The following is a 247,852-nucleotide window of genomic DNA, read 5'->3' on the forward strand; positions in this document are numbered from 1 at the left end:
CAAAATAAAACAACGTTAAAGAAAAAGAAAAAACGAAGAGATCCTAAAACTAGGGTTTATCAGTTCGACGCAGAAGTTCCATCATCATGTGCTTCATTTCAATTAGCATGGATTCATGAGTGTCAAGACGCTGTTCCATGATGTCGAGTCTGGATGAGCTTGACTGAGTAGAACCGGAAGGAACATTCTGAGCAGCTTGAGGATCTGGAATGGAAGCAGAAGCAGCAGGAGTAAACACTACTGGTGCAAGTGCTTGGCATCTAAGGGCTTCAGCCTCAGCTTCAAGTCGCTCTGCCTCTAATCTGGCTTGTTCAGCTTGAGCTGCTGCTTGACGTGCAGCTTCTTCTGCTTGAGCTTTCTTTCTCTTGGCTTCTTCAATAGCTTCAAGAAGCTTATGTCTCTGTTCTTGTTCATGAAGAGCCACCCTTCGAGCAAACCTTTGCTTTGCAGCCTCAATCCTCTGACTTCCCTCTGCATGCAGGAGCTGCATCATAATTGGAACTTGAGCCACTAGCCAAGTGCCCAGGTTGTTCCACTCATCAGCCACACGTTCAGCATTCTCACTTAGGTCAGTCTGACCGTGCACATTGCGTAGCATCAAAGAGGCTTCATGATAGAAAATATTGATGCACTCAGAGAGAGATGTGGGTCGGAGGTGAGTGTAAGGAATTATGGAGAGGTTGGTTTTAGGAGAGGCTGGGTGATTGCTGCTGTGAGCTTCAGAGGCACCTTGTGGAGAGCCAATGTTAAACATTTGAGCATTGGGTTCAGAGGTTCCAAGGTGAGGTTCTGAAGTTTCAACCAGAGGATGAGGTGATCTAACCGAGGATTGGTTAGACACAGATTGTTCTTGTTCAGGTTCTGGTTGAATAGGCTCTTGTTGGTCAGGGGCAGGGTGAGCTTGTTGAGCCAAAGGGTCTGCCTCATGTAAAGGATTGACCAAGATAGGTTCATCTGGGTCAACTAGACGTTCAGGTCTAGGGCCAGGATATCTCCTAGGGCTTGGACAAGTGAGATAATATTCTTCTAAGGTAGACACCTTTTCTTTTCTGACCTCCATGAATTTTCTAATGGATTCAGAGTTATTGGAGGGAGAAGAGTCAGCAACATTGGTTGGGAAGGATACAGGTGTAAGGGCGGTGGAAGAGTCTGTATCCGTGGGTCTGAGAGCCCGACGTTCTGATGCTCTTGGAACAGAGTGATCAGAGGTTCTGGGTCTAGGTTCTGTTTGGGTAGGCTCTGGTTGTTCAAGAATGATGGGTTCAGAAGTTAATGGGTTGTATGGAATGGTGATGGGAGAGGTTGGTTCATCTGACCTAGAGGGTTGGTTCTGGAGCAAATTCCAGAGAGGTGCTTCAGTAGGAGAAGGTTGAAAAAATGAAGACCTGGGGAATGTGATGAAGAGGTGGTTTGTGCAGCTGGTTGGGATTCAGGAATAGGAGTGAGGGGATTTGAAGAGTGTTTGAGCATGGCAGATATGGGGAGTGCATCAAATAAATTCAAATCATCATCAGAAGCAATTGCAGACTTACTTGAATGTGCTGATGATCTTGTCACTCTGGCAGGAGGTTCAGTCCTTCTGATCACTTCAGCAGCTGGTTCCACCCGAGTAGGCTTCACCACAATTCTGACCTGCTTCTCTTCTTCTGAGGAGGACCATCCTCATTATCACCATCATCACCATCATCAGGCTTGCTGGTTTCATCTTGCTTTCTCTTGGATTGACCAGCCTTCTTCTTTTTATCAGAGGGACATCTGATTCCTCAGAAGATTCTTCTAGGATCATCTTCCTCTGAACTTTCTTCTTGGGAGGAGAAGGAAACTCTGGAGCTGGCGGAAGTCTGCTGAAGAAGTCATCGAGATCAATTTCGAATCCTTGAGCCCTTAGGTCTTCAACATAGCACCTAATGGCGTCAGGATTGTCTGCCTGTGTCCATAGAGGGTAGTCATTCAGAGGCATCCTTCTACTTCTGATCTCAGAAGATGTGTCTTCATGGGCAGGAGCAATCTTCTTCTTGATTAGGCCCATCTTCTTTAGAGAATTTGCCGTGAAGACATCACTGACAATGGTGGTCAGATCCTCTGTGCATCCAGCATTTATCAGATCTTGAATGAGGCCACTCTCAATGAAGAGATCAGACAAAAGTCTCCCGAAGGGAATATACTTGATCGCTGACTTGATGGAGGCAGTGGTACGAGACTTCCGGATACATTCCTTCAAGTAGGAGAACAGGAAGTAGGGAAGGCAGATCTTCTTCTGGTCTTGGATGAAGAACAACATCACCTTCTGGTTGAAGTTGATGTAGTCTAGGGAACTGCCCTTTGGTCTCTGGTTTATGCAATGGAGCAAAATTTTGTGCCAGATCCTGAGCTTGGGATGAAGGTCCATCACCTTGTAATTCGTCTTGCCCGGTTTGTAATTGGTGTACAGGGCCTTGTTGATCTCATCCTTCGTCTTGGGTTTCAGCTTCGATTCCGTGAATTGGAAACGATACCCAAAAGCATTTCTGCACCCAGCAATTTCACGAAGACTTCTCTTGTGATGATGATCTTTCTTCCAAGAATGTGAGATACCACCTGAGTATCATCGCAGTCGGCGTGCTTCCAGAATTCCTTGACCAGTTTATCATACACCGGTCCCTCGAAGTCTGTTGAAGTAATTTCCCCAACCTTGAACTTGGACTTCAGGACGAAGATCATACCCATTTGTAGCCAGGTTGTCGAGATCGAATCTCCATTCTGCCAGGACTTGAAGTTCCTCAGGAGCATATACGCAGTGAACGGCACAGCCCCGTTCTGCAATTGGAATAATCTGCTCTTGAGCTTGACCTTGATCTTGTGTCGGATTCTCAGGGCCCCTTTGACCCGTTGCTAGACCAACTACCATGTGAGGGAAACTGGGTTGCATCTGCAGTAGCTCTTCTGGTTTGACTCACCATTTTTGAAGCCGGTTGAAGTTTGAGGTAGAAGATGAAGGTTGAAAGATGAAGAGAGATCGAGAAAGAAAACGAGGATAAGCGGTTTCGAAATAGCAGAGAGAGAGTAAAAACCGGAAGTGAAAGAGATCGTGTGTGTATAGTGGGTTTTGACAAATAACCGTTGTTGATTCAAAAGCAATTTAAGATCAACGGTTGAAAATTAAAGATAGATAGTAACAGTAAATACACAATCACACACAGGAGAGAAGCACATCTACACGCAATCATAACAGACTGTCACACGGGCACAAGGAACTATGCATCAGAAGTACTGACACACGTGTTGCTGTCTCAGCTTTAGAGTCAATACCAGTGGGTACACACACTCTGATTGAGTTACCTTGTGGACTAGACATCTTCTGATCAAGAAGTATCATAGTCAGAGGTTCTGATCCATCTTCACTCTGGACAAAAGTCCATGTTTAGATTTTTCAGAATAAAATTAAATCTATCCTCTGCTAAGGGCTTTGTAAATATATCTGCCCATTGATGGTCAGTATCAACAAACTTCAGAAGAAGTACGCCCTTATGTACATAATCTCTAATAAAGTGATACTTTACCTCAATGTGCTTTGCCCTTGAATGCAAGATAGGATTCTTACTCAATGAGATTGCAGCAGTGTTATCACAATAGATTGGGATATTGCTCTCAAGGATCTGATAATCCTCCAGCTGATGTTTCATCCAGAGCATCTGAGTGCTGCATATTGCTGCTGAGATATATTCTGCCTCTGCAGTTGATAGTGCAATGGTTGATTGCCTCTTGCTTGCCCATGAGACTAGATTGCTTCCCAGAAATTGACAATTTCCAGAAGTACTTTTTCTCTCTGTTCTATCTCCAGCATAATCAGCATCACAGTAACCTGAAAGCTTATACTCTGATGTTTTCTTATACATCAAGCCAAGGTTAGTGGTGCCTTTCAGATACCTTAGGATCCTCTTAACAGCAGTTAAGTGGGTTTCCCTTGGATCTGATTGGAAACGAGCACATAAATGAACACTAAATAGTATGTCTGGCCTAGATGCAGTTAAGTATAGAAGTGAACCTATCATGCCACGATAGAGCTTCTGACATACTTTACCACTTTTATCTTCTTTCTCCAGAATGCATGTAGGATGCATTGGGGTCTTGGCCACTGTAGATTCCAGCATATTGAACTTCTTCAGAAGTTCTTTAGTGTACTTGCTCTGATGGATATATGTTCCTTCTGGTGTTTGATCAACTTGTATTCCCAGAAAGTACTTTAATTCTCCCATCATACTCATCTCAAATTCAGCCTGCATCATCTCAGAAAATTCTTTGCATAGAGATTGATTAGCAGAACCAAATATAATATCATCAACATAAATTTGCACAATTAAGATATCATCTTTATAAGTCTTGCAAAAAAGAGTTGTATCTACTTTACCCTTTACAAACTCATTCTCCAGAAGGAATGAGCTAAGTCTCTCATACCATGCTCTGGGAGCTTGCTTCAGACCGTAGAGTGATTTCTTCAATTTGAACACATGGTCTGGTTTCTTCTCATCTTCAAAACCTGGGGGTTGATGAACATAGACTTCCTCTGAAATATAACCATTTAGGAAGGCACTCTTCACGTCCATCTGATGTAGAACTATGTTGTGATTTACTGAAAAAGAGATCAACAGTCTGATTGCCTCCAGTCTTGCTACTGGAGCAAATGTTTCAGTGTAGTCTATTCCTTCCTGCTGGCTGTAGCCTTGAGCAACTAGCCTTGCCTTGTTTCTGACTACATCTCCTTTCTCATTCAGCTTGTTTCTAAATACCCATTTCGTTCCAATAACATGGACACTCTCAGGCTTCTTCACTAAGCTCCAAACATCGTTCTTGGAGAATTGATTCAATTCTTCTTCCATAGCCAGAATCCAATCCTTGTCCTGAAGAGCTTCATCTATGGACTTGGGTTCAATTAAGGACACCAATCCTTTCAGACTGAGCAAGGTCTCTTCAGAGGGTCTGAAGGCAGATCTGGTTCTGACTGGTTCGTCTTTGTTGCCCAAAATCAATTCCTTAGGGTGAGCTGCAGTGATTCTGCTCTTCTTCAGAGTTTGTGAGTTAGAGGGACCAGCTTCTTCCTCTGGTTCATCTTCCTCTGGCTCAACTTCCTCTGGAGCTTTGCCTTTGTCAGAAACATTAATGCTTAAATCTGCAAACTTTTCAACTAGCTTTGACTGGTCAGAGTCAAGCTTATCGTCAAATCTAACATGAATAGATTCTTCAATAGTCTTAGCATCAGTATTATAAAATCTAAAACCTTTAGATCTCTCAGAATAACCAAGTAATAGACATTTAGAAGACTTAGCATCAAATTTATGCAATCTATCCTTAGTATTGAGAACATAACAAACACAGCCAAAAGGATGAAAATAAGAAATGTTGGGTTTTATGTTCTTCCACAATTCATAAGGAGTCTTATTCAGAATTGGTCTCACAGAGATTCTGTTCTGAATGTAACATGCTCTATTTACTGCCTCTGCCCAAAAGTGCTTAGCCATGCCAGTTTCTTGGAGCATGGTTCTAGCCATCTCCTGAAGAGTTCTGTTCTTCCTCTCAACAACACCATTTTGTTGAGGAGTTCTGGGACAAGAGAAATCATGTGCAATTCCATAGGAATCAAACAGACTCTCAAACTTGTCATTCTCAAACTCTCCACCATGGTCACTTCTGACACGCACAATCCTACAAGCCTTCTCGTTTTGCACTTGAGCAATGAAGGTAGAGAACACAGCATGAGACTCATCCTTGCGGGTTAGAAACTTTACCCATGTCCAGCGGCTATAGTCATCAACGATAACCATCCCATATCTCTTGCCACCTATAGACTCAGTTTTCACTGGTCCAAAAAGGTCGATATGCAGAAGTTCTAACGGCCTTGAGGTTGAGACAACATTCTTTGCCTTGAAAGGGACTTTTGTGAATTTGCCTTTCTGACATGCTTCACAAAGAGCGTCTGAAGCGAACTTCAGATTGGGTAAGCCCCTGACAAGGTTTAGCTTGCTCAGCTGAGAAATCTTTCTCATACTGGCATGCCCTAACCGTCTATGCCATATTTACTGCTCTTCATTAACAGACAGAAGGCACTTCACATTTTGAGCCTCCAACTCAGATAATCTGATCTTATAAATGTTGTTCTTCCTCTTGCTGTTAAACAGAACAGAGCCATCAATTTGATTTACAGCCCGGCAGGACTTTTGATTGAATATAACATCATAACCCTTGTCAGCTAATTGACTTATAGACAATAAGTTATGTGTTAAGCCGTCTACCAATAACACATTATCAATGCATGGACTACTATCTACACAAATAGTACCAGTACCAACAATTTTACCCTTTTCATTTCCTCCAAAGCCAACTTCGCCTCCAGGCTTAAGTTTCAGCTCTCGGAACATACGCCTTTCTCCCGTCATGTGACGCGAGCATCCACTGTCCAGATACCATGATTGGTGTTTCAGTGGAGCTATCAAGGATATCTGCAACATAGATAATCTTGTCCTTAGGTACCCACTTTCTGGGTCCTCTCTTGTTAGTTACCCCGGAGGTTCTGATCACCTTGGGTGTCTCAACATGATATTTTAAAGGAATATTTGCATGATATTTAGTCATAGAGAAAGATCCCTTTTTAAGAGGGGTTTTAGCAACTTTAGCAGGTACAGGATCAGGCAATATGGTACCAGAGGGAACAAAGCATTCATACAAGGATTTAGCTTTAGACACAGAGGGCTCATTTCTAATTGGTTTAGAATAGCCAATGCCATGCAATCCATTTCTGCTTACGCCATAGATCATTGAAGCCATTAAGCTTCTATCCACGCTTTTAGCTAGGAATCTTTGAAAAGACTTTTCATACTTAGATTCATTTCTACAATCAGAGGCATCACAGGCAACAATTTCTTCTAACTTAGCAATCTGGTTCTTAAGCACAGAGTTAGAATTGATCAAGGCATGATTATCATTTTTCAAATCAGAAATAATTTTCTCATGTTCAGAAGGAGTCTTGGAAACAGCAGATAAGTTCTTTTTCAGCTTCTTATGCTTAGACAATAAGGAGTTATACTTATCCATAATATCAGACAATGCATGTTTCAGTTCAGAGGTAGAGAAAGAAGCAAATACCTCATTTTCATCGTCTGAGTTAGGATTTCCTTCTGATTCTGAGTCAGAGTCAACAACTCCCTTTGACTCTGCTTCCTTGTCTTTGACAATAGCTATGAGTCCTTGGACTTCACCATCAGAGTCAACATCCTCTGACTCTGATTCATCAAATGTCACCATCAGACTCTTCTTTGTCTTGAAGTGCTTCTTTGGCTTCTTGTCCTTCTTCAATTTTGGACAGTCACTTTTGTAGTGCCCTGATTCTTTGCACTCAAAGCATGTGACTTCCTTAAGTGAGGACTTCTTCTGACCTGAGGATTCAGACTTTCCTTTTGCCTTTCCAGAGCCTTTGTATTTGCTCTGCCTGTGCTTCCAGATGCGATTGAGTCTCTTGGAAATCAGAGTCAGCTCATCTTCATCAGAATCTTCTGATGCTTCTTCAGATTCCTCTTCTTCAGCTTGAAGAGCTTTTGACTTCTCAACCTTAGCCTTTTCAGATTTAGATTTCAAGGCTATGGACTTTTTCCTCAGATCTTACATCTCTGAGCGCTTCAGCTCATGGCATTTCAAAATGCTGATGAGTTCTTCTAAACTCATATTCTCAACGTCTCTCGTGAGCTCTATTGAAGTCACTAAAGGCATCCAACTTTCAGGAAGACACCTGATGACCCTTATGACATGATCTTTTGTTGTGTAGCTCTTGTTGAGAGGTCGTATGCCAGCTACAAGCAACTGAAATCTGGAGAACATTTCTTCAATGGACTCATTTGGCTCCATGATGGAGCTGTTGAAATTGAAGAGTCAAGTTCTAAACGAGCTTTCACCGTGAATGGTCAAAGACTTAAGTTATATCATGGGGGTGAAATAGTTAGAGGAAAGACCACCTTGGGCTTAGCTTCTCCAACGTAGACATGCGGAACAAGAGTCTAACAAGGACTATAACATTGTGCTTCTTGGGAGACAACCCAAGCAAAAGTAGCATAGTAGAGTAAGTTTTATTTTATTTTATTGGCATTTATGTTATTTTATTTTAGTATAGTATATTACAAGTATCATTAGTTGGAAAAAAATATAAAAAAAAACGAAAAAAAAATCAATTTCTGCACTGAATTCGTGCAGTACCCTGTGCCCACGGTGCATTTGCACCAAAGTATTATATTATGGTATTTTTTGCACCAAATTAATGCAAATTCTAGAGTTTTGTGGCGCAATTACGCTAACAGTTAATTCAAAACAAAAGAAATCTTTGAGAATATATCTGAATGTTTTGAAAAGTTGGTTGTATCTTTTAAAAACAGTACAAATCTGATTTACTTTACTAAGAGATAATTTAAATTAGAGATGAATCAGTTATACTGTTTTTATTTAACCCTCCTTTTGTTATGCCCTCTCACTCACGCCGCCTCACACGGATGTAGCGGGAGCAGACACTGATGATGATGATCCGAATGGATCAGATTGAGGGAGTTCTAAACCTTTTCTTTTATTTTATTCTTAGTATTAGTTTTTGAGTTTCATTTTTCTTAGTTGGAGTCTTGCATGATAGTCTAGTGTGTTAATTGAGTCTGCATCTGCCATGTAGTTTCTATTTTAGTTTATCTTGTTTGTGTGAAGTTGGAATTCTGGTTATTATCTCTCATATGCTTAACGTCTCAAGTGATTGTAACTCTAGCTAAATGCCTAATTTTCAAAAGTTTTCGATATTCTTGCTCTGTGAAATTATTGGGACATGACATATTATTGAGAGAGATGAGTGAATTCTGGGTTTGAGTGATGAATCATTGGGTGGTGCTGAACTGAATTCATTGGGGGTTCATTATTTTACCCCTTGTTTTTGCTGAGCGTCGAGTGTTCTCTTTATTCCTGACTTACCTGAACTTGTTTGGTTCTGCTCTGAAATGCATGTTAAGGTGATAGTGGTGTGCTTGTGACTGGTATGAGATTCTTAGGCATTTTTCTGGCTTTCAGATATTGTTTCAATTAATCCTTAGTTGCCCAAGTTGAGCTTGATTGTGATATTTTCTTGGTCCCAAACTGAAACATCTTTGCAAACTGTTAAGTGATCTTAGCCATGAAAAGAGCAAAGCATAACATATGTGTGAAAAGGTTCCTTTTCTCTCCTCTTGCAAGTGAAAATGTACTCAAGTTGTTGAAAGATAAAAAGAAAAAAGAAAAAAAAGAGAAACAACAAAGAAAAAAAAACAAGAAAGAAGAAAAAGAACGAAAATGAGTACAAGGAGAGGGAAGAGAAGAACATTAAGTACTTTGGAAATAATTCTCTAAGTTATCAATGAAATAGATCATCTAACTGTTTTGTTTTTTTTTAGTGTGTAGCCTTGTGCGTTCCTTTCTTATCCTACCTGACGTTACACCTTAGCCTCATTGCAACCCTTATGAATCTCCTACTTGGTGCATAGCATACATTGTCTGATTTAATGTGATTGATTATCAGAACCGAGACATAGTACTTGTTTTGTCAGATGCACTAAATGATGGATAACGCATACTTGCGTGGGTGAGTGTTTGATGTGAATTCTGCACAACACTACCCTAGTGTTTTCATCCTCTCTGATTCAGGTTTCTTATCTTTTGATTCAGTATGTTCATGAACTAATTATCTTTGTGGAGCATGTGTATCTGTTTGTTACGTGTTTTGGCATTTTTCTTGGAGTTATTTTGTTCTGTGCTTGAGGACAAGCAACCTTAAGTTTACGCTTGAGGACAAGCTGTCGTTGAGTATAGGGGTGTTGATAACCCTAGGTTCTATGTGTCTTTAGTGTGGTAATTTGCATGTTTTGTTGAGTTTATTTGAGTGATTTCATTAGTTTTAGTTGGGTATTTGCATTATTTTAGTATTTTGTTATTTTAATTTGTCTTATTAGTTTTATGATATCTTTCTAGTTTTTGTTAGGATTTAAATGATTTTATTCTAGGATAAGATAAGTTTGATTTAGTTGTTATCTTATAATTATCTCTAATATGTTTTTATTTGCTTTGTTTTAGAGGAAGATTTGAAGGAAATCAAGAGAAGATTAAGATTTGGAGTGGCTGGAGATTTTGGCATCAAATCCGTGCAAAGTCAGCTTTTTTCTCGTGCAAATGCTTGAGGTTCATGGTTGCTGGATTTTTTTGCACGAAATCCCGCGCAATTCCTTCCTTGTTTCGCGCCATTTTCATGTTGTTCCTATCTGCCCGAATTTTCATGCTATTTTCAGTGTTTTATGGCGCAATTGCGCCAAGCTCGGCTGGAAGGTTATAAAAACACGGTTTTAACCTAATTTTGAGGATCTTTTTGACGTTGAAACATTTAGAGAGACCTTTGGAGGCAGAGCTTTGAATTCTCTAGGTTTCTTTACAGGTTTCTATTGATTTTTGATGTTTTGCTACCTTTTTCTTGAATTGTTTCCTATGACTATGAGGAACTAATCCTCTCTTGTACTGGGGATATGATGTAGTTTTCTCTAAACTATGTTTTGATACGTTTCAGTTATATATGAATGGTTATTTTAGTTCATGAATTTCTTCTTTACTTCTATTGAATCCAATCGCAAAAGGGTTTCATGCCATCGTTTGCACAATTGGGAAATTGGTAGATGATAGGGATCTAGGAAGAAATTGAATAAGGGTCTCTACACCTTAGGGATAAGGGTAGCAATTTATTTGTGTTTGCCTGAACATGAAATTGTATCTCTAGTTAATTAGGATTAGGTACTAAGGAATTAGCTATCACTAATTAACTAGAAGGGGTGCTTGACTAAGGGATTAGCAAGTAAACATATAGGCTTAGCACCAGGAACAGATTTAACTAATTTCATATATAATTGTAGCGAGTAGAAACATAGCAAGGGTAAACGAAATCAATTCCCCGGTGCGCTTTTCTCTAAGTGATTTCAAATCAGTAATTATCTTTTCCACGTTTTCTTGTTACTTCGTTCTATCAACCAACTAAACCCTCTTTTAATTTCGCTTTTCGTCCTTACAACGAGAATTTGGTAACATTAGAAGTAAACTATCACAATCCTTGTGTTCGATAATTAAAACCCCGGGCGAAACTGTACACTTGCAGTTTGGCATATCACTCAGCGGCCTCAAACTCCTACGCTGACCGCTCAGCGGTATGCAGAGGCCGCTCAGCGCCACCCCTTTCTCAGCAATCCACTCTTTTATTCAAATGAGCATAACTTCTTCATTTCTTATCGGATTTGTGAAAATGATCACTCTATAGAAAGCTCTTAAGGTCTATTTTCATATGGACTAGGGTTTGAGTTGTTTCAATGCTTTGATATTCTCATTTATCTCTTGTACTCTAACATGTTTTTTAGTGACTGTAAGGCAGATTAACAGGTGAATCATGCAATTTGGCCTGAGGACAGTCCAATTCCCATGTGAAGGTATGAAAAACGGTAGAAAGGGGGGGTTTGAATAACGTTTTCAGTATAAAACTTCCACCTTAAAGATTTTGACAAATCTTTCGAGAACTTAAGTGCTAAAGATAAGAGATAGAAAAGCACACAAGGATTTTATCCTGGTTCACTTGATAAATCACTCAAGCTACTCCAGTCCACCCGTTAAGGTGATTTCTTCCTTCTTAGAATGAAGGCAATCCACTAATCAGGTAAGAGTTACAACTGCACTTGAAACCTACAAGTGACTAACAATTACACTGACTTAGCTCACACTAAGATTCACTCTCTTAGTCTTCTCTAGGATCCGATCAGCCTTGATCTCCTAAAGGAACTAAACAAACTGTTTATCAAAGAATTGTTTACAAGAGATTTGCTTCTAAAAAGCTAATAGTAAACTCAATGAATTTTCAGATGAAAGAAAGCTTAGAAGAATTTAAGTTTGTCTTGCGCGTATGTGAATGCTTCTAGCCGTTTCTTTCAGTCTTCAGCCTCTTTATATACTCCAAGGATTAGGGTTGAGCGTTGCATGGGAAATGCTACCGTTGGAGGGCAGTTCTGGAAAATCCAGCTTCTGCTGTGTCTGAGACTGTTAGGTAGGTCGTCAGGAAGGTACAGTTGCTTTTGTACTTGGATAGCGACTTGACCTTTAAACCTAGGAGACTTCTGATCAGGGGAATGCTTCATGTTGGAACTTGTGAAGCCGGTTGATCAGAGTCAGAGGGAAAGCCCAGATCCTCTGACCATTGTTTCTTCTGGTTCTGAACTCAGAGGGAAGAACATGGTCTTCAAAGTATCTTGCTTCTGGACAACAGAATTTCACTAATCAGCTTCTAGATCTTCAGAGTCTTCTACACCATCAGAATATCTGAGCCTTCAGTGTTTCTTGGTTATCAGACTTTCTGGATCTTCAGAACTTCTAGTGACTGAGTCCACATCAGAGTTTGTATAACTTCAGAACTTCTGAAGCTTTTCCACTATTCATACTGAACATGGTGAATGCGAAAGCGTTGCTTGGGTTGCTCTTTATACACAGTGCTTCTGATTTGTGTGAGATTGAGTTGAGGTCAGAGCCTGAAAATAGCACACTCAGAAGAACACGTTAGAGTACCACAATTGTTCATATCAAAAGGTTAACTTGTAATCATCAAAACATAGAGTTGTACTACTAGATCAAAACTTGATCTTACAACATGGAGGGAGAAAGAGATCAAAGATTTAAGTAGAGAGCTTGGTTCAAAGCATTCACATCATGAGGGAGTCATTTTTTCACCGTTTTTAGTTTCCTTTTAATAGTATAGTATATATAGCACTTGTGTCCCGATTTCCATGATTCTCTGACTGTTTTCAATACTAGCATGACTATTGTGAGAATTGCTTGATATGTGCTATAAAAACTGAATGATTCCATGACTGAAATTGTGATTGCACTCATTGATACCATGACTTGATATGATTGCATGATTTATTTGGAATTCTTGAAGCATACATGAAAATTACTTGAAATCAGGGAAATTTGAAACTTTTTAGCCTGTGAGGGAGTGTTCCTATACACTGTGAGTTGAGAGAACATCACTGAATTATATGGTTAACTTTGTTTGAGTCTCTTATGAACATTGGTTGCATGAAATTTCTGGGAAAGGATCAAGGCATATTTTGTTATGTACAAATAGCTACTTAGCCAAATAGCCTACCTATGTCAATTAAAATCCATTTGCTACCCCTTTGAGCCTGAAAGTTGAAGATTTGTGTTTTGTTCATGATTATAACCCTAAACCTAAAAGAAAAACAATGACTTTCCTAAGCTTGATAGGCTAAGAGAGCATTTATTAGTGAGGGTTTTATGCAAGTTGGGGGGAGAATGCTATTATGGTTTGTATATTGTGTCAATCTCTTTGTAAGTACTTTGAAAAATGTTCATGTTTATATGCGTCAAAATAAATCAAAAAGAAAAGAAAAGGAAAAGAAAAAAAAAGAACAAAAAAGAGAATAAAGAAGAGATTGATGAAAGATAAGGGTTAAGTTCAATTGAAAATGGTGAATGAGAGTTAGTTTAAAGCAAGTTGAGGGGAGTGAATATCATGAAAGTAAAGTGTGATTGCTATCTTTCCTTGTTGAGTTTCTTTGCATATCCTGAAAAACCAAACTCTTTGAAGCCTAGCCTCATTACAACCCTATAAAGACCTTAGTGATCCTTGATTGAACATGTAGCTTTGATGATTGTGGAGACAAGTAACAATCTTGACTTCTGTGATTCAGTGATGTACATGAGCGAAACACTGACCTTGCCTGATTTACATGTTATATCTTGGCTTGATTGAGTGATTCCCTGATCAAGAGTAATTGATTGTATGTCTATTGAATTCCAGGTTGAATAAGTAGTTGTATTAATGTTATGCATTTTCTTGTGGGCATCATGTTTCTATTTTGGATCATTAATTTAATCCATGTGAGATCTTGCAAAGTGAGCTTTGAAAAAGTTTCTGTCATGCTTGTTTGATTTAAGTCTTTACCTTTTGTTTGAGGACAAACAAAGTGCTAAGTTGGGGGGAGTTGATAAGTGCCAATTTTACCTATTTTGATGAGAAATTTAGGCATTTATCCTTGTCAATTCATGATAAATCTTGACCAAATCTACTTCTTTTGATTAGAACTTATTGATAGATGAACTTTAGAATAGAATGTGCTTAAGTTTAATTTTCATCTTGATTTGTGTTGAAGGATTGAAGATTCAAGGAAGATGACAAGCTTTGGCAAGAAAAAAGGAGTTTGAAGATGTGTTGGGCGCCCAGCGGGTTGCAGAGGCCGCCCAGCGCCCATGGCGGTTCCAGAAACCCAACCTTGAAGGAATCTGGCCGCCCAGCGCCCAAAAGAGGCCGCCCATCGCTCTGTACTGCTATTTTTCAATATAAAAAACTTCTTTTAAGAATCTGGTGGAAAAAAAGGGGATCAGAACAGAACCCAAACAGAGGGGAAACACAAGAGAAACATGGAGAGAGGCTTAGGAGGCTAGAGAAGAGGCTTGGACATCGGATTCGGCGGCGAGACATCGCGACGGTTTCGATTCTTCTCATTCTTCTTCTCTATTTGTAAAGTTATCCATGAAAATGGATAGCTAATCTCTCTTTTGTTGGGGTTTGATGTAATTGATTGATACTTATGTTTTCTATTTGATTCTCCTTGATATAAATCATGTTCTTTGTTTATGAGTTAGTGATTCTCTCTTGATCTTCATGTTATGTTTTAGTTTGCGCACCTAGAACATATATGCTTGATTCGGCGTGAGAGCGAGAGCTATATCGCCTAGAGTCCGAACTAGAGTTAATCACCTAATAATCCTAATTGCTAGACATAGAGTTAGGTTTGTTAGTCACTTAAACACCAAAGCTTCATGATAACTATCTTTTTTAATCATGTGAGACATCAATGTTTAGGATTAGAGAGTTATTGCTATCCACTCATGCGAGACATCGATGATGTAGGGTTGAACTAGTGTAGATGAGTCATAAGCATAGACTTGGTTGTATTTGAATCACTAGAAGGCACAGAGGTCATTCAATGAAATCTCATCCCAACAATTCCTCATACCTGTTGTTTCTCCGTTATTTTACTTGTTTTCATTTACTTTTATGTTTTTAAACAAAAATCAAACTATTGTGCAACCATCATTTAAGCTTGATAACTATTGAACGGCATAAGTATTACACCTCCCTGTGGATACGACAAAACCCTTTACTATACTACAATTGAGTCTTGAGAGATTCAAACGTAGAGTGGTAAAAAATCTTTCAACATCAATATATTTTGCTTTAAAAGAAAACATATATTACCCCGGTTGCCAAAATACACAACATCCTATAATTAGAACAACTTTGGACTAGAAACTAAGGTGAGTAATGAGAGGTTTATATATTTTTTTTTTAGCAAACCCAAAAAAAGATATCTATTTATTTGGTTCCTCATATTTCAAAACAATGTACCAAAAATTGGATGAACTACTCCATAGGGCCAAATATTTACCCTTAAGCTGTTGGGTAAGGGCTACTTTAATGGTTTTATATTATATTCTAATACCAAAGACAACCTTTCCAATTTTCATTCGATAGCTAGTCATAGTTGGCATAGTAAAGGAGACCCCCCTTCCCTTGGTTGCTGCTATCTTTTTTTAAGAAACCATATATTATAACATATTTTAATGTCTCGGACCAGTACATATAATAAGCATTCAGAATAAGTCAAGTATCTCTTTACCCTATGACTTTACAAAAAAAAAACAATGGCTACCATGAAGAGCCGACTACCTTTTGTCACTCATGGCTGGAGGCAATGGCTGACAAAGAAACACCTTTTTATAGGTGCTGCTGTGTAAATTTCCTGCCATCCCTAACCTTCCTTATAATAATTCTCAACTGTATATACAAACTTGTCAGCGACTTCAACTCCCCCAATCACATAAAAATGGATTCTTTAGCAACAGCAGCAGCAGCAAAATAACCCCCTGCGATGATTTCATTGGTTCTCTCATCATCCATGCTCCAAGACGAGGATCAAACACATCAACATTTGGAATCATTCTGTTTCCATCTAAGCCGCCTAGTGCGTATAAATTTTCATGTTTGGTTTTTTGGTCCATGAATGTTCCCTGGTATTCCATCAGTTTATGAGAGATTTGATTCCAGGAAACATTCATGGACCAAAATACCAAACATGAAAAAGTTTATTTTCCTCTTTGTTCCTAAATGAGCTATAACTTATAAGCATGAGGTTTACACTTATAGAGGGTTATAATCTCACTGCTAGCCCTAGTTTGTTAAGCTATAATTAAGCATGAGGTTTAAATTTCCACAAGCGTTTACGTTAGTTCTTGACCCAACCAACCCTCTATATACGATATTATGGTTAAGATGCATTATAATAGCCTTCTTTTCTTTTGGCTTTTTTTACGCTGATATTGTTTGTTTCATTTTCATTAAACAACCAACCATTTATATATAATTTAAAAAGTACTGCTTTAGCATGTGCCTGGGACATAACGCTATTGGGAACTTATTTTTATTTCACTTTAGTGGGGGATTGTTGTATTTTATTTTAATTAATTTCTTATTTGTTTCAAAATTAAAAAATATTTTTAACATTTTCTTTCTTTATATAAATATTAATTAACTATTGAACACAATTTCTAATTTATTGCTTTTTGACCAGGTAAATAAGTTTGTTATCTTCTTCCAGACATTTATTCCTATTCTTTTGCATCAAATTCACAGCACGTGAAAGTTTGCAAGTTTAAGGTCCTAAGTTTAATGAGTGATTTCTAAAAAAAAAGTTTAATGAGTGTTTTACATCAAATCAAGTCTTAAAGAAATTGCTAACGTGCAACGCTATTTTTCTTTTCTCTTAAAAAAATATTGATCGAGTCTTATGGAGTTATGGTGATGAAAGCCTAACATTTTCTCTCTTTATATAAATCCTAATTACCTATTAAATACATTTTCTAATTTACATTGTTTTTTGACAAGGTAAATACGTTTGTTATTTTCTTCATAAAATTTATTCCTATTATTTTGCACCAAGATAAGATGCCAGTACGTTAAAAGTTTACAAAGTTGAATAAACGCTAACTTAGAGTTAAAAAAACGCTAACTTCTCTTAAAAAAAAAATAAACACAAACTTTTGAGTTGGTTTACATCAAATTTATTGACTTTTTTTTTTGAAATGAAATTTATTGACTAAAAGTCTTAGAGCAATTGTGAATGTGCCTTTTTTTTTCTTACATCGGAAAAGTAAGATAAGAACGAAAAATACAAGGCTAACAAATCTCTAGTCAAGAGAGGATGAAGGGTGTATTCAAAAAAAAATTCGTTACGGGGCCGAAATGAAAGACTCAAAAATTGTCACTGAGTATTGCTTCAACTAATAGAATTTTTTTTGTTATAGGAGGAAGAGTAACAGTAAAATAGAACTAACTAGAAGCATCTAAAAACATAGCAGCAACAAAGGATGGTGGCCTGCTCCATGTTTGAGCTGGTGAACCATTTCGAGCTGCTTCCCGTGCAAGGGTATCTGTTGTATTGTTCCTCTCTCGCGCGATGTGAACCATAGAGCAGCTCTGAAATTGAGACATTAAGTCCAGTACCCTCCGTAGGCTATCTCGATCCCAAAACGTGCTAATATCACTACCAGTGTTCAAAACCATTACCGGCCTATCGCAATCAGAGGCACAAACAATGTTCGTAAAGCCAAGGTCAAGCGAGTGCAGCATACCAAGCTCAACAGCTTTGATTTCCGCTAGAAAAGGCGTGCCATGGTCGAAGCTCGCAGAGGTTGCAGACTTCCAATTACCTGAGCAGTCCCTTAACACCGCCACACAACCTATCCGACGAACATGAGGATTCCAACTCCCATCCACAGTCAGGCGAACGATCGGTGTTGCAGTAAAATCGAGAGCAGGTCCAGTTGCTATATGTTATTGTCCCAGTTTTTGGAATAAAGTTGAACGCCAGAGAGCTTCATCATGCAGCACATAACGAAGGACTTGGTTGATTGTAGCAACCTGATCCTCAAAGATACGCTATCATCGCCACTTCTAGGACCACCACATGACTGAGATTCCAAGAGTACAATTCCTGTGAGTAAGAAGGTCACCAAGCCACTAGGAAAAATTTACCTGCAACGCGAGAGGAGGCGGGACTAATCTGAAGTAGCTCCAAAGGCTCCTCGAATCAGGACATCCCCGAAAGAGGTGATCAACGTCCTCCTTGTCTGCATCACATCGAGAACAGCCGGCAGAAACTGCAAGATGGGATTGAAATCATCTTGAGTTTAAGTGCTTGAGGAAAAACTTCAACTTATAGTAGGTCGCATGGAAAGGGAGGGTGCTAGTGCGGAGTTGAGAAAGGAGAGACTTGATATCATAAATAATTTATGGAGATTGTATCGGATTGAGGAGAGAAAATGGGTCCAAAAGGCAAGAATGGCTCAAGGAAGGTGATAAAAATTCCATATTTTTTCATAAGGTTTGTAATGTAAGAGAAGCCAAAAAATGTCTAAACCATATTCAGATGAAAGGGGAGCAGACTTCAGATCCGAGGGAAATCAAAGTAGCCATTGCCAATCACTTCAAGGAATTCTTCAAAAAGGATAACAACACAAACGCTGCCCTGAAGTGTTCTAATCTGATAAGGCTGAGCAGAGAAATGAGGGATATGCTTGAGGATCAATTCTCGGAAGAAGAAGTATGGGAAGCCATCAATGCGTGTGATGGTGATCGTGCGCCGGGTCCTGACAGCTTTAACATGAAATTCTTCAAAGAATTCTGGAATTTGACAAAAGAAGATGTTACGAATGTTTTCTTAGAGTTTCATGATCATGGCAAATTGGTAAGAGGACTAAATGTTGCCTTCATCACTCTAATTCCCAAGTCTAGAGAGCCAACTTCTATATCGGACTATAGACCCATAAGTCTGATTGGAAGTGTGTATAAATTGATCGCAAAGGTTTTAGCGGGGATATTACAAGGAGTGATGCCTGCACTGATATCTTGCAATCAGTTTGCCTTCACTAGTGGCCACCAAATCGCCGATTGCATTCTTATTGCAAACGAAGTGGTGGATGCTATGAAGAAAAAAAAGGAGGGGGGAGGCTTGATTCTTAAACTCGACTTTGCTAAAGCGTACGACAACATCAGTTGGAATTTTCTTCTGAATATGCTAGGAGAAATGGGGTTTGGAACTAGATGGATCAATTGGATACAATGATGCATATCGTCAGCTACCCTAGCAGTTCTAGTCAACGATTCACCCACGGAACTCTTTGAGATTGAGAAAGGATTGAGGCAAGGTGATCCACTATCACCATTGCTGTTTAATATTATGGAAAATGGCCTCTCGTGTATGCTGAATTTATTGTTGGAAGGGCAATCACCATGTGGGTTTCGCTTTGGCTCCGGGATATCCATCAACCATCTCCAATCTGTCGATGACACACTCATATTTTGTGGGGATGATGTGTGTCAATTGAAGCGCATTTATGCTGCCATTGAAGCCTTTATGTGGGTGTCTGGCTTAAAGGTAAATTTTACCAAATCTCAATTAATTGGGTGTAATATTCCTCATAATCGTGTGGTGGAATTAGCCCAGCGCTTTGACTTCAGCTCGGGCCAGCTCCCAATTCAATATTTGGGGGCTCCTCTTGTTGATAACCCTCGGCTGAAACAATTCTGGATTCCGATTATTGAGAAAATGCGAGTGAAGTTGGCAGCTTGGAATTCCAAATTCTTATTGATAAATGGTAGACTTGTCTTACTGAAATCGGTGATATCGATAATAATGTGTAAAACTGGAACTTGGTAAATAATGATTGTCATTTGTTATCAATGAAGAAATATTGTAGCTATATCAAATATAATTTCATTTAGAAAGTTTATTAAATAATTCATTATATACTACATTTTTAATCAATTGTAGGTGAGTGCAACTATGATAAACCTAATAAGAGGTTATAAACTCATACTAAATATTATTAAAAAAACATATTTTAAATTAAAATCATAACTATTATCAGCCAAAGTTTTGAAATTAAACTATATTGACAAATAAAGTTAATTAAATTATTCTATTATCTTTTTATAATTAACATGAGATGCAGTTTTTTTGTCTTGACCAAGGTATCCCCACAGCCGACAGCCGTGAGACGAATCCCTCGCCCCACGGTCAGCGCACTAAGCGGTAGGGGCTGACCAAGGAGTTTCTTCTATTCGCAAGAGTTGAGATTCGAACCCTCAACCACTTGCTTAAAGGATGAAGTGTTGAACCACTACATCAACTCACTTAGTTACATGAGATGTAGTTTAGTTGTCTGTTTAATTTTCCTCATGTAACCCAAAATATATTTAATATATATCTCCTAATTTAATTAATTTAGTTTTTAATCTATTTAAATCATTTATCATCATATATGTAGTTAAATAGAAAACTACTCTACAAATATATAATAATTACAAATCTATTTTATCTAAATTATTTATCAATAAATATTATTTTTAATTAGTTAATTTTAATTCTTGAGATTTTTCAACTCAAGTTAATTTTTTAAAATTATAAATATTATTATATAATGTAGGTATTTCTGTGAATATTTAATGTAGGTAGTTGAATAGCTTTTCACAATTTCACAATAATTTCTTTTCTTCAGTTTATAATCTTATAATGTAGGTAGTTGAATAGCTTTTCACAATTTCACAATAATTTCTTTTCTTCAGTTTATAATCTTATTATTTAATAAATTTATTATAAAGATAATTTTTTATTAATTAATGTATTTTAATACAAAAGTATTTAAGTTTTTATGTTAATGTATTTAATGGTAAACCTCATGTCTCCTTTTTTTATATATATATATATATATATTTATAAATATATATTATTACTAAATATTATTTTTACGGTTAATAAATTTAAATTCTCAATATTGTTTACATATAAATATATTCCTTTGTTTTGTTTTAACAATTTTATAGTTTTGTCTCAATTTATTATTAACAATTAACATTCTAACTATTTTTAATTAATACTTAAAAATTAATTTTTATAAGAAACTCAAAAGTTGATAATTAATAGTTCACATTTGAGTTTTTGCATATGTGCTTTCCGGTCCATAAACACAGGATACTGACCGGGATGTCTTTTGGCTGGTGAAATATAACAAAGGTTTGGTGGGCAAAGGACTTTGTCATCACAAAGCACAACCATCTCGTAGAGCAACATGGAAGAAACACTGCATATTGTCTTTGTCGCTACCGCTGATTCTACTGTTGCTATTGCTTGGTGCTTTTATTTCTCGGGTTGTTTGGATAATTGGATGTTAAGTGGGTTTTGGGCTTTTGCTCTAAGGTGGCTGGCGGTGGTGGTGTTGGGCTTGTGTTTGTGGAAGCTAGTGGGGTGTGGTGCGGCTAGTTAGTCTCCAATCCTTGCTATGTGTAGATCGTTTGTTCTGGCTACGGTCGCCTTCTGGCTCAGCGTCTTGTTCTCTGCATGGTTTTGGATGAGTGATCGTCTCTTGTTTCGTTGCTACGAGTTTGGAGGCTGTTTTAGGAGCCTGAGCAAGCATTACTATCTTTTGTGTTTTTTCTCTTATCTTGGTTTATATGTATTAGCTCTATAGCATGCGGGTTGGTTTTATGTGTTGAGGTTTTTGGTATGCTCTTTTGGATTGGTCTCAATTGCAGGTGTCGAGTGGCTTGTTTTCATTCGATTAGAGATCTTTTCTAGAGGAGCAATCGCGTGGGGTTTTACTAGGTTTTCGACTATTTTAGAGATCTTGTCTAGAGGAGCAATCGCGTGGGGTTTTACTAGGTTTTTAGCACGCTCTTGTGCGTTAGGGTTTCTTGGGAGGTTTTTACTATATGAACTTATCTTTGTAGGTACTAACTGTACCCATGTTGAGAGAGTTTGTTTCTCAACATTTCTTATCTATATATATATTTTCAATTTTGATTTTAATAAACTCAAGTGAGTTTTATATATAGAGAATGGATTAAGAGGTGGTAAACTTGCCCCAACAATTGAATGTGAAAAACAAACACTTAGGGCCTGTTTGATAGCAGTTTTAGTTCCCAGCCCAGAAGAACCTCACTCACACAACAACTCACAAGCCATGTCTCCAGGTACCGTTCTCGACGCTTCCTCCGACGACCACCAACAACTTCCCTCCGCCACCGACGACAAGAAGAAACCTCAACCGCAGGCAGGTTCTTCCTTATTAACATTCGATTGTGTTTTGTTTTTTGTGATTAGTTTCATTTCTGTTGTTCTCATTTGAGTGATTGATATCAGGAGTACGATGATGCTCCTGTTGTTGAGGACGTGCACGATGAAGCCGATGAAGATGAAGATGACGACGAGGACGATGAGGATGATGAAGATGGTGCTCAAGGTCCTCTTCCTTTCACTATTTGATGTTTGTTGGTTCTGGTTGTTGTCATTATCAGCATTTGGTTAATGGGTTTCCTTTTGTTTTTTGATTTTTCCTTGTTGTCAATGAGATCTAACTTACTGGAGCAACCAACTATGATATTCCTAATCATAGTTCTTCAAATACACAAATGTTTATTGTTGGCTCACAGGTTAATAATGTTCAAACTTCAAAGTGAATGTTTGCTTCATCTTTTGGTTGAAATTTTTGTGCATTTATTTTTGCATTGACTGTTAGTTACCATTTGTGGGTTAATTAAGGATTACATTCATGTTGGTCTTAAGGCAAGGCACTCTTTGTGGCTTAGTTAAGAATGGCTGTCTCATGGGCTGCACTGATTTCGATTGATTGGCATTTGTGTCCTTTGGTTGTCTTCGCTTGATTGGCATTTGTGTCCTTTGGCTGTCTTTACTCAATTGTTGGTTGATTGGCATTAATGCCCTTAGGCTTAACTAGAAGATATGAGCTAAATTCAGTTCTTGCTGATTATGTTCAAACTTATCAGGTTGGTAGCATAATCACTCAAAGGTTTTCCAAGAAGTTAACAAAGATGACCTAGGCAAGTGGAACATATTATTTTTGTTGCACTGCGTGCGATGGGATATCCTGCAAAACCAAAGAATGATCTTAACTTCAGCAAAAGAAGGAATCAGTAAATCAGTTAAATATTGAGCATCTTGCATTAATTTTCCATACAAATAAATTTCCCAAGCAAAGCATAACATTCATGGTAAAAATAAAAACAAGTGTTCAATCTCTAAAATTCCGCTGGTTTCTGCTGAGTCCCATTGATTTTACTGTTTTTACCCTGTCAGCTTCACGGTTAATGAGTCATATGGTTGGGTTTTCTGTTTTGCTTGGTTTCTAAAGGCAAATGCCTTGCCTAAACCAGAAAGGTGTATGTAAGACAAGGGCCTCGCCAAATTAGCAGTGCCTCAGTTAGCTAGAGGGATGACCTCTTCTGGAGTCCTTGCACTACTTTGACTGAGCTCACTCTTATACTACCATTATTATGTTTGGGGTTCTTTTATTTTCATATCTTCCTATATTCAGCTACTGGTTTTCTGAGCACATGAATTTTATATTGTGGAGTTTGGATGATGTAAAAACATTGTGCACTACAGTTGTTGAGTAAGAGCCCATTTGTATGCTGACCAAATAGCACTTATTGAAGCTTATCTAGTGCTTTTCTTAGTGCAGAAGCTCCTGGAAGTGCTCTTTGATCCGTATCCAAATGGAAACTAACTGTTACAATTCTGTTCATTACTTTCCCTCTGCTGCAGCACTGCAGCTATATCCATTCTGTATTACATTTATTTGGCATGTAATCTGTTGATCTTGTTCATAAATGTGCTCTTTTGGACTTGGAGATGCAGGTACCACTGAGGGTTCAAAGCAGAGCAGAAGTGAGAAAAAAAGCCGAAAAGCAATGTTGAAGCTTGGGCTGAAGCCTGTCACTGGCGTTAGTAGGGTCACAATCAAGAGAACAAAAAATGTTAGTGGCGTTATATTGTATTGTTGTTTATGTAAGAAATACTATCAATGCTCACTTTAACACTCTTTCCAACACTCGTTTATGTGTTGAAAACAATGTGGAATCTACTAATTATATGGGTTCACTCCCAGTTTGGTGGGACTCACATAGATTTCAACCAATAAAAGAGATGATGTTGGAAAGGGAGTGTTAGAGTGAGTATTGGACTATTGGTAGTACTCCTTGTGTGTATGTTTTATGTGGAAGATGGCTGGCGTCTAACCAAATTATTTTCTGCTGCAGATACTTTTTTTCATCTCAAAACCTGATGTCTTTAAGAGTCCGAATTCTGAGACATATGTCATATTCGGGGAGGCGAAAATAGAGGACCTGAGCTCGCAGTTGCAGACGCAAGCTGCTCAGCAGTTCAGAATGCCAGATATGGCATCTGTAATGGCAAAACAAGATCAAGGCGCTGCTGCAGCTGATGGAGCACAGCCTGAGGAAGAAGAAGAGGAGGTTGATGAAACCGGCGTGGAGCCCCACGACATTGACTTGGTCATGACACAAGCTGGAGTGTCAAGAAGCAAGGCTGTCAAGGCTCTCAAGACTCACAATGGGGACATTGTTGGTGCCATCATGGAGCTCACTACTTAATTGAGCTTTGTGTTCATCTCTTTTTTGAATAATTTTGGAACTGGTGCAATCCTTGACTTACTGTAGCAATATCATACCAACATATCAATAGTATATGTGTTTAGGTTTACTACTTACATCAATTTTGTTGCTTCCTCTGTTTCTCAACAAACTCTGGAGCCATATTAAGGACACATTTGTTGGCTTAGTGTTGTGTTCTTTTTTCTTTTACTCATACAGCTATGGTTTTAAATTCTAGGATGGAATTGTGATTGCAACAAGATTTTGGAGACCTCTACAACTACTTGGAGCTGCAAACTACTGCAACTGCAGTGACATTTATCCCAATTTTTTTGAATATTAATTTCTACAAACGAAATTGTAAGCACGATTGAAATCGATTAATTATAATAAAAGTTGAAGTACAAGTTTTAAATGTGACATTTTAGTTTTTGAACCTCTATTTTTTCCTTGTAATCACTTTCTGGTTGAGTATATCTTTCAACTTCTTTTTGTAACTTCAAATTTATGTTTCTACCTATTTCTATTCAGCATATTTTCAATTATAAAATAAATAATTATCAAGAAATTTATTATTCAACTGTTTGTGGGCAATTGTTAAGGGTGCTATTTTGCAAATTTCGTAATGTAGGTATTTCACATTAAATTTCACATTCATGAGTATTCCTAGTCTCAACCATTGTTTATTAACTTACACCATATACATGTGATGTGAAAAGGGACTATGGATTTCAGTGGCAAACGATCAAAGTTAAAGGTTGAATAAAAATGTATTGCTGTCATTTATAGGCTTAAAACAAGCACAAGGTGAACATGGACTTATAATTCTTGACAGCTAGCTGTTCATGAGTGTTTCTCAACACATATCCAGGTCCTGGAAAAGTGTAAAGAAACTTGCGGGTGGGTGTATGGTGCAGCCATTGCAAATGTTATGTCTATAAATACAATAATTAATGAATCTCTCACTTTAAATTAATCTTAGCCTTTGAATATTAGAATGAATTGGTGAGATTTGATTGGAGAGGATTCAGATCCCCTGGAAATATTGAACTTGATCCTTCTCAGACTCACTTTGTGGATGAATTTCAGCAGCAAGGTCCATTATGGCGAAAATACCACTAACATCTAACTGACTACATATCCCCCCTTCCCCAACCTTTTTGTAAGGATCATTTGTACATGAGTTTAGATTTTTGAAGGTAAACTAACTACTCTGTCATTGCAATTGTACTTGTACATGCATTAGACAGAAATATTGAACTTGCCTTCTGTGGTTCTAGAATGATTTTAATTGTATTGCACCAGGGGCCATGGTTTTTTTTCAAAGCTAGGTACTTCGTTTTCATGTTCCGATTCACAAGCACCACGCATGCTATTCTATACTAAATTCACCTGAGAGGGATTCCTAAAACTGAAGTATCTTTACAATGTCTGATAAGGAAGGTTTGTAGGTGGCTAAGATTAAAAAACAAAGCATAATGTTCACAAGACCTTTCATCAAATCTATAGAATGTGTTGGATTCTCTAAAAAAAATAATCTTATGCATGAGATATCTACTAGGGAAGGCAATTGACATGAAGCAAAGTTAACCATGAAGCCAGTTGGAATAAAATTCCATATTGAACAAAAATCATTTTTTTTGGCACATAAGCAAAAACCAGTTTAGTACTTGTACTTATTTCAATAGATATTCAATCAAAACATGTCACAAAAAAATAATTTTTAATCAACATTAATTTTATTCAAACGATTCAAATTATTAACATTTACTATATTTTAAATAACTATTCAACTAAATATTTAAATTTATTTCAATAATTAAAATTAAACAAAGTCAACTATTTATGCACAACCATTAAATTAAATTTCTATAGTAATTTTTTTATCAAATTATTTATATAATTAATTCATTTTTATACTCCCTCTATCTGTTCTCAAATGATAACTCAAGTGGTAAAAGTTGCGGAACATATGGGTTGAGGAAGGGAAGGTCTAGGAATCATGTAACATCTCAACTTTTCACCTACTTCAACAATACACACGACGAAGTAATAATTAAGTATTTCCCACTTATTCTATTTTAGAACAATAAGATGACAATGTCATATGTGTCCCAATTTTTAGTTTTCATTAATTTCTATGTTCTAGCTTATTCAAAGTGATGTTAAATTATATTTTATCACTTACAATAAGTGGTGCTCGAGCAAGTTTTCATTACGTTCCGGGCTTTGCCGCGTCCAATTCCTCTTTATCTGTTCGCCTATCCCTTCTACTATCTGGATTGAGGAAGGACCTCCGAGTCTTGATGACTTTATTCGTTGTGACATATCAGCGTCCACACCGGTTTGAATTTAAATGCATTTCACATCTTTCAAAAACTAAAAACCTACCCTAATCCTTTCGAAACAAAATATACCATGTTATCATGTTGTCATCAAAATTATTTTAATTCTCATTCTCACCCTAATTATAGATTTACCAAGTGAAGTCTTTCTCTAGTGGAAGCAGTTTGAATTGAAAAGCGGGGACTGAAATTGAAAGAGATAGTTCATATATAAATAAAACCCTCCACTTTGCTTCCATTTGCATTGCACTTTCCTCTTCTTCCTCATCCTTCTGGTACGATTTCCATTTCCCCCAAGTTTCGAACTTGCTCTCGTTTTTCAACACCCATTTTCGTGAATTGAGTCTTAACATGCTTGTTTCTTCCTCTTTCTAAATTATCGCAATTTCCCCCTTTTTGTTGGTTTCGTAGTTTTCCGGTGGAGCAACAACAATGCCGAGGGAAATCATCACGCTTCAGGTAGGGCAATGTGGGAACCAGATCGGCATGGAGTTCTGGAAGCAGCTCTGCCTCGAGCATGGTATCAGCAAAGATGGTATTCTTGAAGATTTCGCCACTCAGGTCAATTTCATTTTCATCTTTTCCATTTGTTTCACTTTCAATCATATAATCACTTCTGACATAAAAAGCTACAAACTTTAGCTTCTTGATGCTTTGGATTGTGTGCCAATTGCCATGACCAATTCAAACATGCTATTAGTTGTAGTTTTGACTTTGTGTAATGTGGATAACATGTCTCAGGATTTTTGGTATATATATGCTAAATTAGCCATGTGATTATGGACTCACTTATCTCACTTTTTAGAGTTTGTTTTAATTCTGGACTCATATTTGCTTGTTACATAGATTCTAGCTTCCTATTTTTTTCTTAATGTTGAGATTCTTAGTTTAATACCCTGAATTTGGTTTTTTAAGTTGATCCTTATACCTTTTGTTAGAAGTCTCACATTGTCTAGAGATATGGCATAGATAGCCTTTATGAGGGTAGAGCAACCCTCAACTCTTCAGCTAGCTTTTGGGTTGAGTTAAGCCTCCCAAATTCTAATACCTTTTAAGAGTGATATTACTTAAACTCTCATTCACTTGTTTCTCGGCAAACCACCCTAGGCCCTGATGCTACTAGTATGACTGTGAACAATTTAACTTATATGCACATGTCATGTAGTGGTATCTTTATCCTTCTCTTGGGTTATTTTAAAACGGCAGAATTGTCACCTTCGAGTTTTAAAAAATGAAGTCCCACTCAGCAGCATCATATGCTGTTGTCCAGCTTCCATATTTATTTGAAGTTCATTTGATTGTTGTGAGCATTGAATAATTAGAAGCGACAAGTATCCCTCTTTGTCCAACTTGTGATTAGTGAACATTGGTTCTGTAATTAGTATTTACTTATTTTGGTCCAAATGCTGCAGGGAGGTGATAGGAAAGACGTGTTCTTCTATCAAGCTGATGATCAGCATTATATACCACGGGCTCTTTTGATTGACTTGGAGCCAAGAGTGATTAATGGAATTCAAAATAGTGACTACCGAAATCTCTACAATCATGAGAATATCTTCGTCTCAGATCATGGAGGTGGTGCAGGAAACAATTGGGCCAGTGGATACCATCAGGTTTGTCACTATAACATTTTGTCCCTGGTTGTCCAGCAATGTTGGATAACATTTAGTTAGAATGGATGATGTCAATCAATGATTCTGGTATTTGTTGGACTTGGAGCACTAGCTTGCTCTAGATAATTGTTGAAATATACTGCTTCACATGAAATCATGTAAAAGTCACAGGGAGAATATTTCTACATACACAATATTTATTTATTTTATAGAATTATAGATGCCTTAGATGGTCAGCTGCATTTGCCATCCTTCTAATATTCAAGTAGTTTTGTACAAAACATGAATTGTGATTTTCATAAGACTTAACAAATGATAATCCTGAAAGTCACTCCATAATCATGATCAATTTTTTTAAATGTAAGCAAAGATCTCAATTTTCAATGTCCTAAAAGGGGTGATTTATATTTTTAGAATGTGAAGCAATTGTTTACCTAACGTGGTTGTTAATATCTGATCAGGGAAAAATTGTTGAAGAAGACATAATGGACATGATTGACAGAGAAGCAGATGGTAGTGACAGTCTTGAGGGTTTTGTTCTGTGTCATTCAATTGCTGGAGGAACAGGCTCAGGTTTTTTTTCCCTTCTTGTCTTTGGCTTAAAATCAATCTATAAGGTTCTTCATTTTCCCTCTCTTATGGAGCATTTGTTTAGTTGGTGCATCAGAAGAAGCAAAAGATTGCTGAAATGATTAATTAAATTTGCACCTGATGTTATAGTCTTAACCTTCGACCTAGTCTTTATTTCAACCAAAAGTCAAATTAATCTACTTTCCCTCTAGAGAGGATGTTAAACAGAAGTGCTTCCTTTTAGGTTATCTCAGATTAAAAATTTAAAATTGCTTGTACTGCATAATGGTTGGGATTCTGATGGGCCCACATCACTTGGGCATAAAGAATTCTGTTAGAGAGGGTTCTAACAGAATGGGCAGCTGTCAGGAGGGGATTGGTGGTGAAGATGGTCGGGGTCAGGCTAAGGAACATGAAGATGAAATGAATTGGGTGGGGGGGGGGGGTATGGTTGGAGAATAGGCCATCTTTTGGGATGTTTGGGACTTGGGAGTGGCTGTTGTCTCTGGGCTAAGAAATCTCTTCTCTGATATTTTGATATACATTTTCCATCTTTTTTAGTATTTTTGTTTCTACAAATTAGCTGTAGTAAGAACTATTTCTTCAAAGTTTCTTAACCTACTCTAAAGTTGCCTATCAGATTCCTAAATTAAACGTTTATGTAAATAGACACCTATTCGTAGGCTTATTTGAGAAGCCTATTAAAATGAGCTCCATAGAATTATCTGTGTGTATAAGCGCTTATATTCTAATCTGAGAAGCTTATCAAAACAAGCTCAAGAGAGCTTATAGGCAGGTCATTGACCATCTATTTTCATAAGCTTGAACACCTGCTTCAGTTTTTATACTATGAGATAAGTTTATAAGCTCTTCCAAACGCAACTTCAGTGCTTCAAATTTCACTTATTTATTAAGTGTTTTTTCTGTACTCTTATGCAGGTATGGGCTCATACTTGTTGGAGACACTGAACGACCGCTACAGCAAAAAACTAGTTCAGACATACAGTGTGTTTCCTAACCAAATGGAGACAAGTGATGTGGTGGTCCAACCTTACAATTCACTTTTGACACTCAAGCGACTGACTCTTAATGCAGATTGTGTTGTAGTTCTTGATAATACTGCACTAAATAGAATTGCTGTGGAACGACTTCATTTATCAAATCCAACTTTTGCTCAAACAAATTCATTAGTTTCTACTGTGATGTCTGCCAGCACAACCACTCTTCGTTATCCGGGGTACATGAATAATGACCTGGTTGGTCTTCTTGCCTCTTTGATCCCAACACCAAGATGTCATTTTCTAATGACTGGATATACGCCTTTGACAGTGGAACGTCAGGTGAGATCCCGTGTCAGTTTTTCTCCAAAAAAATGATATTTGGACTTTGGAGCATCAAAATTTGACTAAATTTTTGTCATGTGAAGATTTATGTTGTTAAATTGTTGAACTGGAAACTTCGGGAAAATAAAAATGTGATGATGTTTCCTTGCAGGCTAATGTAATTCGTAAGACCACTGTACTTGATGTTATGAGAAGACTTCTGCAGGTATGATTACTGCTTAAACAGTTGAAATTGATTGGATATTTCCTCTACTAATTTTAATATTTCTGGCAGGCAAAAAACATTATGGTTTCTTCTTATGCACGGACCAAAGATGCTAGCCAAGCTAAATATATATCAATTCTGAATATCATCCAAGGAGAGGTTGATCCAACTCAGGTAGTGACAATAGTTACGAAGTATTCATTATAGTTCTGATTTTTTCTGTTTTGTATCAACTTTATAAGATGCTTTCTGGATAATTAGTTCTATAAGAGTGTTACTATGAAAAGACTTCTGTTTATATAATTGTTGTACTTAAATCAAAAACCTTGAAAAATTAACAAGTTCTTAAAAAGTAAACCATAAAAATAATCTCCATCTGATGTTGGTGGAACTTTTCTAGTTGTGCACTGATATTTTTTTCTAAAGAAGTTTCAATCAAGTTGCTGCTTGCTCAGATTGACCTGTGATAGTTATGTATCATGTTTGTAGCATGTAAATATTTTAACAGTGCTATACTTTATCATGACTTTAATTTGTCTATGGATTCAGGTGCATGAAAGTTTGCAAAGGATACGTGAAAGGAAGCTAGTTAACTTTATTGAGTGGGGTCCTGCAAGTATTCAGGTCTGTGGCAAAGCAATTTAAAGTTATTGCCGTGTATTTAGTTTTATGACATAATCTGATCTTTCTTATTTCTTGCACTTCTGGTAGGTTGCTCTATCCAGAAAGTCACCATATGTTCAAACTGCACACAGGGTAGGACTCTATCCTTTTTCTTTTAGTCTTTATTTGTATGCTGATAATGTTTTTCTGCTTTGTGAGTCTGATTGTATTGGAGATAGATCAACACATATTTTTTTAAAAATGATTGTTGTTCTGAAGTTGTGATAACCCATGTGTGTTGCATTTGTTAGGTCAGTGGCCTTATGCTAGCTAGCCATACTAGCATTCGTCACCTTTTCAGTAAATGTTTGAGCCAGTATGATAAGTTGAGAAAGAAACAAGCCTTTTTAGACAACTACCGGAAGTTCCCAATGTTTGCTGTAAGTTTAATACTTGTCTGGGCTCTATCATCTTCATGTAATACTTAAAAACTTCTTCTTTCTCATCGGATGACATCAATTAAAAATGGGCAGGATAATGACCTTTCAGAATTTGATGAATCAAGGGACATAATTGAGAGTTTGGTTGATGAATACAAGGCCTGCGAGTCCCCAGATTATATCAAATGGGGAATGGAGGTAGATACTCTACAACCTCACTTCCCATTTTAAGTTCATCTTTCATAACTGCTAACTTATTTGTTCCCCCTTGTATAGGATCCTAACAATATGCTATCAGGAGAAGGCAATGCTTCAGGATCACTGGATCCAAAATCAGTAGTTTGAAGAGACTAAGTAAGCTATATTTTTTTTTTTGAATTTGACTAAGTAAGCTATTGACAAGCCATGATTTAGGTTGTTCTTAAGTTTTTAGATTTGACTTTACTTTCTTTCTCTAGAAAGATAAATAAAATATTAAGAGGAAGAGATGAAAACATGAACTTTAAATGTGGTTAACTTGCATTTTTACCATTTAGGTTCAATCATTGCTGGTACTACAAGGGAGCGAAAGGGAATGATTTTGTGCAAGATCAGCAAGGTTCTAATGAAAACTTTTTCAACTTTTCTGGGGTATTCAATGGTTTTTGAGTGTGGATAATTTTGGTTTGTATATCCTTTGGACATCCACCCAAGGGAATGAATGTATATGGTTGGTTAGTCACTGGCTTGTAGAGAATTAGGGAATCTAGTGTTTGTTATCCTTGTTACGTGACCATGTTGTTGCTTATTTTTGGTTGAACATGTTGCGTTAGGATGAATCTTAAAATATTAAAATTGATGTGGTGCATATATTAATTTCATTCAACTTTTAAGTGGTGTTTAGATATTTTCAATCTTTGATTATAAGCCCCGTATTCCTCAATTATCACCACTATGATGGTGTTTTTCTATTGATAAATTTTTCTCATATTTGAAAGAGCTTATTTAAGTATTTTATTGCATAAGTGGTTATATAAACAACTTGAAATCCCTATAAGTCGTTTTGAGTTTGTTTTTATAAGTTGATCAGATTAGGTTATGGATAAAAGCTTATACCTACGAATAACTCATTTTGAGTTTATTTCAATATACAATTTAAATTAGCTTATTTTTGTGTGTAAATCACCTAGTATTCGGTAACCCTTTAGATGCCAACAACTTTTAGATTTGGGATTTAGTTTCCATCAAGACTATTCATTCCCGCCCCGAGGGTATTGTGTAGGAATTGTACTAACACTATGTTTGGTAGCGAAGAGAGAGATAGAGAAGAGAGAGTAGAGAAGAGAGAAGTTGAGTAGAGAGAAATAGGTGAGAAATAGAATAGATTTCATAGGTTGTTTGGTATGTTAGAAAGAGAAGAGAGATAGAAGAGAAAGAATGAGATGGAAAGTTGTATTTTTATAAAAAGACATTTGCATCCAATAAAAAAATTTTAGTTGCAAATATACATCTGCACAAAAAAGGGTACTAAAGGGAAAAGGTAAAAACAAACTTGCGTGCCTTCATCTCTCTTCAATTTGAAGAGAGGGCAAAAAGCTGATGGCCCCACCACCTGCCATCTCTCTCTCTTGTGGGTAAGTGCAAACCAAACAGAGGGAGATTATCTATCTCTTGCTAAACTCTCTCTACGGTACTTCTCTCTTCTCAAGTTCTACTCCACCAAACACACCATAAGAGCTTAATTAAGTTATTTATTCAAATGCACTCAAATTAACTAGTGAAAAGAACTTCATATTGTATTATGTTTGGTTCGGCGTTTGCGCAAATTCAACACATCTCAAAGTTATGAAGTTAGAATTTGTCACATTAGATTCAACATAGTTCATAAAAGTAAAATTTTATCACATTAGCTTCAATATGAATCCACGTTGTTCAATAGAAATTCAAGCATAACTAGCACCCATAGCGTGTCGGGTGTGAGGTATCCACATTTGTTAACAAATCATAGCACATTTCAATGAAAGGACTAATATGATCGTGTGTAAGAATCATTAATTTTCTTATTAAATTTAGTGCTTAGTGCAAAAAACAATGACAACAGGTTTTAGTAACATGATCAATGTGTGTATCTTGAAGTTTTAAGAATTTTCCTTATCCATGCGGTGCCGTACGCATGTCATATCATCAAACGTCAAACGAAAGACGCATTACTTCCACGTGCGCGCCACCGTAGCTACGTTGCGGCGGTTCTCACTGTCTTCTTCTTCTTCTCCTTCTCTTCACTCTGCTATACTGCAATGCAATGAAAGCTTCTCTTCTTCTCTTCTTCGCTATATACACTCTTCCTTTCTTGTCACAGACGATACAGTGTGATTTCTGAATATCCAACCAATGGTGCTTGAAGCTCTAGTTCCTCTCCTCGAGTGCGACACACAATCTGTAAACGAAGACTATTCACCTTCACTTGGCAATGGAATGAAGAAGAACAAGAACAACAACCACTGGAACCATCACAAAAACCGTTGTTGTCCTTGTCCCTCCACCGATAACTTGCTAGCAGAGGAGCTTTGGACTGATGGACTCATCTGCGCCTTCGAATTCATCCACCGCTCCCGGAACATTCCTCCGGCAGCAGCAGTTCAAGAAGTAGCCAAGAAGAAACGGTTTCAAGGAAACCAGTGTGGTAATAATAATAACAATGGCTTTCATGAAGAAGAACCATTATTGCAAGTGGATGATTTTGATGGAAGCAAAGAGGGTATGCTGCCAAGGAGTTATTGGAGGCCAATTGGTTGGGCTAGGATTTCTGAACTTGTTCAGGATGTGGATAGTGATGCTGAATGGGCTTCACAGCCTCAGGAATTCACTGATGATGAGAGTGATGTTCCTGTTGCAGATGTAGCTAGTCCTTATTGGGAAAAGCCAGTGGGTCCAACTTGGTGGTGTCATTTGGATGCTGCTGATCCTTATGTTGCTGCTTGGTTTGCTAACTCTCACTGGTTGCATCCTGCTATAAGAATTGCTTTGCATGATGAAAGTAGGTTAATAAGCGATCGAATGAAACACCTACTATATGAGGTAATTAGCAAATTTGAAAGAACTTATTTGAGCTTATCTGATAATATAAGCGGTTATTCAAGTGTTCGAGATAGCTTATGTAACTAACTTATGGCCAACCTGAAAGTGGTTTTCAGCTTATTTTTGTAAGCCGTTCAAAATAGCTTATGAATAAGAGATTAGACTTATTTCAAAAAAAATCTCAAATTAGCTTATAAAAGGAACTTATGGCCATAAGTGCTTAACTAAGCTGTTTTTTGGAATGCACCCTAGAGTTACATCAGAAAGTGTAATTTGCTTATCTTTTCTTGAAAAAATTCCATTTTGCAAATGTGTGTCTTTAGAAACATCTTTGGTTGCTTATGTCCTGCCCCATATGTTGTCAGTGAAATCAATGATTCAATGTATGGATGCAAGGGCAAGAGGCATTCAAATTTCTAAGGACAAATTTTTAATGTTTATTTTGATAGGTTCCCGTTCGAGTTGCTGGTGGATTACTATTTGAACTTTTAGGGCAATCTGTTGGCGATCCGTTTGCTGAGGAAGATGATATCCCCATTGTATTACGAGCATGGCAGGCACAGAACTTTTTGGTAACAGTTTTGCATGTTAAGGGCTCTGCGTCGAATATCAATGTGTTAGGTATTTTAGAAGTTCAGGTTAGTGAGTCTTTTCCTCATTCATTAATCAGACAGTTATCTTGCCAGAAGCATAATTCTTGTATCCTTTTTATTATTGGTGATCTTCAACTGTGTTTTGCAGGAACTACTGGCTGGTGGAGGTGCTAACATTCCACGCAACATTCATGAGGTTGTAGCACACTTAGCTTGCCGACTCGCGCGATGGGATGATAGGTTAAATATTATTTACATCTTATTACCAACTTCGAAAGTTTTATTGGCTTGGTGATTGTATGATTGTTTTTTGCTTTTCTACTTAGTATTGTAGTTTTGCTTTTTCTACCGGCCACTTTTCTATATGTATGATCTTCACATGACATATATATTTAGTCTCAACTCTCAATTGAATCTGTTGAAATTAAATCTGTGATGAGAGTACTAAATCAATGCAAGCATATATAAGTAGGTATACTATTTCTAGCTCTACTGCTAGTTAGATATGGTTAAATTACACACTTAATGGATGGAAAAAGGTATTTGTTTAGTGAATATCAGAAAATAAGAATGTGTGGGATCATATATGAAACTACTTTATCTACTTGTTGATTTGAATTTCTTGGGGAACAAGATACAGGAATATGGTAGGTTGATTATGATTGTCTGAGGGTGTTGAAACTTGAAACTGGAGCTTTGCTGTTGGCTATTCCTTTTCCTATTTGATAGTTCAGTGCATTTGTGCTAAAAAGAAACATACCATGTGACAAATCAAGCCACCATGTTGCATGTTAAGTGGAAATTCATGATCTATGATAGTTAGTAAATTCTATGCTCTTCATGGAAGTTGAAGATTATGAATACTGTAAGCCTTCATCATATTCATATGACTTCAAACTTAATCTTGTAATTTATAGATTCTTAACTTTTTGACTTCTACAACTGCAACAGAAGTGTTTTACAACTAAGTGGGATCAGCTACATTAATCAAATATGCCATTGATATCCTATGTTGAATCATGTCTAATGATGAGTCACAAATTTGTTTACTTCTATCTGAGAAAAAATAATAGAGAAAAGAATTTAGTTTTGTAGAATGGCATGTTGCCCTCTGAAAAGGAATGAATAGAGAGCCAAACTCGGTTAAAGAGATCCATGACATTTACTATGCATTGTCATTGTCATTATTTATTACTGATGAAGATGATAACACAGGTTGTTCCGTAAACACATCTTTGGCGCTGCAGATGAAGTTGAATTGATGTTTATGAACAGGTGATTGCATGTGCTCTTTGGATCATTATATGTAAGATCTGAAGTGCAGTATGATGGCCGTTTTAACTTTTTTGTTTATAACTTGGATGCACGTTGTTTTTCCCCTTCCTGATAGGAGGGAGGAACCATGAGGATTTGCATCTATTCACTATAATATTGAACCAAGAAATTAGAAGATTATCAGCCCAGGTAATTTTGTGGACTATAGAGTGAGAAATACTGTACTGGTAGAGATATGTCAGAACTCAATTATTGTAGATTATGCTGGAGAGTAAAACTCTACATATCACACAACTTCAGTAATTGCACTGATCTAGTAATTTTCAGTTGTTCACCAATACCATAAAACCAAGTATTCATGTAATTCTCTTTTGGTATATAGGTAATTATGTAAAATGTGTAAATTGGAACCTTTCACTTGTATCTTTTTCTCGTGTATGACCAAAGCAGGTTATAAGAGTGAAATGGTCAATCCATGCACGAGAGGAAATTGTTTTTGAACTTCTTCAACAGTTAAGAGGAAATGTAACAAAATCATTGCTGCAAGGAATAATGAAGAGTACGAGGCAAATGATTGAGGAGCAAGAAGCAGTTCGAGGTCGCTTGTTCACTATCCAAGATGTAATGCAAAGCACAGTCCGCGCATGGTTGCAGGTTTTTGTAATCTTTACCAATTTCTATGAGCCAAACTCGGTTATATATAGCTAAGTTTCATAAATTTGACTGTTATCAATTGTTTGTAGTTGTAGTTGTAGTGTAGTTGTAGTGACTTAACTGCAATGTGCTGCATAAATCCTATTCTTTCATAGTGAATTTCAATAATTTCCATTCCATGTTTAGAGATGGATGCATCTATCTTTGCATGGCCTCACACTCTTGCTACTTATTTTAGGACAAAAGCCTCACGGTGACACATAACTTAGGAGTGTTTGGGGGTTGTGGCCTTGTTCTTTCCATAATCACTGGACTATTTGGCATAAATGTGGATGGAATCCCTGGAGAAGAAGAAGCTCCTTATGCGTTTGCTCTCTTCTCTTTGATCCTCTGTGTGTTAGGAGCAGTGCTAATTGGAATTGGATTACTTTATCTTGGGCTGAAAAAACCCATCATGGAGGAAAATGTTGAAGTGAGAAAACTTGAGCTTCAAGAGCTGGTCAGGATGTTCCAACATGAAGCAGAAACTCATGCCCAAGTTCGAAAAACTGTGCCTCAAAAGGATGTTCCTAAAAATGCAGTAACTAGGCCACCAAATGGTGCAAATCGTCCTTTCTTTTGGTCAAAATTGTTCAGTAGATATTTTTAGTTTTCCTGTTTGGTTCAAGATGAAGTATCATGTTACATCTTTTTGTAATACTTGATCCATACTTTAATTCTACTCACAAGAAAGAGTGAGATAAGAAGAGAACAGAGAGAAATGAGTGATATGATAGGTTATGTGATACGAAAATGCATAGAGAAATAGGAATTCAAAATGAGTGAAAATGATATGAAAAAGGATGTTGGTGTGAATGAATCATCTTTTTTTTTTTTTATTTAATTAGTGAATTAGCTGATAAAAGTTATGTGTGAAGGTAAAAAATGATTATTCCATGGTCGATTTGAGAAATGATTTATCTTGAAATCTTTTTTTGAGAAACAAATTTTCACATTGGCTAGATGAAAATGATTATGAATGAATCCGCAATGCCCCTTTTCTTAAAATATCAATCAATAATTTCAAAAGAGATGGGGATCCTGTTCCACGTAGAACATATAATGGTAGCCATATGACATTTAGGGGTTCTAGATGGGTCATATAATAATGTGACACTTCAATATAGTAGTCCTTTAAATTTAAATCTAAATTTTAAACCACCACTGACTAATTATCACTTTATTATCAGAATAGAGTTTGTGTAGAAAATCAACATCAAAAATTAATAAATAAACCTATGCATGAACTCTCAGTATAGACAGAGAGATCAGTTGGTGGCAATATGCTACATTTATGGAAGGAGGTTTTTTTTCCCCCTGCAACTGTCTCTTTATGGCCTGTTTTGAACCGAAATTGCACATCAGAATAAATCTTGGACCATGATCTTCCTTATTTTATCACAATATAGTACTATATAAGGGGGTTCATCTCTCCTAAATCATTCTAGATCCTTGCTAACTAAGGTATCTAAGTGTCTTTGCAGGTACCATCAGCAATTAGTGAAACACTATCCGGCATCATAGCTATATGACTTTAAGGTAAAGACCAACCAGTCTATTACAAATAAGTAACACATGTCCTTTACTTTCCCTCTGGTTTGACTTGTAGTTGAACGAAAATGTGATAGGCTGATAGTAGCTTTGCTTGCATTAGTCTCTAACTGGTATCTAAATGCACCATGCAGGAGCCTCTTCTGACCCTTTTCTCCAGGAAAGAAGAAACACAGTCACCAAGCACAGCCAAGGAACAATCATTCCATGATATTGCTCTTGCCCCATCACTGGCTCAATCAGGTTCTCCTGATATCACCAATGATACAAAGAGAAGTTCTTGCTTTAACCTCATTGCCAACTTGAGCATCAGAAAAAGGAAGATTAACCATCGCTCCCGCTCTGCTCCATCCATATTAATCACTGACATGAAGGTAGATTTTCATGATCCCTCTGAAACCAGACCTGCATATAGGTCATCAACTTCAATAGTTAGGCTATCTTTCATTGGTGTTTTCTTGTATGTAGCTACTGGGGTTTTAGTGTACATGACTAGTGGCAGTTTCAGGGGAACCACCACATTCAGGCCTGTAGATGCTGTGTACTTCACAGTGGTAACTCTATGTACTATTGGGTATGGTGACATTGTTCCTGATTCCATATTTACCAAGATATTTACATGTGGTTTCATTTTGGTGGGTTTTGGAATTATTGGTTTTCTGCTCAATGAGTTGGTGGTATACATTTGTGACACAAATGAGGCATTCTTATTGAGCATGATGGATGAGAATCGATACAAGAAAATTCTCAGTACATATATGGTTGATGAAGAGAAGGGAAGAATGAGGATAAGAACCAAAGTTTGTCTTGCTTTGGCTGTTGTCATTGGCTGTGTTGCTATAGGAACAGTTACATCACACTTTTTAGAGGATCTGGATTGGGCTGACAGTTTTTATCTCTCGGTCACTTCTGTTACAACGGTTGGTTATGGGGATTATTCTTTCAAAACTGTAGCTGGAAGATGTTTTGCAAGTCTATGGCTTTTGGTAAGCACATTGGCCGTTGCCAGAGCCTTCCTGTATCTCACTGATTATAACATGCACAAGAGAAACCGTGAGATGGCAAAATGGATTCTTCAGAAGAAGATAACCTTATCAGATTTAGCAGCTGCAGACCTTGATAATGATGGGTCAATCAGGTATGCTTGAATGAGTAATCTCACATACTATCTATCATTGTCCTATTTTCAATTGTATATATGTATTGCAGCAGAATAAGTGGATTGGTTACAAGTTGAAGAGATGTCCTTATTAGAAGTCAAGGCATAATTAAAAGCAAGAATATTGATGTCAGCTTAATTTGTGTTAAACCTTTTACTTTTTTGCAGCAAGTCTGAATTTCTCATATACAAGCTTAAGCAGATGGGGAAAATTACAGAGATTGACATTCTGCAAATAAGCAAACAATTTGATTCCTTGGACCCTGGCATGTATGGCAAGATTACTCTAGCTGACCTGATGGAAACTGTCTAATTCAACCAACTCTCCTACAAGGGCGGACCGGTGCACAAGACTACCGATAATGTAGAGCTTGCGGAGTGCCCCCCATTTTTGCAGTCACAACCCAACAGCACCATCACTGCAGAAGTTGTGACTATCATCAAGACAAAGACAACCTTACTGTTAGATCATCCTTTATTCCTGTTTGTCATCGGGTAGTTACCCCATGTGGAAGCAAGCTTGTATATTTTATAGGTTAATGTAATAAATGTCACTAAAGATTACAAGACAGATACAATAGAGCCTTGAGGATCTGCACCTCCTTTGCCCAAAGACCCTATTTTCGCTCAGTCTCTATATACCTCTTTCTCTTCATCCATAGTTGCAGAAGCTCATGATATCAAATGGCAAATCTTCATATGAAGTTTACATGGATTGTATAAACTCAAACATGTGTTTGGATTTTGGAATTTACAGTATTACATGAAGCAAATATATAAATTATATCAATCTTGTAAGCCATAATTACGATCTCCAAAAAGGCCACAGCCACACCTTTTTGCCTTCCTGATACAAAGTAGATGTATGATTTAAAATATTAATTCCCCTTGACAATAATAAGTCCTTTGGTAGGGAAACTACAGACAGGTGCTAAAGGATGCTACCTTACCTTATGCACAAAGGTCCTTTCTTCTCAAGGAGTATTCATCGAAACAATTCGATACTACGTTCATTTCTGAGATAGAAAAAATCAGAAAACTTTGCAGTGGAAGCTAAAGGCATGGACAAGCAATTCACTAAGCTATCCTTAGTCCTTCAGCTATCTGTCCATATCTGCTGCTCCTGCATGACTGAACAGTTAATTACAGGTTAGAAGGACAAGTGGTAAATCAATACATAAACACCTCTTTTCATTGTAGAAAACTAATAATAAGCATTTAAAATGTATCATTCCTGTTCCCACATGAATTAATTAAGGGATGCAAGAAAACTGTGGAATTTTTTTTCCTTTTTTTATGACTGAAGTTAGTTCTCACCTGGCAGTGGAAGATGAGTTGAACAAAACAAACTTGATCAGATCCTCAGTTTTGACTCCTTGGTACTTCTGATTCTGTTTGTTTGGAAAATTTGAAAAAGCGTCATGTGACTTCTTTTTCCCCCTTCATATGAATATTCTTAACAATAACTAAATCGCTAGAAACTACCTAATCAAAACTAATTTTTGTATCCAAGTCTTCAAAGACTATAAGAAGTATGCTTTGATAGATTGAAATGTTGTACCTCTGTCTAATTCCATGGATGCTCTCAAGGAGTTCCATTGTTTGTTGCAACCTGGAATTCTTCGGTCTCTCTTCACCATCCAGTACCAATGTTGACACATTCATAACAGTAACTAGTTCAGCTTCAATCTCACTGAGCTTTTGATCTATATGTTCCATGAAATCCTCATAAGAGGATATTTCTAACAAGCTGCTGGCTGTATTGTCTTCATATTGACTGCTGATGCTATGGGATTTCTGAAGATTTTCAGTCTCCTTATCCTCCAGTGGATTCCCTTGACTTTCCACAGAAAGTTGCAGATCTTGAATATTGCTAAATTTCATCATATCGGGATCTGAGGCATCGTTGGAAAAATCTTTTAGAATCTCCTCCTTTGGAGCAATGATTCGAACTGGATTTGAAACATCTTCTGTTGTGTCTTCAATGCTCATAGTGACATTTCCAATTAGTTGGCTTTCTTTCAAAGATATTGCCTAACCAGAGAGAGAGAGAGAGAGCGAATGAGAGTTAGACATAAAAATACATGAGATGTTAAACAATGCTAACAGCTAGGTCAAGAGGCATAGTTATGGCCGTGAAACGGTGACACATACCCAAATAAAGGTTTGAGATAGAAAATTTCAGGGAAGCAAACTTTGTTAAATTTCTCTAGCATGAGAGGGATATACAGTCCCTTCTACAGGTTCCAATGCCCCATGTGTAAACAATTCAAATTTACAATCTTTTCAAATTTCAACAGCACTTAATTTCTCCCTCAGACCTATTATCATGCTTGAGGTTAAGAATCTAATACTGATAAAATGGACAATCCATACATTTGCGAACATAGCAGTTCTTACTCAACCGTCTCAACGTAAACATAACTGTGAACATGGGACTATGATTAGTCTCATAGCATTGGTGAATTCACTTTACCTCACTTAACTTTGTGGAAAGCTCATCTAGCAATTCAATGCGGCTTTTAGACTTCTCCAAAGCCTGCAACACTTTCTTCCTCTGAAAAAGCGTTTCCCTTGCATCAACTTCCTCCCCTCTCTGCATGCTTATAGCTGCTTGTTTTTGAAGCTTCTCTGCTGCCTCTGACAAACGCAGAAGCCTCAATCTAGCATTACTAGCTGTATTATCAACCAACACACATCAGTTTTCATATCATTTCAATGACTTCATGCCGTCTTAACGTTGGATGCTCTCACACTAGTAAAGGCCAACAACAACAATAACAGAGATATTTCCTCACTAATACCGTGTGTTTGATTCAGTGATGGAAAGCCCCATAATCACTTCTTGGCAGAAGCTACTAGTGTGTTTGGATGAACGTTGTGCACAAAATCCAAAGCACGTACGTAAGTCTAGAAGTCACAGTTTATAGCTTCTCCCCAGAAGTGATTATGCTACTTCCTAATACAAAAATCAAACTCGCTACATGTGCATGTTTGATTTTCAGTTGAAAACCATATTCGATGCATTAGAATTTGAGAACACGTGTTACGAGGTACAAAATGTAAAAGGAACCCAAGCCCTATGTTGACCTTCAGACTTCAGTTTTTTTATAGGCAAATGTTAGTTGTTAGTAATGTTAGTAAATTAATTCATCATCAGGGTTCGAACCCTTCACCCTTCACCCTTCAATCCCCCCCCCAACCCTTGGGTTCAACTTAAAACCAAACATAGCCTATACAAAGTGTAGCTTTTGGGGTTATTGTATTGTAGATTATGTGCCCACCACTAACCCAAACACAAGTAGTTTTCTAGCAAAGGTCAAATAGATGAACATCATAAAATTAGATCCATGGGGCAAAAATATGTTGTCATGGATTTCATATATAAGTATAACTAATATTAACAAACCTATTAAACAAGACTCAATGCATCACTTGAACATTACAAATTTTGCTGTCAAAACTTATTCTACCCAAAATTAGTAAAAGGGGTGCCCTCAATGGAAATTTGGAGTGGATAAGATTAAGAGTTATCAGAAATTATATTATTTTGTCAAGCAAAGCATTTTCAACACAGAAACTAGCAAGTTGCAATCAAATGAAGCATAAAAAAATAAAGTTTCTTTAGCGAGCTATATGAAATACGAGGATAATGCAGTGAAGATGAGGGTACCCTTGGCTCTGGTGGTGTCTGCCTCCGCATGAAGCTGATCAAGTTGTGAACGAAGCTGTTCCGTGTTGATGGTTGAAGAAGCGCAGCGGATAGGCCTCCATGAAGGAACAGCCATGGCTGCTGTGACTCTAACACAGTTCAGAATCATTGCTCTCTTACAAACACCCAAGATTGCCTAGCACAATTTCTCATAACTTGGAGGGTAATTAACTAATTATGATAAACATAATTTAAGTACTATTATCCTTTTATTTTATCATTTTTATCCTGGTCTAATAGGTATGAATATGATATTAAAATTTGGGCTTAGCCCTCCATGTAACAAAATATATATATATATATATATATATGATATTAAAATCCTCATGTACCACGAAATTAAACTAAAACGGTAAAAAAAAAAAAAAAACTTTCTCTTTTTAATGGATGTTTGGAAATCTGTAGTCGTGGCCTCTGTCAGCTCTCTTAGATACGCCCTAGCAGGAGTTTAGTTTTCTTACATATAGACTAGAACAATGCATAGTGATATGAAGAAAAAACTAAGTGTAAATGAGATAGAAGAAAATGCTCGCATAAATGAATCATTACTAGAGAAAAATGAGCTATTTTGAAGTTAAATGTTATATTTATAAAGTCGTTGTCAACTTCTTTGAAGGTTTTTTTAACAAGGTGTTTTTGTATAGGAAATAATTATGTTCGAGTATGAAACATTCAAATTCTGATGAAACTAGCTGACAAGACATGGTTTTTTATATGCAAAACTCAAACTCAAGAATTTTTGGTTTGTTTTGTCATTTTACAAATTGCAAACAAGTTCTTCTGCTTAACATGATATTCAATCGCTTCCTCGTCTCTCATCTCATTTGTCATCATCACCACCACCACTGGTCACTCCTCCAAAACCATCTCCCGCCACTTATACCACCATCAACACCACCTCTAGTAATCCAAGAAAAAACTAGATCGAGTTGCAAACTTTAAAAAAGTTTAATCTTTTCATTCATAATAGAACTTTCCTCTTTAGTGGGTCACGAAAATTAAATTCACTCACAAAATTTAAAAAGTTTCAATATTGTCTTCACAACATAACAACTTTCGTTTTTAGTGATTCACCGTCCTCAAATTTAAATTTAAAAAGTTTCAATATTCTCCTATTTAATACAAGGAGTTGTCACGATAGCTACACCAATACCATTTGCTTGGAGGAAACAAGGGGGAGCTCAAAACACTAATGGGCCAACACCAAAACCACCAAGAGGTTTGGATCTCATATATTTACCCAAACCTTAAGACACTTGGTTTATGTGTCACGTCTCGTATAAAATTTTTGCTTCACTCATTTCTAACCAATGTAAGACTAACTCACACTTGAACTATCTACAATAGTGATGGTAGTGCCTATAAAAAAACAATAGTGATGGTAGCACATGTGATGGGTTTATGAGTTACGTTTCTTTTAAAATCTTTATTTCACTCATTCTTAATCAATGTGAGACTCCAACTCACTTAATTAAATTCTCTACAATAGTGGCGGTAGCATATGTGGATGGGGAGTGGCTAAGAAAAATATTTGCAATTTAAAAAACTTTAAATGATTACAACAAAACCCATAGTACCCCCAATTGTTTAGGTATGCCGTTTGCATATTAATCACTAATATATATTAGACGTCGCCGACCTTATTTATGAAAAATCGAACATATAACACTTAAATCAATCATCCGACTACTGTTCTTAATATTCTTATTGTGGGAGTACTAGACTGATTAGTATGAATCTGTCTCGGCAGAGACGACTAAGCGAGCTCCATATTGCATGATTTATGATGAAAAGTATAACTCATTTTGCCTAACATCACCAGAAACTGACGGATTGGTTTCCATTTTCAAAGACACGTTCATCAACTGCACACGCTACCCATAAGAAACTTTAATTTTATTTACTCTATTATTGGTTTCAACTTTAACCATCTACAATTGTTGGAATTTTTATTGACCATAGACTATAGTACTTATAAATCGGTTCCAGAATTTGAATGAGTATCTTCAGGGCCGGTCCCGACATTTTGGAGGCCCTGGGTTAATAATAAAAATGGACCCCTAAATTTTTTTTTGGAGAAAGTTTAATAGGTACACTAAACTTAAAAAACGCTTTTTACAGCGCTTCGGACCTCTAGCCGCTGTAAAATAGTATACAGCTGTTCGAAGCGCTGTAAAAGATGGACTATTTACAGCGCTTTCTTAAAGAAAAACGCTGTACAAAGTATTCAAATTTTTTTGTGAGGGCCCCTCATTTTTGAAGGCCCTGGGCTGTGGGGCTGCTTGCACAGGCCCAGGGCCGGCCCTGAGTATCTTATACTGATAGATATTTCTGCATACACTGGAGTTTTTTTAAGAATCCATCAAGTTGCTTTCAAATGTGATTAGGTAGTTGCTTTTCTTTTTAACATGTTGGGTTAAAGTCCTAGTCTTTCATTCTGGTAGGGAGGCTCTTGCTTGTAAAGGTTTGAGTACCAATAAAAAGAGACATATAATACAACACCAGGAAATGAACTCTGTTTTTCCCTATTTCGTTATGTCATTTAACCTTGTGTTTTAATTCAAGAAACAAGGATAAATCATGTGGAAATATGACATATGACATGATAAAATATCTAAAACATAAATGTTTCTAAAGTGAATTTTAAAAAATAATTGGTTGTTTAGTGGTTCAGTATTTCATCATTTAAGTAAGTGGTTAGAGATTTGATTCTCAACTATATTGTAAATTGAGAAAAAAAAACTTATTAGTCAAACCTAGTCATTTAGTGCACTGGCCATAGGCGGGATATTAATCTCACAACTACAATGGAATATATTTGGTTAAAATTAAAAGAAAAAAAGATTTTTTAAAAAATATTTCATATATTGGGATTGAGAGATCGAATCATTTAATTTATTTGTTTGGTTGAATTAAAAAAAATTATAAAAGTAAAGTTAAAACTAAAGAGTTCATAATATATGTATACGTGTGCACTCTTTTTTTTTTTAAAAAAAATCTCATTTCATATATTTTCAAGTAGTATAATCCAAGCAAAGAGAAGAAGCAGCATTACCAAAAATGAATATTTCTTCAACAAATTAAATTAAATTAAATTAAATTAAATTGTCCTTTTATTCACGTTCCTTTCAGCTCTCTGTTTGGTGGGGCTATTTTTGAATGGGTTAGGATTGTTGAATTGGTGGTGATCATTGTTGGGTTTGTGCCCACCAAAGAAAAGTCTCTGGATTACCAACTTCTCTGAACTTTGAGACAAGTGAGTGACTATAGGATTGAGGGGTCATAAATATACTTGCAGTTACAGACACTATGTACTACTGTTTGACTTTGGTCCATCATTAAAATACTGACATGCCAATGCCAATGCCAATGCCAATGTACATATGCTACCCTATGCTTATCGGAGCTCACTTAAAAAAAAAAGACTAAACGTATGAATATTTTTGTAAGTTTACCCTAATTAAGGATAAAAATCAATTTTTACCCATGATAGTCTTGTGAATCAGATTCGAGCTTCTATGGCGAACGTGTGAGAGGTTCGGTGCATGTGTGCATGTGTGCAGGGAGGTTAACCAAGTTGCGGGCTTATAAAAAACAAACTAAGTTGCGGATTATGTAGCTATTATGGCGCATGAGTTAGAGTTTGGGCTCCATGTCTTGGAGAGCCCCTCCTAATTGTTCCAACTTGCTCTTCTTTGATGTTTCGAGAGTGCCGTTTTCTCGGGCTATCCGAGTTTAGTTGTTTGTTTCGGGCCTAGGCCCTCCTTAAAAAAAAACCCTTTTTTAACAAAAGTATTTTTTTATTAGGAGTAATTCTACTCGAATCCAAAATATCCATACTAGATGATGATACTAGTTCTCCTAGGGTTTTTTTTCTTCTTTTCATCAAAGATTCAAACTTGAGAGTGATAACAACATATATCATTAGAACAGCTAACAGATAAAGAAAGAGAGGGAGGGTGAAATTAAAGGGTGGATGCATCACATGTTGACCATATGGTTTTATCTCTTTGATTTGATTTGATGTGAATGGGAATGTGAATGTGATAGTGTTGTTAGTTAGCATATGATAAGGCACAAGGGATGGGAAAGGAAGCCAGATGCGTGCCACAAACTTCGGGCAGCAATGAAATGAAAAAGATCAGAGTGGTGACGTGAAATCCCACTCAGCATCACATAGGCCATAGCCATAGCCATCGACATATATAGGCGTGATAAGAAACAGCATACATTTATTCATAGATATTGGAGAAAAATATTGTGTTATTAAATTATATCACCCTAATTGTTAATTTATAACCATATAGTATTTGTTAGTACTAAAATGGGTTGTCTAAATGACTCATGATAAAGTTTAGGTTAAATAACTCATCATTTAATCATATTGGAGATAAATGAGTTGGAAATAAATTAATAAATAAAATATAGAAATTCTAACTCACTTATCTCCAATGTGATTGGATGATGAGTTATTTAATTCAAACTTTATTATGGATCATTTAGACAACCTCGTACTGAAAACTTGACATGTATATTTAAGAGTTAGTAATTTAGTTTTATAAAAGAGATTAATTTCTATGCACCGACGGTGTAAAAAGTTTTACACAATCATTCAATCACAACCTTCCATTTTCTATTTTAGATATTTATTAAATTCAAAATTAATTGTGAGCTAACAAAATGGAGGGATGTGATTGAATGATGGTGTAAAACTTATTTACACCGTCGGTGCATAGAAATTAATCTCTTTATAAAAATAACAATTTGTATCATTTTTTATTAAAATATACATATAACAATTAATTAATGAAAGTCACGTTAGCGATTTCCATTAAAAGTTGGATGTCAGCCTAATAGAAACACTTAATTTTCACAAATTAAAAATTTAAGGACTAAAATCACTCGTTATAAACATTGGGGAGTCAAATCACACAATTGTGATATATGAGGGATAAAAAATACAATTAAGCCATAATTTTATTAACAATATATTGATCTTAAGAACAAACTCTATGAAGTAAGGGGAAAAGTAAGAACACCTCATTATTTTAAAACAAAGTAAAAGCTCGAAAGACTTAGAACAATGACTAATTAACCATAATTAACAATAGTGCGCACTAACTAAAAAATAAATATATAACACATGTTCACTATTGAAAATTCCAAAGATCAATCTCGAATCAATAAGACTCAACCATCACTCTTAGGGTGCAAGTGAGCATACCCACCTCTCATTCGCTCTCCAGCCTTATACATAAAAAAAACTTATCTCTCAATTTGTAAGCGATTTACCTCATTTAGTCACTCTCTCCTTAATTCCTAAGATTTCCCTTTTACTCGCTCTCTCCAACTTATTTTCCTCCTACAATCATTCTGCCAAGTACACTTAAGCATTCAGCCGATATTGGGATTGGGTCTCTAGTCCATCTTCACAAGGATCTTGTCTTCTTTGCGGACGTAAAGCGCTAGGTCTTCCATACAAAACACAAAAAAAGATCGGCTTGCAATTTAGACCCTAGCGAGATAGACATTCGAGTTTATGGTGTTTTTTGTCTTTCAGAAATCGCGACGTTATTTAAGAAGGGAAAAACACATTCCATCAAGGCAACCCAAAAGATCAAACTAACACTACTAGAAATTTTCTCTTTAGCGACGGATTTAGCGACCCAAATGGTATTTAGTTGTTAGCATAATAATATTTATGAAGAAGAAAAGATAAATGACTTTGTTAAAACAACATAACATAAGTATCATTTTAGTACCTAATTGTACACATTAACTTTGTTTTTCTGATGATAAAAACATTTTAAAAGCTTAGAAGCATCTCTCTCAATTAAATAGCTAGGTCAAAAAAATTGAACAAATTAAATAGGTCAAAAAAAAAATTGAAAGATAAATAGGTCAAATTAAAAGTCTCTAAAATGAGTTTGTTCCCTAACAATGTGAATAATAGCAAAACATTTAACCTCTTGCACCGTACCCATTTCATTAAAGTCATGTAACAATATATTCTCATTATTACCTAATGTTATCATTATTAATATCCACCAACAGCTAAGTAAATGAAAGCATTCAATTTTGTTAACATCTAAATATCTAATGACCCTCAACCCCAAGTAACACCTGACCTTAATGAGAAACTCCCAAAACAAAACACTCATATACATTTGAGGAAATTAACATAAGTTAAGATGTTGTCACACGTTAAAAGTTAAAACCTGTTGTTCCTTTGTTGTCATCAATTTTTTTAAAAACAACCTGATGTCCTAGCCGATGTTGTGACATCTGCCTTGGTGAAGGCCAGGACATCCGCCCCTGCTGGCGTGCAATGTGGGTCCCTTTTGTTATTGGTTTGGAGGATGTGATTTGTTATTACTTGAGATTCAAGTAACTTATTAAAGGGAGATATACGCGGGTTGTTTATTGTTGGAACAAATCAGTGATTGGAGATTTGTTTCTATTCTTAAGTTGTTAATCACTCATATCATATCTTGGAAGATTCTGTGCTGATATGAGTTGGATCAGAGTTGTTCTTCAGCCCAAGAAATCCTAGTGCCGCCTCTGCTGAAGTATAAATAGAACAAAGACCTAAAACGTGAGCCACCTGAGCTAAGATTGAAGATCAAGTGTTTTAGGATTGTAAGTTGTGTTTTGTTCTTGTTATTTGTGAACTGTTCTTGCTCCCTGATTCTATAAAGCAAGTTTCAGTTCTGTGTTGTGTTTGAGTGTCAAACAAACTCTGTGTTATTGTTGTTCACCAATCACTGTGGCAGTGATTGAGAGAAAGTGAGAGGGGCTCTCATACTTAGGTTGAGATTCTAAGTAGAAATACACTGGGAAGATTAGGAAGTGAACTATGAACTGAGTTGTTCATGAGTGTCTGTAATTCCTGAATCTTGAGATAGTGGATTTCCTTTCTTTGGGTGCATGCAAACCCTCCAGACGTAGGTGAAGTTTCACCGAACTGGGTTACCAATCTTCTGTGTTCTACTTTATTATTTTTCTGGTTTTGTTACTGTTAGTCAGTTGTCGAACCGGTTGTCCCAACATCGCGTTCGACATCTGTCCTGTGCGAGAACCGTATTTTCAATTGGCATCAGAGCAGGCACCCTATTCTGTTTGGTGAGCTCCAGGGAATATATACTGTTCTCAAGGACAACATTATGGATGGAAGAAGATCAATCTATATGCCACCAATTTTGGATGGTACCAATTATGACTACTGGAAGGCTCGAATGGTGGTTTTTCTCAAATCTATGGACAGTATAACATGGAAGGCAATAGTCAAGGGGTGGAAACATCCTGTGATAGCATCCACAACTGAATTGAAGCCTGAAGATAAGTGGACAAAGAAAGAAGATGACGAAGCTCTTGGAAACTCCAAAGCCTTGAATGCTATTTTTAATGGAGTTGACAAAAATATGTTCAGGTTAATCAACACATGTACTGTGGCTAAAGAAGCATGGGAGATTCTCAAGACTGCCCATGAAGGAACATCAAGAGTTCGTATGTCAAAGCTTCAGCTTCTTACAACTCAGTTTGAGACTATGAAGATGAATGAGGATGAATCCATATATGAGTTTCACATGCGTATAAGGGATCTAGCCAACTCTTCTTTTGCCCTAGGGGAACCCATGTCTGAAGAAAAGTTAGCAAGAAAGATTCTCAGGTCTCTCCCCAAGAGGTTTGATATGAAGGTAATTGCCATTGAAGAAGCCCAAGACATCAGTAACATCAAGGTTGATGAACTCATTGGTTCCTTGCAAACCTTTGAGATGTCTCTTAATGGTAGATATGAGAAGAAGGCGAAGAGTATAACTTTTGTGTCCAACACTGAAGAAGATGAAGATCAGAGGGACAAGGATACTGATGCAAACATTGCAGAAGCTGTATCATTACTTAACAAAGCGTTGAAGAGTTTGGGCAGAATGTCAAATACAAATGTCCTGGACAATGTGTCGGACAATGTGAAGAATACTGAATTTCAACTCAAAGACAAACATGAGAATGATACAACCAAGGCTATTCATGTAAAGGCTCTCATTGGGAAGTGCTATTCTGATGCTGAGTCAAGTGATGGTGATGAGCAAGAACTAGTTGAAACCTACAAATTGTTGCTGGCTAAGTGGGAGGAATCATGTACGTATGGTGAGAAAATGAGAAAAGAAGTCAAAGATTTGATTGCTGAGAAGAAGCAACTTCAGAGTAATAACTCCAGTTTGCAAGAAGAAGTAAAGACCATCAGCAAGTTGCGTGAGGAGAATGAGAAACTTCAGATCACTAATGCAAAACTGCAGGAGGAGGTAACATTACTGAACTCAAAGCTTGAAGGTATGAAAAAGTCTATTCGTATGATGAATAAAAGTACTAATGTGTTAGAGGAGATTCTGGAAGTTGGGAAAACAGTTGGAGATATGGAGGGGATAGGCTTCAGCTACAAGAGTGCAAAGAAGTCTGCTTCATCTGAAAAGCAAACTAAGCAACCAATGTCAGACCCAATGTCGCATCATTCTGTACGACATGTGTACCCTCAGTTCAGAAAATCCAAGAAAGTTACTTGGAGATGTCATCACTGTGGCAAACTTGGTCATATAAGGCCCTACTGTTACAAGCTATATGGATATCCTCAGTCTCATGATCAACCAAGGACTAATCCACAAGTAGCTTCATCAAGGAAAGAGTGGAAACCTAAAGAAGGAGTTAGAGTCAAGTTCTTCAGCGAGGAAGAGATGTCTCCACAGCCATCTAGGGTGAATAGATCATATTCAAAGGATGTTGCTCTTCTTAAATCTCCGAGTTCTGGTGTAGATGTTATGAAGGAATGGGGGAAGAAATTTGTTGCTGCAAGTTCTCTTGAAGTCTCAAATGCACCAGCAACTGTTCATGCAAGCATAGGTGAATCTGTAAGTGCAGATCCTAATGATATTGTGCCTAATGTGATTCATGAGATATCAGTTGAATCTGTTTCTGTTCCCAATGTTGAACCTCATGTTGAGACATTAGTTGAGACTACTTCAGATGTGAATATGGAACCCTCTGCTGGAAATCCAAACCCCATTGTTGACACATCTGAACTTGATCTCCAAATCCATCAATCTGCCTTGGGTTTTGAACCATCTACCGTTTGTAAGAAGTCAGTTATTGAAAGTGTTCATGAATTGTTGTCATTCTGGTCTTAGAAGTGATGGTTTGTTTATGATGTGCTACCTTTGCCAAATTTGTGTTAAAAAGGGGGAGTAGTTTGGTGAAGAATCTGTGTTGTTTCTGTTGCTGTGAAGACTATGTGTGATTTGCAAGTGTTAGCTTTGGTCTGTAATAAGTTGAAGACTCTTTCAAGACAAGGCTAGTATTATGTTCAAGCTGCTACTGTTCAAGTTGCTACTGGTTTTCTAGTTTACACTTATTGGATAGTTAGTGTGTGTGCTGCTATGCATATGGTATTTATACTTCAAGCAGTCTACATGGATGCATCATTTGAGGGGGAGTTTTTTTTTTCCGCTGCTGACTCTATGTGATTTACCCTCTCTGGTTGTGAAGTTGTTTTTAGACAAAATTTGACAAAGGGGAAGATTGTTGTTCCTTTGTTGTCATCAATTTTGTTAAAAACAACCTGATGTCCTAGCCGATGTTGTGACATCTGCCTTGGTGAAGGCCAGGACATCCGCCCCTGCTGGCGTGCAATGTGGGTCCCTTTTGTTATTGGTTTGGAGGATGTGATTTGTTATTACTTGAGATTCAAGTAACTTATTAAAGGGAGATATACGCGGGTTGTTTATTGTTGGAACAAATCAGTGATTGGAGATTTGTTTCTATTCTTAAGTTGTTAATCACTCATATCATATCTTGGAAGATTCTGTGCTGATATGAGTTGGATCAGAGTTGTTCTTCAGCCCAAGAAACCCTAGTGCCGCCTCTGCTGAAGTATAAATAGAACAAAGACCTAAAACGTGAGCCACCTGAGCTAAGATTGGAGATCAAGTGTTTTAGGATTGTAAGTTGTGTTTTGTTCTTGTTATTTGTGAACTGTTCTTGCTCCCTGATTCTATAAAGCAAGTTTCAGTTCTGTGTTGTGTTTGAGTGTCAAACAAACTCTGTGTTATTGTTGTTCACCAATCACTGTGGCAGTGATTGAGAGAAAGTGAGAGTGATTGAGAGAAAGTGAGAGGGGCTCTCATACTTAGGTTGAGATTCTAAGTAGAAATACACTGGGTAGATTAGGAAGTGAACTATGAACTGAGTTGTTCATGAGTGTCTGTAATTCCTGAATCTTGAGATAGTGGATTTCCTTTCTTTGGGTGCATGCAAACCCTCCAGACGTAGGTGAAGTTTCACCGAACTGGGTTACCAATCTTTTGTGTTCTACTTTATTATTTTTCTGGTTTTGTTACTGTTAGTCAGTTGTCGAACCGGTTGTCCCAACATCACGTTCGACATCTGTCATGTGCGAGAACCGTATTTTCAAAACCAGTCTTATATATATGAAAGAGAGATAAACGGATGACACATTTTTATAAATAAAAAACAAGTAAGTCTTCAATCCACCATTAACTAGATATAATAGTTAAATTATAACCCAAAGTAAAACAAAAATTTCTTACTTTAGGAATTTGATAAGGTAACGGAAGAGCACCACCGGCATAGGAATAAGAATAATCTCGCACGTGCCACATTCCGGGTCAATGCCGGTGCCTAATCGCCTGACACGTGCAAGCCTAATCCTCCCCAAAATGCGTATGGTTGGAATTATTGACTAACCCCGCTCCCTTGTTAACAACGTGATTACGACCCTCCACACCACACACATTTTTCACAAAAATATCTTTACAAACGATGTGAAATTGTGAATGATAATGTGTAATTTATATCTTATAGTAACAAAGACAAGAAAACTATAAAGGAAGTATAGTTTAGACTGGTGAACCTTTTAAACATTTAGTTGATGCTTGATCTTTAAATAATATATATGGAGAAAAATTTATTGAAAGAACTAAATTAATCTGGAGTGGTATGATCACCCATTGATTTCTTATATATGGCGAGCGACTCTACTATCTAGAAAGGGGCTTCATCTAGCGAGTGCCTCTTTTATTTAGTGGGCCATTAGTCGCGGCCTCATTATCCTACGGCAACTTATTTTTTATGTGTTTGATCTTGTCCTATTTTTTGTATATTCACTTCTCTTTTGGCGATTCATGTATTTTTGTGAGTTTTGGACAACCTCGCTCCCTTTTTGACATATTCAAAGTACTCATGTATTTAGGATTAGATTGTGTTGTGTTGTCCAATTAAGTACTCCAATATCATCCTACCAAACCATTTACGTGGAGCTCAAATGATCACAAAATGCAAATTTGAGGTTACAAAACTCGTTTTTCTCATTTTAGAACGTTACAATTTTTTTTTATATATGGAAGGACTAAGCCCGTTTACAAACTTTATTACAAGCTGTATAATTAGTTGCTTTCTTAATTAACATCCATATCAATTAAAAAAGAAAAGAGATCACATATCTTCACATGCATGCATTACTCAACTTGTTATTTTTCTGTCTTTGATTAGATTATAATCAATTACATACATTATTAGAGGAGAGCATTTAATTGTACACATATGAGAAGTCGCTATCAGCCTAAATATATAGGTAGCAAGTCTTTCAACCAATTGACTAATCATCCCTAAACCAATGGCTTTAAGGTTAATATATACTAAACTATAAACAAATCACGCGCCGCAAGCAGAGAGAATATCTCGATTATTTCTTTTTATTTTTAAAAAGAAAAGCAATTTTTTTTCTCTGAAAGAGAAAAAAAAAGTCTGACCATAAACATGGAGACTAGACTAATTATGGATGGTTCAAGTCTCCATGTTTAATCTTTCTTAAACATTTTCTCGGATGTGAGTCTCGTGTGTGTATAGAGGAAACTCTGAAAAAAATTAAATATGCATGTAAAATTGGTCATCGCTTATAAAAAAATGTAAAATTGGTCATCAAACTATTATATCATTTTTTAAAAATCAATAGTATCATCCACTGAAATAATTATGACCGAATTATCATGATAGAACTCTATGGACGGAAAATTAAAGCTCTTTCTATCAAGTGTTATTAGAGCAATTTCATTCGTAGAGACTCGAACGTGATATCGCAACAATCAAATTAAAGAGAGAAATATAGTGTAAAAGAGCAGAAGGAATAAAAGCAAGAAGAAAAACAAAGTTCAAACCCAAAAGCTCCCTTTATTTCCCATAACAAGCAACAACCATCAAATTAAGTCTTCAGCTGAAATTTCATTATCAAATTAAGCTACCTTTATCTTTTCTTGTCCTTTTTCCCTCACCTTCTCTTCCCTCTCTCTTCTTCTCTTCCATGGCGAATAATGAGAAGGATCGTTATGATGACCACCCCTTCTATCATCACAACCACCATGAACATCATGAACTCAATCACTTACCATCAAGCTTTCCGTCACAAAACTTTCAAGGGTTTGATCCCTCTCATGCCACTTTCAATGACTACTTACATGGTTCCATGGACTACAACACCCTCTCAAGAGCCTTTGACTTGTCTTGCTCGTCACCTGAAGTGATCTCCTCCTCCATTGATGAAAACTCCAAGAAACCAAGTGTAGGAGACTCAGTGGGCATGCCGACACCCAATTCCTCAGTCTCTTGCTCATCTAATGAAGCTGAACCTGTAGCAGAAGAAGACTCAACCAAAAGCAAGAAAGATAAGGAGCCAAAAGGGTGTGAAGATGAAGATGAAGGATCTAAGAAAGAGTAGGTTTTCCACTTCTTCTTCTCTAACTCTATCTTCATGTTTTTTGATAGATCAATGAAAAGGGTGAAAATATTTTTTAATTTCTTTCTTCCAAGACTTTATTCAATTGATGAGTAGGACATCATTAACTTATATGTTGTTTCATTAAGGTAGATCGAATTTTGAATTTTCTTTTGAATTATTACTAATGCAATCATATATACTATACCTATAACCACCAAGATTGTAATCCATTGTTTAGTATTATTCTAGATGTCTTGAATTTGAGTTTCTGTAAATGTTGTTGCGTTAAATACTTGGTTAAGATAGCTTTACAGCTCATGGTGATCCTTCGCGGCTCAAACATGATTCATTCAATCTAGAAACTGAATTGTCAAATCTTGTTACACTATCTCTTGATACTATACATGCAGTCCTGTATGAATGTTGTGTAGATTTTTGTGTGTGACTAAAATGGTGAAAGAAGGATTGCACTTAACCCTAATATATATATATATATATATTTCGTGTCTCAGTTTAGGTGGATTTTATTCTATCTGCCATATATATGTATATAATTAATATATTGCTGTGAATTATTTTGACTAATGTTTTGGAGGTACGTTTTAGGAACAATCCTAAAAAGAAAGAGAAAAAGGCAAGAGAGCCACGGTTTGCATTCTTGACTAAAAGTGAGATCGATCACCTTGAAGATGGATACAGATGGAGAAAATATGGACAGAAAGCAGTCAAGAATAGTCCTTACCCAAGGTTCATTTTTTTCTTTCTTTCTAATTTGGAAATTTCTTATCTAATTGGGTACGTTAACCTTTCAAACCAAAATGATGAAAGGATAGTGGAATTTGTATGCCAAAATCATGAATACATTGACATACAAAGTCTTTTACTTATCTATATATTCTTTGTCATATAATGATTCATTAATGTCCTTGTCCTATCAAAGGTTTTGTACCGGCTTATTTCTATGTACTTATTGCGGCTAGCTTGTTCTTTTATCATCAACTCTCTAATAATGTAATTGGAGACATATCATATGTATGATCATATCACATGTATATTATAGTCAACAATGCAAAAATGTTTACCAACAAGTCATACAACACAGTTGTTAGATATATAGTTGGAGTTCTTCAACATGTGATGGAGGGTTCGACATCTGGGTAATGTGTATTGAAAAAGATTTTTTAGAATTGTTTCTTGTCAATATAATTGCATACTAGCTTAATTAACATTATAATGTAAACCTAGCTAATAGGTGTACATTTTATTTATAATGCAGGAGTTATTACAGGTGCACAACTCAGAAGTGCACTGTGAAGAAAAGGGTGGAGAGGTCATTCCAAGACCCATCAATTGTGATGACAACGTATGAAGGGCAGCATAACCATCACTGCCCAGCCACACTCAGGGGCAATGCTGTCAGCATGTTTTCCTCACCTTCTCTTTTTGGTTCTTCCACATCTATGGGATCATTGGGATCAACCTTACCCCAAAATTTCTATGCTCAGTTGCTTCCAAGTTATAGCCAAGGACATGATGGTCATCACGAAAACCCCACGTTTCACCAAAATGACCATTTCAATCGCCATTCCCAACCGCAGCGCCAACCGGAGCTGCAGCTACAGCAGAACCAGCAACTGCAGTTCCAACACCCTCATGACTATGGTTTGTTGCAAGATCTACTACCATCATTTCCAGGCAAACAAGAGCAATAAACTACCTATTACCATGCTTAATTTTATTTTTGTCGGAATCAATTTTGATGCCTAAAAGTTATCTACTGATGAAACTTTTTCTCAGAATTGATTTTGACTTAGAATCAATTATATTAATTAGAATTTTCAAGCATGCACACTATAACTCACCCCAATGACCCCATTTCTATTTATAGTATACAATGGGGCTTGTAATGTATGTAGTAATTATTATGTAGTAGCTTAATTCCCTATACTAAGTCATGTACCAAGATTTGTATGGATGACAGGTCTCAGAGGGCCTTATGTTAGAACTATGACATTGATCTTAATTCTTGAATGAGAGAGTTTAGAAAATTTGGACAACAATATTGTTAGAGATATGGACGGTGCATGTATTTTCCATTTGAGTACTGATTTGCAAGCTGCGAATATGTGGTTTGACAAAGACAGTTTGGGTACAATATATATATGATTGATCTTTGTCAGTGAAAAGTATTGAAAGGACATGATGGGTTCATGAACTCAGTTAAAGGAGGTGTGCTAGAATATGCAACTGAAAAAGGGAAGGTTTATATTCAGTGGCAGATGGCATCATCAGCTAAAATTGCTGCGAGCTTAATCAAAATATTTCTGAACTATTTTTTGCACTAGCGATTCCTAGACTCTAGTGCGTTCGGACATACATTCGAGAACACATTTTTCCTGAGATCACATTTAGAGCCTAGACTATTAGAAATGTGGATGTTTGAAGCATGTCCGCACAGTGGGTTGTGGTCTAAAGATCTCTTTGCTATTTTGGTGATGAGTTGTATAACTAATTTGAGGTATGTGTATTAGTATGCACTACTAGCCAGCCAGACTAGTGTAATTAAGATAAGTGTGTATTGAAAATTATATGTACTTTATTATTTGACTTTTTATAAATAAAAGTTATGTACACTTCATGTGGATAAAAACCTATTGCTATATATAATATATATGGAAGGTTGTTTGATGCGCAGACATATATATATTTAGGTGTTTCAGTTTTGAGGGGGAATGCGTTTGCGTGAGTAACTATATTTTTGGTTAAATTTGTGGATGCATACCTAACTTTCAAGATTCATGTTTGATTTTGATGTTATAGAACCAACACTAATATAATTTTATGTATTTTAATGCACCAGTAAAAAGATAGAATTTGTCACGTTAAATTTAACGTGCATCTATTTCATACTCTCCCTCTTTATCTTTTTCCCATCATGAACCAAATGGAAGAATAAAAATTCAAATATATATACGTAGCTTGAGATGCATGCTGAAATTGCAATAAGTCTTTCCTAATTAATTAACCCAGCCATATCAACAACTACCAATTTAAAATGGTTATATATTTAGAGTAATGAGTCTATTGTTTTGCTTTAAGAACAAGCTGATACTCTTGCTCTTTATTAGATCTTAAATATAAAAAGGAAGTTGCACCAAAGAAAGCAAGGAAATGGAATTCAAGAGGATTTAGATTTTGTCTAGCGAACACCACCACCATATGTATATGTTGGTGTACTAATACACCGCTCATAACTTATAAACATATGATGAGTAGTCATGTAAAATAAGATTTGTAACTTGAAAGAAAGGTTTTTAGATAACTGCCCAGAAATTAGTATTCATGTAAAAGTTTGCCTAATAGTTAATTCACAACAATTTGGCCAGGTGGTGGTGAACACTATACAACCACAGGGATTTATTCTTCTCCTCTCTTTCCCTTTGCTTCCTCAGTGCTGTTGTCGCCAGTCCTATATTCAGGGACGAACCTACCTTGTAATTAAAGGGGCGGTCACACCTCCAAGAGAAAAATATTCTTCATATAATAGTATTCAAATATTGTATTTGTCCCTCAAAAATATTGTACATTGTCTCATTTTATTAGTAAGTGTGTATGGATTATATTATGTCTTTGAAATGAGCATGTACTCCGTATTTGGGTTATTGGATTTTTTTTATAAGCAAGTTCATAGGCCCCTAAACTCAAGAATAGCATTATAAAAGGATCATGTTTCATGAAAAAATTCTAACTGTTCTGGGAACTTGGGAAATACCTAGGTCCGGCCCCACACTCCCACAAAGGACAACGGTGGGACCCAGGACCTAGGAGACGACTTCCCTCAACCACCCTAGAAAGCTAGGGACTGAGCCTACCACACGGGGAATCCTGGACCGTGAGATCTCACTAGCGCTGCAGGAATGATAGAGGATCGAACGACCGGGAGCCACCCGCGCACAGGGCATGCATGAATGTTCCGGGAACCCTAGTAACTCCTCAGCGAGAACACCGCCCTTAAAGCTCATGCTCCACTGTGGCAGTGGACCAGAGCTGGGGGACTACTGTTCTGGGAAACCCTGGCACGGACGACCAGAGCGGGCCTAAACCTAATGAAACGACCACCACCGCCTGTGGACGATCACCGCTCCAAGAAACCCTTGAACGGACGACCGGGGTGGACCTAATGGGACGATAACCCGCTAAACGATTTCTACCTCCTCTCGACCTACTTGGGACGGAGGAGACTTCCCTTCTGAGTATAAGACAATCACCGGGCCCACCATGTAGGGGTTGACCTATCCCAACCACCCTAAGGTACTAGTGGTTGGAGGCACAGATCCCAAGGAACCCTGAACCATTGGATCACTGCTTTGCGGCAGGGAGCAACAGAGGATCCAACGGCCCAGGATGAACCAAGTACGAGCCATGCATGACGTTGCATGGCTCCAACCCTAATTTCCCTTCGTGTATATAAGGAGGGCTCCTCCTCCATGTTAAAGTAACTGATTCTCTTCACTCAACCTTCCTTACTCATCATACCTCTACTTACGTTAGCATCGGAGTCCCTTGCAGGAGCCCCTCCAGGGACCGTCCAGCTCGCCGGCTCACCAGTCCCCCGCTTCTCTCCGCTGCCCCTTCTCGCCGGGTAGCTTGGTCACCCCAATCACTAACTACTCTAAAACCAAACAAAAAAAGTAATCACAACTTTTGTTAAATGGTAGACTTGAAAATCAATCACTAATTATGGCTATAAATTAGGATTACCATTATCAACGGAACTAATTAAACAACAGTTTACCATCCAAACCAAACTTAATTAATTTCATGATTGAGTGTGCCTCCTTTATTGGTTGCCCTGCCGCCATGCATGCTTCCAAAAAACTTCACCTTTTTAACACAGTTTGTCTGCCTCAAGTGCTCTTAGTTTATTCTAAATTTATTTATCAATTACATATTGTAATTGTATCTACTAGCAATTAATTATGTTAAGCACCGACTTTTAATTAAACTTGTCCTATATGTCTGGTCAATAGATAACACGTTATGGTATATTTGTCCATATCCAAGCTAGTGGGAACGATTTTCGGATTTTACATACAAAGTTTGAATTTATAGACAAATTATGTCGACTAAATATATACATCAAACATAATCATCAGCACTGTTTTTCTTGCTTTGTATTTTCTCAATGATCAATTACAACTAGACATTTTCTTTTCAGCAATGTTTCTGTTCCTACATGGCTACATGGATTTTGGCAAGTGCGCGAGTCAAAGCCGATCAAACAGGGAGGTGACCGTGTTTAGAAGAAAACACTTTCAAACCACACTTCGTCTTTTAGGTTCAATGTCTTTGAGGCTTGTATTCCAAAATCGTTTTTACGCCACACTTAACCTTCGGTGTCTTTGGGACTTGTGTTCCTTGTTTAGCTAAGCTAACAGATGATTGTGGCAAAATAGTGAAAATACATAACTGACCATGTAACCAAGTAATGAGGCTCATAAAGGATGAAAAAAGACATTTAGGTAGCGTTTGGTAAATATGTGGGAACGGAACGGAACAGGACATACGGGTTCCGTTCCGTGTTTGTCATGTTTTTAAGATTGAATGAAACAGGACAAAAAGCTCTTTGAACAAGACATTTTGGTTCTGTTGAAAAGTGTGGAACGGAAGGGAACGGAACAGAACTCAATTAAAATATTTTATTATGACGAAATTACCCTGATTTATTTTCTCAACTCTCCTTGTCTGTTTTTTGTACAGCCGTCTTCCCCATCTTGACTTTCATCATCGACATCACCCAATCCTGATTTTCATAATCAAAGCCCTTAGCTGTATATATGTATATGGATCAATCGTCTTCTCCACTATCAGATCTACACCAATTTCATATATACACCCCATTTTTAATATTTTACTTCTAATTCCAAAATCAATCCTCGTAACAATAGCAAGGCAACGAATTTTTCATATTGATGGAAAAATTTCTACCAGAAATTTTCGCTAATGAATATATTATTGATAGTGGGATTTTGAGATTGTGTGCTTCACTTGTTTGTCTGGTTCTTCAAAACTTTCAGATTGGGGGCAAGTTTTTTTAGGGTTCATCGTTTCAATTTTATTACGATTAATTGATTGATTGTATCTTTTATCCATTAAACACATGATGGGTATTTATGTAATTAATCTTATGGTTATGTTCCATTTGTGGTGTATCCACCAAACACAGTGCTCTAATCATTTTTGTCCCGTTCTGTCCTGTTACATTCCGTTCTGTTCCGTTCTGTTCTGTTCAGCTTCCAAACGCTACCTTAGTGTCCAGAATAGATGCGCTTTTTGTTAGAACCCAAATCAATGATTCTAAAAGCTTTATTGTCTTTTGACAAAAAAAAAGCTTTATTGTGTAATTAATGCCATATATGTAAATATATTGGAGAATGCTCACATTTTTTTTTTGAAACTGAGAATGTTCACATAATCAAAGGAAAATTTGATTAATGAAATAAATATGCTTAACTTTGGACCAATTGGCTGGGTTATATTTTCTATTCTAACTTAATCTTAATAAACATTCCTACAACAAAATTGGCAAATTACATAGAATTAATGGAGGTTGGGAAGCAGAAGACAAAAGCTACTACTGACGTGGATTCAAGCTGGACCAACTTGCAGCATAGAAAGATAGTTAGTGATGCAAGCAACTAGCCTAGAAGCTATAGCAGCAGTCCGTGAAAACAGGTCTGCTTTATCAGAATATTGAGTTATCATGTACTAGTATTATTCCATTTCCACCTTTTGAAGTTTTGACTGGTCCTGCCCAATTAGTGCTATTTCAAGAAACTCCCTAACTATGTTCTTTTCCCATTTGGGTAGTACTACATAACAAGAGAATCAATCAACAAGGGTTCAAATAACCAAATTCATTTCTGTAACATCCACACAAATGTAACTATTCAATTTATTTGTACAAGGATAATAACCTCTTTTGGCTTGTGACACTTAACATCGGTGGAATGAAAACACTCTTCAAGAGAATCAAGAGATGAAAATAACTAGTGGAGCCATTCAAAATTTTACTGCATGGACCAACAAAACCATAAAGAAAAGCAACCACTTTCACACCATGTTGTTTTACCAGTCAATGTTGGCATCTTGAAGTAAAATTTTGCTGTCAGAAATGATAACTTTGTTTACACTACCCATTTCCTGTCAGGTCATTTGAACAATTTGAAATTCAAATCACAGGGCATAACTTTCCCCACAGGCATAAGGACTTGTCACAGCTATAGAGACAAAAAGTCATTTCTACTTAGCATGTTTGGATTGATTGGTGGTAACACATTCCAAAACATAGTAACTTCAGAAGCTACACTTTATAACTTCCCCCATAAGTGATTACAGGATTCCCCATCACAGAACCAAACACGTTACATAAACTCTAGCCTTATGTATGAAATCAGATTGTTGAGAAAATAACACAACTAAGTCAAAACTGATGCATAAGAAAAGAGGTATTATCACTTGATTAAATGCTTTCTGAAGCTTAAGCTATAGATAAACTTAATGCAAGATGACTAGCAAAATTGAATCCAAATACTAGCTTTTTAGTTTTACTATCAACACTCTGCAGTAGCTTGCAAGGATATAGCCGAAGGGTGAAAAATAAATTAACAATCATGTAAGAAAAACATGGGACCAGCTGACATCTGTACAACATTAATACTATCACAGACACTACCCTCTCTGCAAAGTTGGCGTACCATATATTAAATGGTCCCATTGAATTTAACCGAAAAAAGAAAAATTCATTGTCCAAATGGCTCTCTCTTATCCCACTCTCTTCTCAGATGCAGCAAAATTTTCTCAAGGTCACAAACTTGGGAGATACATGGTATAGATATAGTTACTGAAATGAGTACAACAGAAATTGTACATGAGGTGAAGTTAAGGGGTTTTCAATCCTATCCTTGAGTTGTTTCAGGCATGTAGCTTTAAGAATGCCCTGCCTTTTCAGCATCAGATGGAGCAGAAATATCCTTCACTGTTTCAATCTCCATACTGGTAGAGCCACTCTTTCTATTTCTTCGATCCTGAAAGCAATTTCATCAATCAGTTATCTGGCTTAAGTGCATGTTTGGTTTCCCATTGGGGAACCTCGAAATCAATTATGATAGAGTAAAATCAATTTTGGTTGACAATATTGATGTTTGAGAGTCACTTCGAAGAAATGATATCAGTCCTAAAATCAATCATGCTAGAAGATGGAGAGAGTAGCTTCTGCGTTGAACATAATCAATTGTGAGATTTTAATTTTACAACTGGGTTTCAGAACATTACCCTACAAAACTCACTTTTTTCATGAATGTATCCAAACATAAATAAATCACTTCACTATCGACTCACATCAACTCATTTACTATAATCAATTTGACAAGGATGGCAACCAAGAGGACTGGGGATCTATATTAACAGACATATTTCAATATTTTGTATAGAAGCTTGAAAAAACATGCATACAGAATAGGACCTAGGTTCTTTATCTTATCCACTAGAATATAATGCATTAGAACACATGTATGTAGAAACAGTATATTCCCAATGCTAAAAGTAAGATAGATCTTTCTCTGCCTGTCTTTAAGCTATACAGAGTAAAGAGCAAGCATGTAGGCTGGAGAAAATCAAACATTATTTTCCTGATAGTTTTCATACAATGCTATATACATGTAATAAGTAAAATGATGATCAGAAATAGAATGCACAGAAGACTGAGAAGTGGCCAAAAATGTGATAAAAACTCAATTAAACAGCAGAACTTATATATGACACGACAAGATATTGAAGGGAACCTCTCGAAATGGATATTCGTCAGCTTCGAGCATCCTTACAGCTTGACTCATTTTGGGCCTCTTGTCCGCATCAGGATCAATACACCTAAGTGCAACGAGAAGGGCGCGCTTTAAAGCACGAGCTGATGGTTTAACTTCAAGGCTTGAGTCCACAACTTCTTCAGCCCTCCTTGACCCAACCATCATCTTGAGCCACTCAACAAGATTAACCTATCATGAGGATAAACAAAATCCCATCAGCTATGTGAAGGTCAGTAGTTACTTCTGATGAAAAGCATGGTTAGAACTTAGAACTGACAAGCTGGCACAGCTTATGGCAACTACGCACCTCATTTGCAGGACGCGCATAATCTACAGGGTCCCTTCCAGTAACTGATTCCAGTAGAAGGACACCAAAGCTATAAATGTCACTCTTTTCATTTAACAAACCACTATTAGCATATTCTGGTGCCACGTAGCTGAAAATCCACAACAGAAGTAAGTTCGCAAGTGTATAAATCCTCTCAATAAAATATTGAAATACAAAAAATAATAAAACTATAAGTATACCCAAATGTTCCCATTACTCTAGTAGTTATGTGACTTTCTCCAGAGTCCAAAAGTTTGGCCAAACCAAAATCAGAAACCTTTGCATTGAACTCATCATCAATCAATATGTTGCTAGACTTTATATCCCGGTGAATAACTTTTGGTTCTATTGCTTCATGTAAGTAAGCAAGCCTGCCACAGTCACAGTAAAACGTAGACTTTAAAATCAGTGGGATTAGTTCCCATGTTAAACTTCTCTAAAAGTAAATTTGATAACTAATTAAGAAGCAAAATATTAAAACTAGGGAACATCACATGCTCGCTAAGATAAGGGAGTTTAGACAGGGGCTTGTGGAGGAAGAGAACATATAGTTATTTTGTCCAAAGACCTACTGAGTACTGAGCTTATGTAAATTGCAAAATATATGAAACTACAGCCTATAAGAAAATGAGTCTGTTTGGATACACATCAAAGAGCACTTATTGCGGCTTATCTACTAAAAAACACTAGATAAGCTCTAATTAGTGCTTTTTGCCCTGCATCCAAACAGGTAACAGTCAATAAACGTTTATGATATATTTTGGCATGCACAAAACAATAATGGTATTGAAAGAACACGGAATAGTTCTACAATCATAAAAATAAGAGATTAGGGGTTTATAATAACTAGACTGGGCAAAATTGTAAGCTGCAAGCTAAACTTACGCTTTGGCTGTGCCAAGCATAACTTTCATGCGGGCCTCCCAGGTTAGTGTCCCATGTTGGCGCATTTCCCCATGTAACCATTGTTCTAAGTTACCGTTGTTCACATACTCATATACCAGAATCCTGAGTATCAATGTAAAGTATATTCATTATATCAGAAAGAAACATAATATATTCAAAAGCTTATGTTCAATTTTGGACCAAGGAGAACATGACTCTCGTGAACCCAAAGCTTTTACTAATATTAAGAATGGACTCGTAAGAGCACAACTATGACATAAAATTATCCAAATGGATAGATACCTGTGAACACCTTCCAAACAATATCCAAGCAGGCGTACAAGATGCTTATGTCTAACATGGCCTATAGCCTCCACTTCAACCCTAAATTCTTTCTCCGCCTGTCCCCTATGAACTCAAATGCAGAACACAATTACATTACAAGATTAAAAAGAAGTCTTTGTCTGCGAATTATGCCAAAAAGTGAAAGAGGAAGTTAAGAGGGTACACCAATGATAATATAAAATATCCTTACAAGTTGTTAAGAAGTTTCTTCACTGCCACCTCGGTTCCATTGACCAGCACACCCCTGTAAACAATCCCATATCCACCCTCTCCAATAATGTTCTCAGCAGAGAAACGACTGGTGGCTCGTTCCAGATCTCTAAGTGTAAACCAGTGGCCCCATCCGAGATGAGAAAATTCTGGCAAGCCAATTAAAGGAGAGGCAGTCACCAGCCCTCCATGTGACAATGTAGATTGCTTCATACCATTCCCAGAGCTTCCTTCTTCCCCTGACATTGAACTAAATCTTCTCTCGTGATGATAATTTGAACTACACTGGCTGGCATTATCATGATCACCGGACTTGCTCATCCCATAATGAACCGATACCTTACCTGAATTATTATCATTTTCCTTGTCATGAACAGGAATAAAAATATTATCTGGTTGCACATGAGAACCCTGCACTCCAACCTTGTCGACATCAATATCTTTTGAGACATTTGGTATCTGGGATATAGAGTACTTCTCCAGAGATCTCCTAGACTTTCTCCGAAACATCGCCCATATAGATATTATACAAAGAATCAGCACTATAAATGCACCAACACCTATCCCAATCAAAACCCATCGTTTCAAACCCAATATCGAAGTCTTAGACAATTGAACATTCAGAGAACTGTTGGATGACATAATCGCTCGCTACAACTCAATCAACTATGTCCCCCGAGTTCTTCAGCTAGCAAAATCAAGGCATTCCTACCTGAGTACAAAGAACATTGAGACACAAATATGAACATTCTAATTTACACATAACATTTCAGTTCTTGAAACAATCCCATTAACATTAACCAAAATCAGCAAGTAAGCCAATTATCAGAAGGAGAAGCATATAGGGATTCAGCTGCTCTAAACCAAAAGGAAATGCAATACTTGAACCATTTAACAATCAAAAAGACACACTGACTGAATGTCTTTAGAATAATATATTGGGAAAGCAAAAGGAACTGCTGATTATCAATTTTTCACAACAATTCTACCAAAAAGAAAAGCAACTAGGGAAGCATGAAGCATCACTTATCATCCAAGTAAACAAAAGAGAAAGTGAACTGTGAATTATCCAAAAAGGTATTAAGAAAAGACAATGCACTTACCTTTGTGTTGATCTAAGGTAGCTTAGCTAGCTACCCTGCTGGATCTTCTACCCTGAGCAACCAAAGAAGCAACAGGTTTCAGTTTCACACTTATTTTTGAACCGACAAGACACTCAATGCACATAGGAAGTTGTAGGAATAACCGACACAAACCCTACAACAAAACCCAGATGAAACAGTGGCACCCCAGTTGGTAAAAAGTGGGCCACAGTGAAGGAAAAGCAAAACCTCAGAGGCTAAGATGTTAAAAAACGAAACATGGAAGGGAATGCCAGGTAAAAATCTTATCTTGATGGAGGAAAATTGCAGGGGAAGAGAGAGAGTGAGGAGAATTTAGAGGAGAGAGAAAGAAAGGTTGGATTTTGGTTGGTGGGTATTGTTGTACATGAGGAGGAGAGAAGGAGCAGAGCAAGCTGGAAAGGAGGCATGGTTTTGTAACCAAGGAAAACAGTGAGTGAGAGAGAGAGTAAAGGAAAAGCAAGTTTGAAATGAACAGTGGTTGTGGTGATTAAGGCTGGTAGGGAAGAAGAAAAAGTGAGGAGAGAGAAAGAAGGATGAAATGAACCTCAATCTCAATCCAATTCCAATCCAACAGGGAGAAGCTAAGCCCCAAATCTAGCCTCCTTCTCCTTTTTCCTGTTATTGTGATGTCTGTCTGTTTGCTTAACAAAGTGTGAGAAAAGGGATAAATCTTGTGTAAATCTCAAAACTTGGCATCATCCTCTGTCCCTAACTGCTTAGAATGTTTTCAATTTTAGTTTGAGGTGGTCTGTGGGTTCTCACATGACATCAAAATTGAGATGTTATAGAAATTTTTATCTATAGTTACACTTTGGATGCTTTTATTTTAGGTCATGTGTCATTTTGTTTTCAATTACTTATTTGTTTTAAGTACAAATATATTAATTATAATAAAGAAAGAAGATATGAAGCTCGAGAATAAGACAATGATGATAAAAAAAAAATCCGCAATCACACACAGAAAAACACAATTACCCCCACTTAACCATTATGAAAAGTATAGACAATAAGAACCTCCCTAAACAAAAGAGAAAAACCAACATAAGCATACCGAAGACCTAAACCAGAACTAAAGACAACACGAAGAATAATATCATCACTCAGGAATTCACCACTCCTCCATTTCTTGTGTTAGCCCACGGATTGCCGCTTCGTCCCCATTATCAAAAGAACAACCCACAAGTTTATCAATCATTCACATTTTCTTGGCTCACGTCCAATAGCGATTATCTAGAGCGCTCCGTGAATTCATAATCATGTTTTTGTATTTTAAAATTAAGTCAATTGCAATCTTTCATGAAATTTTTTCTACTTGAAATTATGTATAATTAATTTTTATGCAAATATTATAGGCAATGAATTCAAGATATGTCACTTTAAAAAAAAAGAATTCAAGATATGAAATCGTTTTAAAGATTTAAAAAATTTAAAAAAATTAGTATAAATTTGTAAATGATTTAAGGGATTTTACAAATATAAAGTTAGAGTTGAAGTGAGAAATTGAATTTTCTATTTTTTGTGGATTTTGATTAATAAGTTTTGAACTGAAAAATGCATTAAAGGAGTACATGAGGTACTCCAACCCTTAATACAAAGAGGAAGGAGAATGCATTAAAGGGAATACAAGGTGTACTACAAAGAGGAAGAAGAATTTAACAATTACACAAACAGAACAATGCCTGGTGCCGATGCTAAATTCACGTCTTTCTTGTATTAAGATACTAGTGCAATAGCCCGTGCAATGCACATTGCGCTATTTTTTACAGATAAAATTTTAATAGTTTTTTGTTTTAATTTTTTTTTATTTGAAACTTTATTTAATGAAAGAAAAGTTTATGTCCTCATATGATAGCTCAAGTGGTAAGAGTTATGAGACATATGAGTTCGCGGAGGAAGTTCAAGGATAACCTTTGGAGAGTGCAATTTATCTTTTTGATGTACAAAAAAAAATATTATGACAAAAAAACCTTGTTATGGTTGAAGTTTATATAAAAAATTATGTTCGAATAATATTTTTAACTATTAACATATTTCTACATTGATATTATTAAAAAATAATTGATGTATTTGAACTAAATTATGGAATAATTGTAAAAAAAATTATGGAATAATTATCAAACATGATGAAATTATTTTAAAAGGTCATTTTTCTTCTAATAATTTAAATGTTGATTAGTAACTATGTAGAATGTTTATTTTTTTTATTTTTTTAACTTTTATAATAGTAAGAAAATATCTAGATATTAATGAACTTTTTACTGATGACGGTCCAAGAGGCATATTTTTACTATTTTTTTAGTCCTAACGAACCAACGGACATATCATCACTATTTACTTTACACCGTCAGTGCATCAAACTTTTTCTCTTTTCAAAATTTTCATAACAGTATTTTATAATATTTTTTGTGATCCCCTCTCCTGTCTCCATATACTATTCGGTGACTACTACTAACACTCCACCCACTCATCCCTCTTTTTAGCTTTAATTTTCATTTTTTCAATTGAAAACTCACGCCCTCATATGACGAATGACGGAGATTCACCATTCAAACTCGTTGTCGAAACTCAGAGGAGTCCCGCAAGATGACGATGTCCATGGAAATCAGCCTTCGAGAGGCCAACGATGAAGATCAGATCTAAGGACTCTTCGAAGTGGCATGTAGATTGGAGGATGTAATCTTGAATGTAGCTTCCGATGATGGAGAAAATGGCTGATGACAACGACCTACGATGCGGTTTTGCCTTCACGACAATTTTCTTGCGTGTATCCAAACATATACAGTCTTTTAGATTTTGGTCCCCTTCTTGAAATTCTGCCTCCGCTCTGCCTGTAGTCATAATAATTTTTAGTTCAGAAAGAAAGGTGAATAACATTAGGATTCTTCCATTATACAGACAACCATAGATAAATCAATATAAAAAAGGAAATAAGATAAAAAAATAAAATGAAAAGTTCTTTTCAATTAAATGGTGATATGAGTCTCTTCCTCTTGTAAGTTGTAACCAAAACAAATGGTGATATGAGTATAAAAATTATTTTTGGTATTAATTAACACTACTTTATTCCGTGAGACATAATGAAAATTATACCTCACCTCTGTTCAAGTTATAAGACCTAGCATTTTGTAACAAAGAAAACCATAATCTAGCTACATTTTGGCCAGATTCAATATATGCATAACAGTAAAGATAATTACATCCCATTTCCATTATGTACCAGGACATGTATGTAAGTGTGTTACTATACTCAATACTAGTGTAGCACCTCAAATTCCTCCAGATTTTGAAAGTTGCTTCAAAGCATTAGCAATATTATCCTCTGTTGTTTCGCTAATGGATGTGACAAGAGGACTCTCATTTGGGACAATGTCATCTCTTTGGTAGCTTCCTGGACCTCTAAGCAACTCTTCTGAGCCCTTAGACACCACTCCCTTCATGATTATGGTCTTGTGAGTTCCAGAAATCATTTCCTCATAATCTGTGTCCCCAGTTTCTCCAAGTATCACATACATGTTTGCAACATTCAATCTCCAACGGACAAAGAGATACCTAGCATAACCAAATAAACAGTCAATTACCCCAAAGCTAAGACTTGAGCTTCAAACCGAATGTGATTCTAAAGCATTTCACAGCGGAATACGTGTTTTACATGAGCACAAGGCTACATGACTACTATTTTGAATTGTTCGTACTTCCTTTGAATACTGTGAAAACATTGTACTATGTTTGGAAATCCTTCTCTCCAAAGTAAAAACACATTTACACAGATCTGGAGAGTAAAAAAGTAAAAGGAACTTGTTGGCTCCTTTGGTTTGAAAGTACTTTTATAGTATCTACAACTGGTTTCCAAACATATAATGAAGTGTTTACCTGAGTGCCTGAGCTCTAGATGCAAGAAGGGGAATAACATGCATTCTAGAGGATCCTCTGCAGTACATAGGATGACAACGTAGACCTCTCATCCTAAGCTTCTGCCTCAAATCATCAACCTTCTTTGCCTGATATAGACAAGTAACATATCATTTCAATCAATTTCTATGTGCTTCTACTGCCATTATACAAGTAAAAATGGCAAACTTGGTGCTATAAAGCTCTCTCTACGCACGAGGTTCAGGGAGGGCCCGGATCCACTCTGTGGATCTATAGTCAGCCTTATCTTATAATTTTGCAAGAGGCTGATTCTACGGCTCGAACCTGTGACCACACCGTCACATGGCAGTAACTTTACCGTTACGCCAAGGATCACCCTCTACCGCCATTATACAAGTGCAATTGTAAATTTCACATACCTTACTAAGATCCTTGATTTTGTATGAGAGGCAATGTGCATTGCTTGATTTCAGATCTTCCTCAATGGGGTCGGAAGTTTTTGCAGATTTTTCTTCACCTTCAATGGTGTTCATAAGTTTCCAAATGGTTTTTCTTAGACCTTCAACGCCCCAGCGATAGTCTATGTGTACCGCGTAATCCGGATCAGGCAAAAGCTTCCCATCTTCTGAATGAATACCAGGGTAGTAAACTTCACTCCCACTACTGCAAATCAAAGCATCAAACTCATTCACTGGAATATTTCCAGATGCTAGGAACTCCACGGTTTCTTGTATTGGCATAGCAGTTGAGAAAGCAAATCCTGAAACTCTTGCAGTTTGAGGGTCTAGTTGAACAGATTTAATTATCCTTTGAACTGTTTCTATCACCTTCTTATCAGGAGCTCCATTATTGTCATAGGAATCAAGTGCTATAACAATCAACCTGCGTCGCCTCCTCAGTAGAGGGAATTTGTTGGTTACATTGTCAAGCAGCATGTTCTCACTATTTGAATTTGAACCAGAATCTGGCTTCCTTGTCTTATTTCCACTTCCACTATCTTGATTTTGACCAGAATCTGATTTCCTCATCTTACTCAGGACCCTTTTTACCTGGTCTTGCATGTCAAGACTACCACTTGCTGCAGAATAGTCACCATCAATTGAGAGCCTGAGGGACATGTCCTGCACATCCTTGAGTGAGTCATTGAAGGACTCTTCATCAGCTATGTCATCCTCTGGAGTGTTGGTTTGCCACTGAGGATGCCTCATCCGGCATGCGGCCACCCGAGTCAGATAAGTGCGGCAATGTTCCGGCCATGAGAAGAGGTGTATGTTCTTCCATCCATTTTTCCTGCAATCATGCCACAGGTTTTTCTCTGACAACAACTTGAGCAATGCATCTGCAATTGCATGATGATCATGAGGGTCCACAAGCAAACCATTGTTGAGGGCCTAATAACAAAGAAAAATAACAAGACACATCAAAATGATCCTTTTTATAGTTGATCCTGTTTGATTTCCAAAATAAACATAACAGGAAAAAGGAAGTTTGGAATCTAAAAAATCTAATGACTACATATTGTTATGTTTTAATGCACGCCTTGATGCCATCTAAGAAAATCATTCATGTCATAGACATTAGGAACTTTCCAGTATGCACCATGTAATAAACTATGATATATAGATATAACTCTTCAATTACCCTATGAATGTCCACTGGTCCTCCATTTTTTGTGGCCACCATTGGCAGCCCATGTGCAGCAGCCTGCATGAATTTAAACACATTTAATAATCAATTTACCATTAACATTTGAACCGAAGTGGATATTTAGCTAAAACATACCTCAATTAAAGTAAGACCAAAAGGTTCCACTAAAGCTGGATTTATGAAAACTCCCTGAGAGAAAATTTCAAATTAGATAGCTGGTTATCATCATTAAAACACTAGAGATTGGTTCTATATATTATATTTTCAGTGTACCTTTGTTTTTGCAGCAAATCTATATATCTCTGGAACATCAGATTGCTTGTGATGTTTAGGGTATGCCACATGCCCATATAAGTCATACTTATCAATCAATTTTATCACAGTTGTGAGCACACTTGCATTCCCAGAAGACATCTCATCTATGTCATCCCTGTTTCCCATTATAAGTGTCTGTTTGAAAACAAATTAGTCCTTTTACAAGTGCTCAACCATAGCTTCCACCAAATGAGAAGTTGAATTACAATAATGGTCCGTGGACATCCAAATAGTGCAAACACAAGACAGACACCCCAAAAAATAACATTCCAGAAACTAATTTCCGGAATGTTTAAAATACATTACAGAATTCCAGAACATTAAAAATTACATTCAGGAAACTAGTTTCCAAAACCTAGAAAAACTCACATGTTAAATTTTACTTTTCCGGTAATCATATTTGGAAATTAGTTTCCGGAATGTAATTTTTTGGGGGATTCGCACTATGCTGGTGTCCACAAATCATTACTGATTGAATTATGTCTACTTACAAGATTAGCTAGTTCTCTCAAGGGACGAAATTCACCAAAAGCTTTTAATAGAGTGGTTAAGTTCTTTTTTGGATCTGGCCTTGATAAGGCCAAGATCATAGGCTTGTGAGGATTTGTGAAGAAACGCACCACCTGCACCAAGTTATTAGTTGCAAGTCAATAACAGTGACAAAGGTGAAGTAGCAGATGTGTAGACATAATATCAGCTACTCACCTCAGACCAGATTGCTGGTAAAGATTTTGGTGTAGACCCGTCAGTACCACTAGTAAGCTGTGAGAGGTCCCCATCAACTTCAGGGCCATCTTCTTGTATCACAACATTGCTAAAGTCCATGCCAGGAGGGATAACCTGTAGAGAGTGGCAACCACTATAACTTAATAGGACAATCAACAAAAGTAATGACTAGCATGTTTGGATCAGCTTCTATTTCCTCAGAACCAATTCTGGCAACTAGAAGCTACTCACTGAAGCTTCTCCCCATTGATTCTAGCTTTAGAATCAATTGTGGAAAGATTTCCAAACATGCACAAAGAGATGCCGATAAGAATAGGAAATCATCAAATGAATCAAAGTAATGATACGTCTATTTGCTAAAGAAGTTGGAACTTATAGCTGTTCCCTTTGCCAAAGAAGTTCAATTCAACCAAGGTTAAAGAGCTAAAAATATATCTTCAATTTCAATTTGCTATCTCTTCCAAATGGAATGTGACACTAACTACATTCTTACCGCCATCCTTGGCATGAATCTACCGTGACAATTGACTCCACGCCTAGCACGAGCGCGCAGAACTTTCTCAAGCTTGACATCAAATCCATCATAAAGTCCCCATTGCTCATCAATTTCTTGCCTTGTACTAGTGATAACAAGTTCTGCAGCATCAAGGGAAAGTTCTTCTGCTTCTATTCTCCTCATTATCTTATATGTTGAGTTGATATCCTCCTTCGACTGGCGCCCTTGCTTGAGAAGCTGTTCGAGCTTGTTTCTTCCAAGTGAATGACCTGTGAGCACCATTGGCACATTCAAAGCTCCTGAAAGAAGAGCAGCACTGTCTCCAGCATCAGCATAGTGTCCATGAATCACATATGGCCACACAGGTTGTCCCCCACCAACTTGTTCACCTAGTACTTTTGACATGTTGAGGATGTGAGCTAAGGCTCCATCTACAAATTCTTGAACATAGGGCCAAAGAAGTTCTTTCGGGAGATATTTATCACGCGGACCAAAGGGTATCCTTATGATGTATGCACCACTGCTCTCCCCAATGCTATCGTCATCATCTGGGCCTGCAGTTATCATTTCTGTAGGTTCTCCATAGCTCCAATCAATATCGGTAGAAGCGATTTGGCGCGTGAAGAGATCTACTCTATAAACTCCAGGCATTTTCGCAAGTGCACGAGCAAGTTCTACCACATATTTAATCTGGAAATACATTGATTAAATCATTAAAATGTCAATTAGATTGGAGGGGGCAGGGCTTATTCATGTAAGAATTTCGGCTACCTGTCCACCGGTATCAGAATCTCGACCAAGCTCCATGTTTTCTCCGCGAACCAATCCATGCAAACTGTAAAGAACAAAGTCATAGTCAAACATTACATATACACATGCTTGCAGAATTTACTACTAGAGTCTAGAAGCATGTCACAACAAGAGTAACTAATGACAAAATGAAGTATACTACACTTGCACTATAAAAATGGTTGAAGTTTTTTTTTTTTTTATATTAAACATGCAGTTTTCTGATAGCACAACCCTGCAATGCAATTCTTTCTTTCTTTCTTTGTTCTATTTTTGCCAATCAAATTAATCTTTTAGAAAGACCCCAATCATAGACAATTTACCAAAATGCATAACCTCCAAACAAATTTGAAAGACAGAAAGAATAACATTATGGTTGGATTAAATGCATGTTTGGTGACCCTTATACAATTCATTCTGAAGCCATAATCAATTATGTGGAGAAGCTAATGTGAGTAGTTTTTGAGTTGCTAAATTGATTATGATGAAAGAAAAGCTGACCCAAACATTGCTATTAGTTAGTTGATGAAAGACTTCACAGCTGAATCTGTATTATGCTGTGTATAAGACAGGTAACATGTATCTGACACAGCTCAATTTTGTTGCTGATCACATACTAGTAAGTAAATAAATATGAAAATAACTTCCACTGTAATCAGTGTTCCTTTAGACATGAACACTTCCTAAAAAAATTGGTTCGCAGGAAATTAAATTCAACATGATTCTTTTGATGTAAGCAAGAATAACATACCTTAAGAGGATAATATAAAGTTTCTTTTCCTTTTTGTCATCAGACCATACTTCCAAATTGGAAATCTGCCTCTGGAGTCTTTGCTTAGGCGTCTCAATGTGTACCATCTCCCCAACGCCATCCCCTTTTTCTCCTTCAGATAACTCTTCAGACATGTCCTCTGTTGCATCCCGGCGTCCTAGTTCTCTCTCCCATCGTCGGTTTGCTAATCTCTGGTGCTCCTCTCCTTCCAACTACTCAAGCAGAGAGAGTCAGAGAGTAGCATAAGTTTGTTAACACTCATTGTGAGGCAAAAGTGCATTTACATTGGACTCAACTGGTATCCAAAGACACAATGAAATGAAAGTTTAAACCAAACAATGTTTGTTGGCTCATGATTCTATTCCGTTCCTTGTGTTGAAAATTTGAAGAAAAACATACAAATTAATCTCCAGCCAAAACAAATAAATAAACATTGCTAAGTAGTGAATGAAAAATGTGGAGCAGCTAAGATAAACAAATCAGAATATACATCTCTAAACAAATGTGCTAAGAATCAAACTTAATATAAATACACAGATGACTCATATGTTCACTTTCAATTTCAGATTGCTAAAAGTCTCTGTAGCAAATTATAGTAAATAGGGACCCTACAAATTACCCTAGCCCCACAACACCCACAAACACTCATTCACCACAATCACAAAAACACAATTATGCCCAGGCAGGCAGGCATGCATGTATAATGTATGTGATTGAATTTTAGTCTTATAATTTAGGTTCGGCCTAACTCTACCCCAATACTCTGGTCGAATATGCACATGACTAGTATGCTCACTTTCAGTTCAAATTGCGTGAAATCTTTGTTGCAAATCAGCAAAGATTTTCTAATCATAGTAAATAGGGACCCTACAAATTACCCTAGGCTCACAACACACATTCACCACAATCACAAAAAACACACTTTTGCCTAGGCATGCATGAATAATGTTTGTGACTGAATTTTGGTCATATAATTTGGGTTCAGTTTGGGCAGCTCAATATGAGGACTGGTCTACAATATGAGACCATAACACATCTCTCACACACCCAACATCAGACACCTGACGCGTAAAATTTGCAAGACTTGACATTTGCGGATGAATCATTTATGGATTGCCTAATAATTTGATCTAGATACCAAACCATCTTATAATACTAGTCAGGCCTAACTATTGGCAATTGGCATTTGATCAATTCAATCATGTAAAGAAGAAAAACCTGTTTTTTCTTGCGGGCAAGGTGCCAAATGCGCCAGCACATGTTCTCTAGCCTAGAGCTGCGTTCCCTGGTGTTGCGAGTGGCAACCACCTTGATCCATGTCCTATGCAGATCAGACTCATCAACACTGCTCACCACCTCTTCCACAAAGTACTTTGTGGGATTGAAATGCACACTTTCTCTAGGAGCCACTGCCCTTTGTTGTTCATCAACAGTGGGAGCCCCAGTTGATAGTATAGCCTCAAGGTACCCATTAATCCACTCATTCCCAGCCATTAAGGCTCAAAAAAATGTTCCTTTGTGTTGTATTGTATGTAACAACACTAGTGCAGTGCCTGAAACACAACACAATCTTAATTATTCAGAGAGTTTGTTGAATACTACGTGGGAAATCATGAACATGGTTGTCCACGTGGTTGTGTAATGAAGGGAAGGGATGTTTCTATGAGAAGTGAGAGAGAATTGTGGTATTGAAAGGTGCAAGAGATTTGGTTGTGTACTTGGAAGGAAAGACATGGACATGTTAAAAGGGTGGAAGAGAAGGAGATGGGAGTGGAGAGAGAACCACATGGCAATGAATGAATGATGGGCCACATATTCTTCATTCTTTGTTTCTTCAAGGTGTCACCACTAGAATTTACAAGTACAAATCATAAGAAATAGGATGTATTGAGATGATAATAAAAAAATGATTTGTGTACATCTATTAAACGGTTATAGATTGTAGAGCTTTTTCATCATGCAGTTTGTGGTAGTCAGAAACTGCCACAAACTATATTGTTATATATGAATAATGAATGTCACTAAGTGGTCATCCAATGTTGGTATTATTTATTTAAATTTTATGTTAAACTTTTGGTGATACTTGTGTAAATTTATTATGGTGTGTTGTGTGATATGTTAATAAGTTAGAATTACTAAATTTGATTTGGTTTGTTTTGCCGAGGGAATGTTGATTTGGTTTGAATGTTTGTTATGTACGGCTCACCTTTTCCAATGCTTTCCGCTTCCCAATGCGACACTGCGGCTTGTTTCTTTCCTATAAACCTGCATCTTCCTCTGATTCATTGTCTTCATTGTTTTTTCTTTCTTCTTTTAAATTCAATTGATTTGCTTTTAGTTTACAAAAATAATACACATATTCAATAGGTTAAGAATCAGAAATTATTCATACTACTTAAGACATCCAAATTTCAGGTTGTGTTTTTCAATGATAAAATAGGAATGTAATGATTATTCTTTCCTGTAATTATGCTGTAATTATACTAGATATATTAGACATTAGACATTAGTTTGACTTTAAACTAGTCAGTTTTGTATATATACTACATTACTAATTACTATCAATGAAAAAGTCACCCAATTATCTCACTCTTATACATTCATTTTTCTTTATAACTTTGTAAGTGTTGGCCGTTCATAATTACCATAAACTCGTATAAAAAGTACTCAAATATCTGAATTTACATTCATTTTGCTTTAAGTTTAATTTGCACATTAGTCTGGAGCCATAGAAAGTAGCTAGGACACCTGTAAAACCGTTGGTGCTTACAAGTGCTGTTAAGTGGATCAGTACTTACTCAGGAAGAAGCCATTCCTAATATGATCAAAGCTTCAGTTTTTTTACCTTTATTTAATGAAAATCAAACATATATTTTCAGACATACCGTTAATAAAAATAACTTCACTTAAACTAAGAATCACAGTCATTTTTGCTCTATTGCTCCATACTCGAGATAAAAAGTACTCAGATATTTATTCTTCACTTTACATTTGATAAATGTGATCAACCAACGTGCTATATATGCAACATAAACCTACAATTGCTTGATCATAATAAGTTGACAAAGACATTTGACTAATCATAACTTAAATTCAAATACCAAAAAAATTCGGTGTATCATCATCCAATATTCATATGTTCCTATCATCCTATGTTGTTTTAGGTGACATATATTTTATGTCAGTGTTGTCAATTTCACAAGTTGATTCTATAGTTATCTTCAATATGATTTTATTTGAGTTTGAAACATCTATAGTTCTCATAGTAAATGTTTTTTCTATGCACAATACTTGAATCCAGAATAATCAAGCATATACTATTTTGATTCCTTTACAAAAGTGCATCAAAGTTAAAGTCATTGCTTTGCTTTTGAACCATTTTATTTAGAAACCTGTCACTGTGTTGTCAAGCACACACACCGCCAAGCCCGTGATGTTGAACAAAAATGGTTATTGATGCGAAAGTTTGTGGCAAATGATACATCACCCACCAAGTAGTAACCACCATCAATCAAACTTTATCTCTAGCTTGATCATCTTTTAATTTCCTTCATTGTTTTCAAGCCTTTTACTCACAAATTGCCTTTTCGAATATTTAGAAATAGTCATTGATTGAAGCAATTTTTAGTTTCAAGTGACTTCATCTACACATGCTAGCTAGCTGCACTCAGCAATCAGACAAAAGAACTTAGCTATTCGAGGGAGAGTTGGCAAAAACAGACAAGACTAAGCGCAAATGGTTGTGTCACCTTGTGCCTTTGTTTGTTATGGAATAATTCATTGAATTCGGTTCCAAATAATAATAATAATAATAATAATAATAATAATAATAATAATAAGAGTGGTGCTATATGGTACGAGCAATATAAGGCACGAGAGCGACGACAGTGATATATTTCCTTAGGTCGATGTGCAACTCCAAAAATATCCCCATCATTATTATATTATTCCAGAAATAACCCCACCCATCATCTCCTCTCACCTCACCACACAGGTCCATCACCAACATGTCTGCTTCACGCCCAACTGAGTGACACAGGCACAGGTACCCCGACACCACCGTGCCTTCGAATATTCCTCTTCCCCAACCCCTCAATCGATCGAGTGAGATTTCAATTCTTCTACTTACAGTTACAACTTCTGAAATCATTTGTTGAATGAATGAAGAATGGAACTCAATTATGCAGTGGATCTATATGGGTTCTTCCTCTACGTCACCCTCCTTCTCTCCACTTTCTTACCGCAAAGCCGGAAAACACCGCCGCATACACCTTCCCTTACAGATCTGGAGGCTTGCGCCGCAGCCTCCCCAGCTACCATGCCTGTAGCGCATATGGTGGCTTCTCCAAGGCTTGCTCTGTTATTTTTCAGAACATTGGAAGATGATTAATGGCGGTGCGCCAGAGGGTTTGGCGGAATTGATGTCGGACGCACTGACGCAGAGGGACGTGAGGTTTGCCACGCACGACGGAGACAAGTGCTTGCTCGCACATCCACAGGAAACATGGAGATGCCGCAGTGTAGAAGGCAGATTGTAGATGCAGCAGAAAACATGGAGTTTCTAGCGATATGTAGCACCAAATCAATGTTTTATTTTTATTTTGAAATTGATTTTTTTGAAATAAAAAATACTCGTGCCTGGTTGTGCGGTCGTGCTTCTAAATCTCGTGCACTTTAGCATTTTCCTAATAATAATAATAATAATAGTAGTAGTAGTAGTAGTAGTAGTAGGAGGGCTAGCAATACTTATTTAATTTTAACATTTTCTCATTCATTAGTTGAAATTCATATGAGTTTCATTAAATTAGGAAGGTTCCATTTTTTTTTGGTAAATTCCACATGAATCTCAAATAATATAATCAATGAAAAAATATTGAAAAGAGAGTGTTAAAACAAGGCTTTACTAGCATTCCGCATACAATTCAAAAGATAAATGGTTCCTTGTTGTCTCAATTCAAATTTTTTTATCTCACTAATAAATTTCAAATCATGACATGCATATGTGACAAATTTACTAACAATTCTAACAACTAGTTGGTGAGATGAAGGGTGCCGGAGGAGGGATTAATTTACTAACATTTCTAACAACTAACATTTGCCTATAAAAAAAAATATGTGACAAATTTCACATGTATAGCTAACATTTATTAACTAAAAAAACGGAACCTATATCTCATTCCTCTTTTCCTTTAGGTTTTGATTTTAAAGCAACCCCACTTTTTTTTGGTGCGACCCCAAAATTTTGAAAAACCTCAAAATACCACTAATTACCAAAAAAAAATAACAAAATCTAACGCCCCCCCGCCCCCCACCATAACTCTCTTACACAGTTGATTTTTTAGTTATCGCACTTTGAAACTATGGTATGCATTATGTGACATTGATATCAAATTTATTTAGTGGACCTATTGATATCAAATTTATTTAGTGGACCTAAGTGCGGTTTGTGTTTTTAAGGTAATTTCCATACCACATTTATAAGTTAGGTTTTGCATTTTTTTATTACTGCCCAACGGGAAGAACTAACCCCCATCCGGATCTTGTTAGCTCAAACATGACCTTGCCTCATGTGAAAGATGCATGTGTTAGAATCTTTTTTTTTGTTCAAAGTGTTTGGGCTCTATCCTGATGTTTCACTTGCAATGCCCAGTGTTATATTGATTGAAACTGACCACAACGACGTTCAGGCCCACAAACAAAACACTGGACATTGCAAGTGAAACATCAGGATAAGAGCCCAATTGTTTGTGAGAGACACCTAATCACTTCTAAAACTATGTGACCCAATGTTGAGCAAAGAAAAAAAACTATGTGACCAAAAAAAACCAAGACCAGGTAGAAAACAGTTGGATGGAAGAAAAACTTCAACAAAATTATCTATAAAATAGTGGCAAAGGCTAGGGTGCATAAGCCTTACAAGTGGTGTATGGTTGCATCACCTACATTTGACAAATTTACCTTTAAATTGTTTTCAATTTACAACTTATGCCATCTCCTTCCTTCCCCTTCTCCAAGCATCTGAAGTTGGACACCAACAGATTCTTACGTTCTTTCTTTTTTTTGAAATGCCAAATTATATAAATTAGAATAGAGGGGTACAAGGGGTATGTATACAAGTAAAGAGAAAAAAATTGGAACCAGAAAAGCAAACAGAACAGAGTGAGGACGAGGTACATAAAAGCCTCCACACTCATGCACCCACGAGGAACCACCCCTCACTCTGAAAAAACTCCCAGGCTCAGCAGCTACTAGCAGAGAAAGATCACTGCACGGAGACCAAGAGAAGAAGATCTGCACAAATCAAGAATAGCAATTGATTGTGGTGGTAAACAAGTGCGTATGGGATTGTGAAAAATTTCCATCTGTGGAAAATGTGGGTGTAACCAGAAAAATGAGAAGGTGGCGAATCATAACCAAATGAAACATAGTACTTGTTGTTCCTACTCAAATTCATTGCTTCTTCACAATAGACATTTTGATTTATGTTTTCATTGTTAGTGAGATAATTTTTCTGAAACTGGACTTCAGAGGTGGTGCTTCTAAACTTCCTATTAATACATGAAAATTCAATTTTACCTTATATGTAATGATTTTGTTCATCGATCAATTTCTGGAGATGCATCTTAGGGATTCTCGGTTTTTCGTTGATGTATTGGTGTGGGCTTGGTTCATGTGGTTTAGTTTTCTGGTTAAGTGTCATGTGTAGCAGGGAGAAAGTGGGCAAAGTGTTCCAGAAGAAGAGAATGAAAGAATTAGGATTGAAGGGCATCTCAGTAATTTTGTTCATTTGATCTCAGCCATCCAATATTTTAATATTATATCAATGGTTAAAAACCTGTCATGTACTAATACAAGACCTAACAACTGTTGTACCGTAGCCTTTGCCTAAAATAGTATTGTTATGAAGGGTTAACAACACTTATTCTAACACTCTCCATTAGATTCATTGAAATTCATTTTAGGTCTCATTGAAAGTGAGACTTACATAATAGATGTCACATGAATTTTAATGAATGTTGAAAATAGAGTGTAAAAGTAAATGTTGCTAGCATTTTATTAGATTGCACTTGCAAATTTGTATTGTGTCAACACATAGTTTAATAAATCGTTGTTATAACATGACTTAGGACCTATATATCTTTTTTGGAATGAAACTATCTATATCCAATATTAAAGTGAAATATTATTTTTTTATATAAGCAATGGAATAAATATAAATTGAAATGAAGCACAAGGGTGTCTCAACCCAATACAAGAAGAGAAAGAGAAGAAAATGTTACAAAGACAAAGGTCTGGAAAAACGACAAGAAAAGGAAACCCACCCCCACCCCCTCCATGGAAGAAATATCAAAGCATAAGGCCTCATTAAAACCTTACTAGGAAAAACCCCTTTGGAAAAACCTAGTAAGGAAAAAGAGTAACCCTTAGATGAAAATGATACTTGGTATAAGAATACAGAGCAAATTAACATAACCCCACAAACTAAAGCCCCACATGTCAGCTTGAAATAATACATCAGAAACTCAATCTGCACAATGCTCCTACAGCCGATTACATGGCATCCACAGAAGCCTTAATTCCAACAAAGCAAAGCCACAAGACAATATTAAAGTGAAATGTTGTGTTTGTCACTCTAAATATATTAAGAAAGACACAAAATTTAACAGAGAATATGAGAATCAAAATTTCTATATGAGTGGATCGTGAACCATCTTTTTTTCTGATGGAGCCTAGAATGAGCTAGAAAATACTGACCAAACCATGAATTGTCATAGCAGACAATGAGGTAAGGTTACTGTGAGCATTGATAATTACTCATAATTAGAAGTCAAATTTTATGTTCCAATTCAACGAACATGCTACAAAACAAACTCAACATCAACAAAACAATTAATGTGAATCTGTCCCACCCACTTTATCTACAGGTTTCTTTTATGCAATGCGCTGTGCTAGCTGTGGTAAAGTTTGGTGTGGAAACTTTGGATGGAACATATTCACTTCCCTTTCCCTCTCTTTTCATATAACATGAACAATATGGAATGAAACTGACTAATGTCCAGCTTGGGGAATAGTTAAAAGGTGCTTTCTCCGAACTTGAACTATTTTATTAAGCTTTCATTAAAATAATGATGAGAATAATACACTTTGATAAAGTAAAGATGGGTTGAATAGGTCTAGAAATTTGACATTTTGAAAATTTGAGAAATTAGTAAGAAATCTAGCTGAATTTGTGTTAGTTCCTAATATAGATATACATGTCAAATTATTACATAAGAAATGTGGAGATAATTAACATTAGTAATGGTCTGATTAATTAGTATTATATTGTTATCTCCAAGAATAGTCCAAATGTCACATATCTGGCTACTTGTATATGAAACTAATACATGTTTTATTTTATTTTTTAAGTAAAGTATTGAGTTCGTGTGTCTTGTAAATGAAAAAAAAAAACAAAAAATCTAATAAGAAAATTATTCTATTATGATGTGGATGTTTTATGCTCAAAATAATTGTGTGAAACTTATGTTAGAAAAAAAAAACTAAAATGATGCTCGGACATTCACTTTTAGCCGACACACTTCCAACATATTGTTTAGTAGTAATTTTTAATAGCCGCTAAAAACCACAAGAAAAGTGTGTCGATTATATGTATAACAAAAAAGTGCATTTCATAGTCATTACTGAGAAATACTACCTTGTATGAAACGATTATACTATAAGGTAAAGGTTTCCATGAAGGTATATTATTTTATTAAATGAAAATTATATATTCAGAGGTGCACTAGCCGTTATGCAATTGCAATTTTGGCCTACGTAATAGGAGAAAACAAAACATCCTTAGGTAACGTCTAAGCTAGAAGACATGAGTACCACGGGGACCACTTGATTGATCCCTTTTGGAGTCACCATAAAATTAAGGAACAAATAATCTAATAATTGCAATTTGTTTTTTCACTTTCTTTTTCAACTTACTGCAATTAGGAAAATGATGATAATTAATACAAGAAAAACACATAACATGTAAAACTAATCCTGAATTATAATGTCAATATGTTATCAAACTTATATAAACAAAGGTGATTTAAAAAAAAAAGATAAACAAAGGTGAAGGATTTGTAACACGTAACGTTTATATATATATATATATATATATATATATATATATGAGGATGTATCATATGAGAAAGATGTTCTTATGTGAGGACATGAAAATAAATCATGACCGTTAGATCTAATTATGAACGGTCCAGATTAAAACATTAAGTCATGTGAGTTTTTAAGAAAGTCACATGACTTTTTTAAGTGGTCATGTGAGCATTAAATTGTTTTAATCTTGACCGTTCATGATATTATCTAACAGTCATGATTTATTCTCATGTTACCACATAAGAACACCTTTCTCATATGATACATCTCTTGGTCGTCCAAAAGGTAGTAAAAATAAACCAATTCCTTTGCCTGCAGATTTTTTAGAGCCAGTACAGGGGGAAGATGGAGTGACGACTCGGGCTCAGAGAACTTGGTTGCTTGGTCAGCGTTTGGGATTGAAACCGAGAGGATCAGAAGCGTTGATGCTTCGTGGTTTAGAAGCTCAAATCCGTCAAAACCATCCCCACCTGAAGTAATTTGCCAGGACCTTGGTTTCTTGGTGTGACCGCGCGCGGGCTAGGAGGTTCATTACGTAGGGAAGTCGTGAAATAAGCAAGTTTTGAAATGTTTGTGTGTTTTTATTTGTTTTTGAGTGGTGTGTGGACAGGAGCATTGTGCATTGTGGATTTGGAGGGCTTTTGTTTTGTAGCTGAATTTTAGTGGTGGTGTGGGTTCAAAGAGCTTGGTAATTTTTCCTATCATGAAGAAAGAGTGTGGGATGCTATGTTGCAATGACTCTTCAATTAAAACATATCAGCTAGTGAACTGTTTAAGTGTGAATCATGTGCTGAGGGAATGCAATGGGGTTGCGGATACTCTAGCAAAAAGTGACAGGGATGGTAGTGTAGTGGCATGGCAAGTGTGTGATGAAGGGGCACCTTTTACTATTACTGGAGGGTTATAGTTTCTTGTCAAATGTCAACTGGCAGGGTGTGCATTAATCTTTTGGTTTTCTCCTTTTTGTTGGTGATGACAGTATCTGAATGTTGCCTGGTGTGGAGTTTATTTGGAGGAGTACTGTGTTTTTAATTTGGTACTGGATTCGGTTATGTAATGGTATTGACTTTATCTATGGCAAGAGAGTGATTTCTCATGTGGGTGTCGGATGCATATTGGACTGGTTTATTGAGTCTGTGACTGATCACAAGTGTGTGGATTATTGTTTCTTTTCAATATCAATTGTGCAGATAGGAAGTCATGGACGAGTAGCACATGCTTGGAGTGTGTTGACATTTATCTTGGAAGTAAGTGGAAGAATACATTGCAGATGCTATTTGAAGGAGATATATTGAGGGAAGTTGCAATTTCAAGTGGTAGTTGAATATGTATTTTCATTTCAAATGTACTGGGTTGGTTTTGACTTTAGTCATTTCATTTAGTATCATGTTTTGTACTTCTGGGAAGGAGAAGGGTTTGTAATGGGTTTTTTTGGCCTTTTTGAAATTTGGGTACTCTTTTTCCTTCACTAGGGTTTTTCCCATTGAGTTTCCCTAGTAAGATTTTGATGAGGCTCAATCTCAAAGTTCATTATGTGGCCAGGGTGAGGGTTGTGTGTTTTGTTTTTTAGATATGGGTTAAGACTTGTTTTCTTCTCTTAGTTGTGTTTTCAAGCACTTTTATTAATATATCAGTTTCAGTTTTCAAAAAAAAAATAATGATAATAACTAGAAGAATATGTTGGACTTGTAAGGGCTACATCTGCATAAATAGAGTTTTGAGTTCAGTTGAAGTATTTTTTTTAGAATCAAAATGAGTATATATATATATATATATATATATATAAAAGGAAGAATTCTTCAGTACATGAAATAGAAGAGCTCAAGATATTTGACGACGCGGGGTTGATGTTGATGGCGCGGGGTTGATGTTGATGATGAGTGTCCTTTTTACCGCCAGAATCTGGAGCTTCTTCACCATGTTCTCCTCTTCTGCCCGGTGGTTAAAGCTTGGTGGTTTGCCTCTCCCCTCGGTCTTCACCTTGATGAGGAGTGTGACTTTCACGATCTTGTTGCTCGGTTCTCTTAGACGTTGGATGAAGACAGCTTTGCTTATTTCTTGACTCTCGTATACTGCATCTGGGAGTGCAGAAACAGATTGGTTTTCCAAGGCATTCAACCATCGTGTGCTCACCTTCTGGATCGTGCGGTTCACTTGCAAGCACCGGTAGCTGCTCGTCACGCACCGCCCATGGCTGAGCACCCTTCCTCTTGGAGCTGTCCCGCGGTGGACATCATTAAACTGAACTTTGACGCATCTCTCAAGCCGTCTCAGGACGCGGGATTGGGAATGGTCGCGAGGAATTTTCAAGGCGCGGTTATGGCAGCGGCAGCTCATATCCGGTTCCAGCCTCTTCTCCTTTGGTGGCGGAGGCTATTGCTTCCTGGTGGACGCTATCTCTCGCTCATGATCTGTGCTTTCGCTCGGTGATTTTTGAGACCGATTGTTTGGCTCTGTATGAAGCCTGAATCGGAAACAGTGGGGTTCTACCTATCTTTTTTCTATTCTTAAGGATTGTAAAGACTTGTCTTTATCGTTTTCCATGTTTTCTTTATCTTTTGTGACAGGGGAGGTAGTCGTGTTGCTGATTACCTCGTCAAAAACGCTTCTTAATTTTTTGGTGTTGTTTGGATAAAGGAAGTCCCGGATGGGGCAATCCCTCTTGTTGCTTCTGATGTACTGGCCCCTGGCCCTATTTGATCTTTAATATATTTGCATCTTTTAAAAAAAAAAGATACATTAAAATATAATGATACTGAAACTAGAAAGAAGAATTGTCTTTGCATTTCACTATTACTAGCTTATGTTATTCAGAAAATTATTCACATAAAGATTTTTCACATTTAGGTTTGGAACATAGATAAGAAACTGTTGTGTAATGTGTACATGGACATACACAAGAAACTATTGTGTGATGTGTACATTGTTTTATTTTTTGAGAAATAAAGATATTATATTGATTGAAATAAGAAGTGGGGTCTAAATACCCTTACAGACATGAAGCGAAACAGAGAAAACAAAACAAGGACAAACCTAAAGATTAAAAAGAAGACTAAAATGCTAGGCCAAGAAATGACTATACAAAGAAAATAAAAGAAACTACTAATACCAAAGCTGGCAAGTAAAAAAAAACGTGACTCCAAGAAGACCAGGGAAGCTGTTAAAAAAACAACATACATATCTTAGAAAGCCTCTGACGAGTTAATCAATGCCAAGATTGTTGGAAGTTCGTACAAGGCACGAGCAGTAGGTGGTCGAGTAACTCACTTCTCATGTTGATTAGGTGGAGGGCCAAATGCAACACGTCCAAGACCGCTCCCCAAGGCATTTCCAACTGCTACAACTAATGCTACAGAAATAAAAAGAATAATTTAAACCCAAAATCCATATATAACAAATGGAACAGTCATGCCCCTGACGTACCAAATTGTGCTAGTTTTGCTAAGGTAAATGTCAATGTATAAGTCCTAGGACCACGACCACTCTGAGCAAGAACTACAAGAGGGGCATAGTTAATTGCATCATCAAAGACATTGCAAGATCAGTCAGCAGCAGAATAATTTAAACCCCTACTTTTCTACTTGTTGAAACTCAAGACCAACATTAAAAACTAGTACAAGCACTTTTAGAAGATATATTGTAAGACAAGACATATCAAATTGTTGAATTTGTGAAATCACCACATTGCTTGATCAGGCAATGCAATTACTTCTCACATCACACCCAAAATTAAACACTCCTAACCCTAACCCTAACAATAACATGGAACCAATTCAAAAACATTGCGATGCATTTCTTCTTCTCAAAATTGCTTGATTCACATGAAATAATCATAAATTGCGGTTCCGGATTAGTTTAGATTCCTCAACCTTCCGCGTGATCGCAGTTTCGACCGCACCGACATGATAAATAAACAAAATAAAATAAGGAAGAGATGGATGGAGGAGCTAACCACCGGAAACACCACGTCGAGACATGTTCATGGCGGCACGGAATAGGTTGTTGCCACCACGACGAATGTTGGGTAAGCTTGAAAATCAAAATAATTATTTAAAATATGAACTAATTCTTCAACTAATCATACAAAATGCTTACGCTCAAGAAAAGATATGTAGTCCAAAATAATTGTATCTTGAGTATCTTCATGTTGCCCTGGCTTCATTAGGAAAGAACTTTCAGGTTGTATTCAGTTCTCTAAATCAAGCCCACAAAAGAAAAGAGGTTTTCTAGTAGTTTTGAATTTTGAAAGCGTCTGCAGATTGTATTCTATTAAATCTTTGTAGTTATTCCAATCACGATACACAATATTAAAAAAAAAGCATATTGTGAGGCTATTCTAGTGCTTTGACCACACATATTTTATGGCTCGTTTGTGATCCAGAAACTTTATCAGCATAACACAATCAACAAAAGTAAGAAAATTGTTGCTAATAAGAGATGGAAGAAGAAGTTCATTCAATCACGCAACAGTATTTCAATGACACCATAAATCAGATTACCGGTTCATTTGTATCAATGCTTTCATAGAATCTAACAAAGATTTGCAAGTTATCATCTATGCTAGGCCTTACAAAATCCTCACACCCTTTTGGTTTTGCGGACCAAATCTAGTAAGTAAACAAACACTGAAAGATAAATTATGTTTAAGTTGTTAAAAAAACAACATACATATCTTAGAAAGCCTCCGACGAGTTAATCGCTGCCAAGACTGTTGGAAGTTCGTACAAGGCACGAGCAGTAGGTGGTCGAGTAACTCATTTCTCATGTTGATTAGGTGGAGGGCCAAATGCAGCACGTCCAAGACCGCTCCCCAAGGCATTTCCAACTGCTACAACTAATGCTACAGAAATAAAAAGAATAATTTAAACCCAAAATCCATATATAACAAATGGAACAGTCATGCCCCTGACGTACCAAATTGTGCTAGTTCTGCTAGGGTAAATGTCAAGGTATAAGTCCTAGGACCACGACCACTCTGAGCAAGAACTACAAGAGGGGCATAGTTAATTGCATCATCAAAGACATTGCAAGATTAGTCAGCAGCAGCAGAATAACTAACTTTTACTCAAATGTGTTTGACCTAACTTTTACTTTTAAGGAGCTTTTAAGTTGAAAAAAAGTTGGGTCAAACGATACCTAAATTTGTATATTTATATATCATATTTTTTAAAAGGATTTATACATTATATTTAAGGTAGTAGATTGTCTAGCTTGACAAGTGTCTCGAGATTGTGCACGTCATACTAACCTTCATCCTCATTTGTCATGGAGTTGTTATTCCTTGATATTCTGATGTAATTTACACGATACCAAAGCCAAAAATACCTTATCAATTCAATTTCATGGTCTCACAATCCAATCTAATAAATTCACAATGTAGTGTTAGGGCTCTGCTTCAAATTGAAAGTGATAGAGAGAAAAGTTCAAGATTTCAATAAGTTTTCATTTAAAATTTTATATCTAGTCATTGAGGAAAATTTCAAATAAGAATAAGAATAAAATTACTATTGTATACTTGGGTATCATGTTGGGTTGGATGGATTTATTGGTGAATTTAATACTCGAATCGAACATGATTAGATTGGAAAGAAATCTATCTGATTGGACCTGTTAGAGATACTTTAAGCTTTATTTCAAGAAAAAAGACATTTGGACTTTCTTTGTGGTTATTTATTTTTAAAATTTTGATTCACAAATTACTACATACATATAATTGAATATAAACATATATAAATCACTTCACTCTTAGATTTACATGTTAGTTAGGATATATTTCACACATCTTTTAAATATAGATTTCGTTTGAATCAACTACTTGTTAAAATTTATTAATGGTTTTTACTAAAAAATGCACTGAGTAAAGTTTTAATAAGTACTTTTTAATTAGTTTGCACATCAGTAGATTATAACCTACCATCAACTTATAAATACAATTGCGTATCTACTTTATTACTGTTGTTCAATTATAATGTAACATGTGGTTGAAAATTGGGCAGTTGCATTACATTAATAAATTAAGTAAATGAGTGGTTGAATTTTTTATTGGCATAAGTAAGTTTTTTTCCCAAAACTAGTTAATTAATTAGTTTCTTTTATGACTTTGCTGGGACCAAAGTGTATTTCAAAAGGGACCATATAAGAAATGTGAGAAAAGTAGCTCCAATAATAAAGTGCAAATTTGATGGATTCAACCTATTCCAGCAGTGCCAGACAGCAAACACCTCCTTGTCTTTCGAGCATCCAATAAAGCTTCTCATTCATTCTCCCTATATATAAAGACTACCTCACACTGCCATTTTCTGTGTCCCAATTCCTTATAAGAATTCCATAGAATTAGAAGAATACCAAATCAAAGAGAGAAAAGAAAGAAGAAAAAAGGGGTGTTTTTCATTTGTTTTATTTTAATGGGGAAGAAGAGGAGCTTGTGGTTCAAGAAGGTGAAGAAGGAGATATGGCCATGGAGTTTCTCTGTGTTTCGCTGGAAACGGCTGAATCTTCAAACGACGATCATGGACACCGTAGTTTTCAAGATATTATCCGCAGCAGAGGCTGTGGTCCTTGTCTCCACACTCTGCTTCTTCTACCTTTGTTGTGGCTGCAACTTCTGAATTATAAGTCTCACCACACCACACTTCACATTTGATATATTCTTTCATTTTTCTTAAGTTAAACTAGCTAGCTTATTGTGAATTAGTTGTAATAATGAAACATTTAATTCCTTCTTATGTTACATAGATCTTATATTTTGCTTAAGATCAAGTTTGATTTTGCGGTTGTAAACTAATAAAGTACGTGCTTTAAATTGTGTGCATACCACGATTCCAAACACGCTATAAGTCATTTACCTGCTCAAATTTTCTTAACATGACTTACTAATTTGTCTATTTTCTTTGTAATTGTTTGGTGATTTTTTTACTAACAAAAGGGTTTCTTTGAATCATGAAATTTCTATGTTTGAATTAAGATTAAGATGATGATGATTCAACAAACTGGCTAAACTGAGCACCAAAATTGGCCATATATAATTGGATTTTATTAAAAATTTGGGCAGATGAACCAAAATTAATTACCTGTCTATTCATTATAATTTATACATTTGCAGAGAGTAAACGTTCATTCATAACAATGTCTAGATAAACATGATTATTTACTGATCTAAGAAGAAAACTCTTGGCTTCTTTAAATATATAATTTAATATTTGAAGGACTCCAGGAATAGAAAAAAATATTCTAAACGTTAGGAATTGATGTGTATTGAAAAAGACCTTTAAAAGGAATATTTGCTTTATACTTCAAGAAACTAATTTCTTAATTATTTTTTTTCTTGACCAAGGTATCCCACAATTGACAGCCGTGAGACTAATCTTTCGCTCCACGGCCAGTGCATTAAGTAGTAGGGGGCTGACCAATGAGTTTTTTCTAGGCTTAATTGCACTTTTGCTCCCTGATCTTTCACCTTTGTGCGATTTACCTCCCTCATCTTTAAAATGAGCGAATTCCCTCCCTCTTCTATTAATATGTGCGATTTAGGCCCTTCCGTTAGTTAGCCGTCCAATTACTAACGGCGGTTGCTATTTTCACCCTCCCTTTTACTAACCACACCCCCATATCAGAAATAAAAATAAAAATAAAAATAAAAAAAGGAGGTAAATTGCACAAAGGTGAAAGATCAGGGGGCAAAAGTGCAATTAAGCTAAAAAATAAAAAAATAAATTAAATAAATTAAATACAATTAATAGAAAATAAAAAAAAAACTGAAAAAAAATATTTTTATAAAAATCAAAGAAAAAATAATAAAATAAATGAAATAAGTTAAATACAAATAATAGAAAATGAAAAAACATTTTTATAAAATAAAAAAAAAAGCTGAAAAAAATATTTTTATAAAAATCAAAGAAAAAATGTTTTTATAAATTCAAAGAAAATAAAATATTTTTTTTAATTGAAGATAGAAATTTAAAAATAAAATAAAAGAATAATTATTTTTAATTTAGTGTAGGTGGTGCAAATAGAAACAAATTCTTCTTTTATTTTATTTTTAAATTTCTATCTTCAATTAAAAAAAATATGTTATTTTCTTTGACTTTATAAAAACATTTTTTTCTTTGATTTTTATAAAAAAAAAATTCAGTTTTTTCTTTGATTTTATAAAAATATTTTTTCATTTTCTATTAATTGTATTTAACTTATTTCATTTATTTTATTATTTTTTCTTTGATTTTTATAAAAATATTTTTTCAGTTTTTTTTAATTTATAGTTTTTTTTATTTTCTATTAATTTTATTTAATTTATTTATTTTATTTTTTATTTTTTTATTTTTATTTCTGATAAGGGGGTGTGGTTAGTAAAAGGGGGGTGAAAATAGAAACCACCGTTAGCAATTGGACGGCTAACTAACGGAAGGGCCTAAATCACACATATTAATAGAAGAGGGAGGGAATTCGCTCATTTTAAAGATGAGGGAGGTAAATCGCACAAAGGTGAAAGATCAGGGAGCAAAAGTGCAATTAAGCCTTTTTTCTATTCGCAAGAGTTGCGATTCGAACCCTCAACCACTTGCTTAAAGGATGAAGTGTTGAACCACTACACCAACCCACTTAGTTAATTTTAATTATTGAATGAGAGATATTATAAAAGTGCATTTAATTTGGGTCTTCTTTTCTTCTAATTTAAATTGCAAAAACATTTCTTCCCCTTACTGGTTCAAATTGAGAAATGGCTTTTTTTGAACTTAAATTGAGAAATGGCTGGAAAGTCTTGAATAATTTATTTAAGAAGTTTAATTAGGGCCCAAGTGTCAGAAAGATTCAAAGAACGGACGTGGTGATATGTAAATAGATTCCACTTTTACTTAAAATAAAAGATATATAACCCTCTTTTAGTATTTTTTATGGGTAAATGTTAGTTGTTAATAAATTAGTATAAATCATCTTTTTTCAGAGTTTAAATTTGATCCTTTACCTTTAATTACCTTTACCTCAACCATGTGAGTTACCCCTCCCGTGACATTAAAGTTTAAATGACTAGATATCAAAGTGCATTAAAATTAAATTCAAATTATAAAAATTGTTATTAAGTAATCATGTAAAGACAAGTGCCAACGAGACTTTGTTGACCATATCAACCATAACCGTTGGTCCAATTTAACAAATTTTATTAGATGATGACAAGTATATAAAAAAGTACAACTTTTTCCTAGCTTTTACTTTATTTTAAAAAGAGATATTTCTACTTTTTTTTAGAAAAGGGAAAGAAATTGTTGTGTCATGTGATTTTACAATTAGGGATCACAAATAAATTTAAATCCAATCAGCTAATATAAAAATTTATCTAACATAGAAATATTTATAATCAGTAAAATGAACCTAGATTTGAACTTGAGTAATAAGATATGAAAAAGTTGAGAATAATGGAGTTTTAAAAATTACTCATCGAAAAACTTATGTTAAATCATTTTAGTCTGGCGGGCTAGTAATATTTAAGACAAGTGAGATCGTTGGTCTATTGAGAATAATGATACTTTAACTTAAACTTTTTCATGACCCATTTAGACAATTGTATTTATCGTTGGGCTAATTAGGAATTGTGTTTATCATCCCATCCACCCCAAATCACACCTCCCTACTTTCAAAAAAATTTGAAACTATACCCTCACTCCCTCTTTCCCCCTCGCTCCCTTATCATCTCCTCACTCTTTGTCTCTCTCTGTCTCTCAACACCCATCATCATCTGTGATGACTGATGACGGTCTAATTTCATGATCCATGTGTATCTTCACTAGTTTTCCCCGAATTTAATTATGCATGAAGAAATTGTCACCAAAAAAGGGAAGTAACTTCAAAATGGTTGAGGGATAGATGGAGTCACCACACTCAAGAGTGATTAGTCTTGTGGCTTCTTGTGGGTTGCTAGAGAAATACAAAATTGGAGCTTATATAGCCCCTCTGGAGTGGAGTGAAAGCCACAAATTAGTACTAGTATGGGTCAAAGTCCAAGTGGCTCAATTCCTTTTCTATCTTTCTCAAACTTAATATTTTAACCTATTGGACCCTCATGTATTGGCCAAAATACAAGCCATAAAGCCCAATATAAAATCCTAGCTTATTCCTAGACAAAGACTAGGGGTGGAAATAAGACAGGCCGCCCAACAGGGGCTTGTGGTTTGGCTCGTCAGAGGCTTGCCTTGACTTGCCTCGTTTATTAAAAAAGCTGGGCTTAAGCTTTTTAAAAGGCTTAATTAACTAAAAAGGACAAGTTCAAGCTATCATAAAAGCCTATTTGGCTTCATAGGCCTGCTTGTTATGGATTTATTTGGGATTGAGACTTATTATTATTGGTTTTATTTATATATTTAAGACTTGAGACATATTATTATTAAATGATTTGTTTATGTTTAATTTTAATTTTTTTTGTTTTAAATAACCGAGATTTTGTTCTTTGAAATGCAATGATATATATGTTTTTTTTTATTTATTTTAAAAGGAATTGCAATTATATATAAAAAAGGCTTATTAGCTCGCCGGCCTATTAGCCCGTCAGTCTATCGACATTCTTTAGATGAAATTGTCTGACGTCTGTTAAATATGCTTTTAAGTAGGCTAGTAGGTCAAGCCAGACTTTATAATAAGCTAAGCTAAGCCTTAAAATTTGGCTTGTTGACATGCCACAGGGCAGACTTGGGCCATGAAAACACAATGCAGGTCAAGCTTGGGCCACGCAAAGTTTGGCTTGACTTATTTCCACCCCTAACAAAGACTCATATATAAGCCCAAAACAAGAATACAAAAAACATACTGAAAATAGAAAAATACTAGCAAAATGTTCCAAATTTGTTGTTCTAATTTTCTTAGCATTTTTTGAAGTTTGAAGGTTTCTCAAAATCAACCCATCCATCCATCCTTTCCTGAGATGTTGCATTCACAAGAACTTCATGCAAACTCTTTTTACCATGCCCAAGTAATAAAACATGAGTTTCAATGGAGTCAATGTTCGATCATTGAGAGGTGCGTATGGAAAAGAGTTTATTGGGAATTGCGTACTCACTTAATATGATCTCTGAGTTTGAGAGGATCTATCTCATGGCTGTCGATTGTAAGATATCTTGATAATACAAAAATGGAAATATGCCACTTCACTATTTCTCTTCTATTTCTCATTTATTTCCATCATGTCATACAATCTATAAAATTTACATTTTTTTACATTTGTCTCTCTTCGCATCCCCCTTCTCTCCTAAACTAAATAAAATATTATAGTGAATGGATGAAGGTGAGTTTGAAATGGTGAGAGTGAGAGCATAATTGTAAAAGAGGGTAAACAGGGGCGTATCTAGGATTTTCTTGTTGGGGGGGGCAAAATATAAGACAAAAAAAATCTTCATTGAATATTATATAAACTTTAAATAATAAAAAATTATTTAAATACAACTGTTCGTTCTTTCATAGTACTAAACTTATCTATTATTGTATCAACAATGATTTTTTCAGCAATTTCTCTCTCAATATGTAGAACTAACAAAATTTCTGAGAAGATCATCTTCAATTTTGTTGCAAAACCGAAGTCTTAACTACTTTCATTGTAGAAAAAGATCACTCAGTAGATGCGGTTGAAACAGAGAGTATCAAAACAAGACGTATCAATCTATCAACAAGTAGAAATATTGTTGTTTTTCCAGTTTCAACTAACTTCTGGTAAAACTCGGATAAACTGAAATTTACTCCTAAATTAAGATCTCGGGAAACATTTGAATGATAATGTCTCAGTTGGAACGACAAATCCCTTTTTTCTAGCTCGAAAAAATCATCTGTATAAAATTTCTCAACAAGCTTACGGATTTTCTCATTATCAAATGATTTAAAATTTTCCTTAGGATCTAAAGCTGAACTAAGTATGAGAAGTTACACTGCCTCTACATTAAATCTTTTATTTAATTAAGATAGTTGCAAATCAACTGCAGAATAAAACACATATATTCTATAATGATGTTTCATATCTCCATCTTGTTTCTCATGACGACCATTGCCCATAAAATAAGGAGCTTTCATGTCAGGAAAGTCAACTTGATGAGCATCACAAAATATTATAACATTTTCCTGTATAAAAATACCTATAGTCGGTGAAAATTTCAAAATTCTTGGGGGGGGGGGGCGATGACCCCTGTCTGCCCCTCCCTAGATACGCCCCTGGCGGTAAAAGATAAGAAGTGGTAGGTTTTTTTAATCCACTACAATTTCTATTATATTAGATTTAAGATTAGCTAGTACTTTGCTAATTTTATCTACATAAATGAAGCATCTCTAGGAGTGACATCTATTCATGAGATTAGTGTATTCTTTTTTTTTTTTGTACATCGGAAAATTAATTAGTGTATTCTCTACGTCGAATGAATGAATTTCGTGGTTTTAAGGTGAAAACTTTTAATATTCTTTTTTGAAACTAAAAACTTTTAATATTTGAAATTAGCTAATTTTATTACTATCATTATTATTATTTGACAAAATGCTACATCAATATGACATCAACCCATCAATACACATTTACATTGATAAATTAGATTTCTCATTAGCCACATTGGTTTTTAATACTTTATTTGATTTGAAAGAGAATGATCGAGCGAAAATAGAAATAAGTTAAAAATATATAAATTTTATGGGTTGTTTGTATGATCGAAATAGAAGATAAAATATGACGTTGACTTCCTCACTTTGTTTAGTCAAAAGAAAAAATAAAAAAATTACTTTGATAGGGAATGATATTTTTACCTAAAATCTTCAAATATTTATAAATAAGTATGATAATAAAATACATATAAAATGAAAAAAGTAGGACAAAAATAACTCTCCCTCTCTATTGGTGATTTTAGTATCATCAATGAATTTTAGTAGTAATGTGATTTATTGTAGGTCGATGCGATTATGCGTTAAGCTCGGAAACGAGTTAGGGTAGTGCGGAGTGCACGCTTGTTGAGCCAACGCATAATTGAGCCACAATTGTTAAAGTAATTCTGTTTTATTAACCGTTTTTCGATTTCTGAAACAAACTCCTTTATAAGGAGTCATTTGGCCTCAGTTTTGAATACAGAAAACAGAAACCATAATTTCTCTCTACATTCCTGATCTGTTCTCTATTGCCAGAAGCAGATTGTTCTTCAAGAATTATCCCAACAAGGATTTCGTGAACTCAGGCAAGAATAGGGTGGAAATACTTTGTTCGGAAATTGTACGAACACGATTCTTCGAAGTTTTTCCAGGATTATCATACCCAAATTTCTAACACTCTCTCACTCACTCACCACTTTTCAAATATCATAGACTTCAAAAGTTATCTAACACACTCGCTCTCTCACCCTCTTCTTTTTTACCAAACGCGGAAGAAACCTATATTTTGCCAATCTCTCCCTATCTCCTTCTCTCCCCATCTCTCACACAACCGAACAATGTTGTGTAATAGAGTTGTGCTAACTTAAATGATTAAAATAATACTTCCTCGCTTCATAATAACTGTCCATTTAGAGAGAAAAAATTTGTCCACTTAGAATTTCAAGGGAGTATTAATTAATGTTTTTACATATAATGCCCCTATGAAAAGAATAAATGAAGAGAGATTAAGGTACATTGTAAAGGGTAAAACAGGGAAACAAATGATATGTTTTAAAAAATTAACAAAATTAATTGCATTTCTTAATATGTGTACATCTTCTTTAAGTGGACACTTCTATTGAAACATAGGAAGTACCAAATTGGCAAAAAAATTATAAGGAGGACTAGAATTAAAATTTTGTTTAGATAATATCAAGTATGTTAAGCAATAAAAACTTTGCATTGATAAATGAGAAGATTATTTAGAGTTTTAGACGGGAGAAAAAATATACACACAAAATTAGATTTTTTAATTTTATTACATTATTAATCAATCAAATTTGAAATATGTGAGAAAATAATTTTTTATTTAACTTATTCGATTAATTTAGCACATTTTTAAAATGTGACCAATAAGTGCATCGAAATTAAAGTTAGATTGTACCAATTTCTCATCTAGTAGATTGCAGCCACCAGCCCACCATGACCCTCCGGCGGCGGTGGACAACAACTCCACTTGGAAGCGACCTGTTTTGAGTGTTTTTAAGTTGAACTTCGACGCCTACTAACTGATCAAATGCGGATGCAGGCGTGGGGATGGTTGTCTGGGACGAGGAAGGCATGTGCTTGCAGCGGCGATAGAATATCCTGTCGTGGCTTCTTCCCCTGCACTGGCCGAAAGCTTTGGCCTTAAGGTGGGTTATGGTGCTCGTGATTCAGCTGGGTTTTCGCCCTTTATGCATTGAAACTGATTGTCTTTAGTTATTCTAACGCCGTAAGAAGCCTCCGGATGGGGATCTTATTTTGCTATTCTTATTAGAGAGTGTGTTGCTCTTTGTCATTATTTTGATGTTGTTCGTTTTTCGTTTCTTCGTCGTTCTGGCAATACAGTTGCAGATTTTCTAGCTCGGAATGTTTCCTCATTAGCCGGTTTAGTGTGGATTGAGTAAGTTCCTCCGACTGCTAGCTCTCTTGTTTCTGCTGACATTTTCGCCTCGATGCCACTTTGTTCTTAATATTATTGGAATTATGTTTATAAAAAAATAAGAAATTACTAAGACGGGAAGGTTTCTATTAAATGAATTTTTTTTGAGACAAATGAATTTGAGAAATGAATTTTGTATGAACATTATCCATCATAAAATTAATGACCCAAGCACAAATAATATTCATTTTTTTCTTTATAAAAACAATAGTGAGGGAAATAAAAGAAAGAGACACTAGTGAGTAGTTTCATTCATTCATCACCAAATGGCCTCACCAGCGGCGGCGAGGTCGCCGGCGTCCACCGTCGCTTCTCCGATCCAACGCCTCTCCACTTTCAAAAACCCCTCCACCGCCACCCCATTCGCCGCCACCGCATCCTCCGCACTCGATTCCCTAGCCTCCGATCCCATCTTCTCCGCATTCCTCTCACCCTCCTTCTCCTCCACCTCATTCTCCGCCGCCGCTCTCTCCTCCGGCTCCCCTGCCTCCACCGCCGAGAAGCTCCACAACGCGATCCGCCTCCTCGAGAATCAGCTCCGCTCCGAGGTGCTTTCCCGCCACGACGACCTCCTCTCCCAGCTCTCCTCCCTCCACCACGCCGACCACGCCCTCTCCACCCTCCGATCCTCACTCTCCTCCCTCCAATCCTCCCTCCGCCGCCTCCGATCCGAACTCTCCGAGCCTCACCGCTCCATCGCTACAAAAACCTCCCAGCTCTCCAACCTCCACCGAACCACCGAGCTCCTCCAGCACTCCGTCCGCGCCCTCCGCCTCTCCAAGAAGCTCCGCGACCTCATGGCAGCCGCAGATCCGGAAAAGCTCGACCTCGCCAAGGCCGCGCAGTTCCACTCCGAGATCCTGAGCCTCTGCGACGAGTACGACCTCGCCGGCATTGACGCCGTCGATGAGGAGCTCCGGTGGGTGAGGGAGAGCGGGGACCGGTTGCGAAGCGAAGCAATGAAGGTTCTGGAGAGGGGAATGGAAGGGTTGAACCAGGCAGAGGTTGGTACTGGGTTGCAGGTTTTCTACAATTTGGGTGAGTTGAAGGGTACGGTGGAGCAGGTGGTGAACAAGTACAAGGGCATGGGCGCGAAGAGCGTGAGTGTGGCGTTGGATATGAAGGCGATTACGGGTTCCGGTGGAAGTGGGTATGGTCCCGGTGGAATCAGGGGTACTGGAACGCCTCAGATTGGAGGAGGGGTTAAGGCTAGAGAGGCTTTGTGGCAGAGGTTGGGGACTTGCATGGATCAGTTGCATTCCATTGCTGTTGCTGTGTGGCATTTGCAGAGGGTGCTCTCAAAGAAGCGTGATCCCTTTACCCATGTTTTGTTGCTTGATGAGGTTATTCAGGTGAGGCTCATCAGAGTTTTGTGATCATGTTTCATTTTACCTGAAACATAAATTTTTCTTGCTTGAATTGAATGGATATATGCCTTTAATATAATGCTCTAGTGCATCATACAATGGAACAATGTGTTTGTCCTATGAATGATTGATGGACTTACCAATGTAATTATGCAAGAAAATTCCATGTGGTTTACATAAATTTGGAACTTGTAGAAGTTGTTACTTGTTAGTGCAACAAAGTTACTTTGTTTGCAGTTATCGCACCTGGTTCGGTGTGAAGTTTAGTGTATGGGAACTGTTCTGTGGTGTGGTGTGTTTCTCTTACTGAATAGGAAAAGTGGAGGGTTATATACAAATTAAATTGAATCAATAATTATTATTTTCAGTACATATAGGTTCATTCTGATTTGAACAAACTGAATGATAAGATCTATAAATCTATTGGAAGGGTGTAATTGATCTACAAATGTTAGAGATCCCAAAAGTTTAATATCTTTTTTTATTCCTTTTCAAAATGAGGATTCATTGTGAAATACAAATCATTTTCCACCCTTCAAACTATTTCTCCTTTGTGGTCTTCTTTTCTCCTGGTGACCTGGTATGCTGTAAAGTCGTGGCTAATGGACGGGGTGGGGTGACCTGTGACATTACTGTGCTACCTGTAAGTGAAGAGAGAGAAAGGAAATCAAATTCAATTGTTGGTTGTTCCTCTTTGTGCATAATTATTCAAATAGGCTCCCAGCTTTATGCTATATTTTAAAGTTGCAGTAGACCTTTCTCTCTTAATTAGAAATTTAGAATATGTTGCATGTAGGATGCAGGGTGTAGTAAAACCCCATGTGTACTTATTTGCTTTTCATCAAACCTCACTAGTTGGATCATGGATAGCATTGAATTGGATGGAATCAATATGCAATCTTTTAAAACTCTACTATTTTGTATATATTCAAATTTCTAAGTGGAACAAAGTGATCAATATGTAAGGTTTTTGAAGAAGATGAAATGATATATATATATATATATATATATATATATATATTTTAATTTCTGTTGTTCCAGGTTTTAAAAAAAAGATCTTATGTCATGTACACAGAAACAGCTTCAATGGACTTGCTAGAGGGTTTGGGGTCTTTAGGATCTATTATGGATAGATAGCATTGAATTCTGAGGAACATTGGTTATACTTATTCTAGCTGAGTACCTACTTTAGTTCACAAAATATTATTTTGTAACTGTTTAACTGTTCCCCCCCTTATTTTCTAACATTGAATTCTGCTGCGTAGGAAGGTGATCCCATGCTAACAGATCGAGTTTGGGAGGCCATTGCGAAGGCTTTTGCAAGCCAGATGAAGTCTGCTTTCACTGCATCAAGTTTTGTTAAAGAGATCTTTACTATGGGATATCCAAAGCTTTACTCCATGATAGAGAATCTCCTTGAAAGGATAACTCGTGATACAGATGTCAAAGGAGTGTTACCAGCTATTAGTTCAGGTGGAAAAGACCAGATGGTTTCAGCTGTCGAAATATTCCAGTCTGCATTTTTGGGTCATTGCTTGAGTCGCCTTTCAGATCTGGTGAATTCTGTATTTCCAATGTCCAGTCGCGGAAGTGTTCCCTCTAAGGAACAAATATCAAGAATTATATCTCGCATTCAAGAAGAGATAGAAGCTGTTCAGATGGATGCACGCTTAACTCTTCTTGTTTTACGTGAAATTGGCAAGGTTTTACTTCTTCTTGCAGAGCGAACTGAATACCAGGTAAACAAAAAAGCTATTATTGTATATTTAAGGTGCTATGTATTGTTTGAGGTGTTCTATAAACAATATTCATTAACCAAGGAAAGAATTAAACACTAGCTAGTTCATGGGTTTTCAGGAAGGCAGTCAAGTTAACTATTTCATATTTACATCATTTATTTTTTGGATAAAAGAATATTTTATTACAAGGTAAAAATAGATATGCAGAAGTAGGATACAGATTTAATCATGACATTATTAACTGCATGCAGATATCGGTGGTGTTTTCTTTCAGTGAGGAGTTCATGTGTATCTTGTGTTGTTGGCCTTGTGCAGTATCACAATCACATTGTAGTGATTGCTGACCATTCAATTATTTAGCTTACTCATAGCCATGCTAAATGGTAGAAACTTGAGGAGTATAGTGGTTTTCAACTAGTTCTTTGATGTGATATCTAAACACAGTTCCTTTAGGGTTCTAAATATTAGGGGCCTAGTTTATTTGATTTAGTTTATCTTTATTTCTTAGTGGTAAAGTTTATCTTTATTTCTTTGTGGTTAAGTCTATCTTTATTTCTTTAGTAGGGTTAGTTTATTGTAAATAGGAGTCTTTCCTAAGGTTAGGGTAGGAATTGAGTAATTGAGTTTGTAAAGGGATTTTCCCTGGGAAGGGTTTCACCCATTTAAAGAAGGTTTTCCTTCTTGGAATCCATTAGGATTGTTTTTGTATCCCTCTATCCCTCTCTCTTCTTGTTTGTTTTTCAGTTTTAAATATACAAAAACACCAAAAATATTCCTATTTCCCTTTCCTTTATCTTGTTGATGGCTGTAAGGATCAAACGTTCCTAACAGTTCCTCAGGTGGTTGAGTGAGTAAGCTGGGCCTATATTGTCTGTAGTCTTGTGATTAAATTTTCTATCCCATAGTGTATCAAGTTTCAACTCAAGGTAGTGGGTAACCCAGTGCTTTGTTCACATTTAGCATTTTGAGGGATTGATTTTAAGAGATGCACACTTCATGTTGATACAACTGGCTCAAAAAATGGGAGAAAGATAGTATTTTATTACTGAATGAGAGGAATCTTCTAAGCTGACCCAGTGTAGGTGCAGACTGATAAGGATACAGAGCCCCCATAGTCCATAATATTAGAAAGCTTCTGGAACTCCAACAATTATCAGACAACAGCCTCTACACTAAGCCAGCTCTACTTCATTGTTAAGATGAAAAAGGAAGAGAGATAAGAGAGAATGATTAGGGGAAACTGTAATGGAATGATTTGCTATGTGCAGTCTCCCATATGCTTTCAATAATCTGATTCATAACCTTATTACCTCTTAACGCTCATATAGCTGCAGCTCTCAAACAACCTTCTAATAACCTGTAACAACTTTCTAACTAACAGTTACTAGCTGCCCACTTTATCAACTTGGGCCTCAGCATTACCTGGCCCTTTTCCCCCTTCTCCTAACTTGTACTCTTTTTACTATGGGTCTACTATATTCTTGAGGGGAAGAGTCCTGTTCTTTTTTATTTTTTTATTTCTCTTTCTGGGTTTTGTAATATATTTTATATGGTCCCTAAATTTGTTTTTTTTTGTCCATGAGTTTTGAAATCTTTAGGAACCCAAAGTCTATTTTATTCATAAGGAGGGAATAGTTTAGAAGCATAGTTACTAATCTTTTACCTTTCCTTTTTCATTGTTATGGCAGATATCCACGGGTCCCGAATCACGTCAAGTAAGTGGTCCTGCAACACCAGCACAGCTCAAGAACTTCACATTGTGTCAGCATCTGCAAGATGTTCATGCACGAATATCAACTATGCTTAAAGGAATGCCTAGCATTGCTGCAGATGTGTTGTCTGCTTCATTAGGTGCAATATATGGTGTTGCCTGTGACTCAGTCACATCTTTATTCCAGGCAATGCTTGACCGACTTGAGTCTTGCATATTGCAAATACATGATCACAACTTTGGAGTGCTTGGAATGGATGCTGCTATGGACAACAATGCTTCACCATACATGGAGGAGCTCCAGAAGTGTATTCTTCACTTCCGCAGTGAGTTTCTATCTAAGTTGTTACCTTCCAGAGCTACTACTGCTAAGGGGACTGAGAACATATGCACCAGGCTTGTCCAGAGTATGGCTTCACGTGTTCTAGTATTCTTCATCCGACATGCTTCTCTTGTCAGACCACTTTCAGAATCAGGCAAGTTAAGGATGGCTAGGGATATGGCCGAATTGGAGTTAGCTGTGGGCCAAAATCTGTTCCCTGTTGAGCAACTCGGTGCGCCATATCGAGCACTTAGATCCTTCCGTCCACTTATTTTCTTGGAAACATCCCAGCTCGCATCTTCTCCTCTTCTTCAAGATCTGCCACCAAACGTCATACTTCATCATCTATATACGCGTGGTCCTGAAGATTTGCAGTCACCACTGCAAAGAAACAAACTAACACCATTGCAGTATTCATTGTGGCTAGATTCTCAAGGGGAGGATCAAATCTGGAAGGGCATCAAAGCAACACTTGATGATTATGCTATAAATGTGAGGAGCAGAGGAGATAAGGAGTTTAGCCCTGTTTATCCTCTTATGCTTCAATTGGGTTCAACGTTAACTGAAAAGATTCAAGCTTCCTCAAAGCCTTGATTGATTTTGTAGACTTGTAGTCTAGCAAATTAAAGTGAGTTTCCAGATTGCTTCTTCAAAGTTTTTGAAAAGGGTTTATTAGTGTCGGAAACATGAGGAAGAAGCCTGCTAGTTCTGCTAGCAAGCAGTGAGGTATAAAAATTCATATGATTTAATAGGTTTATTTTCTTAATTTTTATTTCCTTTTCTTTTCAATGGAATTGCTATTGTTGGTTAATCTTGAGTTTTCTGGTTGATTGCTGTTATATTCAGTGTAGAGAAATATAGTTTTTTGATGGAAGATAGAAACAAGTCATGTTGTATACTCCCCAAGAATAATGGGCATCTATTCGATTATTTCATTGTATTGTTTGTAGGTTCGCGAGTATCTTTGATTTATGGTACAAACTATAAACTATATCTAATTCTTCATCAATTTAATTTTCTCGAGGCAGCTTCTTGCAGCCAAATATAAGTGCCATGTTCTGTACTAATGGAGGCAAAATGAAATGCTTCTAAGGTCATTTATTGCTAAAATTACCAATTATGTGGTACATGAAAAAAGGATTCAAGAGGAATCTCTGAATGGACCTCCCTTTGATCCCAAATAAAGGTTTATCTATTAAAATATAATAACTTATTCTTCTTTAGAAAATTAGATTGAGCTTTCATATTCATTGACAATTTGTTTTTCCTTTTAGCCCCATCATCAATATCCAATGCCAAAAGCCTAAAACTATAGATTTTGATATGAGCATGGTTAGTGCTTTAGTGGTGCCATAGTGGCAGTGTGTGACCCGTTCATACAACAAAGTGATAGAAAAAATACTTCAAACTGATGTGTGTATGACAATTGACAAGGAATCATTTCCAGTTTTCCACCGCATTTTATAGAAGGAAGTACATAAAAGTGGGTGCTTTCAGTTTTTACTTTTTACCATAAATTAAAAAAAAAAATGTGCAAAACAAAAAGACAAATAAAAGAACTCTAGCAAGCTATCATGTCTATCAATTAGGAGAATGCTCCACATATAAGATTATGCTCATTCCATTTCTCATTGACTAGAATTGTATATTAGAAGTCAGATATAGATGCTATTATCCAAATATGTAAGTTAGGTAACATTAATATTTCAAATATTTATATGAAGCAACTCATGTCTGGCAAGAAAAAGCACTTGGGAAACTGGATCAAGAGCTTCAACTCAATGAGACAGCAACCTCATTTTATGTCTAATTTTCTTTAGTGTAATTCTTTGATTGCACCTATGCTACAAGAGGCAGGAATATCAATCATAATTAATAAATCTTCATCTTTATGTTATTTTAATATTACTTGGATAATAAGTTGCGTGTCCTCAATGCCCTTCTACTTCATATGTCATACTGGATCAAGATATTTAATCCTCAAAACGTGTCTCAATCTTCTGTCTCACAAATGAAATCTTTTCATGTCACTTAAAAATGACATGAGTGAGACAGTTACAATTATATATTGTGGATTTTAATTGACATGTCAAACATACATTGATGGAACAAAGAATGAGACACGGTTTGCGGACAAAATATTTCAATCCATGCTATGCCTCCCATTATTACAAGTCATCAAAGACAAATATCCACATCTCCATGTAGATACAAAACCCAGCATTTCCCCTATTGACAAGGAGAGTTTAAAATATTGAGATGTAGGAAGGTAAACATGGCTGCGCCTACCGTGTGTCAGTACGGTGCTTCAGTTTCATTTTTAGAGTAATAAGACAAAAATATCCTCTATTTTTGATAAAATTCCATCTTTCTCCCTCATCATCTCCACAGTCACAACACCACCATTTGCTCCTACACCACCACCGCTTCTTCAATGAATCCGGGCAAACTTCCCCTTTTTTTTTCTTCCATTCTACCCACAACCGCACAACTCTCTTTCCTCCGGCGAACCACCGCTAGATCCAAATCGCACCCTCCCCCTTCCTCATACTCCTCCCTCTTTCCCCTTACCTTTCCTCCCTTGTTCCTCTTCTTTTCATCTAATCTCTGTTACGATGCAAAACCCGCCACCGCGCTTCGGATCTGAACAGATCAAGCTTTTTCTTCCTTCATCAGATCTGTAGTAGACAAAAGATAAAGGAGAGATTGGATAATTTAAGCTTTTCCTTGCAGATCTGAAGGTTCAGATCACCCACCGCCACCGCGCCTCCAGATCTAGTTGGGTTTCTCGGCGTCGTGGTCGTCTCTCACTAGTGAATTTACTCAAAGTACAAAGGCTGAGCAAGAAAAAATCAACAACATTTTTCCAAATTGTCAGCAAGCCTTTCCATTTTTCATTCTCACTCTCGCTAGTTAACCCTTAAATGCTACCATTTAGTAATTCTTTTAGTTTGCCTTTCAAAAAAAAAATAAGGGGAAGAAGATTATGGTGTGGGTGGTGAGGGAGGGAGAAGGGGCTTCTGAAATCTACTTCTTATTTTGCAAATTTAAACTTTCCATATCTCTGTTTCTGTTTTGCTTCAAAATTTCCAGATCTTGCATCAAAATATATTCAACATCAAGAGCAGTGGGAAGGAGAAGAAAGGGTAGCAGTGGAGGAAGAAGAAGTGGTGGGTCGCCGGAATGGTGGTGGCTGGAGTTAACATGTCACCGGTGGGGTGGGTCAAGATTGGGGGAGAAGGTGGGGGAATTAGATTTCCCACCCCTGGGTTTAGAATTGCCACCCCATTTAAAAGTGGGGAAAAACCAATATTGCCCCTCCGTGTTTTAGTCCGAATGTATAACATTCGGACTCCTCCGAATTTTCAAATGTCGGACTCAGTTAATAATAGAACAAAACTATCAATTCAGATTCACATTTGTAACGGGACAGAACATCAACTCTCGGACTGGTTCAGGAGAAGCGACCCAGAGGCACCCAAATCGACCCACACATCACGACCAAAAGCAACCAAGAATCATCTGTGATTCAAAACCGACCACACTGAGGTAATTTGTTGGAATCCACGACCAAGAATCATGTGTATTTTGAATCATGTGTATTTTGATGAGTTAGTGTTGTAATTTCAAATTTAGGGTTTCAAATTTAGGTATTTCAGATTAGGTTAGGTTTCGAATCCCTTTTTATGAGTTGATTTGGTGAAATTTCATTCCTATTGTGATTTCTGGGGTATATGGGGTTCTGAGGTGCGAATTTGGGGATATTCGTACTCCGAATCTTGAAGATTCGGACTGGTTCAGGACTTCAAGATTCGGACTGGTCCAGGACTTCAAGATTCGGACTTGAGAGATTCAGTACTGTCTCTCCTATTGCTTCTGTTATTGTTTTTCATGATAAGATGAATGGGGTGAAGATAATTTCCATGCTTTTGGCTATCTTAGGGTAGTGGTTAAGGACATAACCAACTTGAGATTTCACATTTGAATTTCATAACATTATTTGAATTGTATTGAAATTTCATAACATTAGTTTACTGTGTATACTTGTGGATTGCTTCAACTAGTTAGTTACTCATTACATAGCTATTAATCTGTTTTCCTTATTTTTTCTGATAGATTATGGCGAGGACAAAGCAAACTAAGAGGGTATCGTCTGAAGAGTTGGCCGATCGTCGTGCCTATCTCCACGCTTCTCATAGGCGAGGTGATCATGATACAGATGTGTCGACTTCTCGGAAGCGGGCTAGGAAGGGGGCTCCGAAGGCGACCACTGAGGTTCCTGCCCCTGCTACTGAGGTTCCTGCTACTCAGGTTCCTGATACTGAGGTTCCTGCCCCTGCTACTGAGGTTCCTGCTACTCAGGTTCCTGCTACTGAGGTTCCTGCTCTCTCGACGCCTGAGGTTACTGCTACTGAGGTTTCTCCTCAGTCGACGCCTGAGGTTACCGCCCATGATACTGTTGAGCCTTCCACCTCTTCACTTGATATTGATGCAGTTGAGGAGTCGGAGTCGGAGTCGGAGTCGGAGTCGGAGTCGGGGTCGGAGTCGGGGTCTGAGTCTGAGATTGAGGGTGAGGATGTAGAGGTAGAGGATCCGAATATGCCGCCGCTCCAGAGAGATCCACCGTTTCCTGGTGGGCCGGTTGAGTTGTCACTTCTGCAGCATTACCCGGATCACATAGCGCCGTGGACGTGGCATACCCTACTAGGCACCACTGACCCTCGTTATTCTGAGCGAGGTGATTTGAGGCTTGCCACTGCTGGTACGAAGCTCGGGCTGATGACGTGTGAGGGGGACAATTACAGGGAGGTCCGCTTGATTGTGGAGAGGAGCGGACTGTATCCACTGGTCAGGTGCAGCTATGTAGAGACGGATCCAGGGCTTATATCGGCCCTTGTGGAGAGGTGGCACGAGGAGACTAGTAGTTTCCACATGCCATTTGGGGAGATGACTGTCACCCTTGACGACGTCTCCGCTCTTCTTCACATCCCGGTTGGTGGGAGATTCTACACTCCAGGAGTGGCCTCGAGATATGATGTGGCAGAGACCTGCGCTTTGCTGTTAGGGGGGGATGCAGATTTGTACATGGCTGAGTTTGATAAGCTTAGGGGTCCGACTATGAGGTTCAGCTTCTTGCGAGACCTTTACCCGAAAGCTGTTGCAGGTTTGTTTCATTCATTATCTGAACTTTTTCCAACTATTATTTATATTTACTTAATCATAATTGGTATTACATTGTAATGTAGAGGGGCGGTACGAGCATGCAGCCAGGATGTACCTGATGCATCTTGTTGGCGCGACATTGTTCGCCGACAAGAGTGGGGGGCACTCATTCTCCGCCCGTTGGATAGGCATGCTACAGGATCTTGAGCGGGTGTCGGAGTTCGCGTGGGGCGCCATGGCCCTTGCCACGTTGTACGACCAGCTTGGACAGTCTTCTCGCAGCGGGGTCAAACAGTTGGCCGGTTACACTTCCCTGTTGATGGCCTGGGTCTTTGAGCACTTTCCAGACAGGCTCGTTCGCCGGTATGCGAACCCGGCTTACACAGAGGACCAGCCCAGAGCTCGTAGGTGGACAGAGTCACGGTCGGGGCATGCTAGGCTTGACGAGAGGCGAGTACTACTTGATGAGTTGACGGCCGACGACGTCACTTGGACTCCATATGAGGCCCACAGGGAATGGCGACAGCGGGATGAGAGGGCTTTGTTCTCAGGCTACATTCGGTGTCCCTATCCCCCTGCTGTGCGACCTCATCTTCCGGAGCGGGTCATGCGACAGTTTGGGTATATACAGACGATCCCGCGCCACCCTAGTGAGATGGATAGATCTCCCGCAGCTGAGGCTGTTGATGCGGCATTCGCAGGTTATGTGCAGTACTTGTTCCCTGAGGGCGACCCTGCTATAGAGGAGGGACAGGCTGTGGGCGGTTACATGGATTGGTACGCTAGAGTGTCTCATTGTTTCATCATACCGGATGAGAGGAGGATTGATCTCAGTGCCGTGGTAAATTTTAAATTTTATTTCTATTTTCTTTATGCACTTGTGGTTTTCTGTATGTGATTTACTAACAGCGTTTTTTTTATTATTTACTTTCAGGCTGCTTTGCGTAGGGCTTTAGAAGTCCTTGAGTTGTCACTTGAGGTGGATGATGCTTTGCTGCCAGGCACACAGGCCCGCGCTTTAACGGAGAGAGCACTTCGCATCCTCCAGGACTTGGCTGGGACACAGGGCATTGCTTACGCTGCTGGGAGAGGAGGTCTGGGAGCAGGTGGCCGAGTAGGTGGCCGAGCCAGCGGCCGAGCAGGTGGCCGAGCAGGTGGCCGGGAGGGCGGCAGGGCAGGAGCCAGGGGAGGTCGTAGGGGTAGGGGAGGTCGTCGGGGTAGGGGACAGTAGGGGACATTAGTTGTATGAGCATTTTGTTGACATTACTATTATGATATTAGGGGACTATGTATTTTGCACTACTATTTCGGATTAGTATGAGTTTTATCTTCACTTTAACGTATATTTTTTTTTTATTTTTCACTTTTACCCTAAACCCTAATAATTTGTGAGCTTTATCTTCACTTTAACATTTTTTTTTTCTTTTTCACTTTTATAATCAACCCTAATAATTTTAAAAATCAATAACTTTTATAACCAACCCTAATAATCGACCCTTGTAATGGAAACCAAAACCTGGCACTCAACAACACAAACCATTGTAATGAAGTTTAATCTTCAAGATATAATCCGAAACTTCAACCTTCGGATCAGTATGAAACTTCAACTTCCGGATTAGTATGAAACTTCAACTTCCGGACACCTCTGACAGATTCTACCACCTTTTTCAGCACCATTACTCCATAGCTTCACCTACCTCACCACCATTATGGCCTGCATAAACTCCTCAACCACCAAACCACCCCCCATTACATTTCACTTCTGATCACCCTCACTCCCTCACTTCCTCTTTTCTTACTACCCCTCAACCCCCCACCACCATCATTGCACCACCAACAACAACCTTCATGCACCACCAACAACAACCTTCATCAACCAGCACCACCTTGGTATGTATCATTGCACCCATTATAATTTGCCAATAATATACGTTTGTGTATATTTTCTACCATTTAAATTTCTCTTCATTTTTTGCCACCACCATCACTTCAACTTTTCTGCCCCGACATAAATCCGAATGTTCAAGTCTCGGATTAGTACGAAAGTTATAGTCTCGGATTAGTACGAGAGTTATAGTCTCGGATTAGTACGAATGTTCATTATACGGACTGTTAACCAGTGGCAGATTGGTTTATGCAGGCAGTATGACGAGCACATTTTTCTATGATGATGAAATGCTGCTTCTAAAACAAGATAATGATGTCAGTGAAGGAATGTTGCTTCAACAACAAGATAATGTTCAGCCTATAAGTGTGGATACCACTCATTTATGGTCGACCGATCAGGTATTCATTGCGTATACCATAATGACATTATTGTTTAGTGATGCTTGAATTGATTACTAATTTTAAAATGATATGTTACCACTGTACAGATATTTGAAACTGTTGATGACCTTAAACAATGGGCTAAGAATGTTGGGAAGGACAATGGATATGCGATTGTGACTGGAAGGTCTGATTATTCCAGAAAAGGTGGAAATATGTATATTGTTCTGCGGTGCTCGAAGCATGGTGTGTACATCCCGTACAAGTACCCTAAGTCCTTCAAGTACAACTCCACCGGATCACAAAAATGTGATTGTCCTTTTAAACTTAAAGGACGACCTACGGAGGGTGATAAAAATTGGTGGCTGAAAGTGTTGGAAGGGGTACACAACCATGAACCAGCTGGATCTTTGGTTGGCCATTCCTATGCTGGTCGACTAACAGAAGAAGAGAAGGTTCAAGTCGACAGCATGAATAACAATTGGGTCCCACCGAGACACATGTTGGCCACTTTGAAGGAAAATAATCCGGGTAACTTGTCTACCATCACTCAAGTGTATAATCGCTTCAAAAAAGTTAAAGAATTAGACCGCGGGCCACTTACAGAGATGCAATATTTGCTGAAGAAGTTGGCAGAAGCCAACTATGTTCACTTTGAAAGACATGAAGAAGATTCGGGTGTCATTATGGAACTTTTCTGGGCTCATCCTAATGCTATTAAACTCTTCAACACATTCCCTCACGTGGTAATCATGGATTGCACATACAAGACAAACAAATTTCAAATTCCATTGCTTGAAATGGTTGGCCTCACTTCTACTGGTCTGACTTACTCCATTGCATTTTGCTACATGACTCGTGAGCGCACACCTGACTATGTTTGGGCCTTGGAGTGCATGAAATCTCTACTTGCTGACCCTGCCCGATTACCTGGAGTGATTGTGACTGATAGGGAATTGGCTTTACTCAGTGCTGTTCGGAATATTTTTCCTGAGGCTACCCATTTACTATGCCTATTCCACATAAACAAGAATGTTGAGGCAAAGTGCAAATTGTGGGTTGACACAACGGATTTTAAAGCCTTAGTGATGCAAAAGTGGAATGAAGTGGTATATGCGGAAACAACTACACAATTTGAGGAGGAATGGAGCGACATGTGTGATATGTGTAAGGATCATCCAAAGTTCACATCGTACATTTATGACACTTGGTTGGTTCACAAGGAGAAATTTGTGAAGGCATGGACAAACAGAGTGAAGCATTTTGGAACGACAACAAGTAACAGGTACTACGCACATGCAATCTTGATAGACTTGCTTCATTTGATAGAATTGATTCATTTAATAGGCTTGTTTCATTTTTTGTATGCATTTGATAGACTTGTTTCATTTGATAGAATTGATTCATTTGATAGGCTTGTTTCATTTTTTGTATGCATTTGATAGGCTTGATAGACTAGCTTCATGTTTGTATGCAGGGCTGAAAGTGCACATGCAAGCTTGAAGAAGATGCTTAGGAATGGCAAGGGTAACCTGTGCGATTCATGGGAAGCAATTGATAGGTTGACCATTGTACGCCACAATGCAATACAAGCATCGTTTGAGCGCAGTATTAACATTGTAGAGCACCGTTTCAAGTCTCCAATGTATAAGAATATGAGAGGATTCGTTGCTAAACATGCACTTCACCTAATGTATGATGAACAAAACAGATTTTGGGGTCATGGTGAGAAATGCGGTTGCGTGATGAAAGTCACTCATGGACTACCTTGCGCTTGTGCACTTCAGAGTATTGCCTCAATTCCGTATGCAGCAGTTGATCCATTCTGGAAGATACTTTCTTGGGAACAAGTGCCTGTTGTGGAGAGTCAAACCTCAAACAGTGGATGCATGCCGCTAGAGATTGAGGCTTTGTGGGCTCATTTCAATACCTTGGATGATGCGGGCCAAAGTATGCTGAGAAGGAAGCTTAAAGAGCTTTATTGTCCTCAAATCAGTTCATTGTGTCCTCCTGAAGTGAAGATAAAGCACAATCAATCGTCCAAGGAGAGGAAAACCAAACCTCCCAGAGGTCAATCAATAGGATCCACCCAGCGTGACCTTTCACATTGGGAACATGTTGACAATCAGACCAAAGAACAAGAATCGAAAGCTAGCAAGAGGAAACCTAGGCTCACCAAAACTCCTAAAACAACTCCAACATCGCAAGCTCCTAAGTCAAAGAACAAGATGGCTATGACGGCCACCGGCTCCAAAATCTACTTACCGGAGTTGCCATCTTTTTTATGGCCATATATACATGAAGTGATAGATGTTGTCGGGGATGGTAATTGTGGATACAGAGCCGTCGCTGCATTGCTGGACCTTCAGAACGGTCAGGACGGTTGGCCTTGGGTTAGGGAAGAGCTGATTGTAGAACTCACACTCTATGAGAAACACTATACACGCATGTGGGGTTATGATGTGGTACAAGCCATGCACAATCGTCTCACTCTCCCTCCTGATGGTAGAGCCACTAAAGCCAGATGGATGCATCTACCGGAGATGGGGTACCTTATTGCTAACCGGTTTCGGGTGGTTTTCATCTCCATCTCGTTAAAATCTAGTTACACTTACCTTCCGATGAGAGGAGGCGCCCCACCGTTAGAACATCCTGTCATAGCTATTGGTCATGTGACCAATCACTTTGTACAGGTATATCCTCAATTAAATACATATCTTCTTTTTTATTAATACACTCTCTTGTCACGTTAAACAATTTATATTGAAATATATCTAATTTTACTACTATACTCTTAAATGTAGCTGAAGTTGGTGTCTGGACATCCTATGCCGCCAATTGCTCCCCAATGGGAATACAACGTTGAAGAACCCGAGTCCGAATGGTGTAAACCGTATAAAGAGCGTTTGGATAGATTTATGGCTGAACACACTGTTTGGATTGGTCCTTGTGTTATTACCAACTTTGATTTAACAGACATAACAGAAGATTGATAATATGATTCATGTTTGTAATGTTGTAACCATGTCTGTAACCATATTATTAGCAAGAATATTTTCCTACATATATTAAGACAATGCTCCAGTATTGTAACGAGGTCTGTTTGTCCCATATTATTGTCACTGCATTTTCACGTTTCTGTCTGTGACAGTATCTGGTTTTAGAGGTACGAATCTTGAAGTTTCATATTAATCCGGGTTTTCAACTCTCGGACGTCTTAAAAAGGGGGGTGGTAAATTTAATTATGAATCAGTCCGGAACTTATAGTCCTGGATTGATCCGAAACTTAAAGTCCTGGAGTGATCCGAAACTTATAGTCCTGGATCACCCTTATCAAGCAGCAGAATGCCTACACAACCAACTCTGACCACCATCAATTACAATCTCAACCACCATCACTGCCTACACAACCAACTCTGACCACCATTAATCTTCACCACCAACCCCATTACTCATTCCTCCTACACCATAAATCCCTTTACTTCCTATATTAGTCCCCTATGCACCAAAGGCATCCTCCACCATTACATTACTTCCCTTCTTCCCTTGTTGCAGGAAATAACCAGAAGAAATGGAACAAGATCCACCATCAACCTTCATCCGCCCTTGCAAACGCCAAGACAACCTTGCCTCCAGCTCTCGTCCTCTCATTCCCGGCCCAGCTGGCGCCGTCCAGGCCGCCATGATTCACCGCAGATCCACCGACGACAAACCAAACAGTTCAACCCAACAATTCGTTAGGCAAGTCCTCCAAGACGGCCACGACACCGATCCCGATTTCCAATCCAATGCTTGGCTTTCAGCCCTGCAATTAAACGGATCTGCCACTCCTCTGGATGCAATCACTCACCATCATGAAAGAGTAGATCACGTCATCGGTGTTATCAAATCCTGCAATCCCAATGGGTTTGGAGATGCAACAGTTACACTCAAGGTATTTCCTTATTCCTCCTTATATTTCAGTGAAATGATTCATGTTTCTCTCATGACATCTGAGATTGAGATTCAGGACCCTACGGGCACTGTTGGCGCTAGTATCCATCACAAGGTCTTCACTGAAAGCGTATTTGCGAAAGACATAACTGTTGGATCTGTTCTGCTTCTCCAAAAGGTTAATCTATAGGCAACTTTAACATTTTAAGCTTCTTTGGACAACTTGGACATCACATCGTTTCTTCACTTTGCTTTCAGGTCGCTGTGTTCTCTCCTAGAAAGTCTAATTGTTATCTGAATATAACCTTGTCCAATGTAGTCAAGGTATGATAATCTTCTTCCACATCTAAAATAAAGCATTTGAATCTTTTCCACATCTACAACAAAGCATTTGAATCTGTTTTCATTATACAGGTATTTTCAAAGGACAGTGCACCTCCACCTGGAAGCTTCACAAACATAACAGAAGATTAATATTAGTTCTTTACTAATCTATATTAAGGACTATTTGTGTAACTTTTGAAATGCTGAACTTAGATTTCGTATTGTTATTTTGCTTTACTTTTCTAATGCTTAACTTGGATTATTGTATTGTAATTTTGTTTAAATTGGATTATGTAACTTTTCAATTTTAAAGTCATGTTATATTTGCTGCAATTGGACTAAAGTCATGTTATTTTAACTGTAATTAAAGAATCCGAAGGTTTAACTCTCGGACTAGTCCAGAACATCAACCTCTGGACTGGTATGGAGGTTTAAGTCCCGGAGGGTATTCCCGACATTTTTTTAAAAAGACTAGGGTGGCAATTCTAAACCCAGGGGTGGGAAATCTAATTCCCAGAAGGTGGGGGTGGGTTGGGGAAGAAGAAGGGTGTTTTTGTAAATTAATATATAATTAACAAATGAATTGTTTTAATGCTAATTTATCTGAACCGTTAAAATTTAAAAATATCATATCTAACGGTGCATATGAAACTGAAGCACCGTGTGTCAGGCGAAACCGGTAAACATGGATTAGTACTAAACCAAGCTTTTAAAAAAAGAATCAAGATCATTTTGTCATCTAATGTATTATGTCTTGCTGCTTGTCCTGTTTCCACCTCCCTCATACATATATTCTCCACAAATGAATTATATTCATACATAACACCTTGAATCCTCCGAGAGGTGGGAGCTGATTACAAAGTGCCAGTTTTGTACACATAGAAATCACCACCATGGGAAAGAGTTTAAGTCATGCATCACACAAAATTTCTAAGAAAGAGAAACAACAACTCAACACCTTGATTAAGGCTTCAAGGCCAAAGGTCTACATCACTGATTGTTCAACCTTCAAGGAGTTAGTTCAAGAGGTAACTGGCAATGGAAGCTCAACCACTTCGCTTATGATTGGATTCCCGTTGGTACAAGTACAAACGGATGTTAGCACTGACTTCGAGACAAAAAGTGAACATGTCTCTTCTTATGGATCGGATGAAAGTCTGTTCACGTTTAACTCAACTGGTATTCAAACACACACGGCTTCTTTTGAACCCAAGAGGGTTGAGGCTTGCCCTCTTATACAAGCTGAGGTTCTTCAATGGAACCACCCTGAAACTAGAACTGAGGTTTCAATTTCACCTGAAGCAACAGCAGATTCATCTGAGCTATGCTATGTTCCTGTGTTGAATGAAGAATTTGATCAAGTGTTGAACCAGATATGTTTGGAAGATGTAGTTTTAGAAGCCTCCATGGCAAGCCATACTCTAGATCATTTGTGGGCATATCAAAATCTTGAATCACTACTTTTTGATGTTGAACCTAATGATCCCCACATCAATTGCCATGCACAAATTGAGCAAGATTTCAGCATATACAACTATGAGTTGTCTGGATAGCTATGAAAGTGTCTGCTTCATGGAAGATCAATCAAAATGCTTCAATCATGAAATTTTGTTTCTTTATTTTCTTCTACTGTTCATATAGTACAATGTATAGCAGAAAATGTATTCATTCCAATGTTTATTACTTTATAATTTTTTAAACACATACTATTTATATAGCCTGTCCATTTATTCATTGACGCATATGATTTGGACTGATGACAACTCATGAAAAAAGCAGAAAACATGTAAAACTATGTAGTAAGCTAATCAAACCACACAACAAGCATAACATTAAAAGAAAACCACAACTTGTAAGACTTGAATAGAAGTAAAAGCAGGCTGCATTGTTAAGATTGAAAACAAGCCATGTTGCAAACTAGAGTAAATACACTGTTAAGGATCCATATTCTCTCCTCTGCCATCGCTCTTGTTAGCATACATATAAGGAACAAATTTTCCCATCCCAAAAAAAGCATCTTTCAAGCCTGAGAAATGAGGCATCCAACTCTTCAAACTTACACCAGAAGTGTTGTCTGAATCATTTCTGGCTTGAGCTTCGCTGCTTGGAGAACACATAGATGCAAGTCTATTATTACACACAAACTTTGCCTTTTCTACAGTACTTCCGAGACTCATGGATGGTAAAACATGAGGTAGATTAAATAATTGTGATATTTGTGAAGGTGTAAGAGAGTACATGGATCCAAATTGCCAGCTCATATAGTCACTGCAGTTGCTATACATATGAGGAACCCACTTGCCTGCTGCAAAACCAGCATCCTTCAAGCCTGAGAATGAATGCATGAAACTTTTCATTGATAAACCTGACGTCTGATCTCCAACACTGCTCACGTGAGCTTCGAGACTTGAAGGAAGCATCGATCTAAGACTATTCCATTTCCAGACAAATTCTTCCCTTTCTCCAATCTTACTGAAACTCATGGAAAGTGCACCAGAAGATGGATTTAGTACCTCTGTGACTTCCCAAGGTGTAATAATGTATGAAGATTTAAATTGCCTGCTCATGATTTTTCTATTATGGATAGCTTGCTGAAGTTCTGCATCACTTGGCCACCATTGCTTCAGGCCATGAGCTGCAAGAAATTTCTGTTGTTCCTTGGAGACAACAAAAAAATTTGCAGTAATTTCCCCATTTGTAGGACCTATATTCTCCTTCTCAATCATCGTCTCTCCTGCGCCATCATTCTTGCGGACAAAAGGGTTAGGAACCCATTTGCAGACCCAATAAGCAGCATCCTTCAAACCAGATAACTGAGGTATCCAACCCCTCAAACCTACACCTGAAGTAATGCCTCCATCATCGATGACTTGAGCTTTCCCACTTAAATGAGGCACAAATAAAAGACTGTTCCATTTGCAGACAAATTCCTCCCTTTCTCGAATGCTACTGAGACTCATGGCAAGTGAAACAGAAGATGGATTCAGTAATTGTGTTATTTCCCAAGCTGTAGTGGGATATACTGATCTAAATATCCTGCTTATGAGTTGGTTATTATGGACACTTGGCCACCATTGTTCCAAGCCATGAGCTGCAAGAAATTTCTGCTTTTCCTTGGAGACAACAAACAGTTTCGCAGTAATTAGCCCATTTGGGGGCCCCGTATTCTCCTTCTCAAGCATCTTCTCTCCCACACCACCATTTTTGCTAACACACAGATAAGGAACCCTTTTGTAAACCCAATAAGCAGCATCCTTCATGCTAGATAACTGTGGCATCCAACCCTTGAAACCTACACCAAAAGCATTGTCTCCATCATTTCTAACCTGAGCTTCAGAGCTTGAATGAAGCATCGATTTAAGACTATTCCATTTCCACACAAATTCTTCCCTTTCTCCAATATTACTGAAACTCATGGAAAGTGCACCAGAAGATGGATTTAGTATTTCCATGACTTCCCAAGATGTGGTGTATAAGGAACTAACTTGCCTGCTTATGAGTTGGCTATTATGGATAGCTAGAAGTTCCTTTTCACTTGGCCACCATTGTTCTAGGCCATGAGCTGCAAGAAACTTCTGTTGTTCCTTGGAGACAACAAAGAACTTTTTCATCGTATCTCCAGTGCGATCATTCTTGCCAGCATGCAGATAAGGGACCCATTTGCATACCCAATAAACAGCATCATTCATGCAAGATAAGTGAGCTTTTGCACTTATAGTTAAATGAGGCACTGATCTAAGTACGTTCCAGACAAAATCTATCATTTGTCTAACATTTATGACACTCATGGCTAATGAAATAGAATATGGAGGCACGGATTGAAGTACATTCCAGACAAAACCTGTCATTTGTCTTATATTTATGACACTCATGGCTAATGAAATAGAATGTGGATAATAGAAGAGTATCACTTGAGAAAGTGTGCCAGTGTTCAAAGATCTGAGTTGCCTGCTCATAACTTTGCAACTACGGATATCCTGCTGAAGTTCTGCATCACTTGACCACCATTGTTTGAGGCCATGAGCCTCAAGAAATTTCTGGTTTTCCTTGTGGACAACAAACAATTTCGCTGCATTTTGCTCATCTGTAGGACCCCTATTCCTCATCTCAGTGATCTTCTCTCTTGTTCCACCATCAGTATGAATATAAAAGAAACTGATCCAATCATTGGTGTTAACATACAGATGAGGAACCCATTTGCATTTGCTCGTTCGAAAACATTCATCCATCAAGCCTGATAATCTAGCTATCAATCTCGTCAACTTCATACAGAGTGTTTTGTCATCATTGCTGGCTTGAGCCTCACTACCTGAAGGAAGCATAGATTTAACTATATTCCAGACATATTCTGCCATTTCTCCAATATTTTCAAGTCTCACAGCCAGTGAAACAGCAGGTGGATTAAACAAATGTGCCTCCACATTGATCCTTTCTTTTGCTAGCTCCTGTCCCACTTGAAGACCGAATCCGGCCCCCAAGGAATGCCCTGCAATGCACACATTACTGCTTCCATGTGTACTACAAATTGATTTTAGGACATCCATAGTTGCATTAAACCTAGCAGACCCTTTCAAGCTTTTCCACGCAACGAAACAGAGGTCATCTTCAATATCTCTTCGCATTGTAGGGCTTCTAAGTAATGTTCCTCTGAGTGCTAAAACGGCTCTGGGGGCACCACTTGGTCTAAATGGACTTAAGTCAGCTGCAGATCGATCCCACTCGAATATTGCACCGAAAATGGATCCATCTCTTTCATCAATCAACGTTTGTGTGAGCTTGTACTTAAAGGGAATCCAAAAATTTGGAGCTTGAGCATTTTCTTGTGTTCTGTTCTCCTGTCTATCTTGTTCAAGCAAGTAAACTGCCTGTATAAGGCTTGCAATGGCGGTTCGTTTATAATTTGTATCCTCCCTGTATCCAACAAAATACTTATCAGCAGCATGCTCATATAGAAAAGAATGTGATTGTCACTAAAACTAGTGGTGCTTTTCCATCAGATTATAGAAGACAAATGAAGAACAAAGGGCTCTTTGCTAGAGTTAGCGTCAACATGGTATTCTCAGATTCACATGCTATACAATAAACAAATATAGGATTATAACTTCCACATTGTAAAGCCACTCCGACTGACAGTTTATGGCAACTAAATAATTATATATATGGCAACTAAAATAAGATAAATACCATTGACCTCTGCAGTTTAGGATACCCCTCATTATAACGTTTTTTATTTTTTTGTGGGTGCACCACATGAAACAATTGTTTTCGAGCCCATAACATTCACATCATGGTGGAGTTAGCTCTTGCAATGAGGTTTTTTCCATTTACAAGACTCGAACTCAAGACCTTACTTAAGGAAATCAGACATGTACAACAACAACCAACCGCCCGTTGGTATACCCCGTTATTATATGAAATTGAAGCAACCCGCCTCCAAGTTATTAAAATAGAAAAAACCCAGTTGAAAATTTTGGCTAAATTTGTCCATTGAATGTTGGTTCCTTGATTTCCTTCAGTCAGAAATAGTAAATTCAAAAGCCATGCAAACCCATTTGGTAAAGTTGGCAGGTTTATACTCTTATGTTACAACCCATTAAGCCAACATCCTCAAAATCAATCAACAACAAAAAAAATGAGACTCAGAAACAAGAAATCAGTTCATGCATGCTATAGTTTTGCTTTGTCTCTACACCTAAATAACATCAACAAACTCTTCACATATAAAACCAAGCATCAACAATTTGTTGCCAAGGAATCATCAAATCCATGAGTGCAAGAGTAAAGTGATCTGAGAAATGAAGTGGATTATAGTGATACTAACCAGGTAGAACTAGAACTGATAAGGTCCCTCCAATTAAGGGTGACCAAGCTGCGAGGGGCAGATGTTTTGCCATCTAAGTGAGCTTCAAGGAGAACAAGTTGGTTTGCCATCAATGTAGCAAAGATTCAAAGGTTTCAATTTGAAGTACTCATCAGATTGAAGAAGAGGTCATCATATAAGACGAGTGCATGAGTTGACTGGACAAAGACTGAGATCAAAAGTGTCTTCTTCCTGGAAGATAAACAGATGGTGACATGGTGTGTACTTTACTGCTTTTCCTGTTAGTGCGCATTATGACATGGTAGAAAATGAGCTCTGGATTTGGCACCCCAGGGCTTAGAAATGGCACCCCAGATTTTTTAAAAAATGCCAGAACTACCCTTTCGGACACCGGGTATCCGTAACACTTCGGAATCCAAAGTTTCGAATAATACCTTGTTGAATCTGACACTTAAATGACAGACATAATTCGGAAACGTACAATCCGAAGTACTTCGGATTCGTTGAATCCGAAAACCTGTCGCACACTGCCACCTTTTGAGCACCATTACTCCTCCACCACCAACTCCATCACCATTACTCATCCACCACCAACCCCATCACCACCCCCCCATTACAATCAGATTCAAAAAACTCCACCACCACCACTCTTCCTCTTCTTCCTCCACGTTTGTTTTCCTCCCCCTCACCACCATCTCCTTCCAAGTTCCACTTGCTCCACCCTCAACCACCATCTCCTTCCAAGTTCCACCTTGCTACCAAGTTCCTTCTGGTAAGTTTCATTTCTCTCCCCCTTCATATCCTGCTTTACTTATCATTGTAGTTACATTTCATTGTTGTTTGTTGGAAGTTCGTTTTGCACCACCATTGTTTGCTTGTATTCTGATGCTGTCGAGCTTGATACGGATTGTCTGTATCCGAACGAGTTCGGATTGTCTGTATCGGAACGAGTTCGGAATCCCAATGTCCGAAGTAGTTAACCAGTTGCAGTTTGTTACATGCAGGCTGAATGACTGAACCGTACCTATATGAAGAAGATTTACTGGTTGATGCCGCATGCGATGCCGCATGCGGTTCTGGGAATGTTGAGCCTCCTAGCAATATCATTCCGTGGGTGCCCCCTCGTATAAGCGTGGACGCCACACATTTATTTACAACTGACCAGGTATTCATTGAATAATTTTTGTTGGAACATACTACTATGTATTTGGAAAATGATGTGATGATCATTGAATAATTAGTGATGGTTGGTAGGATGTTTTATTTCTAAAGCAATATGTTATCATTGAACAGATATTTGATACTCGTGATGAGCTTGAACAATGGGCTAAGAATGTTGGAAAGGCGAATGGTTATGTGCTGGTGATTGCAAGGTCTGACTATGCTATAAGTGGAGGAAAGGTATTTGTTACTATTAAGTGTGCAAAGCATGGTATTTACAGGCCATACAAGGACCCGAATACATTCAAGTACAAAAAGACCGCATCACAAAAGACTGATTGTAAGTTTAATCTCAAAGGACGACCTACGAAGGGTGATAGAATGTGGTGGCTGAAAGTGATGGATGGTAAACACAACCATGAACCAGCTAAATCACTAGTTGGCCACCCCTACGTTGGTCGACTAACAGAGGAAGAGAAGGGGCTTGTGGGCACCATGACTAGTACTTGGACTCCACCGAGACAAATACTAGCGGCATTGAAGGAAAACAATCCAAGTAACTTGACTACAATCACTCAAGTTTACAGTTGCAACAAAAGGTTTAAAAAAGAGGAGAGGGGACCATTGACAGAAATGCAACATTTGATGAAGAAGTTGGTAGAAGCCAAGTATGTTCACTTTGAAAGGCAACAAGCTGATTCAAGTGAGATTAGGGATCTCTTTTGGGCTCATCCTGATGCGGTCAGACTCTTCAACACATTCCCTCATGTGGTCATCATGGATTGCACCTACAAGATAAACAGATATCAGATCCCCTTGCTTGAAATGGTTGGTCTCACTTCTACGGGGTTGACTTTCTCCATAGCATTTTGCTACATAGTTAGGGAGCACACAATTGACTATGTTTGGGCCTTGGAGTGCATGAAGTCTCTTATTGCCGATGATGCCAGATTACCTCAAGTGATTGTGACTGACAGAGATTTGGCTTTACTGAGTGCTGTTAAGCAATGTCTTCCCAATTGTACCAATTTATTATGCCGGTTCCACATAAACAAGAATGTGGAGGCAAAGTGCAAAGTGTTGATTGGCACGGATGATTTTGCCCTTTCAGTGATGGAGAACTGGAAATGCCTGATTTATGCTGAAACAGTGGAACAATTTGATGAGGAATGGAAGGAAATGTGTGTCATGTGTAAGGACTTCCCAGATTTCATATCCTACATTTCTACTACATGGTTAAAGCACAAGGAGAAATTTGTGAGTGCGTGGACCAATTCTGTGTTGCATTTTGGAACTACAACGAGTAACAGGTACAATGCACACTTTATTGGTTGTGATCTTTCATTTCATAGTCTTGCTTTATTACCAGAAATTGATAGAGTATGATCTTTTGTATGTAGGGCTGAAAGTGCACACTCAACCTTGAAGAGGATGCTGAAAGACGGCAGAGGTGACTTGTGCGCCTCGTGGGATGCAGTGGATAGGTTGACCACTGTACGACACAATGAAATCAAGGCATCATTTGAGCGCAGTATCAACCTTGTAGAACATCGTTTCAAGTCGCCCATGTATACAAATATCAGGGGATTTGTGTCCAGAAAGGCCATGCAACTCATGGAAGATGAACAGAACAGAGTGATGCGTGATGGTTGTGGATGCGCATTCCAAGTTACCCATGGGCTTCCTTGTGCGTGTGCACTTCATAGTTATGATAGAATTCCGTATGAGGCAATCCATACTTTCTGGAAGATACTTGGTTGGGACCATGTACCCATTGGGAGTCAAGCCTCAAACCAAGGAGACCTCAAGTCAGAGATTGATGGCTTGACCGCTTATTTCAACACTTTGGATGTTGCGGGCCAAAGTATGCTAAGGAGGAAGGTAAAAGAGCTCTATTGTCCTTCTAGTAGTTCACTGTGTCCTCCTCAAGTGAAGATAAAGCCCAAGCGCTCGTCCAAGGCTATGGAGAGTAAACCACCTAGTCAACAAAAACCATCCTTACAACGTGATCCTTGTTATTGGGAACATGTTAACAATAGCCTCAAGCCAACACCTAACAAAGTCTCTTGTCCTCGAAGCAAGAAGTCTAAGAAGAGCAAGCAGTCCTCCACCAGCATATACTTGGATGATTTGCCATCTTTCTTCCATCAATATATAGAAAAAGTCATAGATGTTATTGCAGATGGTAATTGTGGTTATAGATCAGTTGCTGCATTGTTCAGACCCGACATAGGTCAAGACGGTTGGCCTTTGATTAGGGAAGTGTTGCTTGTAGAACTCTCAGAGAATACCGCTTACTATAGCAACATATTTGGTTATGAGAGGGTTCAGTCTCTACAAAATCGTCTCATCCTTCCGATTGGTACAATTGCAACGGAAGACAAGTGGATGTCTCTACCGGAGATGGGGTACCTCATTGCTACGAGGTTGCAAGTTGTCTTCATCTCCATTTCACTAAAAGGTTGTTACACTTATCTGCCATTGAGAGGAGGCGCCCCACCGGAAGTACATCCCGTTATAGCAGTTGGTCACGTCACCAACCACTTTGTTCAGGTATAACTTTTATGAAGTACCTTACACTCGCTTGTCACGTTAAATTAGTATACTTTGTACTCAGCCACTTTGTTCTTATCTAACTTTATTGCTATACTCTCAAATGTAGCTCAAGCTTAAGCCGGGACATCCTATGCCAACAATAGCTCCCCAATGGCCGTTTTTGGCCAAAGAACCCACCGACCAATGGATCTTCCCGTATGCGGCGCGTTTGGCTACATTTACGGCAGAATTGAATGCTTGGATTGATCCTACGGGTGGTCCTCAAGAGAATGTCTTTATAGACCTTGGAGAAGATTGAGACTAGGATTGATGTTTGTAGCAATGACATATGTACAACTAATTAGAAGTTCAAAGTATTATGATGTAGTATTAAACTATTTCTCATGTGCATTTTATCTGTTTCTGCCCTGCAATGTAGCTGGTTATGAGAACTTGTGATTCTGCCTGCATTGTTTCTGGTACTGTCATTTTAACTGGTTAAGCAAATTTCGGAACTTTGGTTTCCGAAGTACTTCGGAAGGCTAATGTCCGTATTATTAGAGTCAGGTAAAATGCCACCCCATTTGTTTTCACCATTCGGAAGGCTCTAGTCCGAAAACAATAGTTCGGAACTACGGAGTCCGAAATGTTTCGGACGACTCCTTTCCATTTCCGTGTCATATACTTAAATTTGGCACCCCCAAGTTTAAACAATCTTCGACATTTAGGTTTCCGAGACAGTTCGGATTTATAGGATCCGAACAACTTCGGAATCTGGGGATCCGAACTTTAATTTTTTTTCTCATTTTAATTTTAAGTCTCTCCATCACTATCCACAACCAACCACAACCAACCTCATTACTCTCATCCAACCACAGCCAACCTAATTACTATCAACCACCAACAACAACCAACCCCATTACTCCTTCATCTATAAATTTGCTTGACTTAAGCTTTCTTGTATTCATCCTCTCCTTTCATTCTTTCAACGAAACCTTCAAAATCAAAATGGAACAAGATTTGCCCACCTTCATCCGCCCTTGCAAACTCCGAGGCAACTCTTCTGCAAGTTCTCGTCCTCTCATTCCCGGCCCTGCTGGTGTTGTCCAGGCCGCCATGATTCAACGCAGCTCCACCACCGACGGACACCTCATTCCAACCCAACAATTTGTTAGGCGCGTCGTCGAAGACGGTCACGACACTGATCCCGATTTTCACTCCAATGCTTGGCTTTCAGCCCTGCAATTAGGCGGATCTGCAACTCCTCTGGGTTCAATCACTCACCATCTAGAAAGGGTCGATCTCATCGTCGCAGTTATCAAATCATGCACGCCAAACGGATTCGGCGATGTGTCAGTTACCCTGAAGGTATTTCCATCTTCCGCGTTCTTTTTCATCAATGTCATGGTATTTAAATGTCCTCTGTCAATGCCATATGGGTTTGAGTTTCAGGATCCTACGGGCACTGTCGGTGCTAGTGTCCATCACAAGGTTTTCACTGAAAGCGAATTCGCGAAGGACATAAATGTTGGATCTGTTATGCTTATCCAGAAGGTTTATTATTTCTAACCGACTTGACTATTGTTTCTACTTCTTTAGACAAGTTGAACATTATTTCTTCCTTTTTTGCTTTTAGGTAGCTGTGTTTTCTCCTAGAAAATCTAATTGTTACCTGAACATAACATTGCCCAACATAGTTAAGGTATGGAAATCTTTTTTACACATATATAATTAAAATAAAAGTGACTGTGGATTTTTACACATCTCAATTTTCGTTTATGTGAATTTTCACAGGTATTCTCCAGTGACTGTGGACCTCCATCTGAAACATTCACCGACATTACAGAAGATTGATTAATGTTATTTGGCTAATTTTGAATTATTTGCAACTTTAAAAAATCCTTGACCTGGATTATGTAGGCTATGTTGCGTCCCTTGAATTATGTACGTTATTTTGCTTCAATTGGATTATGTGCGTTATTTCACTTCCCATTGGATTTTGTTTGTTATTTTACCTGATTTAAAAAGAGATAAAAATGTAATCAAATCAAGTAAAGCGTGATAATGTGAAATCCAAACTTATAATGCGATAAAAGTACAGACCGATAATAAAGCGTGTATAAACTAATAGTGCGATAAAAGTACACATAATAATAATGTCACTGCCCCCTGCCCCTACGACCCACCCTACCCCTACGACCTCTGCCTCCGCCTCTGCCACCTCCTCTATCTCCGCCTCCTCCTCTGCCTCGACCTCTGCCTCCTCGTACACCAACGAAAGTGACGCCCTGGGTCCTGCTCAAGTCTCTGATGACAGTGAGGCACTTCTCTAATAAAGTGCGGGAGCGTGTATCTCTAGGGGGACCGTCGTCGACCTCAAGTCCCTGCTCTAGCAAATCAACGGCCCGACGCAAAGAAGCCTGAAAATAAATCAATATACATGTTAGTAAACCGCATACACAAAACCACAAATGCATAAAGAAAATTAAGTTCACACTTACCACAGCACTGAGATCGGCCCTACTCTCATCCGGGATGATGAAACGGTGAGATACACCGGTGTACCAGTCCAGGTAATCATCTACTGCCGCTCCATCCACTATACTAGGGACCCCCCCTGGAATCAAGTGTGGCTCATAATCCTGGTATGCTGCATCAACGACCTCCGCAGCAGAACTCATGCCCATCACAACAGATGGGTGTCGCGGGATAGGCTGCACGTACCCAAACTGCCGCATCACACGCTCAGGAAGATGAGGTCGCACGGCCGCCCGGATGGGAGTCCGGATGTAGCCTGAGTATAAAGCTCGGACGTCCAGCTCTCTGTGACTCCTGTGCTCCTCATACGGTGTCCATATGACGTCCTCTGCCGTCATCTCATCGAAGAGAACTCGCCTCTCCATCAGTCCAGCATGCCCAGCCCGGGACTCCATCCACCTGCACGCTCTGGGCTGGTCCTCCGTGTACTCGGGGACCTCAATCCGCTGAATAATGGTGGGTGGGAAGTGCTCAAACACCCAAGCTACCAGGAGGGAAGAACAACCGCTCATCTGCTTGGTCTTCCTCCGTGAGGCATGACCAAGTGCATCATACAGTGTAGCTAGTGCAATGGCGCCCCACGCATACTCTGACACCCGATCAAGGTGCTGCAGCATGCCGATCCAATGGACAGAAGTGTAGTGTCCTCCACTCTTGTTCGCAAACAAGGTCGAGCCGAGGAGGTGAAGTAGCCACATCCGTGCTGCATGGTCATGCCGATGCTCTAAAGTACAACAAAGAAACCATTAATCATTTAATTCACATATAATAGTTGCAAATAAATTAAGTATACAGTACAACTAACCAGCAAGAGCCCTAGTGTAAAGAGTCTGCAAGAACCCGAATCGCAAGCCAATGGTCTTCACCGCCTTAAACTCCATGATGTAGTCCATGGCTACCCCTCCTAAGAGCAGAACACAGGTCTCCGCTGCCTGTTCTCTGCTGGCCTGTCCGGGAGTATAAAACCTATCACCCATCGGCAAATGAAGTATAGATGACACGTCATCCAGGGTGATGGTCATCTCCCCGAATGGCATGTGGAAGCTGCTGGTATCCTCATGCCATCTCTCGACGAGGGCAGATAGAAGGGGTGTGTCTATCTCCAGATAGGTGCAACTGAAGAGCGGATAGAGTCCGGTCCCCTCCACACGCTGACGAACAGCGCTCATATCGTCTCCCTCGCCCTCACATGTCAACTTTGCCAGCTTCATCCCAGCGCTGGCAAACTTCAACACACCTCTATCGGGGTAACGCGGGTCGGTGCCTATAATATGATGCCACAGACACGGCGCAACGTGATGTGGGTAACGGACCAACAGTGACAGATCATCAGGCCCCCTGGAAACGGTGCCTCTGTCTGGACTGGCACCTCATCCCGTCGTGCTCCAGCATCACCCTCAAGCTCCACACCAACCTCAGGCTCCACATCAACCTGAAGCTCCACATCAACCTCATGCTCCACATCAACCTCATGCTCACTCTCTGCCGAACTCTGAGGAGTCATCTGACGAGAAGGCGGAGAAGGCTCGGGAGTCGTCTGACGAGAAGGCGGAGAAGGCGGAGAAGGCTCGGGAGTCGTCTGACGAGAAGGCTCAGGAATCATCTCACAAGGGTCTCGACGCTCCTCATTTGATGTCCCACCAACATCCTGGTCCTCACCAAATCTGCCTCTGACTCTACGAAAAGAAGCATGCAGCCGTCTGTGGCGATCCTCAACATCATCCGGGGCTGTGTGGCGATCCTCAACATCCTCCGTGGCATCATGGGAGCTCCCAGCAACAAGTGATTTCCTGCGCCCTTGGCTCTTCCTCTTAGCCATCTATTAAAAAATAATACTAATCAGATAATTGTAAAAGTACCAATTGATGAGCTTTATAACTGAATATTCATGCAATCAGCAAGAGATATGTACCAAGACAGATTATCAAGTATGTTGAGGATGTTTAGATCAACTTTTCTTTAAACATGATCAATATTAAAAGAAACAAACAGAAGTGGAACAATGCAAGCATACTATATAAATCTGGTTACATCATTTGGAGTTGATAAGCTGATACAATGCAAGCATACTATATAAATCTGGTTACATCAGCCCATTATCTTCAATTATTGTTGGAGGTTGGTTTAACACTTGGTGACTATACCCTAGCTGAAATGTGATTAGTGAATGTTAGCATTATTGACATGATCAGCTGTGTTGATACATAAGATTTTGAGCTTAACTCCTATTGATAACATCAACATGAGACTAGTACTGTCCCTCTATTTATAATACATCTCTTTCACCCCCTTTCTTCTCTCACCAAGAACCAACAACCCACAAGAATTTAAATGTGTTCTAGTGGTGAAATCAATCACTATTGAGCAATTCTGTCATTAAATCATGCATAACTCATGAACAATTCTGTCATTAAATCATGCATAACTCTGTCATTAACTCTAGAGCAATTCTGTCATTAAATCATGCACAACTCTAGAGCAATTCTCCCAGACTTTCAATGGTAGCTAACTCCATAACATTCTGTCATTAATCATGCATAATTATGTAGATAACTGGAATTGGAGTCAATAGATGAGTCAATGGTAGCTAATTTTACACAGCAGCACCAAAGATACCAAATATGGCATCAAAATATTTGCACATAGTAAAACAAACAGAGGTCTGGTTATTGTTCCATTAACATGGTATAGTCTGGTCACAGGATTTGTATAAATTGGATAGTATTAGAAACCTGAAGGATAGTGCTACTGCTTACAAAAAATATATGCAGCTACTGACTTGTTACAGACCAAAGATTGAGATAGGATCTGGGCAGGTGAGATAGGATCAGATTTGTTACAGACCAAAGATTGAGATAATGGTAATATTTTGGGACCCAAATACTCCATGGTATTAGTACTAATGATTTCTTCCTTAATGTTTTTGTTATAATAGAAAATACATTGGGAAAAAGACATAGTAATCAAACTAGGCAATATAAATTGGATAGTATTAGAAACTTGAAGGATAGTGCTACTGCTTACAAAAAATATATGCAGCTATGCAGCTACTGACTTGGTGTCTTGAGTCTCAGGTATAATTACATGAATTTCAACTTTAACTTGTCTATCATTTAGTCCCATTAGCATGATTTCTCAATGATGACACACGTATACATACTTCCTATATTTATTGTTCCACAGCTACCATTTCATGCAAATCAAAAGTTATGCTAGAAAAGAGTAATGGTTCTGTCTCAATTATTCATGAGATTGAGAGTAAGTGTACCTGAAACAAGATAAGTCAAGTTCTCCCTTTGTGCTCAATCAAATCTTTTTGCTCAAGTTCTTAAGTTCAGAGGGGAATTTCACAGTTTCAACTGCTTGCCTATCAATAAAAACTAATGGATCAATGTTAAGAAAAATAAATGCAAACATGGTAGATAACAGGTGAGAAAATGCAGCTTCCAGAACTCAAAACTCAGGGTAGATAACAAACAGTGAAAGGGATGTGGATTTCAATTCGTTCTGGGGTGTGAAAACATGGTGCCCGTTCATGAACAATTTCACCCAACAATTTCACCCAACAATCAGACATCTTCAAATCGCTAAAGCCCTAAATCCACAAATTAATTTCAAGAATCCCTAAAACCCATTCGAATCCCTAACCCTAACAAGAAGATGACGAAGATTACCTCTATTGCAGTTGACGAAGAAGATGACGAAGAAGAGAGCTCCGAAGAAGATGATGAAGAGAGAGCTCTGATGAAGGCGAGCTCGATGAAGGCTGTGAAGGTTTGGAGGGCTTCGGAAATGGAAGTTCAAGAAGGATTTCGGAATGAAATGAGAAATGAGCCCGTGTTTTGGATTTAATAGTAACAGTGTTCGGAACTTTACCATCCGATGCATATCGGAATCGATATATCCGAAATATTTCGGAAATTGGTAGTCCGAAATAAAACACGGAGGGGCATAATAGTATTTCCCCACTTTTAAGTGGGGTGGCATTTCTAAGCCCTGGGGTGCCAAATCCAGAGCTCGTAGAAAATGTGTATATTCGTTTGTATGAATACGAAGAATGCCATAAATACTGTTTTTCAGTTTTCTACTTGTGATTGGGTTGGTTTTAAATGGATAATTGTGGATACACATTCCAACGAAACGAGGGGGGTATCAGTTGACAATACAAGTTAAGTGTTAAGGAAAACTGTCTAGTTCGATTCTCACACACCACCCTTTTGAGAGGATGTGAAACTTTAACATTAACTTAATTTTGAATGTGAAATAGTCGGCTTTCGAAATGTGACCGAATACTTGGTGGTTTACTAATTTACACTAAACAACTATCTTAAAGTTTTGTGATTATATCTCTATATATATTTCATGTATTCCTAATTATAAGACTCTTTAAAAATATAATTGGTGTCCCGAGCTCCCTACTAAATTATAAAAATATTTATTATCAACTTTAATATATACCACTTATACCACTTGCATTTATTGAATTTTTGTAATTTCAAGATTTAGATTACCACCTAATATATTAATTAAGGCTAAATTTGGTAGATAGTATAAGTTTTTTTAAATCAATACATTAATTAACCTTATAACATATTTTCTTAATTAGCTAATTGTCTTAAACAATTTTGTTTGTTCGAACCAGGTAAGATCAGTGTAAACGACAAAGCTATTCTTACAAAATATCTAACACAACTGCATTCACAAAGACTTGAATCTAGTACATCATCTTAAGCTAGATTAATCTCGTGCCACTTGACTAACGCGCTTGGTGGACAGTGGGACTTTCCTTAATATTTATAATAAAAAATACACACATTTCATTTGACATTGTCGGGTGACATAAAAAATGTAAAAAATAATTGAGATCTCATGTTTGTTTATAAAACACTAAATATTGAAATAGGTTGCACTTTGGACACGATTGAAGATTTGAGGATCTCCTTTAGAAATCATCATCTTGCTTTAATCTCTAGATCTTGCCGTTAGATATGGGTTTTTGTTGTACGTAAATGTTATTGTCGTGACTACATAGGAGCTAAAGGGGAGTGCTAGGAACACAATTAAAAGTCAACACATTTCTCTCACTTTTAAAAAATGTGTTGACTTTTTAAAAAATAAATCAATCACAATGAGTGTGTCCTTAAAAGAGTGTGTTGCTCTATAAATCGATTAGTATCTGGTTACAAACCCACCCCTAGTGGTATCACAAATTTGGATTAAGGTAAAGAAAATAAATCAATCACAATGAGTGTGTCCTTAAAAAAGTGTGTTGCTCTATAAATCGATTAGTATCTGCTTACAAACCCACCCCTGGTGGTATCACAAATTTGGATTAAGGTATCAAAAGCACAGACTAAAATGATACAATTTGTTTTAAGGTAAAGAAAATATGCAAGAGAACCAGTTACAAAGGCTTGAATACAACCAAACATGCTGTAATTTTAAGATTGAAAACAATTGAGTAACAATTGAGTTTTCAATGTATGATAGTAAAGCCAATGCATTCTTACACCCGAGAAAATTTTCAGTTACTGAGAAACTCTGGTAGTACTGAGAACTCAGTACTCATTTGCATGACAGCTGCAATTCCTACAGTAATGAACTTTTCCGTTGGACTGGCTTTCCCAATGTTACTTGGGTAGAAGGAGTAGCAGTGTATAAAGATCTAAGTTGCCTGCTTATGAGTTTGCTATTATGAATAACCTGCTGAAGTTCTGCATCACTTGACCACCATTGTTCAAGACCATGAGCCTTAAGAAATGCTTGTTTTTCCTTGGACACAACAAACAACTTTGCTGCAATTTGACTATTTGTAACACCCTTACTCTCCTTGTCAACCATCTTCTCTGCAGCGCCATCATGATCAGTGTAATAGCAACAGATATAGTCACTGTTGTTAATGTACAAATGAGGAACCCATTTTGCCACCCCAAAACCAGCATCCTTCAAACCAGAACCAGATAATCTAGGCATCCAACTCGTTAATCCTGCGCCCGAGGCCTTGTCTCCATCATTTTTTACTTGTGCATTCGCATCACTACTTAAAGGAAGCATAGATTTAAGTCTGTTCCACACAAACTCTGCCTTTTCTCCAATGTTTCTGAGACTCATGGATAGTGATACTGATGGTGGATTAAACAAATGTGCCTCCACATAAATCCCTTCTTTTGCTAGTGCTTTTCCCACTTGGAGAGCAAAACCGGCCCCTAAGGAATGCCCTGCAATACATACATTGTTGCTTCCATATGTGTCACACATTGATTTTAGCACATCCAAAACTGTTTTAAACCTAACAGAACCTTTAAGGCTTTCCCAAGCAACGAAACGGAGGTCATCTTCGATATCTCTCCGCATTGTCGGGCTTTTGAGTAGTGTTCCTCTGAGTGCTAAAATAGCTCTAGGGGCGCCACTTGGCCTAACTAGTATTATGTCTGCGAGTGCTGCAGACCAATCCCATTCAAATACCGCGCCAAAAATGGATCCATCCCTTTCATCAATCAGGGTTTCCCTAAGCCTAAACTTGAATGGAATCCACCAATTTGGAGCTAGAGCGTTTTCACGTGTACTTTTCTCTTGTCTATCAAGTTCAAGCAAGTAAACTGCCTGTATAAAGCAGGCAATGACAGTTCGCTTATAATTTGCATCCTTCCTGTATTAACCAAATAACAAAATGCTCGAGTCAGCTTATTTTTCCTCAGAAACAATTCTTTCTAACACTTAGAAACCACTCTCATAAGCTTCTACCCATAATTGATTTCAGCCTTAAAATCAATAGTAGCAAAATTCTAAACATGCCCACAAAAAGAACATGATTACACTAAAACTTGTAATGGATCCTTAATGGGTTAATGGATTGGTCTTGACCCATCAATTACAATCCATATCCAATAGTGTAGGTGCCCTAACATTAGATATGATATATTAAGCCTGAAGGTGAAGGGTAATGTGATGAAGCACTTCATATCAAACAAAAATAAAATGATTATATCATTGACCTCTGCAATTTTGAGAAAATTTTCTCTTCTACATATATGAAATCCAAGCAACCCATCTTCTCTTTATTAAGATAGATTTTTTTTTTTTATAGGCAAATGTTAGTTGTTACTAATGTTAGTAAATTAGTCTCTCCTCAGAGTTCAAACCCTGGATCTTTCACCCTTCATCTCCCCCAACCCTTATGTCCCCTGACTCTTACCACTTGAGCTAACCCTCGGGGACCTTTATTAAGATAGATGAAACCCAGATGATAAATTTCACTATCCTTTTCCATTTTGTGATAGTTGCTTCAATCAGAAACCACAAATACAAAAACTTTGCAACCCCATTTGGTAAAGTTTGCAAGTTGAAACTGAAACAGTCCAACCCATTATGCTAACATCCTCAAAATTGATCAGCAAATTAACAGAGTCAAGTAACACACCAAGAAGTAGCAAGCTTAAAACTTTTTCACATTAAAGTCAAGCCATTGATAAACTATGATGAAGAAACATGAAACCAAGGAGTTAAAAGACTAAATTGATCAGAAAATTGAAATGGGGTATCCTGTACTAACCAACTTGAACTAAGAAGGTCTCTCCAATTGAGAGCAGCTAAGTTGCGAGGACCAGAGACATGAAAAGCATAAGGGTGAGCTTCACGAGGAACCACCACCTTGTTCGCCATGAAAAACAACACAACACAGATTTCTTAGCCCCTTGGTTTTGCAGAGTGCAAAACGCGTAGGTCCTTTTAGAGAAAGGTGGAAAGTTTGGATTGTGAAAGCATGGTGGAGATTGCTGGAATCACACACTAGTCGACATGGGCCAAAGAATCAGAACAGTTCCGATACGTGTGTAACAGTAACAGACGGTGAGTATTCAATTCAATGCGTTTATTATATATATTGCGAATCTTGCGGGGATAAAAGATGAAAAAAGTGAACCTGACGTGAATCGAACACGCAACCTTCTGATCTGGAGTCAGACGCGCTACCATTGCGCCACAGATTCTTGTTGATGATAATTGTACGCCAATATTACATACTTAGTTAATTTAGCACTTGAGGTGTACATATAATCATTTTTTATTTAGTTTATATATTTATTTATATAGTTGTTTTAGAATTGTTTAACGGTTTTGTGGGTTGCAATCAATTGTTATTTTATTTTGTGAAAAACAAGTTGATTCATATACGTTACTCTCAGTCGCGGAGCTTGACCATAACATATGGAGGGGCCAAATTATCAAAGAATTTTTTTCAAACACAAATTTCTAATTTTTGCATAAGAAGGCCCTTTTGTAGTATGCTTTCTAATGCTCAAGAGTGATAAGAGAGTCACTCTATCTACTCTATTTGTATTAAATGTCGATTTAGAGTACAAAATGAATAAGATATAAAAGAAAGGCTAAAAAACACTTTTGGCCCCTGATGTTTCAAGTTTGTGCAAATTCTGCCCCTACTCTATTTTTGTCGATGTTTCTACCCCTCATGTTTTCAAACAGTGCACTGTCTACCCCTCCGTCAGTCAGACGTTAAAAAACTAACGGACTGAGCTGATTTGGCTTTTTTTATATATTTTTTGGACCTGCCACGTGTAAATTACAAGTGAAATTGGAAAAAGGGGGCATGAGAGATTCAAACTCAAGACTTGTAAGTAGCAAAACATGCATTTAACCAGTTCAGTTACATACATAATTGATATATACATCAAACAAATTTAATTTATATCATTTCGTTAATCATTATCAACTTCATATACTCCTCTTCATCTCTCTAATCCATTTAGGAACCTCTCATAAGAAAGCCTGACTGACGGAGGGGTAGACGGTGCACTGTTTGAAAACATGAAAGGTAGAAATGTTGACAAAAATATAGTAGGGACATAATTTGCACGAACTTGAAACATCAGGGGCCAAAAATGCTTTTTAGCCTAAAAGAAAAGAAGCCATTAAACAAGTTTCGTATGTGAATCTCACGTTATTAGAACCACCAAATATTTGTATTGAAAATTAAACAAAAGTGAATAGTTAAATTAGTCCCTGAAAGTGTTGAACGCGGTTAAGTTAATTTCAGAAGAAGATATACCCTTTACGGTTACCAATTATACAAAATATACCATATGAACTAAGTTGACCAAATTTTATACAATGAAGAACCGTGTGAGATATTTCCTATAGCAGCCAATTTGCACACTAAAAATAACACTACAACTCTCTCCAAGACTCACAAAGCTCGTTGGAGCCTTTTCTGTTTTTTTCTCCCAATTTTTTTTCCTCACAAGTATATCATAATAACATACATGACATCTATTTATACTATTTACAAAATCATCATATTGATCTTTTTGACTATTCAAAACAAATTTACTACATTATTCTACAATAAAGTTGTTAAGTTTTTTTACCAATAGATGGATTAAATACATTTAGGCTTCTAAATATTCCACGGTTTGCCACTATAAATACCTAACAGATAGAGACAACTTACACAATTTCTCAAAGGCAGTATATACTATTAATTTTTTAAGAAAAAAGATGGGAGGGCCGAGGCCACGCCTTGTCCTCATAAAGCTCAGTCACTGGTTACTCTCATCGTCTTCATCACCATTAACATCTTTATCATAAAAGAATTATGCCAAGATGTTCTCTTTATCAACTGAAATTGCGAAAATGCTACTTACAAAACTGAGAATCCAATCACTAATGATTACATTCACTCGCTCTATCACCTCATCATGTGGACAATGGCCATCACGATTCTCTATAAGCATAGCCATCATGACATTGGAGCCATAAGTTAGATTTGTCATCCTTTTTCCTTCTGAAAGTCAATTGATGCAAGTCCACCTTTTCTTTCACTCTCCTTGGTCACGCGCAGCTTGGTTTGTCCATCCTCCTGGTCTCAGGTCTGGTGCGTGATTCAACAGAGCTCTTTGGCATGGCTTCAGGCGTGTTGCAAGTTGCAACACCAAAGAGGCCAATGCTCTTACTAGTTTGTTCCATGGGTTATGGGCTATTTGGCGGGCAAGGAATTTGAAGTTGTTTGAGGGGATCACATTGACACCTGAGGACGTCATGCAAGGTGCAATGCAAAATATGCTCGAGTGGACGCAGGCTCAAGGTTTTGAACAACAGCATGAGGGGATGGTGGTTGCTCGCTGGATGCCACTGCCTACATGCAAGATTAAGGTCAATCCGGATACAGGATGGACTGGTACAACAACGTTGGGGTTTGGTTTAGTGGCGAGGAATCACAGGTCAGAATTCCTAGTTGTTGCGTCATATATGGAGGAGCATCGGCTGGATGCGACAATGGCAGAAGCACTGGCCATGCGGTGGGCTCTAAGGTTGATGCGCGAGCTTGATATGGATAGTGTGGTGGTGGAATGGCTAAAGTTTGAAAAAGTAGTAAATGTAATTTTAAAATTCCTTTGTACTTATATTTAATTTTGTAGTTACTTATTTTATCTCCTATTTAATTTTCTATTTCTAATACATTTAGTGGAGTTCTTTTAAAAATTATATTTGAAGTAATTAAAATTATTTTATAGTAGATGGAAAATGAACTTAAATCATTTTACACAAACATCAATTATTTTTCGCCGTATCAGAAAATAAAATAACATTATTTAATTGAAATCGAACAATATTTGTAAGTCCTATGTAGCATAAAATGATTATACATTAAGGTAAGACTCTTTTTACGAAATTGCATATACGTTAAATATTTACTTTTGAAAAAAAAAATTATAATTTGAAAAAATTAAACGGAGAGTGTTGATGTTTTGACCAACTACTTTCTAATTTACCTTAAAAATGTCCCTTTTATATAAACTCAACTTTAATTAAGATGTTTTAAGTAATTCAGCCAGCAATTAGTGAACCATTCATGCATTTTTTTCTGCATATCAATAAACAACATATACTTTTAAATGTAGGGAGTATGTTGGATGAAATGTAACAATATTGCAATAAATACAACTAATTTTTTGTATACATATATAAATATGCTGAAATATTAATTGTACAAGTTGGAATATGTATCCTAAATGGAAAGACTGGAGGATTATGATATTAATCTAAGAAGAGGAGAAATATAGCATGCTTCAGGTGGTAAGCCTAGAGAATCATTGCTTTCCAACATATTAATCTCACTCGGCTGAATGAAAGTCTTTGTTTGGCAGCGTTTGGGTGCACATCACACACACGATGGCCATTTTCCTGAGGATCTTTTAGTCATCTATTGTGATCTCCTCATCTATCCTCATTTTTCCGTTCACAAGCTTATTGTATAAGCTACTTGGATGTTGTTTTGCCAATTCCACTTCTGGAGCCACGTATCCAAGTGCATAAATATGTTGAAATATTAATTATACAATTTGGAATATGTACCCTATATGGAAGGACTGGAGGACTCTGATATCAATCTAAGAAGAGGAGAAATATAGCATGTTGCAGGTGGTAAGTCTAGAGAATCATTGCTTTTCAACATATTAATCACTCAGCTAAGTGAAGGTCTTTGCTTTGGCAGCGTTTGGGTGCACATTACACACACGATGGCCATTTTCCTGAGGATCTTTCAGTCATGATCTCCTCATCTATCCTCATTTTGTCGTTCACAAGCTTATTGTATGCCATACGGGAAATTTTGTTTCCTATACCATCTTGCTTTCCACTATTTCTAACAGTATCATACCATAGCTAGATATATCTGCCTTGGATGAAACTACTGCAAAATCTGGATGTTGTTTTGCCAATTCGACCTCTAGAGCCACGTATCAAAGTGTACTTTTACCACCTGACGTGGAAACAGAGCTCTCGCCAATGCCACAAGTCTTAGCTAACCCAAAATCTGATAATTTAGGGTATAATCCATTCAGAAGATATATATTTCGGGGTTTAATGTTGAGATGTATGATTTTTTGGGTCGCACCCCCCATGCAAGTATGCAGGATGACCGCAATGTTTTGGCAGAATTCCAAAATGGGTAACTAATATTGTGTTTAAAATAACTATTATAATTGAAATGTGCACATAGGTCAGAATCAGTAGCCATGACTAGGTGGAGAAATAGGAGGCAATAAAAGGAAATGGAAGAAGAGGCTAAAGGAAGAGAGAAGGAGGGATGGAGGCCATGGTCGCTGGAGGAAAGGAAAACATGGAATGGACGGTGAAATTGGGAGGGGAAAGGAGCAATAAGTGAGTTATGAAGCATCATGTATGGATACAGAAAGATAAAGTAGATGATCCTCAAACTTGGTTTTATAGGATAAGAAAGTTTGTTACGAGACTAACTTGAGAGAAGTAGAACAAATCAATACACTAAAAGTTTGTTGCAGGGAGCATGTGTTGTTGGATAGTTTACTTCAAGTTGTGCAGGGGAAGACGTTAAATCAACAATCATCAGACTCCTTGAAGTGGAAGTTGGAGGGTAATGGGGAGTATTCGGTTTGCTCAGCCTATCAGACGTTGTTGGATCCAATTTTAGGGGATGATTCAGGTGTTTTTCGTCAAATTTGGTCCTGTGAGGTACCCTCGAATGTTGCTGCATTTGCGTGGAAGGTGGTTATTGATAGAGTTCAGAGTAAGAGTAATCTTAGGAGGAGGAATATTATTCAAGTTGGTGGTGATGTGAGTTGCTCTTAATAGGAAAACCAGAGAAAGAGAAAAAGATTTGCATATGAAATATTCACTATGAATTGTTAACCGATACAATGAGGATTGAATCCTTATATAGGATTGAAGAAGCTTGCTCTACAAGCTAAACTAACAGCTAAGCTAACTCTAACTGAATGGTAACAACCTCTAACAGAATTGACAGCTGTTCCTCTAACAGAATTGACAGCTGTTCAAAACAGAATTAACAACTGTGTCCAGCTGGCATTCCAGCTGACACACACACACTAAGCATAACCAATATTTTCATATCACCTATATACTCTAATAGCTCTTTTTGCAATTCTGCAGAAGAGTCCACAAATCATTTGTTCTTTATGTGTCCTGTTGTTACTCAGATTTGGAATAGATGCTTGGTTTGGCTGGGAGTGGCCTCGGTTATGCCAGGTAATGGGAAGGATCATTTAGTTCAATTTGCTGCAATGGCCATGTCAGATAGGCAGAATCTAAGGTGGAAGGTGGTGTGGTGTGCGGTCGTATGGACGCTTTGGAAATGCAGGAATGGTATTGTGTTTCGGAATGGTGTTTTTGATGGGGAAAGAGTATTTGAATTGGCTCAGTTAAGGTCTTGGTGCTGGCTTTCTGCGAAGGTACAAGGCTTTTGTTCCTCACTATATGAATGGAGCAATAGTCCAATGTTATGTTTACAACATGTATGACTTACATTTTGAGATGGTACTTCACTGACATGTGACTCATGGTATCAAGGATTGGTTCTGGTATGGCCACTAATTTTCTCTGTTGGATTTCATGGATTGGTTCTGTTATGGGCCGTGGAGTTGGTGATAGCATGAAGTTTAACAAGGGACTTTTGCTTTTGTGTTTTAAGGCTGCAGCTGGGTGGTTTCTTTTTTGTCTTTCCTGGAGAATGTTAGTATAGTATAGGTCTAAGTACTCTTTTTCCTTACATGGTTTTTATCCCTAAGGGGTTTTTCCTTGTAAGGTTTTAATGAGGCTTTTCCTATAGTATACTCTCCAAGGATTTGGGTTTTGGTTTTGGGGCTAGTGGTGTTTTGTAATTAATTTTTATTTTTTCTTTTAGACTCTTTTGTTTTCCTTTTGTTCCTTTGTATTAGTTTGGAAGTACCCCTTGTACTTCATTTTCAATATAGTTTCTACATGGCTTATCAAAAAAAAACTAAAAATGTCAAGGAGGGATGGAGGAATCTGTCAACAAGGCTTGGAATGAAAACGGTTAAAGAATTAATGGTTGTGGGTTATAGAGTGGAGGAAATAATGGATTTAAAGGTGGGACAACAAACATTCAAACAAGAGAAATTGGTGGAGGAATCAAAGGAGGTGGTTATGGGGTGCGATTCTCTTTCAAATTCAAATGGGTGGGTACATTATAGCGAGTCACATGAGAAGATACAAGGATTACGTTTTTTTTTTTTTGATAAGCAAAGAAATGCATTAATGGGAGTACAAGGGGTACTCAACCCATAATACAACAAAGAGAGTCTAGAAGGAAAAATAAAAACAAACACCAAACCTCAACAACTACCCCAGCAGATACCTGATACAGTAAAAGCCACAAACAACCCAATTCTGTTGCCTAAACTGATACTCAAAACCAATATCCATGGACTCAACACTGCAAGGCCAGTGACATTACAGTTCCTTCAAACAAATAATGGGGTAAGAAGACCATTCAAATAAAGAACAACTAAGCCTTCCAGTCTTATGCTTTATCCAAATCCATGATCTCCATTTAATCACTTCCATAATTGTAGGAATATCCAGCACCCCATTCCTAAAAATAAGTTCGTTCCTCATCAACCAAATTGACCACACCACCGCCAACCAAATTGAATCAGCCCCTCTCTGTTGTTTCTGATCCCCGCCAAAATGAAATTGCAATAAATGGTCTCTGGGATTTCTTGGCAGGACTGTACAAATACCCAACCACCGGTAGCACTCCCGCCAAATATCCAAAGAAATTGGGCAAGAGAACAAAAGGTGAGCAGTTGATTCCACCTCCAAAGAGCACAGCTTACAGATCGTTTCTTCTTGAGTCTGTAAAACCTTGCGCTTCCTCAAGTTCATGAGGCAAGGAATTCTATCCAATAAGAGAATCCACGAAAAAGCCTTCACATTGGATGGTGTAACTGATTTCCAAACCCGGGCAAAAATTTGATCAGGAGGTAATAACATCGGTGCCTGCAAAAAAGAATAACAAATAAGGATTACGTTATACTAGTGGAATGGGTGATGAGAGTGTCCATTTAATGTGGGGGAGTGACCAACAAATTATTTCAGAGCGCCACGAACAACTAGACTCATTCTCATCTTCCTTTTTCTTCTCTTCTCCATTCTTGGCTTCCTTTGAATTTTTCTTCTTAGGTTCCTCACTCGCACAAGCTTAGAGTCCTTTTTCTTTTCTTCTAAATTATTGAGTTCATCTTGTTTTGTTATATTTTATGTTTTTTATTTATAAAAAGTAATGATTTTCAGTTTACTAAATAAAAGAGTTTATTTTTATAAAATTGAAAAAAATCAACAACTGACTTTTAATTGATAACACTAATAAAATTCATTTTATCATCTTCTCTGCCATCACCTATAAATTGATTTCACTATTTTTTGTAGCAATAATTTCCTAAAAAGTTGAAACAAACATATTAAAAAAATTAAATTCTTCATAACTAAATAAAGTGATTTTAAAAAATAATATATAAAAAATGCACTTTGAAACAATCATTTTTATTAGTACGAAAGTTATTGTTATTTGATAAAAGGCTAAAATTTGAAAAAAAAGGTAAATGTAATTTTAAAATTCCTTTGTATTTATATTTACTTTTATAGTTACTTATTTTATCTCCTATTTATTTTTCTATTTCTAATAGATTTAGGGGAGTCCTTTTAAAAATTATATTTGAAGTAATTAAAATTACTATATAGTAGATGGAAAATGCACTTAAATCATTTTACACAAACATCAATTTTTTTTTATTACATGGAGGGCTAAAGCCCAAACCAATTAATTATTTTTCACTATATCAGGAAAAAATAACATTATTTAATTAAAATCAAACTATATTTGTTAGTTTTATGTAGCATAAAATTATTATACATTAAGGTAAACCACTTTTTACACTGAAATTGCATGTACGTTAAATATTTACTTTTGTCAAAAAATTATAATTTGGCAAAATTAAGCGGAGAGTGTTGATGTTTTGACCAACTACTTTCTAATTTACCTTAAAAATGTCCCTTTTATATAAACTCAACTTTAATTAAGATGTTTTAAGCAATTCAACCAACAATTAGTGAACACTTCATGCATTTTTTTGCATATCAATAAACAACATATACTTTTAAATGTAGGGAGTATGTTGGATGAAATGTAACAATATTGCAATAAATACAACTTATTTTTTTATACATATATAAATATGCTAAAATATTAATTGTACAAGTTGGAATATGTACCCTAAATGGAAGGACTGGAGGATTCTAATACTAATCTAAGAAGAGGAGAAATATAACCATACGGGGAAATTTTGTTTTGTATACCATCTTGCTTTCCACTATTTCTAACAGTATCATACCATAGCTAAATATATCTGCCTTAGATGAAACTACTGCAAAATCTGTTGTTGTTTTGTCAATTCCACTTCTGGGGTCACATATCCAAGTGTATAAATATACTGAAATATTAATTGTACAAGTTGGAATATGTACCCTATATGGAAGAACTGGATGATTCTGATAATAATCTAAGAAGGAGAAATATTGCGTGCTCCAGGTGGTAAGTCTAGAGAATCATTGTACTTTTACCATCTGAGGTAGAAATAAAGCTATCGTCAATTCCACAAGTCTTAGCTAGCCCAAAATCTGATAAAAGGACATAATCCATTGAGAAGATATATATTTTGTTGCTTAATGTCCAGATGTATGATTTTTTGGGTCGCATCTCCTAAGCAAGTAGGCGGGATGGCCGTAATGACTTGGTTGGGCTGAATTCCAAAATGGGTAACTAATATTGTATTTAAAATAACTATTACATTTGAAATGTGCACATAGATCAGAATCAGTAGCCATGACTCGGTGGAGAAATAAGAAAAGGAAATATGAGGCAATAAAAGGAAATGGAAGAAAAGGCTAAGGGAAGAGGGAGGGAGGGATGGAGGCCATGATCGCTTGCGGAAAGGAAAAGAGGGAATGGACGGTGAAATTGGGAGGGGAAAGGAGCAATATAAGTGGGATATGAAGCAGTATGTATACAACTTGCAAGGAGGGACGGAGGAACCGGTCAAGGAGGCTTGGAATGAAACGGTTAAAGAATTAATGGCGGTGGGTTATACAGTGGAGGAAATAATGGATTTAAAGAAGGGACAACTGTTAGATGCTTGACCACATCTCTAGCCAATGTGGGACTCTAACACACCCCCTCACGCCCAGTGTAGAACATCTGGAGCGTGGAATGAAACGGGTGGCCCAAATATGGGAGGTCTCCACAACAAATGGATCTAGGATAGGGGCCCAGGCCCATGGTCAAACAACCATTGGCTCTGATACCATGAAGGAGGCCTAACTCAACCCAAAAGCTAGCTCAAGAGTTAAGGTTTGCACAACCATATATAAGCAATTGCCTGACCACATCTCTAGCCAATGTGGGACTCTAACAACAACAAATATTCAAATAAGAGAAATTGGTGAAGGAAATAAGGAGGCGTTTAACATGGACCAGTTTTTTCTGGTCCATGGTTGCACCACTCTCCTTTTGACCTGCTATTGCAGGTTTCCCGGTTTAAAAAAAAATAAAAATACATATTTATTAATCAAGATATTAGAGTATGATTATTGATTAGTGAACTAGTTAGTGGATAAATTATCCCAACCCAGAAAGCTTCACAAGTTCTGCAGATTTTTCCGGGGAGGATGGCGGCGAACGGCGGCCCGTGGCGGCGCTGTCGCCGGAGAAGAAAAGTAGTAGAGGGTCTTGTTCCTCTCTTCGTATAGAGCACGATGGTGGTGGTTTCGTGGCTAGCGGAGGCCGGAGGAGGGAGATATGGCCAGTTGCAGGTCGGAGGCTTGCCAGCGGAGGGAGGCGGAATGGAAAATTTCTTGAGGGGTTTTGTTGCGGACGGTGAGGGGAGTTCAGTGGTGGTGTTGGTTTCTCCAAATGGTGAGTGGTTCGCCGGAGATCGGGGATTGAATATGGCGGCGGCTAGGGTTTCGTGGTGGCTCCGTTGTTGCTTCGTGAAGGAAACATGGAGGTATTGGTGCTCGCGCCTAGAACAGAGGAAAAGGAAGGAGAAAACCCATTCACGCCGAGAAGAAACAAAACCCAGAGACAAGAACGATGATGGTATGCATGAGTTGTTGTGGCTAGCTACTCTCTTTGCATCGTTGTGGCTACTCTCAAGTGCAGACCCTCCTGTCGTTCTACCTCAATTTCAACCACGTGATCAAGGGAACACTGCCCGGATGTGGAGAGGCAGCGCCCACCACCAAGACCATGCGAACGGGATAATTCTATTCCTTGAAGGTTGCAAGGCTTTTTGGTAGTTTTAGTGGCAAGTTTTAGTGTACTTGATTAGTGCTATGCTTTTGTTGAATTGCTGTGTTTAATACCTATGGTCTCTTAGACCGTTCTTTGTACATTCTGGAGTTTGGCTTCAACTTGGATTAATGAAATGACATCAACCATTGACAAAAAAAAATGAGATTTCATGATTTGCCGTTCACAGATCTGGACATCACGGTTTGGGGGCTTTGGTGGAGGTGGGTGAGAGGGGAAGAGGTGAGGGTAGTGGTGAAGATGAACTAGTTAATGACCATTTAATTTGACCTAATTCAATTACCTAATAATTAATTAAGAAAATATATTTTTTTATTTTTTATAAAAACTTACTATTGTGAGTCAAATGGGGTGGTGCAACTTTGCACACCAAAAAGTGGTCCATAATAAATTTTTTCAGGAAATAAAGGAGGTGATTACGGGGTGCAATTCTATTTCAAATTCAAATGGGTGGCTACATGATAATGGGTCACATAGAAGATATAGCCAGGGATTACGTTATGTTGGTGGAGTGGGTGATGGGAGTGCCCATTTAATGTGGGGGAGTGACCAATGGGGAATATGTGGTGGGGGGAAAATCATTTGCAAATACTCAGGTGCTGACTTGGCCAAACAATGTTTGGGTAAGAACGTGTGAGGCATTTAAAAAAGGTTGTCTAAATGATTCATGAGAAAGGTTGGGTTAAATAACCCATTATCCAATCTCATGAGTCATTTAGATAACTCCTTTAAAAAAAGGGGAGACGGAAGGTAGGTGATTTTTTTTCTTTCTGGTGGGATGTTATTGGCTTATTGCTGATGAGAAGGCTGGGCAATTTTGGTTTATTGTATGGTTTTTTTCTTTCTGGTGGGGCATGCTAATTATATACATTTTTAGTTTTATCGGCACCAATGATAAACCTCAAAGGATGTTAGCATAATTTTTCGTTATATATATGTAAAAATGCAATTACATTTCTTAGATTTATCACACTATTAATTATATACTGTTTAGTAACTCTTTTTTTACATACAATAAATTTAACTGATATAATTTGAAAACAAACCCGTGACCTTCCGATGTATAAAAAAAAAATAAACCCGTGCAACACACAGGTTTAATTTGTAGTAAGTAGTATAGCCTGATAAAGATTGAGATAGAGAAAAGAAAATTAAGTAAACAAGAGGTGGAGTTACTCTTAAAATGTCATAAAAATGTTTAAGGAAAGAGTACAGATTAAGCATTTATTTGTTTAAAATTTTGAAAACTATATGGATGAACTTATATTTAATATAATTATATTTGTTAAAATTCAGTTTGAGATGTGGTGAATTATTTTTGACACTACTTATGTAGGTGAAATTTTAACATGAGAAAATCCATTTTTAAATTTTAAGAGAAACGAGAACCAGGTAAGTTTGTTTCAAAAAAAGAACCAGGTAGTTGATTTTATGATAGGTTTAGCTCATGAGATGGAGTCGGGATTGCATCTAATGGATTGCCTCCTCTAAGTGTAGAAATCTAATTATGAATGATTTTATGAGAGTGTCTTACCTTACAGTTATATAGTTATGTTAATTTAGTTTATTTTCAGGTTGGGGTCTTTCTTATATTCTGTCTTAACTAAAGTATTCTCACAGTTGATAGTTGTTAAGCTGATTCTTCCCTTATTAGTGCACTAAGTAATATTAGACTAATCAATGAGTTTTAACCATTTATAAAAGTAGGAAAAATGTCCTCCTTATATTAAACATGTGATCTATCAGTTGATTTGATCTTGAAAATTTTATTTGAAATAATCCGTTCATTTTAATTACTAATTGTAAATTTAAATTTATATCGGTCTATTCAAACTAATACTATTAATCTAAAACTAACAATGTGTTGTTCCAATCGTACCTAAGCAAGATTTTCGCAGTGATAGGAGTATAAGTTCAACTATTCGGAATACAATTGTTAGAAGGAATATGCAACCGTTTCTCAAATGAGTGGAGACATTTATAAAAAACTAAAAACATAAAATCTTAAAAAACTAAATACAAAATACAAACTGAAAAACAGGGTCAAAGATCTAACTCTAGAAAATAATGCAAGTCCTTTTGAGAAGACTTGATTTTTTGGACACAAGTTGAAAGATGGTTCCACCACAAGCAACTAGAACACTTCGTATGGAATTATAAATCCAAATGTAATATTTGTGGCGGTGAGGCGCCGCTATGTCTAAATTAAATGGAAAATGTAAAATCTGAAACCAAAATCAATGGCATTCACACCTCCAAAATTCTCTGTTCCTGTTGAATTCTCATGAAGCAAAACTCCATGGCCATCAATCTCAGCTCTGCTTCTCTTCACCCAAACCCTTCATTTCTTACCAGGAAAAATAACAATCTCATCAAATTCTACCATACTGGCACTACCTCTTCAATCAGAACATGTGCTCAATCACAAGGAACTGACACTGGACTCACTGAGGAAGATTCTTCTTCAGGTATGCAAATAAAAGTTGCAAAATTTTCCTAAGCCTCATTAGTTTTTGGATTGAATTCAAACATGCTATAAACATGAATTTCCATATTAGACCTGCATGTTTGGAAATTGTCTTACAATTAATTTTTATGTCAAAATAAATTCTAGAGAGAATTCTTGGAATAGCTTCTGGTTGTCAAAATTGATAATTAAAAAACAATTGAAGAGAAGCTTCTTGAAATAGCTTCTGAGTGCCAAAATTGATTCTAAGTAAAAATAAGATGGATCCTAACATGTTGTAAATCATTTGTTTAAAGTTCAGTGAGAAAATATAGTAGGAAAAAAAACTGAGTTTGAAGACATCAAAAGCAGCTTTATTTCTCCACCATGTTTCAAAGTTTCTTTCAATGTTTTATCATGTTTGGTGAAATTTCTATACAATACTTCTGAATATTCCAATAGGAGCTTCTGGTTCATGCTTGATCCCTGACATGTTTGAGGTTTTTGTTGATAGGATCTTTATCTTCTTCTCGCACACAGCTGGAACTTTTGGAGCAACTTACATCTACAAGCTCACCCAATAATGGTATGTGAGTTAACATCTTCACTTAAAATCAATATCGATGTTTTGTGGTGAGTAGGAAAATCAATTGTACTATCAACTATAGTTTTGTAATGCCATTTTGTTCCTGTTAAGCATCTCTTCTTTGTTTTGTTGTTAACTTGTTATTTGAAATGAATATCCTGAAGATAACACATGCCTGGAGAAGTTACATGTTCTGATATTGTTGGTTAAGAATCCTAAAGGAAAAATGAGTGTAAAAGGAAGCCTATACTTCTTGTATGATAACATGACAATTTCTCCTAACCTTGCATTTTCTTACTTTTGAAATTGTTCCTTACCTTTATCTCTATGTTAATGCATCACTCCTGATATGTAACAGTAATAGAAATTTGATAGTCATCTCCAGTAACCTCTTTGCTAGATTTGGTTTTTCTTCTTTATTTAGTGTGCGTTTGGAATGTTTTCTACAATTGATTTTAAAAGACAGAATCAAATTTGGGAAGAAGCTTCTAGCTTCTCTGAGTGGTTTCTGGGTTTCATAATTGATTCTGATGGAAGAGAAATCCATCCGAACATGCTATTAGTTTTGGGAAAAGGATAACAACTATTCGAACGTTTATGGTTTCTAGGCTATGACAGTGATGGCAGCTCTAGCAAACCTACAATTCGTGAGCAGCTTTCGCAGTTGTTTGGAGGAAGGGATGATGATTTCAGCATACCTCTGGGTAAGAACTTGAAGAAAGCGAGTGCGAAGTTTTTAACAGTTTCACAAAAGAGAAATATCAAGAGGCAAACTTACCTGAATGAAGTATCTCAAAGGAATGATTCAGTGTTTTTTGCAAGCATAGGAGCCTTTGTGCTTCTTCCTCCTCTTATAATATTAGGAATAGCTATATTAACCGGTTATGTACAGCTTTTTCCTTGAAATATGATAACATTTAGCAATACTTAATAGAATTTCTTAGCTATATTCTCCTGTTTTTGTTCTATGTTGTCTCTTTTCTCTTTTGGTGAACTAACTCATTTTGGTTTGAGATGTTTTCCATTATAAACACTGACAAACAATGTTCGCGGAAAAAAGGACATTGATAATTAATATGTTTGGATCAGTTTCTTTTCTCTTGAATCAATTCTGTCACACAGAAGCTACTCAAAAAAGTTTCTCTCAGAATTATTTTGGCTTTAGAATCAATAGGAGATAGATTTCCAAACATGCACAATATTCCAGTGTCTATTCAATATTAAAATCAATTGAAGTTTGTATTGTTGTTTGGGCCTTTAACATATTCAATGTTCAGAACTCCCTGCTAGGATAACACAACAAACTATCGCATGGAAAGAAATAACAATCTCTCAATGAGTGAACCTTCTCTGAAAAAATGCAAAAAAGAAACTTCACAGACACATATTTTATCTCAAGGAACAAATTCACATCCATCAGTACTCATGTGTATGTGTGTATCAAACACCTATATTCTTTATAGAAGTGAGGGTCAATAATGGAGTGGCATTGATTCTTCTTCATTAACAAGAATCAGCCTTCATTCTTCAATGCCTTCTCCTTGTCATCTAAAGAAATTTCTTCACAAGTGGAAGGAAGTAATTTATTGCCCAAAGTCACTCCTTGGTTTTGTATGTAGACCAATTTTTCTTGAAGAAGGTAAAACATCACAATCAAAGATATCTGAAAAGTGAAAAGTATTTTCCAAGTTCTGATGCTTTTTGATGTTTTTTCATGGTAGGCTTGTAAACCACTATATATGTTCAGGACACTCATTATTGACACTGCAGTTCCAATTATCCAGTGTGCAAAAAACCACAGTCTTCTTCTTTTGGATCCCCTATGAAGAACAAGAAAATGATTATTGTAGCCTAATAATGATCATCATGCTTTGTAAACAGAAAATTGAAAGGAATCTAAAGATATCAACTAGAACATGAAAAATACTTATATAAAGTTTGTAGACCAGAAAAGTGTGATTGATTTGTAGTTTTTGCTCAGCAAGGCTAAATGGCCTAAATACGTGTTTGAAAATTCTTCTACAATTGATTCTAAAACCAAAATGAATTACGAGCTTATTTCTGGTGAAAAAGATGATTCAAACATTCTATAACTCAACAGATCACTTAAGTACACTTTTTAAACTTAATAAATGACTACTCATGAGTTCACCTTTGTGGTCGAAAAATACCAACTAGAACTTGAAGCCAGATAATTCCATATAATGCCACCCCTACTCTTTGATGATTATTGTTGAAGGAGAGGTTGAAATTTTTTATGGACATGATTGCTCCAACCGTGGCAAGAAGTACAGCAAGCTTCTGTTGAACAGAAACACATAAGTACATGTAAAAGGATCATCAATGCAATACTTTCATAAAGACTAGTAATTCTTGCTAGTGATGAAGTTTATGTTGATTTTTTCCTTCATTTAATTTGAGGTAAAGATTTGTTTAAGGCTACAGCTAGCAGCATAATGGTATTGTACTTTTCACATGCTCTATTAAAAAATGAGATACAGAAAGCTAGGAACTCCTAATAACAGGTTATTTCTTACAGCTCCTTTCTTGTCTTCAAAGTATTCATCATAGTCCTAAACTTCTAATCAATAAACAAAGAAGCGATGGTCTTTTCCTAACCTTAAACAGTAACTAACAAGCATTAGGACAAATAAAATAACAGGAAAACTGTAATCATGCTACTTTCTCAAGTTAACCATCATCAAAAAGTGGATAAGTGGGACAACTGACCCTATTAAACTCATTATGAACCATAAAAATAGTTGTTCTTTTACTCTCTGTGTGTTTGGGAATCCTAGAATCAATGCTCATTAACCAGAATCACTTTTAGGTGGTCATATAGAAGTTTGACAATTGACTTAGATTTTAGTCCAAAAATCAATTCTGTGGAGAAGCTACAGATAATAGCTTTTGCGGAAGACATAATTAATTGTGGGTTTCATAATTGCATTGCACAACACTACCTTATAGAAATCACTTTTACCATAAACGTATCCAAAAATAAATCAATTGACTTTCGACTCACTTTTCCTATAATCAACTTTTCCAAAATGAATTTTATCTAAAATCAATTCTGACAACGTGGATCCAAACACGCACTTAGATTGGTTGTCAAGTAAAGGAATAGAACTAATTAAATTTGCAAAAAGGATCAGTTATCTCACTAAAACTATGATGCAACAGGGGTTCAGATGTACTTTCCTGCAAAACTGCATGAGCATAGAAAATAATTCTGAGCCTTCTTCGATTCCCATCGCCGCTAGACAATCTAATTACTAGTACACCAACAGGCATCAAGAACGCCAGTGAAGCCCACAGAAGAAACCCGTGTAATGTGATTTCAAAGTGAAGCCTAGGATTTATCTTCATACACAAAACAACCACAAAAAAGATTAGCTTCACAATCACATGCAAAACTTGCTATTCATGAAATAGAGGAGTATAAGAAGAGCAATACAATAAGGGGAAGCATGAACAAATCATGCTGCTAACTTGATTGACAAAAAATAAGTGCATGTTTGGAAATCATTCCACAGTTTATTCTAAAGCCAAAATTGACTATGTGGAGAGAAGTTTCTATAAGTAGGTTATGAGTGCTGGAATTGATTCTGAAGAAAAATAAGTTGATCCAAACATACTATAAGAAGATGCATCAGGAATGGAATACCTTAGTGTGGTGGTCTTTATTGCGTGAGTGAATGCCTTTAGCTTTCTTGTGCTGTTGGGATGCACTAACAATGAGAAACATGGTTATAACTAAACTTGCTTGAAAGAGCTTTTGCTGAAATCCCATTCTTCCTTCTTTTGTTGATCATATGATGATAGCTAACTCAACCCCTAATGCTAGTGAGGCAGCAAAACTAGGACATTCTGATAATTGTATGTGTTTTTGCTCAAGCTGGCCAAGATACTTATCCACCTCTTTGAATTATGTATTTTATACTGTGAGATTCTTTTAATATGATGAATTATTAATACAAGTGGTTGTTGCATGAAAACTATTGATTAAAATAGTGTTTGGCCGCTTTGGGGATATGGGCATATGGCATGAAAGATTAAATGATATTTCGAGCACTTGGGGTTAATTTCCATAGGTTTTAAAGTATGTTGTTAGATATTGATTGATTAATGTTTAGTTACACGTTGAAATGTTGTGGAATCACTTCTTATTATTGGCTACAAAACTAACTTCTGAGTATTCAGTACTTAATTAATATACACTGAAAGACAAAGCTGGTCGGGGAAATTATACACTTCTGCTTCTGAGTGCTGAATACACGATCTTAACATGTTTGAACTTTGAACAGACTTGTTCACCAACCAAATTCAAAGGCAAAGTGATTGTTTTTATTTATCAAAACTGGTGAGTAAAATCACATTTTACCAATCTTCTCTGCTTTTGGATAAAAAAACTAATCCTATAGACAGAACATTCTAGGTGATATCAAATCATATTAGCCACATGCTGTTTTGTAGTGAATGTTTTGCCATAAACTTAAAGGAACAGTCCTTCTCAAGGAAACTATAGGTTACCCTTTCTAAGTTGGTGCCACTACTGATTACACTTGATATTTCACCCATTAAATTTTTTATAGAAAATCTTCAAAAGTGTTCTGCTCATTATTACCAGACCTGTAAATATAAGTTCATCATTGTTTTTCCTTTTGTTTTATATTTTTATTTTATTGGAAGTGTGTATCTGTGTAGCAATGACATGTCACAAAAATGACGACATTGTATAGGAAATACAGTACATAGTGTAAGGTCACTTTAATCCAATCCTTAAGTAAAATTATGTTCACATAACTGATATCCAAACACAGCAATAACCAACACATTTTTGTGAGTTTAAATTATATTCCACTTGAGTTGAGAACAAAGTAAGTAGAGAATGGGTAAATAGCCAAGTTCGTCCCTGAATGTGTCCACCGACTTCACATTCGTCCTTGAATGAATTTTATTCATCTCGCGGTCCCCCAAAGTGGCAAACGTCCGTCACTTTAGTCCTTGACGTTAAAAAACACTAACAGACGTTACCAAATTCATTTTTATAAAACTGAAAAATCATTTAAGTAAATTAGAATAACAATTGAACTAAAATCTAATTAATTAAAACAGAAAAAAAAATTCTTAATGTGAACCACTGGTCTTCATCTCCTTCTTCTCATCATCTTCTTCATCATCTTCACAAATCCTTCCACCACAACCCAATTCCCCACCACAAACCTTCCAACATCATTAAAATAATGCATTCCTGGAAAAAATAATAATAATGCATTCCTGAATTCAGATCCAATGTCAGCTTGGATCAGAACATGTTCCCAACTGGGTTATGATGCAAAGATGAAGAAAAAGGGAGTAAGCTGAAGAAGATGAGAAGGAGATTAGGAATTTGTGTTTTAAATTTTTAATTAATCAATTTTTTAGTTAATTTTGTTTTTTTAAATTTAAATTAATGATTTTCACATGGGTAAAAAAATATAAAAAATGAATTTGTTAACGTCTGTTAGTGTTTTTTAACGTCAAGGACTAAAGTGACAAATGACAGACATTTGTCACTTTGGGGAACCGCGAGATGAATAAAATTCATTCAGGGACGAATGTGAAGTCGGTGGACACATTCAGGGACGAACTTGGCTATTTACCCGTAGAGAATGGACCAGAGCCAACGTTGAAACCATACAATGCAAGTAGACGGAATAGTTGATATGTGGAAATAGATCCAAGATAGTATTGGAGAAGCACATGTGGTATTCATGAAACTAACATCATTACAATTTGGAAGCCACTAGTGATGTTAATCATTTGGTAAATTTTCTTAGGGTGTCACAGACAGAGTATAGTTTCTTGCTCTGTTTTGCATGCCATTCAACATTGGTCAAATTAAAATCTCAGCCTCCTTATACCAACAAGATAAATCATGTAGATCAATAATGAACAGGTATGATTCAAGCTGAGTTGTTACCATTATTAAAAACAAAAGTTAAACAAGCAAAAATTTAATTTAGACCAAGATCGTGATTGCTGTACATAATCTGAGTAGGCACAATGTAGACCCTTTTAGAAATATAAATAACTTTACGACTCATATAAACATTCCCGATTACATCCAATACACAGTTTCAGGTGTTACGAGTTAAAAGATTTTATATCAATGGATCAGTGTGATTCAATCAAACATCAATTTCGGGAAACATTAACATTATATGTCTGATATTACTTATTTACAACTCACATTATTTGTACTTTGCTGTATTGAAAATGGTTAGTGTTTAATTTTCGAAAATATGTTATCAGAAAATAAATTAGACTGATTTATGCAGTTCACAATGCTACCTTGTTCATCTTTCTTTTCAAGGGTGAAGATTATTATTAGTCATGCTTGTCTGAAAGTGTACTTATATCAAGTTATCAGCGAGAACATATCGCATACGAAATAATAAACCAATACTGCAAACAAAAAGTGATCACTAAATTCAAAATTGACCTTGAAGGAATACATCAAAAAGAGAAAAGTAAAGGGCTCCATGATAAGATATAAAATAAAAAACCTTAAAAAAACAAACTCAACGCTGGAAAAAATGCAAGCTATGTCTGTAGTTGCCAGTACTTCCAATGTTTACTAATGAATCAAAATGCGATTAACTGAGTAATCACATAAACAGGTTGGGCCTGGATGCTTTGTATGTTGTCTTCAGCTTCCTAGTTGGGGGCCTAATCTTCTTGTACACCAAAGGGAACTTGATCTTGGAGTTGTGGAACTGCTTTGTGCTCTCCCTTTTGCACAGCTTAGCTGGGACGGTGGCAGTCTTGATGATCTGAATGCATGGAGACCTCACCCTGTGACGAGATGCCATTTCGTTGTACATGTGCTCAACAGCACCATTCAGAGTGGTATCTCGGTATTCCTTGTACATATTGTGATAACCGGTACGACTCTGATAACGCAGCCAAATTCCATAGTTCTTAATAGTGGTAGGATTTTTCTCAAAAATCTGCAATCAGTAAAACAAAAAAAACAAATAAATAAATCTCCAAGTTCTCAGTTCAATATAGAATACAGCTTAAGCCAACAAAAAGGAAAAATCTTTCTCTACATAGTCTCTCCTAAAAGGAAGTACTCTAATTTAGGATACATGTAACGTGTTTCTTAGTATTTGAAGCCATGATTCACCCCATGTTCAATGTTCAATGTCTTACACCTCAATTAGCCTTGCCTATATTTCCTAAATAAGTTGAACAATCACAAACAAGAGGCCATGTGACCTGTGAAAATGTCTCATTGATTCCAAGCACAAAACTTGCTCTCTTCGTGAGGCAAATAAATTACTCTGCTGTCACTATCACCCCCAAAATCCTCATAGACGGGTATAAATCTCAGAATATACTTGTGTGTCTGAATTACATTATTTAGTTCTCAAACAGCTTGTAGTCAAAAACTTGTTGAGAGTTCAAAAACAAAAAACAGTTTCCCCGTAACAACATGCAGTGCTTATAGTTATAAATAATGGCAAAGCAAACAGAGCACATATCCCCCCCCCCACAAAAAAAAAAAACAGAACTCTAAAAACTTCCAGTTAATTTTAAATCTATTACACAAAAAGGCCATGATTTAACTTGTATAGAAACAGCATACAACTAATACAGAGAAACACAAACTATTTTCACCAATGTTAATGTGACAAGCATCTTCTCAGTTGGACAATAATTTTTCTTCCTAGTAAACTGTCTTTCAACATAAGGCATGAACTTGCAAGATAGTAAATTAATGTTGCTAAAACCCAATAGTGAGAAATTGAAAATGGTTTAAACCACCTAATTCATTGAAAGGACCATTTGACTAACAGCGTAGTTTGGTATCCCCTTATCGTATCCCTTGCCACAGATTCCATCATAACAACAGGAAAGACTAATAAGAAACCTATTTTCCTCAATAGAGAAAATATCAAAAGGAAAATGAAAATGATTTCCACCTTAAAGTAAAGCAACACATAGCTAAGTATAAATGAGTCCCCAGGTCTAAATCCCCACTAATGAGAGTCTCTCCACTTCTTCCACTTTTTTTTTTGTATAAAAATCCGGTACTCGGTCAGCCGCCGGATTCGGGATTTAGTCACAATTAAGGTTACTCATCCCTCCCCCAGAGTGTATTGTGTGGGGATCGAACTCGAGAGCTCTTCCCACACACTCAGCCTGCGTTACCAACTAAGTGTTCCACTTAATGTATAACCTATTCAATTAATTTTCCCCCAACTTTATACCCAGTGACTTATTTTTCAAAAGAACTCTATAATTCTAGCTTGAGTATAACCCATTTAACACAGCTTTAGCAATGATCAAAGCAATTCATTTTATTGCTACAACCAAGATGTTCATACCTCATTGATAGCTAGCACTTGCCCATTACTCTTCTTCACCTTCTTCAACTTCCTCAGGAAATACCTGCATCAACCAACATCATAAAATCAACAAAATCATCAAAACCCAATGAATTACTGCATTGAAAAATCGAAAAGATCACATCAGGAAACAACGTACCAGAACTTGGATTTGGCACGGACCTCATTGGTGGCCCAAAGCTTCATCCGGTAGATCTTGGGGTGGTCATCGGATTCGGTAGGGAGAGCTCTTCCCACAACTTGGTACTGGTGAAACTGCGTCAACCAAACACAACCAAATCAGTCAGAATCGCGTTTGTAATCAGAATCGCGTTTCACAAACTTGTAGATTCAAAAGGAAATGAAACGCGGAAATTGAGTATTGACGACGACTCACTCACCTTGAATGCAACCATTTTCGCCGATTCCGATTGTCACCACCGGCAATTGCAACGCTGTGACTAATGCATAGGAATGAAGAGGGAGAAGAGAATGTAAAACCCTAATGAGTGGGTGGGTGGTGCCTTCAAGGCCCACTGGGTTTAGCCCAATTGAAGGCCCAGTGAGAGGGCTTAGGTTTTTAATTAACCCTTTTTCATAAACCCACTTGAAATATGTGTGTTTTTCGAGAAAAAAAAAAAGAATATGTATGTTGATGGGTTTATTTCTTTGAAAAAAAAAATAATATGGGGAAGGCTGAGGGTTATAGTAGACGACGTCCATTTATTATCTTGAACGCATCTAATTCAAAACCGAACGTGAAACTTTTGATTCGTTCATCTCCTTTACGAAATTAATTAAAAGAGAAACAAAAATACATGAATTAAAAATGACACATAACATCTAATTAATGGGTATAGCTCCAATAGCCTTAAAAAAAATAGAGTGACGAGTGTTAAGAGCATCTACATTCATCATACTCACTAAAATATCTACACTTCATTTTTTACAATTTTCCATAATACCACATCATCTACACCACTTTACTAATTTTTTACTCCAACCCAACAACTCTTAAAAGTAACTATAGTGGATTCCTTCATCAACATTACATTTGTATATTTTGTTATTTATCTCCATTTTAATCTAATTATATTAATTGTAAGTGCTTGTAATAAATACAAGCTCATTTTTCAAGTCTAGTGTAGAGTATCTATTCCCACATACTCATCTTAGCAATGTTGGAATTGAATATGTACTTCAATGGTAATAGATACTCATATGAGTATGTATTTAACATTAGATACCAGTGTTATAAAACTCGGACCGGTGATCGACTCGGTCGAGGCACTGGGTCAATGGGTCAATGGTTCAACCACTAGGTCACTGGTTCGATTGTTTGACTCGGTTCATATTAAAAAATCATATAATTTATAAAACTAACCTTAGGATAGCATATATATAAAATAATATGCATTTTCTTTTATAAGAAGCAAAGTGGCTTAGTGGAAATTTTGATAGCTTTCCTCCCTCTAGGTCCTGTGTTCAACTCCTAGGTATGATAAATTTTTATAGTTTGTGTGTTTTCCATTTATAATTATACAAAATATTAATAATTTAACGGGTACAAGATTGACCATAGAGCAACTTGGTCAAGTGGTTATGTATCTTGCCTACATTCTCATGGGACTTTAATGGCTCGGACCGGTCAGGGGTCCGGTTCCCGGTTCAACCGGTCGAACCGGCCGGTCCGGTCCGAGTTTTATAACACTGTTAGATACTATCATTGGTCCACTGCTAGTTCTTAGCACTATTCATGTGAGTCCGTATTGCCACATGTGCTTAAGCAACTCTCAAGCAATTTTGTTCCAACCATGAGTTCTTACTTCTTAGTTCTTACCACTATTCATTTGGACCCACCAACCACATTATTTATACTTTTTATTTTCATAAAGTAATAAAACAAAACTCATAAAGTAATAAAGTAATTTGGATGAGAGAGAAATAATTAATATTTTAAGCTAAGAACTCAAAAAGTAAAACTCCTTATATAAGAACTGAGTTCTTATTTTTAAGAACTAACACTATGTTTGTTTGAAGAGAGTTTGGCAAGAGAGAGATAGGGGAGAGAGAGATAGAGAAGAGATATTCAAACCACCATTGTTTGGTAGCTACATCTCTAGTGAAGAGAGAGCTTTTTAACGCGGGCCTCACTCCTTTTGTTCCTCTCTCCAATTTGAGAAGAGATATCATGTGGATGATGTTTATTTTTTGTTTCCTATTTTGTCCTTGTCTTCTCTCTCTCCAAGGCCATTGAAAGTTGTAATTTTTTTTCTTTTGCTGGACATCATAGTCTTTTTCTAAAAATTAATTTTTTTAGTTTTTTATTTTATATTATCCACCTCATTCTTTCTCTCATCTCTCTCTTTCATCTCTATCATACCAAACAATCAACAAATCTACTATATTTCTCACATATTTCTCTCTACTCAACTTCTCTCTTCTCTACTCTCTCTTCTCTATTTCTCTCTATCCTACCAAACAAAGTGTAAGAGCTCCATGTCAGCACCTCCAATGGTAAAGTTCTAAATTCTTAGTTCTTAACTCAAAAATAAGAACTAAGAACCTTGCATTGGAGATGCTGTAAGTACTCTTCAATTCATTATTTTGACTATCAGTGATTAAGTTGTAAATTTTAAAAATTGGTTACAAAAGAAATCATTACATGATTACAATTCAAAAGAAAGGTATGGAACTCCTTCGTTTTAGTGGGTACTAAAGAAATTGCATTATGTAATGTGTGCAACAGTTTTTTACAAGTGCAAGTGCACCAATGAAGTTCTTCACGCTGCACAAAGCAAATCCATCCATGGATATTTAGGTTAGGTGGTAGTAATGAATAATATTGGATGAAACAAAATCAACATTAAATGCTTCTTCTCATTTGAATTAAAATATGAGTTGCATTAATGAATTGAAGTAACCAAGTTAGTTATTCAACAGTCGAAGCCACCATTTAATTAGCACATTACCAGATGATATGAATTGAAGTAACCTTCGGATTGTGAAGTTTTTTTCTAGAGATTTGTGTGTTTAACATTTTTTAAATCAAAGTCTTAATAAATGATTACATGGAAGAAAAAATGGGCAGTTGGGAAGACTAATCAATAAATTCCTGAAAGATATTTGGTACTATAAATATCCACACTGAGGAAGTGCAAAAGTGTGAAAGAGCACAATGGATGATAGAATTAGCACATTGCCTGATGAAATCCTTAGTCACATTCTCTCTTTTCTCCAATCAGAACAAGCTGTTGCCACAAGTGTTCTGTCAAAGAGGTGGAACCCTCTCTGGCTTTCACTCACCAGTCTCTGCCTCCGATGTTCGTCATGGAAAAATGACTTGAATGTGCCTCCCTCCATTTTTAGCTGCAGGGCACTTGTTGTTCTCAAATTGGATGGGGTAACTTTTAGAGGCCCTTATACTTTTGGTTTGCCTGTGCTTAAGTCCTTGCAATTGATTGAAGTTGTATTTTTTTGTAAATATCAATGTTTTGTGGAACTTCTTAATGAATGCCCAATTCTTGAGGATTTGAAAGCTGATATTTTATTTTTTGGGAATAGTCCATGTAAGGGTGAATCTATAAACTTACCTAAGTTGGTGAGCGCAGATATCTATTTTCCATATAATCCTAATCATTATACTCCCCTAGAAGCTTTATCAAATGTGCAGTTTCTTCGATTGGTACAGGTTAGAACATGAAAAAAGTATTTTTCTTTTTATTTGCTTTCTTTATTTATATAATTTCATCTACATTTCAATAATAATTTGTCTATGTAACTATTTCAGCACACGGATATGGAGGTTCCTGTGTTTTCCAATTTAACTAGTTTGGAGCTTATTTTCTGTATGGGAAATGTTTCTTTGTATTTTATAATGGACATGCTCAAGAATTGCCCCAAGCTTCAAAATCTTCTAGTTGATTACCCGGCAGAGTTTCCCGGTGAAATTTTCGACTATCCGGAGGCTGTTCCTGATTGCCTTTCTTCAGAGCTTAGAAATTGCACCCTTAAAAGATTTAGTGGAGTGAAATGCCAGAAACAATTTGCGGAATACATTTTGCAGAATTCACCATCTCTACAGACCATGACAATCTGCAGTTGTCATGACTCACTTTCAACGTATGAGCATCGTATGCTTAATGAACTGGCCCTGTCCCCAAAGAGCTCTCCAACCTGTGTGGTTTCGTTTAAATTTAAATGAAAACTAATTGGCTTGTACTTGTAGTAGCATGTGCATTTTAGGCTATGAAAATTGTTCCTAAATGTTCGCTTTCTAGGCTATCTGGATTTAAACTCAGTTTTCCCAATTGAAGAAAAATGATGTTTCATGTTGTCAGTTTTTCCATATCAGTTTTTTATCTATGTAAGTTATTGAGGGCTAGCACTTGGCCATTGCTTTTCTTCACCTTCTTCAACTTTCTCAAGAAATACCTGCAGCATCATAAAACAACAAAATCATCAATATCCAATGGTTAGTGAAATGAGAAATGGAAAATATCACAATTTGTTGATTAAATAGTAGTAAGAACAAGATATTTCATCAAATTCCCTTTCATCTTTACCCTACCACCAATTCAATGATAACTTGATGTAAATGAAAATGGGCCAGTTCCATTGGCACACCCCTGAAGCCCAAGCGTGCAACATTAAGGCCCAAGTGGTTGAATGATTTCAAAGATACCAAAATAAAAGATTTCTGATTTATAATGATTTAAATAAACCTGAAATGTATTTCCTTTAATGAGAAATTTGTGAACCCTTAAATGTAAGGAATACTATTTAAAGAATATTGAAAATTTTCTCTCTTATCTCTTCTCCCTCTCTCAATCTTGTTAGTTTATTTCTCCTTTGCTAGGGTTTCTTCTGTTGCAGAAATGTTTGCAACATAGCCTAACGGATTAGTGTTTTCCAAGGCCTACTAGATATTCAGCCCAATTGAGACCCTAAGGTGCTGAATGAGTGAATGGTTGGGAATTACTTTGCCAACGTTTTTCTATTTCAACTTGACCTCTTGTTTTAATCAGCACCTTTGAATAAGTGAACGTCGTATTGGTCTGCCATGACAATCTTGAGATAAAGTTGACGATCGGTCAAAGGCTAACTGGCTAAGTTACCAAAAGATAGTTACAAGACCACCTAGCAACGTGGTTCGATACTCTCATCACCATGCTATTTAAATAATATAAATACAAGTTTGATCATTTATGTATTACTCATTTGCTCCCCATAGCTCTTTCATTCTTAAATAATTCTCTCTTTTTGAGCCTTCACTCACTTAAGCATTAGATTATCATTTGCAGGAATGTCTCTCGCTATGAACTCTCGTAACTCCATGCTCAGAAACGTGCACCACCATTTCTTAGCATAAGATACATTAATTTCTCAAACTTTTTAGAAGAATGCTCTTCGAGGAGGTGGGAACACTTGTTAAAGATTAAAAAAATAATACCATTTCACAAGTTATTAATGTTCAGATGTAATGTTTAGGCATACATCCCAATCTAACAAAGGACAAAAATCATATACCTGTAAACATTTAATACAAGCTTGGATAAGAATTTGTACATTTAAGTTTTCCTTCTTTAGAGCTTGCTTTTAACGTTTAAACATTACCATTTTCTAGAGTCCCACAACCAGAAGAAATGTCTCTCACAAAGAAAAGAAAAGAAGATCACACAAGCAAACAAAAATGCAGGAGCTAGATTCTATGAAGTAAAATTTCATATGATGATTTGGTTACCAGTTTAGAATATTGTCCTATAACCTAAGCCAATAGAAAAAAGATGGAAAAATGATGAGTCAGAGACTCCTTGCAATATGGCTACCATTTGACCTATTCTTTGGTGGCATGCACTTGTTTATTCTATAAAAGTGCTTGCCTTGTACCTAACTCAAAAGACCATTTAATAGTATAATGATGCGACATCTAGGAAACAACCATGCTCAATTTCATCATTCATTTATTCCAAAGAGAAGGGGAGGTATTTTAAAAAGGTAAAGAGTACAAATTTAAGGAATTGGTCCATAAGAAAGTAGAATAATAACAAAAAATTGCAGCAAACCATACACTGCCATTGCCCCTTATCTAGAGTTTAACCACTAAATGCATGTTTGGATCATCATTATTATAATTAATTTTGATAAAATTAGTTATTATAAAAATGAGTTGAAAGTAACTAATTTATGTTTGAATACATTTAGGAAAAAAAAGTATTTTCTACTTGTAAATGATGATTGCCAAACATCTATTTCAATTAAGGTAAAAAATAGAATAAATTGATTCCGTTAAGTCAATTGTCAAACATCTATATAATCACCTAAAAAGATTCATATAAATTATAATTGATTTTAAAACCGTGGAACCAAACAAACAAAGGATTCAGAGCTTGCATTGCCAGTTAGGGAAGCCAAGTTTCTTTATTTCAATTCAGAAAGAAATCATGCCATTGGAGCAAATATATATATAATTGAAAGAACAAATTATAAAAATTGAATGAAACAATAAACTCAAAATTGAAGCAGTTAAAATGTATACAAAACAAATGCTTGTGTTGAGTCCTGACCCAGTTTCTGTAATTAACTGAAGCCTAGTTCTAGCATAACCTGAAAAATATAACCTGATCTTTCATATTTGATGACCTTTTTTCTGTGTATATAATTTCCCATCTAAGGAAAACCCCAAAAATCTACCCCATGTTTACAATTATGAGACTATACAACTTTGAACCCAAAGAAAATGTTGTCACACATCAGCACACTTCATTGGTGCATACCCTAGTCTAGATTTCTTCATATCATAGAGTATGTGAAAATTCTGCTGCTGATAGTTTCCAATTATTGAAAGAGCAGACCTAGGAGTCCCCAAAATAGCCAAACAAACAACATCAGATTCAATCTGAATAAAGTAATTCTCCACTGGAAAGTCCCAAACTGCTCCATCTGCAAACAAGATCCCAAAATCAGGTAGCTCCATCTTCTCAATCCCTGACACATTGTAACATGGCTTCAGAGGAGGAAGCCCTTCAACAAGTTCATAGCCCTTGATTTTCTTCACAAAAGCTTGTTTTATAATCTCATAAGCAGGGTCAGCAAAATAAGTTAGGGTTGTGCCAGAATCAATTATTGTGCCACCAGCACCTTCTGCTGTTAAATTCCAAGTCTCCTCTGGTATCTTCAGCACCTCACCATCAACCATCACAGATTTTATCTGAACATAGTAGAATGTATCAACTTGATTCTCTTTCTCTTTGCCACCAACAAAAGAGGTGAAATTCAAATTGGGGTGGCTGAGAAGCTCTTTATCCTCACCAAAAATCAACTTGCTGCTAACACTTGAGTTGCTGTTCCTATCCACAAGACAATAGGAAAAGGAATGACCATAGAGAGATTGAAGCTGAGAAGCAAAAGATAATGGTCCTTTTCCCAATCCTAGCAAACCAGCAGCTCCATGAAATAGACCTCTATTCCAATGACCACAACCAAACATCACATTCTCCACATGTTTGAGCTCTGAATTCCCATTATGGGTGAGATTAACAGTGAAAGTTTCCACTGCAAAATCACCAGTTGTGTTGGAACTATCACCATACCAGTAGAAGTAAGGACAAGTTTGATTCTCATCCTTGCAAGGCTTTGGTGGATCAGGGGATGAAACCAATTGGCACCTAGGATCATGGCAGCTTATGTTCTTAAAAGAACTAGAATCCTTAGGATCATAATAAGGTCCACTTTGCTCAAAACAAGCAATGCAAGGAACACATTGAATCCAATTAAGGTCACTACCAGTGTCAAGTATCAGGGAAAAATGCTTAGGAGGGGTTCCAATAAACACATCCATGAAGTACTCACCAGAGCCAAGACTCACCCCTGATTCCAAGGTTGCCACAAGCTGGCTGGATGAAAAATATTCCGGCGGTGAAGCCGCCGGAGAAACCGCCACCGCCCGCCCCGGATTGTAGGACTGCTTTGAACTTGATTGCTTTTGCAGCCTTGAAATGGTGTTTTGGTTCTTCTTTTCCATGAACCTTCTATGAAGGGTCTGAATTCTGATCAAGTCCTTGGCTGTGAAATCAAACAAAGACTTCTTTTCTGGTCCAACATCACTGCTCACTGGCCTGTGTTTCAAATGGAGCTTCAATGGTTGCTTGTGTGGTTTTTCTGCTACAGAAGCCTCACCCTTTCCACCTTCATCATCATCAAGATTCCCTAGTTTCTCTGAATTTGAGAAGCTGCAACCTGAGTCCTCAGAGACAACATTGAAACTTGGGTGATCAGGGAACTTTATTGCAGCCAGAGAAGATCCATTGTTGATGAGACTATTGTGATTGTGATTTTGATTCCCAGAAATGACCTCCACCACAGAGCATGTCACAAGGAGAACCAGAAAGAAAGAAACCCTCAAAACCATGGTAAAGATTTCTTTTTTCTTGAACCCAATGAAGATCCTAAATCAACCACCCCACAAAATTTAGGAAGATAATATGGGAAACAAACTCAGAAAGATTGAAACTTAATCAAAATTTGATCATGTTCACAAGTTGAAGCTATGAAATGAAATCCAGATGAAGATAGAAATTGGCAAAGTAAATTGAAATCTTGAGACTTTCAAGGCCAAAAAGAGTGAAAATAAAATATTGAGAGAAGAATTGAATGAATAAAGAATGAAAAGGAAGAAGAAGATGAATTGTGAGCTGTGGTCTTGAGGGACTTTTATGAGTATAGTAACAAGACTTGGAAGCTAAATGTCAAAGGCAGCCCAAAAACGCGGTTTTGATTTCTCATAAAAATATTAATAGCAAAGTTTCAACATCAAGAGGCTTGAAAAACATTTTTAATGCCAGCATTCATCAATGTAATGCAAGATGAATAAAATAATAATAATATTAAGTATTAACAATATACCTGGTATTCTTCTTAGAGGGTATTTTCCTATCTGTTTCTTGGTTCATTGGCTTCACGGATTGTGCTCTAGCTTGAAAGTTGAAACTGCAAAGAAGTCAAAACTCAAAAGCAGTTGGTTGGTTGGGACTTAGGACTTAGAAGGAAGAATACAAAACCAGTTTGTCTTTGTCACCAGTGACCAATATGGGGAAGGGAAGGGAGTAGTAGTAAAAGTAAAACTGTGTGGTCGCTGGTCAGAGATATTGAACCAGTCATGTTGGTACAATACAACTGAGTGGAAGATAGAGAAGGATAAACCAACCTTTGTGCTGTGACTTGAACAGTAATTGATGAAATACTTTGAAGAGAGTCGTACACACTTACGCGCTGCAAAGTGGAAGATGAAATTAGTAAACCAAAAGTGGGTCATGAGTCATGACTATGACTATGACATCATTTATCTTTTTGAAATATGACTATTCATAATTAGTTGAGCTCGTTTATATCAAATTATCTATAAAGTTAGTTCTTGAATAAAGTAATATGGATATAGTAAACATGTCCCGGAATGGTTTTTAGTAAACATCTAAATCCCAGAATGTTAGCTCTAGTGATAAGAGTTATGAGACTTAAGGGTTATGTGAGATGAAAGGTGAAGGGTTAAGAGTCCAAACCCTGGAGACAAACTAATTTAATTAATAACATTACTAATAGCGATAAAAGCATGTCAGATAGCCTACATCAGGCTTAGGCTAGGCCAAGCCAAGTTAATAGATAGACAAGGGCAAGACTTTTCGAAAAGCCTATTTAGTTAATATATAATATTATAATTATGCCACTTAAAAAGTTTTATAAGCCTAACATGCCGCCGGCCTATTAAATAAATATAAAATTATCTTATTATTTCTATTATTTTATGTTAGACTATATATGAACTTAACGATATAAGTATTTTCAGAAAATGATTAATGATTTATTTACTTTGACTTAGGCGATATAATGATTTTAATATATTTTAGCTTGTTAGCTTATAAGTTTGTTGATATATTTACAAATAAATTTGTCAATCTACTCGAATGTCTTATTATAAAGCAGACTTTTAAATTGAATACTAGATCAAACCAGACTTTCAATAGGCTCAAGCTTAGACCTAAAAGTAATTCTATGACAGATAACATGATAGACTCAAACCTTCAAATTTTTAAGTAGGTCAGACATATTTAAACAAAGTCTAGCACATGTTATTTCCATCTCTAATTAGTAATAATTAACATTTGTCTATAAAAAATTATCTAGGTTACTATTGAAAATTGAAATATGCTTAAATTAAAGAGACTGTGAAAAGGATGTGGGTTTCAAACCTAACTTTCTCTTTTAAGCCTTCTTTTCTCTAATCAAACAAGATTTCTTTTTTCTCTCTTGCCTCTTTCTCATTCACACTATTCGTGTTTATATAATTACGAGATGTGACATGACAATTACTCAAATCGTTAAATATGAGAATATGAGTTGAAAATGAAATGTGAATTGGACCTACTTTTTATCCAAAGCATATTAAAGTATATTTGGATCTATTTTTAATCCAAGCATAATCACTTATCATCATAATAAAATTTCTCTCAAAAACACTTTAAAACACAAAAATTATTTCTTTCACAATCATTTACTCTTTCAAATGTGTAAACTATATAATAATCAGCACCACGTGGCGTCTATTTTATTGGACCATGTGTGAAAGGAGCGTTTGTATACGTGATTTTGGCATTGTGATATGCAAAATATAGAGTTCCTCCATAGGATTTGTCTGGGATATTCAAACAAAGACGGCAATGCCCATATGTCTCATTCACAATACATACATATAATAATAGTGTGAAGGAAGTTCGAGGTCATAGAAAAACGAGCATGCATGTTCTTGAAATTTTATGCGAGCGGACATACATTCCCAGAATTACAGCAGGTATGTCTTAAAGAGATTAACAAAAATGACAGAATCAAAATATATCTATATTTTTAATTATGTAATACTCTTGTTTAGGGATGTGAAAAAATTACTACTAACCGAAATTTAATGCACCCGACAAAATCATCATCGTAAAAACTGAATCCGAACAATCCGTAGCCACTAATTCGCCGGTGGTGGGTCTTGGTGTTTTAATGTTTTTCACCCGACAAAATCGACTATTTTAACATGAGTCCGACCGAAATTGACCGATTGATATCTCTTCCCCAAACCTATCTAAATGGTTCTCAACTTCACATTACCTCCACTACTAACTTTGTTGTCTCTGACTTGTCTCCTCCCTCAAACTTTTTTCTCCTCTTTAACAATATCATAAATTTGAATGAGTCTAGTGAGGTTTTGTCTAACAGTTCCTTCATTAATATGAGTGAGATCTATCCAGTAGAGTTTCATTCAATATCACTGTTAGGCGGAGAGCCAACTTCTTAGTTTTTTTTGTGAATATTGTTTGGATTTACAATCCCTATGAACCCACTTGAAAAAAGTGTGACCGGTGCAAATTGAACTCGAACAACCCATAGCCATTAATCAGTCATTGGTATTTCTAGTGTTTTGATATTTCTCACCTGATAAAATCGTTTATTTTAGCTCGAATCCGACCGATGAACAACCATACTCTTTATTAAGCAACTTGTTATCATTTTGTCATATACTTGATCTATTAAGTGTGGTTATTGGTTAACTAACCTACTGTTGATTAAGGTGGTAAATACATCTATGATTTTCTTTAGTAGCATATTTAAGGCTAGGGATGGCAATGGGTCTCGGACCCATAAGGTACCCGCAAAATATATCCACGATGGGTAGGGTAAAAACCCGCTAGATGGGTATGGGTAATTACCCGCAAAATGTAGTGGGTATGGGTGCGGGTATGAGTACTATAGTATGAGTACTATAGTACTCATACCCGCACTCATACCCGCACTCATACCCGCACACACATATTATTATTATTTAGTAATATATGAACAAATTAACTTAAGCTATACCTTTCAAACTTACTTATTTTAAAAAATATGTGAGTATTTAAAGTATTCATAATCATTGTTAATTTACTCTCACTTATTTTTAAAATTAGTAAGTTAATAACCTACAACGACTATATTATAATCCAAAGTTAAAAATTAAAATTATATCTTTCTTGCTTATTTTCTTAGTTGAATGATTTTATTTGTTAAGTATTTAGATAATCTTTTGTATTTATTTTGGTGTATTTTATTTAAAAAGTTAGATGTACTTTTTGTTTTCTATTAACAAAAAATAGTAAAAAATATATTTTAGTTAGCTAAATTGCGGGTAATGGTACGGTACGGCATATAGTACTCAAAGTACGGGATGAGCATTCAAGTTGCTACCCACGCGGGTATGAGGACGGGTATGGGTAATTTTTTAAAACGCGGGTATGGAAATTAGTACTATAGTACCCTACCCAAACCCTACCAATTGACATCCCTATTTAAGGCCTATTTTCTTGGGTGCGAAATTAACAAACGTATCATCCCTATGAGTATTTTTTTTTTAATCGGCAATCAGTACTTGTCTTTACTCCATTGTGAGATTAATTCAGTTTCATTTTCATTCCACCTTTAATTTCTACAAACAGGCTCTAATTTCCACAGTTAACGTGAAGTTATAGCTTTCTCGTAAGTTATAGCTCTCTCGTACGTTTTAGTCGGTAGTGGTGGGTGATTGGGGTGTACGTAGAGAGATTGAGAGAGATGAGGACACGGTACTTTGAAAGTGATGATATTTCTCATGCTTTGTGGTATTTCTTCTTGGACTTTACCACCTTGTAATATTTCTTTCAAGTGATAACTTTGAAAATAGAAATTCTCTATGAGGACTAGCTAGCTGTACGTACAATTTCCAAGTTTTTGAAGGAATTGATGAAGATGCTTCAACATCTTGAGGCACGACTAAGTAGCAAACACACATGGATTTTGAGGAGCACCAACATAAGTCGTGGGTTTGAGCGTGTCAAACTGGAGGGTGGCTTTGGTGGTGGGACTTTAGAAAGTGAACTAGGATGGTACACACACACAAAAAACACTTGAAAATTGTGGACCAATATTTGAATAGAATAATATTCTTGTCATTTTTTTCCTAAACTTTCCACTCCGGCGGCTGGAATAATTAACCACCGCACCTGCAACCACCAAGCCATAACCATCCAAGCTAGAACAAACCCATAACCCAAACCCGACCTCCATAACTGCTGCCTGCTTCGATGAAGAACTAGTTAAGCTAGAGCCAACATCGTCACCCCGTCGTTGATGCGTCATCACCATCCTATCTTTCACCTCTCTTTATTCACTTCACTTTGTTCACTTCTTTGCAAGCAAACCCTAGTTATGCTTCTTCCTTAGGTTTCCTTGCACCATTTGCTTTCTTGCAAGACAAACCCATCGTGGTGCTCTCCTCGATGCGTCATCGTCATGTTTTAATTCGCTTCGCTCTATTCACTTCTTTGCAAATTGCAAGCAAACCCAAAACCCTAATTGTATTTCTCCCTTAGGTCTCCTTGCAAGACTAACCAACTGGTCTCCATTCACTTCTTTGCAACTTGCAAGACAAACCTAATTGTGTTGTTGTTCACATTGTGGTGCTTTCGCTGATGCGCCATCGTCATCTTCTCTTTCACTTCTCTATGTTTGCTTCTTTGCAAGCAAACCCTAGTTGTGCCTTATTCTTAGGTTTCATTGTGATATGAACTAGCCACTCGCTTCCTCGCAAGACAAACCCCAATTGTGTCGTCGTTCACATCGTGGTGCTCTCATCGATAGGCCGTCACCATCTTCTCTTTCGTTTCACTTTGTTTGCTTATTTGCAAGCAAACCCTACCTGTGCTAGTCCTTAGGTTTCCTTGCAAACTAAACCAACCATTCGCCCTTCCTTCACTTCCTCGCAAGAAAACCCTCAATCATGTCGTTGTTCACGTTGTGGTGCTCTCATCGTTGCGCCATCACCATTTCACCTAAGGCTTGATTACATTTTTTATCCTTATAGTTTCATGAATGAGTGATTTTTGTCCATATAATTTTAATTGCTTAAATAAGCCTCTCTATATTGGAGAAATTTGGTCAAGTTATTAACTTTATCATCCAATAATAAACAAAAAATGTATATCATAATTTTTTACTTAAATAATAATTTAAGACGATTCATGTCACTTCGATATAAAAATATTGTAATACATGCCATTTTGTATTGGATGATTAGTTAGCATATAGATCAAATTTCTTTAATTTTGAAAATAAATGGACTTAGTTTAAACTATGGGAAACAATATGACCCGAAATCACACATTTATAAAAGTTTAAAGACTAAAAATGTAATTAAGCCTTAAACTAGATAATTATGCATGTTTTGTTCACATTTCAACATAAGTCGAAATGAAGTGAAGAAAAGAGAAAGATAGAAAGAAAAAGTAAAACATAACAGTGATGTGATTAGAAAAAAAAAATGATGAATAAAATGTTTTTTTTTTTGAAATTGATGAATAAAATGTTAGTGTAAATAAAATGTAGACGTGAATAAATAATAGCTATAAAGGGCTTCAATTATTTAGCAAACCGAATTTTATACTCCATTTAAAAAAAATTATACTCATATTCATTTAAGAGATTAATTTCTATGCACCGACGGTGTAAATAAGTTTTACACCATCATTCAATCATATCCCTCCATTTTGTTAGCTCACAATTAATTTTGAATTTAATAATATCCAAAATAAAAAATGAAAAGTTGTGATTGAATGATGGTGTAAAACTTTTTACACCGTCGATGCATAGAAATTAATCTCTTCGGACGAGTAGGAAATTAACATCATTATCATCGATATTAGTTTGATTCCATTTCAATCACTTCCTAATTGATATGTTCAACTACAAAGTCAGGTCCAATTAACGCTCATATACGGCATGACCCATTGCTGACATCTTGAACAAGTTTAGAAATTGGAAGCAATAAGCTGCACCTAATTCTAGGGTCAAATATACAGTGGCACTATCAGGGATTTAAATCTCCTACCACAAACTGCGTCTCATCAAAATATTAACATGTCAATTAAAACTATCATATAAATTTGTAATTATCACATTCATAACTTTTTTTGATATACCAGAACTTCGTCTGCGTGAAATGAAATTGAGACATTGTTTAAGAAAACACAATTACATCAACTCTTAACTGTATAATTACAGAGGAGACCTAATCAAACATTTATATCCTTAGTCCCTACTCATTATGGGTTAAGGGTTACGCCCCGCACTTTAACCCACACTAATTAGATTACAAATATTCACACTCAATTAAAAGAGATGACTTAATAAATAAAAGAACTAAAATGCACTTCGTTAAAAATATGAATTAATCTATTTTTCACATACAAAATAACAATTAATTGCATCCCACGACACGATAGATAAATCATAAATCTAACATTGTATCTTGTTCACTTTTGATTTTAAAATTAATTAAAAATTAACATTAATGAAACTGAATTCTCATATCATTTTTCTTTGATTTAGCATACTTTTTAATTTATTATCTGAAATGAAATAAAGACATCTTTAATGGATTTCATTTTAACATTTAATATTTTTTTTTTACAAAGAAAAATAACCAACAACTAAACTTGAGTAAGAGAATATTGGTTGCAGAGGTGTTATTCAGGACTAGCATGAAGTTTGGTTGATGGGTTTCTACAATAATCTGGGTACTTCTAATCTCTTGCTTAATGAGTGGTGTGCTATCAAAACAACGATAAATCTCATTATGAATCATCATTATCCTTAATTGAGAGTGACTCCATGGAGACAATCCAATTAATTTCTATAGCCTGCAGTCAGGTCAGGACCACTCATATGTAAAGGTTATTGAAGCTATCAGAAGAGACTTCTCTATCCACGGGGGATTGAGTTTGAATTTGTTTTTAGAGAGTTTAATTTAAGGTTTAAATACCTTGGAGACTACCAAATGCGCCTTTCCATCTTTCTTTTGGGGTGCATGTTTCATCATTTTCTTTTGGTGGTCGTCACTTGTCACTGTTTTTTTTAGATTGTAAGCGAGGGCTTGTCTTCCTACCGTTTGAGCGGTGTGCTTAGTGTTGCTCTTTCGAGGCTTAGCCTCGTCATGTTACAAAAAAGTTGAATAACATTGAAAGAGATAAACTTTCAAATGCATATAGATGCTCATTCATGAATCACAAATAACTTGTTTGGCCAAAACATCTGTCACTTTATTAAGTTCTTTAGAAGCATGAGATAAAGGCACAATCCAACTCCAATTTGACATGCTTCTAATCCTAAGACTAAGAACAATATCACATAACGTGTGATTATGCACATTCATTGTTACCGATGATAAGTTCCACAACCTCCCGCAATCAATCTCATAAAAAACCTCTTTATAGCCCGTCTGACCGACTCTCAAAAATATTTTCACTTAACATATAATTTGAAGTTTTGAACAGTATATCTATAATTAATTTTTGGTAATCTCATGTTATTTATTTCCTAACATTTTTTTTTTGAAAGTACATTTTATTTTATTTCACTTTTTGCATTTTAGATGAAAAATGTATTTCTTTGAAGACCTAGCTAACCAGATGGTACTATGTAACTGAACTAGGGCGGGTAGTGGTCTTCTGTTTTGAATGAAGAAAGGGAGGGACTTGCTTATCGCCACCAGTCGCAGAACCAGAACCCTCCCTCAACCACCATCTTCTCCGTTTCAAGAAGCAATGCAATCTTCTTCATCTTCATCTTCACCTTCATCTTCTTCAGATCGATATTCCTTCAACCCAACCCTGCAATGGAACCCTCAACTCCACCACTACTTCCTCAAAGCCTATGGCTCCCACCGCTTCTCTCTCATCTCCGCCGCTCTAACGTATCTCTCTCCCTCTCCCTCTCCCTCTCCCTCTCCCTCTCCCTCCTCACTTCTCCTTCCATTTCCACGCTTCAATTTTGCCCTATGCTTCTCTCACGCTTTCTCGATTTCGCAGGCGTCCTTCTCGCTACTCCTGTATTCGCGTAAACTCCCTCAGGTCAACAACCGACGCTGTCATCGAGAAGCTGCGCTCGCTCGTGAACCAGCAACCGCCGTCGAACGCCGAGGATGAGGTGGTGAACCCGTTGAAGGACTGTGACGGTTCTGCTGCTGCTCCTTTTTCCAAATGCCGCATTCCTGGCCTAGATTACGTTGTGTTTGTTTGGGGTTCGGGACCGCACCGGATTGATTACGGCCGTGATGCTGATGCACCTCCCAAGGAGGTTATTGTTAGTAGGAAGTGTGCTGAGGCTGTTCTTCGCGGCGCGCAGGTTAGTTAGTTAGTTAATATCTTAGTGCCTGATTGGTTTTCAGTTAGGAAGTACGTCTGAAGCATTGGAATTCGAGATCACGATTTTCAATGTCAGCTTACGGAATGCACTTGTTCGGTTGAGCCCTTCGAAGTCCGTTTGGGGCATTGGAATTCGAGATCACACATTCCAATGCCCCAAACGTGAAAGAGGCTTTGGACCTCCGTTAGGTGAAAGCACTTACAAACTGAAAACCAAACAAACACTTAGGGATTTTGATGCTTATGGTGAGTTTATAGTCTTAGTATAAGTTTGTTCGTTTGTTTTTTCGCATTGATGCGAGCGTAGAAGTAATTTAATGTATCTCAAAGTAGCAATGGAGAAGTAAAAATCTGCAACTGCATTGGAGAAGCAAGATTAGTTTAACATTGATCAGCGTTGAACATTGATCCGAAAACACACTTGATTGGTTCCTGATTATATTTTTGCAGGTGTATGTTCCTGGTATAGTGGCTTGCAGTGCTCATGTTGAGGAAGGGGATACAGTTGCAGTTTCAGTTGCTGTAGAGCAGCAGGGTAGTAGTGGGGGATGGAGTGCTGGTATGACGCGTGGTACTGTTCTCCAAGGATCACAGACAGGTAACATTGTGTGTATTCTGTTCATGTCTGAATTGTGAAGATAATTATGTAGATTTTAGGCTTGGCACTATGATACAAAATTTACATGACCTGAGAGAAACATGATTGCTTTTTATTTTTTAGCATGTCTGGTTTGGCGTTTGCTTTGCATCACCCAAACCCGCGTTTCATTTCGCCTTTTAAGTAGGTACTTCAGTTTAGAAACAAAATTTTAGATAATAAAGCATAAGTAGGTACTTCAGTTTAGAAATTATGTAAAGGATGTTTGCTTATTATCACAATGGCTTGCTTTTGTGAACAATTGCTTCTGTTGAACAACTTTTTTGAGTCTTGTTAATCATTTTTTTTAAATATTTTACAGATCCATATTATACTGAACGAAGTGGGCTTTATATTGGCCAAGGGGTTGCAATATTGTCAAGGGCTGGAATGTTCCGAGTTCCTCAAGGAGTTGGTGTGGATATGAAGGATAGAGTATATGACCTTCCTTCTTTTCATAGTAAATTTCATCTCTTATTTGTCTGGATATTATATTGTTGTTTTGGTGATCTTGATTACTTGAGAGTTTATTTTATTACTTCACATTTGGTAATTTTTGTTTGTGTTAACTGTTAAAGCAATTTTGAATACTGCAGCTGTTTAGTGTACAATATGCTCTTGTAACATTAATTTTTCTTCATTTCCATACAGCACAGATACCATTATTTATTTTAATATGCATCTTTTGTGTTTTCACTCTTAATTTTTACATTGTTTGACAAGGGTTAAATTAGCTTGAAGCTGATGAAAATTTGCTTGTAGGATATAGTGCTCCAAGACAAGTTTAACATAATTTTGTCTTTATTTTATTTCCCATTAAATTTGTTCTAGTGAAGAAGACATCTATATGTGTGATCTAATGGATTTCAATACATGATTAGTTTAAAATTACCATCATCTCATTAGTTGGTGTGGTATCTGCTTCAGTATGGACCTAAGGAGTAATGAGTTTGAGAAGCCACAGGATTACATTTTTCATGAAGAGGGAGTATTAAACCTGTTTGTCTGCTTTCAAAATCTTATACTGAACTTTCATTTTCAAATTCTGCAGTTGGGAATGTTAGTGAAGAGCATTAGATATTGTTTTAATAATTGTTTCTCTAGGTGTTTTTTTGATCTTTTGTGGTTAGATTTTTTCTATTGCTCGAGACAAACATAAAAAATGCATTGTGTATCATAGAAGAATAACTTTATGAAATTAGATTTTAAAGGGCTCCTTGTTTGGTAAGTGGAGGTTGTGGATGCTTGTATAGCTTGTGTGAAGCCTACAGGATGTGACAGACAGAATCTTGTGTGACTAGTATGTTTTTTTAAATTTTTTCCAGGGCTATTTTGACTTGTACACATGTCATATTTTCATCGCAGTCTTCTATTTTGCATATCATATTTTTTCTATGCTTATAGAGCACCCCACTCTGTTTACTCTAGCACACTTGGGGTTAATTTCCTTGATAGCAATATCTTTGTCCTCTGTATATGTTCAGTAGTTTTGTAATATATATTTTATTTATGGTTTTGAATGCATTTTTAGTAACTACTGTATTATTGTTTCTTTTGGTTTGCCAGGTGTGCTTGAGGGAGACATATTTCTTCAGAACCTACCAAGCATTATTGCTGCTCATGCTTTAGGTACATAAATTAGTCCCACTTCTGATTTCCCTTCTTTGGAGTGATTTGCGTGTAAATGCTTATGTACTATATTCTTGAAGTTGGATTTGAACTCCCCTGGTTGTAAATGTTTATGTACTATATTCTTGAGATCTTTTGAGCCAATGCACTTTTCTTGTGTTGTGTGTAATTTCTTTTGCATTTACTTTTATCAAGGGGAAAATAACTACTCTGCATCACATGTTTTTCTCATTTTAAGTCTATTTGTCATTGAGACCATCTGAAAAATTTCTTTTGGGTTTTTTCTAAGCTGTTTTCTGTTTGTTTCTTATGTTTAGGAGGATTTGTTATCCTCACATGTCTTCTATAATTTTTTTATGTCGTCCTTGTTAATTTTTTATTTAGATCCATTTTCTGATATTCAGATCCCCAAATGGGTGAGCGAATACTAGACATGTGTGCTGCACCTGGAGGGAAAACAACTGCAATCGCAATACTTATGAAAGATAAAGGAGAGGTCATTGCAACTGATAGATCTCATAACAAGGTGGAAATTCTGAACTCGGAAAGTGCTGTAATTCTTATGTGCTAGTTTTGCACTCGTGTATATTACAGTGACTTGATATCATGTAATCATAGTTCTACTTGCACTAAAATATTGTTCTATTTCCCAATTTCTTTTTCCTGAAGACCTCCATTTGGAAGGTTTTGTTGGTTGCCATCTTTCTGTATTCTATTTTTTATACACAGAGTAATAGTTTTATTCCTTAAATTTGTGATAAATGAATGTTGTGAAAATTTTAGACTTGTGATTAATTATGGTTTCTGAACATACCAAATTTTGATGGCTGTCTAGGTGCTGGATATTCAGAAATTGGCAGCTGAACTGGGCTTGAGTTGCATAAAAGCATTTAGATTAGATGCTGTTAAATCTGTTTGCCAAAGAAATGATATTGATACTCTTACTGATCCCTGCTGTAATAATGCAAACAATGGTGTGGCAAGTCAAGAGTTTAGTTCGCCCCATTTGCAAGTAGAAAGAATGCAACCCCTTGTTACAGAAAGTCTAAAAACTGAGACTCAGGAGGAAAATGGTGGGTAAGTTCTGTTCCTTTATTTGCTACTTGCTGACTAGCTGTGCATTTACTCATGTATGAAAACACTAAAGAATATTATTGAAACACTTAATGCATTAGGAATTTGTGGCGTTCTTAACATCAAGATTTTATTCAGTGCTGAAATTGCAATATCAAGTATGCAGGAACTATACGTAACTGACTGTATTTGTCTACACATTTCTCACTGTAATTGTCTCACATTATGTTTTTTAGTGACAATATCATTTGCTTTGCTAAGCACTTGCCTATGAACTCTTCATTTCCCAGTTTTGCTAAATGCAAACATGCAGTTAAACTTATTTTTTTCCTCATGGTTATCTTACTTGCACTTCAGTAGTAGTCGGTTTTTTGAAGATTGACGCATAGCCTCACCATAACCAAACTATCACTTTTTAAGTTTTTAAAAAATAATAAGGAAACTGGATGATGATTTTAAAGATTATACTTTCTGAAAGATAAGTGGACTTGACATTTTTAATTATATTTGTTGGATGTCCGTCGGCTGATTTCTTCCTTGCTAGTATCCGCTGCTTCTTTCCTGTTTTATATTTGTGGTAGCATGATTCATGAATAGTATTTCTGTCAACAGTTTAAAACTCATTTTTAAATAATTTAACAATAGATAACGGTGAAAAGGCAAATGGAAGAGCTTATCAAAGCAAAGCTGACATCCGGAAGAACATGCGTAGAGCGAGAAATGGACCTGGAAGAAATCAGTCCGTTGGTGGTCAGGTTGATAGTTCAAAAGGTTTTTCTCCTGGCAGTTTTGATAGAGTTCTTCTTGATGCTCCCTGTTCTGCCCTTGGTCTAAGGCCTCGATTATTTGCTGGAGAGGTAGAAGTGAATTCTGATTGAAACTTATATTCCTTTTGCTTGAATTCACATACACATGCACACACTTTAAGACCAACTTATATGCATTGATGAAAAATTATATAGGAAACAGGGACATGCTTTCCTTCTGTGCTAAATTATACCATTCCAACTTGTTTCTGATACTATTAGTATTGTCAAATATACCTGAAGTTATCTATAGTAACGACTAGAAGTACTATTCAAACATGTGATTGGGGAAAATGATATGTTAACATTCACCAAATTGTCCAGTAAGTTCAATATGTGAAATTGGTCAATCAGCAGGAGTTTCAGATTGGCCAGCGTAAGGTGTTGTCATGGTGGCATAATTAGCAGTTTTTGTTCGTTTTTAATAGATAAAGAAATTTGAACACTAAAAAGTAAAAACAGAATGATAAACAGAGTTTTTCGTCTTTTTGAAAGAAAAGTGACCATGCCATGCCTTTGTTTTTGGCAGGAAACAATTGAATCTTTAAGAAGCCATGCAAAATACCAGAGAAAGATGTTTGACCAGGCTGTTCAATTAGCTCGGCCAGGTGGAGTAATAGTCTATTCCACGTAAGTATGCATATTTTGCTTATCATAGCCCTCTCTGTACATGCTGAATCTCATTTTTACTAGTTTTGCATCGTATTTTGTGATTACGTCTCTTTGCAGCAGTTTTATGAAATTTGATGCCTTGTGCTTTCTTTTGGTTTCCAAGTCCTAATTTCGATGTATGAATCATATAGGAAAAATAACCATCCAATATCAACTTTTGTTATATAATATGGATGTCGGTATACTGAGAATGAAACTGTATTGTATTTCCCCTGATTCCATTGTGGAGACAGAATAGAATGAAAATACAGGAGATGAAGAAATGTGATACAGGTGAAACCCCTCTGGAAGTTCGAGAGTCCAGATCTCCCCAATTCCCTCCAAATAATTATCTAACTCCCCCCTCCCCCCCCTAAACTTCCTTATATATTTCTGGAAGTAGTAACTACCCCCACCCTTGAATACCCCTGTTTTACTACTCTAGAGGTGAGGGTTGTGATCCCCTGCTCCTCACCTTGCTTTTCTAACATAGACCTTCTTGATGAGAGGCCGGTTCCTATCATTAGACTGTCTGCACCTGCACTTGCATTTGTTCCTGGTTGAATGGTGTTTTTTATCAGTAGGTTTATACATATATTCGTTCGGCTTTTGCAAATGTTTATAAAGAATCTGTCTAGGCCTATTTGTTAACACTTAACACAGATATTTTGAGTAATTTTGATTTGCTGGTTCTAATACTGCTAATTGTTTTATTTTGTAATAGTTGGCTGAAATATGTTTATCGTTTACTCCTTATGGTTATTGTTTGGAACAAGTTCCAGGCCTGCAGCCAAACGTGGGATCATCATCATGCAAAATTTAAATTATCTTGTAGTTTGTTGTGTCAATGTACACTCTTAACATTATGTTATATATGGACAGAATCTTCATAGAGTTTTTCTTAGCCCTTTTTATTTTCACGATGTTTCTGTAAAATTGACGTTTTGATGCTATTACCTTTTAATAGTTGTACGATTAATCCTGGTGAGAATGAGGCGTTAGTTCGATATGCTTTGGATAAATACAAATACCTGTCATTGGCACCACAGGTTTGATGCTCATTCTCCACCTTGTCAATTTCTGATGTTATTTTTTCAATTGCTCAGGCTTCTAAAATCTCAGGTTGTATTATCGGTTTCCAAAATCTGATAAATGTAATTGAGTGAAGGCTGATTCCTCTTAAATGGTCTTTTAAGATAATAAAGTATTGAAGACAAACAAATTTCGATATAAACTTGGTTGAGTTATTTAGGTTTGCTATTTGATTTATTGCAGCACCCAAGAATTGGAGGACCTGGTCTAGTTGGTAGCTTTGAATTTCCTGATGGATATGTAGAGTAAGTACTTTCATCCATATGTCCATGACTGTGCCTCTCTCTCTCTCTCTCTCTCTCTCTCTCTCTCTCACACACACACACACACACACACACACACACACACATCAGTGACGGTTCTTTGCTTGAAAATAAGCTTAGAAAATAATTTTAGTTTTCAATACATCCTTTTATCCAGAAAGTGACTTATATCTCTGCCAATTTTTTATTCCTCATCTTCTTGTATTGCATTTTACAGCGAGTGGTTACGACCTGGTGAGGAAGACCTTGTTCAAAGATTTGATCCATCATCTCCCCTTGATACAATTGGATTTTTCATTGCTAAATTTGCTGTGGGGTCTAAAGACACCTGATTGCTATTCGTGAGATCCTGAATCTATGTTTACGTTTAGAATTGCCTCTGAAGGAAAGCCATCTCAGTTTTTTTGCAAACTGGCTTTTGACTTCAGTCCAAAGAGCTTCACAAATGTTCATCCCAAAATATATCAGTGAATTAAGGATGGGTATGATCGCTCAGTTTCATTGTTTTAGGCAATTCACTGGTAACTTTGGGTTCTACATTATGGAAGAAAGGGAAACTGTTGAGGGTGCTTTTTTTTTTCTGCACCCCAAAATATTTTGATTGAGATCATGTTATTTATTGTAGCTCCCATTTTAACGAATGCACGGATCAGAATTCTACATTATGGTTGCTCTGTTTCATTATTTATTGTCATTTTTACACCCCCATGTATTGCAGTTTCATTCTGCTTTTCATTCTTTTGAAGTTTTTAGTATTTCATGCTAGTTTTAGAACTCAGTTGGCTAATGGACTAGAAGGAATGGCTGAGTTTATTTTATTTTATTTTATTTTTTTGCAATTACTCAAGAAAAGTGTTGAATAGTATCAAAAAGATTCGTACTTGTGAAAAGAATAACTCTAGAGGATTTTATTTCTGTAAACTCCCCCCCCCTTCCCCCCTCTTTGTTTCTATTTTTCTCTCTTTTGTATCATTTTTAAGGTCATATTAAGCTATCTATCCAGGTACTCAAAAAGAAAATAAGTTTAGCTAAGAAATCAGTACCATTTTTTCCATTCAACAATCTATCCCATACTGAACCTTATTAAAACATAGATCAATGGCTAAAGAGATAACACATAAAAAACAAAGTGTTTCAACAAATATGGGCGATATAACTAGGGGACAATACAGCTTTGTTTGTTTTTGAGTTGAGAACGATGCCAATGTACATCCGCACATGATCATGAGCTAGCATGGCAAAGGCTCCCTCACCCGAGCTTTGAGATCAAATTAGTTTTTGGAAGAAAATCTAGAGAGGGAGGCCAAGTTTGTTGCAAAATGAGATTGATGGTTCGACAAATGAAAATCAAGAAGTATCAAAACAAGAATGTAATACATTTTGAGAGGCTTTTTCTTCACAAAAGGTAACATAAACACGCTTAATGGAAAATGAAACAGATAACCAAATGGACTTATAGAGGCGAAGCCCTTTTGAACACCAAGTGTAAATATGTTTTGTGGGTTACCCAATATAACATTTATTCAAATTCTGAAACAAAATGACATAACATACAGAATTGGATGATTGAATGTAAAAGGGAGGTCTTCCATATTTTATGAATGGAATCCAATTGTCTTGCAAACATGCACTTAAAATGGATTTTCTTAACAGAAAAGTTAAAAAAGAAAAACACTTATCTTAAGTGTAAGTTTTTTTTTTTTAAATTATTTCAGTCTTCAATATATATATTTTCCTATTTTCTGCTACAAATTGTTTTTGTGTTTTGAGTCAAGGGTGTATCATCTCAAAAAGGGCAAAGCCCAAAGGAGAAGGTGACAAACAGAAGGCGGTGGTCCGATCACGCTGCCACCAGAATCACCGGAGGCCAAACACCACCCAAAGCTCATCGGCGATCTCACAACGTAATTTTTTTAACTGAAACCATATTAGAGATTTTTGACAAAAGAATAGAGGAGTTTCTTAAATTCATATTCTATCACATGTCTGCTGTGGTTCTACTTGTCTGAGTTCCTGAACTTTTATAGATATTTTGGTGATTGTAATAATGTGGTACATACTACGATACATTACTCAATTCTTCAAGAGGTAGCGCACTTCCCCTGTTTCTTCCATTTTAGAATTTGTGACCCATTTCTTAAAATGCATGTAGTTTACTGGATTGTAAATACATATACGTTTATTAAGTCTGCTAATTTTGATTGCAGTTAATTACTTTTGTTTATCAGGAATTTGTGTTATTACTTGCTGCAGTGAATCTTTAACATACATGAGGCAAACAGCAGCCATTGACATTTCAGAAATTATGTTTTTTCACTAATGCCTATCTACATTTGTCTCTATTGACTGCATTATAGTCTTATATGTAAATTAAGAAAAAAGTCAAAGTCATAGATCTATATTTAACATCTTTACAAACTTCTACAATGATCTGATGATCAGTCAAAAGCACACATGAAGATGAGACTTGCGCGCCAATCATTTCATTCACTCCAATTGTTTTATATTAGAGATCCAAGCCAAAATAAGCACATCTGCATAGTAACATGCAGTTCTGAGGGGGATTATATTCTTGACATCTAATTTAGCTGGTGTAAATTCTTTGCAGGTTAGCAACATACCAGTTCTAGAGCCCTTTATATCTTCGGCTCCAATTTAGCTCTCGTTTCCAACTCTTCAATATTCAACTAAAATGTAGAGTAGTTGATAATGTACATTCTTTATAGCCAATACTTCCTGTGACTGCTAATAATGTTACATTTGAAATGCAAATATTGGCATCTTTTGCTTGCTGAGGCTTCATAGATTACAATCATAGCATTCAGCAAGCAGCCTTTTGCTAGCTTCTTTTCAATACCCTAATGTTTTCCTTATAATTGGGCAGGAGTCAGGGCCAACATGGGAATTGGATCTTGATTCTTTTATAAGTTGTTATCCTGCAACTGCAAGAGAAATATTTATATGTTGCAATTGAAATTACTCTATAATTTCCCTTTATTAATATCAAAATAATCTTGATCCTTTATGGTTCATGATCCACCATATAATTGCCCTTTGTTAGTAAATAAAATATAGAATTATTCTTGACAAGATAGTCTCTTGCACATATATTTATATGTTGAGATATAGATGCTGTACTGATACGTGCGTATCAGCTTTATGATGTATTGGGCTTCTCATTATTTGTACAGTTATTGGGTCGGGCGACCCATGATCCCAAGCGGGTCAAAACCATGTTATAAATATGAGACACCACCCAAGCGGTGGGGGATCCAACACTTTGACACAATTTCTGACTTTCTCTCTTTCTCTCTTCGCTCTCTGATTTGCTTAGCCCTGCTTCTTTAGTTCTATACCGGAACATTGGCGCCCACCGTGGGGCCGGTAAAACTTCCCCACTTTCCCAAATCCCATCCGTCACCGGATCATCATAAGCTTTTCTATAACCACCACTTTCATCCTTTTTCCACCGCCAATCCACTTCTCTGAATTTGCAATCGCCGACCATCATCCCATAGAAATCCTTCGTGTTCTTGTTGCTGAGTTGAGAAGGCACATCTAAAAATGAAGCAAAGAAATTGGGAAGGAAAGAGTGGGCGAGATGAGTGAGTGAAGGGCAGAATCTGTTGATTATTACTCTCCGAGATAGGTGAAGGAAGAAATTGCAAGTGCAGAGCAGTGTTGGTGCGCTTCGCAGATGAGAGCCTATGACGGCAACATAGAGGGCGAACGTGGTGTGGACTGTCAGCGAGGCTCCGTCGTCGAGACGTTGAAACTGCATAACCGCCACGTAGAAGATGAAGCCATCATTACAGGCAATTTCAACCGCCACAACCAGAATTTAAACGACCATTTTGTCTCAACTGCTACTTCGGAGTTTGCAACCGCTCATGCTTTCTCAACCGCCACTCTGGGTCGAAATCGTCCATGTTCGCCCATGAGTTCAATCAAACCAAATTGATTCAGGACCATTCAAACAGATCCTTGTTCCTTCAAATATTTCTTCTACTTTCTATTTCAGTTTTGTTTCCATTAGATTTGTGCTCCGATTATCAATGGTTTGAAATTAATTCCATCATTCTTTTCTTTGTGTTTGATACGAGAAAGAGAGGAGCATGGCGGATTAAGAAGAAGGAGCATATAAGTTGGAACACACCAACTGTTCGACGAAATGCTTCAGCAAAACTTTGCATCTTCGAATGCCATAATGTGCTTGTCAACTCCGTCATCATGTACCAGGGCAGTTTTATTTCCCTTCCACTGCTTTTATTCGCTGATTCTGCATATCTGAATTCCTATGTATCATGCAAATTCAGATAAGTTACTTGGACCTTTTGTGTGAAATTTCTCTTGTTTACTTGGTTGGGAGCTTTTGAAGTTAATGAACTTTTGAAGTCACTTCTGCATCATTGTTTGGTAATGAAAAATGTTAGCCTTGTGATTTTACCCAAACATGTCAGAGAAGCTGAACTCCTTGTGCAGCCAGTCATAATCGCTGTTCATAATCTTTTTCAAGAGAATGCAACCAGTTTTCTATTCAATTGAATACTATTTCAGCACAATATGTACTTTCTGTATGTTTTATACATGTTTTTGCTGCAGACATTACGTTGTTTTTCCTTGTCCTTGTTTAAAGATGTTCACAAATCTTTTCGACAATAAATGGCAAATAAGAGTTATTATGTTCTCCTCTGATTTGAATGTTGCATATCTTTTCATGAACTGTGGTAGAATGCTTTCTAAAGGATGCTTTCCTGGCTTGATTTCTAAGTTATATATCAGTTTTCCTGTTGTACAAGGAAAAATTAGAGAACTTTTGAACCTGTTATTTTAAGCTCCATGTGCTATGCTACCTGTTTTGCTAGGATTCTTCTGTTTGTGTTTCAAAGCATGATTTGCTCGTTTCTGCTATTTATGCTTTGAAGCATGATTTGCCATGAGTTTGGCCAAATGAAAAAAAGTGGCAGATTAGGCTGTAAAAATGGTTTTTGATGCAGGAAAGTGAATGTCTTAAGGACACTGGTTACATTTTGAACTTAATGCTTTGATAATTAGTCATTAGTTAATTCTTTTACTTAATTGTGCTAAGTACTTCTCTATTAATGTTCATAATGTCAAGGGCGAGCTACATTTGATTATGAACCTTACAATAGCACCTGCGGAAAGTGAAGTTAGACGCAAATTGGATCGCCCTTCCAAAGTCTCAAAGGCGCAAAGATATGACATCTGTGTCGGTGAATTTCAAGCAGAAGAAACATGCCCGAACGTCAATACATCATTGTTGATAAAAGAATTAAGTTTAGGAAGGAACCCCTCAATCCAAACAGAATTGGAAAAAGAAAAACCTTCATAGCTAAGAAATCTGCAGCACAAACTGTTGCCAAACAAAATATTTGTATATATAGTGGAATTGAAATTACTCTATCAGTTTGACCTTTTTCTCCTTTCTCAAGTATATATATTTTTAAATGACAGGTATGTTTGGTAGAACCAAAATTATTCTCACTTGGAGATGGCAATGTAGATCGTCACATAGGGATTTAAAACGTTTGAGTAGGTAGGGAATGTCTTATAGCCGTTTGATTGAGAGTGACTTGAAATTTCATAAGGCTGTAACAAAATTGCCCTTTCCTCAAGTCTGATACACCATCATGATTCTAATTATTTGAGTATTTATTTGCTTATAAGCTTGTATGGGATGCCAATAGGAATTTTGCAGACATTTATATAGGTGTATGTTGTTATTATAAAATTTGGAGAAAGAGAAAAAGCTTCACGTCGCAATTTTCTATTTAAACTCGTTATTCCTCATGGAGGAGTATTACCAACACTCATTTCGACACTTTTTTATCAACACTTCATCCTTTATTGGTTGAAATCTGATCTAGTACTAAATTATATGGTCAGACTCTTAATTTGGTAGGACGTACATGAATGGCGTTGTTGGCGTTCTCATTCCTCCTATATGTTATCAAGAATGGCTTTGAAGGTGTCGATATCACATATGATCCTGAGCAAGCCTTGCTGGTATCCATTCTCATCAGCAGTGTGATCCAGCAACTCAACAATGGTGGGATGATGAATGGCTTCAATGCTTACCCAAATCTTCTCTATTTGATGATCACCCTCTTTGCCAACTAGCACTGGAACATGCCCTCTGCGACCTGCTTCACTCATATTCTCACTGCTTTAAATCTCATATATATCTTGCTTAATTTCTCCTGCATGTAGGAGGTTATGCATTTATATGCCACTAAGCTCTTTTCCTATTAGTTGAAATTAAACTACTATTAATTTCTTGAGGCTGGGAATTTTGACTTTTGAAAGTTATATGTATTATATATGTGCCTCTCCATAAGTCCACTGGCATGCTTAATTGTGTGACCTTATTTTCATCAAGGTGCCCAATGGTGATGCAAGAATTTGGTTTTACATAGTTAATTGTATTGATTTTGTGAATGTCAATGTTTAGTGACATATATTGTTGAGTAAACAGCCATTTTGGTCCCTGATTGTGTTCACTTATGACGAACCAATCCTCATACTTTGAAAATGGTTTTTTTTCGTCCTTGAATTTATCGCCGTCGGTCAAGTTAGTCCTTGATTGAGTTTTCCGTTAGTCCCTTTAACGGAAAAATCCAAATATCACCATTTTTGCCATATTGGCTTGACACGTCATCAATTACTCACATCTTATTATGTCAATTTAGTCCCCTATGAAAATAAAATAAAAATACTTTGAATTTATTAATTCAAATTACAAAAAATCACCTAATTATCTTCAACCTCATCTTCATCTTTATCTTCATCCTCAATCTCACCTTCTTCTTTCATAGAACACAAAATCCCCTCATCCTCCATGAAAATAAACTAACGAGATCAGCAAAATTAAAAGCTAAAAAAACAAAAAAATTGTATCCAAATCTCAAAGAGAGAACTAAGAACCCAGTAGCAGCAACAGCAGCTTCGCTCTTGACTCCATAATCCTCCCTGGGCTTCAAAACAATGCCAGCAACACTTTGCTTGAGATCGACGACTTGGACGATGATTTCGGGGAGATCTGAGGAAGAGTCAGGGGATGGCGTTTGGGCTGATGAATTTCGCCATTGGAGGAGAGAGGGGGGAGAGGAATTAGGGTTTTGTTTAGGGAAGAAAGGGGGAAGTTGTGATAGAGAATAAGAGGGAGAGAGTGAGGGTTTTGCACGCAGGGTGCTTGGATCTAGGAGTGAGATTTTCGCCGAGATGATACACATAATGGTCGTCGCGGTCATCATCCCTTCGTGGAGGTAAGGCATGCTTCTTATCGATTCGTTCGTCACCAGCCAACACCAGAGCCCTCTGCAACTAGAACAAAGCAAACCAGAGCAAATCTTGACCTTGTCAGATTGTTCAGAAATGGAAATTGTAAACCCTAAAATGAGAATTAAGAAATTGAAGCAACCTCTAGATATGCATCTGCGAGGAAAAGGTTAATTGGGTTGGATTGAAGCTCTGAAATTGAAGCTGGAGAAGGTTGAAGAAGGCAATTGCAGAGAGACAGAAGAGGAGGTAAGAACGCGAATTGAAAAATGTGTTTAGGGTTCTGTTTGTTTCGTTGTAATTCTGAAATTGGAGGTGAGGATGGGTTTGAATTTGTTAAAAATGCTTTTTTTTTTTTGGAAAAATTAATCTTCAGACCAATAGCTTCGAGTTGTGTCCTCTGCTGCAAGGTTTTTTTTCTTCTGTCTATTTGGCTCCAGGGAATACTGGCTCTCAATGCTTAACCTTCTAAAGATGTTGTTTACCTGCTGTCAATTTCTGTTGCTATGTTATTTTTCTTCATTTTTGCTTTGTACTTTTCTTTTCCTAATCTCTGGGTGTGCCCAGTGCCACCGGTTGCTGTATCTTGTCATTTTGCTTGAATAAAATTCAACTTTCTAAAAAACAATTGTTTAGAATTTCTTTACTGAATGGATATGATGATGTTGTGGATGAAGGTGATGAAGATGTTGTGAATTTACTAATATAAATTTAATTTGAATTAATAAATTTCGATTTTTTTTTAATTTTTATAGAGGACTAAATTGACATAATAAGATGTGAGTAATTGATGACGTGTCAAGCCAATGTGGCAAAAATGGTGACATTTGGACTTTTCCGTCCGAGGGACTAACGGAAAACTCAATCAAGGACTAACTTGACCGACGACGACAAATTCAGGGACGAAAAATGACCATTTTCAAAGTATGAGGACTGGTTCTTCATAAGTGAACACAATCAGGGACCAAAATGGTTGTTTACTCTATATTGTTCCATTTTATCTTAGAATAATGCTAACAACACTCTATTTTGCTTTTTTTTTAACACTTTTGTTATTGGTCAAAATCCTTGTAACTCCACAAAATTATATGAGTTTCACTCTCAATTTAATGAGACTTACATAAGTTCTAGTCAATTAAAAAGAGTCGTGTTAGAAAGAAAATGTCAAAGAGAGATTTGTTATCATAAAGCTCTCTTTGACATTTTCGATAAACAACTTACTTCAGCACTCATGATAACAAGCGATTGTTCACAAATTTATTGAAATAAGCTCGAAATAAGTTATACGTATAAATATTTATTTATAAGCTAATATGTATTGTTTATGAAAATAAGGTCAACAATAGTAGGTTATTAGGTTATTCAAACACTTGCAATAGCTTTTATAGTACATGATTTAGGAAGCTCTAAAATATACATCCATGTTTATGGAGAGTGTAGGATTTATGCAATGATAATTAAGAACATGTTCATTATTGTTTTACAAAACAACTTTTAATTTTTTAAATTGAAAAAAGAAAAAAATATGTTAGATATGAACTTCAGATCTACCTGTGTTCTGTTTTGAAATCCAGGAATTTATGTTCTATGGTGTTTTGTGCTTCCAATATAACGTTAAATCCATAAGCAACTAAGGATTTAAGCCTTTTTGAATTTTGATTATTAAATTGTGAATGTCTTTAATTTTAGATAATATTTCAATTTTAAGCATCCTCGGTTGAACGATGTCTCTTGAAAAAAAAAATTAAAACTCTGATATACGTGTGTTATATTTTGGTTGGATAACAATAAGAACATACTATATCTAAGTTTTGCCCCAACAGAATATCAAGCTACTTAGAAATTTTGTTATTAACATGACAATAAAATAACTTACTTAATAAAAAAGAAAATATGTTACATCCATAAAGTCATAGATATATTTAAATTATTGTCGCTGATTAGCCAACAAATCCATTGTCGTCCAGCGGTTAGGATATCTGGCTTTCACCCAGGAGACCCGGGTTCGATTCCCGGCAATGGAATTTTTTGTCATCCAGAACATATATCTGATTTTGCTACCTGACAATTCTCACTTGATGAATGAAAATTTATGTAAATCTGCTATGTTGCTTTTGTTCATTGTAATCTTCTCTTGGATGAAATTTGAATCAAATACAGAAAACAATTGAGCTAGCATAAAAGCTTTTAATAATAATTAAATAGTATCATCATCACTCAATATAGAAAATTTAGTAGAGACTCCACTTGTTAATACTCCCTCCGTTCCTCACTCGATGTTAGTATATTATTGTCTATGAACTGTGATATCATGTACATGATAATAGGGAATAATTTTTGCCAAACGTAATAGCCTTAACATTCTAGTCATCAGACTTATCATGTACATGTTTAGGGCCAATTTCTCCTAGGATACTCAGTTAATTTGGGTTGCTGCTCAATTGTCCAAGCTGAGTTATGGGGAATCTTTCATGGTTTGAGGATTGCCTTAGCTAGAGGATTCTCCCAAATCCTCATAGAATCGGACTCCAAGCCTGCTATCAATCTCCTCATAAAGGGGTGTCCTCCTTCTCATTCTAGTGCTCCTCTTATAAGGGAAATCAAAGACCTTGTGACTCATTGCTCACAGTACAATTGGAAGCATGTCTACCGTGAGGCGAACTCGTGCGCTGATGCGTTTGCAAAGAATGGCTTAGGCTTGCTTACGCCTATGAAAGTTTTTTATAACTTACCTTCTTTTTGCTATGTTCCTTTTAGGTTTGTCTCTTGTAACACCCTCTATGAGAGAGGTTAGTTGGGCGCTTTAAGTCCCGAAATTAACAAAAAAAAAAAAAAAAATACATTCTAGTCATCATGGTGATCCATCAATACTTTCAAAGCTAAAATTGATGATAAAGTTTTGCAGTTGATCCCAAATTTGAGATATATACAACTATGGCTGACAATTTCGCTCCATATTTGGACACGTCTCACTTCATAATTCACTTGATGAATGAACTGCTATGTGGCTTTTGTTCATATAAATCTTCTCTTGGATGAGAAATTGAATCAAATACAGAGAACAAATGAGCTATCATTAAAGCAGCCTTTAATAATTAGTACTATGATCACTCAATCTAGAAAAATATTAGTTGGATTGTTGTTCCATGACATTAAATGTATTGAATTTCAGTTTGGCACGTACCCTACTCTTTGTTCCTCACAACACGACAATTTTCCTTTTATGATGTTATTATTACTTATTGTAGTATAGGTGATTATTCAACATATATTTGAAAAACAAAAATCAAATTCAAATGTTAGATAGCATGACACCAACCTAATATCATATACTCTGTTTATCTGGTTGGCAAATGGCAAGTTTAGATGTTGCAACAGTGGGAAGCTCTGGAATATAACATTCAAAAAGAACTTGTGCTGAAAGTTCCCCTATTTTTTTTCTTAGCATTTACATGCACCTATGCAAATGTATTTGAATTGTGATACACTATCTAACATAAGTATATTTCCGTTCCCATTTAAGAGTATCTGACAGAAAAATATCTGACAAAGTTTGTTTGATCTTTTGTAAAGGCTGTGCTTCCAATTTTATTATCTATTATTATACAAGATAAAGACTATAGGCACCATCAATTCCTTTGTGGAAGAGCTCCAGCTACTACCTCCACTTAGTAAAAGTAATGAAGAGAAGACCAACAAATATCAGCATTGCAGTGATAACTAGATGGCCTAGAAAGCACCACATTACAGTGCATTGAGATCACATATTCTTTTGGGTCATGTAGTTCTTCTAGCTTCCAAAGTCTTCTCATATTCTTCAATGGACTTGAAGAGCTCAGAGAAATTGCCTTTACCAAACCCTCCACACCCACCCTTTTGGTATTCCTTCCCTTCCTCATCCTTCACCATGCATCCAACTCTCTGGATTATCTCAATAAATATGGTTGGCCTGTCCATTTAACACAAGAACCAATCAGCACCATCCATATTTGACAAATCTTCATACCCAAACACACAAGGCAAGAGGCTCAAATACTCAACACACTTGCAAAATTGATAATGAACAAACAACCAGAAAAGGAAGATGAGACCAAAAAAATAGACAAACACTTGTTTTTGTTTCCGATTAGCTTGACAGAAAACAGGAAAAATTTCTGTTTAGAAGAAGGAAAAGAGACTTACTTTTTGCTTAACGAGTAAAGAGAAACTAAACTTGACTGAAAAACAAGCATGCTAACTCTAATGTTCTAGTTTTGATGAAAATGGTAAATCTAATTTCTCACTTTATCCTTCACTCCTCATTGATTCATTTCTCTGATTAACTGTTAAGGGTGGTGTCCATTACTATTGTAAACGAGAATCAAGGAGCATTTTGACAACTTACAAGACACAAAAGGATCACACCAGTAGATTATGCCTAATTCAATCAACCCTACATGGTATGTTAATAACCAAACTACTCCACAACATAAATTCCCCTTATTTTCTCCTATATAAGCAAAACTCTGAGAAACTAATCTTTCAAAAATCATGTAGTGAAATGTTAAATTGTGAATCAAGCTGTAAACATTATTAGCTAATAATTAAGTCAAGGTGGTCGAATAAGGCTGCATATGAAAGAATTTCTTCAAGTTAATCTTATAGTATAAGCACTTATGGAAATATTTAAGTAAACTTGTCAAAATAGTTTATGATCTACCTATAATCTGTTTTGAGCTTATTTTCTTAACCTGCTTAGCTTAACTTATGAAAAAGCACTTATAGCTACATATAAGGTAAATTGTTAATTTAGTTCAAAAAGTTTGTGAAATAAGCTTAAAACGAGGCCTAGGGCCCCGTTTGGAAACACAGCTTAATTAAGCGCTTATGGTCATAAGCGCTTATTTATAAGCTATTTTAAATTTTGTATTGAAAAATTGAAAAATAAACTATATATAAGCATAAGCTCTTTTTCATAAGCTATCCTAAAAGGTTATGACATAAGTGCTTAATTAAGATGTTAAGCCAACATACTAAATCAGAAGTAACATGAACAAATTAAGAAGAAAACAATGTAAATGAAAAGCTCACCTATCTCCAACAGGCTTAGTGAAAATCTGAAGCAGAGTACCCTGATCATCCCTATCCACCAGAATCCCAAGCTCCTCACACTGCTTAATCTGATCATCACTCAACACATCCCCAACTCGGTTCTTGAGATTCTTATAGTATGTAGGTGGAGGAGAAGGCATGAACTCAAACCCACCAACCCCACTTCTCTTCCTCATCTCCCTCAAAGTCATGAAGATATCACGACTCACCAGAGCCAAGTGCTGCAACCCAGCACCTTCATTGTGCTCCAAATACGTCTCTATCTGGCTCTTCCTCTTCGTCCCATAAACCGGTTCGTTCATCGGAAGCAGCACCGTTTCATCGTTGTTCGCCAAAACCACCGAGTTCAACCCGCTCTCACTCGTTCCAACATCCTCTGCAGTGAACTCAGCGAACTCGTGAAACCCAGTAAACCCCTTGACGTAGCTCAACGCCGGAGCCAGCTTCGGCACGTTCCCGACGGCGTGGTCGAGTCGCCGGATCCCGTAGTCCAACACCGGCGAGGCCTCCTCTACAGGCTCGAACCCGGGGAGGAACCAGTTTGTCGGGTCCGGGTCGGACACACGGGTCGGGTCGTTGTAGCTGACGTAGCGGAGGACGACGTCGCCGTAGAGTTGAACCTCGGCGAGCTTCATGCGGTTGTCGAGGAGGACAGGGGGGGATACGGGGATGGCGCCGTGGTTGATTGAGGCGGAGAAGGCTTGGACGGCGTCGGCGACTTCGACGGCGACGGCGCGGACGGCGAGGCCGTGGGCGGCGGAGAAGGCGAAGCAGGTGGAGGCGGAGAAAGTGGGGATGGAGGCGGTGGAGGGGAGGGAGATTTTGGGAGAGTATGGGGCGGAGAAGAGGAAGCAGAGGTCGCCGGAGCGGAGGAGGTAGGAGGCGTGAGAGTGGTTTCCGGTGGAGAGGTCTGATTTTGCGACGAGCGGCATGCCGAGGCCCCAGGAGAAGCGGCGTGCGGCGTTGGTGGCGTCGGAGCACCAGAACTCGATGTGGTGGAACCTTTTCACGGCGAACCGGTCTGATTTTGGGTTGGACCGGACGAAGCGGTTGAACCCGAGGAGTTTGAACCCGGTTTGGACTTCTTCAGTAGTTGTTGTTTGTTTACCCATGATGGAGTGAGTGTTGGGTTTCGGATGGTGGGGTGGTGGTGGTGTTATGTAGGAGAAGTGGCGGCGGAGTGACACGTGGCGGGGTGTGATTGGAGGATGGTGATGAAAGTGGCGGCGTGAAGTTGCGGGTTGAAATTGAAGATGAAGTACATGTAACATGCATGCATGAGGATGAGAGTGAGAGTGAGTTGGGCATTAATACGATAAGAATGGAGTGGACGACAAAATGGTGATAATACGATAAAAATGTTGGGTGGACTCACATGCCATTTTTTGAAGGACGGAACTAACTAGGATCAAATGGGGCCAAAGCCAGAAAAGATGTTTTTCTTTTAATATATATAAAAAGCAAGGCCTAAATAATGATTTTTTCCCTGGGAATATAGTAAATGAAAAAAAAAATGTATCTTAGTTTTAACTCCCTCACGCTTATCTTTCTTTTTGAGACCAAGGTCCAATTTAGCGAGGTTGCAAACTATTGGAATCAAGTGTTGGAGTCAGTCCCACATCGGAGAAGTCAAGGTGAGAGGGAGAGTTTATAAAAGATGTGACCCATAAACCTAATGCCTTAAGGTTTTGGGTTAAGATGTGGTGTCCAAGATCTTCTAGGTGTTTCCCCTCGACCTTGCCCCATGGGTCCTCGCTGTGACTCTCCCCAACACAAACTTCTGGCAACATCAGGGCTATGCTGCACCGGTGTCTACGCGAGCCCGACCCCAGCGGCTCGCTTTCAAGGTTGGGATTATCTTAAAGGGCTCCGCCAGCACATTAGGGAGCCTTGGATGGTGGTTGGTGACTTCAATGACACTCTCTTGCCGTCGGACCAGAATCGTGGCTTATTTGCCGCAGCGAGAGCGGATAGAATGGCAGCCATGGTTGATGAGTGTGGCTTGTTGGATATTCATCTTACTGGCTATCGTTTCACTTGGGCAAGGAAGCGAGAGGGTGAGCCTCTCCTCCTCAAGAAGCTAGATTAGTGTTTCGTGGACATTGCTTGGAGGACAATGTTCACGGAAGGGGGTGCTTCAGTGCTTGCTCGCCATTATTCTGACCACCACCCTCTTCTGGCCCGATGTGCGACGCTGCTTCGGGGGAGGGGGGCCCGTCCGTTCCGATTTGAAGCGGCTTGGATCTCTCACCCCTCCTATGAAGCTTTGGTTGCTTCGGATTGGGACCAGCTGGGCACAATCCACCACAACCTTGAGTAGGTCCGGCAACTGTCAGAGGCTTTTAACAAGGAGACCTTTGGAAATATTTTTTAGAGGAAGCAGAGGTTGGAGCGTCAGCTGCGAGGGGTGCAGCGAGAGCTTGAGCGTGTAGATTCAGCGTCCTTGTTGCGTACTATGATGCAAATCCAGCAGGAGCTTGAGGACACTCTAAAGCAAGAGGAGATTCTGTGGTACCAAAAATCCAGGGAGCAGGTGATTAAATATGGTGACAGGAACACTCGTTATTTCCATGCCCAGACGGTTATTCGCAGGAAGCGTAGTAAGGTGTATGCTCTTGCATTACCTTGTGGGGAGTGGTGTGAGGATGAGGATGTTCTCAAGCGAGAGGCTCGCCGTTTCTTCATGACTCTTTTTTGCCCCCTTGTTGTCCCAGGCAGTCGTGGCCTTGTTTCGTCCTCTGTGGAAGGGCTCCCTGATGAGGCTATTCGGGGGCTGATTGCACCGGTTTCTAAGGATGAGGTTTGGTTGGCTCTCTCTCACATGGGTCCCTTGAAGGCCCCTGGGCCCGATGACTTCCAAGCTCTTTTCTTTAAACAGTACTGGCACATTGTGGGGAATGATCTTTGGGGTACAGTTCGTGATGCCTTTGCCAATGGCTCCTTTGACCTAACCATAGCCCAAACCTTGATTGTTCTGATTCCTAAGGTGGATGTGCCGACGACCTTCAAGGAATTCAGGCCCATCAGTTTGTGCAACGTGGTTTATAAGCTGATTACTAAGGTGTTAGTCAATAGACTAAGGCCTTACCTTCATGAGCTTATTGGACCCCTGCAGAGTAGCTTTATCCCTGGCAGGGGGACTGTTGATAATGATGTTATTTTGCAGGAAATTGTCCACCACATGACAGGTGCGAGAAGCCGGAACCAGAACATTATCTTCAAGTTGGACCTGGAGAAGGCGTATGATAGTGTCAGCTGGGATTTTTTGAGGAACACTCTTCAGTTCTTCGGTTTTCCCTCAGCGGTCGTTGATCTTATCATGTTCTGTGTCTCCTCTTCATCTCTCACCCTCTTATGGAATGGATTGAAGCTTGATCCCTTTTCCCCCTCCCGGGGCCTCCGGCAAGGCGATCCCCTGTCCCCCTACCTGTTTGTTCTCTGTATGGAGCGCCTGGCTATTCTTATTCATGATGTTGTTACTCAGGGTCACTGGTTGCCGGTGTCAATCTCTTCTGGTGGGCCTGCCATTTCTCATTTGTTTTTTGAAGATGATGTCCTCCTGTTTGTAAAGGCGAAGGTTTCCCAAATGAAGATGATTCATACGCTGCTCTCTCAGTTTTGCCTCGCTCCTGGTTTGCAGATTAATGTGGCTAAGTCTCGTGCTTATGTGGGCCCTGGGGTGGAGCGTGCTAGGAAGGCCCGTATCTTCAGCATCACGACAATCCCTTTTACTTCTCATCTGGATAAGTACTTGGGGGTCCCCATCCTGAGAGGCCGACAAAAAGCAAGCGATTTTGATTTTGTTACTGATAGAGTTGGCCGCAAGCTTGCTTCTTGGAAGGGGAAGCTCCTCAATAAAGCTGGCAAGGTCATGTTGGTTAAATCGGTCCTCAATGCTATCCCGGTGTATCCTATGCAACTCATTTGGTTTCCCCAATCTGTGTGTGACCGTATTGATAGCTTAGCCCAGAATTTCATTTGGTCAAAGGGTGACCGTCGGAGGATGCATCTCTTCTCTTGGAGAAAGATTACCATGGCAAAGCGGTATGGAGGGCTGGGCGTCAGGCAAGCGCGGTTAATTAACGTCTCTATGCTGGGTAAGCTGGTTTGGGACCTTATCACTCATGCTGATAAGCTTTGGGTGCGCCTGCTGCTTGCTATGTACTGCTCCGATTCTGGTTTTCTTGATTCTCCAGCCAAGCGCGGGTCTCCTCTCTGGAATGCCCTCATCAAGACCAGGGGCCTTATCCAGGTTGGCTTCTCTTGGAGGATTGGCGCGGGCAATATCTCATTTTGGTATGACAATTGGTGCCACCTTGGGCCTCTCTGTCGCTTGGTCCCTTATGTTCACATATCAGATACTGCTTTCCGGGTGAGTGATGTGTTTCGGGATAGGGTATGTGACTTCCTCCGCCTTGCCACTCCTCTATCCCCAGAACTCTCTCATAATTTATTGTCTCTTTGTGTCCATACTGATCCCAGTCTTGATGATCTCCGAGTGTGGGGTGATGCTCTTGATGGTCTGTTTACGGTTTCGGGGTGCTACCAATGGCTTCAAAGTCGTCAACAGGATCTTTCTCTCCCGGTGTCCTGGGCTTGGATTTGGCTTGCTGAGGTCCCGGAGAAGGTTCGTTTGTTTGCTTGGCAGGGGTTGCATGGCTTTCTTCCTGTTTCCATGGTTCTGGCGCATCGAGGTGTGCCCATGTATTCGCTTTGTCGCCGCTGCAATGCGTTTCCTGAGACAACTCTCCACTGCTTGCGGGATTGTGTGGAATCTCGTGCTGTTTGGGACAACCTCGCCTTGTCTTTGGCTCCGGGCTTCTACACGGTGGACTCGTTTGAGGCTTGGCTGGGATGTGTGCTGCGTTCAGAGGTCTCTTCTCTCCTCGTTCACGCGTGGTTTGTGTGGCGTCACCGGTGTGGGTGTGTGCTTGGCCTTGTCTCCGAGTCGTGGCAGTTGGTTTTGCGCCGTGCTTTAGACATGTTGAGGGTGTTGCGTGCTGTCCCGGGAGCTGCTGTGGACCCTCGTTGGGTTCGTTGGAGAGCCCCTCCGGATGGATGGATCGCGCTTAATGTGGATGGGTCCTCCATGGGCAACCCGGGCAGGTTCGGGGCTGGCGGTGTTGTCCGCGATTCAGCTGGGATTTGGCAGGTTGGATTCTCAGCTTTTGTTGGTTTTTCTGCGATCCTTAAGGCTGATCTCCTGGCGATTTTGTATGGGTTGAGGCTTTGTTGGGATCGGGGCTATCGTCGGTGAAACGCACCATTTCAATTAGAATAGGAAAAAAAAAACAATAAAAACAGAACTTAAAAGAAAAAAAAGACGCACCCACCCACTTTTTCCCTTTCTGCTTTCACTTTACCCATTTCCCCCTCCATTCGACAGCATCCTCATCTTCTATCCTCTTCTTCATCAATTACTTTTTCTTCACCAAAGAACCACACTAATACCCACCATAAACTACAAATATTTGAAGAAGAAGCTTGATGGTTCACGTAGGAAGCTTTTGGGTTAGTTTTGGGTGCTAGGGTTTATGCTCTAAGAGAGGGGAAGAGTACCCACCCCATAAAGAGTATTCACTTGAGCTCAATGAGGTATATTCACAACCCAAAATTCTAAAGAATTGTATTCTAGTCTATGCTAGTTTTGGGTAAATTAATTTTAGGGATTTGAGCTCACAATTAGGGATTTCATGGTTGCTTTTGGATAATAGATAGCTAAATTAAGTTCCTAAAGAGTTGAAATTTGTTGTTGATGTTCAGACTTGCCGATCACGGACTCATCTGAGCATCTTGAAGTTGTTGGGAGCACTCCTCTTGATCCTTCATAGTTGTGAGTGGTTTATGACCATTGTGGCATATTTTTAATTACTTTATGCTTATGGTTTTGACTATTTTATTATAACTAGAAGTGTCTACTTATTTAAAATTGGGGGAACATCCTTTCATTCACATGACTATCTTTTATTGAGTTATTTAAAGTTATGCGATCGAATAAATGAATTTGAGAATGATTTTAGTTTGTTTTAAGCTATGAAGTTACAAACTTTATGTATTGAACCATGTTGGATTGAGGATGACATCTTGATGAGCTTTGATAATTATTGAGAACATTCATATTTGAAACTTTGATATGAGATTGCTTATGGTTTTGAAAAGATGATTGTGGGAATACATGTTAGAACCTCGTAGCCGTTAACGGAGGTAACGACCTAGATGCACCTAGTTATTTGATTCCGGGTGGAGAGGGCTATCCATTAGATGGAGCCACCAGTGCACGGAAAGGGCTATCAACGAGATGTAGCTTCCCCCGATGAGATTGATGAGATATGACATGATTCCGGGTGGAGAGGGCTATCCGTTAGATGAAGTCGCCTCTTGGATAAGATAATCCTTAAGAGGAAAGGGCTATCAACGAGATGTAGCTTCCCCCGATGACACGATGTGACTTGAGAAAGGAAAGGGCTATCCGTTAGATGGAGCCGCCCCTAGGGGAAAGGCCACCCTGTAGGAGGAAAGGGCTATCAACGAGATGGTGCCACCTTATGATTATGGTTCTCTCATGTGTGTTCCCTATTGTATTTGGTTTATCGGATTTGAGTGATTTTATAAATTGAAAATGATTTAACCGCATTATGATTCTTTAAGTTTTCTCTATGTCAAACATTGATTTGAGTTAGTAAAGCGTGAAACTTTTACCATGCCATATATGTTTTAGGAAAGTGATTTGAGTTACTTAACTTGAGCAAATGTCATATTTATCCTGAGTTTTAAAGAGAAAATCGTGCCTATGATGTTCCCCTTCTAGTTCATGGTGGTTTATAGGCCCTCACTAAGTCTTTGTGACTTACCCCCTCCTTATTTCCATTTTAGATTCACGGGTAGTTGAGTAGGAGGTTGTTTCAGTTGCAGCTTGTACAATTACTTCTTTTTGGTAGGCCTTCTACGGTTGGTGGCCATGTTGATGTCTTTTGTTGATCTTTTTGGTATTTTGCAACTATAGGGAATATGTAATAGTCATATTTTGTAAAGTGTAAAAGTTCTACGATGTATTTGATGATGTTACTTCTTGGATAATGGATATATGTATATTTGGATCTCTAGCTGAATGATATACATCTTTAGCAGATCTTGTTATTTTGTAAAAATGTAGAAATACAAAGGAACTCTGTCCAATTGTCGTTTGAGCTTCGTAAGCATGTTTCTTTCTTTATAAGAGGTATTGCGGAAACGAATCATGTGAAAGCAGGCTTGCTAGGCTATGGTAATAGCTTATGCGCCGGTTACGGCTTAGGTTTGGGTCGTGACAGTCAGATTATTGTTTTTTCCGATTCGCAACATGCCTTTTCCCTTGTGCATCAAGGTTGTGGCCGTTTTCATAGTCATGCTCCTGTGCTTGGTTTGATCAAGGCTCTTCTTGCTCGCGATTGGCTTGTCAAGTTTGAGCACCTGCTGCGTGAAGGTAACGCTATAGCGGACTTGTTAGCGAAGGATGGTGCTCTTAAGGATCATCGTATGGAGTGTTTGGAGGACCCTCCTGTGGTTGCTATCCCTCTTTTGGCATATGACTACCGTGGGACTTCCTTCTTGAGGCTCTAGTGTTGTAGTCTTTTTGTTTTTCTTTTAGCAGCTTTGTACCAAAAAAAAAAACTCCCTCACGCTTATAAAAAAAATGAAAACTCACTCGTATTATATGTTTTTTTTATGTTACTTGACATTTACATGTGACACAATTTAGTTTGAAGTTCTACGAGATGCATCTGCTTCTCATGTTTACAACTGAATTGCGTTAGGTTAGTCTTTTTACTCTCTCTGTAATGGGTTGGGACACCCCTTGTGTTTCATATTAGTTTATTTTGGCTTATAGAAAAACTATTCAATTAGTCTATTTTCCTTTTACTTAATCTCTATACCCAAAATAGTATGAGTGGGAAAAGAATAGAAATATAAGTAAGATATATAATCTGAGGTGATAGCAAGAAATAAAGTATAGAGAAAAGTGATAGATAATGTGAATGAATTGGGGAATAATCAGGAGTGACTAATATAGTAGCATAGTTTGGAAATTATTCAACAAATAGATTTTAAAGGCAAAATAAATAATGTGAAGAAGTTAGTAGGTTTTCTTAAATAGAATTGATTATAAGAAGAAAAAAAGTTGATAGGAGTAATAATAAAAACATGTAAAAAATGTCTCAATGAAACAACTCCACGTTGAAGTGAGCTGAACTGTGTGCTGAACCTGACACGTATGCATTGAGTCTATCCATTCCTTTAATTTTTTGTTTATATGTAGTTTTCTGATTATTATAAGCTGAATTGAATAAATAAGCTGAAAAAAAGCTACGGAAAAATCACTTCCAATTCATATGCTTCCAATGTGGATGAGCAGATGATGTTTCAAGGAAATTTGTATAGACACTAAAGTGTCTTATTGTGCATCAGTTTTGATATATCTAACATTATCCTCCTTTCTATACTAGGTGGGAACCCATGATAGCTTCTATGTAGTAAAATTTGTTGGGATCAAAAAATTAATCAAGCCAGAAAGTGCACACTAGAAACAGGTTACATGAAACAGAATCAGTATTCAGAAACTACAATCAAACAAACTCCTTAGAGTCTTATTGTGTATCAGTTTTTGTATATCTGATATGTTATGTTAGCTGTAGTAAAAGAGATTTTTTGAGGACCCTTTTGGGTTTTGAGTTGAGATCATGCGTATTTCCTAACTGGGGCAATGACATTGACACAGTTTCATTCTGTTCCCGCGATCGATTGTTGTTTCCGGTTGGGGTCTCACTGCTTTATCATTACTGAATGAGTTAGGGGTGTTTGGCTATGTAAGCAGCATTAAGGCCCTGTATTTCCATTTCCTCTCGCTGCCCCCTCTCATCAAGATCTAACCTTTTCCTTGAGCGGGTCTTAGGGTGTTTGTTTTCGTTAGGGTTGGGGAAAGAACAAGAAGACGACGCTGTCTCGTAAGTGGCTGTGGATTAGCTGTGAAATGACTGAGAATTAGCTGTGATCTAGCTGTTAATTAGCTATGAAATTGGCTGCTAATTTCCTGTCCAATGACTTCGAATTAGCTGTGAAATGACTGCGAGTTAGCTGTGAAATGACTGTTAGTTAGCTGTGCCTTAGCTGCGAATTAGCTGAAATCTAGCTGCTAATTAGTTGTAAAATTGGCTGCCTATTAGCTGAGGAATTAGCTGTGAAATTAGCTGCGAAGTTAGCTGCGGTATTGCTACAAGAAATTAACTAAGAAATAGCTGCTAACTGTGTTATGGAATAAGCCAATTAGCTATGCAAATAGTTCCACAGCTAAATCTACAGCGAATTTACTTCTAGTTAGCTTCGAATTAGCAACGAATTGAGCTGAACTCAAAAATTGCCATCAAAATTGTTTGGAAACTGACAAACCGTATAAGCGAAATGCTAGACTTTTTTACTTGGTTAGTGTAATTTGAAAACAAAATTACCAAACTAGTGCAACTTTTGATTTAATTACACAATTAGTGTGAATCGCCACTTTCAATAGCGATATCTTTTTTTTCTATAGAAATCGCCACTGGCAGTGGCGACACCCAATTTTTTTTTTTTTGACTTTCATTTTTAGTGACGGAAGAAATCCGTCACAAAATCCTAGCGTATTATAATATGAAAGGTATTAGTGACGGAAGGTAAAGAGAGAATACATCCGTCGCAAATTGTTTAGCGACGCAATTTTGTTTGCGACGAAGTTATTCGTCACAAAATCCTAGTGAATAATGACAAACAATATTAGCGACGGATATTAGAGTGTAGATATTTCCGTCGCAAAATTATTAGCGACGGAATTTTGTCCGTCACCAACGAGCAGAGTCAAAAAAAAAATTTATGGTGTCGCCACTGCAAGTGGCGATTTTATCAAAAAAAAAATTAAAAAATTAAGAGGTATCGCCACTTTAAGTGGCGATTTACACCAATTATTGTGTAATTAAATCAAAAGTTGCACTAGTTTGGTAAATTTTTTAAAAAATTACACCAACCAAGTAAAAAAGTCGAAATGCTAACACGAGAGTGTCCTAGTCAGCGCCTACACTACATGACCACCACCTTTCTTCTCCGGTGAGCACCCTTACCGAGTAAGCTTCATGAAGCCCCCTCACCGGGATTTGGGTTTGGCACCCCACCCTTTAGGCTACGCGCCCCAGCATTTTTTTTTATTCCAAAACTACCCATCGGTAAATGATTTGCCGATGTCAAAATACCAATCGGTAAATCATTTACCGTTATTGTTCCTCAGTATGAACACCTTCATCCCATTACCCAGAACACGAAGAACAATATCGGTTAATAATTAACCGATTCTAATATTGTATCGGTATATCATTTACCGATTTGTAATCTGGAAGTTTGATCACCTTTTCACCATTACTCCTCCCTCCACCAACCCCTCCACCATTACTCCTCCCTCCAACAACCCCCCACCAGCCCCCCATAACTCGCCCAAACTACCTTATTCTCCATTACTCCACTCCTCCCTCACATTTCACCTTCCCACCACCACCACCATCTCCACATTTCCACCACCACCAACACCAACACCACCACCACCAAGGGAAAGCTTTTAACTTCTGGTAAGTGTTGTTAGCTTTGGTACTTTATTTATAGTTAGTTTAAGTAGTTAGTTGTTAGTTTAAGTAGTTAGTTTAGTTAGTTAAGTTGGTAATTTAGGCTGCTGAATCGTGAACTGAATCGGTAAATGATTTACCGTTATAGTACCGGAATTTGATTTACCGTTATAGGGTCGGAATTTGATTTACCGTTATATGGTCGGTTATTGATTTACCGTTTTTGTTCCAGGGATGACAGAGTCATTTTTCTTTGGTGAATCACAATTGATACATGCTGCTGGATTGGAAAATGATAATCCAGAGGAGCAACCATCACTAGCTGAACCTCCGATTATATCTATAGATGTCTCTCATTTGTATCATACTGATCAGGTACTCATTGCACAAATTTTTGCATGCTTTGTTTGCTTTGTTTATGCCTTGTTTTATGCCTTATGCCTTGTTTATCCTGAAACAGCGTTTCCCTTTGAAAGATGATCTTATGAAATGGGTTCGCGACATTTCTATGGCAAATAATTTTGTTTTGGTGACAACAAAGTCTGATAGTGGTGCGAAGGGAAGAAAAGAATATGTCATTCTGGGGTGTGAGAAGCATGGTGCGTATATTCCCTACAGAGAACCGGATCTTGTTGAAGGAACGTCAACACAAAAGACAGGTTGTCCTTTTAGGCTAAAAGGACGACGTACGAAAGATGATAAAGGTTGGTGGTTGAAGGTGATGGACGGTAGACACATCCATCTCGCAGCTGAGTCACTAGTTGGCCACAATTACGCTGGTAGACTGAATAGTGAGGCGAAGGAGGACGTGATAAATCAGGCTAAGACTTGGGTTCCACCTAGAAAGATGTTGGCGTCCTTGAAGGAAAAAGATCCTTCAAACTTGACTACCATCCAACAAATTTATGGTGTTTGCAAGCGGTTCAGACAATCCGTTCGTGGGTCACTGACAGAGATACAATACTTGCTGAAGAAGTTGGACGGTGAGAAGTATGTTCACTTCGAACGAAATGAACCCGGATCGGAAGTGATTAGAGATATATTTTGGGCTCATCCGAATGCCGTCAAACTTTTCAACACATTCCCATATGTAGTGATCATGGATTGCACATACAAGACCAGCAAATACAAACTACCCTTGCTCGAGATTGTTGGCCTGACCTCCACGGATAAAACATACTCAATAGCATTCTGTTACATTGGCAGTGAGACCACAGAGGACTACATTTGGGCATTGGAGTGTATGAAGTCTCTGATTTCCGACCAATCCAGGTTGCCTAGAGTGATTGTGACGGACAGAGATCTTGCTTTATTGAGTGCTGCTTCACAAAGCCTTCCCACCACCACCCATTTACTATGCTTGTGGCACATCAACAAGTGTGTTTTGGCAAAGTGCAAAGAGTATGTTGGCACGGATGATTTTGCTCAAGAGGTTATGGACAAGTGGGCCGAATTGGTAGATGCTCCAACAGTTCCAGAATTTGAAGCTCATTGGATTGAATTGTTTAACATGTGCAAGCATAAACACAAGTTGAAATTTGCCACTTATTGTTCTACTACATGGTTGGTCCACAAGCAGAAATTTGCCAAGGCATGGACAAATCATGTGATGCATTTTGGAACAACAACAAGTAACAGGTACAAAAATTATGTTATGACTTGTTATATGTATTTCATTTCATAGATTATTACAGTATTAATTCTTACATGTGCGTTGTTGGTTTGCAGGGCTGAAGGTGCACATGCCAGCTTGAAGTTGATGTTGCGGAACAGTAAGGGTGACCTGGCCACATCATGGGATGCGTCGCATAGTTTGACCACCAATCGCCACACTGAGATAGTAGCATCGTTTGAGCGCAGTATGAATAAAATTGATCACCTTTTCAAGACCCCTTTCTACACAAATATTAGGGGATTTGTGTCAATCAAATGCCTGAAACTCATTGATGCTGAACTGACAAGAATGCGAGCCTCCGGCGGCAGATGCGATTGCTTATTGAGAGAGACTCATGGACTACCTTGCGGTTGTCAACTTGCAGGTTACCGGTCAACCACTCTCCTCTCAACTACTTCCAATTATTTATATTTGTGATTCAATGTAACATGTCTGTGAACTTGCAGATTATGAGAGGATTCCGTACGAGGCCATTCATCCATTCTGGAAGAGCCTAAGTTGGGAGCATGTACCTGTTGTAGATACTGGCAGCTCAGATATTTGCGGACTAAACCATGGAGAGATGCACCCAGAAGTTGAGGCACTGACACGTTATTTCCATTCTTTGGATACTGGAGGGCAGAGTATGGTAAGGAGGAAGCTTCAAGCGATATATTGTCCTGAAAGGAGTACACTATGTACTCCTGAGCTTCGGATAAAGTCCAACCGCACTCCTAAGTTGAAGGAGAGCAAACAACCCAAGGGTCGAGCAATAGGATCCTTGACTCGTGATCCTTCAGCGTTTGAACTTACTGACAAGAAGATTAAAGAGGAAAAGAAGTCTTCACAACCAGCAAAGAGGAAGAAGCGTGTGAAGAAGTCTGATACAAGTCATTTCATGTGTAACTTTCCAGCCTTTCTCCATCCATATATTGGCACAATTACAGATGTTGAGGATGATGGTAACTGTGGCTATAGATCCATTGCTGCATTAATGGGGCATTCCGCCGGTCAGGACGGTTGGCCTTGGGTTAGGGCTACATTGATACAAGAACTTGAGACCAATGTGTTAATGTATAATAGGATGTGGGGCACAGATGTTGTTAATGCCTTACATAATCGTCTCACTCTTCCTATTGGTGACCCGGCCACCCCTGACAAATGGTTTCAACTGCCAGAGATGGGATACCTTGTTGCCACAAAGTACCAATTGGTTCTCGTATCCTTATCCTCTATGGGTTGTAACACATACTTTCCACTGATAGGAGCCGGCCCACGAGATGAGCATTCTGTTATAGCTATTGGACATGTGATAAATCACTGGGTACAGGTATATTTTGACCAAATACACTAATATTTTAGTTGCCTACTAGCTTGTCGATTAATTTTTGTATGTGGAAGTTATCTAATTTTATGGTTATTCTCTAAAATGCAGCTCCAATTAACTGCTGGACATCCTATGCCGACTATTGCTCCCCAGTGGGATTGGCACGCTGATCTTGCCTCCAAATACTGGAGGAACCTATATCGTCCACGTTTAGACATGTATGATGCACAATTCCATGCTTGGCTTGGTGCTTTTAGTGGTCATGCGGACTATGTGGACATCACCACAGATTGAATGTTCTTGTATTGTGTAATATTAATTTGTAAACTCTCTGTAATTTGGTAGAATGTGGCCCTTATCACAGGTTGTTGTTAATGATGAAAACCTAGACATCATCGTAGATTGGCAGGTTCATGCGTGTACTTTTGGTAATGTTAATTTGATGTACTTTTGGTAATGTTAATTTGATGTACTCTTGTCATTTTCATTTTCATTACCCTCCACCACCAACCCTGACATTACTCTCAACCACCAGCCCCAACCACTCTTCTACCATCCACCAGTACACCTTAAATGTTTTGACCGCACTCCTGAGCTATAAATCTATGTTGTGTCTTGCCTCTTCTTCTCACTCTTCATTCCTCATCTTCCTGTCTATTGTGTCTTGACTCTTCTTCTTACTCCTCATTCTACACAATGGAACAAGACCCAAATCCATTCCTCCGCCATTGCAAAGGTCAAAGCAACAACTCTGGCAGCTCTCGTCCTCTCATTCCTGGCCCGGCTGGCGCCATCCAGGCTGCCATGTATGCCCGTAGATCCACCCCGAACACACCACTCATTCTGACCCAGGAAATCGTGAGGCGTGTGCTAGATCATGGATCAACCGAAACCGATCCTGATTTCAACTCACATGCTTGGCTATCAGCCCTGCAAGAGTGGGGAATAGCCACTCCGCTGGGCTCTCTGACAGCGAACGTTGAGAGGGTGGAGAATGTTGTTGCTGTTATCAAATCTTGCACTCCCAATGGATTTGGAGATGCGAAAGTTACCCTCAAGGTATGTCTTGAGTTTGGGTTTTGTAAGGCCTTGTTTTTTGTCCCCCTTGACTAACCGTTCTAATTTACTTCTCAAACGATTTCAAAAATTTAGGACCCCACGGGTGCCGTTGATGCTAGCATCCACCGCAAGGCATTTACTCACAGTGAATTTGCGAATGACATAACTGTTGGATCTGTTCTCGTTCTCCAAAAGGTCTGAAACCTAAACATGAAACTTGCTTCATTTTTTGGACAGTTAAGCATGGTTTAATTAAAGTATACATTTCACTTGCAGGTTGCTGTGTTTGCACCTAGAGGAACTGTTTGTTATCTTAATATAACATTGCCCAACCTAGTGAAGGTATTCCCAAAAGATTGCGGACCCCATGACTTCATCGATATCACAGAGGAATAATTTTGTTTTCGGTGTTGCTTATGTTTAATTTGGTTGTGTAACCGTTTAACTTATTGTCATGGATTACTACATGCTTTGAATTATTTATATGTTGTCGTTGTTTCTGTTTTTTTCATTATAAGAGTCATAATATTAAGACTAAAAATATAACACATGCAAATAAAACGAGGAAAGAGTCATAACATAACATAAAAAGTCCTAACATATACATAATAATGGATCCCACATAACAAGTGTAATAAAATCACTCTCCCCGACCCCGCCCCCTGCGACCTCTGGGTCCACGAGCTCGACCTCCACGAACACCCTCTCCAGGATCACCCTCTCCACGAGCTCTGCCTCCACGAGCTCCGCCTCCACGGGGTCTGCCTCCACGAGCTCTGCCTCCACGAGCTCTGCCTCCCGCAGCTGCGGCTCCTCGAATAGCAGAAAAGGCAACTCCCTGGGTACCAACGAAGGAACTCCGTCGAAAGAGATCGAGCGCCCTCTCCGTGAGGATCCGGGGCTGTGTCCCTGGAGCATAAGCACCTGGCACCTCCAGGGACTGCTCCAACAACTCCACACCCCTACGTATGGCAGACTGCATAAAAATAATATACAAAAATAATTTCATTAACAAAAATCACAATTGAATGAATAAAAATAATATACAAGTTTAGAATCCAAACTTACCACGGCACTAAGCTCCTCCCTCCTATCCTCAGGGATGATGAACACATGTGACACTCTGCTATACCACCTCATGTAACCCTCCACCGCCTCTCCCGGATATGTAGCAGGTATCCCCTGAGGGCGGAGGTGCGGCTCAAACTCAGCATAGGCAGCATCTGCGGTCTCAGCAAGGGACCCCGTCGTCTGGATCTCAGAGGGGTGTCGAGGGATGTCCTGTATGAAGCCAAACTGGCGCATAACCCGCTCTGGTAGATGTAGGCTCACAGACCGGCCGTAAGGTGTCCGGATGTAGCCGGAATAGAGGGCCCTGGGATCCCGCGGTCGAACATCTCGATGGTCCTCAAAAGGGGTCCATGTGATATCATCCACTGTAAGCTCATCGAGCATGACCCGTCTCTCATCGAGTCCGGAATGCGCGATCCGAGACGTGGACCACCGCTGCGCCCTAGGCTGGTCCTGTGTGTAGCCGGGGACCTCCGTCCTGATAATGACGCTGCTGGATATGTACTCATACGCCCATGACAGCACGAGGGAGGTGAACCCACCGATCTGCGCTGTCTTCCTGCGGGAAGCACGACTCAGCTGTTCGTACAACGAAGCCAGCGCAATCGCACCCCACGCGTACTCCGACACGCGACCGAGGTCCTCAAGCATCCCGATCCAGTAGACAGTAGTGTGGTAACCACCACTCTTGCTGGCAAAGAGGGTGGCACCAAGCTGGTTCACCAGCCAGATCCTAGCAGCATCCTCATAGCGTCCCCCTACAATGAAATGAATTAAGTTAACAGTTATTAATAATACTCTAAAAATAAATACAACTTAATAAAGTAATTATTAAGACATACCATCCATAGCAGACGTGTACATGGTCTTCAAAGTAATGAACCGAATGTTCTGGCCACCCGCCGCCTCAAACTCAGCCAGATAAGCAGCAACAGATCCTCCCAGGAGCTGGGCGCAGAGCGCTGCAACCTCGTCTCGCTCCCCTCTGCCCGGAGTGTAGAACCTCGACCCTGTGGGAAGATGGAGAATAGCCGACACATCGTCCAGGGTGATAGTCATCTCCCCGAACGGCATGTGGAAGCTACTCGTCTCCTCATGCCATCTCTCAACAAGGGCCAGTACGACAGCTGGGTCTGTCTCCGGTAACCCGCACCAAGGCAGGTGATACAAACCCGTCTGCTGCAGCAGCTGTCGCACAGCTGTGTGGGCCTCTGAATCGCCATCACAGGGGAGGTTCCATACCTTCCCCCCAACAGTGGCCACCCTCAATGTCCGACGGTCCACGTACCGCGGGTCTGTGCGAAGAAGTGCCTGCCACGTCCAAGGAGCCTTGTGGTCAGGATAATGCGCAAGAAGCGACAGATCCTCAGGCCCCCCGGGAAACGGTGCCACCCTCTGGATGAGGTCGTCATCTGCACCGCCCTCTACACCGCCCTCTACACCGCCCTCTGGCACCACATCTGGCACAACATCAGCAGCATCAATCTCCTCCTGGAGAATAAGAGGCTCCTCCTCCTCACCACTGGCCTCAGAAGCAGTCTCAGAAGCAGACTCCTCGCCACTGGGCTCCGAAGAAGACTGCTCGCCAGATGTCTCCTCAAGAGGTAACTCAACCATCGGAGAGACCGGAGTAGGATGAGGCTGAGGCTCAGCCGGAGTACCTGACGGAGCTGTAGTAGATGGACCACCTGACGGAGGTGTAGCAGACGGACACGGAGACGGAGCCCCGGCCGGAGTAGCAGACGGAGACGGGGCCGAAGCCTCAACCGCCTGACTAGCTGCTCGATGGTCGCCGCGCCGCGTAGAAGCATGCAAGCGCTCGTGGCGATCCTCTGCATCATCGACTGTAGAAGATCGAGACCTCTTCCTCCCGCCCTTCATTCTCCTATGAAAAGCAAACAAATTTAACATCAAATTACAACTTGAACAACTTTAACAGTTACAACTTGTACAAACATCTCTCATATAGCAACAAACATCTCTCATATAGAAACAAACATCTCTCATATAGCATCAACACCCTTTCTAATTTGTCAATCTAGATAACTAAAATGCAACATTAAGGAAGTTCCCTAGTTCTAATAAGCCGATACCATCAACACCCTTTCCCAGTGTCATGACACTAAAATATTTGAAAATTTGTACAAAATATTCAGCCCAATAGATGGAGGAAAACTAAAAAAAACTGGCTTAAAAAAACTGCCTTAAACTGCCTTAAACTGGTTTAGAATCGGGAAATGTTTTCCCATTACAGAATCGGAAAAACATTTTCCATTACAGAATCGGAAAATGTTTTTCCGATTTTACAGTAACCCAGAAACCAGAACTGGAAACGACCCACTCGTGCCCATGACCGTTTCATGCCATTTCAGTCAATAAAACCTACCTCTAATCAATAATCAACTACCCTAGTGTTCAACATTCACCTAATAATCCATCAACTACCTCTAATCATCAATCAATGTGAGAGAATCAATAAAAATGGAACTTACCTTTTGAATGTAATGGAATGGGAGTTCCGGTGCTTTGAGGAAGCTTTGATGATGATGGGACCGAAGCTTGGAGTGGTGGAACGCAAGTTTGGGAGAGATTTGAAGAGGGAGTGATTTGGGGAGGGAAATGGGTTTTGAAAATTATGTTTCAAAACCTATCTGATGCTGTTATATCAATACGAATCGGTAAATGATAAACCGATACGTATCGGAAAATCATTTACCGATATTAATCCTGAGGGTTTCCGGTAATTTCCCCACTTTAAGTGGGGCGGGAAGCCTAAGGGCTGGGGTGTTAAACCCAATTCCCCCCCTCACCTCGCTGGTGCGAAATGCCTTTGTTCGCGTCTTGTTGTCTAGGAGAGAGGTGAACCCACCATCATCACCACCACCGTCAATCATGGCTATGAAGCATCTAGATCTGGTCCTCCACTATCTTCTTCATCTACGTTTTGATCTTAGCCACATGGTTTTTTATATTATTTATATCTATGGTGGAAAACTATTGGTTCATCATTGGACCCGTTTGCCATAAAAGGATAAAACTATATTTTGTTCACACTTCTCCATTTTACACCCTTACGCGGGTTGGTTAATCTAGTTGAAGTACTTAAGCAACAACAAAGATATATAGACACATCATTTTTTAAATACTTCATTTTCATCTATTTTTGTTTCTATTTCTCTCATCTTATTAGTATTACATCTCATACTTTCTCTCTCTTATTTTTCTTTTCTTCCTATCTATCTCCTCATTCCACCTCTTCCACCTCAAAAAGAGGTGTGTAAGTAACATTATTGTTCTTTAAAAACAAAGTAACCATTATTGCTTAAGCAACATTGCTTATTTTGAGCACCATTGGAGCAACATGGCGTGGCAGTCTAGTTGCTTAAATTTAAGCAACGGTTGCTTATTCTCTTTCTTCTTTGCTTTTTGATTAAAAAATTATATTTTATCTTTCATTCATGAATCTGAACAATGTTATGACTTTGAAATAATATAAATATATGATGTATAATAGGACCCAAATAAAAGTAAAATAATCAAGTATGGTTGGAGCGAATTTTGCTTGAGGTGCTTAAATCATATGTGGTAGTTTGGACCCACCAGAATAGTATTTAAACAACCTAACTAGCTAACAACGTTACATTGGAGATGCTATTAAAAACAATGAAAAATGAGTGATATATATGTGGTAAAAACAATAAAGAAGAAAAGAATTACTAAGTGAAAATAAATCGTAAAAGAAAGTGAAGTTTAAAACATATCATAACTCTACCATATCTCCGTGCTAGAATAGTAGAATTCACTATTTCTTCTATAGGCAAACAAGATATGGATATGCTAGGTTAGGACCATTCTTTCATGTGCTTAATACGAGATTTGCCTAATATTTTTTCATCATAGATGAATTAGCCACTCTTAATTAAGCTGGTACGAAATTATTTCTAGACTTTGATATAGTTCTATTAACAAGAAATAGTGACTTTGTGGGAAATGAGTATTTCTCTGGTGGTTTATTTACCTTAGACGTCATCGGATTAAATTATGAAACATCTAGTTCTGCTTATATTGTTGAATTGTTTGATTTTTGTCATGGACGACTAGGACACATTAATATAGCTTCTGTAAAATGTTTATGTGGTATGGACTTGTTGCTTTCTATAAAAGAGGATTTTGTATTTAAATGACCCATGTGTGTAAAGCTAAACATGCTTAAGACACCCTTCAAATAGTCATTGAGTATATCCTTGCAATTAATTTTTTGTTATCTACTTTTCTAATTATTAGAAGTTGTATTGAATTTGAATAAGATGAAAAAAAGATGAGAAGGATCACTACTAGTATCATTCACACGTCAAATAGATATGGAAAATCACTTTCAATCCATATGCTTCCAATGTGGATGAGCAGATGACGTTTCAAGGAAATTTGGCTCTATCTCCTTGAATTGTGTGCTTATATTCATGATAGAGGCTCTTAAAATTACTTCTTCCACATTGAATAACCGATAACGACTCCCCATCATAGTTTATTTATTAAATCCTACGTTGTGTACTTGAAACTGTATTCCTGAATCCTGACGTTTTAGAATGGAGAATGTAACAAACAAACCTCAGACGGGACCAGCTGCCTAAGTTAATTTCAATGCAGTAGCAAACAGAAATACAGTAGCTAGCAAACAGAAATACGTCAATGTCATAAAAGATGAAATGAGTTATTATATCCTTTTATTAAGTTCACCATTCAACCCATGACAAATGAATCTTATGTCTAAAAATAAATACAACCTTTATTAAGAATTTATCGTTGAATTTTAAAAAATTACTCATGTATGTGATTAGAAAGAATACTTGATAAAATGGATATAAAAGACTTGATAGTCGAAAAAAAATTGCTTCATTCACATATATCGTTAGTAAACAACAATATGAGCCACTTACAAAAATTTAACTACACTTCAGTTGCCTATCCCTTACGAAATTATTTGCTAATTGTTTTCTCTCGAGTGCCACTTCTATGAATCCAACCCACACTAAAAAAGAAATAAAAATATATGAGAGAAATGAAAGATGTAATGAGTGATGTGGAAATATGATGAAAGAGAAAGTGAATGGAAATATGATGAAAGAAAAAATGAATGAAAATATACCAAAACACTTGTAGTATATAATTCGGTAGCTAAGCTATTTCTCATGAAACAGAGCTGCGTATACAAATAAAAATACAATACATTCAAAACGTGCTAATAAGAGGATCATCCTGATCTTGAGGATTGGTGAGAGCCAGTGTATGTTTCTGAAATGAAGCTGCAGCTTCTTCCCTTTCCTCAAACTGCCCCAGTTTATCATACACCATGGCCATCAGATAGAAAGCTTCAGCTGCCAATTCATGAAACTGCAGAGGACACAAGATATAATGTTATAATGACACAAAAAATCTAAAGCACCACATAGTACATTAACCAATTAGTTCTCAAGACTTAAGTTATGCATATTTGATTAACTTCAGGTTCCATTTAAAGATAGGTAATACTTTAGTATCACATGCAAGGATCCAAGTGAACTTTGACGTGAAACAGAGATGCTACCTATTGTCTTGCAAATAAAAAAGGACAATTTGAAAATTACACACAAGATCCAAACCCGAAAGTTTGCTTACCTCCAGAAGCTGGAGTTCTTCTGATGCTTGTCTCAGTGAATCTATGACAATGTTGTGATCTTCAAAGACTGAAAGAAATTCAAATGCGCAAACAATTAAGTTGAATCCTCAGCATGTGGAGAAAAGGAGAATAGACAAGGGACTAAACCCCCTCAGAAAGCCATTAAACATTTTCACTGACTGGGGAAAATTTTGGGGTTGGGGGCAAAAAAGTCAAAAACACATCACAGACAGAAGTGAACATATATGTACACAACAAACTTGAATAGCACAGTCTAGCATTCATAGTCTGCGCAACATACTGTTGAAGTTTGTATCGCAAAGGTAGCATTTTGCTTCAACAATATAGGCCCGTGAGCAGAGCTCCAAACCACCATGACCAAGAATCATTGGGAAAGCTCCATGGACGAGGTTGAGAGCTCTTGTTGCATGGTTTGATCCAAGGGAGAGCCACAGCTCAGCTAGAGTAAGAGTAGCTGAGGCTTTTAGAAGATCCAGGTTAAATGATGTGCAGAATGAGAGGCTTGCTAAAGCATACGGAATCCCTAGAACTGCATTGCCTGATTTCTGATAAAAACAAATAAATGAAGGATTTATTGTAAACAAACAGTAGAGAACACAACAATGAGAAAGTTGGTGCTTTGCAGCAGTCAGTAATTTAGAATGTCTCGTAAATCATGCATTAAAAAGAAAAGAAAAGATTACCATTACTTAGTTAAATCCAAGTGGATTAAAAATTTACAGTCATGACTGACAAATATCTTCCCCTTAATAAAAAATGATGCTAATGAATGCTTATTACAAGCACAAAGAGGCTAACTAAAATTTCATATAAACTTTTTTTTTCCTCCCTTCATTTAAATTGAAGGGGGGCATCACTAGGCACTTGAAAATCAGCAAGTTATGACAACTAGCTATGCAAAAAAATAGCAAATAACAACCATATATAGTTTGATCCAGACTACACGACCTACCACGTGTTTTAGACAAAACCACCACATTAACATACCTTGTGAATCTCAGCAAGTAAAAGAAGAACTGAAGCATTCTGAACTTGCAGGTTGTATTTGTAGCACATGCAAAAGAGGGAGTGTGCCACAGCAGCTGCCTAAAAAAGAATTGATGAAATTTAAATACAAAGCTAAAACAATAAATATTTTTTTATCGTTCTATTTGGCACTAGCTAACAGTGATTGATTTCAGACTTTTTCTGATACACCATGATAAAGGTCCAGCAATCTTGACAATACACTAATACACTAAAATTAAAGGAGATGGATTAAATTGGGAAAGCAATAGTGACAGCTATTGCTGCATGGGGAACCAAAGCCGATAAAGTATACTCATAAGTGCCTTTGACAATTTTTATTTATCCATTTTTTTATTGCTTGGCTTATCAATTATCATTCATGAGTATGAGTCTATGAGACCATCTTCTTGTTGGACAACACAACCTGTTTACATCCTACACCACTATATCTGCCCACAACTGCCATAGTGTAATCCCATACAAATAAATAATTATTTTGGGAATGCACACATGTCTGTGTTTAATAGGAAGTTTTACATTTTTTATTGTCATGTTTATCTATCACAATTCATCAGTATATGATATATTTAAAGATTATGATCCCTAGTTACCTATGAAGAACAACAACTATGCACTAAAAATTGAAGAATGACTGATCTGCGAATAACCTATGATTAGTTTTCTGGGTAGTTTTAATTTAGTACGTAGAGGGAAAAGAAAACCTCTCGGAATTGTTTTGCTGCAAGCAATGTGCGAGCATGGCGAAGGCTTGCTTCTGTCTTTAGCTCCATATCTACACCAGTTACAGGCGATGCCAAAACACTAAGTTCATCACATAGTTTCTGGGCTAGCTTTAAACGTCCACTACATGATGGTTAATCAAGTTATTAACAATGATGAAATCTCAGCTGCTAATAGAATTTCAAATTCTGAATACAACTATTGACCTAGGCCACTTACCGATGTAAAGCATGCTCATGAAGCAGCTGCAACTTTAGTTGTAAGATTTGTGATTTTGAGACAAATAGAAACTTCTCTTCTGCTACTTTAAGGGCAGAAAAGGCCTCTACAAACAGAGAAAAGGAAAACATTAGAAGAAAAAAAAAGCAAGAGAAGGCCTTGCGCATGTCACGGGACTTTTTACCCTCTACCAACATTCAAGATGAAGAAAGAAAAGACCACTCCATATTAAAGAGGAAATTTGTGCAGAACAATTTCCCTTAGTTAATGTGCAGTGTAAACCGTTACCCAGGTGATTTACAAACTATAAACAAAATTACAAAACAAAACCAAACAAATTCATATTTGGAACATGGAGTAAAAATAATAATCAAACAGTTAAATTAAATCCAATTTTATGCAACCAATCTAACCTTTGTATCCTTTAAAGACTGCTAAATGTTGAATGAGCTTTACATATGCTAACGCTGCATCTGATGAACTGGGGAAACCAAGAAAAAAGTTAATGTAGTGGTTTCTAATAATAACCAAATGTAATACAGAATTAGCAACTTGAAGTGTAATTTATGTAATATGTTAAAAACAATACTAATAAGAAGCTACCTTGATGCATCTGCAAAGCAAGTTGCATGCACTAGCACATTTATGCGAGACAGTGGGGAGCTAATTACAATGTAAAAAAAATTAAGTCAGGCAATGAAATACATATCGAAAGCTTTCAAGAATCAAGATATTACAAAAACATTGAAATAAGCATTACATATGCATAGACAACAAGAACTATGCCTTTCATCAACCTGGTGTGATGAAAGATTTCATAACAAAACTGTGTTGCTATGAGTAGCAGTAATTGGTAAAATATTCAGAATACAAAGTTACTAATTTTTGTGTATAGATATCTGAATCTCTCTCTCTCTCTCTCTCTCTCTCTCACATTCAGTGAGAATATTTTGTCTTTCAATAATGTGGATGAATTTCTTTATTTGTACACTTGAAGTCATTCAGTTGTCCGACAAGAAGGACAACACACAATGCCACTTGACAAGTAAAATGTTTCTTAAGAGTATTGAACTGACGTAAAAAATCATCAGACTACAGGTGCCGCCAAGGAAATAGTTAAAGTGACTGCATAAGAAGTGAGGACAATGGCTTCCTTTCCGAAATTCACTCAAACCACAACTATTTTTCACCCTTTGTATTCATTGGCAGACTCGTATTCACCTCAACATAAATGCTTTCATAACACCAATTGTCTCTTTTCTTGAAAGTATTACATTTATTCTTAAGCAATGTCAGCTTGTTAAAGCAAAGAGCCAAAGACATTTTTTTCTTTTATTGATAGGTTACCCTTAAATCAATGAAACAATCAATTATATTATATCTTGTTAATGGGCAATTTCCCAAAAAAACAAAAATAGAATGAGACAGAGAATAATAATTAGTACAACCTTAGTCCATATAATCATACATAACGACAACACTGATATAGACTTTACCTGCCATATAGCTCCCATGCAGTTGCACGAAGTATACAAGACGAACCTAATACTTGCAGCACAGATCCAGGAATTGAGGTTGGTTGGGCACAGAATTGGGAAACATTAGAGCTGCTGCCAGATCCATTCTCCTGACACAAAACTAGAGAACCCGTTGGCTTTTGTAAATTCCTAAGCCAAGCTGTACTAAAAGCACCATCAATTGTCATTGCAGAACTCTCAGAGCTGAAGTCACTAATCAGATGAGAACTCAACCTAAGTTCCTGCCAATCATACAAGAAAAAAATGAATGAAATAAATAATCTAATTCTCTTGTTCTGAAAATCACAAAGATTTTACTACCTTGCAAACATTAACAGGGCATGTACTAAGCTTCATGGAAGTTTTTGGACCAAATGATAGCAAAGGCCTTTGAACATGCTGCAATAAAGATAATACCACAATGTCAAATGATATCAGATAAAAGTTTCAGTACCAGTAACATGACTTAAAATTCATTCAAGTTCGTACTCGGTAGATGGTAGAGCTTGAAGCAACTTAAATTATACAAGTAATGATGATATAATGTAGCTAAATGGACCAGGGATTCAACCCTGATAGCTGCAACTTAAATTTTATCAAAACTAGGGCCATATTTCAAGACATATCTAAACCATGCAACTTATTCCCAAATTTTCATCTTCAAGACTCATTGCATAGGAGACTGTCCCAATCGTACTTAATCAAGGACCTTTTTCTTCGTCTAGTTAACAGGTATCCTCCAAGGAAACGATCCTACTTGAGCCGGTAGGAGTTAGGACCACTGAGTGGCAAAGCTTTCCTCTGAGTACTTAATATAGCTGCATACGTAAGGCTTGAAGTCAATACCTCTGATTCCAAAGATTCTCTGCACAACTTCAATTCAGAAAGTAGTCCTTCTCTCAACTCATCAACTAGGAGTGACCACCTATAATATATTGTCTGTAGAATGTATGCACTAAGCCACTAGCTCTTGAATGTACCTAGCTAGTACATCCAATTTCAAGGTAAGAAAATGTGGAGCGGAGTTACATAATATGCTCAAATTCCTTATGTTCCATGTTTGGGAATGTTCATTCTTACCCAAAACGTTCAAAGAAACCATCCATACTTAAACCTGGTCGAGATAAAAACAAGAGTAGCCTTTATTGAAATAATAAAAAATAGGGAGTTCATCCCCAAGAGTCCAAGACAAGGGTCAAATGAAAGATTTTGAGGTTTTTTTTTTCGGGAGAGTAAGTGTTGTAAATAAGGAATTAATATAAGAATTATTATTAGAATATTATATTCAGTATTAGGAGATTTATTCTCTTATTAGGAGATTGTGTACATAATTAGTTATTTCCTTATTTAGGATTAGTCTTCTTCTATATAATGTAATTACCCTTTGTATTCTCTGATTAAGAAATAATAATACAGTTTCTCCTACTTTCAAGTTGGTATCAGAGCTCCCGATCTTGGGAGTTCTGCTTCTGCGAAAAAAAAACCCTAGCCGTCTTATTACGGCCCTTTTATCTGGTAACGTTTTCTGTTTTGCCATTGTTGGCTTATACTGTTTGGAGGCCTGTGCTCTTCATCACCGGCCTGCCAACCTCTGTTCCTGACTGCGATTGCGATTGCACAGAGAGGGTTCCCCGTGCCTTCTGGTCCTGTTTCCGAGGGTCGTTTCCTCACTTTGTTGGTGTTTTTTCTTAAGAAGCCTTTGGTTCTTCCATTCAAGGAGAGTGCAATCTTCTCTGTTTCTGTTATTTTCCTCTTATTTCCCTTCTACAGTAACATCTCTCAGTATGTCTGGAGACGAGATTCCCATACCTAAGGAGAAACTCACTTCTGGAGTGAAAGGGGTCTCTCTTCCACCTTTGACCCACAAAGATCTCCCGGTATTACAAGGTTCCTTTCGCTTGGATGGGCGCAACTACCTCCAATGGTCCGAGCTCGTCCGTCACACTCTCATAAGTCGCAAGAAAATCAGTTATATTGAAGAAACAGCCCCAGCTGAAACTGATCCACAATATGACACATGGCGTGAAGAGAATTCTCTTATTATGACCTGGTTTTGGTACTCTATGATTCCGGAAATTAGCCGGAATTATATGTTTTTCCCTACTGCCAAAGAGATTTGGAATAATCTGGCACAAGCATACTCTAAGAAACAAGATCTCTCAGCTTGTTATGAATTGGAAAATAAAGTTTTCAATTCTAAGCAAGGAACTCTCTCTGTGACAGATTACTATGGGACCTTGAATGGTCTCTGGATTGAATTAGATCAGTATCAAAATCTGAAGATGAAGTGTGATTCTGACTCCACAACATTGAATAAGTTTATTGAAAAAGCGCGAATCTTTAAGTTTCTCTCTGGGCTTAACTCTGAATTTGATCCGATTCGGGTCCAAATTTTGGGTAAAGAGCAACTCCCCTCTCTCTCAGAGGTGTTCTCTATAGTTCGTGGTGAAGAAACTCGGAGGACAGTGATGGTGGAAGACAAATCAGTTGATGGTTCAGCCTTAGCCTCTGGAAAGGGTCCCATAAAAGGATCCACCTCTTTCGGACGCCCTAACCGTGATGATCGCCCCAACCGTGATGATCGCTTTAACGGTGACGATCGCTTCAACCGTGATGATCGTTGCACTTACTGTAAGAGGTCTGGTCACACCAAAGAGTACTGTTTCAAACTTTATGGAAGGGAAAACGTCCTTGCACGTATGAGCAAGTCCAAAGGTGCTCCGCAGAGGCGTGCAAATCACACAGCTTCTGACATGGAGAATGATGGTGAAGTCCCACCTGTACCACCAGCAGAAGATGTTCCTAGCCTTAGCAAAGCAGAATTGGAGCGTCTGAGAGCTTTTATGGACTCATTGAGTAAGCCCTCTGGTTCTTGTTCTCTCACAATGACTGGTAAGAGTTCTACCTTCTTATCTCTTAATGCTTTGAGTACTGAAAATGACTGGATTATTGACTCTGGTGCTACAGATCATATGACACCTCACCCCTCACATTTATCTTCTTATTCCACTTACCCTGGAAAACATTATATCACTGTTGCTAATGGATCCCAAAACCAGATTACGGGATGTGGTAACATTCACCTTAGTCCATCTCTTCCCTTAAAGCGTGTGCTTCATGTCCCAAAGCTTTCTAACAATCTTTTGTCCATCCATAAACTCACTCGAGACTTGAACTGTGCAGTAACCTTTTTCCACTCTCATGGTGTTTTTCAGGATCTTGCCACGGGACAGATAATTGGGATTGCTAAGGAACAGGACGGGTTATACTGTCTGCAGCACGAGGAAAGCAAGTGTCATCAGACGAGTTTAGAGTCCTGGAATACTTCTCAAATATGGTTGTGACACAAGCGTCTTGGGCATCCCCCTTTTAGTATTCTTAGGACCATGTTTCCCCATTTATTTTCAAAAGTGTCAGTCGAATCTTTTCATTGTGATGTTTGTCAGTTTTCTAAGCATCATCGTTCAACTTTTCTTCCTAGTAATAATAAATGTGCTCAACCTTTTGATCTTGTTCACTCTGATGTGTGGGGACCTTCGTCCATTTCTAATGTTTCTGGTGCAAAATGGTTTGTTACTTTTATTGATGATTGTACTCGGATTACATGGGTTTTTCTTATGAAAGATAAGTATGAGGTGTTTCAATTATTTGTTAACTTTTTCCACATGATTAGAACACAGTTTGGGAAACCTATTAAGAGGTTAAGGTCAGACAATGGGAAAGAGTATGTTAACAAGAATTTTTCTGAATTTCTTACAAAAAATGGTGTTGTTCATGAGTTGACTTGTGTTGACACCCCACAACAAAATGGGGTTGCTGAAAGGAAAAATCGTCATCTTCTTGAAATCACTCGAGCGTTACTCTTTCAAATGAATGTTCCTAAGTTTTATTGGGGGGAAGCTGTCTTAACGGCTGCTTATTTAATTAATAGGTTACCTTCTAGGGTTTTATCTAATGTTAGTCCTGTGCAGGTTATGACTAGCTTCTTTCCGTCAGTGCCCATTAAGTCAGGGCTTCAAAGTCGTGTATTTGGCTGTTCCGCCTTTGTTCATGTTCATGGTCATCATCGGGGTAAGTTAGATCCTCGGGCTATTAAGTACATCTTTATAGGATATGCCTCAGATAAAAAGGGATACAAGTGTTATCATCCTCCTAGTCGTCGTGTCTATATATCCATGGATGTTACTTTTCAAGAATCAGAGTCTTTTTATCCCAATCCTCAGCTTCAGGGGGGAATACTCAGGAAGCTGAGTCTCCAGAATTGTCTGTTATTCCTCTTCTACAGGAGCCCTTGATGCCTTCCTCCATTCCTATCACTGAGGACAGTGATGATGATGACAATGGTCCTGAACAAGTACCAAATCAGAATGATGACAATGGTCCTGAGTTAGTACCAGATCAGAATGATGACAATGGTCCTGAACTAGTACCGGATCAAAATAATGTTGACAGGTTCAGGATAAAGTACCAGCGGAAAGTAAAACCCGTCCTGATCCAACAACAAGACCAACCATCTGATCCTGAGGTAAGTGTTCCGAACCCTGAGCCTAGTAATTCCTATGAGCATAACCTTGATGACTTACCTATTGCCTTACGAAAAGGAAAACGTTCTTGTGCCAAGTACCCTATATCCCAATTTGTGTCTACTCAAAATCTTTCTGTGCAGCATCAGAGTTTTATTTCAGCTATTGACTCTATTAGAGTCCCTACATCAGTACAAGAAGCTTTAAAAGATAAGAACTGGATTCAAGCCATGAATGAAGAGATGCATGCACTGGACAAAAATGGCACTTGGGAGATTGTTGAGAAGCCAAATGACAAAAGGACAGTAGGTTGCAAGTGGATATATACCGTGAAGTACCGATCTGATGGCACACTTGACAGGTATAAGGCGAGGCTAGTTGCAAAGGGATACACCCAGACCTATGGAATTGATTATGATGAGACATTTGCTCCGGTAGCAAAAATGAACACCGTAAGGATCATTCTTTCCTTAGCAGCTCACTTTGATTGGGAGTTGCAACAGTTTGATGTTAAAAATGCTTTCTTGCATGGAGATTTGGAGGAAGAGGTGTATATGGAGATTCCACCAGGGTATGACCCTACTTCAGGAAGAAATAGGGTGTGCAAACTGAAGAAGGCTTTATATGGGCTCAAACAGTCACCCCGAGCTTGGTTTGGGAGATTCACTAATGCTATGGTGTCTCTGGGTTATAAACAAAGCCAAGGTGATCATACCCTCTTTATCAAACATACTCGAAATGGTAAACTCACTCTTTTGTTAGTCTATGTAGACGATATGATCATTGCAGGTAATGATGAACTTGAGAAGCAGAATCTGAGGAAAGAGTTGGCAGCCCAATTTGAAATGAAGGACCTTGGAAAGCTGAAATATTTCCTAGGTATGGAGGTGGCATACTCGAAGCAAGGGATTTTCATATCTCAAAGAAAGTATGTCATTGATCTTCTCAAAGAGACTGGAAAATTGGGTTGTAAGCCCATGGGAGTGCCGATAGAGCAAAACCACAAGATTGGAAGTAGTGAGGAGGACCTTAGGGTTGATAAGGCTCAATATCAGAGACTTGTGGGGAAGCTCATTTATCTATCTCACACTAGACCTGACATAGCTTATCCTGTTAGTGTTGTCAGTCAATTTATGCATGACCCACAGGAGAGACACTTACAGGCTGTGGATAGAATCTTGCAGTATCTGAAGGCCAGTCCAGGGAGGGGTCTGTTGTTCAAGAAGAGTGAGCAATTGTCTATGGAGGTTTATACTGATGCAGATTATGCAGGGTCAATTGTTGACAGGAGATCCACTACTGGATATTGTATGTTCTTGGGTGGAAATTTAGTTACATGGAGGAGCAAGAAGCAGAATGTAGTTGCCAGATCAAGCGCAGAGGCAGAGTTCAGAGCCATGGCTCAAGGAGTTTGTGAATTGTTGTGGATGAAGATCATACTAGATGATTTAAAAATAAAGTATGAAGCTCCCATGAGACTCTTCTGTGATAATAAGTCTGCCATTAGTATTGCGCACAATCCAGTCCAACACGACAGAACAAAGCACATAGAGATAGACCGACACTTCATCAAAGAAATTGGATAGTGGTCTTATATCTACACAGCACGTCCCCTCAGGACTTCAGTTGGCTGATGTGCTCACCAAAGGACTTCCCTTGGAGCGGTTTAGAGAGCTTACTTGCAAGCTGGGAATGATAGATATCCATTCACCAGCTTGAGGGGGGTGTTGTAAATAAGGAATTAATATAAGAATTATTATTAGAATATTATATTCAGTATTAGGAGATTTATTCTCTTATTAGGAGATTGTGTACATAATTAGTTATTTCCTTATTTAGGATTAGTCTTCTTCTATATAATGTAATTACCCTTTGTATTCTCTGATTAAGAAATAATAATACAGTTTTTCCTACTTTCAAGTGTAAGATACATATATTTCCCATCCCAACCAAGGCTTTCCAGGCCGATTGCAGACTTACTGTCATAGTTTGAAATTTATGCATAGCAACCCACTTCTAGGCAAATTCCAACCCCCCACCCTCAATAAAGAAAAGTCCAATATCATGCCACTAAAACACACATTGCATTTAACATTAATATGGACTCATAGTTTATCCTTCTTTGGAGCATACGAAAAGCCTTTTCACGGAACCTATCTAATATCTTTCCTATCTCAATGATGATCATGTGTGGGTGCTGGTTTCATACTGTACAGATACATCAAATTGTACAAAAGACAAACAGGTTACACGGTTGACCTGCCCTAGCACAAAACCAAGCAGATTCTCAAATGTGCAGGTCTCATCTCAATCTACATTCAATAACTCCTTCCCACAGTTCCATAGTGTGGCTTAGGAGCTTGATTCATCTTAAATTTACACAATTTAGTATTCTTCGCATACTCTTATACTAACCAAGCCAAAATGCTTGAGAATTGAACATTGCAAGATATAACAAGCCAAAATTTTATACTAACAAGCCAACATAGACTAGACATTATCACTTGGGGGTAAAATTCAAATAATATGCTACATGTAAAGTTCCATAAAGAAAATGTACTAGCGGTACTATAAAGAGACTGTTTGATGTAGTTGGAAAATATAATTACCGTTAACTCAAATTTGGCCATTGCCAGATGATTGGAAGCCACCAACCTTTTTAACTTTAAATTCTCTGCTCTCTTCAAAGAACCTCTCAAGAGAACAAATAGTTGCTGCTGAACGGATAGTGAAATACCTATACTTGTAAAGGGTGTGTATGATGACCCTAGTATCCCAGCAGTACTTGAGATACCATTTTCAAACAGCAAGTTTGAGATAGCTGCTAAAGTATATGCAAGGCAGGTATCATTATTTTGCTGCACAAATGAAATTTGTTAGTCTTCAACTCATAACTTATATCTAAAATATGGGGAAGATAAATATGTGTTTAATTAAATGTCAATATTGCTAACAACATTTGTTTTTTCATGTATCTATAGTAGCATAGCATTCTACTGTGAGGAGGCAACATTTGCTGACCGCTTAGGTTTTTCACTAATTGGTGAATACAAGTTCGTTAGTTTATTGGATAAATAAACTTTAGTCTTAGATAATTACCTGCTGAGAAACACGAACTGCTTCCGTCAAAACCTAAACATAACCAAATGATATAAGTATTGGACCAAAAAAAACAGTACGTAGTAGAACAACAGCTTAATAACTAGTTGATGACAATAATTAAAGCCTTGGAGACTGTGAAAGATAGAAATGTGGAGCGTGTATCAAAATCAAAATGCTCATAAAACTTACTTCTAAAGCCAGTTTTGGATGCCCAAAGTGGAAATGCATCATCCCCAAACATAATATACCAATTTCATATCTTCCGAAGCTATTACTACCAACTGGAGGAACATAATCAATTCCTTCAGTCCCTGCACTTTTGACCAACAAACCAGAGATAAATTCAGTTCTAAAAGATTAAACTATTCCTTTCATTGGTTATTACGTAACTCAAGCATTGGGGGTATGTGAGGAAGTAAAGTGGTTTAAGAAGATCTATAATTCACAGCAAAAGACAAAAACTAAAGATGTAGATAAGGGAACACTATATAGTTGCAACTGTAGGGATTCTAAATTTTTACAAGCATCCAAATTTTGGGTTTGGAGATATTTACAAGGTGGAGCAGCCCCAGCAACAATGTGGAAGACCACCAAGAAATAGGATTGTTTCAAAGGCAGGTTTAAGTACTTCCTAGGCAATAGTTCATTTAAATTTATCTGTGTCGTTCCTTTAGCTATTCAGTGTCTTCCTCTACTTAGGAGTTAACAGCAGATTACTATGCGTCATAACTCATAAGCCATAGATAGACATAGTGTCAACATTTAGTTTTGCTCAAGCAAGTCGGGGTGCACTCTGAAGGCTGTACAATATTAAGTTATAATTAAACTTGTAAAACAGTAAACTAGGAAATCTATGAAACATGGAAGTTGAAGAGAAACTGACTGATATTATAGAGGGGAAAAGTACAATGCTGACAGGGTGATGGCATTTGGTAACACATAACAGGCTAGAGAGATTGGATAAAAAACTAACAGTTCAAGTACCTGTAATCAAAATAGCAATGAAGATTCTCCAAAGCAGCAATATAATCATCATGAGCTAGACCATTCAAGTGACTCGAAAAATGAACCTGGATGGAAGTGAAAGACAAAACCACCGCACACCTCAGTGAATATTGAAGTAAAAAAATAAAGTGGCCTAAGGAATATTACTAAAATAACCCATTAAACATACCCGATGTAGTTCAGGTGCCAACTTTTGTAGCTGCTGTAGAATTATTTCAAAGCCATTCAAAGAGACAGCACCACCATTCCTGCAACATGAATAGAACTTGAAAGATAATGATATATACACACAGCACAGCTATAGGTTCATAAAAAAAATCAGAAAAGTTCTAGGTCTACAAGTTACTCACTTTTCAATGGTATCAGCTTGCTCTTGTAAGTATCCTTGTATCTGCCAGTTCGTTCGTAGAGATACAAAACCACTGGAATCAATATCTCGTAGCATGTTACTTGGAGGGTCTCCATAAGGACTAGCTACTCTAAATTTCTCACTCTGTTTGGATACTGAATCAGCAGGCACATCAATATCTGTGCATGTCAGTTCCACCGTCATCAATGAAGTGACATCATTGGGTTAAAGAGCAGGTCCAAAAACAAATGCATAAATAGACAAACCCAAAATGAAGTATCAAAACAGAAAACTGGGGTTTAGGTTGTTGCTAAAATCCTAGTTTTTGTAACTTCCAATGCTTTCTGATCTACAAAAAATACTGAAAAAGAAGCCCAATGAATGTAGGTACTTATATTATACCATCAACTAAACTCAGAAGTGTGTCGGGTGTATGAAGATGGAACGGAACTCTTTCACTAGCCTCCTTTCTTGCTTCAATTTCTTCTGAAACCTTTTCGTACACAAAGTTCTCCAAGTCCATGTTTTCATATTCTGAATATGTCTCGAGATTACTACTTGAATCATCTAAACTACGTTCTTCATAAGGAGGACAATTTGAGAATTCTTTCGTATAGATCCCTATGCTTGTCAAGAGATAGCATATACCCTGAACAACCAAATTAAAAAGTACAATGAGGAAAAAATTGTGTTCTAAAGAAGGAAAAGGATAAATCTGCCCACATAAAGTAAGCATGTGAGAGAGAGGAAGCCAAACAAATTCTCTGATGCGAAACACTGACTAAGAAAATTGCATTCCATGTTTCATGAAAACTATTTTCACCAGAGACTCAAAATTGTAAGTTCAAACTCCTAAAAGAAACTTGCTCATTTTAAAAACAAAGGAAATTAGGTTCTGACTTCTGAAGAGCCCACTCAATGAACTTTAATCATATCAATGTAAACTCACGCGAAGACAAAGTGTGTTGATAACTGAATTTTGCTAGAAGCACCTAGCAATACTGTGGACCCTCAAAGAAAACAACTTACAATGCCTAATGTTGCACCTTCTCCCACATTTTATTAACATGGATGATGATCATACATATTATTCAGACAAAGAGGATCAATTTTAACCATTAAAGAATGTGATAAAACATCAAACCTCAAATGATAGTAAATTGAAAGCAAGAATACAACATCGGAGAAATAACCCCAGGTTACTGTTCATGTCCAAAATAGCCTGGTCGTCTTCAACAGCACCTGAATCTGGACCTCCAAGTATTCCTGAACAATGACATTTCAATATCAATAAAATCTGAAAATCACAATCTAATGAATACGCGATAACTAGCAGCATCGCAAATGGAAAGTAAAATAAAACGAAAAAAAAAACGTGTAAATCAGTTGGAGGCTGTTAAATCTAATGCTGCCAACCTCACCTCGTATATCACTAAAAAAATTAAACAAATCATCAGGTGATGACAGAGATGATAGTCTGCTCATCAACTGGCCAATAACCCAGGATGCTGCCTCCCAGTTCTGGCTCACGATTCTCAATTGATGGATGAGCTCGTCCAATCTAGGCTCCAAGATATCATCACAGGACTGCATTATTAGCGACATTGTCAAGAGACTAGCACATATACAAAGAACTAAACATAGTTATTGATAGCGCGCTATAGCATCGTCGCGTAGCGTAGCGGACCCCTGCCGCGACGGGATTGGGGCCGCGAAATCCCGCTATTTGCGGCCAATAGCGGCCTTCCCTTGTATGGGATTTCATTTTTGGGGATCATCTGCGACAGGCCGCGATCCACGATTGACTACTATGGAACTAAATTTCTTTTATCCCTAGAGAACAATAAATTGGCCATGAAAACAAAAATTAAAGGGCATTACTTTTGGTACCATCTCATAGATTTTCTCACCACCCCAATTTACCGCACTTATGTTTGCGGGAACCAATTACACACCACATTTATGATTGCGGAACGGAAAAATGCCAAAAAGGGGATGGTATGAGAATGTAAAAGGGTAGTACCAAAACTAATACCCAAAATGAAAATCACATGCCCATTTCATCCATCTACATTCTACACAACCTCCACCAGAAATCCATATTGATAAAGTCTACATAGTACATACACTAGTATTGTTCAGCAAAGGTAGTTACAACTTCCAACTAACTAACCAGATAACTAAAAAGCAAAAGACTTTATGATTGCGGGAACCAATTACACACCGCATTTATGATTGCAACACACCACACTTACGATTGCGGAACCGAAAAATGCCGAAAAGGGGATGGTATGAAAATGTAAAGGGGTGCTACCAAAACTAATACCCAAAATTTAAACCACATGCCCATTTCATTCATCTGCACTACCTCCATCAGAAACACTAGTATTGTTCAGCAAAGTTAGTTACAACTTCCAACTAACTAACTAACTAACCAGATAACTAAAAAGCAAGAGACTTTAGGTGATAAACTGAAAAAACTAACCTTGGTGAGTGCTAACAGGAACAAAGCGAGGCGGTTATGGTGAGAAACAGAGGAGAAAGAACCAGAAGACGGAGAAGCAGAAGAGAAAGAGAAGGAAACCGATGGCGGAGAAGAAGAAGCGTAGATTTTGAGGAGTATACAGAGTGATACTTTGTGCGGCGTCACTGCAAATGCACCTGGTTGCTTCAAAATCCCAGCCATTGATCGATTCTTCCAATTTCAAATCTGTGGTGAAATTTTGATTGGTGTGTTCAGCGAATGGAAATTGAGGAGTGCAGATAATCAACGATGTGGAAATTGAAGGGTGCTATAGCTCTAGCTGGTCATGGATCACTGCAACTGTGTGAATTGAAGGAGGTTCTGTCTAGGGTTTCGGTTTTGTTTGATGAAAATGGAAGGGAAAGAGTGTGAAATTGGTAGCAAAGTTAACCGGGAACTTCTATTATGCCTTAATCTTCTTCCTGTTCAAATTTAAAATTTAGATTATACATGCTGTGCAGTGTGCTTTCTGGAGGCTAATTTTTTTTATTAACATCCGCTACCCGGTCGGCTGTCACCCTTTAGATGCCGCCAGATTCGAGATTTAGTCACTATTAAGGCTCATCATCCCTCCCATAGGGTGTATTGTGTGGGGATCGAACTCGAGAGCTCTTCCCACACACTCAACCTGCGTTGCCAACTAAGCTACCCCTCTTAGGTATGTGGAGACTAATTTACTTGAAAAATGAAAATGATGATTCTTTCAAAAAAGAAAAGGGCTTGCACCAAAATTCACATCTACTAACTTAAGTTGCAAAATCGAGTTTCACTGTTCATGGCCATCTTTTTTTTTTTTGTTATCAAGTGAAAGTTTGTTGGGCCTATTGGGTTGTTTCTGCTGAGGCTTTCTCTCCCTCTTCCCTCTGTTACACGTTTCCTGTAGTGTAGCTGAAACCTACTTCATGAGTCCTCTCTCTGCTTCTCTTCCTATCCTCTGAGGCTATGTTGCACTGATCGTTTTCATGGAGCATACACACCCTCATTCTGTAGCCAGGGTAGCGTTAGGGTTCTGCAATCGATGCTCAATCTCCAACTGGATCCAGCTGGCGTGATTTGATGCATGCCCAAATTTATCGGTTTATCCTTATAAATTGATCACTTTCTGATCTCATACGCTGCTCACCTGCTTGTGGTACTTCTTCGTGAAGGGCTCCCTCTTTCTGGTCTAAAGCAAGTGTTGTTTCTGCTTTCTGCTTTCTGGTCTAAAGCAAGAGAGGTCATTGCATGTTAATTCTTCACCAAGAACAGGTTTGTGCTCATGACCTCTGCTTTGGTTTGTTTTGATTATGCTTAAATGTCATTTTGGATAGGTTTGATAATATACATGTTATTTGGTATTTTATTTTGCTGAATGTCATTATTTTAAAATTTGGTCTGGTATGATAGTATATCTCATTTGAAATCTGAAATTTTACTTTGTCATGTTAGTTATTAAGAGCATGTACATGTTTTCATTTTCTTGATAGTGAAAGTATGCTGGTAACTCATTAAAACTAAGGGTCTGTTTGGTTCTAAGGAGGGGAGGGATTTTATATGTTATCATGTTTGGTTAAGAGGAGGGGAAGGGAGAGGAATTAATCCATTTTTTATTTGGTTCCAAAGGGGGGGAGGAATTTTGAAACATATTTACATTTAACCCCATATGGTGTCATCTTCCTACCACTGGCATTGAATACCACTGTTGTCGTGTCCTTCAAAATTGGGCATCACAATTACTACTAGCAAAGCAAAGAACCCTATCAAATGGTGAACTTAAACTTGCAGAAGACATGTATATATATATTTTTTCTTTGTATAAATGACATAGAAAGAAAGGAAAGACTAATCAGATGATCACATTTTCATCCTACATTTGCATAAATTAGGACTTAGGAGAATGGTTTATAATTTTGATGCGGCACATTTTGAACCATAACCATGTTTTGGAATACTTCAATCACTTTTCTTTAGTAACTAAACCCCACAAGGTGAGTTGGTGAAGGAGCTAGAATGCCTTCTAAGCCACCAGCTGGTATCTTTTGGTCTTTAAATTTTAGTCAAGATTGTTCCTAGATTTTGTATTTCAATTTAATCAATATAATGAAAGAGGTTATCACTTAGAAACATGTGAAATTCCTTTATCTTACCTCTTCATGTAAGACATCATTAGTTGTTAAAAATTCTTTCCTTGTGCTTTTACGCAGAATCTGAATTGATGAAGGAAATGTTTGCCACACTACTTTTAGGAGAAGACATGTGAGGTGCATGAGATGGTGAGAACATTGTATATATCATGTGCTACATGAGTTTTGATTACTAAAAGGTTTAATTGATAGTGCAATGACCTTAATTCCAATATAAGCATATGTATATTTTCAGTCACCTCAATTATGGCTGTGTTTTCCCTCTAATAGCAAGGATTTTTCTTATTCTTACATGTAGATATGCTTGGTTAGTTCAGTCACATAAGTTGTTCAATGTTCGGGGTGACTATAATACAAGTTGAGTTACCTAGAGTCAATGCAATTTTAAATTGGATTGTTATGGTGATTTTAGTTTCTCAACTGTTACACATTCTTTGCAATTGAAAAATGATGTTTTAGGAGCCTGGGAAGTTAGTTAGTGTAGCTGAATTTGTTTCTGGGATAGTTATCAACTACATCAATGTTTGTTAAATTGAAATTATTTTTAATTTTTGTTATTAAGTATGTCATTCTGCAATTCAGGTATATGAGACTGATATAAGAACATTCACTAAATTTCACGGTTGGGAGTTAAACATTATTCAGCAGATCTGTTTGCTTTTCCAATTTAGTCGATTTTTTCTTATTCTAATGGAGCAGGAAAATTACTATTAGTCATGAGGCTCTTTTCATGGATGGTTTCTTTTGTTTTGGTTAGAACTTAGATGCATTTACCAGATGTGCATTATGATTGAGTTTTGAAATACTGTGAAGAAACTTATATTTGCAGAGATGATTCACATTGATACTGATGTACAAGTCCCCTTTGTGCTACACTTTTCCCTCTTCACATATGGTAAGTTGGAAAGGGAAAATGAGAGCATACAATATAAGGGAAATTAATGTCATGATACAAAATGCTAGATTTTCATCAGAAAGATGCAACTTTACTTATAAAATGAATTTTATTGATGGGATTTCAAAGCTTCTCGCTATTCTGATCATTTTACAAAATTGAAAACACCATTCTCATCAAGTTTTCCTCCCTGTAGAAGTGTATCACAATATTTGGTTATAAATAATTATCTTATTATGTGTAGTTTTGATATTTCCAAATAGCTGCTTATGTGATTGCAACTTCATGTCTAATACATGGACCAAAACACGGTTTCCCCGGTAAAAAAAGTTTGTCGTTACACTACAAATTTTGGAAACAGAAGTTTATATTTATAATTTAGAAAAATCATCTTCATCGTCATACCCATAACACCCTTATAAGTCAAAATTATAGCTACACTGTGAATGCTTTTCGCAGGTACCTGCAAGCTCTCAAAACCAGCTGGTCACGTTGCTTTACAGGTTGTGTGCCTACGCCCTACCTCTCCCCTCAATCTTCTTTACAGATGTGTTGATTTGATGCACACCCAGGTTTATGCTTATAAATTGAAACATTTGCTGTATGTTTGCTCATCAGTTCTTTGTTCATTCAGCTCCCCTTAATTTCAGTTACTTCTGTTTCAGCTGCTTTGTTAAGCTACTCCTCACGATGGCAGGTATGCGTTTGTGTTCCATATATGATAAGAAGGTACATGCATCTATATCACTTCTATAGTCATTTGTTGTATTTATTTTTAATTCGTTGTTGCGTATTCGGTCTGCCTGCTATTGACTCATCCTTTATCTTCGCCAAATTGTTCTGTGTTCGTTAGGTTGTGATTGGGGAGGGGCTTAAGATTTATGAGTAATGGGTGAGAAAGCTGTTGATCTGTCAGGTATGATGCAAATTAATTGCATTACCAACATTCATTTACTTTGGGGAAAACGCATGTGCTTGGTTTGTTAATCTACATTGGGTTATGACCACTTTATTTGTATTGGAATCTTGAATGGGTGGAAAAGGAACAAAGCACTGGGTACTTACACTACTTTCAACTTTGAGACTGATGGATCAAATCAATTTAATCGGTTTTTCTTGACTAATGCATTTAATGGTTTATTAAACCATTTTGCTTAATTTCAGTGTTTCTGCATATCTAAAGTTTATCAGCATGTTGCTGTTGTAGATTGATCATTGAGAGGGGCTATTTCCTTCTTTTTGTGCTCCTTCAATATGCCAATCCTTTAGGTCCTTTTGATTCATTGATGCTATGTAGCTTTTATCCTAAGGGGCTAGCTTGTTTGTACGTGTTTTGTAGTTATGCCTCCTGTTATCTGCTTTTGTTTCTGGTTTCCCCTCACCCAAATCTATAAATACACCCCTTTGATGTTACTTATGTTTTCAATAGAGAAAATGAGGAGATCTGATAATTTAGGTGGAGAATGGATTGGGGTGTGGTAATTTGGAGGTGGTTTTTAGTGTGGTTGGTGGGGTTGACATTGTTCTCTTATTCTGGAGTTCATATTCTCTGCATTTTTATTGGGGTGTGTTCTCGGTGATTATGGTGGGTTATTTGTGGGTATTTTAATCTTGGGTGGGAGAATCTCTTTTGGGATGAGTTACTGTAAGGGTGTGTTGTTGCTGATGAGATTTTCAATTGTTGGTAGTTAGATCCATTTCTATTTTTGAGCTTCTTATATTCCTGGGCTGCGGTTTATTTCTTTTGTGTGTATCTTAAATTTGTTTCAAGGTTAAGTTGTATCTTTGGAGATATCTCTACTCTTCTGAGAGAATTTTGTTCTCAAGATACTTTGATCATGAATAACTTTTACTTTAAAAAAAAACGAAGTTATCAATTAGTTAGGGGTGCATGCTTGATGGATTATAATATTGAAAATATTTCTTATTAAGGTATCTAGAAATGGATCCAAAATCTATGGAGGAGTCCAGAGCTAAGTATTGTCAAGTTTAGAGAGATTTTCTCTTTATCTGGACTGGAAAAATAAGAGAATTTATTTAATGTTGCTCCATGATGTTTATCACATGGGTTCAGTATTAGAATATGAATTTCACAGGTTTCTGTACCGATCCTTGGTATGGAATTCACGTTTGTGTGTGCCTTACCTTTGGTTTTAGATGCATGAAGAATCTCAGAAATTTAATCTGTCTTGAAATTCCATATGATTTTGTGTATCTTAAATCTGAAAATTAGACTTACTGGATCCTCCACAGTTTGTCTCTTGCCCACAATTCTATGAAGTTTTTCTTATTTATTATGATTTCTCTCCTTTTGCAGGTCTTTTGTTTGAAGCGGAACAATGGACTTCTTTACTAGAGACATAAATGAGGACTCTATCCTTAGATGTCCATTCTTAAGGAACATCAATGAGCCTACTAGCTTCTTATTCTCTTCACCGTTGGCTTTCTCAATACCTGTAAGTTTTCCTTCTTAGTTGACATAATTCTCACTTTATCTTTTTCTCCAGCTTGTATGCATGTGTTTTGATGTCACCTAGCATTTTATCTTAGAATGATGCCTATCATATCTTGCTCTTCTTACATAGTTACATCTATCTAATACTAAAGGAAGGCTTGAAGATATCCACATGCTTACAATCTGTCTTACACAGGTGCGTGGAGGTGGAGCTAAAGGTCCAATTTTTGAAGATATATGGTCTGAATTTTGATTTGGCATTTAGGCTTTTCCATTGGAGTGATTTAAGATAAATGGGTTGGGTTGGTCTGATGAGGGTGTTATTTGGGTAATATGTATTTGTAGCAGGGGGTTTGGTTTTTTGTAAGGGGTAAGTGTTCTATCTGTTGCTCTTTTCTATTTTTTCTTTTGTTTTTCTCTCTATTGTAATGGGTTGGGGCACCCCTTGTGCTTCCCATTAATAGACATTTGACTTATCTAAAAAAATGTATAATTTCCACATATTGATTGTTGAATTGTTTATTGTATAGTGCTTAGTTTGCTTCATTTGGCTACAAAGGCATGATACATGATGGCATGAGCAATGGTCGATTTTTACGTTAGTAATGCTCTAATAATTCAAAGTTATTATTTATATGTTTTATCAAAACTAGAATCCCAAGAATCTTTTTCGGTTGCAAATCTAAATCCAGAATTGGAACCGATTCAGGTTACTGGTTATTTGAGTATTGCAATTTTTATGGCTAAATTTTAGCTAATAACAAATTAAGAATTAATATTTAATTAAAAACTTTAAAGTTATTAATTTAATTAGGGTTAATTCCTTTTTTTAAGTGGTAGGAGTGTTTGGGGGTGGAATATATCCCTAATGTTTCCCTATAAATACATTTCTATGCTATACCTGTTAACTTCACATCCCTGGTCATCCAGTTTCTGATTGAAGATTTACTCAAATTGTGCCTAACAGGCATTAGCAACTGTTATACAATGGAATTTGTGATTTTGGGAAATTTCTAGAACATAAGTCATTCCTTATTGAAGCCTCTTTACTTTGATAGGGTATGTTCAGAACAATATTCATTCTTTCCCACAGATCTTTCGTCTGTGTTGCTTCTACATATGTAAAAGGGATCTTTGTTTTGTAGGAATACGTTGTCTCAAGACGGTTTATGAGACAACATCCACATATCCTACATGCGGCAAAGGTTCAACTTTATGACCCCCTCGAAAATATTTTCCATGTGCAAGTGAGTATGGAACCAAATGAAGTGCGCTTTCAAGGAGGATTTGAAGTTATTCGTGAAAGATATCAGTTTGTTGGCACAGTCTTTATCAACTACCATTTTTCAAGCTTCCACAAACTAATACTTTTAAAGTTATTCTTTTTCAAAACTAATAGCTGCTCTTGATCGTGTGTGAAAATGCTATACTATACCGTGCACTATCTTGAAAGCCAATTTGTATGAAGTTACTCTTTAAATTCAGAGTCTAAATGATAATGAATTAGAAGATGCAGAAATCTATTCACATTAAGTAATGTTTCACCTACACCTCTCTTTTGAGGTGGAGAGGTGGAATGGTGAGAGAGATAGGAAGAAAAGAAAAAATAAGAGAAAGAAAATATGAGATGTGATAGATGATAAGATGAGAGAGATAGAAATAAAAAGAGGTGGAAATAAAGTATTTTAAAAATGAGGTGAAGAAAAAGTAAGAGAAAAAATATGAGATGTGATAGATGATAAGATGAGAGAGATAGAAATAAAAAGAGGTGGAAATGAAGTGTTTTAAAAATGAGGTGTGTATATATCATTACTCTGACATTTTTTCACTATGTCCATGGCCGTTTACTGATTTTTTCTGCAATATTTTCCTATTTTCTTTCTTTATCCAGCTCTACCATTTTTCAAAGGTGTGTTTTCTTTAAATTCACAAATCACTCCTACATATTCATAGTTGTGGTAGTTGAAATCTTCTCTAGTTCAATCACAAAAAATATGAAATGATCTAATCTCGGCATAAATTGTAATAAGCTAGAATCACAAATATTCCAAAGGATTGAAAATAGTACACACAACCTGCAACAGTTTTTTATCCAAGCCAATTTTATTCATCACCAAAAGATGATAACCTGAGAAACAATAGCAACAACCAAAATGTTTTGGATTTTAGGGAGGGAATTGAACCTGGATGTTCAATTTTTAACTGGATTCGGTACTCATTTATGAACTATATCTCAAACTCAACCCAAGAGGTGAGAGGATTCGCGCTATGGATAACGTGGAATACCGATCTGATATCTCTTCAGTCGTGCTTCCCTTCTTCATATCTCGCATGGTACGTGACGTTAACTCCATCAGGTTTGGAATGTTGAGAAAGCTCGCAGCCTACAAAAAAATACATAATGCAAATTAAAGGAAAGAACTCACAACATTAAATCCGGTAGATATATGTTAAATCAAATCAATCGTTAACAAGATATACCAACTTACATCATGTAACTGGGAGAAAATGCTTTGATTATCTTTCACAAAGCTTGAGATACAGGCTTTGTAGGAATCCATGGTGCACTTCAAGAGCTCTGTAATGATATTCAATTGAGTGTCGAACTTGTGTTTCTTCTTGCAGAAAGAGGTGATCTTCGAGAGAATGAGGCTGGTTACTCCGGGCACCGGAATCTCATCTCGACCACCGGTAGAATCAACCACGTCTCTAAGAACCTTAGATTGACTGGTGGCAGCCCTCTTATTCATCTTAAGGACCTCATTATCTGAGCTTTTAAGAGAGATCAAGTTTTCTTGAAAATTGGAGCCTAGAATTCAAACACCAGTTATATATATCAGGTATACAAAATCTGTGTCTTCCTAATTTTGAATTTTTATAGTATGGTAATGGAAAGCATCTTCACATGTGATAGAGACTCGAACACAAAAGGGGAAATGGGCTTAGGAAAGCCCAAGGTGTGGAAAGTTTATGAAAGAAAGAAAGGGAAAGGTGCTGAGGTGTCTCAGGCAAAATGGAGAGGAGGGAGTTAGTTAGTAAGTTAGTATATAGAGTAGTGAGGTGTGGGGTGAGAGGGGGGAATGAGAATCAAATTCGGTTATAGGAGAGAGAAAGAGGAATCTTTCTAGGAAGAGAGCCATTAGAGCTTCTCTGGGTTGTTAGAGCTTTCTCTAACAATACACCATCTATCTTTTTCTATTCCTGTATTACTCCCTACCTTCATCAATATAATTCTCATTTCAGTATTAATCTTCTCTGTTCTTCACTTGCACAATTTACATACTTATCAATTGGTCCGACCTGCCGGATCAATACACCCCCAGAAAACCAGTGTAGTAGATGCCACCCAAGATGGTTGATCGTATGGAAGCTCTGGAGACACAGATGGGCACCGTGACTGACACGTTGCAGGAACTCGCGCTCCAGCTGCAGCAGCAGAGCATGTTTCTGAAGGAGTTGAGCAATCAGATGGGAAAGAAAGTGGTCCACGAAGGGGAAACCTCGACGGGTGACTCCAGTTCCGGCGAATCGCGTCTCGCCGGGAAGAAGGTCAAGCTGCCCGTGTTTGAGGGAGACGATCCTGTAGCTTGGATCACGAGAGCGGAGATCTATTTCGATGTGCAAGGCACCCCCGATGAGCTTCGCGTGAAGCTCGCACGCTTGAGTATGGAAGGATCTACCATCCATTGGTTCAATCTGTTGAGGGAAACAGAGGATGAGCTTTCCTGGGAAAAGCTCAAACGAGCGTTGATTGCACGCTATGGAGGACGACGATTGGAGAATCCTTTCGAGGAGTTATCGACGCTAAGGCAACGCGGCAGCGTGGAGGAGTTCGTGGAAGCCTTTGAGTTGCTCTCCTCACAGGTAGGACGGTTGCCGGAGGATCAGTATCTGGGGTATTTCATGAGTGGGTTGAAACCACCGATTCGACGGCGGGTGCGTACCTTGAATCCCAGCACTCGCATGGAGATGATGCGAATTGCGAAAGATGTTGAAGACGAGCTTAAGGAAGAAGACGAAGAAGAGGGAAAGCGGGTGATAAGAAAAGGCGGGTACGAACGCTCGGGTCAAGGCGATTGGGCCGGGTCAGCCTCAAATAGGAGTGGGCTGTTCAATAGAGATGTAACCCGTTTTACCAAGGCCAGCGGGTCAAACCAAACCCGATCCCGGAGTTCTGTTGGATCCCACGCACACTCATCTTCATCGCTGGGCTCAACGGCGAGAAAGGGTGACAACGACCACCGTGCAGGCTCGACGGAGCGTTGGAAAGGGGTCAGGAGTTTCCAGGTTGACGAAATCGCAGAGCGAAGGGCCAAGGGACTCTGTTTTAAATGTGGGGGCAAATACCACCCCACTTTGCACAAGTGCCCGGAGCGCGCGATGAGAGTTCTCATCCTGGGAGAGGGAGAGACCATGAATGAGGAGGGGGAAATCGTGATGCTGGAACAGGAAGTAGAGGAGGTCGAAGAAGAAGAAGCTGTAGAATGCAAAGCTATGGGAGTTCTGGGTTGTTTGGGGGATCACCAGACAATGAAGTTAGCTGGCCAAGTGGGCAATGTGGAACTTCTCATCCTTGTTGACAGTGGCGCGAGCCACAACTTCATTGACCCAAAGATCACCTCTGCTCTGGGACTTACCATCACCCCGATCACCACAAGGAGCATTAAACTTGGAGATGGCCATAAGGTGATAACCAGGGGAGTTTGTAAGGGAATCAAAGCCAAAGTGGGGAACATTGAAATTACCATTGATGCACTGGTGCTGGACTTAGGAGGGCTGGATCTGGTCTTGGGAGTGTCCTGGCTCAGTACACTTGGGAAAGTCATCATGGATTGGAAGCACTTGACTATGCAGTTTGTGCAAGGGGAACATGTGGTGAAATTGCAGGGAATGAAGGGTAGAAGCAGCTATCAGAGCAACCTGCACTTTTTTTTGAGTGACACTCAAGGCAGAAACCTTGGGGAAGGATGGTGGCCTCAATTCCAAGCTACAGAAGCAACCAAGGAACACCATGACATACCTCAGGAACTGAGAGTTGTGCTTACAGAATTCCCAGCAGTATTCACAAAGAAAATGCAATTGCCCCCTGTCAGGTCCAAAGTACACCAGATTGTTCTTAATCCTGAGCATGGGCCAATTAATGTCAGACCCTATAGGTATCCTCATCACCAAAAGGAGGAAATTGAGAGGCAGGTGGCTGATCTCTTGGAGGCAGGGATCATAAGACCTAGCATGAGTGCCTTCTCCAGTCCTGTCATCTTGGTAAAAAAGAAGGATAAGAGTTGGAGAATGTGTGTGGACTACAGGGCTCTGAACAAGGCTACAATCCCAGATAAGTATCCAATTCCAATTGTGGATGAATTACTTGATGAGTTGAATGGGGCAGTAATGTTCTCTAAAATTGATCTTAAATCGGGATACCACCAGATTAGAGTTCTTGAGGCAGATATCCCTAAAACTGCTTTCAGGACTCACAATGGACATTATGAGTACCTTGTCATGCCCTTTGGGCTGATGAATGCTCCTGCCACTTTTCAAGCCATCATGAATGACATTTTTAGGCCATATCTGAGGAAGTTTGTGTTGGTTTTCTTTGATGATATCTTAATTTACAGTAGGAGTTTGTTGGAACACCAAAACCACTTAAAGCTAGTCTTGACAGTGTTATCATCTAATTGTTTTGTAGCCAATCAAGCAAAATGCAAGTTTGGTTGTGCCCAAATAGATTATTTGGGTCACATTATATCTGGGAAAGGAGTGGCAGTTGACCCCGAGAAAATTAAGTGCATTGTGGAGTGGCCAGAGCCCAAGAATGTTAAGGGAGTAAGGGGATTTTTAGGGTTAACAGGCTACTACAGGAAATTTGTCAAGAATTATGGGAAGATGGCCAAACCCCTCACAGAACTGACAAAAAAAGACAATTTCACATGGGGTGAAGAGACCAAGCAAGCTTTCCACAAGTTGAAGACCGTAATGATAAGTTCTCCTGTGCTAGCTCTCCCTGATTTTGAAAAACCTTTTGAGGTTGAATGTGATGCAGCTGGGAGAGGCATTGGTGCCGTTTTGATGCAACAAAGGCAACCAATTGCTTATTATAGCAAGGCTCTATCTCCTGGGAATTTATCCAAGTCAGTTTATGAGAAAGAATTGATGGCATTGGTTCTTTGCATCCAACATTGGAGGCACTACTTGTTGGGCAAGGCTTTCATTGTCTACACAGATCACAAGAGCCTCAAACATTTCTTGCAACAAAAAATTACTTCCCCTGATCAACAATGCTGGTTGGCAAAGCTCCTTGGATATCAGTTTGAAGTGAGGTACAAACCAGGTCAGGAAAATAAGGCAGCAGATGCACTTTCTAGATGCTATGATGAGAGTGATCTCATGAGCCTGGTATCTTTTCCTCTGTGGGAAGATAGAAAGAAGCTCTTGGAGGAGATAGCCTCTGATGCTTACATCCAGAACTTGACACAGGAAGTGCAACAAAATCCCCAAGCCAAACCTGGGTTCTCAGTCCAGCAAGGGGTGCTGTTATACCAAGGCAGGCTTGTGCTCTCTCCTACATCACCTTCAATTCCATGGCTTCTGCAGGAATACCACAGCACACCTACTGGGGGTCATTCAGGGTTTCTACGAACCTACAGAAGGCTGGCTGAAACTCTATATTGGGTGGGAATGCAGAGAACAGTGAGTGATTTTGTAAGGGGTTGTGACACTTGTCAGAGGCAGAAGTATAGTGCAATTTCTCCAGGGGGTCTGCTCCAACCACTTCCTGTTCCAAATGCTATCTGGGAGGATATATCCCTTGACTTTATCACAGGGTTACCTAAATCTAAAGGCTTTGAGGCAATCTTGGTTGTAGTGGATAGGCTATCCAAGTACAGTCATTTCATCTTGCTTAAACACCCCTACACTGCTAAGTCCATTGCTGAGGTCTTTGTCAGGGAAATAGTAAGGCTCCATGGGATTCCAAACACTGTTATCAGTGATAGAGACCCAATTTTTGTGAGTCACTTCTGGTCTGAGCTATTCAAATTACAGGGTACCAAGTTGAAAATGAGCTCCTCCTACCACCCTGAGACTGATGGCCAGACAGAGGTCATAAACAGGTGCTTAGAGAGTTATTTGAGATGCTTTGCCTCTGAGCATCCGAGGACTTGGTCTTATTGGGTTCCTTGGGCTGAGTTTTGGTATAATTCTACCTTTCATTGCTCCATTGGCCAAACTCCTTTTGAGGTGGTTTATGGCAGAAAAGCACCTCCCATCATCAGGTTTCTAGCTAATGAGACCAAGGTAGCAGCTGTTGCTCTAGAATTAAGTGAGAGAGATGAGGCTTTGAAGCAATTGAGGGCACATTTACAGCGAGCACAGGAGCAGATGGTCAGTTATGCTAATAAGAAGAGAAGGGATTTGAGCTTTGACATAGGAGAATGGGTCTTCCTCAAGCTCAGGCCCCACAGGCAGCATTCTGTTGTCAAGAGAATTAATCAAAAACTAGCAGCAAGGTTCTATGGCCCTTTTCAAATTGAAGACAAAATTGGAGCTGTTGCTTACAAGCTCAAACTGCCAGCAGAATCAAGAATCCACCCTGTCTTCCATGTGTCTCTTTTAAAAAAGGCTATAGGCAATTACCAAGTCCAAGGGGAGCTGCCTACTGATTTAGATATTGGGGAAACTCCTGACTTTTATCCTGAGGAGATTCTGGGCACCAGAAGTATCAGGCAAGGTGACAGAGAGGTTCACCAAAGTTTGATTAAGTGGACCAACAGATCAGTGGATGATGTCACTTGGGAGGATAATGAGGTCTTAGTTGGTCAATTTCCAGACTTCTGCCTTGAGGACAAGGCTGTTTCTAAGGGGGAGGGAATTGATAGAGACTCGAACACAAAAGGGGAAATGGGCTTAGGAAAGCCCAAGGTGTGGAAAGTTTATGAAAGAAAGAAAGGGAAAGGTGCTGAGGTGTCTCAGGCAAAATGGAGAGGAGGGAGTTAGTTAGTAAGTTAGTATATAGAGTAGTGAGGTGTGGGGTGAGAGGGGGGAATGAGAATCAAATTCGGTTATAGGAGAGAGAAAGAGGAATCTTTCTAGGAAGAGAGCCATTAGAGCTTCTCTGGGTTGTTAGAGCTTTCTCTAACAATACACCATCTATCTTTTTCTATTCCTGTATTACTCCCTACCTTCATCAATATAATTCTCATTTCAGTATTAATCTTCTCTGTTCTTCACTTGCACAATTTACATACTTATCAACATGAAACCTTTGCAAACTTTTAAAGTTAACAATTAAATCATCTAATTAGTCATTTATTACGATGTGTAATAAATCAATAATCAAGATTTGGCCATTTTGAATTCCTACCCTATGTTCTATATGCTTTCTTTTAGATTATTATGCTTGAGCTTTAGAGCTTTTTTATTTCATTTTCATTTATCATTTCATTCATCTGCATTCATGATGAGAGTTCTTGATTATTAAATTATGATGAATCGTAACGAAGCAAATTCATAAAGTATATCTGCAGCAGCAGAAACAGTATATATATGTTAAGAGGAAGCAGATCTTACTTAGATAGTTCCATGGATCGTATTTGTAGAGGTCAATACTCTCTTTGATGAGTTCAAAAACATGAGACTTCTTCTCCAATTTTCTTCTCAGATAAAAACTCACAAGTTCTTCATCTGTGGGATGGAACCTAAACCCAGGAAGCACAACTTCTTCTTTCTTATCATCCAAGTCATGTAACTTGGCCACGCCCATTTTTTCTACAACACTTGAGTATCTGAAAATTGGGGAAAATTAAGACGGTATCAGACTCAATCCTATATCTATTACTGAACCACAAGATTGAAGTCCAAGAATCAACCTAGCTGAAGAAATTAATGAACTCATCTAGCCCATAGCTGTCCCAGGACATTTCCATATAATATAATTAACTTTAATTACTTTAAACTTCAGTTGTTTATTAATTGCAAAACAACACACATTTGGAAATCATATGGGTCTTTCTTAGGTCTAAATTGGACTTCCTCTAGTCTGCTTTTAAGAAGGGTATACTATACATAGATACATACATATATACATACATACATACGCAATGAAGTGAATTGAAGGATTATGAATCTATGAAGCAGATCTGAGGCAAAGGATTGAAAGAAGAAGCAGAAGCAGAAGAAAGACATACGAATTTTTGGCTTGCTTGAGAGAAGCAACGTCGCCAAAGTTGAAGACATCGTAGATGCCGTATACTCGGTCGGGACGGTCCACCGGAGGCGCCATTTTGGGATTCGAATTCTCACTGTGATCTGCCATTCTCTCTCTCTCCCTCACCACCTATTCAGAGCAAGAAATGGAAGTCTATAACACCTAACAATAAGCATAAAAATAAATTTTGAATAATTACTGGTTTGTTTAAAACTGAAAAAAGGAAATAATTTCAAGATGCAGCCAACAATCATGTATTCATACAGTAAGGTGTCATGATATAAATTGAGAAATATTGGACATATGGGTATAAAAGAAAGCAACAAAAAACCAGAAAATTATAATTACTACTTAGAAGCATTAATACCACAGGATCGTACTGTCAGAAAATTTCTGCTGTCCGCCCCTCTGTCTGCTGCTACGATCTAGGTCAGGAATGTATCAAGAAAGGGTGGTTTATATACCAATCTCAAAAAGGGAAAAAGAAAAAGAAAGGTTTTTTTTTTTTGGGTCGAAAAAAGAAAGGGTATATATACACAATAAACCCAACAAAGTAGGTCATTGTTTTTGTCAAGGTTTATTTTTGTTCTTAAGCGAGCCATTTACGGGCCGAGCTTTATCCCAATAACCAATACAGCCCAAATTCGAATACATGGATCGATTTTTACTGTTTTTTTTTTCTTTTTCTGCTTATTGATATATCTACTAGAGATAACCATGTTTAAGCCGGAAACATTCACATCAAGGTAAACAGTTTTTTTTCAATTCACAAAACTCGAACCTGAGACATTGCTTAAGGGAAGTCAAATATGTACTGTATCACTTGAACCCATGATAGTTGAATGAAATTGAATCGTGAAACAAAATACATAGTTTGTAATTTGTGAAATTGTATCATTTAATGTATTGTGCGATACAGGTATTGTGCGATACAGGCACACAAAAAATAAGTCATAAGTGAATTTATATGGTATATATTATATAAATAACTACAAAATAACGAAAGATGACATAGTGTAAGTGTTTATCCCCTCTAAAAAATATTAATATAGAAAAATGCAAAGTACTTTCCTACTTGCTATCATTTGATACATCAGGTACTCTTCATGGGTTATTGGGGATGTCGCTCTTGATGAGCAACCTTGTGTGCCGAGGTGAAACTTGAAATGGTGAAAGACTCAAAGTAGAGAGTGAATGATTTGAAAATCATATGAATCTTTCGTAGGTTTATAATTTGACTTCCTCTAGCTTGTTTTTAAGAAAAAAGTGTAAAAAAGAGGAACCAAGTCTTGCAACCCAACTCGTTTATGCACCTGTTGTGTGTGAATTGGTCGATTTAAGACTGAATTGTGATTCATCCAATATGATGCAATGCAGACCAATTCACCTTCGATTCATAGCATAATTTGATACATCAACTGATTCGCATCGCCCATGCATGAAAAAGGAATTGAATCATGATAAAAATCGTTGTACTGTACACTACTTACTACCAAGGTTGTTAAACTCTCGAGTTGACTCTTAGAATCTTACAATTATACATTTCTAGGTCCCAAAATGAGTCAACTCAAAAGTAAAATCTAAAATTCCAAGAATTGAGCAAACTCTTGCTGACTCGGTAAACTCGCATAGATTCACGATTCTACGAGTCACAGAAAAAATGTATTGTTTCCTAAATCCTCATATTAAATGGGGTAATTTTGAGTTTTCACGAAAAGCTTTCAACATAAACTGAGAGAAAAATAGGGTTTCTCATTTCAATTCAACATTTGCATTCACCTTCGAACACTAGGAGAAGAGGAGACATAATCGTTGCAACTCGTTGCCGTCGCTTCAAATTTTGAGCTCTCTCTAAGTCTTTATTATGAATTATGCACTTTTACACTCTAATTGTTTATGTAT

The 247,852-nt window shown here is 37.5% G+C and overlaps 30 protein-coding genes, 2 long non-coding RNA genes and 2 other non-coding genes across 48 annotated transcripts; 19 read left to right on the plus strand and 15 right to left on the minus strand.

Annotated features, from left to right (window-relative positions):
* The first annotated feature begins 19,367 nt into the window (after window positions 1–19,367).
* On the plus strand, window positions 19,368–19,965 carry LOC130709453 (uncharacterized). The gene is made up of 2 exons (XM_057558850.1): window positions 19,368–19,843; window positions 19,962–19,965. Exons 1-2 carry the CDS (start codon window positions 19,368–19,370, stop codon window positions 19,963–19,965), a joined length of 480 nt encoding a protein of 159 aa, XP_057414833.1.
* A 2,071-nt stretch (window positions 19,966–22,036) lies between these two features.
* LOC130733223 (nascent polypeptide-associated complex subunit alpha-like protein 2) lies at window positions 22,037–24,808 on the plus strand. Its single transcript, XM_057585345.1, has 4 exons — window positions 22,037–22,239; window positions 22,329–22,428; window positions 23,844–23,962; window positions 24,245–24,808. Exons 1-4 carry the CDS (start codon window positions 22,150–22,152, stop codon window positions 24,596–24,598), a joined length of 663 nt encoding a protein of 220 aa, XP_057441328.1. The 5' UTR covers window positions 22,037–22,149; the 3' UTR covers window positions 24,599–24,808.
* Window positions 24,809–27,062: 2,254 nt separating this feature from the next.
* LOC130733224 (tubulin gamma-1 chain) lies at window positions 27,063–32,603 on the plus strand. The gene is made up of 13 exons (XM_057585346.1): window positions 27,063–27,218; window positions 27,355–27,504; window positions 28,356–28,556; window positions 29,018–29,129; window positions 30,066–30,466; window positions 30,621–30,674; window positions 30,744–30,848; window positions 31,224–31,298; window positions 31,386–31,430; window positions 31,589–31,717; window positions 31,811–31,915; window positions 31,994–32,071; window positions 32,254–32,603. The coding sequence occupies exons 2-12, from the start codon at window positions 27,376–27,378 to the stop codon at window positions 32,060–32,062; spliced, it is 1,425 nt and encodes a 474-aa protein (XP_057441329.1). The 5' UTR covers window positions 27,063–27,218; window positions 27,355–27,375; the 3' UTR covers window positions 32,063–32,071; window positions 32,254–32,603.
* Window positions 32,604–34,004: 1,401 nt separating this feature from the next.
* Window positions 34,005–38,139, plus strand: LOC130733225 (uncharacterized). Its single transcript, XM_057585347.1, has 7 exons — window positions 34,005–34,774; window positions 35,224–35,412; window positions 35,516–35,607; window positions 36,583–36,642; window positions 36,765–36,831; window positions 37,093–37,296; window positions 37,535–38,139. The coding sequence occupies exons 1-7, from the start codon at window positions 34,088–34,090 to the stop codon at window positions 37,943–37,945; spliced, it is 1,710 nt and encodes a 569-aa protein (XP_057441330.1). The 5' UTR covers window positions 34,005–34,087; the 3' UTR covers window positions 37,946–38,139.
* An 848-nt stretch (window positions 38,140–38,987) lies between these two features.
* On the plus strand, window positions 38,988–40,509 carry LOC130733226 (two-pore potassium channel 3-like). Of its 2 annotated transcripts, XM_057585349.1 has the most exons (3): window positions 39,119–39,260; window positions 39,355–40,024; window positions 40,214–40,509. In XM_057585349.1, the coding sequence occupies exons 2-3, from the start codon at window positions 39,375–39,377 to the stop codon at window positions 40,356–40,358; spliced, it is 795 nt and encodes a 264-aa protein (XP_057441332.1). In that variant the 5' UTR covers window positions 39,119–39,260; window positions 39,355–39,374; the 3' UTR covers window positions 40,359–40,509. The 2 variants fall into 2 exon arrangements, with proteins under 2 accessions (XP_057441331.1, XP_057441332.1); XM_057585348.1 differs by having other exon boundaries at window positions 38,988–40,024.
* Window positions 40,510–40,804: 295 nt separating this feature from the next.
* On the minus strand, window positions 40,805–43,937 carry LOC130733227 (uncharacterized). 4 transcript variants are annotated; one of them, XR_009017431.1, is made up of 6 exons: window positions 43,719–43,937; window positions 42,522–42,721; window positions 41,607–42,079; window positions 41,363–41,436; window positions 40,996–41,168; window positions 40,805–40,892 (listed from the first exon to the last, which is right to left on the minus strand). XR_009017431.1 is itself a non-coding variant. In XM_057585350.1 (5 exons), exons 1-4 carry the CDS (start codon window positions 43,864–43,866, stop codon window positions 41,400–41,402), a joined length of 858 nt encoding a protein of 285 aa, XP_057441333.1. In that variant the 5' UTR covers window positions 43,867–43,936; the 3' UTR covers window positions 40,805–41,176; window positions 41,363–41,399. The 4 variants fall into 4 exon arrangements, 1 of the variants encoding a protein (XP_057441333.1); XR_009017429.1 differs by having other exon boundaries at window positions 40,996–41,176; window positions 43,719–43,936; XR_009017430.1 differs by having other exon boundaries at window positions 40,991–41,176; window positions 43,719–43,936.
* A 12,000-nt stretch (window positions 43,938–55,937) lies between these two features.
* LOC130733228 (WRKY transcription factor 28-like) lies at window positions 55,938–58,598 on the plus strand. Its single transcript, XM_057585351.1, has 3 exons — window positions 55,938–56,534; window positions 57,145–57,285; window positions 57,815–58,598. The coding sequence occupies exons 1-3, from the start codon at window positions 56,125–56,127 to the stop codon at window positions 58,248–58,250; spliced, it is 987 nt and encodes a 328-aa protein (XP_057441334.1). The 5' UTR covers window positions 55,938–56,124; the 3' UTR covers window positions 58,251–58,598.
* A 5,582-nt stretch (window positions 58,599–64,180) lies between these two features.
* LOC130733229 (probable receptor-like protein kinase At2g42960) lies at window positions 64,181–69,053 on the minus strand. Of its 2 annotated transcripts, none has more exons than XM_057585352.1 (9): window positions 68,839–69,053; window positions 68,274–68,325; window positions 67,151–67,882; window positions 66,919–67,023; window positions 66,616–66,738; window positions 65,931–66,101; window positions 65,710–65,839; window positions 65,382–65,591; window positions 64,181–64,625 (listed from the first exon to the last, which is right to left on the minus strand). In XM_057585352.1, the coding sequence occupies exons 3-9, from the start codon at window positions 67,810–67,812 to the stop codon at window positions 64,527–64,529; spliced, it is 1,500 nt and encodes a 499-aa protein (XP_057441335.1). In that variant the 5' UTR covers window positions 67,813–67,882; window positions 68,274–68,325; window positions 68,839–69,053; the 3' UTR covers window positions 64,181–64,526. The 2 variants fall into 2 exon arrangements, with proteins under 2 accessions (XP_057441335.1, XP_057441336.1); XM_057585353.1 differs by having other exon boundaries at window positions 68,427–69,053.
* A 1,589-nt stretch (window positions 69,054–70,642) lies between these two features.
* LOC130733230 (probable sucrose-phosphate synthase 3) lies at window positions 70,643–78,945 on the minus strand. 2 transcript variants are annotated; one of them, XM_057585355.1, is made up of 13 exons: window positions 78,128–78,945; window positions 76,889–77,121; window positions 76,120–76,183; window positions 75,346–76,038; window positions 74,832–74,966; window positions 74,618–74,749; window positions 74,085–74,261; window positions 73,947–74,000; window positions 73,806–73,868; window positions 72,584–73,555; window positions 72,165–72,292; window positions 71,560–71,843; window positions 70,643–71,122 (listed from the first exon to the last, which is right to left on the minus strand). In XM_057585355.1, exons 1-12 carry the CDS (start codon window positions 78,401–78,403, stop codon window positions 71,561–71,563), a joined length of 3,210 nt encoding a protein of 1,069 aa, XP_057441338.1. In that variant the 5' UTR covers window positions 78,404–78,945; the 3' UTR covers window positions 70,643–71,122; window position 71,560. The 2 variants fall into 2 exon arrangements, with proteins under 2 accessions (XP_057441338.1, XP_057441337.1); XM_057585354.1 differs by lacking the exon at window positions 70,643–71,122 and having other exon boundaries at window positions 71,316–71,843; window positions 78,128–78,944.
* Window positions 78,946–92,308: 13,363 nt separating this feature from the next.
* Window positions 92,309–92,867, plus strand: LOC130731540 (uncharacterized). The gene has a single exon (XM_057583840.1). The coding sequence runs from the start codon at window positions 92,461–92,463 to the stop codon at window positions 92,662–92,664; it is 204 nt and encodes a 67-aa protein (XP_057439823.1). The 5' UTR covers window positions 92,309–92,460; the 3' UTR covers window positions 92,665–92,867.
* A 7,962-nt stretch (window positions 92,868–100,829) lies between these two features.
* Window positions 100,830–106,707, plus strand: LOC130733231 (conserved oligomeric Golgi complex subunit 5). Its single transcript, XM_057585356.1, has 3 exons — window positions 100,830–101,971; window positions 103,252–103,725; window positions 105,414–106,707. Exons 1-3 carry the CDS (start codon window positions 100,886–100,888, stop codon window positions 106,350–106,352), a joined length of 2,499 nt encoding a protein of 832 aa, XP_057441339.1. The 5' UTR covers window positions 100,830–100,885; the 3' UTR covers window positions 106,353–106,707.
* Window positions 106,708–109,009: 2,302 nt separating this feature from the next.
* On the plus strand, window positions 109,010–112,980 carry LOC130733232 (protein MAIN-LIKE 1-like). 2 transcript variants are annotated; one of them, XM_057585357.1, is made up of 4 exons: window positions 109,010–109,307; window positions 109,875–110,922; window positions 111,005–111,762; window positions 111,856–112,979. In XM_057585357.1, the coding sequence occupies exons 2-4, from the start codon at window positions 109,878–109,880 to the stop codon at window positions 112,150–112,152; spliced, it is 2,100 nt and encodes a 699-aa protein (XP_057441340.1). In that variant the 5' UTR covers window positions 109,010–109,307; window positions 109,875–109,877; the 3' UTR covers window positions 112,153–112,979. The 2 variants fall into 2 exon arrangements, with proteins under 2 accessions (XP_057441340.1, XP_057441341.1); XM_057585358.1 differs by lacking the exon at window positions 109,010–109,307 and having other exon boundaries at window positions 109,378–110,922; window positions 111,856–112,980.
* Window positions 112,981–113,066: 86 nt separating this feature from the next.
* On the plus strand, window positions 113,067–116,397 carry LOC130709529 (uncharacterized). The gene is made up of 4 exons (XM_057558945.1): window positions 113,067–113,207; window positions 113,297–114,474; window positions 114,667–115,882; window positions 115,994–116,397. The coding sequence occupies exons 1-4, from the start codon at window positions 113,067–113,069 to the stop codon at window positions 116,180–116,182; spliced, it is 2,724 nt and encodes a 907-aa protein (XP_057414928.1). The 3' UTR covers window positions 116,183–116,397.
* Window positions 116,398–116,996: 599 nt separating this feature from the next.
* On the plus strand, window positions 116,997–117,926 carry LOC130733233 (uncharacterized). 2 transcript variants are annotated; one of them, XR_009017434.1, is made up of 4 exons: window positions 116,997–117,123; window positions 117,199–117,300; window positions 117,381–117,446; window positions 117,537–117,926. XR_009017434.1 is itself a non-coding variant. In XM_057585359.1 (3 exons), exons 1-3 carry the CDS (start codon window positions 117,175–117,177, stop codon window positions 117,594–117,596), a joined length of 252 nt encoding a protein of 83 aa, XP_057441342.1. In that variant the 5' UTR covers window positions 117,167–117,174; the 3' UTR covers window positions 117,597–117,926. The 2 variants fall into 2 exon arrangements, 1 of the variants encoding a protein (XP_057441342.1); XM_057585359.1 differs by lacking the exon at window positions 116,997–117,123 and having other exon boundaries at window positions 117,167–117,300.
* A 1,352-nt stretch (window positions 117,927–119,278) lies between these two features.
* On the minus strand, window positions 119,279–123,521 carry LOC130733234 (uncharacterized). The gene is made up of 2 exons (XM_057585360.1): window positions 123,268–123,521; window positions 119,279–122,357 (listed from the first exon to the last, which is right to left on the minus strand). Exons 1-2 carry the CDS (start codon window positions 123,375–123,377, stop codon window positions 119,381–119,383), a joined length of 3,087 nt encoding a protein of 1,028 aa, XP_057441343.1. The 5' UTR covers window positions 123,378–123,521; the 3' UTR covers window positions 119,279–119,380.
* Window positions 123,522–123,636: 115 nt separating this feature from the next.
* Window positions 123,637–127,497, plus strand: LOC130709646 (protein FAR1-RELATED SEQUENCE 5-like). The gene is made up of 5 exons (XM_057558966.1): window positions 123,637–124,039; window positions 124,258–124,432; window positions 124,561–125,738; window positions 125,829–126,981; window positions 127,091–127,497. Exons 2-5 carry the CDS (start codon window positions 124,277–124,279, stop codon window positions 127,280–127,282), a joined length of 2,679 nt encoding a protein of 892 aa, XP_057414949.1. The 5' UTR covers window positions 123,637–124,039; window positions 124,258–124,276; the 3' UTR covers window positions 127,283–127,497.
* A 405-nt stretch (window positions 127,498–127,902) lies between these two features.
* LOC130733235 (uncharacterized) lies at window positions 127,903–128,970 on the plus strand. The gene is made up of 4 exons (XM_057585361.1): window positions 127,903–128,331; window positions 128,416–128,517; window positions 128,600–128,665; window positions 128,758–128,970. Exons 1-4 carry the CDS (start codon window positions 127,972–127,974, stop codon window positions 128,815–128,817), a joined length of 588 nt encoding a protein of 195 aa, XP_057441344.1. The 5' UTR covers window positions 127,903–127,971; the 3' UTR covers window positions 128,818–128,970.
* A 152-nt stretch (window positions 128,971–129,122) lies between these two features.
* LOC130709805 (protein MAIN-LIKE 1-like) lies at window positions 129,123–130,689 on the minus strand. The gene is made up of 3 exons (XM_057558980.1): window positions 130,307–130,689; window positions 129,465–130,225; window positions 129,123–129,383 (listed from the first exon to the last, which is right to left on the minus strand). The coding sequence occupies exons 1-3, from the start codon at window positions 130,668–130,670 to the stop codon at window positions 129,123–129,125; spliced, it is 1,386 nt and encodes a 461-aa protein (XP_057414963.1). The 5' UTR covers window positions 130,671–130,689.
* A 21-nt stretch (window positions 130,690–130,710) lies between these two features.
* On the minus strand, window positions 130,711–133,348 carry LOC130733237 (uncharacterized). 2 transcript variants are annotated; one of them, XM_057585363.1, is made up of 3 exons: window positions 133,176–133,348; window positions 132,770–132,868; window positions 130,711–131,320 (listed from the first exon to the last, which is right to left on the minus strand). In XM_057585363.1, the coding sequence occupies exon 3, from the start codon at window positions 131,318–131,320 to the stop codon at window positions 130,766–130,768; it is 555 nt and encodes a 184-aa protein (XP_057441346.1). In that variant the 5' UTR covers window positions 132,770–132,868; window positions 133,176–133,348; the 3' UTR covers window positions 130,711–130,765. The 2 variants fall into 2 exon arrangements, with proteins under 2 accessions (XP_057441346.1, XP_057441347.1); XM_057585364.1 differs by having other exon boundaries at window positions 132,770–133,348.
* A 1,404-nt stretch (window positions 133,349–134,752) lies between these two features.
* On the minus strand, window positions 134,753–137,350 carry LOC130733236 (GDSL esterase/lipase At4g10955-like). Its single transcript, XM_057585362.1, has 2 exons — window positions 137,054–137,350; window positions 134,753–136,150 (listed from the first exon to the last, which is right to left on the minus strand). Exons 1-2 carry the CDS (start codon window positions 137,161–137,163, stop codon window positions 135,091–135,093), a joined length of 1,170 nt encoding a protein of 389 aa, XP_057441345.1. The 5' UTR covers window positions 137,164–137,350; the 3' UTR covers window positions 134,753–135,090.
* A 67-nt stretch (window positions 137,351–137,417) lies between these two features.
* Window positions 137,418–137,489, minus strand: TRNAW-CCA (transfer RNA tryptophan (anticodon CCA)). The gene has a single exon. It is a non-coding gene; the product is annotated as a tRNA-Trp (tRNA).
* A 12,368-nt stretch (window positions 137,490–149,857) lies between these two features.
* Window positions 149,858–151,680, plus strand: LOC130733239 (uncharacterized). The gene is made up of 3 exons (XM_057585366.1): window positions 149,858–150,150; window positions 150,643–150,714; window positions 151,323–151,680. Exons 1-3 carry the CDS (start codon window positions 149,967–149,969, stop codon window positions 151,616–151,618), a joined length of 552 nt encoding a protein of 183 aa, XP_057441349.1. The 5' UTR covers window positions 149,858–149,966; the 3' UTR covers window positions 151,619–151,680.
* A 132-nt stretch (window positions 151,681–151,812) lies between these two features.
* LOC130733238 (cytochrome b561 domain-containing protein At4g18260-like) lies at window positions 151,813–154,614 on the minus strand. The gene is made up of 4 exons (XM_057585365.1): window positions 154,382–154,614; window positions 153,916–154,077; window positions 152,867–153,015; window positions 151,813–152,534 (listed from the first exon to the last, which is right to left on the minus strand). The coding sequence occupies exons 1-4, from the start codon at window positions 154,505–154,507 to the stop codon at window positions 152,228–152,230; spliced, it is 744 nt and encodes a 247-aa protein (XP_057441348.1). The 5' UTR covers window positions 154,508–154,614; the 3' UTR covers window positions 151,813–152,227.
* A 2,551-nt stretch (window positions 154,615–157,165) lies between these two features.
* LOC130709915 (aspartyl protease family protein 2-like) lies at window positions 157,166–167,782 on the minus strand. The gene is made up of 5 exons (XM_057559073.1): window positions 165,841–167,782; window positions 159,494–159,523; window positions 159,253–159,368; window positions 159,093–159,156; window positions 157,166–157,709 (listed from the first exon to the last, which is right to left on the minus strand). Exons 1-5 carry the CDS (start codon window positions 167,500–167,502, stop codon window positions 157,368–157,370), a joined length of 2,214 nt encoding a protein of 737 aa, XP_057415056.1. The 5' UTR covers window positions 167,503–167,782; the 3' UTR covers window positions 157,166–157,367.
* A 7,829-nt stretch (window positions 167,783–175,611) lies between these two features.
* Window positions 175,612–183,195, plus strand: LOC130733240 (rRNA (cytosine-C(5))-methyltransferase NOP2C). Its single transcript, XM_057585367.1, has 12 exons — window positions 175,612–175,890; window positions 176,006–176,321; window positions 176,792–176,939; window positions 177,301–177,438; window positions 178,545–178,607; window positions 179,012–179,133; window positions 179,443–179,680; window positions 180,327–180,538; window positions 181,017–181,117; window positions 182,106–182,187; window positions 182,414–182,475; window positions 182,711–183,195. Exons 1-12 carry the CDS (start codon window positions 175,655–175,657, stop codon window positions 182,823–182,825), a joined length of 1,833 nt encoding a protein of 610 aa, XP_057441350.1. The 5' UTR covers window positions 175,612–175,654; the 3' UTR covers window positions 182,826–183,195.
* A 6,017-nt stretch (window positions 183,196–189,212) lies between these two features.
* Window positions 189,213–190,769, minus strand: LOC130731541 (uncharacterized). Its single transcript, XR_009016720.1, has 2 exons — window positions 189,935–190,769; window positions 189,213–189,837 (listed from the first exon to the last, which is right to left on the minus strand). It is a non-coding gene; the product is annotated as an uncharacterized LOC130731541 (long non-coding RNA).
* Window positions 190,770–191,744: 975 nt separating this feature from the next.
* Window positions 191,745–191,816, plus strand: TRNAE-UUC (transfer RNA glutamic acid (anticodon UUC)). Its single transcript has one exon. It is a non-coding gene; the product is annotated as a tRNA-Glu (tRNA).
* Window positions 191,817–193,284: 1,468 nt separating this feature from the next.
* Window positions 193,285–196,224, minus strand: LOC130733242 (4-hydroxyphenylpyruvate dioxygenase). The gene is made up of 2 exons (XM_057585368.1): window positions 194,863–196,224; window positions 193,285–193,741 (listed from the first exon to the last, which is right to left on the minus strand). Exons 1-2 carry the CDS (start codon window positions 196,152–196,154, stop codon window positions 193,570–193,572), a joined length of 1,464 nt encoding a protein of 487 aa, XP_057441351.1. The 5' UTR covers window positions 196,155–196,224; the 3' UTR covers window positions 193,285–193,569.
* An 8,843-nt stretch (window positions 196,225–205,067) lies between these two features.
* LOC130733243 (uncharacterized) lies at window positions 205,068–208,959 on the plus strand. The gene is made up of 5 exons (XM_057585369.1): window positions 205,068–205,505; window positions 205,732–207,137; window positions 207,228–207,538; window positions 207,621–208,483; window positions 208,589–208,959. Exons 2-5 carry the CDS (start codon window positions 205,846–205,848, stop codon window positions 208,772–208,774), a joined length of 2,652 nt encoding a protein of 883 aa, XP_057441352.1. The 5' UTR covers window positions 205,068–205,505; window positions 205,732–205,845; the 3' UTR covers window positions 208,775–208,959.
* Window positions 208,960–209,059: 100 nt separating this feature from the next.
* Window positions 209,060–210,075, plus strand: LOC130733245 (uncharacterized). Its single transcript, XM_057585373.1, has 3 exons — window positions 209,060–209,539; window positions 209,633–209,734; window positions 209,816–210,075. Exons 1-3 carry the CDS (start codon window positions 209,177–209,179, stop codon window positions 209,933–209,935), a joined length of 585 nt encoding a protein of 194 aa, XP_057441356.1. The 5' UTR covers window positions 209,060–209,176; the 3' UTR covers window positions 209,936–210,075.
* LOC130733244 (serine/threonine-protein phosphatase 7 long form homolog) lies at window positions 210,068–213,418 on the minus strand. 2 transcript variants are annotated; one of them, XM_057585372.1, is made up of 4 exons: window positions 213,103–213,418; window positions 211,453–212,495; window positions 210,608–211,368; window positions 210,068–210,515 (listed from the first exon to the last, which is right to left on the minus strand). In XM_057585372.1, exons 2-4 carry the CDS (start codon window positions 212,489–212,491, stop codon window positions 210,180–210,182), a joined length of 2,136 nt encoding a protein of 711 aa, XP_057441355.1. In that variant the 5' UTR covers window positions 212,492–212,495; window positions 213,103–213,418; the 3' UTR covers window positions 210,068–210,179. The 2 variants fall into 2 exon arrangements, with proteins under 2 accessions (XP_057441355.1, XP_057441353.1); XM_057585370.1 differs by lacking the exon at window positions 213,103–213,418 and having other exon boundaries at window positions 211,453–212,553.
* Window positions 213,419–215,702: 2,284 nt separating this feature from the next.
* Window positions 215,703–231,733, minus strand: LOC130733246 (anaphase-promoting complex subunit 5). Its single transcript, XM_057585374.1, has 20 exons — window positions 231,237–231,733; window positions 230,173–230,338; window positions 229,896–230,017; window positions 229,154–229,400; window positions 228,753–228,930; window positions 228,572–228,650; window positions 228,382–228,467; window positions 227,587–227,713; window positions 227,395–227,427; window positions 226,905–227,153; window positions 220,094–220,171; window positions 219,752–220,014; window positions 218,859–218,918; window positions 218,669–218,736; window positions 218,256–218,361; window positions 218,018–218,159; window positions 217,275–217,373; window positions 216,568–216,832; window positions 216,266–216,333; window positions 215,703–216,001 (listed from the first exon to the last, which is right to left on the minus strand). The coding sequence occupies exons 1-20, from the start codon at window positions 231,435–231,437 to the stop codon at window positions 215,840–215,842; spliced, it is 2,799 nt and encodes a 932-aa protein (XP_057441357.1). The 5' UTR covers window positions 231,438–231,733; the 3' UTR covers window positions 215,703–215,839.
* A 407-nt stretch (window positions 231,734–232,140) lies between these two features.
* Window positions 232,141–237,303, plus strand: LOC130733247 (uncharacterized). Of its 2 annotated transcripts, XR_009017438.1 has the most exons (8): window positions 232,141–232,523; window positions 233,459–233,527; window positions 234,228–234,293; window positions 234,753–234,865; window positions 234,959–235,022; window positions 235,147–235,209; window positions 236,611–236,749; window positions 236,945–237,303. It is a non-coding gene; the product is annotated as an uncharacterized LOC130733247 (long non-coding RNA). The 2 variants fall into 2 exon arrangements; XR_009017437.1 differs by lacking the exon at window positions 234,228–234,293 and having other exon boundaries at window positions 232,144–232,523; window positions 236,945–237,300.
* A 1,438-nt stretch (window positions 237,304–238,741) lies between these two features.
* On the minus strand, window positions 238,742–246,449 carry LOC130733248 (uncharacterized). Of its 4 annotated transcripts, none has more exons than XM_057585375.1 (5): window positions 246,318–246,449; window positions 245,931–246,079; window positions 245,314–245,528; window positions 239,238–239,557; window positions 238,742–239,132 (listed from the first exon to the last, which is right to left on the minus strand). In XM_057585375.1, the coding sequence occupies exons 2-5, from the start codon at window positions 246,056–246,058 to the stop codon at window positions 238,968–238,970; spliced, it is 828 nt and encodes a 275-aa protein (XP_057441358.1). In that variant the 5' UTR covers window positions 246,059–246,079; window positions 246,318–246,449; the 3' UTR covers window positions 238,742–238,967. The 4 variants fall into 4 exon arrangements, with proteins under 4 accessions (XP_057441358.1, XP_057441360.1, XP_057441359.1 ...); XM_057585377.1 differs by having other exon boundaries at window positions 246,331–246,444; XM_057585376.1 differs by having other exon boundaries at window positions 245,931–246,112; window positions 246,318–246,436.
* Between the last annotated feature and the right edge of the window lie 1,403 nt (window positions 246,450–247,852).

Source organism: Lotus japonicus, chromosome 1 (assembly GCF_012489685.1).
Source record: "Lotus japonicus ecotype B-129 chromosome 1, LjGifu_v1.2".
NCBI classification, from domain to species: domain Eukaryota; kingdom Viridiplantae; phylum Streptophyta; class Magnoliopsida; order Fabales; family Fabaceae; genus Lotus; species Lotus japonicus.

What these genes read in the sequence shown, in the direction of transcription:
- LOC130733233 (XM_057585359.1), top strand. Translation starts at nt 117,175, where the DNA reads ATGACATCTGAGATTGAGATTCAGGACCCTACGGGCACTGTTGGCGCT. An exon ending in CTGTTCTGCTTCTCCAAAAG is followed by an intron (nt 117,301 to 117,380) that starts GTTAATCTATAG and finishes CTTTGCTTTCAG; the next exon opens with GTCGCTGTGTTCTCTCCTAG. An exon ending in CCTTGTCCAATGTAGTCAAG is followed by an intron (nt 117,447 to 117,536) that starts GTATGATAATCT and finishes TTCATTATACAG; the next exon opens with GTATTTTCAAAGGACAGTGC.
- LOC130733225 (XM_057585347.1), top strand. Translation starts at nt 34,088, where the DNA reads ATGGTGCTTGAAGCTCTAGTTCCTCTCCTCGAGTGCGACACACAATCT. An exon ending in TGAAACACCTACTATATGAG is followed by an intron (nt 34,775 to 35,223) that starts GTAATTAGCAAA and finishes TTATTTTGATAG; the next exon opens with GTTCCCGTTCGAGTTGCTGG. An exon ending in TTAGAAGATTATCAGCCCAG is followed by an intron (nt 36,832 to 37,092) that starts GTAATTTTGTGG and finishes TGACCAAAGCAG; the next exon opens with GTTATAAGAGTGAAATGGTC.
- LOC130733242 (XM_057585368.1), bottom strand. Translation starts at nt 196,154, where the DNA reads ATGTTACATGTACTTCATCTTCAATTTCAACCCGCAACTTCACGCCGC. An exon ending in ACTAAGCCTGTTGGAGATAG is followed by an intron (nt 193,742 to 194,862) that starts GTGAGCTTTTCA and finishes TTAAATGGACAG; the next exon opens with GCCAACCATATTTATTGAGA.
- LOC130733235 (XM_057585361.1), top strand. Translation starts at nt 127,972, where the DNA reads ATGGAACAAGATTTGCCCACCTTCATCCGCCCTTGCAAACTCCGAGGC. An exon ending in ATGTGTCAGTTACCCTGAAG is followed by an intron (nt 128,332 to 128,415) that starts GTATTTCCATCT and finishes TTTGAGTTTCAG; the next exon opens with GATCCTACGGGCACTGTCGG. An exon ending in CATTGCCCAACATAGTTAAG is followed by an intron (nt 128,666 to 128,757) that starts GTATGGAAATCT and finishes GAATTTTCACAG; the next exon opens with GTATTCTCCAGTGACTGTGG.
- LOC130733228 (XM_057585351.1), top strand. Translation starts at nt 56,125, where the DNA reads ATGGCGAATAATGAGAAGGATCGTTATGATGACCACCCCTTCTATCAT. An exon ending in GATGAAGGATCTAAGAAAGA is followed by an intron (nt 56,535 to 57,144) that starts GTAGGTTTTCCA and finishes GGTACGTTTTAG; the next exon opens with GAACAATCCTAAAAAGAAAG. An exon ending in AAGAATAGTCCTTACCCAAG is followed by an intron (nt 57,286 to 57,814) that starts GTTCATTTTTTT and finishes TTTATAATGCAG; the next exon opens with GAGTTATTACAGGTGCACAA.
- LOC130733237 (XM_057585363.1), bottom strand. Translation starts at nt 131,320, where the DNA reads ATGGCTAAGAGGAAGAGCCAAGGGCGCAGGAAATCACTTGTTGCTGGG.
- LOC130733230 (XM_057585355.1), bottom strand. Translation starts at nt 78,403, where the DNA reads ATGGCTGGGAATGAGTGGATTAATGGGTACCTTGAGGCTATACTATCA. An exon ending in TACCAGCAATCTGGTCTGAG is followed by an intron (nt 74,750 to 74,831) that starts GTGAGTAGCTGA and finishes AACTTGGTGCAG; the next exon opens with GTGGTGCGTTTCTTCACAAA. An exon ending in GACCAGTGGACATTCATAGG is followed by an intron (nt 73,556 to 73,805) that starts GTAATTGAAGAG and finishes CTTTGTTATTAG; the next exon opens with GCCCTCAACAATGGTTTGCT.
- LOC130733229 (XM_057585352.1), bottom strand. Translation starts at nt 67,812, where the DNA reads ATGTCATCCAACAGTTCTCTGAATGTTCAATTGTCTAAGACTTCGATA. An exon ending in AGAGTAATGGGAACATTTGG is followed by an intron (nt 65,840 to 65,930) that starts GTATACTTATAG and finishes GTGGATTTTCAG; the next exon opens with CTACGTGGCACCAGAATATG. An exon ending in ACGAATATCCATTTCGAGAG is followed by an intron (nt 64,626 to 65,381) that starts GTTCCCTTCAAT and finishes AATTGCTTTCAG; the next exon opens with GATCGAAGAAATAGAAAGAG.
- LOC130731540 (XM_057583840.1), top strand. Translation starts at nt 92,461, where the DNA reads ATGGGGAAGAAGAGGAGCTTGTGGTTCAAGAAGGTGAAGAAGGAGATA.
- LOC130733246 (XM_057585374.1), bottom strand. Translation starts at nt 231,437, where the DNA reads ATGGCTGGGATTTTGAAGCAACCAGGTGCATTTGCAGTGACGCCGCAC. An exon ending in TTTTTTTAGTGATATACGAG is followed by an intron (nt 230,018 to 230,172) that starts GTGAGGTTGGCA and finishes GTCATTGTTCAG; the next exon opens with GAATACTTGGAGGTCCAGAT. An exon ending in ATCCAAAACTGGCTTTAGAA is followed by an intron (nt 227,428 to 227,586) that starts GTAAGTTTTATG and finishes GGTTATGTTTAG; the next exon opens with GTTTTGACGGAAGCAGTTCG.
- LOC130733239 (XM_057585366.1), top strand. Translation starts at nt 149,967, where the DNA reads ATGAAGCAAAACTCCATGGCCATCAATCTCAGCTCTGCTTCTCTTCAC. An exon ending in TGAGGAAGATTCTTCTTCAG is followed by an intron (nt 150,151 to 150,642) that starts GTATGCAAATAA and finishes TTTTGTTGATAG; the next exon opens with GATCTTTATCTTCTTCTCGC. An exon ending in TACAAGCTCACCCAATAATG is followed by an intron (nt 150,715 to 151,322) that starts GTATGTGAGTTA and finishes TATGGTTTCTAG; the next exon opens with GCTATGACAGTGATGGCAGC.
- LOC130733223 (XM_057585345.1), top strand. Translation starts at nt 22,150, where the DNA reads ATGTCTCCAGGTACCGTTCTCGACGCTTCCTCCGACGACCACCAACAA. An exon ending in TGATGAAGATGGTGCTCAAG is followed by an intron (nt 22,429 to 23,843) that starts GTCCTCTTCCTT and finishes TTGGAGATGCAG; the next exon opens with GTACCACTGAGGGTTCAAAG. An exon ending in CAATCAAGAGAACAAAAAAT is followed by an intron (nt 23,963 to 24,244) that starts GTTAGTGGCGTT and finishes TTTCTGCTGCAG; the next exon opens with ATACTTTTTTTCATCTCAAA.
- LOC130733244 (XM_057585370.1), bottom strand. Translation starts at nt 212,521, where the DNA reads ATGTTAAATTTGTTTGCTTTTCATAGGAGAATGAAGGGCGGGAGGAAG. An exon ending in GTACACGTCTGCTATGGATG is followed by an intron (nt 211,369 to 211,452) that starts GTATGTCTTAAT and finishes ATTTCATTGTAG; the next exon opens with GGGGACGCTATGAGGATGCT. An exon ending in GGGAGGAGCTTAGTGCCGTG is followed by an intron (nt 210,516 to 210,607) that starts GTAAGTTTGGAT and finishes ATTTTTATGCAG; the next exon opens with TCTGCCATACGTAGGGGTGT.
- LOC130733232 (XM_057585357.1), top strand. Translation starts at nt 109,878, where the DNA reads ATGGCGAGGACAAAGCAAACTAAGAGGGTATCGTCTGAAGAGTTGGCC. An exon ending in TTACCCGAAAGCTGTTGCAG is followed by an intron (nt 110,923 to 111,004) that starts GTTTGTTTCATT and finishes ATTGTAATGTAG; the next exon opens with AGGGGCGGTACGAGCATGCA. An exon ending in GGATTGATCTCAGTGCCGTG is followed by an intron (nt 111,763 to 111,855) that starts GTAAATTTTAAA and finishes ATTTACTTTCAG; the next exon opens with GCTGCTTTGCGTAGGGCTTT.
- LOC130709529 (XM_057558945.1), top strand. Translation starts at nt 113,067, where the DNA reads ATGACGAGCACATTTTTCTATGATGATGAAATGCTGCTTCTAAAACAA. An exon ending in GGAACGACAACAAGTAACAG is followed by an intron (nt 114,475 to 114,666) that starts GTACTACGCACA and finishes GTTTGTATGCAG; the next exon opens with GGCTGAAAGTGCACATGCAA. An exon ending in TGACCAATCACTTTGTACAG is followed by an intron (nt 115,883 to 115,993) that starts GTATATCCTCAA and finishes TCTTAAATGTAG; the next exon opens with CTGAAGTTGGTGTCTGGACA.
- LOC130709805 (XM_057558980.1), bottom strand. Translation starts at nt 130,670, where the DNA reads ATGAGCGCTGTTCGTCAGCGTGTGGAGGGGACCGGACTCTATCCGCTC. An exon ending in TTACACTAGGGCTCTTGCTG is followed by an intron (nt 130,226 to 130,306) that starts GTTAGTTGTACT and finishes GTTGTACTTTAG; the next exon opens with AGCATCGGCATGACCATGCA. An exon ending in GGGCCGATCTCAGTGCTGTG is followed by an intron (nt 129,384 to 129,464) that starts GTAAGTGTGAAC and finishes ATTTATTTTCAG; the next exon opens with GCTTCTTTGCGTCGGGCCGT.
- LOC130733245 (XM_057585373.1), top strand. Translation starts at nt 209,177, where the DNA reads ATGGAACAAGACCCAAATCCATTCCTCCGCCATTGCAAAGGTCAAAGC. An exon ending in ATGCGAAAGTTACCCTCAAG is followed by an intron (nt 209,540 to 209,632) that starts GTATGTCTTGAG and finishes TCAAAAATTTAG; the next exon opens with GACCCCACGGGTGCCGTTGA. An exon ending in CTGTTCTCGTTCTCCAAAAG is followed by an intron (nt 209,735 to 209,815) that starts GTCTGAAACCTA and finishes TTTCACTTGCAG; the next exon opens with GTTGCTGTGTTTGCACCTAG.
- LOC130733243 (XM_057585369.1), top strand. Translation starts at nt 205,846, where the DNA reads ATGTCTCTCATTTGTATCATACTGATCAGGTACTCATTGCACAAATTT. An exon ending in GGAACAACAACAAGTAACAG is followed by an intron (nt 207,138 to 207,227) that starts GTACAAAAATTA and finishes GTTGGTTTGCAG; the next exon opens with GGCTGAAGGTGCACATGCCA. An exon ending in TTGCGGTTGTCAACTTGCAG is followed by an intron (nt 207,539 to 207,620) that starts GTTACCGGTCAA and finishes GTGAACTTGCAG; the next exon opens with ATTATGAGAGGATTCCGTAC.
- LOC130709915 (XM_057559073.1), bottom strand. Translation starts at nt 167,502, where the DNA reads ATGGTTTTGAGGGTTTCTTTCTTTCTGGTTCTCCTTGTGACATGCTCT. An exon ending in CAATGAAGTGTGCTGATGTG is followed by an intron (nt 159,524 to 165,840) that starts TGACAACATTTT and finishes CGGTGGTGACAA; the next exon opens with TCGGAATCGGCGAAAATGGT. An exon ending in CGAAAATGGTTGCATTCAAG is followed by an intron (nt 159,369 to 159,493) that starts GTGAGTGAGTCG and finishes TGGTTGACGCAG; the next exon opens with TTTCACCAGTACCAAGTTGT.
- LOC130733234 (XM_057585360.1), bottom strand. Translation starts at nt 123,377, where the DNA reads ATGGCAAACCAACTTGTTCTCCTTGAAGCTCACTTAGATGGCAAAACA. An exon ending in ATCAGTTCTAGTTCTACCTG is followed by an intron (nt 122,358 to 123,267) that starts GTTAGTATCACT and finishes TGTTGGATACAG; the next exon opens with GGAGGATACAAATTATAAAC.
- LOC130733248 (XM_057585375.1), bottom strand. Translation starts at nt 246,058, where the DNA reads ATGGCAGATCACAGTGAGAATTCGAATCCCAAAATGGCGCCTCCGGTG. An exon ending in CTCAAGCAAGCCAAAAATTC is followed by an intron (nt 245,529 to 245,930) that starts GTATGTCTTTCT and finishes CCCAATTTTCAG; the next exon opens with ATACTCAAGTGTTGTAGAAA. An exon ending in CGATCCATGGAACTATCTAA is followed by an intron (nt 239,558 to 245,313) that starts GTAAGATCTGCT and finishes TTTGAATTCTAG; the next exon opens with GCTCCAATTTTCAAGAAAAC.
- LOC130709646 (XM_057558966.1), top strand. Translation starts at nt 124,277, where the DNA reads ATGACTGAACCGTACCTATATGAAGAAGATTTACTGGTTGATGCCGCA. An exon ending in ATTTATTTACAACTGACCAG is followed by an intron (nt 124,433 to 124,560) that starts GTATTCATTGAA and finishes ATCATTGAACAG; the next exon opens with ATATTTGATACTCGTGATGA. An exon ending in GGAACTACAACGAGTAACAG is followed by an intron (nt 125,739 to 125,828) that starts GTACAATGCACA and finishes TTTTGTATGTAG; the next exon opens with GGCTGAAAGTGCACACTCAA.
- LOC130733226 (XM_057585348.1), top strand. Translation starts at nt 39,015, where the DNA reads ATGCAGGAGCCTCTTCTGACCCTTTTCTCCAGGAAAGAAGAAACACAG. An exon ending in GATAATGATGGGTCAATCAG is followed by an intron (nt 40,025 to 40,213) that starts GTATGCTTGAAT and finishes ACTTTTTTGCAG; the next exon opens with CAAGTCTGAATTTCTCATAT.
- LOC130733224 (XM_057585346.1), top strand. Translation starts at nt 27,376, where the DNA reads ATGCCGAGGGAAATCATCACGCTTCAGGTAGGGCAATGTGGGAACCAG. An exon ending in TGCTGGAGGAACAGGCTCAG is followed by an intron (nt 29,130 to 30,065) that starts GTTTTTTTTCCC and finishes ACTCTTATGCAG; the next exon opens with GTATGGGCTCATACTTGTTG. An exon ending in GGAAGTTCCCAATGTTTGCT is followed by an intron (nt 31,718 to 31,810) that starts GTAAGTTTAATA and finishes AAAAATGGGCAG; the next exon opens with GATAATGACCTTTCAGAATT.
- LOC130733238 (XM_057585365.1), bottom strand. Translation starts at nt 154,507, where the DNA reads ATGGGATTTCAGCAAAAGCTCTTTCAAGCAAGTTTAGTTATAACCATG. An exon ending in ATGCTCATGCAGTTTTGCAG is followed by an intron (nt 153,016 to 153,915) that starts GAAAGTACATCT and finishes TCTGTTCAACAG; the next exon opens with AAGCTTGCTGTACTTCTTGC. An exon ending in GGTATTTTTCGACCACAAAG is followed by an intron (nt 152,535 to 152,866) that starts GTGAACTCATGA and finishes TGTTCTTCATAG; the next exon opens with GGGATCCAAAAGAAGAAGAC.
- LOC130733227 (XM_057585350.1), bottom strand. Translation starts at nt 43,866, where the DNA reads ATGATTCTGAACTGTGTTAGAGTCACAGCAGCCATGGCTGTTCCTTCA. An exon ending in TTTCCACAAAGTTAAGTGAG is followed by an intron (nt 42,080 to 42,521) that starts GTAAAGTGAATT and finishes CTCTCTGGTTAG; the next exon opens with GCAATATCTTTGAAAGAAAG. An exon ending in ATCCATGGAATTAGACAGAG is followed by an intron (nt 41,437 to 41,606) that starts GTACAACATTTC and finishes CCAAACAAACAG; the next exon opens with AATCAGAAGTACCAAGGAGT.
- LOC130733231 (XM_057585356.1), top strand. Translation starts at nt 100,886, where the DNA reads ATGGCCTCACCAGCGGCGGCGAGGTCGCCGGCGTCCACCGTCGCTTCT. An exon ending in TGCTTGATGAGGTTATTCAG is followed by an intron (nt 101,972 to 103,251) that starts GTGAGGCTCATC and finishes TCTGCTGCGTAG; the next exon opens with GAAGGTGATCCCATGCTAAC. An exon ending in CAGAGCGAACTGAATACCAG is followed by an intron (nt 103,726 to 105,413) that starts GTAAACAAAAAA and finishes TTGTTATGGCAG; the next exon opens with ATATCCACGGGTCCCGAATC.
- LOC130733240 (XM_057585367.1), top strand. Translation starts at nt 175,655, where the DNA reads ATGAAGAAAGGGAGGGACTTGCTTATCGCCACCAGTCGCAGAACCAGA. An exon ending in CTGATAGATCTCATAACAAG is followed by an intron (nt 179,134 to 179,442) that starts GTGGAAATTCTG and finishes ATGGCTGTCTAG; the next exon opens with GTGCTGGATATTCAGAAATT. An exon ending in ACCTGTCATTGGCACCACAG is followed by an intron (nt 182,188 to 182,413) that starts GTTTGATGCTCA and finishes GATTTATTGCAG; the next exon opens with CACCCAAGAATTGGAGGACC.
- LOC130733236 (XM_057585362.1), bottom strand. Translation starts at nt 137,163, where the DNA reads ATGGCGAACAAGGTGGTGGTTCCTCGTGAAGCTCACCCTTATGCTTTT. An exon ending in GACCTTCTTAGTTCAAGTTG is followed by an intron (nt 136,151 to 137,053) that starts GTTAGTACAGGA and finishes TGGTTAATACAG; the next exon opens with GAAGGATGCAAATTATAAGC.
- LOC130709453 (XM_057558850.1), top strand. Translation starts at nt 19,368, where the DNA reads ATGGAAAATGGCCTCTCGTGTATGCTGAATTTATTGTTGGAAGGGCAA.